This window comes from Peromyscus leucopus, chromosome 5 (genome assembly GCF_004664715.2).
Source record: "Peromyscus leucopus breed LL Stock chromosome 5, UCI_PerLeu_2.1, whole genome shotgun sequence".
NCBI lineage: Eukaryota > Metazoa > Chordata > Mammalia > Rodentia > Cricetidae > Peromyscus > Peromyscus leucopus.
In genome coordinates, this window is record NC_051067.1 from 56,368,393 (window position 1) to 56,656,750 (window position 288,358).

The 288,358-nt window shown below is 39.4% G+C and overlaps 6 protein-coding genes and 3 pseudogenes across 13 annotated transcripts; 3 read left to right on the plus strand and 6 right to left on the minus strand.

Moving 5' to 3' along the window:
- Positions 1–8,131: 8,131 nt before the first annotated feature.
- On the minus strand, positions 8,132–29,121 carry LOC114708043 (aldo-keto reductase family 1 member C13-like). 5 transcript variants are annotated; one of them, XM_037205958.1, is made up of 11 exons: positions 28,735–28,896; positions 26,352–26,384; positions 21,843–21,967; positions 19,037–19,204; positions 18,096–18,212; positions 17,183–17,260; positions 16,537–16,659; positions 13,528–13,637; positions 13,124–13,289; positions 9,538–9,620; positions 8,132–8,405 (listed from the first exon to the last, which is right to left on the minus strand). In XM_037205958.1, exons 3-11 carry the CDS (start codon positions 21,924–21,926, stop codon positions 8,363–8,365), a joined length of 972 nt encoding a protein of 323 aa, XP_037061853.1. In that variant the 5' UTR covers positions 21,927–21,967; positions 26,352–26,384; positions 28,735–28,896; the 3' UTR covers positions 8,132–8,362. The 5 variants fall into 5 exon arrangements, with proteins under 5 accessions (XP_037061853.1, XP_037061854.1, XP_028746869.1 ...); XM_037205959.1 differs by lacking the exons at positions 26,352–26,384; positions 28,735–28,896 and adding an exon at positions 29,100–29,121; XM_028891036.2 differs by lacking the exon at positions 26,352–26,384 and having other exon boundaries at positions 28,748–28,895.
- A 21,169-nt stretch (positions 29,122–50,290) lies between these two features.
- Positions 50,291–67,232, minus strand: LOC114708057 (aldo-keto reductase family 1 member C13). Of its 3 annotated transcripts, XM_037205960.1 has the most exons (12): positions 67,217–67,232; positions 66,852–66,979; positions 65,561–65,677; positions 61,486–61,615; positions 58,328–58,495; positions 57,799–57,915; positions 56,474–56,551; positions 55,851–55,973; positions 55,048–55,157; positions 54,294–54,459; positions 51,819–51,901; positions 50,291–50,565 (listed from the first exon to the last, which is right to left on the minus strand). In XM_037205960.1, the coding sequence occupies exons 4-12, from the start codon at positions 61,567–61,569 to the stop codon at positions 50,523–50,525; spliced, it is 972 nt and encodes a 323-aa protein (XP_037061855.1). In that variant the 5' UTR covers positions 61,570–61,615; positions 65,561–65,677; positions 66,852–66,979; positions 67,217–67,232; the 3' UTR covers positions 50,291–50,522. The 3 variants fall into 3 exon arrangements, with proteins under 3 accessions (XP_037061855.1, XP_028746898.1, XP_028746882.1); XM_028891065.2 differs by lacking the exon at positions 65,561–65,677 and having other exon boundaries at positions 66,865–66,979; XM_028891049.2 differs by lacking the exon at positions 65,561–65,677.
- A 25,439-nt stretch (positions 67,233–92,671) lies between these two features.
- On the plus strand, positions 92,672–98,350 carry LOC119088111. Its single transcript, XM_037206463.1, is given in 5 exon segments — positions 92,672–94,432; positions 94,434–95,250; positions 95,253–95,650; positions 95,652–96,004; positions 96,006–98,350. Coding segments are annotated over 5 exon segments (5,208 nt in total). The 5' UTR covers positions 92,672–92,812; the 3' UTR covers positions 98,026–98,350.
- Positions 98,351–101,501: 3,151 nt separating this feature from the next.
- LOC114707847 lies at positions 101,502–176,122 on the minus strand (annotated as a pseudogene).
- LOC114707839 lies at positions 115,958–120,992 on the plus strand (annotated as a pseudogene).
- Positions 138,035–156,505, plus strand: LOC114708076 (aldo-keto reductase family 1 member C18). Its single transcript, XM_028891076.2, has 9 exons — positions 138,035–138,256; positions 144,059–144,226; positions 145,030–145,146; positions 146,266–146,343; positions 147,314–147,436; positions 152,947–153,056; positions 153,292–153,457; positions 154,173–154,255; positions 156,230–156,505. Exons 1-9 carry the CDS (start codon positions 138,167–138,169, stop codon positions 156,270–156,272), a joined length of 978 nt encoding a protein of 325 aa, XP_028746909.1. The 5' UTR covers positions 138,035–138,166; the 3' UTR covers positions 156,273–156,505.
- Positions 176,123–191,228: 15,106 nt separating the features above from the next.
- On the minus strand, positions 191,229–214,773 carry LOC114708083 (3-alpha-hydroxysteroid dehydrogenase-like). Of its 2 annotated transcripts, XM_028891089.2 has the most exons (9): positions 214,623–214,773; positions 209,514–209,681; positions 207,773–207,889; positions 205,663–205,740; positions 198,854–198,976; positions 197,289–197,398; positions 196,862–197,027; positions 194,910–194,992; positions 191,229–193,042 (listed from the first exon to the last, which is right to left on the minus strand). In XM_028891089.2, exons 1-9 carry the CDS (start codon positions 214,704–214,706, stop codon positions 193,000–193,002), a joined length of 972 nt encoding a protein of 323 aa, XP_028746922.1. In that variant the 5' UTR covers positions 214,707–214,773; the 3' UTR covers positions 191,229–192,999. The 2 variants fall into 2 exon arrangements, with proteins under 2 accessions (XP_028746922.1, XP_037061856.1); XM_037205961.1 differs by lacking the exon at positions 209,514–209,681.
- Positions 214,774–222,167: 7,394 nt separating this feature from the next.
- LOC114708096 (aldo-keto reductase family 1 member C15) lies at positions 222,168–243,103 on the minus strand. The gene is made up of 9 exons (XM_028891109.2): positions 242,953–243,103; positions 236,006–236,173; positions 234,611–234,727; positions 233,785–233,862; positions 233,168–233,290; positions 231,392–231,501; positions 228,735–228,900; positions 225,519–225,601; positions 222,168–223,072 (listed from the first exon to the last, which is right to left on the minus strand). The coding sequence occupies exons 1-9, from the start codon at positions 243,037–243,039 to the stop codon at positions 223,030–223,032; spliced, it is 975 nt and encodes a 324-aa protein (XP_028746942.1). The 5' UTR covers positions 243,040–243,103; the 3' UTR covers positions 222,168–223,029.
- A 17,276-nt stretch (positions 243,104–260,379) lies between these two features.
- On the minus strand, positions 260,380–260,462 carry LOC114708864 (annotated as a pseudogene).
- Between the last annotated feature and the right edge of the window lie 27,896 nt (positions 260,463–288,358).

The window sequence follows — 288,358 nt, forward strand, 5'->3', positions numbered from 1 at the left end:
GGGCATAGCTTGAGCATATGATACCTCAAAGCCTGTCCCTATAGTGAAACACTTCCTTCAACAAGGCCATACCTCCTAATAGTGCCACTTCCTATAGGCCAAGCATTCAAACACATGAGTCTATGTGGGCCATACCTAAGTATCTATTCAAACCACCACAAGAGTATAAAGGCCATTACAGCAGCTGGGAATGTATGAGTGAGGGAGAGATAGTGAAAAGCTGATAATGCACACCAAGTAATAGTTACTATAGGAAAGGAAGTCTAATGTGTTCTTGGATAGGAGGGTGAATATAGTTTTAAATTTAGTTTTAAAACTTCTAGTAAAGTAGTTTGAATGTTTTACTATAAAAATGTAATTGACTTTTGAAGAGAATTTATTATATGTATAGCACACATATATATAAAACCTGATATCAACTTTTTCTGATTTAAATATGTATCAAAATATCAGATGATACCCCATTAATAGGTACAAGTTTTATGTTTATGTATAGTTAAATAATGAGCTACATTTAAAAGAATGTTATTGAAAAATAGACAAACATGTAATACATTGGAGAACCCAGAAGTAAATACCCACACATGTTGCCCACTGATGTTTGGCAAGATATCAAAGCCATTTATTTAGACAAAGACAGATTTTAACTGATGGTACTGAATAAAATGAAAATCTAAAATGCAAAATAAAGAATTCAAACCATTATCTCACATAATATGTGAAAATTGTCATAAAATGGACCCAAGTTTTCAATTTAGATGATTGAGACTATAAAACCAAGAGATGAAAAACAAGATAAAGAACTTTGATGCTTGATCAGACTGTGGCTTCTCTGATACATAAAAGTTATGAGATATAAAAGGAAAAATGATGAGAAATCACTAGAATTTAAAACCTTCTGTAGCAAAAGATGCAATCAAGAGAATGAAAGACAAATCACAAACAGAACTTTTCCAAGAAGGATGTTTTGAGGATGTGGCTTTTCTTCACTTACAGCAAAACATGCTGTTGTACTGTGTTCTGCTTTGCCAGCCAGAACATCATATTAGTACACAAATGAGGGGAAGGCCAGGAAACAAGGGAAGAGGATTTGGACTTTCAGTGGACAATACTCAGAGCTCACTCTTTCTCTGGGTTCTTGTTATGGAATTAATATTTCTGAAAGGTTTAAGCCAATAGTATACAGAATTATAGCCTCGTTGTAGCAACTGAAGAAAACAACGAAGGAAACAAATTTTCTATCCACTTATCACTTTTCCAGACTTTTCATACATCCCAAAGCTTTGGGAATAGTTAAAAACTCTAAGCTCTTCTTTGAGAATATTAACCTGTATGAATCCAAAGACTGTTCAAAAGATTGACTGATATCACAGTAAAAATGCAGAACAGCAGCTAAGGAATGTTGAGAATGGGAAAAAATAGTCTTCCACAAGGAGGAGCACACCAATTGGTTATCCAATACCAAATGGTCATCCCTGAAAGCACACACACAAGTAATACAAACTGAGCATGTTGTAGTTGTGTATTTATGAATATGTGTATGTTGTATATAGAATATAAATATATATATAACATATATTCTATATATGTAAAACCTATATACATAACAATAATTAATGACAAAGAGGATAAGAATTTTAAAAGGAGCAAGGAGAGATATATGGGAGAGTTTGAGAGTAGCAATGGAATGAGATATGATTATAATGATGAATTTGCATTATAATCTAAAAGAATAAAAGAAATATGTTTTTTCATTTTTCTTTATTAAGAAATTTTCTACTCACTCTACATGCCACCCACAGATCCCATCTCCTCCCTCCTCCCACTGCCCTCCTTCCCAAGCCACACCATATCCCCACACTCCCCAAATCAAGATCTCCCATGGAGAGTTAGCAGAGCCTGGCACACTGAGCCTATACAGGTCCAAGCCCCTTCCCACTGCACCAAGGCTGTGCAAGGCATCACACCACAGGCACTGGATATATAAAACTTAGAAATAATATTTGAAAGAATGAGAAAGACACTTTTGCCAGGGAAGCAGGTAGGCTGGACTGCATATCTTCATCTCTCCTTCTTCTCCAGATCCAATCCCCTAGTCTAATTCCCAGCTCTACAACAGAACACCTGCTGAAGTTTCCCTTCCTATCTGACCCCATTTCCCATGGACCAGAAAGATGTTCTCCTCCAACCTTCCTTCCCCCAACTCATCCCATTATCTTAGCCCCCAACATCAGCAGTCATTCCCTGGGAGCACACAAGCTGAGCATCCCAGGAAAAATAGATAAATTAACTGAAGACTTTGCCACTCCCTCCTCTAGTTCAATCTCCAGTCTCATCACTAGCTCTGTGACTGAGCAACTGCTACAGCTTTCCTTCCTCCTGTGCCCAAATCTCATATAAATCCCAGACTTTTCACTCCTATCCTTACTCCAGCAGGCACACCCTAGTAACCCACAGACCACTCCCATTAGAGAAACAGGTAGACTAATTGTAGATGTTCCCCCATCCTTCTCTTCTTCCAGAACCAATTCCCAGTCTCATCACCAGCTCTTTCACTGACTTTCTGGGGTGACCTCTCTTCACCCTCTGCCCAATTCTAAGGAGGCTAAATAAGCAGATCCTGTTGGAACACTCTGCTTTCCTCCCTCCTGTGAATCCTTTCAGACCCCTAGCCCTTATCCAAACTAACCAAAAGGCAGAGAGAGAGAGCATCCAAATTAACAAAATCAGAAATGAAAACAGCCAGAGAACCATCAGGTCACACTTCAAAAACCTGTACTCCACAAAATTGGAAAATCTAAAAAAAATGGACAATTTTCTGGATAGGTACCACATACCAAAGTTAAATCAAGACCAGATAAACAATTTAAATAGACCAATAACCCCTAAGGAAATTGAAACAGTCATTAAACATCTCTGAATCAAAAAAGCCCAAGACCAGATAGTTTCAGCACAGAATTCTACCAGATTTTCAAAGAAGAGCTAATACCAATACTCTTCAAATTGTTCCACACAATGAAAAGAGAAGGAACATTACCAAACTCTTTATGAGGCCACATTTACCCCAATACCAAAACCACACAAAGATGCAACAAAGAAAGAGAATTACAGACCAATCTCTTTCATGAACATTGATGCAAAAATACTCAATAAAATATTGTCAAACCCCCAAATCAAGGTCTCCCATGGGAAGTCAGCATAAAGAAAAATGAAAAAAAAAGAGGAAAAAAGCTAACTATACAAAACATAAAGAATACTTTGTCTATTAAAAAATATTGGCAAACCAAATCCAAGAACACATCAAAAAATTATCCACCTACAAGTAGGCTTCATTCCAGAGATGCAAGGATGGTTCACATATAAAAATCTGTCAATGTAGCCGGGCGGTGGTGGCGGACGCCTTTAATCCCAGCACTTGGGAGGCAGAGGCAGACGGATCTCTGTGAGTTCGAGGCCAGCCTGGACTACCACGTGAGTTCCAGGAAAAGGCGCAAAACTACACAGAGAAACCCTGTCTCGAAAAACCAAAAAAAAAAAAAAAAAAAAAAAAAAATCTGTCAATGTAACCCATCATATAAACAAACTGAAAGAAAAAAACACACGATCATCTCATTAGATGTTGTAAAAACCTTTGACAAAATCCAACACCCCTTCATGATAAAGGTCTTGGAAAAATCAGGAATACAAGGAACATACATTAACATAATAAAGGCAATTTACAGCAAGCCAACAGCCAACATCAAATTAAATGGAGAGAAACTCAAAGTGATTCCACTAAAACTAGGAACAACACAAGGCTGTGCACTCTCCCCATATCTATTCAATATAGTACTCAATGTTCTAGCTAGAGCAATAAGACAACAAAAGGAGATTAAGGGGACACAAATAGAAAAGGAAGAATTCAAACTTTTGCTATTTGTAGACGATATGACAGTATACATAAGTGACTAAACAAATCCTACCGGAGAACTCATACAGCTGATAAACACCTTCAGTAATATGGCAGGATACAAGATTAACCAAAAAATAAATAAATAAACTATGTTCATAGCAGCATTACTTGTAATAGCCAGAACCTGGAAACAACCTAGATGCCCCTCAACTGAAGAATGGATTAAGAAAATGTGGTCCATATACACAATGGAGTACTACTCAGCAGTGAAAAACAATGGCATCATGAAATTTGCAGGCAAATGGATGGAACTAGAAAATATCATCCTGAGTGAGGTAACCCAGACTCAGAAGGACAAACATGGTATGTACTCACTCATAAGTGGATACTAGATGTAAAGCAAAGGATAACCAGACTACAACCCACAGCTCCCAAGAAGCTAACTAACAAGGAGAACCCTAAGAGGGGCACATGGATTGCCCTGGAATGGAGAAGTAGATAAGATCTCCAGGAGCAAACTGGGAGTGTAGAGGGGCAATGGAGGGTAGGGGATGGGGCATGAGAACATAAGGGAACTGGATAGTCAAACTGGAACAGTGACAGAGTGGGAGAGCATGGAAAGATATACCATGATAGAGGGAGATATCAAGGGAACAGGGAGAAACAGGGTATTAGGGTATTTTCCAGGAATCTAGAGGAATGACCCCACCTTAGACTCCTAGCACTAGTGGATAGGGTGCCTGAACTGACCTACTCTGGTAATCAGATTGATGAATACCCTAACTGTCATCATAGAGCCTCTATCCAGTAACTGATGAAAGCAGATGTAGAGATCCACAGCCAAGCACCAGGCCAAGCTCCAGAAGCCTGATCGAAGAGAGAGAAGAGGGATTCTATGAACAATAGACATCAAGATCATGATGGGAAAACCTACAGAGACAACCAAACCAAACTAGTAGGAACCCATGAACTGTGGGCCAATAGCTCTGGAGCCTCCATAGGACTGGACTAGGCCCTCTGCATAGGGCAAGACAGTTGTTTCATTCAGATTAACCTGTTTAAGGGGCCCTTGGCAGTGGGTTCAGTATCTGTCCCTAGCACATGAGTGGGCTTTTTGGAGTCCAGTATCTATGGTGGAATACCTTACACAGCCTTCGTTCATGGGAAGCAGCTTATACCTGCCTCAGTGAATGTACCAGGTGCTGCTGACTCCCCATGGGAGTCCTTGCCTTAGAGGAGGTGGAAATTGGGGTGGACTTTAACTTAAAGTCTTCAGTTAATTTATCTATGCCTTTATTATGTTAACATATGTTCCTTGTATTCCTGATTTCTCCAAGACCTTTATCATACATGCCCTGAGAGGGGCATCTATGGTTGGTATGTAAAATTAAGAGAAAATTTCTTAATAATAATAATAATAATAAAGAGTTAATGCCAATGTTTCTCAAATTATTCCACAAAGTAAAATCAGTTGGAACATTGCCCAATTCCTTTTATGAGGCCACAGTTACCCTGATATTCAAACATAAAAACCCAACAAAGGAAGAGATTAGAAACAAATTTCCTTTGTGAATATAGATGCAAAAATTCTCAGTAAAATATTTGCAAACCAAATCCAAGAACACATCAAAAAGATCACCCACCATGATCAAGAACTATTTATCCCAGAGATTCAGGGATCATTCAATATACAAAAATCAATAAATCAGTCCACCATTTAAACAAACTGAAATTAAAAAACACATGATCATCTCAATAGATGCAGAAAAGGCCTCTGACAAAATCTACACCTCTTCTTTAGAGAAATTAGGGCTACAAAGAACATATCTGGACATAATAAAGGTATTATATAGCAAGCCTACAGCCAACATCAAATTAAATGGTGAAAAACTCAAAGCAATTCCACTATATCAGGAATAAGACAAGGCTGTCCACTCTCTCCATATCTATTCAATATAGTACTTGATATCGAAGCTAGAGCAACAAGACAACTAAAGTAGATCAAGGGGATATAAATTGGAAATAGAGAGGTCAAAATATCCTTATTTGCATATGAAACCAAAGGCCCTAAAAATTACAACAGAGTTGCCGGGCGGTGGTGGCGCACACTTTTAATGCCAGCACTCTGGAGGCAGAGCCAGGTGGATCTCTGTGAGTTCGAGGCCAGCCTGGTCTACCAAGTGAGTTCCAGGAAAGGCGCAAAGCAACACAGAGAAACCCTGTCTCAAAAAAAAAAAAAAAAAAAAATTACAACAGAGAACTCCTACAGCTGATAAAAAATTTTCAGCATATTATCTAAATACAAAATTAAATCACAGAATCAATAGCCCTTTTAAATAAAAATGACAAATGGACTTAGAAAGAAATCAGAGAAACAACATATTTCACAAGGATCCCTAAATAATATAAAATATCTTAAGTTAACTCTAAGAAAATGAAAGACTTAGATGATAAAAACTTCAAGTGTTTGAAAAATGAAATTGAAGAAGATATCAGAAGATGAAAAGCTCTCCCATGCTCATGGATTGGTAAGATTAACATAGTAAAAATGGCCATTCTATTAAAAGCAAACTACAGATTCAATGGCGTCCCCATCAAAATCCCAACAAAATTCTTCATAGACTTTGAAAAGACAATTCTCAACTTGATATGGAAAAACAAAAAATCCAGGAGAGCTAAAATAATCCTGGACAATAAAAGAACTTTTGAAGGTATTGTCATCCCTAATAGTTCTACTACAGAGCTATAGAAATAAAAAAAAAAATTATGCCCGTCAGGTTACTGGCATAAAAACAGACACATTTGTTGCTGGAGGGCTTCTCTCCAGGTTCCCCAAGCCCTGCAGTCCCACAATCCACTTATAAAATAATCACTCAGATGCTTATATCACTTATAAACTGTATGGCCATGGCAGGCTTCTTGTTAACTGTTCTTTTATCTTAAATTAACCCATTTTTATAAATCTATACCTTGCCACGTGGTTGGTGGCTTACCAGAGTCTTTACATGCTGCTTGTCCTGGCGGTGGCTGCAGTGTCTCCCTCCTCAGCCCTCCGCTTCCCAGAATTCTCCTCTCTCCTTGTCCCACCTACTTCCTGCCTGGCAACCTACTTCCTGCCTGGTCACTGGCCATCAGTGTTTTATTTTTATAGAGCAATATCCACAGCACACATTGATCAATGGACTCAAATTAAAAACCCAGACACAAATCCACATGCCTATGGACACATTATTTTTTTAAGAAGAAACCAGAAATACACATTAGAAAAAAAGATAGCATCTTCAAGTAATAGTGCTGGTCAAACTTTAGTCTGCATGTAGAAAAATGCAAATAGATTCTTACTTATCACCCTGCACAAAACTCAAGTCCAAATGGATCAAGTACATCAACATAAAACCAGGTACACTGGGCCTGGAAATAGAAAGTGGGGAATAGCCTTGAATTTATGACAGCTCATTCTTGGGAAGTTGTGGAGCAAAGGGAACACTCCTCCTGTGCTGGTGGGAGTGCAGACTTGAACAACCACTATGAAAATCATTCTGAGTGAGGTATCCCAGACTCAGAAAGATAAATATGTGCATGTTATCCATTAAATAAATAACAAAGCTACAATCTATAGACATTGGGGGGTTAGGTTATAAAATGAAGTGACTAGATGGGACACATGGATCTCTCTGGGAGGGGAAAATAGAATACGTTTTATAGGTGGAGTGGGGAAAAGGGGGATGGGAATGTGAGGATGTGGTGGGAAGTGGGAGGGTAAATGGACTTGATTGAGGGAATTAGGAGCAAGACAGCTAGAACTGTGGGGCATTTGAGGGGTGATATGACTCCTAATGACATACTTCTATACCCAGAGATCAGTGCCTCACTCAAACCCCCTGTCACCTCATGAGTCAACACTATCTCAGGAACATCTCATTCACCATTCCTAGGGCTCTGGTATTTAGATGCTGTTAGGGATCCCTGGCACTGTTGGTCAGTCTTTGCAAGAACACCTCACTTTCCAGACTGAGAACCATGAACCACATGCAGTGTGTTTTCTTTGGGGCTTACAGGACAGTTGACCATTCTCCCAAATAACTGCTACCTGTAACTTTGCTAGAGCAGAAGGTCTCCACCCACTATAACCCCTTAAATTATCACTTCCTAAACTCTACCCCCAGACTTCCACAGAAGTTAATTTTTGGTCTCAAAGACTCAAAAGAAAACAAATGAGGAAAGAAACACACACAGTAATAAAGAAAGACCTTTTATAGGAAACATTAGCATTATTTCAAAGCATAATGAAAATGTAATGAATTATGGTGGACTGATGGACACGACTAGCTGAAGTTGAGTTGTTAAGCAGTTCAGATTGAGCAGAAATGAGATATGTTCAATCAACAGTATCTCGGATGTTGCCCACATCATTATCCATATAGAGGTACGTTGAGACTTGAGATAGAAGTCATGACACAGGCCACCACATTAAAATTCATCAGAAAAGGGATATTCTGGGTGGCCCTCGCCACTAAAATAGAAAAGAAAAATATAAAATATTACTGCTTGGGTTCATTTCTATGGTAGTAAAGGCAGATATCTATGATGCTACCTTTAGACTTGACTACTTAATTTTCCTGGATGGTTGTAGAATCTGCTGTTTCATTTTTTTAAACTTGACTATGAAGGAAATGTTTTTTAAAAAGTATGACTGAATTTTTTAAATTAAATTCTCTTGCCTAGAGAAGGAAAACACAGAAACAGACACTGATACATGTACTTTCCTTTTACTTCTATAGTCAGTCTGTCAAAGCACAGGAGGAAAGATTATGTATCATTTCAGTCTCTCAATAAAATCAGAAACTTAATGTCATATTTAATGGAGGTCTAATCATTGATAATCACAAAATAATGTGGAGAATACAGCTTAATAGGTACTAATTTTCTTGCAATTTAATTTGTGTATTATTTATGCACTAATCATCACATGAGACATAATGTGTTACATTCAGATAATGTCTCTAATAAGATAGATTTCTATGTCTAAAGATTAAACTCAACATATAATTTGTAGATCTCTATAGTTTAGCACCATTGCAAAATATAAAATGACAAAATTATTACTTACTAAAATATTTAATAGGTGGCAAGAATTACTAAATGCTTGCCACTCTCTAACATGTATTATGTCTCATCTTTATCCTTCAATTCACTCTATTAATAAAATACTCTATTAGTAATGATAATGTACATGCCAGTCTTTTAAAAATTATTATATTTACTTCCATTATGAATTAAAATCTCCACAGATAAAAGAGACCATGTGTCCCTAGTTTGTCTTTATTTGAAATATGTATGAAATATAAAATTATATAATCATTGAGCAATAAGGAAGAATAAAGATTGCTAAAAGCTATCAATTACATCAGTGATGGAACTTTTTCCCTAGTTTTCCCTTGGTGTTAAATCTCTTTCTGCATAAACTTTATTTACAATATTGAGATATTCATAACTCAGAAACAAGAAAAATAAAAGTTAAAATAACAGTCTTAATGGCAGCTTTCAATAAACTAATTAAGTGATAGGTTTCTGAACAAACATTCACTGAAAAGGAAAACACAGAAGGTAAGATAAATTGTGACACATTTATAAGAGTGACTTACAATGGAGCAGGTGCATATCTTAAATTTCTGTTCAAGCTATCTAGGATTTTCATATCCTCCGATGGTAGCTCAAATTCAAGTACCTATTGAACAATTAGAAACATTTTAGGACACTACCGATTTGCAAATTTTTAAAACCCAAGTGAATCCCATTTTATTCTTTAAAGGCAACTTTTTAATATACCTAAAAAAAACTTCTGAAAGGTATTAGATGTCAAGCAAGATACTCAAGTGGTCAATGGGTGTCAGATAAAAGTTAAAGGAAATCACTTTTGAGATATGTTGAAGCAGTATAATATATCAAAGGACCTGCAGCAGATATAAACCTGATGTTATTCAAAGACCAACGTGGTAGTTTCCAAACAATCTAGAGTAAATTTCTGAACCATTTAATTTTAATATTTACATGAATAGGAACCATTCTTTGCAACACAATTTAAGTCAAGAATTATTCAAGGGTTAATTTCATCATTTCCAATAAAGAAAGAATTTGACTTGAAGAAGATTTAAATGGCTGGCACTGGGTTAGTTTACATAAAAACAATTTTTAGTAATTTCTAAAATAGTGAACAAATAGATCATCAAATCCTTTGTTATTTCTCCAAAAATGGTGATAAATAAATAGAAGGAGGGGAAGTGGGTAGAGAAGGAGGGGGAGAAGGAGAGAGGATGAGATGAAGGGAAGGAGTAAGGGAACAGGGAGGGAGGCAGGGACGGAGGAAGGAAGGGAGAGAGGGAGGCAGGGAGAGAGGGAGGCAGAGAGGGAGGGAGGCAGAGAGGAAGGAGAAAAACTTAAAGTGTCAAAATTGAGCGACTGATCCATCTAGTAAAAAGCACTGAGCAAACCTACATATTTGAAAACTAACAAAAAGGCAAAGAATATATTATTAAAAGATGATAAGTAGCACTACTTCTCTATCAATATATAATATTGATAATATATGCAAATACATTAATAGAAAAAACTAAGAAAGTTATTAATATACTAAAAGTCCACCTAAAATTGTAAATTCCCATGTAGGCACATATTAAAATTCTTAATATTTCAAAACTTCAGTTCTTCCTCAATTTATGGACAAGTTTAATGTTTAGATATTTAAGCACCAAAAGATGTAATCAAAGTAAGCAATAATATGTTATGAAATTCTTACATATGTAAGTATTATCTGTTCAGAAAATCATATTTTTATTTTTTATTAAAATATAATTATATCATCCTCCCACCCTTTGCTTTCCTCTCTCAAACTTTCACATGTCTCCTTGTTAACTCTCTGCCAAATTCATGGTCTCTTTTGTTAAATTATTCTACACACACACACACACACACACACACACACAAATTCAGCCTGATGAATCTGTTTAGTGTTGTTTGTATGTTTATGATTTCATGGCAAGCCAGTTGGTATTGGATAAAAAAGGAGCCCATCCTAAGGAAGACCAATTCTTCAGATCTTAGGCTCTTAGAATTCTTTAATCGTTTATAGTTCTTTATCTAATTATGATCCCCTATGAGATTTCTGCCTTACAAGTAGGAGTGTCTATTGACATTGTCTTTATCCAGGTCTTGTTTAAGTGGCCATTTGAGGCAAGGTAATTTGTCATATTTTGAAAAGGGGTGAGTATAAATAAGACAAAGAGAATCCATGAATATGATTATTCTTGCTGGCAATACCACATAGCCACTTAGAACATTATTAAGTGTTCTTTCAATTTTTATTTTACATTATTTCAGAAACTGTACTTCAATTAGAGTTTGGGAAGAAATAATGTAACACTTTTGAAATTATATATATATATATATATGGCATATGATGTTCTTTTCCAAATAAGGAAAAGGATATGACATTTAACCACAAAGTAAAGGAATCAAGAAACACAATAAAGAGAAATTTCTGCTCATGAAAATAGACAAAGGAAGAGAGAGTGAGGGATGGAGGGAGGGAGAATGAAAACACAGCAGAATTTAGGATAGAGTAAATGTATCTGAATTTGCACAGTAATTTATATGAAGAAGATATAAATGCAGGAAATTAATTGCAACTTATATTTCCCAGTCTCCACACCCCATGCAAGTATGCACCTACTTCTACCAACAGGCAGGTCCATATTCCCACTCCTTTAATCTTAGCTGCTTTTATCCTTTTGCTACTTCCATGTGTGTATGCATGGCATGCATGTGTGTTTTTCATGTAGGTGCTCACATGTGTGTGTGGCATGTGAAAGGCTGAGGTTCATACCAGGCTTCATCCTCATGGCTCTTGTACCTATTTACTGAGGCAGGATCTCTCCATTAGACCCAGAGCTCACCAATATGGCTATTTTCACTAGTGAGCCTTCTCTAGGGATCCTTTATCTCTGCCTGAAAAGTTGGAATTAGAGGGGGGCACCACTTCCACCTGGAATTTTATGAGTTCTACTGATCCACATTTGCTTGGCAAGAGCTTTAACTGCTGAGCCATCTCCCAGCTCTTAACTTAGCAGAATAAATGACAGATAATCATTTGCCTAGGTTTAAAGTCTTTGCAAATATCTACTCAACAAATTAAAAGAAGAATATGTGAGGAACTAAGACTATGCCAATTGGCTAGAGAATGAACACTGTCTGAAGCTAAAGAACATCAGGCAAGAGATCACCTATATCCTGAGACAGATGGACCTCATCACTTGCAAACACACACACAACAGTTCTGTGCACATACTTGAGTAAACTCAAGGTAGACAGATGCCTCAGTGTTCTGGGAGAACCCTAGAAAACTGTAAAATCATAGAATAATGAACTAAACAAATAATCTTCATATTAAAGCACTAGGTTGGGGCTGGTTCATTTTTTCAACTGTTGTAGGTAATGGTATAACAAAGTTCTTGTAGTTGAAAAGAGAAGATCATCAACATAGGTAAGTCTCAAGAAAAGAATATGCATTTAGCCTGTAAAGCAACTCAAAAGAAATAAATACATCCATATTAAAATATGTGAGCATGATGCTGGCAATGGCTCAGTGGTTCAGACACTAGCTGCTCTTCCAGAGCAGATTAGAACCCCAGGACCCTCAGGGCAGCTCACAATCATCCACAAATCCAGTTCCAGGGCATGTGACACCCTTTTCTGGCCTGTACAGGTACTAGGCATGTATATGGTGCACACACATGGCACATACATGTATGCAGCCAAAACATCTATACACATGAACAAAAATTAATAAACAAAAATAAAATAAAATATGTGAATATGCAAGTCAAATGCAAAATAAAGCCACAAAAATTTATCATATGAAAATATCTGCCCAAACTTAAACTCTCATGTCATCTGACAATGAAAAGATCCATTGCAAAGATGTTCAAAGTGCATGGCTGACTTAATTCTCAATTCTCAATTTCTGTGCTCTCTCTAAATCTAATTTTGTTAAGCTAAGTTGTCGATTGTATTGTAGAATAGAACAAAACATTTCTGAAAGCAACTGAAATCTCACATGAGTAGGAAATGATAGGGAGATTGACTTATCCAAAAAATTCCCTGAGATATTTCAAATTAGAAAATAGAAGAGAGATAATGTGTAAGAGTCCTGATGCCCACAGCCTCCTTGGTCACCTGTAAGTTCTCTTTTATCTCATTCTCTTTGTAACTCTGGGCAAGGACCACAATTCCACGTTGAAGATGGTAACGAAGAGCAATTTGGGCTGGACTTCGCTTGTGTTTTTTCGCCATGTCACAAAGAACTGGATCATTCAAGAGAACTGGGGAGTTTGGGTCCACCCTGGAAATAAAGGCAGATATTTTTAGTTTCAAAAGCTGAGAATTGTTCGGAGGCTTCAAAACCAGGGGTCTTCAAAAGAGTCCTTGGACCAGCAACATTTCCATCACCAAGATGTCAAACATGCAAATTCTCCTCTATCCCTGAGCAAGTTCAAAATGAGTTTCTGATAAGTGAGTTTAAGGTATTGAAAAGATTTCACCAGTACTGCTGTTTGAAGTAAACTCCCTACTGTCCTTACCATCGCTTAGGCCGCTGAGATCCAAGAGCACAGTAGGCAACTAGAACAATGTCCTTTGACTTGCAGTAGTTCAACAGCTTGCTCTGGTTCAGGTAAAGATGGCATTCCACCTATAGATGGACAGACAGAAAGATGATATCTGATTATGTGAGATGCTAATGCTCATGTAAAAGAGTATCACTAAAGATAAGTACTTCAATAAGAAAATGTAACAAGCCAGGCGGTGATGGCCCACACCTTTAATCCCAGCACTCAGGAGGAAGATCCAGGTGGATCTCTGTGAGTTTGAGGCCAGCCTGGTCTACAGATCGAGATCCAGGACAGGCACCAAAACTACACAGAAAAACCCTGTCTCAAAAAACCAAAAAAAAAAAATGTAACATACTTAGACTATCAATATAATTTAATCTGTGTCTTTAAAACTTAATTTCACATCTATATTACTAAAAGATACACAAAAATAATTATGAACCAGATCTTGAAGTTTAAATTCCATTTTGCATTACAAAGAGAAAACATAGTGTTGGCTTGAAGACGTTTCCAGAAATCATTGGTAAATTTAAATATAGACAGGTTCAAATTCAGTAAGAGAATTGTTGTTAATTTCTCTAAATATAAGTCTGACAATGTCTAATAACATCGTCATTATTGGGACATATTTTCTGAGCTCTCTGAGGGTGAACACTCAAAGAAACTACTTTGAGCAACTTCATAAGAATGTTGCAGAAATAGGATCAGTGAGATGGCTCAGTGAGTTAAAACACTTATTGCCCAGCCAGACTTGAGTTTGCTCCATGAAACTCACAAGTAATCTCCTGTCCTCCTCCACATATGCATCATAACACACACACACACACACACACACACACAGAGAGAGAGAGAGAGAGAGAGAAGCATACATTCATGCACACACACATGAATGTAATTTTGAAAATTAAAGAAAATATTACATATATGTGGAGATATACCCTATATGGGTATATTTGTCCAGGTGACAACCTCACTGTTTTGAGATATAAGTTAGGTAAGAAGCAGAAATAGTCTGCATCAGCCTATCAATTATTCAAGATGTTTGATGAAAATTATGATAAGAAATTTTTGAGAAAATTAATACCAAGTCTACATAAATATTGAATATTTATACTGGAAAGTCACAATTTTGTGTTATTATATAAAGACTTAATGACCCAAAATTGTATTTTCTGTGGGAAGAAGGCTGCTAACAGCAGACCAGTTCATGATAGCTAAGTTAGGGAACCAACACAGCAACCCACAAACAGAGGAAAGGATGGAGCAAGGTGATTTCTAAGCACAATTGAAGCTTTTAGCTATAAAAATGTATAAAGTTAAACTGTTTGCAGAGAAATTAATGCATTGGAGATAATCACAATAAGTAAATTAATTTCTAAAAGACAAGCACCTCACTTTTTCTCTCATTTGTGAGCCCTAGACCTTGTGGATACATGAAATCCTATATGTACAGATGACTTCAAAGTAGAGACAAACTTCTTAGGCAACGAAGAAGGAAGAGGAAGGGATAGAGAGGTGCAGTTCTGCTGCTTCTTCAAGATCATTGGCTGCATTGGTCCATGAGGATGGAGGGAGTAGAAGCCGGGAACACGGTTAGGTCAACTGTGGATATGAAGGAGACAGCCCCTTGGGAGACAGACTTCAACAAATCAGCTCAACTTTATCCCAAACTATAAGGAATATATAGGATTGGGAAGTTTGGGGACAAACCCTAATTTGCATTAAATGGCACACTCCTATCTCAAGGCTTCATATGTGGCAGTAGGGTCCTATAGCAGAGCTTCTAGCACAAGTCTTCTAGCAGGAATCTGTGCCAAGGTCAAGCTAAAAATAAATCAGGCATCTGGCTTAGAGACAACTTTTAGATAAGGTCAGCACTCTGGACCCAGAGACATTATCCAGATAAGGGCAGATATAAAGTTTCACTGGGGAGGGAGAGGGTCTCTGTGTGCCAAGCTTTTGGAAAAAGCTGCCAGGCCATGATAGACTGCAACCTCTGACCAGGCAGCAAGGCCTTCCAACAGAGAGTGCAGTGGAATGGTGGTGGGGCCGGTGGCAGGCAATGCTTCTGTTATGTCCAGCACACTGCCCTATTCTTGTGCACCCAATAAGATGCTTTCCTTATTCTGGTCTATAGTGAAATACTTTAACTGTCTGCCAGTCTCTTCTTTGCTATCATAGTAGCCGGTTCACTACTGTTTCCAGACAACAATATTTGCTACATGATGAGAATGTGTTAGATTATAATAAAGAACAAAGGACCACTCACAGAATATATGCATTTAAGTTACTTTTAGGAGAGGAGGAAGAAAAGAAAAGCTCACCAGGAGGTTTTCGACACAGAATCAGCTGTATGTTCTGCATATAGTCCCTGAGTGTGGATTTTATCCAACACTAATATCACCATAAACAGGCAATCAGTGAAATGTACATGGTTTTTAGAATTCTAGTCTAAATTTTCAAGTCCGAAATTTCAGCTATGTCTCTGTTTCAAAATCCCAAGACCAGATATACCAAAAGGAAGGAGTAATTCCTTTATCTCCAAAACTGCCATGCCCACTCACCTCTCTCATTTTCATTCTTTCCTTTTCCTGCTCATTTCATGTTTTTCTGGACTTCTCACTATAAATCAGTCCATTTGCCAGCACCTTCATTTGTCTGATACATTACATTTTTCCCAGCTCATAGATAAGTCTACTTTGATCCTAAAATACTACTAATGACATCTGCTTCCTGGACCTTTAAATCTCCACAGTGTGTACCAGTTGGACCCTATGGTACGGCCTCATTTTCGCAAAATTTAATAGTCCAAAATTGAATTGTAGAATCTTAAAGTATCCTTTGCTACAGTGACACTGCTCTTAGAATCTTCTTTTCCATGAAAATAAGATGAACTGAGGAAGGAGCAAATGGACTGGAGGCATCAGAACAGAAACAAGAAAATGTGTGCGAGATGGAGAGAAGTGTGAAGTTTCTCACCTGGTTACAGACAGGCTTGTACTTAAGCCCAGGCTTATTCAGGATTTTCTCCAGCTGCCTGCTATTAAAGTTGGACACCCCAATGGACTTGACCAATCCTTCATCCTTACACTTCTCCATGGCCTAGAAATGAAAGAGTTGTGAAGAGTCATATTTACATTAAAACAAATGCAGGATGGAACAGTTAAGAGTACACCATCTACCTCTGAACATATAGCTCAATGGCAGAGCACTTGCCAGTGTGTGAAAGACCCTTAGTTTGATCACTATCACACTAACACTGAAAAGGAGGCTCTAGGGAGACACTGCCCAGATGATCACTGAAACTGAATATGAAGAAACCAAAAGAATGAAGACGATAGAGGAAGAAAGTGACAGCCATAAAGGAATTCACTTAGTGTGTCCTCAATAAGAAGCAGAGATTTTCACACTACATATGCTGGCAAAATACAGTCATTTCTGTCATCCGGAGTACCCCTTCATTTCCCTTTATTACACTGTAGTAATGCATGGCTCCCCTTCACTCCAGTAACACACTATATAAACATAATGAATTTCTACACACAGAGGCATATACCCCATTTTCTCAAGCATGACCTGACTTCCCTCTCTCAGCTCCTCCATTGTCCCTCTTTCAACTGCTCACCTCCCATGTGGCACAGATATCCACAGTGTCCAATAATGTTTTCCCATGTTCATCTTCTGGAAACAGATCCTCCCCTGGCTGTAATAGAAACAGTCTTTACAATGATCTGACTAAACACAAGTATCTCATAGGAATAGCTAGAAATGGGACACTAAATGTGTTTTAATTGGAGCATCATTCTACGTACTTACATTTACAAGGTGATTTGTATGTGGAATTATAAGTATTCTTAGATGGTTGAACTAGTCTCATATAAAATACATAAATGCAGTTTTACATATGTATTTATTATTATTATTAAATGGTATTCTCATGTATCTGCCTGTAGCCCTCTAGCTGATGTCCATTATTTTGTCACTTCTTATTCATACTTCTGGTGAGATATTTCTCTTTCACTGAGAAATTCAGTAGACATACAACTTTGACCTTCACTAGCAATGGATTTCACTCCTGACCCAGGCCAAACAATCAGTGATTCTTTTTTTACCTGAATCTATTTGGTCAAAAGGAAACTATGTCCACTAAAGATGGCCGGCCATTCAAGATTATATGCAAAGCTAATTTTGATGGTGGAAAACTCAATGATGCTATAAGCAGGTAATAATCAGGAATCTTGAACTGTCTCAATGACACAAGAAAATAAAATGCTGTAATAAAACTCAAATACCTACTAATGTAATATAAGGAATGCATAAATAGTGACATTTTTGAAGATTTTTTTTCGAATCCATAATTCTAGCAATTGCTTTGGATTCCTATTTTATGGCAATTTGTGAAATCTATTTTGAGTAGACTACATAATGCAGAAATTGAGTTTACAGAAAAATATAATAGTATTTTATCTTGACCATCCAGAAAAATAATAACCATGTCCTGTTAAAGTTGATTAAGTCTGATCATTCAAATTGCTTACCTTCATTGGAACTGGGTAATGAATGATATAGAGGTCAACATAATCCAGTTGAAGGTTTTTCAATGATTTTTCCAAGTTAGATCGAACCAGCTCTGGTCTAAAGAAAGTGCACCAAAGCTATTTACATGAAAGAAAGGAAGTAATACTGGATTAGTAAATTATCCAAATATGGAGGTTTTATTTTATCTAATACTGATACATTTTTACTACATAGAAACTTATAATCATACAACATAAAATTCCCTTTGTTCTGTGGCTTCCACTAGTCTGACTTACACATATGAACATGATTACATGTTTGTTTTTAATCATTCAAAAAGAAAAGAAAATTTCTCAAAAGATAAAACTTCTATTTACTCAATAGATAAAAATATCTATTAATAATATTTATTCTCTGAATTATATCTCACAGAGATCAAAAGCAGTTATTAATGAAGTTATTTGGTCCATTCTTAGTATTAGAGAGGAATTAGCATCCCTTTGTTTACATCATTGAACAGAAGCAACAGATGACATTTTAATGTGTGATGGACACTAATAAATGTACTTTAACCTTTCATATGAAAGTTCTCTTTTACTGTTCTTCAATATTTAAAGGTAAAAAATAGTATTTGGAATATAACAGATTTTACAAAGCTATCAAAGAGATTCAGAAAACCACAATTTCATAGTTTTACTTGAATTTACAGCCCATGGGAAAAAAAATGCAATGCTTTGAACTGAAGCTCATAAAAGTAAAGGACTTTAAAAGTGATACATTGGTAAAGGTCATAATCTTTTTCTGCATTTCATGCTGGACCTCATCTATGAATTATATGTAAATAAAAGTTGTACCAGTGCGTATATTTTATCAATTAATAAATTATCCAATCAAATAAGTATTTACTTGTTTATATCACATTTCAATTAATATGTTCACCTGAATATTATGCACACAATACCTTTGTAACAACGAATATGTCTTCTCTCTTCACAATGCCAGCTGCAATCTTGCTTCGAATAGCCTGTCCTACATCCTTTTCTGTTTGATACACATAAGCAGTATCGATATGGCGGAACCCAGCCTCTATAGCTAAATTTATAGCCTCCAGGGGCTTATTTTCAGGAACCTAAGGAGGAACCAAAAGCAGTATTTAAAGACACGTAAGAGAGGTAGTTCAAGTGGATCTAATGGATAGTTCTCTAGAAAAGGAAGAATCTTATATTCTTTTTTTTTTTTTAAAGATTTATTTATTATGTATACAATGTTCTGTCTGCATGTATGCCTGCAGGCCAGAAGAGGGCATCAGACAGATCTCATTACAGATGGTTGTGAGCCACCATGTGGTTGCTGGGAATTGAACTCAGGACCTCTGGAAGAGCAGCCAGTGCTCTTAACCACTGAGCCATCTCCAGCCCCAGGAATCTTATATTCTTATGTCATTTTCACATCAGTTTACGACATCACAAGAAACTGGTTTCCTGGCCACTGAAATTTCACCTCCTGTAAAACTTAACAGTATCCACAAATAGTAACTGTGGAGATCACAGACACAGAGGGTGATTTCAGAAGAATTGCCTTTTCCCCATATCTTTGAGGTAATAGGTCTCAGCTTACTTTCACTGAACCCTTCCAGGATAATAATGAGGTTTTCACATCCCATAACTTCTTCACACCTATGCAATAATGGTCAATCATTTGCATCAGAGAACCTCAAACAGACATCAAATTCAGTGATTATCCTAAAAGGGCTTACAGAACTAAGCATATAGGAATAGTCCTGTTATAATTTATATAGTGGGGTCACACGAGAAAGGTGCTTGGAACAAAACAGAGAAAAAATACAAATTCAGTGCAGTATTATAAGTCTTCTCCCAGTGAAGACTCCTAAGAAATGTTGTGTTCTTTTCTGCATCAAATTGTGACTTTATATGGGAAATCTCATCTGTATAAAAAGCTGCTTATTTCTCATTTTGTAAGGGATTATTCATGTTAGGCTATCAGTCCTTTTTTTGTTTTGTTTTGTTTTGTTTTTCGAGACAGGGTTTCTCTGTGTAGTTTTGGTGCCTGGATCTCGCTCTATAGACCAGGCTGGCTTCAAACTCACAGAGATCTGCCTGGCTCTGCCTCCCGAGTGCTGGGATTAAAGGCGTACACCACCACCGCCCGGCAGGTTATCAGTCCTTAAAAACAAAAGTTACTTTGTTTAGTGAAAATACAACCAGACTTAAATTTAAGATTATTGCCTACTCTGCCAGACTTGGATAATACTATGAAGAGTCCTATGTTAAAGGGTAGAGGATCACATCAAACTCCTTTTGCATATATTTTAAAAACATCAGAACCAGACATGGTACACACACTTTAATCCCAGCACTCCTGAAACAAAGACAAAAGGATCTCTGAGTTGAGGGTCTGCCTTGTCTACATAGCAAATTCCAGGCCCAGGGCTACACAGTAAGACTCTATATCAGAACAATTAAAAAAAAAAAAAGAAAAAAGAAATTCTTTTCACAATCAAGTGAAATGGTGGCTCTTAGCAATGAGCCCTGAGGCCTGCCCAGGTTTTCTAGTTACAGGGCTATTCAGGCTGAGGCTTCTGTAGTGATCTTGTCTCTTGTCTTCTCTTTCTTTTCCTTAACTGTTTTTTAGATTTTTTTAGATTAATTTTATGTGAGAATGATTTGCCTGCATGTATGTCTGTGCAACACATGCATGCAGTGCCTGTGGAGGACAGAAGAGAGGGTCAGATCACTAGCACTGGAGTCTTTGATGGTTGTGAAGGGTCATGTGGCTGCTGGGAGCAAAATCCCGGACCCTGCAAGAGCAGCAAATGCTCTTAAACCACTGAGTCATCTCTCCAGACCCATTGCCTTTCCTTTCTTTTTGCCACTTTATCCTACAAAGTAATTAAGTCCCATCATGTTTCTTCACTCTTGCTCCTGGGATATTTCCGAGAAGATAAATTGTATCCCAAGCAATATGGCCATTGGCACTTCATAAATAACTTTGTAAATCTTACAGATGAGAAATATTTGCATTCAAAGATTAAAAAATAGTTCACTTATCTTAAAATTGCATGATCTAAAGAAGATTTTAAAATACAAAATTCCTCCCAGGTTTGTAAACTCCCCTCTTTGGTCACTTCATTTCAGAGAACCTTCTGGATCATATGCTATAAACCTAATGTCCATTAGCAAAGATCAGCACTTCACACCATTTTCACCATCATACTGTGGCAGTGTCCACTCAGTCCCCACAGTTGAGAGTGGTGTATTGGATGTTTTAATTAACCCATGTACAGCATTTACTGTAAAATACTGACCACTCCCCCAAAACAGAACTGCAGTAGTCCTTGGACATTTGCTATGTTTCTCAGCTACACAAACATTCAGTATGCTGATTTCCTTTAGTCTTGAATTTTTTTAGTATGAGGGAAAGACTTTGGAACAAATTGCTAAAAAGAGGAACCCTCCCTCCCTCCAAATCAAGGAGCTGACAGTGTTCCGGACTGGTGACTTTGATCTCTTCTGCCAAGCCAAGAAACACTGAAGCAATTGACATACGATTATATAATCAGATCTTGACGCAGAGCTATGTCAAACCATCTTCTTTCTTGTACATAGAATAGAGCTCGTCTAGAGAAACAGAACCAGGTGAGTCTCCCAGAGTCACATGGGAAATGGATGACTTGAGAGCTTTATCTCCTCCACTGTCCCTTAGCCTATTTTCTCTTGAGCCCTCCACCACAGCACCACTGTTCTTACCTCTTCAGGTTTATATGTGCCAAAGCCCAGTGCTGGAATGAAGTGGCCATCATTTAGTTTCACGTGTTGCTGCTTGGAACTCATTGTTTTCCACTCTTCTGACTAAGTTCTGATTCTCCTGAAGCCTTTGTGGAACCATGAATATATAGAGGCCATACATCAAATTCCTGGCTAATAGGTAACCAACCCCCACGACCCCACCCTCATGCAATGGCTAACCAGCATTACTCTCTGATTAGTGATTAAACAGTACTTCTTCTTGTCTAATGGTTAACCAGTGACATTACCTGTTTAACAATTAACCAATAGCAAAGGGGAGGTAGGAAATTTAAAGCACTACTTCACATGCCATTTGGTACCATACAGATATATAAAAGATAATTCCGTAGTGAATCATTATATAATCATAATTTGTTTTAGTAAAATTTCTCTTTATACTGTATAAATTACTTCAAGCTATTGCAAGAGGGTAAAGAACAATTACTTATTGTTTGCTACATAGAAATCTATTCCCTTATGGTTATGGCATGCTTCAAATCTCCCCTAGTCTCGAGCTCAGTAACACTCTTAGTTCTTTGCTCCTAGAAGAGAAAACATCAAATACAGCACAGCAAATTGAACAAGCAGGTTAGCACTGGGTTTTAGCAAACAAGGAAACAAGAACAGACTTCAAAATCAGAGCAGACCAAGCTGGGCAACAGTGACTTTGATTACGATAGGCACACTCTCCTCTCTGTTACCTCTTCACCTATATTTGCCGTAGGGCAGGCACTTTTAGGGAAAGAGCCAGCATCTTTTAGATTTTACCCAAAATGCAGTCTAAGAAGTGAGGAATAGAGTTTAAATAACCCCAAAGTTGAAAAGCTCACTAAGCAAGAGGGTAACAGCACCAGGTACACATTCCCATGTGAAAAAACTCCTGAGGCCAGTTTGAGCTTATTCAGGTAGAATCAACCACTCCTGCTTGTTGCCCCTTAGGTCCTATTTGGAGGGAACTCTTTCACTGGCCCAGTGAGAATGATCACTAGCAAATATTGTTACATCCTATCCACCTACACCATCTACGCAACCTACCAAGAGCCCTGAATTGTCCCAATTAAAATGACCACTACCGCAGTACAGTCATTGTAAGTGTGCAGTAGTGGCATGTATATTTCAGTGATAACAAACAACTGACTAACTGGACTTAAGACCCACTCAACAGTGGGGAAATCAGTCCTGGTATTGGAAACCAGCCAACTACCCAGGACTAGGGAAGTCATGGGTTTTGGAGGAGAACCTATAACCACCCCTTTATTAAGCCATTATAATCCTACATTCTAAATATTTGTTCTTATACTCAAAGATAAGTGTAATCTTCATTCCTCATCAAAGAAACTTCTCTTTGAGACAGACACAGACCATTAAAGAAAAATCACCACTAATCAAAATGCACATTTGAGAAGCCCAGTCCCAGCTGATACATCTAGAGCACAGCTCCTGTACCTAAGGCTCAGGGATCACCTATTGCTCTCTATATCCTGATTTGGAGAGACCATTGGTCAGCTAACCTCCTGCTCAACATTAGCCTCTTGAAATCTTCCAGAGAACAGGGGAAGTGGCTCATCTGGCTATTTCTTGCTGGGTGAGGGCATTGTCATAAGGAACATCTAGATGAGGGGTCATAGATTCCTCCAAGGAAGGGAGTTCAGGGACTCTAAAAGAAGAAAGCGATTGTCGTGATTGAAGGTTAGCATCACTTGGTCACCATCAGTTAAAGTTTTGGGTGTGTAGTCTTGAAGATATGAGTTGTACCAGGTTGCTAAGTGAACAAGAGTCAAAGACACAAGACGAAAATCAAACCATGAGAAAAGGGTTGTGGAAGACTGTTGGTATAAGAAAACATTTTTTTTTTTACTTGAAAATCCTAAAGAAGACTTGTATCACTTGGTCCATGTAAGTTATGATGTATCTGGATCTGGTTGAGGAGAGGTGGAACAATATTTTTTCGTAACTATTTGAAAACGAATCTGTTAAGTTCTGGAACCAGCAAATTTGATCACCCATTATAGGATGAGCAGGGACTGAAAATGTTCAACATCATAGAGAATGAGAGGCTAATCAGGGCCACACCTGCTTGAGCAATGTTAGAAAAACATCTGGAAATATTTTTATGGGAGTCAAGGAATGATTTATCAGGTGAGGTCAGAAGTAAGAGTGAATGTGTCATTAAGACACTTCCCATAAGAGTAATTTCAATTGCAGGATCTATGGTGCATGGTCCATAGATCTGCTTATCTGAACCTTGGTGCCTCTTTGAAGAGAAATCACAAGTGGTTAATTGGTTCATTGCTCTGGTGTGCTTATCTTGCTTCTCATTCTGAGTCTTTCTGGAAAATAAGGTTTCATCCTTGGCTGTGGATCCAGTTATTAATTCCTTGGAGTTTGACAGCCTTTTGAATATTGTCCCTTTTATTCTGACTAAAACCAGTTATCTGAATGACTGTCTTTGTATGTGTTTGGGGGCACAGGGGTTCCCTGGCTACACTAGGTCAGAATCAGAATCTTAGTTGGAACAGATAGCACTACTGTGTAGCTGAAAGTTTTCCTGTGTTCTGCCTGGCCCACAGTCAGGACAAATCTCTGTCGCCTGCCAGTCCCACAGCTGCTTGGCCCCAAATAAACACACACAGGCTAATAGTATTTTTAAACTATGGCAGGCTTCTTGTTATCTAGTTCATATATCTTAAATTAATCCGTTTCTATAAATCTATACTTTGCCATGTGGCTTGTGGCTTACTGGCACTTTTACATCTTGTTTCTCATGGTGGCAGCTGGTGGCATCTCCTCTGCTCTGTCTTTCTCCTTCCTTTCTATCTATTTGGATTTTCTATCTGCCTCTAAGCTGCCTTGCCATAGGCCAAACAGCTTTATTTATCAACCAATCAAAGCAACATATTTCCACAGCATACAGAATGACATCACCCATCACTACTGTTGTTGTTTTTATGCATTTAAGACCATATGGGGAGTCAAAAAATTACCCTCTTTATAAATAAGCAGGCTAAAACAGTTAGGGAGCCTGCATGGGACCAACCTAGGCCTTCTGCATGTGTGTAACAGTTGTGTAGCTTGGTCTGTTTGTAAGACTCCTAGCAATGAGATCATGACCTGTCCCTGGTGCTTAGCTGTCATTTGAGAACCTGTTCCCCATGATGGATTACCTTGATGGAAGTGGGGTCAGGGGAAGGGACTCAGTCCTGCCTCAACTTGATGTGCCATGCTTTGTTCAAGCCCATGGGAGGCCTGCCCTGTTCTGAATGGAAAAGAAGGAGGAGTAGATGGAGAGGACAATAGATGGGAGACAGGAGGGGGAGGAGCTGTGGTTGGTATGTAAAATGAATCAAAATGTTAATTAAATAAAAATAAATAAGTAACACCCCCCCCAAAAAAATCAGGCTAACTTTTAGGGACTTTCAGGGTTTTTGTTTTGTTTTGTTTATTTTCTTCTACCAAGTGTGCCATCTGAAGGAATGGGTCAGATTCTTGCTGACCATATGGCTTACCACAGAAGTGCAGAGAATATTCTCTTTTCTTTGACTATACTAGCAGAATATGTGCCACTTAGAGTTCAGTATTTGGAATTCTAAGGCCTCTACAATTAGCAGAAGCGGCAACTTACCAGAGAAGCAAAACATTTAGAAGGGTTACTTTTCCCTCTGTGTTCTGGCTGACTTTGGAAAGTAAGGGCCAAAACACTGACTATCCTTTTGACCTCCCATACTCATAGCCTAAGCCTTTAAACTTTGACTTTAAACACTCACAAGTGAAGTTTTGTCCATCTTACACAGTGAGACATGACTTTTTCTAGCTCTAACTTTTCTGTGACCCCCACAGTTTAGACAAGAACAGATTTTTAACAAATTTGGCAGACAGTATAATTATCTTGATTAAACACAAACTTTTCTCTAACTGAGCCTTTATGAATGATACAAACCAGATATTTTTACCCTGAACTAAAGCCAGGCTTTATACCAGTGCACTGAATTCTGACCTTAGAAATTTTAATAACCTTTACCCATCATATACATGTTATCTATAAATCCCTCCTCCACAAAACTTTGTGACTTGCATCCTTTCCTTACTAATCACTGATCCCTTCCTGTTTAATTCCCTTTCGTAACTTGAAACAGAGTAACATAAACAAATATACCAACTTATTCAAAGGGAACTGAATCCAAATTATGTTCATAGCTTCAGGTAACCTATGGGTACCTGTTCACATGTTGTTAAAGTGTAAGACTCTTGTCTGTTGTAAGTCCTAGGCAGCTGCAATCTCTGCTTGGATAATTTTTTAAAAAATTTTTACATATTTTTTCTTGGTCTCATATGATTCTGAGAGTTTCTGAATGTTACATTCTAGCAAGATGGCCTTGATAGGAGTGTCCAAGGACCTTGAACAGCGAACTATCAAACAATAAAAGGCATGAAAGAAAACACACAGAGAGCCAAAACCATTTGTATGCTAACCTTGCAATTGCAGTTTGGGACACAAAAATGTGTCTGTTCCAATGAAAGACCATGAGAGATTGCAAATGGTTACTTTTTCATGGAGGACCAATGGAGGAAAGAGATACCACTAGTGCCTACTGGACAGATCAGCTGGTGAATGACAACAGGCTGCACCCAGGACACTTATCCTACTCCTAACAAGCAAAGCTTTGCCCAGACATTGGAAATGGGCATTGAAAAGCAAAAGAAATCAGGCCTTTCTCCTCTCAGAGTGATCACCTCTCTCCCTCATAAATAAGGAAAGGCTTTCAGAGAGGGAACACTTGATGTTGAAGGGCTACCACATGACATTTTCAAATTTCAAATTGTTTAATGATCTCCATGTTGCAATAAGAACAGATTGTACTACATTTTATTCCCCGCAGAATTTTTGAATCACTTTCAAGTCTGTAAGTGCTAAAGCAGACTATCTCACATGAATAAATACTTGGAATTTGCAGCTTTTGCAGAAGCTAGAGTTGTCCTCTTTTAAGGATGCTCACGTGGGCAAAGGAAACTTTCCCCTTTTTTTTTTCTTTTTCACCTGCAAAGTCGATCAAGCAGGAGGACAGTGATGTAATTAACATAAAAAGCTTAAACATAAGAAATCTCATTGCATTTTTCATCCCTTAAGAGCATGTCAATAACTGTAGTACGGAATCTGGATTTAGGCTGCCATCCAGAGATCAATTCTTTCCACCCCCAGTTCGGAGTAAAGCCAGACTTCATTGCATAAGAAAACATCCTGCCTCCTTTTGAGAGTGTCTGGGTTAAAATTATCCCAGATCTTTAGGATGCAGCCCAGGGGAGCGACATCTGATGAGATAGAGATGGGCCTGATTCCCCATCTAAAAACAGGAAACATGAATCAGAAAGAAAAGCAGCATCTCAGATGAGGTGTCCCTCTCCACTCAGGCTATCCTCCCACCATGGTTGGATGTGCACACTTCCTATGCATGGTCTAGCCTCCTGGGGGCAGTCCTGGGTCCCTTTAGAGGTCACCAGGGAATTTTCCCCTTGTGACTGAACAGTGACCAGTCTCTGGGTCATCCTTTTCCAACGCCCACCATTGTCAACTCTCTCCCTTCAGGCTTTGGCTGTCCTCCCAGACATCCACCAGCCTAATTCTGTCTTAAGGTCTGTGTAATCAAAGAGTTTCTCCCTGTTGATTATGGTCCCCGCTTTTCAATTAGACCTGGTGTTTGAGCTTGCTGGTTTCCTGACAACATAGATAGTACCTGTCATCAAATAACAGTCAAAGAGAGTCCCTGCTTTGTTTAGGAGTTCATATATGCTTTCTGAGGAATACACATAAGCTGAGAACATGACTCAGTGGCATAGTGCACGCCTCATATGTACAGGGCCCTGCGCTCAATCCCCACTATTGCGAAAAAATAAAGAAAACATTTTCTTTGGACCTGTGAGGTGGCTTGGCTGATAAAGGCACTTTCTGTACAAGTCTGAAAACCTGCAATTGATCCCCAGAAAGGTAGAAGCAGAAAGCCAATCTGCAAAACTATCTTTGGACCTCTCTGGGCATGCCATGACATATGTGCCCCGAAAACATTATACACATGCAAATGCACATACGACACAATAGTAGTAGTAGTAATAATAACAATAACAACAACAATAATAATAATTTAAACAAAATATTTTTTAAAGACATCCCAAAGACTCCACGCAACAGGGGCAAGGATCCCCCTACAAGGTAAGAGGACAAGTAAGGGTCACCCTCTATTAACAGTCATCATGTTTTCCCAGGTTATACCAGGGTTTCATAGTAAAAGAATATTAAAGAAGGCTGCTTGGCTAAAAAGACATCCATACTGCAGCCCTCAGAACAAAGATCCTCTATCTGTATCCTGTATCTATAAAGTTGTGCAACTTCTCCAGATAGGCAAGTGCAACATCAGACTAACCCGCTCAGGGGACTCTTTACAGGACATGTGAGAGGAAGCACAAATGGGTTTCATCTGGGCAAAAACTGTAGGAGAAGGAGGAAGACAAGGCCCTTGGCCATTCCAAGTTTTCACTAATGGTCACACAACCAACAAGCCAGAGACAGTTGCCCTTAGGTCTTCAGGTTAAAGAAAAGAATGAAAGGGACAGGCTGGGTAGCAGTGGCAATTAAACCAGGCGTGCAAGCCAGTGGCAGAGAAGAGAAGGTGGAGAGAGAAGAGCCATTTAAGCTAAGGGGTTCTTGCAGCAGAAAAAGTAACAAGAGGGAAATTTTTCAGTACCTTAGGAGACATGAAAGAAGTGAGAAAATGCAGGTGGCAAACAGAAGCAGAGTCCTTGCCACAGGTGGGCTAGGGAGGAGGAAAATGCCTCACAAGCCCTTTAGCTAAAGAAAGTGGACCTGTACTGAGCACCAGATGTCCTGCAGGAGGTCGCTGGCTCCCCCTGCTCTCAACTGGAGCTCCAGTCTTTCTTCTTCTGCATTCCAGAGTGAAGAAAGTACCATAGGGAGAGCAGCCAAGAGTTTCACTGTAGAGAACCAGGAAGCAAGCATTCTCTTCAAAATAAGAGCAGGCTGAGCCCTGCAGCAGCACTGGGGGCCTGGCAGCCAGGGACTTCTATTTCTCCTTTCCTTCATAACACTTGCCTTCCCTCCTCCAGAGCAGGCACTTCTAGGAAAGGGGCCTGCTTTCCTCAGGAGCCCACTTTCCTTGGGTTTCCATCTAAGATAGAGAAGGATCAAAATATGTATAGGATTTTAATTACCCATAAAATAAAAAAGTTCACTGTGCATGCTCCCCTGACCATGCCGGCTTAAGGTGACTCAGCTTCTACCACCTGCTGTTATTTATGTTCTATTTGTGGGTGCAGGCATGAGTCAGTCCTTCCCAGAGCTAACCTCCTGCCTAAAGTTTGTGAGTGCTTAATATTCAAAGCTTTTTGTTATGATCAAGTGTCTACTTGATCACACAACACAAGAAACAATTAGCCATTGTTACAGTCCCCAAAGGACCTAGGATTTCTACAGAGATGCTTTTGTCTCTCCTGGGCTAAAAGACTATTCAAACAATGGACCCCAAGAAGTTAGAATTCTCCCAGGAATCTTGCACTTGGAGGAGGAAAGGCTAAGATTTCAGGGGCAGCCAGAAGACAAAATTGTCCCCAGGAGAAAGACTTATGATGTATTAGACCATCTTTCAGGAGGGATTGGAGCCGTAAGGGACCACAATTTGACCACAGTACATAGTTATACATACCTCACACCATAATAGTGGTCATTTTAGCTAAGACAACTCAGGGTCCTCCATTGGGATATGCAGAGAGTGGAGGTGGATAAAATAGAATATACTCCTTGGAAAGTGATTATTAATAATTTCAGCATGGATGACATCAGGTAACAGAGCATTTTAAGTGCTGTGGGATGTTCTGTATGTCCTGTGGGAGCCCTTCTTGGGTTCCTTGTGGCGTTACCCAGCAGGTCCGTATAGAGGATGATTAGGACCATGGGCCTGAGTGCAGGTGTTTGAGATGGTCTGCACTTGGCTGTGCTGGGGTATGGTCTGTATGTCAAGTTGTTCTGATTGGTTAATAAATAAAACCTGATCGGCCGTGGCTAGGCAGGAAAGATAGGCGGGACTAGCAGAGAGGAGAAATAAAAGGCCCAGGAAGGCAGAAGGATGCTGCAGCCGCCGCAATGACCAGAGATGCTGCAGCTGCCGCCATGACAAGAAGCATGTGAAGGTGCCGGTAAGCCACCAGCTACGTGGCGAGGCATAGATAAAAAGAAATGGTTAATTTAAGGTAAAGGAACAGTTAGCAAGAAGCCTGCCACGGCCATACAGTTTGAAAGCAATATAAGTCTCTGTGTTTACTTGGTTGGGTCTGAGCGGCTGTGGGACTGGTGGGTGGCAGAGATTTGTCCTGACTGTGGGCAAGGCAGAAAAACTCTCAAGCTACAAATGGCGCCCAACGTGGGGCAAGAGTTTCCACCTAAAACCTGAGAAAAGATTCTAAAACGGAGCTAAAAACAGCTTCCTAATTGTCTCTCTCAAATGAGCAGCAGTGGGGCTAAAGAAAAAAAGGGCAAAAGAAAAAAAGGGATAAAGAAAAAAAGGGAAGAAAAAAAAAAGAGGGACTAAAGAAAAAGGACAAATGAACAGGGATAAAGGACGGTGTTATGAAAAAAAAAAATACTAAAGACAAAGTCCCTTAACCAAGAGGTGCTCCAATAAAGTGTGATCTGAGAAGAATCCTCTCGTGGTGGTAAAGAGGATTCAGAACTCAACACACGGAGCGGTGGCGTCAGTAAGTTCTCCAGGAACGGTGACGTCGGTAAACGCCCCACAGTTCCTAATTCTCTCTCTCAAATGAGCGGCAGCCGCCGGTTTGAGTTACTGGCGGGTTCCTGGCGTGTGCACTTAACCTGCAGTAAGGCGGAAATGAGGCCTCTGCAAGTGGCACATTAAGCTGCGTGGTGGATTTAGCCTTTGCTAAAATGTACATAGGCTTGGAAGAGAGAGGAAAAGGAACATAGACAGTTATATAAAGAAATAGAAAGTTTGAAAAAATAAAAAGTCTTTAAAGAGAAAGTAAAAGTAATAAAAAAATAGGCCATGTAAAGATGGCTATCACACAGAGAATCTGGATTACGTTCTTTTTGATATTTGTAGCTGAAGAAAAACATTTGATTGCAAAAGCTGTTGAGTTATGCCAAAATGTATATTTTAAAGGTACCTTGATTTCAAAATTTAGATGTAAGGATACGTTGCTTTGGAAAGGAGATTCTGCTTTTGTTTCCACAGAAAGCCAGAGGCTGTGGATTTGTTCCAGATTAAGATACATCAGGTTTGACCAGCCAAGACCACCTGAAAGGTCTCCGATGACACCATGGCCCTGATGATCCAACATCCAGAATCGTTTCAAGGCAACTGGCTCAGACGATAGAGCCTCGCAGACTACTCCATGCCCCATAAGATACAGCGGCCCCCCTCCAGCAGGAAGTAGTTAAGAGAAGCTACGCCCAAATTCCCAAATATACCAAGCTGGCTTTGGAGATGTGTAAAAGTTAAAACCTTCCTTTTTTTAAAAAAAAGAAAAGGGGAAGTGCTGTGGGATGTTCTGTATGTCCTGTGGGAGCCCTTCTTGGGTTCCTTGTGGCGTTACCCAGCAGGTCCGTATAGAGGATGATTAGGACCATGGGCCTGAGTGCAGGTGTTTGAGATGGTCTGCACTTGGCTGTGCTGGGGTATGGTCTGTATGTCAAGTTGTTCTGATTGGTTAATAAATAAAACCTGATCGGCCGTGGCTAGGCAGGAAAGATAGGCGGGACTAGCAGAGAGGAGAAATAAAAGGCCCAGGAAGGCAGAAGGATGCTGCAGCCGCCGCAATGACCAGAGATGCTGCAGCCGCCGCAATGACCAGAGATGCTGCAGCTGCCGCCATGACAAGAAGCATGTGAAGGTGCCGGTAAGCCACCAGCTACGTGGCGAGGCATAGATAAAAAGAAATGGTTAATTTAAGGTAAAGGAACAGTTAGCAAGAAGCCTGCCACGGCCATACAGTTTGAAAGCAATATAAGTCTCTGTGTTTACTTGGTTGGGTCTGAGCGGCTGTGGGACTGGTGGGTGGCAGAGATTTGTCCTGACTGTGGGCAAGGCGGAAAAACTCAAGCCACATTTAAGTTTTGCATTCTTTGAATCACAGACTACAATACATATACATAAAATTTGGTAAAAGTTAGCACCATAACTATGCAAATGCTTATTTATTTATTTATTTATCTATCTAATTAGCTAGTTAGTTAGTTATTTTGGAGCTAAATTTAGAATGTTTGAAAATTTTACATTTCTTACAAATTTTTTTAATTTTATTTTATAATTTAATTTAATTTTACATATCAGCCATGGATTCCACTGTCTCACTTATCCAGAGGGCCTGATCCAGTTGGTGGCTCCTCAACTATTGGTTCATAATTCATGTGTTTCCACTAGTTTTTCTATTTGAGCTCCAGCAGTCCAGTTGGTGAGAAAGAGGAGGGATTGTCTGAGCAAGAATTGTTGAGACCATGATTAGAAAAAGCACGTTTTTTTAAAAAGCAGTATCAATGACCATTAATAAGTTTTCCGTGACCTGATACACAAGTACAACCCAGTTACATAATAGCTCCATTTAATCAGTTATAAAAATAGGTATTAAAACAATTTCAGCCCAAATGAAAATTTAAATAATCCTTAACTCTATTAAAGTTCTGAAAATTATAACAAAAAAATGTTAAACATCTATTACAATAGAACATAAATATTTTAAATTTGGGGTTTTGTTTAGAAAACTTTACTATAAATAGATCATTTTCTAAGAATGTCAATTTGATTTGAATGTAAAGAATAGGAAAAAATTACTGGATGGTGGTGGTAGTGGTGGTGGTGGTGGTGGTGCAAACCTTTAATCCCAGCACTAGGGAGGCAAAGGCAGGCAGATCTCTCTGAGTTCAAGGCCAGCCTAATTTACAGATATAGTCCCAGAACAGGTTCTAAAACTACACAGCAAAAACCCTGCCTCAAATATCCAAAATAAAAAAAGAATGGGAAAAAATGTATAAATAACCTTATGATTATAAACAACCTAACACATATAAATTTACTCCTATATGCTTTCTTCTCTGTAAGTCTCCTGTAACATAACTGTGTAAAACTTCTGTATTAGTGAGTTTTATTTTTCATTATTATTATTAACATTTTTATTATTATTATTAAATTTTCTATTCATCTTACATACCAACCACAGATTCCCCCTCCCTCCCCCCACCCCGTAACCCTTCCCCCAACCCACCTCCCATTCTCACCTCCTCCAAATCAAGGTCTCCCATGGGGAGTCAGCAGAGCCTGGTACATTCAGTTGAGGCAGGTCCAAGCCCCTCCACCCTGCACCAAAACTGCGCAAGATGTCACAAGGCTGTGCAAGGTGTCACAACTTAGGAACTGGGCTCCAATAAGCCCACTCATGCACCAGGGACAGATCCTGATCCCCCTGCCTGGGGGGCCCCTAAACAGTTCAAGTTAAATAACTGTCTTGCCTATCCAGAGGGCCATTCCAATCCCATGGAGGATCCACAGCTATTGGTCCACAGTTCACGGGTTTCAACTACTGTGGCTGGTCATCTCTGTACATTTTCCCATTGTGATCTCAATGTCCTTGCTTATAGAATTCCTCCTCTCTCTCATCGATTGAACTCTTATATATATGCTATTATTCCTCTTTAAACCATCCATTTATCTTCTTTTATTTTTAACTTGAGATAAATAAATGAAAAACAAATACAATTTTGTCAGGGACAAGGATAGAATCTCTAGTTAGTGGAAAAATACAGACCCCCATAAGATTATCTTACAATCAGGTTGCCTAGCAACAGGACATTGAGTCAGAGCCCTTGACCCTTTCACCCTGTAAATATCCTATACAGACATCTTATTAGCTTGCCCACCTTATGCAGATGACAGCTTCTTGCTCCCCCCACCCTGCAGGAACTATATAAACCCTCCTGGAGAAAAATAAAGTGGCACCTTGATCAGAATCTTGACTTGGTGTATTTCCTTTGTGTCTCCTGTTCCTACATTCCATCCTTAGGGTGGTCGAGTACCCATTAAAGCCCTGCTGGCCAGGGCAACTGGCGCCCAACGTGGATGAAACCACCTCTTGAGGATTCAGAACGTTGTCTCCCGGAGGAAAGAGCAAGGCCTTGGTGAAGTTGTTGGATCCCCCTGAAATCACCCAATTCAGGACACGATCCCAGAGGAGAGCGGAGATGACTCAGGTAAGAAAATGACGAGCCATGGGATAGGCAACTTTGTCACAAGATTTATTCCTTTCTGGCCTAAAAGAGGCCCTCAAGATATGAGGAACTAGGGTAAAGAAAAAAGATCTTAAAGCCTTTTTTGATTATATTATAGACACATGTTCTTGGTTCCCCCAAGGAGGAACCATAGATGAAAAAAGTTGGGCATGCCTCGGAGACTGTTTAGATGATTGCTACAGGACTTTGTTATGCCCAGATTGTGACCCCCCAAAGAGACCACCGAAGACATTGGATGTCCAGAATGCAACAGCAAGGTTTATTCTGCAGATACAAGTCTAGCTAGACAGGGGACTCATTCCTACACCCAACACAGTGAGGCAGGGAGGGGTTCCTCTTTCTTGGGGAAATTAGTTTTTATAGGCAAAACCCATAAAATTTCTTAGAGGGGAGGGGGTTAGTATCCTTGATTGGTCCAGTTTTTCCCGGGCCTGGACTTTATCTTATTCTAGCTTGTCTGTTTGCCTTGTCAGGAGTTTTACAACTCCCCTCCGGGGTCAGGTCATGTTATCTCTGGAGAGGGGCATCTCGTGGTTAATTGGTTACATCAGACATTCTGACTCTGTTCTTTTGTTCCTGGGGCTGGCGCCATCATTTCTGGGGACTTGAAACTGGCCTGGGTCTATCTATATTGAGATATCTTTGTCTAAGGCCCCCTTTTTGAGACAATAGAGTGAGGATCTTGTTGTGCCTAGATCACATCCCCAAAGCTGCCACTGGAGACTTTAGGTACAGAATGCAAAAGTAAGGTGTTGTCTAAGTATATAAGCCTCCAGGGAGGCTCTTTTAAATCTCTCACTCACAGCAGGGAGGTTGGAAGGAGCACTCCCCTTTCTTTGTGAGGCTAGTTCTTAAAGGCACAGACCATATAATTTATTTTAACCCGCCTCCCTTTTTAGTCTTTTGGTCGAATATCCTGACTGCGTTTTCCAAAGTCCCTATAGCAGATACAGCCACCTGGGGAAAAGGGGTCTAAGTTCTTATCTACACTTACGAATCCTGGTTTAAGCTTCTCTTTGTCTGTAGGGGATAAAGTGGGGGGTTTTACTGAGGTATCACAGACTTTTGGACTATGGAAGGTTCCCATCACCACATTTTCTTACTGGAAGCTTATTAATGACATTCTTAGGGCCTATAAACATTACCCTGACATACAAGAGCTTATTAATATAGAAGAAAAAAATCTTAAAAGAAGCCTTTCACTCCCCCTCTACCTGCCCTAAGAACCCCAGCACTTTCTCGTCCACCTTCGGTCTGTCCCTCAGATCATGACCTGCACTCTATGGAAGAGGGGAAGCTCATGACTTTTAAACCTAACAATCCCCAGGAGTCCGCTCCTGCCCATCTTTCTCTTTCTGTTAATAATTTTACCTCTAACTCCCCTCTAGACCCCACTGAGGAGGCTTCCCTAGAGAAAGGGGCAGCCCGTTACCATAATCCAGACTGGTCCCCCTGCAAAAATCTCCCCTTAAAACAGGAGTCCTTGGGGGCTGGAGAGATGGCTTAGAGGTTAAGAGCACTGACTGCTCTTCCAAAGGTCCTGAGTTCAACTCCCAGCAACCACATGGTGGCTCACTACCATCTGTAATGAGATCTGGTGCCCTCTTCTGGCCCGCAGGGGTACATGCACACAGAACACTGTATATATAAGAAATAAATAAATCTTTAAAAAAAAAAAAAAAAAAAAAAAAGATAATTAGAGCCGGGCGGTGGTGGCGCACGCCTTTAATCCCAGCACTTGGGAGGCAGAGGCAGGCGGATCTCTGTGAGTTTGAGGCCAGCCTGGGCTACCAAGTGAGTTCCAGGAAAGGCGCAAAGCTACATAGAGAAACCCTGTCTCAAAAAAACAAAAAAAAAAAAAAAAAAAAAAAAAAAAAAAAAAAAAAAAAAAAAAAAAAAAAAAAAAACAGGAGTCCTTGGGCCCTTTTATACCACCTCAAAAATCTCAGGGGGTTCCCCCTTCCACAATGCCCCCTCCCTATGTTTCTCTGTCTTCCCACTTTTGCAGGCCCGTTCTTCATGAGTTGGCTCCCCATGTCCCAGATCCTGGGCTCACTGCGATGGGCCCTCCAGGCTCACAGGGAACATATTGAGCTTCTAAGGGAATTGAAAATTCTTGATAAAGAACTTAAAGATCTTGCCCTTGGAGTGGTAGCTCCCGTCCCGCTAAAACCATCTCAAAAATCTATTAAATCAAAAATTAAGCCTCAGCCTGTCCTGGCAGTTCCTGTTACCCGGAGACAGACATCTGGGGACTCATCCGAGGCAGCTGCCCAGCGCAGCCCCCTCAGGGGGTTTGGAAGATCAAAATGAGGAGGGGGAGGAGGAGGAGCCATCATCAGAGGGCCCCCGCCAGGACAGACATCATAAATTAAATTTCCACCTTGTTGAAAAGCTGAAATCCACCTGTGCTCAGTATGATCCTATGGCTCCTTTTACATTAGCCTTGGTGGAAAACCAGAGCAAACATTGTTTGACCCCTAATGACTGGTATTTTCTTGCCTGCACAGCTCTTTCTGGGGGTGACTTTGTCCTCTGGAAAACAGAATTTATAGAAAATTGTCAAGAAGTTGCTCAAAAAAAAATATTGAACAGCTGTCCTCAAACACTTGGACGCTAAAGAAACTCCTCGGCAACCCCCCTTATGATACAAATGCAGCACAGGCAAAATTCCCTCCTGGCCTGGCCCAGATTCAAAATGCTGGGGTCTGGACCTGGAATCGCCTGCCCCAAAAGGGTTCAGCTACCACCTCATTAGCAAAGATTCTCGTCAGGGGCCTGAGGAACCTTTTAGTGATTTTGTCTTTCGCTTAAATGATGCAGCTGAGAGACTGTTTGGGCTGAACAAACACGAAAGCACCTTTGTTAAACACTTGGCCTTTGAAAATGCACACCTTGCTTGCCAGGAAGTCCTCCTTCCTCATAAAAACAGAGCTGTGGACCTGTCTGAATATGTAAGACTCTGTTCGGGTGTTGGAGCCGCCCATGCCATGGGATTAGCAATAGGTGCCACCTTGAGGGCTTCACAACATCCTGGAGCCCGCACCTGTTATTTCTATAAACAAACCAGACATTTCACTAGGGAATGCCCCCAGAAAGGTCACAGGCTTGTGCCCTTAGCCCAGCTGGCTCAGGAGGCTGCCTCTATGAGACCCCTCCCTTCCACTCTCTGCCTTGATGGGAGCCTGTTACTGCCATCACCTTAGCAGTCCTTTTGGGGGTTGGAGCAATGGGAACAGGCACAGGAATTGCCTCTCTGGTCCTGTCCAACCAACATTACTCTGAACTTTGACATCCATAGATGAGGATATTGCCCAATTTGAACAGGAAATTTCAGACCTCGAGTCATCCCTTTCCTCCCTAGCTGAGGTAGTTTTACAGAACAGGAGAGGCCTGGATCTCCACTTTTTACAATAGGGTGGCCTTTGTACTGGCTCAAAGGGGAATGTTGCTTCTTTACAGACCATAACGGGGTAGTCAGGGACAGTATGGTAAAGGTTAGAAAAGGACTAGAAAAAGAGAAAAAGAAAAGCAGAACAAGAGCTTGGGTGGTTCCAGAATTGGTTTTCTGCCTACCCTTGGCTAACAACCCTTCTTTCCTCCCTCCTAGGACCTGTTGTAGGCCTGCTCCTGGTCCTTGCCTTTGGGCCATGGGCGCTTTCCTGGCTCACTTGGTTCATCTGAAGCCAAATAACAGACCTGCAGGCCAGGCAGATCCAGGTTCATTACCACTGCTTTGATATGCAGGACTCCAGGGTTGAAATTTCCCCTGACTAGAGATGCCCCACACAGACCCCTTCACTCGGGGGAGGCTGCACCTGTGTGAGGGGAAAAGGCTCACTCAAGGCATGATTGGAGTGCAGCTGGGACTGCACAGGCTGGGGACCATGGTACCCCAAAATCCCAAGAGCCTGGATTATATGCCCTGTTGCATAGTGGTTGTGCAGTAGCAGCCTTGCGCTTACCCATTTCTACTTCCTCAAAAAACTGCACAGTCCATTGATTCCCGCACTATGGGGACGCCTGTGGTGCTTGAGTTTGGAGAGACATTCCCTCTCAGACCTTTTTTCACAACCTTTAGAGGGATAGGGCCTCTGTAATCCATGCAAAGCCTCTTTCAGAGCTCTCCTTTTAGACCATTCAAACCTGGTTAATGTTAGCCCTTAGATTCATTACTAAGAAGGAGGAGATGACAGGGACAAGGATAGAATCTCTAGTTAGTGGAAAATTACAGACCCCCCCCCCATAAGACCAGGAACTAGATTATCTTACAGTCAGGTTGCCTAGCAACGGGACATTGAATCAGAGCCCTTGAACCTTTCACCCTGTAAACATCCTATACAAACATCCTGCTAGCATGTCCCACCTTATGCAGATGACAGCTTCTTGCTCCCCCCACCCTGCAAGAACTATATAAACCCTCCTGGAGAAAAATAAAGTGGCACCTTGATCAGAATCTTGACTTGGTGTATTTCCTTTGTGTCTCCTGTCCCTACATTCCATCCTTAGGGTGGTCGAGTAGCCATTAAAGTCTTGCTGGCCGGGGTACAATTTGATGTTGTAACTCAAAATATTCTGATACCATGCTGCAAATAATACCTAAAACTCTTTAGATTTCCATTTGTGTCTACAAGTGAAATGTAGCCTTCTTGGTAGTTTCCTAGATACTTATATTTATATAGACTTGTATTTATTTGCCACACTAACAACAGATGCCATGTATAGATGTCAGTATCATCTATTCTTTAAGAAGGATAGCATATCAGGGATATGAAAGTCTAAGTCTGAGACTCCTTGTCTAAAGCAGAAAATCAGAAGTCACCCATGTGTGACATGGTAAATAAGAAGAGCCTGACAATGAAGAATATACTCCATTGCCAAGAGAGAAGGATTGGAAGAACATTGAATGTCACATAGCAGGTGATAGGGTGGCAGGACACCTAAGAAATGTGGACAGACTGAAATATGATATCCAAAAGGAGTCTAGGGGTAAGGTATACACTGCTGTAGCCACCAGGCAAATCCCTAGTGGGAGAGAGGATGCAGAAGCTTTAGCTTAGCCTCATTGTCAGAGAAAAGGGACTGAAACTCCTGCTGAGGGTTAAGCCCACAGCTCCTGAAAATCTTGAATCCAGTTATACAATGTGGTAAGACCATGACTTCTCTGATGTGATGGTTTGGGCTAGGCACCATCATGACAGTGAATCTGTTGTTTAATATTGAATCACCCTGGGTACCTAATAACAGTGAACAATCTCAAGGCAAGGAACCTGGAGCCTGGGTGAGACAGGCAAAGGAGTTAGTCACAAAGAGGAGGCAAACCAGGTGTCAGCAACTGGAAAATTCAAGTGGAAGCTTTGGCTCAGACACTGAAGGCCATGGTTAGAAATCAGCCTCATGCTCAGTAGGTAGAGGCTGACCCCATCACCCTTTCCAGCTGTGTTAGAACCCAAGCCTCAGACCCTCAGGTGGCCAGGCTCTGCAGCCACCTGTGTCAGTTGAGGTGCACTGTCACTGGGGCTGAGAACGATGAAGCACCAGCAAAGTAGTCGACTTCTTCACCTCATCCCTCCAGCAGCATGTCTGCAGGTGAGTGTGCTTTGAAAGAAGACAGTGGTCTGTCTGTACAAATGTCAGTGTGGGGTTTGCTTCCCTCATCCCCAATGCAAATGGGAGAAGGCTCCTACCTAGATTATTAGTCATTCCTGAAGTGTACAAGCTAGGGAGTCCTGAGAATGTGAAAGAATCGGTCAGGCACCCTGTTGCAATGTTAAGTGTAACCAGCAGAGGCTCCTCCTGGACCACAAAGAAAAGAAGTGGAAGAGCACTGGTGGGCATGTTGCACTTAACTGGTTGAACTTCAAGAAGTCTAACTGGTGGGAGAGGCAAGAGAGTCCAGCTCCAAGTGACCCCACCCCTCCACCTGGCCAAATACAGTTTTAGAGGGCCCAGAAAGAAGCTCGCTAGTGCTTTGTCTTTTCTTTGCTCCTGTCTTTCTACCTTTCTTCTCATACTATGTTTTAGTAGTATTTGAATTTATTTTATTTATAAAAATATTTTTATGGTTTTGTTTTTATTCTTCTTAAGTTTGTCAATTTTTCTTACACATTTTTTGTTGGTCAATTATATAAATATCTCTCTCACTCTTTGGTCAACATCCTATGACATTCTTCTATAATCTTATTTTTTCTCTTTTATTTAATATTAACTGACATTTCTCTCCTCCTTTTTTTCCTTTTCCCTTATTTTGTTCTTTATTACATACATATTTTCCCTGAATAATTTTAATCCCTTAATTTTTCTATTTTTTTTCCATGGCCATTGCCTTTGGTGGTATAGTCTTTAATTGATTTTTTAGTGTTTCTATATTGATTTGATTAATGTTATTCTGTTACAGTGGCTTGATTTTTATGCTCATGGTGGTAGTAGGGATTGAGCCCTCAAGACAGACTGTTCATTAAAAAGATGTCCTAATAAAACAAAGAAATACAGAAACTGACAAATGCACATATCAACACAGAATCACAAGAACAAAAACCCCAAAAGACAACATGATGTCTCCAAGACATCATAACACCTCCACTGACAATCCAAAAACGATGAAATGATTAAAATGCTTAACAAAAAAAAAGGTCTATCAGCAACGTAGAAGGAAAGTCAGTAATATTGATCAATTTGGAGAGGAAACAAATTTTGAAAATAAAAAGCAAATTGAAATGTTGAAAAATAAAAACAAATAATCAAATAAAATACACAGTCAAAATCCCCAAAAATCAGGCTAGATTAAGCTTTATATAGAATATCAGGGATAGAAGACAAAGTTGGGAAAATATGACATTCAGATGCAAAGGAAGACATGCAAACAAGAATGATCATAACATTCCAGAAATTAAGAGACCAAACCTGAGATTCCATGAGACAGAAGGAGCTGAAACCAGTATAAAACTCTACTCAATAAAATTATAAAAGAAAATTATCCAAATCTAAAACATTCTACTACAAGAGACTATAAAACCTCAAGTAACTGACAAGAATCTTGCCATGACATACTATAATTGAGATGCCAAGACAAAAGCAAAAGCTCCAAGAGCAAGCTGTCACTTCACTTTTACAGGTAAAGCCATCAGAATAACATGAAACCTGTGAGCAGAAACTGTGAAATTGATAAGAGCATGAGAGTTATTTCAAGCTTTGGAAGTAAATAGTGGCTAACCAAGAGAAAACAAAACTTCTGAAGACCAGTACGAATTAAATTCGTGACCACTAAGCCAGCACTCCAGAAGATAGTTAATGCTTGTTACATAGAGAAACTGTAGGGAAACTTTTCAATAAGAAGTTAAAGGTAAGGGCTCACAGATTCAAATGGCCAAGAAAATGATGGTAAGAACAGATTAATGCAATTGGATGAAATTTAGAAAGTTCTTCACAGCAAGGAAGATACTCAGCAGAGTGAAAGAGCAGCTGACATAGAGGGAGATGGTCTTCCCCAAGTACACATCTGACAGGCTACTAATAGTCAGAATATTTTAAAAGTTCAATAAATTAAACACCAAAAAAGTATCCAGTCACTGACAGGGGAAATTGAACTGACCAGATAGATTCCAAGGAATAAACAAAAATTTCCAATAAATTTATTTTAAAAATTTAATGTGCCTATGCATTAAGGACACGAAAAATCAAAACTACACTGAGGCTCCCTCTGACCCCACTGAAAAAAGGATATTATTTTTAAAAAATGCTGACAAGGGTCAGGGGAACCCTTGTGCATTACTGTTGGAAATGTAAACTAGTACAGTTTGTTTGTAGTTTAGTATAGAGATTAAAAATAAACTACTAAAAATAGACCAACCATGTGATCCCTCGATATCACCCGTTTGTATACTGAAGTAACCTTGAGTCAGCATTCCACAGAAATCCTTGTACATCCAATACATGTTGACTGCTTTATGAATGAATTGAAGACAAAATTATACACACACACAACACACACACACTGTAGTTTTTCTGCCATAAAGAAGAAATAAAATGTGCCACATGAAGGAAAATAGATGAAACTGAGATTGCCATATTAAGTAAATAAGCCAGACTCAGAAAAACAAACATACTTGCTTTCTCTCGTGTGCAGAATCTAGGTTTCAAATAAATAAACATGCTATATAACATCATATCATATCATATAAAAATAAACAAAGGAATATGTTGTAGAAAAAGAGAGCAGACCAGGAGCCAGGTGGTCATGGTGCATGCCTTTAATCCCAGCACTAGGGAGGCAGAGCCTGGTGGATCTCTGTGAGCTTGAGGCCAGCCTGATCTACAAAGCAAGACTCAGGACAGGCACAAAAACTACACAGAGAAATCCTGTCTCAAAGAGAAAAAAAAATGGGTGGAAAAAAAAGACAGGGTACCAGAGAGGACAATGGGAGAAAGAAAGACAAATATTATATTTTCTCTTATGTCTATATCTAATAAAAATTCAAATTCAAAGTCCATTAAACTATGCCTTTATCATACAACTAATTGTTCTGGGGACAATACCTGAATAAAAGCTTCTTCCCAGTCTAGTGAACTATTGACCTTGGTCATTTCATTTCTCAGGACTAACTTTACCACTTGAAGCCCAACAGTTGAGGGAGACACACGTGAGTCTCTGCTGCCCAGGTCCATCATCTAGTGAGAGATTCTGAGGCTACTCAACAAAAATGCAGTATGACTCATGTATCTTATCCTCATTACCATTTAGCACATTAATTTCTCTGGATCTGACCTTCTAGGAAAGAAGAAATGTATCAGGAGTCCATATAAATAGAGAATCTACCTCCATCCCATTGCAATCAATATTAAAACCAGGAAGCTGTTAGTCAATGCTCTAGATTGGATATTATCATTTCTACAAAGCTACAAAATAAACTGAAATAGACAAACACAGTATCCAGAATACCTATAGGTGATGACATGATCAGTCCCTGAGACAGAGCAAGCTCTGACTTTAATTGTCTCCCGTTCATGGATTAGTTCTAGCATAAAGAAACTAAGAACCAGAAGCAGGTGACTAGGCAATCCAGTTAAGTACCCACTTTCTACATCTGTTTTCCATTGATTCTGCAATACAAACACCACTGCTGTTGCTTCAGATAGCTCCACAAACTGATGTGTGTGATTCATTTCCTGTCACTCTTCTGGATAAACACATACTGTTTCTCTTTTCCTTCCCAAGACACAAGAATAACAGAAATCATTACAACTAAAACTTTTTTCATGTTCAAGCAATAGCATGGGGAGAGCAGAGGTTAAAGCAGTAGTCCACATGTACCAGAGAGTTCAAACCAATTTGCTTATTTTATATGAATTAGAATCCCTAAATATAAGACTCTATCATGATAAAGAAACATCTTTTAATAAATTTTCTTTTTAGAATCTTTCATTCATAGTAAATTATACAATGTTTTTATTGGATAAGCTAGCACTTAAAATTAGACCAGAATGCATTAGCTCCTACTTTCTTTTAAATTTTTTGGCCACTATTGAACCCCTTGTTTTATATTTGTATGTAGAAGCAGAATGTGCGTGATATGTTTATGAATGTGTGTGCAAGTGTGGGTGCACATATGCCTCAGTATGGAGATCAGAGGACAACCTCAGGAGTCAGTCCTTGATCCTTAACTATCACCTTGGCTGATACAAATCTCTTGCTGTTGTTCACTATTGAGTATGCCAGACTAGCTCACCCACAAGCACCCAGGAATTAATTCTCCCATCTCTGGATTCTATCCCACTATAGAGACTTTGAGATTACAGACACAGGCTACCATACAGGCTTTACACGTATTCTAGGGACCTGAACTCAGATCTTATATTTATACATCAAGCATTTTATCCACTGAGCCATCTCCCCAGTTCATGAAGCCTCTACCTAATCAGAAGTCCCTTGAAACAATCAAATGTTTTATACTACACACATAGCAATACACACAGAGAGAGCATTAAAAACATGACAATTGAGTGTTTCTCAAATTTTGACTCTTAAGAAGCTAAGTTGAAAATTGAAAAGAAAAATAACCCTTTCAACTTTCTCCCTGACAAATATATTTTTGCTTTGTAATTATTATGCTTAGTCATGACACTGTAGTGAGAGCATTGTGCAATAAAAGGCTAGTAGCATACTGATTAGATGTAGAATGATTAACCACTGTTAGAAATCATATGCCAAGATACAAACAGAACCTTAGGACTCATTGTGCATTCCACCTGTTATACAACTATGAGAATCAATCAGTATTGTCAAAATGCAGAAGACTACTTCATTTAATGTGTGACCTTACTCAGAATCATTCATGTAAGAGGAATCTGGAAGCACTTCATGGCTGTAAATTTTAGAGTACATGTATAGGACTTAAAATGCTGCTGTCAAAATACCACAACATAGTTCTAAGTGGAGCATACAGATTTCATATTAATGAAGAATGTTTAACTACAGGACTATTGCTTATAATGCATTTCTTTCAAAAAGCAGAGAATATGTTATTATCCACACTGTCACATGATTATATGACATAGGTAATTTAAAATAAAAATGGGAAGACTGGAATTTTTAAGCAGTTTTTATTTCTGAAAGTTCCAAGTGTGGTTGTGTTATGTCCTATTTGCTTTTTCAGTTATTATAATAAAAGTTTGCTATTTTCAACTCTAAGAAGGGTTTCTTTATAAGCAACTAAGGAATGCTGAAAGCAGAAGAAATAGTCTTCTCCAAGGAAGAGTACTCTAATTGGTATGCTGAATCAAATGGTCAGTAGTCGAAACTTATATACAAGTGATATTATTCAGACTCAGAGCAATGTATTTATGTATGTTTGTATTATAGTGTGTGTGTGTGTGTGTGTGTGTGTTTGTGTGCACATAACAGCAATTAATTTTTAAAGGCCATGAATTTGAATGAGAGCAGAAAGGGTATATGAGAGGCCTTGGAGGAGCAAAGGGGAATTGATACTATACATATACATATCCTTAAAAATTAAAGAAGTTTTTAAAAGGTAAAGCTATGCCTTTAACTATTGGAATAGAACATAATTTCCCAAGCAGAAAACAATACTCTTAACTTTACTGCAACTGCATTTACTCAACACCACAAACTCAGTGTCCTTCTGTCTCCTTCATTATATCCCTGATCATTATTAAACTCCTCCAACCTGCTCTCATAAATGCAAATATGGATATTGATAACTCTTGAGTACCCTTTGGCTGGACTCCAGGACACTGCCAAAGTTGTCCATCTCTCTGAAGATTTGAATATTTTGTTTTTAATCCTGGTACCCAGCTGTTCCACTTATACATTATACTATATATCCACATATCTGTTTGAATGCCTTGGACATAGGAAAAGTACTACTTTGCTCCATGGACAGCAGTTTCAAAGTTACTGCATCCTGCTCACAATCTACACTGGTAACTTCTCCACTTTAAAGAGCCTTGAGGGTATGGTGAAAATTTGGAATCAATTTTAAACCTAATTTAAATGAGATTACAACATGAAAACTGTTATAAGTAAAACCTTTATTATATAAAAAATTTATATAAATTATCAAAAGTCTCATAATCTTTTATGATAAACTCATAGATCTTCTTTTGTGCCTATAACTGTGTCACATCTAAACTGAATTTATAGGTAGAGTTTTATGTATATAATACAGTAATGAATTATTTTAATCCCTATGAACTAATAAGACAGTAATTATTCCTGGGTACATGGCCTTCACTATTTTATACATTTAAAACTCCACCCATAAGTTCAGTTAAGTTGTGAGCACAGTTCTCTGTTCTTTTGTGACCAATCATAATTCTATTATTTCTAAGTTGATCTGTTTTGGCAAATGTCAAAGGGTATATCTAGTGCCTCAAAAATCAGGACCAAGGCCTTGGTGGTCATCCAATCATTAAACATTATTTCTGGTATTTTACCAAGCTATTGGTTTGTCTGATTTAGAACTGGGTTCCGTGGACTCACACCGAGCAGCTCTCATACAAGTCTGAGTGTTCGAACTAAGCGAAGTCATGAACCCAGGAACAGATGAATAGACTCTGATCATTTTCTGTAGTGGGTACCTGTTCCACCTATGAACTTGAAGTACCAGCCTCTAGGGCATGGCCTCGGTGGCTAGTTTAAGATGAGGGGAGAGCTGCTTGTCCCGTCACATTGCACTATAAACTTTTAGCTCTGATTAAGATATTTTGGATATTGTCACAATTTTGAGGTTATTGTCCTCATACTGGACATCTGTTTACAAATTGTTTACCTTGATAATGTGAAGCCTTAGTCCTTAGGTTATTTAGGTAGATAAGACTTACAGATTAATAGTTACCCATTCTTGTCATATCTATAGTTACACTAGTTAGGCTTTCCAGATTTACAAAAATATATGTCAGATGGATAGGCAATCTTCAAACACTTCATAGACCTAGAGGATGTGACGCTTAAATGTTTTGATAACTTAGAATTCTGTTGATGTGAGACACAATTGCTCCTGGCAGCACCAGTCTACTCCCAAGAGAATATTGGACCTCAAAAACTCTCCATATGGAAGAGTCTTTGGCAAAAAAAAAAAAAAAAAAAAAAAAAAAAAAAAAAAAAAAAAAAAAAATGGCCTGCTGGGCCAAGCAAGAATTGCCCTTGCCTTGACTGCTGACCTTATGCACGCTGTTCTTTCTGGATGAGTAGGACACAAGGAAATGCAGCTGCTGAACCTTGCCAAGACAGGGTAAGATAGTCTTTCAAAATTTCTGCTTCTGAAAATGGTCTGTCAGTGTTTGGACAGTGGTGGTGCACACCTTTTAATCTCAGCACTTGGGAGACAGAGGCAGGTGGATCTCTGTGAGTTTGAGGTCAGCCTGGGCTACTGAGTGAGTTCCAGGAAAGGTGCAAAGCTACAGAGAGAAACCCTGTCTCAAAAAAAAAAAAAAGAAAGAAAGAAAAAAATGGTCTGTCAGATATTCTAGGCCTGTAACCAAAAATGGATGCCCCAATGGTGCTGAGAAACATTAGGTGACTGTCCGGGCTGCCAGCTGTCTCTATCAATTCTTACCATTTTCAGAAATTGCTTGCTTGCACTTCCTGTTTTCTCGGGTAATGTTTTCCTTCTCAGGTCTTCCATGGGGTTGAAGACTAGATAATTACAATTGTAATCCTCTCATATCTTAGCTAAGAACATTTTAGGTACTAAAGATAGATTCTTAAGGATAGGACAGCTATTGGAGTAATCTCTGTAACTTGAAATTTACCTATGGTCTGGCTATTTCTGGATATTTAGTGTGTGTTTCTTGTTTGATGTTGCTCTTGTTGGTTGTATTTCTATTTTGTTTATGTTACTACTTTTCCCCTCTCCTGAAAAAATACTTGCTAACCATTCCAACTGTATATAGTTTTGTATCAGGTTAGTACTTACTTATTTAGACAAAAGGGGAGATGTAGTAGATACCTGTTCCACCTATGACCTTGAAGTATCAGCCTCTAAGGCTTGGCCTCAGAGGCTAGCTTAAGCTGAGGGGCACAAATGCCTCAGGCCCCTTCTCTCGATCATGGGTTAGATGGTGTGGACTGACTCAGGCAGCAGGAGCAGCATGGGACAGGACATCAACCTTCCAGGACTCTGTGACAATTTTGCCTATCCTGTTTAGTGAGTTGTTCTCCCCAATATAGTTTCTAAATAAATAGTTCCTTTATCAGTATTTGTGGATTATCTGCTATAATTCTCTCCATAATTTGTTATTCATAATTATTTGCTGATGGGTATAGCCCTTGTTTTCAATTATTAGTCTGTTTTTTCATCATTTTTTGACAGAAATGTGACTGTAACAGAAAGAGTTCTGCTCTTACTTGCACAGACCCATGTATTTAAAGCTGAGTCCATATCCTATGCATACACACTCATTTTAAAGCATGCATGACTAACATTCAAAACATGCCAAGCAGTTGTAAGTTTAGGTAAGGTGAGAAACCCTCTTTTCAATAATATCATCACTTTCTCCCTATGACTGCAGCAATCATGCCTTTTTCCCTCTAAAGTAATTGTTTCAGACATTCTTGTTAATTTCATTGGTTTTTCACATGATCTCAGTGCAAAGCGAGATGTGATCCATTCATAGTCAATGCTACGTGAGGGAGGACTATGATAGGGAACTATTCAATTTTACTTTGTAAGTGAAGCTTTTAAAGGATGGATTTTTTTCCTGTTGGATATTGTACTACTGCTCCATGAGATCTGAAGTTACTGTAACTTCATTCCCCCATGAGGTCAACACACTGGATTAGTATCAGTAGAGAGGGAAGAAGATAAGGATGCTCAGTGAACAATATCCAGAGTGTGGTCTCTCACCACACTTCTTGTTGTGGAAGTAAATATTTCTGTGATAATTCAGCCAATATGATGTAGGTTTATAACGCAGAGATATCCTAACAATTGCAAGTGAAGGTAACAAAGGCTACACACCCATCTTCCATTGCACTTTCCACACATCTAAAATCTCCTAGAATTTTGTAACATTTGTGAATCCACAAGATTATAGGCTGTTATGAATCTAAACGAAGATCAAAATATTGAGCAACATGGTCTGGAGAGATGACTCATTTAAGAGAAATTGATTCTTTTCCAGAGAATCTAGGTTTTGATTCCTAGTACCCACATGATGGTTCATAATCGTCTGTAATTCCAGTTCTAAGGGACTAATACCATCTTCTAATCTCCCGTAGTACACAGACATATACAGACAAGCACACATATGCATAAAATAAAAATAGTATTTTTCAAAAAATATATTGAGCAATAGTAAATTAGAATTAATATGGGCAAAGGGTAATGGTACATTAAGTACTCAATTCTTTCCTAAAACATTAAATTCCTTGTCAATTTTCTAAACATTGAGAAAAAGCTACTGGTCATCATTTTAGTCATTTTCATATGCAAAAAATATTTTCTTTGGTACATAGATTCTGTGGGAAATAATTTGTAAAATTCCTAAAGAAAGCACCATAAACCTAGACTTGCTATCTAATGTCAACTGCTATTTATGAGGTGAGGCTTTATGTGAGAATGGAAGTATTAAGGAAATTGTTCTGAAATGATAAGGACAGATTTCGCATATTGGGACCAATAAGATCAGTTGCTTTGAAGAAAAATTAACTGGTAACTGCTGATGCCACCTATATATCAAGACCACATGCTCCCTGGCAACCAGATCTTCTCAGTGTGAGATGTAAAACTACCTATTTTGGGGATCCTGTTGTTACTAACAGTTGCATCTTTACTTGGTTTCTGTAAACAGCTGACTGTTTACCAGAGCTTACTAGACAGTTAGCCTAGGTTACATAGTTTTCCTGATGTTTCCATGGGGAAAATTTGAAGCTTCCTAGTCCAACATTGTGTTGACATCTTTACACACTAAATTTCAGGGATTCGTAGATCACATTCCATCAATGCATCACAATTCTTGTAAGTATTTTTAAATTCATTAAAATTAAAATTTGTTCTCTTTTTTGTATCTTTACAAAAATAATGCTAGGAATAACTCTCTGATATGTTCTTGGATTAAATTTGTGAAAATCTCCTTTTGTTTGTGAGATGTAATTATCTTCAAAAAAGAAAAGAGAAAGAAAAAAGTTAGGGAAAAAAATCAACCTTGGCATCATTTCTAGTTAGAGCTATGATCAACTCCCTCCTCCTGAAGTCCCCCATCCTGACTTTGAATGGTCCTATTAAGCTGGTCCTCCTGTCACCTTTTTAGTCTAAACTCTTCAGGAATGCCTCACTCTCCAATTCCAAGACTCTAATGCTAAACAGCTAGAGAGAGCCTGAGAACTGTTGGTCAATTTTTCCATGTGTGTCTGACCTTCCAGACTGAAAATCACAGGCTGTGTGCCATGTTTTCTTGTTGACTCATGGCTAGAGGACCACTGACTCATAAATAACTACTAACAGCCATTCCCTGGTCTGAAAATACCACCTAATCCAAGTCTGAAATATTTATAAAATGGAAATCATCATCTCCAAACACTACCCACAGACTTCCACCAAAACCAGTTTTGTGTCATAATGATTCATTTAAAAAATAAAATAAAATAAAGTATCTTTTGAGGAGAACATGTTATATTTATTTTGAAGCATCATGAATATTAAATCCCCTTTTTTCAAGACTGTTAGACGGAGTTTCAGCTGAATGTGAGAGTTGCTAAGCAGCCTAGATTGACTGGAAATGAGGCATCCACCAAACAGCATCTGAGTCAAATCACCAACATCACTGTCCACACACTGTGCCATAACTTCAGTCAGAGTCAGAGTCATGACAAAGTCTTCATGTTAATATTCCTCAGAAAACGGATATTCAGGATGGCCAACAAGACTGAAATAGGAAATAAAAGCAAACATGCACTGTATGATCCACTTTTGCAGTGTAAAGGACGTGACATCTAGGAAGTCACCATTAAGGTGAAGGTTAATCTCTTCATTCCCTGACATGTTGTAGAAGATGATATTCTTACAGTCACTTACAAACATTTATTAGAAATGTTTTAAAAATATCATTTATTTATACATTTTTTTCCAGTTATGTCCCTTCGCCTAGAACAGAACACACAAAGACCAGTGTTCATAAAGACTCATCTCCCTTAGCTTCATTTTTTCACCAATCAAAGAAAGAAGAGCCAAAAATCCTTATGAACTTCAGTCTCCAAAGAAAGGAGAAAAAATATGAGTCACTTTAGTTCAAGATAACTCTAGATATTGATTAACACGAAAATGCCTTAATATGCCTTAAACTATGATTTATGCCTACTACTTTCACTTCCATTTAATTATTAGTAGTCCATTAATTATTCACTCACTGCCCATTATGCACAAAGTAATGTATTAGACTCAGGAAAGAATGATATTAATAAGATGGGCATCCATGTCCAAGGAGCTAAATGTATAATATGTAGACCTCTATATACAAATAACAATCCAAAATATGCAGAGATAAAAATCATTCATTGTTAAAGTGTGACAAGAATTATTCATTACTTACAACAATGGCTCACTCACTGAGCTAGATCTCTGCTTTGCCTCATTCTGCTCTCTACTAAAAAAATCTTACTAATGATAACACATATACCAATTTTACATGGTATTGTAGATTTTCCAATTCTCCTTCAAACATTATCATATTTATTTCTATTGAGAATTAAAATTACAACAAGCAGAAGATATAGATAGATGATAGATAGATGAATATGTACATATATATATGTATATATATATATGCAATCTTCATTTGCAATTTATAACCTATTTCCAGTATCAAATTCTGTAACTATATAGAGCATGAAGGGAAACTAAAGATCTTTGGGGTGGCTATTAATGCTCCTTTGCAATCGTGTTTTTTTCCTGAAGGTTCTTTTCTTACTTTTGAACATGTCTTTCAAAACTTTCTTTGTTTTGTGATGATCCATGCATATTTTCAAAAATCTAGGGATAAATGCTGTATGAACTATCCCCATGGGAAACTTGCTACAGATAAATAGGACATTTGGTTTCTGAACCATCATGAATGGAAGAACGAGAGAGATTCTTGGACCAGAAACAAATTGAGGTGAGGTGTTTATTAAGATTACTTACAAGTCAGCTGCAATATATCGAAAATTTTTGTTCAGGCCATCTAGGGTTTTCATATCCTCCGGAGACAGCTGGAATTCAAAAACCTTTCAGGAAAACAAAAGGTATTAGCATTTGAATGAATCAGATTTTATGTCTCAAAGGCAATGTGAGTAGTACATATGTTTCTAAAAATAATGAACATTGTTTAGCAAAACATCCATGGTTAATAAATATTAAGTAAAAATGAAAGAAAACTGCTTTTGAGATATATTAAAATTACACAGTGCCACAGATGAGAAAATACAAACAAAACATTTAACATCATTCAAAGAGAGTGGCATCGCCTACATAGTTTCCAAGAAATCTAAAGCAAATTTTTGAAATATATCACACAAGACAGTCATTTGCATGGGAAGTTACATTTTGTAATAAATCAATGAATAACTAAAATGTGAACAATTGCTCATCCAATATTATGTAACTCAAGATGTATCCAAATTGTAAATATATCATTTTCATGTAGGATAAAAGAGCTGGCTTTCAAAAGGATCTTCTTATTTAAATTTGAGATATTTTTTACTTCAAAATGATTTTCACTAATTGTTCACATCTTAAAACATATGCAGTGATAAGTCTCTTGGTGCCTTAAAAATATGGAGACAGAGAAGGATGGAGGGAAGAACAAGGAAATTTGTCAACAGTGTAACAACTTATGAATCTAGTAAGATACATAATTAGGGTAGTGGGAGAGAGAAAATAAAACAATTGAACACAGAAAAGAACTCATAAATGTAATTATTCTGAATAAGTCATTTAAATTTACATACATCTTTCTGGATCCATGCTTTACAATATATAAAAACTACAATTTAGAGAACAGTTAAGTGGAAATAACACAAAGCCTTGGTAAAATAGGGAAGGGGACTCTTGCCTGACAACCTGGACTTGTAGGAGCTCACAGAGTCTGGACAAACAGCCAGAAAGCCTGAATGGAACCAACTGAGGTCCTCCACACACGTGTGACTGTTGTGTAGCTTGGTCTACTTGTGGGACTCCTAACGGTGGGAGCTATAATGGTATTTTATTTGTACTGAAAAGTGATTTTAATTGTATGATAATAAATAAAGTTGCCTGAGATTCAGAGCTAGTAGAGCCATAGCAAGAGTGTGGCGGGATAGTACACACCTTTAATCCCAGCACTTGGTAGGCAGAGCTAGGTAGATCTCTGTGTGTTCAAGGATACAGCCAGCATTGGAGACACATGCCTTTAAACTCAATACCAACCATAGAAGACCTGGAAGTCTCTACAGACAGGCAGTGACAAGGCAGTCATGTGTTTTGGTTTACAACCAATGAGAAGGCAGAACAGAAAGACTATATAAAGACAAACACACAGGAAGTAGATCTCTTTTGGAGAGATCTCTTGGCTAAAGAGGTTAGCTGCAGCAGGCGGGTAAGGCTTTTAGCTCTGATCTCTTGGCATTCTTCTTTGCATTGGTTCTGTGTTTCTTATTTAATAAGTCGGTTGGTTACATCTACAGGGAGCAAGGGCTGTCTCCAATGCATTGGCTGGCTTTTGGGAACCAATCCACTTTCTTGATCTGCACACTGTTGAAGTGACTTACAATGTCCCCCACGGAAGAGATATCTACTTGTCACCCCTTGAATCTTGGCAGTTGTGCAACTTTCACTGGACAATTGAACATGACAGAAGAACTGATTCTTCAACCCTGCGCTTGTCATAAAAGGCTTCTCAATGGTTTGGTTTAGGGCTAAGTGCAGAAACCTGGGAAACTTGTCAGTTGTAGGAAACCTATATGGAACTGAGGAGAAGATCAGTCCACTGAGACGGAGAGGCAGCATTGTCCTGAATATATGTACAAGAGTTCCTTGAAGAGATGTGCAACTCAGCAAAGACAGATAATTTTCACTGAGTCCAGGCTAAAGTAAAGCAAATGTTTTAAATCAAAGAATATTCTTAAGTAGTTATTTATATTAAACTACTTAAGAATGGTTTCTGTACTAACTACTAATATTTTATACTATAATAAAGTATACTTATGTGAAATTTCAAAAAAAAAACTCAGGTAAATGAGTAAGACAGAAACATACAATTAATCAATATACATGCATATAATGAGTATTAGAATATCTCAACATACATAGAATTAAAAGAAAAACCATAAAAATTTGTAGAATCAAAGTTACTCAATCCAGATCCCTCATTTCACAAAATAAAAAAAAGAAATGCATAGGAAAGGGGTATCTAGCAATCAGCTAAAAAAGCAAAGCAAATTCTACATCATCTCCAACACTATTATCAAGTCATGCTGCTGTTTATGTTGTAGATAAAACATTTCTCAATGCACCTTAAAGCTCACATGTATATAAAATGCGTGAAATATAGGCTTGAACTAAAAAATGTTCACAGAAATTTGAAGGAAGCAAGCACATGGAAGATGCTATATAACAACCCTGAGAAGGAGAGCTCATCACCTGCAAATTCTCTTTCATCTCATTTTCTTTGAAACTCTGGGCCAGGGGCACAACCCCACGCTGAAGCAGGTATCGAAGTGCAATCAGGGCAGGGCTTCGCTTGTTCTTTTTGGCCACATCACAAAGAACTGGATCATTCAAGAGAACTGGAGAGTTCTGGTCCACCCTAGCAGGAAAGTAAAAATGAGCTGCTGAGGCCAAGGTTTTTGGTGGTGCTTCAAATCACAGTAGAGGGCACATACAAGACTGGACATGATGGTTATGTGTAACTGTCAACTGGATGAAGTCTAGAATCATTGGGAAGATGGGCTTCAGGGATGCCTGTAGGGCATTATCTTATTATGAGAATTGATGTGGGAAGGCCATGTTAATTGTGACTGGAACCATTCCCCTGGACTATATAAATGGAGAAAGTGCTGAGATCATTAGTGTTCTTCTGTCATTCTCTGCGTTTTGATTGTAATGTGAAGGTACCACGGCTTCCAGCTCCTGACACCCTGACTTCCCTACCATTATGGTCTGTAGCCTGGAACTGTGCACCATAACCAGCCCTTTCTCCCTGAAGTTTCTCTTGTACAAGTATTCTGTCAGACCGATGGGAAAAGAAACTGACTCCAGGGCTGCTCAGGAGTCCCTGAACCACCAACTTCTGCTTCACAAGGTTCTTCTAAAGAAAGATCCCTCTCTCCCTGACAACTGAGTGTCATGATGCTAATTGACAGTCTTGCTTCAGGTATACTCTTTTTCATATTACCATTCTTTATATCGTTGGGTTCCCAGAGCACCATAAGCAACGAGAACAATGTCTTTTGATTTACAGTAATCCAGCAGCTTACTCTGGTTTAAATAAAGATGACATTCAACCTATGAAAGAGTATTATAGAAAGATATCAGATTGTATCATATGTTCATATTATGATGAATAAAAATGCTTAAAGTCAATAAAGTAGACTAAGAAAATTATATGCAATATCACCTTTGAATTTAAAACAGTTGCAATTTTTCTTGAAAGGCAAAAGAACTAATTTTCAAAGATTCTGGTAAACAACATTTGACTGGGCAAGTTTTTGTGTCAAAAACTAGTTAGGGGTCAGCAAGGAAGTTCATGAGTAAAGATGCCAGCTGCTAAGCTTAATAAAATCATCAGAAAGGACCATAATAAGATGGTGAGAAGCATCTGAACTCCACTTAAGTGCTGAACACTGAGTGATTTTTATTTTAACTCAATCTCTCAACAAAATGTCCCATGCTTCTTCATTATTCGCAGTTCAAGGAGAAGATCACTTTCCCCTGGCATCAAATTCTGCCTACTGGACTAACTTTAAATTTATACATTCGCCAACAGTGGGGTAATAAATTATATCCCCATTCTCACAAACACTTTAATAGTCCAAGGTTAAATTTATAATCTCCTCCATCTTTTGAAGCAATGCTACTGCTCTCAGAATCCTCTTTTCCACAAAATGAAAATCACTTCGACAGAGGGCAAATGGACAGATGTCAGCAGTACAGAGTGAGGAAAAGCATGAGAAATGAGGAGGGAATGAGAATCCTTACCTGATTGCAGACAGGCTTGTACTTAAGTCCTGGCTTATTCAGGATTCTCTCTAACTGCTTGTGGTTAAAGTTGGACACCCCAATAGACTTGACCAATCCTGCATCCTTACACTTCTCCAATGCCTGGTGATAAGAAAGAGGTTGTGAAGGGCCATACTTGCAATTGGTACATCAATATAAAGAGAAGATGGAATAGTTAAAAAAAATATCTAGAGTGAGACATACAGTTCAGCATTGGAACACTTGCTAGTATGTACAAGGCCCTAAGTTTGTTTACAGACACTAAAAAAAGGTAGGGAGGGGTGTATTGCCCAGGTGATCACTGGACTTAAATATGAAGAAGTCAAGAATGGTGATATTAAGAATAAGATGCCAGGCAAAGATATATTTCTATGACATCACTAGAAAATTGAGGATGCTATTAGATAAGGTGGCAAAATAACACATATTCCTTATTATTCTGAGTACTTCTTCATTTTCCATCCCTTACATTTTAGTAGTGCATTTCTCCCCTTCTACTCCAGCAACTATGTATGCATGTAAATGAATTTCTATACTGAATGGAAAATGAGCTGGCTCTCCCTCCTTCTGCTTGCTCTATTGTCCTTTTGAAAGGCACTCACCTCCCACGTGACACAGAAATCCACTGTGTCCAGTAGTACTTTCCCTTGGTCATCTTTTGGAAAATCATCATCCCCTGGCTGGAAGAGAAATGTTTGTTAAATAAATCTCACAAAAACCTTTGTGTCGCCTATAGTAAGGCTTTTAAAAATGTCTTAGAGGAGCTGGAGATATAGCTCAGTGATTAAGCACTGGCTTCTCTTTCAGCGGACCTGGGTTCAATTCACAGCACCTACAGTATGGGTCACATCTATTTGTAAATACATTACATGGGCAATGCCCTCTTCTGGCCTCCTCAGACAATAGTGCACAGACATACACACAAGCCAAACACCCATACATATTAAACAAATATTTTTAAAAATTTTTAAAGACTAGCATGAAATAAGACAATAAACAGTCATAAAGTAGTGAGCCATCATCCTATGCACTGTGTTTGCAAAGTGATACACATGTATAGTTGTACAAATTACCTTTAGCAGCTCAGTTTTGCTGTATTTTCTTGTTAATTATGTAAGTAATTAAATATTTTCTTTCTTATAATAATTTTATTTTTAAAATTATAAATACAACATTTTTCTCCTTCCCTTTCCTCCCTCCAAACCCTCCCATGTATGCCTTTGCTGTCTCTCAAATTCATGCCCTCTCTTTCTTTAATTGTTGTTAATTAAACACACACAAATATATATAATTCTTGCACCTAAATAATATTTTCAAACAACGAAATGAGACCTGCTAATTGACCTGTGTTCTTTTATCTACTCTTTCTTTTGGAAAAAAAAGAAAATGTTTCCTATTCACAGGGAAGCCCAGTCAATGCATGACCTTGACCTCCACCAAGAATTTATATGAATCTAGTCCCAGTATAAATAATAAGTATGAATACATGTGGGCCCAAGGGCAGGCATGAGAGCCAAGGGTAGCCAATCAGGACTGAGTGCAAGATTGATTATGATACAAAAGATGCAGAGAAGCCATAAAGTGTCAATGACCTTGAAGCTGATACTATCTTGGGCCTCTATTACCAATAAGAGAGAAAATAGGGGCAAGACCCAAGCAAACACCTAGTAATACAAATAAATGTGAGAGATATGTACATACAAGATTTTCTGGAAGTTACTTCTACTCTGTGATTCTGACAAATTCTTGGATACCTCATTTCATAATCCAGTAAACTCTTTTTAGAACCTACTCAGAAGTTTAATAACATAAACTAACTATATGAAGTTATATGAAATTATAATGGAAACTTGTCTCAACCATCCATAAAAATTATTTCCATGCCCCCATGCAAAAATATGTACATTTGACAATACAAATCACCTACTTTCATCGGCACTGGGTAATGCATAAGGTAAAGATCGACATAGTCCAGTTGAAGTCTTTTCAGTGATTTTTCCAAATTAGACTGGACCAGCTCTGGCCGAAAATAAGTGCACCAAAGCTACAGAAGTTAAAGAACACAAGTTGTGATCAATTAATAGATTGCATAAACATGCCCACTTATTAATCCTAATACTGAAATATGTTTTGTACTTGAAGGAAAGTTATAATCATTCCCTTTATAGCAGAATTTACTTTACTCCTAGTTAACAATGTGAACTCAATTATATATTTTTGTTATTGGTAGCTTGTTTATTGAACAATGAAAGGAAATTACTCAAGAAATAAAACACATACTACTAATAACATCCAACAACTGAAATATTTTTCATAAACATTATAATCCACTATTACTTTCACTCACTATTTCTGCAACTGACTCCTTTAACCAACTTCTGATCAAGTAATATAATTTTCACTTCCTTATATTATATTTCAATAATTTGCACACTTGCATACTATAAAAACAATACCTTTGTAGTGATGAACATGTCTTCTCTCTTTATAATGCCAGCTTTAATTTTGCTTTGAATCGCCTGTCCAACCTCCTCTTCTATTTGATATGCAAAAGCAGTATCAATATGGCGGTACCCAACACCTATAGCTAGGTTTGCAGCTTCCAGTGACTTACTCTTGGGAACCTAGAGGAACAACCAAAAGAGGTATTTAGAGATGCATGTTATGACACCTAGTTCAGAATAAGCCTAGATGAGAGTATAGTAGATTAGAAAGAATTTTGTATTTCAGTCATCCTCAGATCACTTGTTAGGCAAGAGCCTAGTCCCCGATCCTTGAATTTCCACTTTCTACTCTACAAAACACAACAAATTCTCCAGAAACATTGTAGATGTCACAGAAAATGGAGTATCTCCACAGACTCAAATGGTTGCCTATATTTTGTCCCACATTTCAGGCAATGAGTCAAAATTGCTTTCTTGGGGTCTTTCTTAATTAATAGCAAGACTTTCACATCTGAAAACTTCTTTATACCCATGCAGTCCTGGATACTTATTGGCACTGATGAATGCCAAGCTCACCTTGGGTTCAACTGTTTGCTTGAAAGTCACACTCAATTTATGTAGTGGTGTTACTAAGCAAAAATAAACACAAGGAAATCTGCTTGGGATAAAGCACAATTACAAGGAGAACAGTGTCCTCCTTGACCCCAGCTAAGACGTTGCCACAAAGGGATAAGAAAGCAAAGATCACAGACACTAAGCAAGGCCAGGTTAATATTATGGACTTGTTGGGCAGAGAACAGTGTCCTAGGCCAGTCTTTCTGTATATTCATTCTCTTTACCTGACAGACCTAAATACTAACAGGAAGAGAAAATTGACCCTAGGAATATATCCTCATTAAAAAATAAATTACCTACATCATATTGGAGATTAGTCATTTGGGGTGTCAGCCCTTTCAGCCTAAGATCATTTGTCTGAAATAGATACGACTGGAATTAAATCTAAAATTACTGCCTGACTGTGTGATTTGGATAATGATATGACAGTTCTTTTATTAAAGGATTTAAGATTGTGGCTGGGGAGATGTCTCAATCAATAAAGTGTTTGCTAACAACTCTCAGAATCTTAGTTCAGACCCCCAGCCCTCATGTAAAGTCAGAGTATGGCATAATAGTATACACATGTAATCCCAGTGCTTGGGGATACAAAGTCAGGGTGATCCCTGGAGTTCACTGGACTCCAGTCTAGCTGAATCAGGGAGTTCCAGACTCAGAGGCAGTCCTCACAAAAACAAAGTGAGACCAGCAGAGGGAGACTTTGACCTCTAGCATCCACACACCCAGGGAACAAATTCATATGTAAACATAAAAATTATACAAAGGGGTTAAAAAGGAAATCACACAGCCATTTCTGACTATTTTAATAATTTCTATTGTTATCTTTCCATGAAAAAGCACAGTGACTTAAATTCTGGCTTGTATCACTTTCTGTGGATAACAAACCTGAATTATCAAAGATTATTAAAGCCACTCTGCAACACTGAAGCTTTAACATTGGACTTGACCTGATCCTGATTTTTGTGCCACTTTGCAAAAGAAACAAATCCTATATATTTCTCCAGATTTCTCTATCTCTACATGCATAAATCTAATAGTAAGGAAATGTACAAATTTGAAGTTAAGGGGAGTGGTCCTTTGTCACAGAATTAAAGTCTCGGGAGGTTTACAAAATAAGAAATTCTCTCCAGGTTAAGAAACGGCACACTTTGATGTTTTCAGTTCTGGGGCCCACCATGTGTTAAGTGAACCCACAGGAGTCTGTGAAAGGATCTCTAGAATTTATTGAGATATAGAATGGGGATAATACACTCACGGACACAGGACAAGTAAACACCACTGCTTATTCAGCTGTTGTTGTCCTCCATTCTGTCCAGAGTTTTGGGGAACCAACCATCAGGCCTCCAACCATCCAAGATAGTACACAACGACTCTCCTTCAGCTCTTAAGGTGCCACATACAGACGAAGCCACGCCCTAGGGCTTGTACCCCAAAGACAATGGCTGAACTGAATGAGTTTTCCGACAGCAACATTGCTCTAAACCTAACATGCATTAATGAAGATCAATAATTCACACTCATTTTAGTAGGTCCTCCTTCCCCTTATCATAATGATGCATTACGAACTCCAGTGAGTTTCCCACAGTTGAGAATTTGTACACGGGAGAGCTTACTTAGCTCTGGTGTAGTATTCACTGAGCAATGCTGAAGATTACCCCAAAACAAAAGTGAAATATTCCTCAAATATTTGTTTCATATATTAATCTACAAGGAGACAATCTGAGTTACCACACGGATTTCCCTGCATCTTTCCTCCTTGAAAGGAAAAACAGTGTCATGGATTGTAGACATGAATATAGAAGTCCTCTTTCACACTGCAACCAAGAAAGCTGATTGGCAATCTGGGGAGGTTATTCTCTTCTATCAAACTGAGAAACATAGACATAGGAAAAGCATTGTGCTCAGAATTGTTAGGTCAAGAATATGTCCCTTTAAGTCTGGAGCTCAGAGCCTGGGGATTCATGCCAAGTTCACTCTTAGAGACTTCAAATAAGAACAGTAAACCCACAGGCAGGTCTGGGCTAGAAAAGCAAATCCAAGAGAAAAGACACAGTCACATCCTGCCAAGCCCAGGCTCCCAAGCCTACAGCAAAAATAACCAGAGAAGATAAAAAAAAAAATCTTTCTTCCTATCCCTGAAGTTCCTGACTGAGTTACAGTAAATAATCCGATGCCACTGAGGCATGTACCTTATAGCTCCATCATATACAACACTAACATCCATCCTCAAAGAAAATGTTTTCAGAGTTAGGCCTTCCCTTTGTTCTCCATTAAGCATGCCTCTCTGCTGGATCACCAGGAGCAGGGAACTTTCTCCCAGAGAAGTGCAAGCATGGAGAAAGACCCTATTCTGCCAGAATCCTGACTCTGCCTATCTAGGGAACCAGCTTGGTCTCCTACCCACAGCCACCAATTGTAGCTGCTGCTGTAACCTCTATTTAACAAAATTAATAAACAAGTAGGGACTCAATCAAACCCTGATGCAGGACAAGCTCTGCCTTTTTGTACATGGAATATCTCTAGCTTGGAAATAACTGAGAATCATGTAGTCTTACCTCTTGGGGTTTATAGGTGCCAAAACCCAGAGCAGGAATGAAGTGGCCATCATTTAGTTTGACAAACTGCTGTTTGGAACTCATGGCTTGCAACTTCTCTGCCTAAGCACGTCCTGAAACTTCTGGTGCCCTAAAGGGGAAGGCAGTAAACATTATATATCAACTTCCTGTCTAATGGCTAACAAGGGACACTCCCATTCTGGTGGTTAACCATTCCTACTTATTCGCTAATGATTAATCCTTTCTACTCCCTAGATAATGATTAACAAGTGCTACTGTCTGTCTAATAGTTTAACAATATTGCTCTATACCTACTGTTTAAATACTACTATTGCCTGTCTAATGGACAGCTGGCAGAAAGGAGGAGGCCATGAAGTTAAAGCAGTATCTCTCATGGAAGAAAGGAAACCACTCATTTTCATATGAAGGATGAATTTTAAACAAAGTACTATATACTGATAAAGTATTTGTTTTTTATAATTTTCTCTTATTATCACATATGTTATATTTGTGGAGAAGAGAGTGACTGAATAATTATAATATTCCAGACATTTATTGTCCTTTGATCATTATGAAGCCTTCACTTGACCACCCATCATTGGAGATAATGAGCTGCAACTCACCATATAAACATATTAAAAGAACAAAGAAGCCACAATTGAACATTTAAAACATTTTGATACTCAACAATTACATTTAGTCAACAATTATAAATAGAAGAGGTTAGTCTTTTTTTGACATTTTTCTTCTATGTTTCCATTGTCATCGTCATGAGTACAATCCTGAAATGCGTAAAGGGGACAACACAGAATAGTGCTTAGTGTTGGGAGCTACTGAATATGGTTTTACAACAAGCAAGGGGACTTAAACATTACTATAGAACTCATTTGTTAGGCAGTTTTGAAATATTTGTGTACATGTGCTGGGTGTGCCAGAAGAGAGTGTCTCATCACTTGAGGCTGTAGTTACCAGCAGTCATGGGTAACCTAGCTTGTTATAACACTTCTGGTCCCATGACCTCACAGCAACCACTCTTAACCACTGAGCCATCACTTCAGTGCCCAAATTTTACATGACTATAAATAAGATGTTAAATGCAGATCAATATTTTATAGTTTGTAGCCTCATTGAACATTCATAAAATAACTAAACTGAAAATAATCAAATTACTATGAGTTTGGAGTGGGAGAGTAAATGTAAAGTATTGATGAGATACTATTCTAATTTTTTTATTCTATTAAACATAGACTATATTGGTTTTCACTAAAACAGAACATTTTAAACCAGAATGTGTGATAATTTTTTATGTAATGTGGCCATACAATGTGAATTTTATACAAGGTAAGGCTGAAATTTATAAAACTTAAAGAGTTATGGTAATTAATAACATTTCTATATTCTTTCCAACCTAGAATTAATATCTGTCAAGTTGGAGTCTGAAAAAAAAGTATTTACTAAGAAATATAACGAGGGCTGAAGAGAGTGCTCTGCTGTTAAGAGAACCAGCTCCTTTTTGAGAGTATGAAGGTTTTATTTCAGCAGCCATTTGGCAGTCCACAGTTATGTACCTCCAAGGGATCTCACACCCTCTTCTGGCTTCCATGGGTACTACATGCATGTGGTGGATAGACAAATTATCTATCCACATAAAAATGAATCATATAGAAAAAGTATCAGCTATATTTCATTTGTGCATATTTTCTGTTGCACAGAAATAGAGAACGATCAATGTAACTGAAAGAGCCTGTAGTTCATTCTAATGCTTGGTAGTATTGCATTTGTTTACATGTATATCACATCTTGTTTACATGTATGTCACATCTTGTTTACACCTTCATCTGTTGATGGAAATTTTAACTCCTTCCACTTACTGAACTCATGAAACTCCTTTTTAACATTATCACACTTTACTTTTGATTGTCTGCAGACTGTTTGAGTGTGTGTATGTGTGTATGTGTGTGTACAAATGTTTCAGTGTGGAAGCTGATGTCCTAGAGAAGACAATCTTAAGTGTTGTTACCAAAAACTACAAACTCCAGACTAAGAAATTTTGTGCTACCAATTACAACGTGGTATGAAACTGAAAAGCTTCAATGAGCAGAGAATCAAGTAGTAACAACTGAAGAGCATCTGTGGATGTGAGACACTGTGGTATCAGGAGTAATTTCTCTCATGTGGGAACATGCATCATGTCTCATTCATAGTCATGCTTCTTTCTTCCACATGCTGCCAGGGTGAGAAAGGAGAGGACTACATTTAGAATCAGAAGTTGAAGCTCCTACAGGGTCTGGCTCTTCCACTTACACTGCTTGGTAACATCAAGCTAATCTCAACCCTGCCCTTCTGGTTTGGGGGATTCCTTTGCTACCTCAAGGGCTCTGATTCTTCCTTAGACCTTCTCAATGATTGCTTGTGCTTTCTCATATTTACACAGGAAAAAAAGCCAAATAATCATGACTCCTCAGCACAGTTGCTACATGACAGGTGTGTTTATAAAGGGCCGTTGGCTGTGTTTATTAAGAAGATGCTGAAGGTGTGGAGGAAAATAAGTTCTCTCAGACTTCTCATAATTAATAAAGTTCTCTTGGGCTTCTCACAATTCATATGTAAAATGGCACAGGCTTGGATCAGAGCACCAGCAGGGAAGATGGCCAACAGTTTGAGTAAAATGACAATTTTTCAAGAATAGAGTCAACAAGGCTTTCTGATATATCACATGCATAGTAAGAAAAAAGAAATGGACTCCATGTTAACTCCCCAAATTTAGTAAGGCCAACAACTGAAGGAGCTGGCTGAGGAAATGAAAATGGAGCAGATTTTTCCCAGGAAGACAATGAGTTGAATTTTAAACGCATTACATTTGATTTTCCAGGTATCCACCTAAGTGTGTAAGACAGTTGTGCCGCTAAGCCTAGAGGTGTGCCAATGACACATATTTAGATTCTGTAGGAAAATAATTTCCACCTTAGACACCCTGAAGTTAGTATGAAAATGAGTGGGTTAGTATGGACATTAGTGAAATGATACCTGAGACATCCTATGGTTGAGTTGGTGAATGGAAATTTAAAAGGAGCAGAAACTAGAATGAAAACTGAGAAGTCCAGGTCCTGTGATACAAGCAAATCGAGGAGGATATTTGTTCCAAATTTCCCCCAAGTTTGCAGTATGCAGCAACGTGTCTTTTCTTAACATGACCCACATGACCTCACAAAGCCCTAGTTGATCATGACTGCTCTTTACTGTGTGTGCTCGGGTGCCACCAGAACGTTATAACAAGGCGGTACACAGCTCTTTAGTTATAATCATAAATTTTAAAGGGTATTTTATAAATTAGGGCAAAGTAGAGGTTATAGCTTTTGCCCCAAACCCCAGCTTATGTGACATATCCTCAGATTGATGGTGACCAAGCTCTTCAACATGTGTTGATGAGTCCTACTTCCACCTCCATAAGCTGATACAGGAAACAAAGCCACAAAGACTTAAAAATACCACAGCAGGTCATTGAAGGTCATTGTTTCTCTTTGAATCTCTTTGAAGACCCAGAAATCTAAACAATATTTTTCCTCACACATTGGAATTTTTCGTCCCATTAAAATGTACAATCATAATTTTTGAACTCATTCAGTCAGATGGTAGCATAAAGGCATTCTTCCCTGAACTTGAATCAAACAACAGGCATGCAGCTATACACACAAGTGGGCAGCCCTAAATGAGAAATGAAATTCAACAGCAGAAAAGTGGAACCTAGACTGCTACTCACATCACCAGTGAGGCTACCTGGAAAACAGGACCCCAAGAAAGACACGAGGATCACCCAATGACGGAGAAATGGATGAGATCTACATGAACAACCTGGACATGAGTGGGAGCAATGAAGGGCGAGGGTAAAGGGAAAGAGAGTGGGAGATCCCAGCTGGATCAACAACAGAAAGGGAGAACAAGGAATAGGAGACCATGGTAAATGAAGACCACACGAGAAAAGGAAGAAACAAAGTGCTAGAGAGGCCCACAGAAATCCACAAAGATACCCCCACAAAAGACTGCTGGCAATGGTCGAGAGACAGCCGGGACTGACCTACTCTGGTGATGGGATGGCCAAACACCCTAATAGTTGTGCCAGAAACCTCATCCAAGGAATGAGGAATCTGGATACAGACATCCATAGCTCGTCCCCAAGTGGAGCGCTGTGAGTCTAATTAGCGAGAAAGAGGAGGGTTTTTATATGAGCGAGAATTGTTGAAACCAAGGTTGGATAAAGCACAGGAACAAATAGCCAAACGAATGGAAACACATGAACTATGAACCAAAGGCTGAGGGGCCCCCAACTGGATCAGGCCCTCTGAATAGGTGAGACAGTCCATTGGCTTGATCTGTTTGGGAGGCATCTAGGCAATGGTACCAGGTCCTGGGCTCATTGCATGAGTTAGCTGTTTGAAACCTGGGACTTATGCAGGGACGCTTGGCTCAATCTGGGAGGAGGGGACTGGACCTGCCTGGACTGAGTCTACCAGGTTGATATCAGTCCTTGGGGGAGGCTTTGCCCTGGAGGAGGTAGGAATGGGGGGTGGGCTGGGGGGAAGGGGAGGGGGGCAGGAATGGGGAGAACAAGGGAATCTGTGTCTGTTATGTAGAACTGAATGGTTTTGTAAAATAAAATTAAATTAAATTTAAAAAAAAAGAAAAGAGGAACCTCAAGATTCTGTAAAACAGAAAAGCAAAAGAAACAGAGTGGCCCAACACCCATGGCAGAAAACTGAAGGACCATCTTGCCTTGCAAAGTTCAGTGCTCACCTTCCTACATGTCCTGCATGTCTCATTTATACAACATATCATCCAGCAGTCAATGAAAGGGCACTTTTTTGCCCTTGGCTAACTTTTGCCACAAAGAAAGCAAACTCCATAAAGAGTTTCTTCAGTGCACATTATCTTCTTGAAATATATTGGTGCTGTCAGGAGCAGACATGTCTCAAAGTCCAGAAAGTCAAAGTTCTTAAAACATTTTAAATGCCATATTCTGTAATCTTGAAGTGTTTGAAGATTAACTACCTGATTGAATTATATCTATGTATATCTAGAAAATTTAACATGACTATAAGTTTGAGTATTATAAACTAATTATTAATCTTTATTTCTTAATTATCCATTACAATTTAAATAAGTTACATAAACATACCTTAAACAAAAGTAGAAATCTGTATTTCTCAATTATACAATACAATTACAAATGAGTTGTACAAACAAAATACTTTAAACAAAAGTAGAAATATACATACAGTATAACAAAATTAACTTTAAATTTCTATCAATAAACTAAAATCTATAGCAATGGAAAATATTTATCTTATATTTCTATATCAAAAGTGGACCTGTACTGAGCACCAGATGTCCTGCAGGAGGTCTCCAGCTTCCCCAGCTCTCAACTGGAGCTCCAGTCTTGCTTCTTCTGCATTCCAGAGTGAAGAAAGCACCATAGGGAGAGCAGCCAAGAGTTTCACTGTAGAGAACAAGGAAGCAAGCATTCTCTTCAAAATAAGAGCAGGCTGAGCCCTACAGCAGCACTGGGGGCCTGGCAGCCAGGGACTTCTATTTCTCCTTTCCTTCATAACACTTGCCTTCCCTCCTCCAGGGCGGGCACTTCTAGGAAAGGGGCCTGCTTTCCTCAGGAGCCCACTTTCCTCGGGTTTCCATCTAAGATAGAGAAGGATCAAAATATGTATAGGATTTTAATTACCCATAAAATAAAAAAGATCACTGTGCATGCTCCCCTGACCATACCAGCTTAAAGTGACTCAGCTTCTACCACCTGCTATTATTTATGTTCTATTTGTGGATGCAGGCATGAGTCAGTCCTTCCCAGAGCTAACCTCCTGCCTAAAGTTTGTGAGTGCTTAATATTCAAAGCTTTTTGTTATGATGAAGTGTCTACTTGATCACACAACACAAGAAACAATTAGCCATTGTTACAGTCCCAAAGGACCTAGGATTTCTACAGAGATGCTTTTGTCTCTCCTGGGCTATCAGACTATTCAAACAATGGACCCCAAGAAGTTAGAATTCTCCCAAGAATCTTGCACTTGGAGAAGGAAAGGCTGAAATTGCAGGTGCAGCCAGAAGACAAAATTGTCCCCAGGAGAAAGACTTATGATGTATAAAACAATCTTTCAGGAGGAATTCAAGCCACAAGGGACCACAATTTGACCACAGTACATAGTTATACCATAATAGTGGTCATTTCACACCATAATAGTGGTCATTTCAGCTGAGACAACTCAGGGCCTTCTGTTGGGTTATGCAGATAGTGGTGATGGATATAACAGACATACTTCTCTTGGAGAGTGATTATTAGCAACTTTTGCTGGGATGATACCAGCTCATTAAGCATTTTAAATTTTGCATTCTTTGAATCATAGACTACAGTAAATAATAAAGAATTTGTTAACAAGTTAGCACTGTAATTATGCAAAGGCATTTATTTATTTATTTATTTTGAAGATAATATAGAATGTTTGAAATTTTTACATTTCCTACAAGTACTTTTTAAAACAGCATCAATGACCATTAATAAGTTTTCCTTGGCCTGATACAAAAGTACAACCCACTTATATAATAGTTCCATTTAATCAGAGCTATAAATATAGGCACTAAACAACTTCAGCCCAAATAGAAATTTAAATGATCCTTAACTCTATTAAAGTTCTGAAAATTTTAACCAAAAAAAAATATGTTAAACATCTATTACAATAGAACATAAATACTTTAAATTTGGGGTTTTGTTTAGAAAACTTTGCTATAAATAGATCATTTTCTAAGAATGTCAATTTGCTTTGAATGTAAAGAATAGGAAAAAATAACTGGCTGGTGGTGGTGCACACCTTTAATCCCAGCACTAGGGAGTCAGAGGCAGGCAGATCTCTCTGAGTTCAAGGCCAGCCTGATTTACAGATAGAGTTCCAGAACAGGCTCTAAAGCTACACAGCAAAAACCCTGCCTCAAATATCCAAAAACAAAAAATGGAAAAAATGTATAAATAACCTTTTGATTATAAACAACCTAACACATATAAATTTACTCCTACATGCTTTCTTCTCTATAAGTCTCCTGTAGCTCAACTGTGTAAAACTTCTGTATTAGTGAGTTTTATTTTCCTTTACTACTATTATTATTATTAAGAAAATTTCTATTCATGTTACATACCAACCACAGATTTCCCCCTCCTCCCTCCGCCCAACCCCCCCAGCACTCCCCCCAACCCGCCTCCCATTCTCATCTTCTCCAAGTCAAGGTCTCCCATGGAGAGTCAGCAGAGCCTTGGTACATTCAGTTGAGGCAGGTCCAAGCCCCTCCACCCTGCACCAAGGCTGTGCAAGATGTCACAACTTAGGCACAGGCCTCCAAAAAGCCCACTCATGCGCCAGGGACAGATCCTGATCCCCCTGCCTGGGGGGGCCCTAAACAGTTCAAGTTAAATAACTGTCTTGCCTATCCAGAGGGTCATTCCAATCCCATGGAGGATCCACAGCTATTGGTCCACAGTTCATGGGTTTCAACTACTGTGGCTGGTCATCTCTGTACATTTTTCCCATTATTATCTCGATGTCCTTGCTTATAGAATCCCTCCTCTCTCTCATCGATTGGACTCCTATATATATGCTATTATTCCTCTTTAAACCATCCATTTATCTTCTTTTATTTTTAACTTGAGATAAATAAGTGAAAAACAAATACAATTTGATGTTGTAACTCAAAATATTCTGATCCTATGCTGTAAATAACACCTAAAACTCTTTAGATTTCCATCTGTGTCTACAGTTGAAATGTAGCCTTCTTGGTAGTTTCCTAGATACTTATATTTATATAGACTCATATTTATTTGGCAGATGCCATGTATAGATGTCAGTATCATCTATTCTTTAAGAAGGATAGCATATCTGGGATATGAAAGTCTAAGTCTGAGACTCCCTGCCTAAAGCAGAAAATCAGAAGTCACCCACGTGTGACATGGCAAATAAGAAGAGCCTGACAAATGAAGAATATACTCCATTCCCAAGAGAGAAGAATTGGAAGAACATTGAATGTCACATAGCAGGGGACAGGGTGGCAGGACACCTAAGAAACATGGGCAGACTGAAATATGATACCCAAAGGGAGTCGAGGGTTAAGGTATATACTGTTGTAACCATCAGGAAAATCCCTAGTGGGAGAGAGGATGCAGAAGCTTTAGCTTAGCCTCATTGTCAGAGAAAAGAGACTGAAAATCCTGCTAAAGGGTAAGCCCACAGCTCCTGTATTGAAAGCCACTGATAGCAAAAGTCCATGGAGTATAAAGCAGTGACCACTAGAGTTCAGAAGGTCAACCTATCAGAACTAAGGGTTCTGTTAGAGGAAACCATCATGAAAGGAGTTATGAAATTACTGCTTTTTGAATGAATTGTCTGACTCTGTTGTAAACTTCTTGTGCAATATCAGCTATGATTCTTGCATTTACCATGCATCTCCATGTTATGCCTACATGTACTCTCATGACTATATCTCAATCTTATGGGCATGTATAATTGTGGATACTCTAGAAGATAGTTTCTTATTTAACTGTACAATTTTTATAAATAGAAACATACTAAAATATGCTTCATACTAGATCTATTGTTCCATGTGGACTGTAGACACTTGGTGGTCCTGCTCTCCATCCTTACCCACTGACAAGGCAAATATTGGCTAGAAAAAGTATCCTCATAGAACTTTCACAGAGCAGAATTGCAGGTGCCTGGCCTTGTTAGATCAAAACTCTTCAGAAGAATTATAGCAAACCACAAGTGACAGTGCAGGTGTCTGGCTTTGGTATATCTTAGTACTTCTGGTGATCAATAACACCTATGTTGCCCTTCCTCTACCAGCACCTCCCCACTCTGATTCAAATAACAATTAACACTTTGTATTTATTTCTACACCAGTTTTTAGTGCAAGATTTTAGGCTCAGTAGACTATATATATATATATATATATATATATATATATATATATATATCCTGAGATTCAGGTGACTATCATATCAGAAAAAAAGCTGTTAAGATATTATTAATTACATAAAATAGTATATGTATTCTTTGCCTTTTCCTTAAATCTCTCACTGGTTTAATGTTTCCTTGTAACCCTTGTAGCTATCCCTTTAAGAGACAGCCAAAACTTTTTACACCCTACAGCTGTTGTTAGTCACTAATTAAACTGACCACCAAGTCTTTGCCAAGCTTGACTCTTATCAGAATACTTGTCCCTAAAAATTTAATTTGTAGTTTTTTAAAAGTTGTTAATGAATGGGTATATATATGCTGGGGGAAGAGAAAGGGAAGAAGATGGAAAGAACTAGATAGATATGAGAAAACAGCAACAGAGAATTAGTTTAGAAAACAAAGATGAGGGGGGGAGATGGAAAGAAGTAGGTAGAATGATGAGAAAACAGAAAAGAGCAGAAAGGACTGGGAGGAGCTAAGTATGAGAACAGAAAGTAAACTGTAGATAGAATTAACTTAGAAGAAAAAAGTGAATGGACTAAAGAACTCAGTGTGCTTAAATTCATCGAATATCCTTCAGATTAGTATCCTTAGCCACTTGTAGCATTTGTTCTGGACCCTGGTAGAAATCTCCTCAAGGGAGGCACTTGAGGGGGAATTCAGTACTCCTGAAAGCCTTGAATCCAGTTATACAATGTGGTAAGACCATGACTTCTCTGATGTGATGGTTTGGGCTAGGCATCATCATGACAGTGAATCTGTTGTTTAATATTGAACCACCCTGGGTACCTAATAACAGTGAACAATCTCAAGGCAAGGAACCTGGAGCCTGGGTGAGACAGGCAAAGGAGTTAGTCACAAAGAGGAGGCAAACCAGGTGTCAGCAACTGGAAAATTCAAGTGGAAGCTTTGGCTCAGACACTGAAGGCCATGGTTAGAAATCAGCCTCATGCTCAGTAGGTAGAGGCTGACCCCATCACCCTTTCCAGCTGTGTTAGAACCCAAGCCTCAGACCCTCAGGTGGCCAGGCTCTGCAGCCACCTGTGTCAGTTGAGGTGCACTGTCACTGGGGCTGAGAACGATGAAGCACCAGCAAAGTAGTCGACTTCTTCACCTCACCCTCCAGCAGCATGTCTGCAGGTGAGTGTGCTTTGAAAGAAGACAGTGGTCTGTCTGTACAAATGTCAGTGTGGGGTTTGCTTCCCTCATCCCCAATGCAAATGGGAGAAGGCTCCTACCTAGATTATTAGTCATTCCTGAAGTGTACAAGCTAGGGAGTCCTGAGAATGTGAAAGAATCGGTCAGGCACCCTGTTGCAATGTTAAGTGTAACCAGCAGAGGCTCCTCCTGGACCACAAAGAAAAGAAGTGGAAGAGCATTGGTGGGCGTGTTGCACTTAACTGGTTGAACTTCAAGAAGTCTAACTGGTGGGAGAGGCAAGAGAGTCCAGCTCCAAGTGACCCCACCCCTCCACCTGGCCAAATACAGTTTTAGAGGGCCCAGAAAGAAGCTCGCTAGTGCTTTGTCTTTTCTTTGCTCCTGTCTTTCTACCTTTCTCATCTTATTATGTTTTAGTAGTATTTGAATTTATTTTATTTCTAAGCAGTTTATATGGTTTTATTTTTATTCTTCTTAAATTTGTCAATTTTTCTTACACATTTTTGTTGGTCAATTATATAAATATATTTCTCACTCTTTGGTCAACATCCCACGACACTCTTCTACAGTCTTATTTTTCTCTTTTATTTAATATTAACTGACATTTCTCTTCCTCCTTTTTTTAACCTTTTCATTTATTTCATTATTTACTACATATATATTTACCCTGAATAATTTTAACCCCTTATTTTTATTTTTTTTCCATGGCCATTGCCTTTGATGGTATTATCTTTAATTGTTTTTTTAGTATTTCTATATTGATTTGGTTAATGTTATTCTGTTACAGTGGCTTGATTTTTATGCTCATGGTGGTAGTAGAGATTGAGCCCTCAAGGCAGACTGTTCACTAAAAGGATATCCTAATAAAACAAAGAAATACAGAAACTGACAAATGCACATATCAACACACAGAAACACAAGAACAAAGCCCCAAAAGACAACATGATGTCTCCAAGACATCATAACACCTCCACTGACGAATCCAAAAATGATGAAAGATTCAAATGCTGATCCAAGAAAAGGGCTATCAGCAATATAGAAGAAAAGTCAGTAATATGGATAAATTTGGAAAGGAAACAAATTTTGAAAGTAAAAAGCAAATTGAAATGTTGGAACATAAAAGCAAATAATGAAATAAAATACACAGTCGAGAGACACTGCAGCCACCGCCAGGATAAGCAGCATGTGAAGACGCTGGTAAGCCACCAGCCACGTGGCAAGGTATAGATTTATAGAAATGGGTTAATTTAAGATAAAAGAACAGTTAACAAGAAGCCTGCCACGGCCATACAGTTTATAAGTGATATAAGCGTCTGAGTGATTATTTTATAAGTGGATTGTGGGACTGCGGGGCTTGGGGAACCTGGAGAGAAGCTCTCTAGCAACAAATCGCGCCCAATGACTCAAGTTTCCACTTTAAACCTGACAATATTTAATAACCAATTCTAAACAGAGCCAAAACCAGGTTCCTGCTTCTTGTCTCATATGAGCAGCTAGACGCCGCAAAACGCAGGTTTGAACACTGGCAGGTTCCTGGCGTGTGCGTTTGACCGGCAGTATGGCGGGAATGAGGGGTCTGCCAGAGGCACATTATGCTGTGTAGTAGATTTAGTCTTTACTAGTATTTTTTTTTTTAAAAAAAAAAAAAAGGTTTCTGGGCTACATGCTGCTTTGATAAAAGCTTAGACCCACTATTTCTGAGACTTGATGACTCCCAGAGCTGGCAGAAAACGTACCACTGCCATGTTGGGAAGCTGAAGTGGGCGGAGCCAGCAGCCACAGCGCTGTTTCAGGCTTAGAAGGATGCAGTTTAAAGCAATAGGCTCACAAAAAGACTGATTCAGATAACATCGTTTACAATGTGTGTAAAATATACGTAGGCTTGAAAGAGACAAAAAAATTAATGTAAAAAGCCACGTAAAGATGAATATTACACAGACAATCTGGATTGTGTTGTCTTTGGGATTTTTAACTGCAGAAAAACATTTGATCAAAAAAGATGTTGAATTAAACCAATATGTATATTTTAAAGGTAACTTGACTTCAAAATTTGGATTTAAGGATATGTTGCTTTGGAAAAGAGGTTCTGATTTTGTTTCCACAGAAAGCCAGAGGCTATGGATTTGTTCCATATTAAGATACATCAGGTTTGACCAGCCAAGACCCCCTGAAAGATATCCAATGACACCATGGCCCAGATGATCCAACATCCAGAACGGTTTCAAGGCAACTGGCTCCCACAATACAGCCTCAAGGACTACCCCATAGGCCTAAAATTTTCTTTTGCATCCCCATAAGATACAGCACCCCCCTCCAGCAGGAAGTAGTAAGAGATGCTATGCCCAAATTCCCAAATATACCAAGCTGGCTTTAGAGGTGGAATTGGCTCACTCCCCCTCTAAACACAGACATATTGCTTTAAAAAAAATGGTTAAGAGATTCTTCTGTCCCAAATCAGAAGAGCCCTCTGGTGTGGGACAGAGAAAGACCAATATTTTTATTTAAAACAGGTTGATTATAAATGTGATCTCTTTCTAAAAAAAAAGGGGGGGATATGATTAGATATATAGGAGGATATGGAGATGATAAGATAAAAGGGTAGATTAATGAACCTACTTTTAAAGAAAAACTTGTTTAAAATGTTTTACATTGGTGTAGATTTTAGTTTATGTTTAAAATGTTTTACATTGGTATAAATTTTAGTTTATTGATACAAACTTGAAGTTAATTTTGTTATACTGTATATATATTATTTCTATTCTTGTTTGAGGTATTATGTTTATGTAACTCATTTAAAATTGTAATGGATAATTAAAAATAGATTAATAATTAGTCATCTATGATAATCATATTTGTAGCCATGTTAGTTAAGTCTTCTAGGTATACATAGATATATTTCAGATAGATAGGTAATCTTCAAACACTTCATAGGCCTAGAGAATATGGCATTTAAATAACTTAAAATTCTGTTGATGTGAGACACAATTGCTCCTGGCTGTACCAATTGATCCTGAGAGAATGTTGGGCTTCTAAGACATTTCCATTTGGAAGTTTGTCTTTTTGGCACAAAATGGCCTACTGGGCACAGAACTGCCCTTGCCTTGATGGCTAACAGTACAAATGCAATGCTGTCCTTTCTGGACAAGCGGGACACAAGAAAAGCGACCACTGTACTCTGCCAAGACAGGGTAAGATGGTCTTTCAGAAATCCTGCTTCTGAAAGTGGTCTGTCAGATACTCTAGGCCTGTAGCCAATTTAAATGCACCAACAATGCTGAAAACATTAGGTGACTGTCCAGGCTGCCAGCTGTCTTGGTCTACTCTTGCAAGATTCCCGAAAGTTGCTTGCATCCATCTACCATTTCTTAGGTACCATTATGTTCCTTCTCAGGTCTTTGATGTGGTTAAAGACTATATAGTTGTAATTTCCTCAGTTATGATAAAAGATAAGTTAGATATAAAACTTTAAACTCACAAATATAAGATAGATAGGACATCTTCTTTAATATTGTAACTGTAATTCTTGCTCAATAATTTTTTTATTATATGTAATATTACCATGTTAAAGTTAAAACCTTCCTTTAAAAAAAAAGAAAAAGAAAAGGGGAAGTGCTGTGGATACCACTCTATATAAATAAAACACTGATGGCCAGTGACCAGGCAGGAAGTATAGGTGGGACAAAGAGAGAGGAGACTTGGGGAAACAGGAAGAAGGAGGAGAGACACTGCAGCCACCGCCAGGATAAGCAGCATGTGAAGACGCTGGTAAGCCACCAGCCAAGTGGCAAGGTATAGATTTATAGAAATGGGTTAATTTAAGATAAAAAAACAGTTAACAAGAAGCCTGCCACGGCCATACAGTTTATAAGTGAAAAAAAAAAAAAAAATACACAGTCAAAATCCCCCAAACCAAGTTACATTAAGCTTAATATGGAATATCAGGGATAGAAGAAAAAGTTGAGAAAATACAACATTCAGATGCAAATGAAGACAGGCAGACAAGAATGACCATAACATTCCAGAAATTAAGAGACAGAAGGAGCTGAGACGAGCACAAAAGGCACAGAAAGTCTACTCAATAAAATTATAGAAGAAAATTATCCAAATCTAGAACATTCTACTACAAGAGACTTTAAAACCTCAAGTAGGCAGTAACCGACAAGAACCTTGCCATGACATACTATAATTGAAATGCCAAGACAATGAAAGTAAAAGCTCCAAGAGCAAGCTGTCACTTCACTTTTACAGGTAAAGCCATCAAAATAACATGAGACCTGTGAGCAGAAACTGTGAAATCGATAAGAGCATGAGAGCTATTTCAAGCTTTGGAAGTAAACAGTGGCTAACCAAGAGAAAACAAAACTTCTGAAGACCAATCACAGCAAGGAAGATACTCGGCAGAGTGAAAGAGCAGCTGACATAGAGGGAGATAGTCTTCCCCAAGTATACATCTGACAGGCTACAAATATTCAGAATGTTTTAAAAGTTCAATAAACTAAACACCAAAAAAGTATCCAGTCACTGACAGGGAAATTGAACTGACCAGATAGATTGCAAGGAATAAACACAAATTCCCAATACATTTATTTAAAAAAAATTAATGTCCCTATGCATTAAGGACATGGAAAATTAAAACTACACTGAGGCTCTCTCTGACCTCACTGAAAAAGGTATTATTTTTAAAAAATGCTAATGAGAATTAGGGGAACCCTTATGCATTACTGTTGGGAATGTGAACTAGTACAGTTTGTTTGTAGTTTAGTATAGAGATTAAAAATAAACTACTAAAAATAGACCAACCATGTGATCCCTGGATATCACCCCTGTTTGTATACTGAAGTAACCTTGAGTCAGCATTCCACAGAAATCCTTGTACATCCAATACATGTTGACTGCTTAATGAATTGATGGATGAATTGAAGACAACATTATATATATATATATATATATATATATATATATATATATATATATATACACACACACACACACACACACACATACACACAGTGGAGTTTTATTCTGACAAAAAGAAAAAATAAAGTATGCCACATAAAGGAAAATAGATGAAACTGAGATTGCCATATTAAGCAAATAAGCCAGACTCAAAATAACAGACATACTTGCTTTCTTTCATTAGCAGAATCTAGGTTTCAAATAAATAAACCTGTTTTATAATATGTCATATCATGTAAAAATAGACAAAGGAATATGTTGTAGAGAAAGAGAGCAGACCAGGAGTCGGCTGGTGGTGGCACTTGCCTTTAATCTCAGCACTTGGGAGGCAGAGCAAGGTAGATATCTGTTAGTTTGAGTCCAGCCTGTTCTACAGAGCAAGATCCAGGACAGGCATGAAAACTACACAGAGAAACCCTGTCTCAAAGAGGAAAAAAAAAGATGGGAAAAAAAGACAGGGGACTATAGAGGACAATGAGAGAAAGAAAGACAAATATGTTTTCTCTTATGTGTATATCTAACAAAATTTCAAATTCAAAGTCCATTAAACTATGCCTTTATCATACAACTAATTGTTCTGGGGACAATACCGGAATAAAAGCTTCTTCCCAGTCTAGTAAACTATTAACTTTGGTCATTTCATTTCTCAGGACCAACTTTACCACTCGAAACCCAACAGTTGAGAGAGAGACACGTGAGTCCCTATTGCCCAAGTCCATCATCTAGTGAGAGATTCTGAGGCTACTCCACAAAAATGCAGTATGACTCATGTATCTTATCCTCATTACCATTTAGTATATTCATTTCCCTGGATCTGGCCTTCTAGGAAAGAAGAAATGTATCAGGAGTCCATATAAATAGAGAATCTACCTCCATCCCATTGCAATCAATATTAAAACCAAGAAGCTGTTAGGCATTGCTATAAATTGGATATTTTCATTTTTCTACAAAGCTACAAAATAAACTGAAATAGGCAAACACAGTACCCAGAATACCAATAGGTGATGACATGATCAGACTCTGAGACAGTGCAAGCTCTGACTATCTTGTCTCCCATTCATGAATTAGTTCTAGTGTGAAGAAACTGAGAACCACAAGCAGGTTACTGGGCAATCCAGTTAAGTACCCACTCATTCTACATCTGTTTTCCATTGATTCTGCAATACAAACACCACTGCTGTTGCTTCAGATAGCTCCACAAACTGATGTGTGTAATTCATTTCCTGTCACTCTTCTGTACAAACACACACTGTTTCTCTTTTCCTTCCCAAGACACAAGAATAACAGAAATCATTACATCTAAAACTTTTTTCATGTTCAAGCAATAGCATGGGGAGAGCAGAGGTTAAAGCAGTAGTCCACATGTACCAGAGAGTTCAAACCAATTTGCTTATTTTATATAAATTAGAATCCCTAAATATAAGACTCTATCATGATAAAGAAACATCTTTTAATAAATTTTCTTTTTAGAATCTTTCATTCATAGTAAATTATGCAATGTTTTTATTGGATAAGCTAACATTTGTTATACTAAGATGCATTAGCCTCCTAATTTCTTGGTAATTTTTTTCATCACTATGAACCCTTTGTTTTATATTTGTATGTGAAGGCAGAATGTGCATGATATGTTTATGAATATGTGTGCAAGTGTGGGTGCACATATGCCTCAGCATGGAGATCAGAGGACAACCTCAGGAGTCAGTCCTTGATCCTTAACTTCCACCTTGGCTGAGATAAATCTCTTGCTGTTGTTCACTACTGAGTATGCCAGACTAGCTCACTCACAAGTACCCAGGAATTCATTCTCCTGTCTTTGTATTCTATCCCACTATAGAGACTTTGAGATTACAAACACGGGCTACCATACAGGCTTTCCACATATTTTAGGGATCTGAACTCAGATCTTATAATTACACATCAAGCATTTTATCCACTGAGCCATCTCCCCAGCCCATGAAGCCTCTACCTAATCAGAAGTCCCTTGAAACAATCAAATGTTTTATACTACACACATAGCAATACACACAGAGAGAGCTTTAAAAACATGACAATTGAGTATCTCAAATTTTGACTCTTAAGAAGCTAAGTTGAAAATTGAAAAGAAAAATAACCCTTTCAACTTTATTCCTGACAAATATATTTTTGCTTTGTAATTATTATGCTTAGTCATGACACTGTAGTGAGAGCATTGTGAAATAAAAGTCTAGTAGTGTACTGATTAGATTTAGAATGATTAACCACTGTTGGAAATCATGTGCCAAGATACAAACAGAACCTTAGGACTCATTGTGCCTTTCACCTGTTATACAACTATGAGAATCAATCAGTATCATCAAAATGCAGATGACTACTTAATTTAATGTGTGCCCTTACTCAGATTTATTCATATAAGAGGAATCTGGAAGCACTTCATGGCTGTAAATTTTAGAGTATTTGTGAAGGACTTGAAATGTTGGCATCAAAATACCACACATAGTTCTAAGTGGAGTGTATAGATTTTATATTAATGAAGAAAGTTTAAATACAGGACTAGAACTTTTAATGCATTTCTTTCAAAGAGCAGGGAATATGTTATCCATAGTGTCACATGGTTATATGACATGGGTGATAAAAAACAGGAAGACTGGAATTTTTAAGCAGACCTTATTTCTGAAAGTTCAGAGTGTGGTTATGTTATGTCCTTTGTACCTTTTCAGTTATTATATGAAAATTTTGTTATTTTCAACTCTATGAAGGGTTTCTTCACAAGCAGCTAAGAAATGCTGAGAGCAGGAGAAATAGTTTTCCTGAAGAGTACTCTTATCGGTGTGCTATAGCAAATGGTCAGTCCCCAAAGCATATATACAATTGACATTATACAGACACAGGGAAGTGTTTTATGTATTTTGATATATATATATATATTATGTTTGTGTGTGTATCTGTGTGTGTGCATGCGTGCGTGTGTGTGTGTGTGTGTGTGTGTGTGTGTGTGTGTGTGTGTATAGCAACAATTAATTTTAAAAGACCATAAACTTGAAAGAGCAGGAAGGGTATATGGGAGGGCTTGGAGGGAACTAAGTGTAAAAGGGGAGTTGGTATATGTATAATCTTAAAAAAATTAAAGAAGTTTTTAGGTAAAGCTATGCCTTTAATTATTGGAATAGAATGGAATTTCCCAAGCAGAAAACAACACTCTTAACTTATTGCAACTGCATTTACTCAATACCACAAACTCAGTGTCCTTCTGTCTCCTTCATTATGATCCTGATCATTATTAAACTCCTCCAACCTACTCTCATAAATGCAAATATGGATATTGATAACTCTTGAGTACCCTTTGGCTAGACTCCAGGACACTGCCAAAGTTGTCCATCTCTCTGGAGATTGGAATATTTTCTGGTATATTGGTACCCAGTTGTTCTACTAAGGCATTATACTATATACCCACATATCTGTTTGAATGCTTTGGACACAGGAAAAGTACTACTTTGCTTCATGGACAGCAATTTCAAGGTTGCTACATCCAGCCCCAAATTTACATTTGCAAATGCTCCTCTTTATAGAGCCTTGAGAGTATGGTAAAAATTCGGAAGCAAATTTAAATAAAATTTAAATGAGATTACATGAAAACTGTTATGCTTCTAAGTAAAGATCTTTGGTATATAAAGAATTTATAAACTATCAAAATTCTCATAGTTTTATGATACTCTTAGATCTTCTTTTGTGCCTAAAACTGTGTCACATCTAAATTGAATTTATTGGTAGAGTTTTGTGTATATAATATAGTGATTAATTTTTTAATCTCTAGGAATTAATAGGACAGTAATTATTCCTGGGTACATAGCCATCAATATATTACATACATAAAACTCCACCCATAAATTCAGTTAAGATGTGAATACAGTTCTCTGTTCTGTTGTGACCAATCATAATTCTATTATTTGAAAGTTGATCTGTGTTGGAAAATATTAAAGGATAAATCTAGTGCCTCAAAGATCAAAACCAAGACCTTAGTGGTCATCTGGTCATTAAGCATTATTTCTGGTGTTTTACTAGTTATTGATTGTCTGATATAGAATTGGGTTCCAGGGACTCAAAATGATCAGTTCCCATACAAGTCTAAGAGCTCAAATTAGGCTAAACACAAACTCAGGAAAAGATTAATGAACTCTGATCATTCTCTCTATAAATTGTAATTCAGAATTTTTTTGCTGACAAGTAGAACCTTCGTTTTCACTATTAGTCTGCTTTTGCATCGATTTTTTTTGGCAGAAATTTATCTATAACAAATAATTCTGCTCTTACTTGCACAGACCCATTTATTTAAAGCTGAGTCCCTCTCCTATACATACTTATTCATTTGGACTTAAGGTAAAGCAGGCATGACTAACGTTCAAAACTTGCCCAGCAGTTGTAAGTCTAGGTAAGGCGAGAAACACACTTTCAATAAAATCATCACTTCTTCCCTATGATTGCAACAATCATGGATTTTTCCCTCCAAAGTAATGTGCTGAGAGCTGCTGGTAGCAATGGCTTTATCAGAGGCCATGGGAGTATAAAGTAGGTGACAACTAGTATTCAACAAGTTGACCTATCAGATGAATAACTCTCTGATGAGGAATTATTTCCCCCCCCCCACTTGGCAAAGACCGTGGAGGTCTCTGACTCTGAATCCAGTTTCTATCTGTAATTCTCTCATGTACCTCCATAATTACTCCCTAAAAAGAACTGCTATGGTTGCTTTCCCACTGCTTGTGTGTTTATCCCATGTAAATATTCCATCTATTAGGTACACATATAGCTGTGGATGTTCAGGAAGATGATTTCTGCTTGAGCTGTATAATTGTGATGAATAGAAATAATACTATATTGGAGAAATTATTTTGGCCACTCCACGTAGTTAAAAGGATATTTATTTAATGGTGTAACTCACAAATTAAGTGAAAGGTAGGTCGCAGGGTCTGGGGAAGGTGTATCGCAATCCAGCGGTGTTCTCCGGAGCTCTGCACAGTCCACCTTCACCATTCAGCATCCTGGCACAGAGAGAACACACAGAGAGAGCGGTGGCCTATCCAGCTCTCGGGTCTCCAGGTGCCTCCCCTGGCCCCGCCTCATAGGCGTGACAGTTGCCAGAGTCTCAATGGGGGTAGGAACTTCCAGATCCAAGCTAGAATGGCTACCCACTACATCTCCCCCTTTTTGTCTAAATAAGAAGGTTCTAAACTAATACAAGACTATATACAAAGGAATGGTTATCAAATATTGTCCAGAAATAATGAGGGATAATGACCTAGATAAGATGTAACTACAACCAATGCAAACAATATCAAGCAAGAAACACATACTCAAATCCAGAAAAGTATAGAGCATAGGTAAATGGCATGTTATAAAGATCATTCAAAGGTGTCCTATCCTAAAGAACCTGAATCTAATACTTAATATGTTCTATCTAAGATATTATATATTCTAAGTTGTAACTATAACTGCTAGTCTTCAATCCCATCAAAGACCTGGGAAGGAACATAATGGTATCTGAGAAATGGTAGATGGATGCAAGCAACTTTCAGGAATCTTGCAAGAGTAGACCAAGACAGCTGGCAGCCTGGACAGTCACCTAATGTTTTCAGCATTGTTGGTGCATTTAAATTGGCTACAGGCCTAGAGTATCTGACAGACCATTTTCAGAAGCAGGATTTCTGAAAGACCATCTTACCCTGTCTTGGCAGAGTTCAGTGGTCGCTTTCCTTGTATCCTGCTTGTCCAGAAAGGACAGCATTGCATTTGTACTGTTAGCCATCAAGGCAAGGGCAGTTCTGTGCCCAGTAGGCCATTTTGTACCAAAAAGACAAATTTCCAAATGGAAATGTCTTAGAAGCCCAACATTCTCTCAGGATCAATTGGTACAGCCAGGAGCAATTGTGTCTCACATCAACAGAATTCTAAGTTATTTAAATGCCATATTCTCTAGGTCTATGAAGTGTTTGAAGATTAACTGTCCATCTGACCTATGTATCTGTAAATCTGGATAACCTAACTAACGTAACTATAGAGATGACAGGCATAGGTGACTATAAATCTATAAGTCTTATCTACCAAAATAACTTAAGAACTAAGGCTTCACATAAACAAGGTAAACAGTCTATAAGCAAATGTATGGTGAAGAACGATGACTTCAAAATTATGACAATACACAAGATATTTACAACAGAGGTAGGAATATATAGTGTGATATGCAATATGACAATAATCTTAAATATATATCAATATACCGAATATCCTAAACAGAAGTAGAACATATATAAAGTATGACAGATATAAATTTACATTTGTATCAATATAAAAATGTTTCAAATAAGAGTAGAAATATATATACATTATAACAAATATAGTTCTGTATTTGTATCAATATACAAGTTATCTTAAACAGGAGTATAAAAATAATTTACATTTGTATCAACATATAAGAATCTATAACAGTACAAATTACAGTGCAAATTATCTAAGGTTGCTATTTTACTAAATTTGTTTACTAGTATATACAATGATTTACCATCATATCTTACATCTATCTGTTCTATTTCTTCTCCCCCCCCTTTTTTTTACAATACTGAGTCTAATATTTTCTTCCACCCCCAACCCTATAACCGTCATCCATAACCCTGAGAATTATGAAACCTAAGGGAGAAGGAGCGTCATTTTCTTAGAATTGCTTCCTGCCGTTTAGGGGGTGATGGTATCTCTGTTGGGTACTGTGAGAAAGCTCAGATAGTTAAATATCAGTTAGACTAACTGTAGGTTCTGTAGCAAGTTTTAGAGTAATGGGCAAGATTGTCTGAAATTCTGGCAAGAAGTGTAGTATGATGATGATTACCATGGCATCATTCTGGATTGGGTAGAGTTGTTGTTGTTGGGGCCCCATCTTCCTTCTGGAGACTTCTGAGATTGCTATTGGAAAAACTTATTTGTTATCAAAAATGGGAGGTTTGGATTTAAAGAGGACATAGCATGTAAGAAAGGATTCTGAGAAATCAAGAGTAAGCATGGAGAGAATTAGAATTTAGAAGACAATGGTCCCTTTTTATTGGTTTCCTTCTGTCTCACACCAGAGGGCTCTTCTGATACGGGACTGAAGAATCTCTCAAACTTTCCTTTTAGCAATATGCTTGGGTTTAGAGAAGGAGTGAGCCAATTCCATCTCCAAAGCCAGCTTGGCTTATAATTGAATTGGAACCACAACTTTTCTAGATTGATAGAGAGATAGATGTTAGACAGTGAGATTTTACCATGTGTAGATTGGTACCAATAGATTCTTCCTTTCTGCTGTAAACATCCGGATATCCAAGGACTTATGAGTTTTGGAAGATGGGTATTTCCATTATCCTGGAAAGACAAAAACAGAACCCTACCCCACCCTTTGATTGTTAAATTTTTCTTACAACTTGTAGAGATGTCACATTGGTGGATGATCTTTTACTTCTCTTCATCAAGGGGTTTTTCCTGTTAGAATTGAATTTTTATTAATTTTGTTGGTATCCATAGCTTTTCTTCGCCTGCAGAAACAAAGGCAAAACCCCTTCCCCAATGTAGAACATATCCAGCTTTCCATTCTGAGGTCAGTACATCCTTGAAATAAACTGGTTGGTTTAGCTCAGGAGTTTTGTCTGTCATCCACTGTCTCTCCACAGCTGTTGTTCCTTTCTCATCAGCATTGAGAAAATTCAAGGTTAATAAAGCACTATGCAGTCTATTTCTAGGAGTCATTGTTACCTGTTGCTGTTTATTTAGCATATCCTTTAAAGTTCGATTGGATCTCTCTATGACTGCTTGGCCTGTGGGATTGTGTGGTATACCTGTAACATGCTTTATATTGTAATAAGCAAAGAATTGCCTCATTTTATTGGAGACATATGCTGGGGCATTGTCTGTCTTAATTTGTACAGGTATTCCCATGATGGCCATAACTTCTAATAGGTGTGTGATCACAGAATCAGCCTTTTCAGAACTCATAGGAGTTGCCCATTGAAATCCTGAATAAGTGTCAATGGTATGATGTACATACTTTAATCTTCCAAATTCTGCAAAATTAAACGCATCCATCCGCCAAATTTCATTTCTTTGTATACCTTTTGGATTACTCCCTGCAGGTAATGGAGTTTGGTTATAGATGGAACAAGTAGGACATTTTTTCACAATATCCTTAGCCTGTTGCCAAGTGATGGAGAAATCCTTCTTCAAACCTTTGCTATTTACATGGTATTTCTTATGACATTCTGAGGCTTCTAGCACATTACCTATTAGTAACTGATCAATCTCATCATTACCTTGTGCTAAAGGTCCTGGCAGATCTGTATGGGATCTGATATGTGTTATATATATATAGGCGTTCCCTTTTTCTGATGATTTCCTGCAATTGTATGAATAATGAATTAATTCTGTATTATCAGGAATAAATTCAGCAGTTTCAATATGTAAAACAACTCTCTCTGCATATTGAGAGTCAGTGACTATATTGAGGGGTTCTGTGAAGTCTATCAGTACCATAAAAATGGCATACAGTTCTGCCTTTTGTACAGAGCTATATGGACTTTGTACCACTTTACTTAAGTCTCCTGATTTATATCCTGCTTTCCCTGATTTATTTGCATCAGTATAGAATGTGAGGACTCCAGAAATTGACTTTTGTCGTACAATGTGAGGAAGGACCCATTCAGTCTTCTTTATGAATTGTATTCTCTTGCTTTTGGGATAGTGGTTGTTAATCTCTCCCAAAAAGTTACTGCAGGCTCTCTGCCAGTATTCATTATCTTTCTATAGTGATGAAATTTCCTCATTAGTTAATGGTACTACAATTTTTGCTGGGTCCATTCCTGTCAACTGGCAAAGTCTTAATTTACCCTTTTGAATCAAATCAGAGATCTTTTCTATATAAGTCTTTAATTTCTTATTTGGTTTACGTGGTAGGAATATCCATTCCAATATAATATCTTCCCTCTGCATCAAAATACCTGTTGGGGAATGTCTGGAAGGGAATATGACAAGAATGCATTTAAGTTCTGGATCCACACGATCCACATGTGCTTCTCAAATTGTCTTTTCTACTAGAGCCAATTCCTTCTCAGCTTCGGCTGATAATTCTCTTGGACTATTTAATTCTTTGTCCCCTTCTAGAGTATTAGCCAAATTTTGTAGTCCATCTTTGGGTATTCCCATGATACCCAGTAAGTTGGAAATGCTTCCTAATAACTTTTGAAAATCATTAAGAGTCTTCAATCTATCTCTTCTTAGTTGTACCTTTTGGGGTCTAATTTTTTGTAGCTCTATCTTATATCCTAAGTAATTAACAGAATCTCCTCTTTGTATTTTTTCAGGAGCAATTTGCAGTCCCCAGCGAGGCAAAACTTTTTTTACTTCTTCAAACATGCTTTCCAATGTATCTAACTTTGGATCAGCTAATAGGATATCATCCATATAGTGATAAATTATGGATTGTGGAAACTTTACACGAATTATCTCTAATGGTTTCTGCACAAAGTATTGACACAAAGTAGGGCTGTTTAACATTCCCTGTGGGAGGACCTTCCATTGATATCTCTTGACTGGCTGAGAATTATTATAATTAGGTACTGTGAAGGTAAATTTTTCTCTATCATTTTCTTGTAAGGGTATGGTAAAGAAACAGTCTTTTAAGTCAATAACTATTATAGGCCATTCTTTGGGTAGCAGAGAGGGCAAGGGCATCCCAGTCTGTAGGGAGCCCATTGGCTGAATTACTTTATTAATAGCTCTCAGATCTGTCAGCATTCTCCAATTACCAGATTTTTTTTAATAACAAATACAGGAGAATTCCAAGGGCTGGTAGATTCTTCAATGTTTTGAGCATTTAACTGCTCTTGAACCAGCTGTTCTAAAGCTTGTAGCTTCTCTTTTGTCAAAGGCCATTGTCCAACCCAGACAGGTTTATTAGTTAGCCATTTTAAAGGTAAGGCAGTTGGTACTTCTGAGAGTTCAACAACAGTCGTGCTCTGTTTGTGAACAGCCTGAATGGTTGGTGACTGATTTTTATAGCATGTTATGATATTATTCCTAGAAACATGCATTGGTCTGTATTCCTTTTCTAAAAGTGTAGGAATTTTAATCTGGGTATTCCACTGTTGTAACAGATCTCGGCCCCAAAGATTTACTGCTAAATTTGCTACATATGGCTTCAGCCTTCCTCTCTGTCCTTCTGGCCCTATGCATTCAACCCATCTTGAACTCTGTTTTATCTGAGATAGGGTGCCAATCCCTAAAAGTTGGACATCTACCTCTTGAAGAGGCCAATTCGGATGCCATGATTTTGGTGTAATTATAGTCATATCTGCACCTGTGTCTACCAGGCCCTCCAGAACCAGGCCATTAATTCGAATTCTAAGCTTTGGTCTTTGTTCATTTATGGAAGTCTGCCAAAATATTTGTTTTATAGTGTTCTTTGTAAACTGTGATCCATCTATCAAAGCTGTTTTGTCATCCATTGCAGTATCAGTTTTTACATTAGGCATTGGTTTATTCAGTTGTCCTAGAGAGGAATTTCTTCCACAGTGGCTAGGAATGTTCATACTACATTTGGTTTGGGGGCCTGCAAGAGGCCCCCTGAGGTGTTTCCCTCCAGTAAAGGGTTGCCTTGTATATCTATTTTTGATCTGCACTCACTGGTCCAATGTCGGCCTTTGCCACATCTTCTACATAATCCAGGAGGTGGTTGGGGTCTCCTGTTTAGGCTATTCCTAGAAGGAGTATTACTTCTAGGAGTACCCCATCTACAGTTTTTACTTATATGATCTGGTGTACCACATTTAAAACATTCGGTACTCTGGGGCCTTCTTTCACCTCTGGGATTTGTCTCTCCTATCCAAGCCTCATTACTGTAGTTAAGAGACTGAACACCATTAGTATATTGAATCCATTCTTCCAAAGGAGCTGATGTGATCTTTAATGGTGTAAGTATTCTTTTGCATTCTGCATTAGCATTGTCGAATGCCAAGGACTCAGTTAATACTTTTCTTAATTCTTTGTCTGACACAGCTCTTGTTATAGCTGTGTTCAGTCTTTGTATATAATCAGTGAAGGGTTCATGCGGTCCCTGAAATATCTTTGTGTATACCTCAGTTGGTTTTCCAGGTTCTGGAATTTTTTCCCAAGCATTTAGAGCTGCTGTATGGCATAGGGATATTGTATGCTCATCATAAGTGGCTTGTACATTCCTGTCAGCAAAACATCCCTCACCAAGTATTTGATCTTGGGAGATCACAAAACCTCTGATTTTACCTTGTTGTTCTAAATTTTTTGCCTCTTCTCTCAACCAGCTTTTCCACTGTAACTGCTGGCTATATTCTAGAACAGCTGAAATTAACTGATGCCAGTCATCTGGAATGATTCTATGTGAGGTAGACCACGAATTTAACATCTGTCTTACATATGTGGAGTGTATCCCATACGTAACTACTGCTTCCTTTATATTTTTAAAGTCCCTTGCTGAAATTGGTTGTAATGTATATGTCATATATGGCTCGGGGTGTGTGTCATCTGCTGGCTTCTCATGGACAATAACAGGATAAGCCATTGTATGAGAGCCATTTGGAGATGTTACAACCTCTATGGTCTTGACCTTCTGCTTATTAGTTCCCTTGTCATGTTTACTGAGAGTTTCTTCTAGGGCTTGCAAAGGAGCACCTAGGTTCTGTTCTAGGGAGTGAACCTCCTCTCTTGCAAGGGACTCCAGATTTCTCATGGAATCATAGAAGTTTTTCTGTTCCTCAGAAACACATGATTCCATGGACCTTATCCTATTAATTAATGATAATCTTTCTTCCTTATATACTGTCGAAGTAGTCACAACTTCACTCTGGAGAGTTAGTGTTCTATCCATTAAATATTCATATTTATTATCAATAAAATCAATTTTGGGTACAAGCCTGTTTTGTAAATCCTGATTAGCAGATTCTAGAGAAAGAATCTTTTTCTGTAAGCCTTCATTGCTATCTTTGAAAGCCTGTAATTCCTGGTTAGCAGATTCCAGAGAGAGAATCTTTTTCTGTAAGCCTTCATTGCTATTTTTAAAGCCTGTATCAGTCCCAATAATGACTCATCTTTGTTCTAAAACAAGTGTTTGAACACTGTGTGAATTATTATGATGAATGCTAAAATGGTATAGCCCAGATATGCCTTAGGAATGTCGTATATTTCCAGGAAGATGTCATTCATCATACAGGCAAAAAGGTTTTTAAATTCTTGTGAGGTAATGTTGTCAGCCATATTACACGAATTACTCAAAATTTGTTAGTCAATTTTAAGGTGTAAAATTATCAAGTACCTTTACTTGAAACAATATGCTTACCTTTTGTGGTTTTGGGGGCATGTAGTAGCACTTTTCAGCCAGCAGGTGGCGTTGGTACAGCTCCAAAACAGGGCCTGCTGGTGATCTTGGCTGGAGTCAGAGATGGAGGAACTCCGAGCCAGCACTCCCCTGCCTCTTTCGCTGGTCTGGGACTAAGCTAGGGAATTGAGATCGGACTAGTTGCTCCCTTTTTCACCATGTAGGTGTTCCCTGGTTATATGAAAATTTGCAGGCAGGTTTAGGTACCTGCCAGCTAGGGAGGAGAGGGCGGGAGCAACCCAGGCCTTTGGAGTTTGACCCATGTGAGTGCCAGATATTGGAGAAATTATTTTGACCACTCCACGTAGTTAAAAGGATATTTATTTAATGGCGTAACTGACAAATTAAGTGAAAGGTAGGTCGCAGGGTCTGGGGAAGGTGCATCACAGTCCAGCGGTGTTCTCCGGAGCTCTGCACAATCCACCTTCACCATTCAGCGTCCTGGCACAGAGAGAGCACACAGAGAGCGGTGGCCCATCCAGCTCTCAGGTCTCCAGGCGCTTCCCCTGGCCCCGCCTCATAGGTGTGACAGTTGCCAGAGTCTCAATGGGGGTTGGAACTTCCAGATCCAAGCTGGAATGGCTACCTACTACAATACTAGGATATTTTTCATAACTGACATGGGAAAGTAACAGTATTCTCAGCGAATTTTAGGCTTCAGGACAAATTTAAAACAGATTACCTACCCCTGCAAAGAATACACAAGGACAAGTTCCCAAGTGTTTGTTGAATCAAGGAACTTTGGTAGATATAATTCCCTGCAGTAATGGACTTTCTACATGTACTCCTATCCTCACTTTTGATATGAGGCTCAAGTTTTAGCCAACTAACTGTTTATTGTTTAAGTCCTGAATTTCAATGTCAAACTGTCTGAAAATGCTAACCACTCAGAGCTATGTGCCTGCTTTACACACCTCCCTAGCCTGAGAGAAACTGTGTGAGTTCTCATGGCACAGTCTCTTATTGTTTACTCAAGAAAGGCTTTGTGATCCTGAAAATGTAACTCATATTTTCCAGAGTTTTTATTATGGAGACAGAGATGGGTCTATGTAGGACAGAGATGTGCATGTAGGGCAGAAATGTGTGTGTAGAGGAGAGCGAATGAGTGAGACTGAGGAAATGAGAAAGTGAGTGAATGTGAATGATGTATTAATGTGTGAAGGAATATAACAGAGTAGAGAGAAAAAGTGTGCATAGGAGAGAGCTGTGTATGAGAGAGATGTGGGTAAATAGAAATGTGTGTGGAAAGAGATATAGCAATGTGAAAAGAGATATACCTGTGTGGAGACAAAGAGAATTTCAGAGACAATTTTTTTCAAGATGAAGTAAAAGAGAAAATCACCATCACAAAATGTGTGTTTCCTTATTTTCCCCCTTAGATAGAAAAGTCAAACCCTGAGATAGATAATTTTTTTTCTAAATCCCTGCTACTCTGTAGGCATTATTTTTGCGACCCTGGGTGCAGTTCTGGAGGCTGATCTTCCCGAGCTGTGTTAATAATTGTTTCAGGTGTTCTTGTTAATTTCATCAGCTTTTTCACATGATCCCTGGGCGAAATGAGCTGTGATCCATTCCTGGCCAATGCTGCATGAGAGAGGATCATGCTAGGACAATATCCAATATTATTTTGTAAGCACTGCTTTTAAAAAGTGGATTTTCTCCTGTTGGATATTGAACTACTGCTCCATAAAATTTGAAGTTACTATAGCTTTGTTCATCCAGACTGAACATGAGGTTAACAGACAGAAGTGCAGTAGGGATGGAAGAAGATAAGGATGCTCAATGAACAATATCCAGAGTGTGGTCTCTCACCAGACTTCTTGTGGAAGTTAATATTTTTGAGATACTTCAGCCAATATGATGTAGGCTTATAATGTAGAGATATCCTAACAACTCCAAGTGAAGGTAACAAATTCCTCCATGATGCACTTATCTCCCATTGCACTTTCCACACATCCAAAAACACCTAGAATTTCTGACATTTTGTGAATCCATAACGAGTAATACATAATGAGATTATAGGTTTCTGCGAATCTGAATGAAGACCAAAATATTGAGCAACAGGGGCTGGAGAGATGGCTCAAAAATTAAGAACAATTGCTTTACTTCCAGAGAGCCTAGGTTTCCTACCACCCACATGATGGGTCACAACCAACTGTAATTCCAGTTCTAACGGACTAATATTCTCTTATGACCTCCCTAAGCATCAGGAATGTATGTGATACACAGACATATAGGTAGACACACACATACACACACACACACACACACACACACACACACACACACACAAGATAAAAACATTTTTTTTAAATATATTGAGGGATAGTAAACAAGAATTAATATGGGCCGGGCAGTGGTGGCACACGCCTTTAATCCCAGCACTTGGGAGGCAGAGGCAGGCAGATCTCTGTGAGTTCGAGGCCAACCTGGGCTACAGAGAAAGATCCAGGAAAGGCGCAAAGCTACACAGAGAAACCCTGTCTCAAAAAACCAAAAAAAAAAAAAGAATTAATATGGAAAAGGCAATGGTATATTTTAAAGTTACTCAATTCTCTCCTAAAATGTTAAATATTAAATTGCTAAACAATTTTCTAAACATTGAAAAAAGATATTGGTAATCATTTTAATTATTTTTCAAATGCAAAAAAATATTTTCTATGGTACATAAAGATTCTGTGGGAAATAATTTGTAAAATTCCTAAAGAAAACACCATAAACCTAGACTTGCTATCTAATGTCAACTGCTATTTATGAGGTGAGGCTTTATGTGAGAATGGAAATATAAAGAAAATTGTTTGGAAATGACAAGCACAGATTTGGTATACTGTGTCCTATAAGATCAGTTGCTTTGAAAAAAAAAAAAAACTGGTAATGAAAGACCCCAGCATACTTGCTTAGCCTAACGCCATTTTGAGCAAGGCCTGAAAAGTACGGGGAAAGTTCAGTTAGAGGACATGGGCACAGGAACAAACAGGGTATCTGCAGTCGGCCACCTGGCCCCAGAACAGGGAACTAAAAGGTCAGAAAAACAACTTGTACACTAGATAAGAGCCAAGTCAGCAGGCATGTCGAGCTCGGGGAAAAACCACGAACTGTCCTGAGTTTGAACCTGGCCTCATATGAATCGTCCAATCAGAACCCTGTAAACCATGCTTCTCGCTTCTGTACCCGCCCTTCTGCTGCCCGACCCTATAAAAACCCTCCACTCCAGCCCATCGGCGCGCCAGTCTCTTGAGCCTCTTGAGTGACTGTGTCGCCCCGGGTACCCGTGTTCCTGAATAAAGCCTCTTGCTGTTTGCATCTGACTTATGGTCTCAGTGTGATCTCTGGGCGAGGGTCTCTCCAGAGGGAAGACTACCTTCAGGGGTCTTTCATTTGGGGGCTCGTCCGGGATCGGAGACCCCCCGCCTCGGGACCACCGACCCACTGTCAGGAGGTAAGTTGGCCGGCCACTGTCTGTCTGTATTGTCTCAGTCTGTTTACTTGTCTTTCGTTTTCGTCGGGCGTCCTAAGTCAGGTCTGAGTCAGTGGGGGCTGAAGGAGCTGACGAGCTCGGACTTCGCCCACCAAAACCCTGGAAGACGTTCCACGGGTATCTGAAGTCCCCTCTGGGGCACGGTTTTTCGGGGCCACCCCCGTATCAAAAGGATACGTGGTACTGGCAGGGGACGGAGAATTCAAACACTCCGCGTCCCCATCTGAGTTTTTGTTTTCGGTTTTACGCCGGAGACGCGCAGCGCGAAATTCTGTGGTCTGTCTTGTCTGTTTGTTTCTCGTTGTGTGTCTAACCTTTCTTTATTTAGAGACCACCATGGGACAGGCTGTCGCCACCCCACTGAGCCTAACCACGGACCACTGGTCCAATGTTAAGGCCCGAGGAAACAATGAAGGTGTCATCATCAGGAAGAACAAATGGATCACCCTCTGCGAGGCCGAATGGGTCATGATGAATGTCGGCTGGCCGCGAGAGGGATCTTTTAACCTCTCTCTTATTTCACAGGTGGAGGGCAAGGTTTTTGCCCCTAGCCCTTATGGGCATCCCGACCAGGTCCCGTATATCGCCATCTGGAGATCACTGGTCGAGAACCCATTTCCATGGGTTAAGCCTTTCCTTCCACAGCCCCCTCCAGTCTCTGGGCCTTCTGCGCCCCCCAACCCGGACTCCTCCCTTTACCCCGTGCTCCCTCACAAGGAGACTCCTAAGCCTCCAGTCCTTCCCCCAGACTCCCATACCCCCCTTATAGATCTCCTGATGGAGGACCCACCACCATATCAAGCCGGACCACCTGGAGAGCCGGCCGAAGCGGCCCCAGCCGCCGCCCCGGTGGCGGCGCCCCCGGCCGTGCCCGTGGCAGATCCGGAAGCCACCTCGACTCGCAGGACCCACGGGGCTGAAGAAGAGGACGCAGCCCCGTCCCCCATTGCTGGCCGCCTCCGCGGCCGCCGGGATGACCCCCCTAATGAGTCCAGGGCCTTCCCGCTCAGAGAGGGGCCGAATCATCAGTTGCAGTACTGGCCCTTTTCAGCCTCAGACCTCTATAATTGGAAACAACATAATCCCCCTTTCTCCAGGGATCCTGTTGCCTTGACCGGCCTAATTGAGTCCATCCTAGTGACTCACAGGCCAACGTGGGACGACTGTCAGCAGCTCCTGCAGACCCTCTTAACAGTAGAGGAGAAGCAGAGAGTTTTCCTGGAGGCCCGGAAGCAGGTTCCAGGCGATGACGGGAGGCCAACCCAACTCCCAAATATCATCAATGCAGCTTTTCCCTTGACCCGCCCAGACTGGGACTTCAATACACCTGAAGGTAGGGAGCATCTACGTCTCTATCGCCAGTTGCTCTTAGCGGGTCTCCGAGCGGCCGCCAGAAGGCCTACCAATTTGGCTCAGGTAAGGAATGTGATACAGGGAAAGGAAGAAACACCCGCTGCATTTTTAGAGAGGCTGAAGGAGGCTTATAGGATGTACACTCCGTATGATCCAGAGGACCCAGGGCAAGCACCAGGTGTCATCCTGTCATTTATCTATCAGTCTAGCTCAGATATCAGAACCAAATTGCAGCGGTTGGAAGGTTTACAGGCGCTAGGTTTGCCAGACTTATTGAAGGAAGCAGAGAAAGTGTTCAATAAGAGAGAAACTCCTGAGGAGCGTGAGGAAAGGAGATGGCAGAAACAAGAGGAAAGGGACAAGAAACAGCATAGGGAGATGAAAAAGGTTTTGGCCGCCGTTGTGTCTCAGGGACAGCGGAGAGAGGGAGATAGGTCGGGAGAGCGAAGGAGGCCACCCCTTGATAAAGATCAATGTGCTTACTGCAAGGAGAAGGGACACTGGGCCCGAGAGTGCCCCAAGAAACCACAAGGACCCCGCTGGCCCAAGCCCAAGACCGTGGACCTCCTTAGTCTGGAGGACTAGGGGAGTCGAGGCCAGGAGCCCCCCCCCCGAGCCTAGGATAACCCTCAAGATCGGGGGGCAGCCCGTGACCTTCCTGGTTGATACTGGTGCCGAACATTCAGTCCTAACCCATGCCGGAGTGCCTCTTAGCCGGCATTCTGCACTGGTGCAGGCGGCAACTGGAAACAAGAGGTATTATTGGACTGCCGAGAGAAAAGTCCAACTGGCATCAGGGCAAGTAACTCACTCCTTTCTGCATATACCTGAATGCCCCCATCAGCTGTTAGGACGGGACCTATTAACCAAATTGAAGGCACAAATCTATTTTGATGAGAAGGGATCGAGGGTCATGGGTCCTAAAGGAGACCCTCTACAAATCCTTGCCCTCAGTTTAGAGGAAGAATACCGTTTGTTTGAACCAGAACCCCCGGAGAAATCACCTGAGGAGCTACAGAACTGGCTGAGAGAGTTTCCTCAGGCCTGGGCAGAGACTGGGGGCTTGGGGCTGGCACACGATCAGCCACCACTGGTGATCTCACTAAAGGCTTCCGCGACTCCCGTTTCAATCAGACAATACCCAATGTCACGGGAAGCTCATGAGGGGATCAAGCCCCATATTCGAAGGCTCCTGGACCAAGGGGTGCTAAAGCCCTGCCAGTCCCCTTGGAACACCCCTCTCTTGCCTGTTAAGAAACCGGGGACAGGGGACTACAGGCCGGTCCAGGACTTGAGAGAGGTCAATAAGCGGGTGGAGGACATACACCCCACGGTGCCCAACCCCTATAACCTTCTGAGCACCCTCCCACCGACCCACGTCTGGTACACTGTGCTAGACCTGAAGGATGCCTTCTTTTGTTTAAGTTGCACCCTCAAAGTCAAATGCTATTCGCTTTTGAATGGAGGGACCCAGAAAGAGGGCTCTTGGGACAATTAACCTGGACCCGGCTCCCTCAGGGCTTCAAAAATAGCCCAACCCTCTTTGATGAGGCCCTACATGCAGATCTGGCCGGATTCCGGGTCGAACACCCAACCCTGACTCTGCTCCAGTACGTGGATGATCTACTCCTGGCGGCCAGGAGTCGAACCGAGTGCCTGGAGGGCACTCAAGCCTTACTGGCCAGACTTGGACAAAAGGGCTATAGAGCCTCAGCCAAAAAGGCTCAAGTATGCCGAGACAAGGTTACCTACCTGGTCTACACCCTGAGCGGGGGGCAAAGATGGTTAACAGGAGCAAGGAAGGAGACGATAATCTCCATTCCCCCCTCCTCGGAAGCCCCGCCAAGTTCGAGAGTTCCTGGGTACGGCTGGGTACTGCCGCCTTTGGATTCCTGGCTTTGCCGAACTGGCAGCCCCATTATACCCCCTCACTAAACCAGGGGCCATGTTCCAATGGGAGGAGAAGCATCAGAAAGCGTTCCAACAGATCAAGAAGGCCTTACTCGAGGCCCCGGGTCTGGGTCTGCCAGATCTAACCAAGCCCTTTGAGCTGTTTGTGGATGAGAACTCAGGTTTTGCCAAAGGGGTACTGGTGCAAAGACTGGGACCTTGGAGGAGACCTGTAGCATACTTGTCCAAGAAATTGGACCCAGTGGCTACAGGATGGCCACCATGTGGTGGCAGCCATTGCCGTATTACTCAAGGATGCCGGGAAGCTGACTCTGGGACAGCCGTTGACTGTGCTGGCCTCCCATGCAGTGGAGGCCTTGGTCCGACAACCACCGGACAGATGGCTTTCTAACGCCAGAATGACTTACTATCAGGCCTTACTACTGGACTCAGACCGGGTAAATTTTGGGCCGACAGTTTCCCTTAACCCTGCTACCTTGCTGCCACTGCCTAGCCCCTCCGAGGAGCATGACTGCCTCCAGATTCTAGCCGAAGCACATGGCACCCGCCCTGATCTGACAGATCAGCCGCTTAAGGATCCAGACGCTGTCTGGTACACAGATGGGAGCAGTTTCCTGGAGGAGGGGGAACGCAGAGCCGGAGCAGCTATAACCACCCAATTGGAAGTGGTATGGGCATCGTCACTCCCGCCCGGGACATCGGCCCAGCGCGCAGAACTGATTGTGCTCACCCAAGCTCTCCGGATGGCAGAAGGTAAGAAGCTCACAGTTTATACTGACAGCAGATATGCCTTCACCACTGCCCATGTCCACGGGGAAATCTACAGACGGAGAGGCCTGCTGACGTCCTCGGGTAAGGAAATAAAAAACAAAAAAGAGATCCTAGACCTCCTAAAGGCCCTGTTCCTCCCGCTCCAACTCAGTATTGTCCACTGCCCAGGGCATCAAAAGGATGACTCTGTGGTAGCCAGAGGGAATCGGCTGGCGGATCTGACTGCCCGAACAGTGGCTTCCCAGCCAGCAGGGAGCAGCCAGTTGATGGCCATACAAGAACCACAGCCTGAGAGAGACCCCGTGCCCTATAGCCCAGAAGACCATGAACTAGCAAAGAAAATGGGGGCGGACTGGGAACAAGGAAGACAAGCATATATACTAGGGGACCGGATGGTCATGCCAACCTCCCATACCCGATATATGCTGAGATTCCTCCATGCATTGACCCATTTGAGCAAAAACAAGATGAAGACCCTATTGGACAGAGAAAACACCTGGGCAGTGCTGCTGAACCAGGATCAGGTACTCCAGCAGGTAACTTCTACCTGCCCAGCCTGTGCTCAAGTCAACGCAGGAAAGGTTCATCTAAACAAGGGGGCCCGCCAAAGAGGCCATCGTCCTGGTGTTCATTGGGAAATAGACTTTACAGAAGTAAAACCCGGACTCTACGGGTACCAGTACCTCCTGGTCTTCGTGGACACTTTTTCCTAATGGATCGAGGCATTTCCAACCAAGAATGAGATGGCTAACGTGGTAACAAAGAAACTGTTGGAAGAAATCTTCCCCAGGTATGGGATGCCTCAAATATTGGGGTCGGATAACGGGCCTGCCTTCGTCTCTCAGGTAAGTCAGAAGGTGGCCAAACTATTGGGGGTTGATTGGAAACTCCATTGTGCATACCGCCCCCAGAGCTCAGGACAGGTAGAACGAGCTAATAGAACAATCAAGGAGACTTTAACCAAATTAACACTTGCAACTGGCACTAGAGATTGGGTGCTCCTACTTCCCTTGGCTCTCTACCGAGCCCGAAATACTCCTGGCCCACACGGCCTAACCCCTTTTGAGATCATGTATGGGGCCCCACCTCCTGTTGTAAACTTTCTCCATCCTGATATTTCATCTTTTGCCACCACCCCTACTTTAGAGGCACATCTTCAAGCCCTCCAACTGGTGCAGAGGGAGATCTGGAAGCCCCTGGCCAAGGCTTATCAGGAGCAGCTAGACAAGCCGGTGGTGCCCCACCCCTTCCAGATCGGGGACTCCGTTTGGGTCCGACGACACCAGACCAAGAATCTGGAACCACGGTGGAAGGGGCCCTACACTGTCTTGCTGACAACCCCCACTGCACTCAAGGTCGACGGGATTGCTGCATGGATCCACGCCTCTCATGTGAAGGCTGCCAGGGAACCCGACCCAGCAGGATCCAGAAAGTCAACATGGACAGTGCGCCGCACACGAAACCCCCTAAAAATAAGGTTGGCCCGCGGCTCCTCTTCCTCCCCCTCCTCTTAATCTCTGCCTACCCCCAGGGGACTAGGGCGGCAGAGAGCCCGCACCTAGTTAAGAGGCTCACTTGGCAGGTCATCTCACAAACTGGGGAGACTGTCTGGCAAACGACCGCCCTTCACACCCCCTTTACATGGTGGCCTAACTTGCATCCAGATCTCTGCTGACTAGCAGCAGGGTCAGAGGACTGGGACATCCCTACCACTGACCCCATGAACCCCAGAGCACCAGACGTCTGTCAGGATGGTGAGGGAACTTGCAAATGTAGTGACGGGAGATACGGATGTGGTCACCCTGAAACCAGGGCAGCCCTGTCACAACTATCCTTCTACGTCTGCGCCCGGGATGGTAGGGACAGAAAGATGATTAGACAATGTGGGGGTTATGAAAGTTACTTCTGTAAAGCATGGGGATGTGAAACAACTGGTAATACCTATTGGAAGCCTTCATCCACTTGGGACCTCATTAGGGTAAAAAGGACTACCCAAGGAGAAAGCCACTCATGGCGTCCCCTTACCCAAGGACGTTGTTGGGGAACTGTCACGTCAGGAAGAGATAACATTTACTGGAAGTGGGGGGGCCCTGTGTAAATTTCACCTGCAACCCCCTGAATATATCTTTTACTCAGAAGGGAAGGGAGATAACACAAGACTGGATCAAAGGTAAAACATGGGGACTTAGACTTTACATGACGGGACGGGACCAGGGAGTCGTGTTTACGATTAAGCTTAAAATCACGGAGCCCTCCGCCTTTATAGGTCCCAACCAGGTTCTCTCTGACCAAAAGCGCCCCTCTTTACCCGCTCTGGCACCCCCGAGGGCTACCCCCCGACCCAATTCGGCCATTCGCCCAAGCACGGCTCCGAATGCTACTGTAACCCCAGTCACCCTCCAGCCACCCAGGCCCGGTACGGGAGACCGGCTATTGAATCTTATAGAGGGCGCTTACTCAGCCCTCAATGTTACCAACCCAAATCGGACTCAGGAGTGCTGGTTATGCCTAGTCTCCACACCTCCCTATTATGAGGGGGTGGCCGTACTCGGAAGCTTCACCAATTCTTCTTCACCCCCGTCAGGATGTGCCTCGACACCTCAGCATAAGCTCACAATCTCCGAGGTGTCAGGACAAGGACTATGTCTGGGGACAGTACCCTACACCCACCAACACCTGTGTAATCGCACCCAGGCACTTGTTCCAGGACCCCACTATCTCGTGGCTCCCAACGGGACTTACTGGGCCTGTAGCACTGGACTTACACCATGCCTCTCCCCCTCAATACTAGCCAACACGGCCGATTATTGTGTGCTCATAGAACTGTACCCCAAGATAGTCTACCATGCACCTGAAGATATCTATGCCCAATATGAAACAGGGGTCCCCCGTATAAAAAGAGAGCCAGTCTCGCTAACCCTGGCCCTGATACTAGGTGGATTAACTATGGGAGGAGTCGCCGCCGGAATAGGCACAGGTACCACTGCCCTCATGGAAACCAACCAGTTCAGACAACTCCAGGTTGCCATGCATACCGATATCCAGGCACTGGAGGAATCCGTGAGTGCCTTGGAAAAGTCACTCACCTCCCTGTCTGAGGTAGTTCTGCAGAACTGGAGAGGATTAGACCTCCTCTTCCTGCAGGAGAGGGTGTTATGTGCCGCCCTTAAAGAAGAATGTTGCTTCTATGCGGATCATACTGGGGTGGTGAGAGATAGCATGGCTAAATTAAGAAAGAGATTAGAACAAAGACAAAAACTCTTTGAAGAACAGCAGGGATGGTTTGAAGGATGGTTCGGAAGGTCCCCCTGGCTCACCACCCTCATCTCCACCCTTATAGGACCCCTTCTGATTTTATTGCTCCTTCTGACGCTCGGGCCCTGTATCCTAAACAGACTTGTCCAATTTATCAGGGAACGCGTTTCTACTATTCAGACCTTGGTATTGACCCAACAATACCAACGACTCAACCAGGAGGAAATGGAGCCACATCCCTATTCTTCCCCATGAATGGAGGATTCCATTCCCTGAGATAAGAAAATGGGGGAATGAAAGACCCCAGCATACTTGCTTAGCCTAACGCCATTTTGAGCAAGGCCTGAAAAGTACGGGGAAAGTTCAGTTAGAGGACATGGGCACAGGAACAAACAGGGTATCTGCAGTCGGCCACCTGGCCCCAGAACAGGGAACTAAAAGGTCAGAAAAACAACTTGTACACTAGATAAGAGCCAAGTCAGCAGGCGTGTCGAGCTCGGGGAAAAACCACGAACTGTCCTGAATTTGAACCTGGCCTCATATGAATCGTCCAATCAGAACCCTTTAAACCATGCTTCTCGCTTCTGTACCCGCCCTTCTGCTGCCCGACCCTATAAAAACCCTCCACTCCAGCCCATCGGCGCGCCAGTCTCTTGAGCCTCTTGAGTGACTGTGTCGCCCCGGGTACCCGTGTTCCTGAATAAAGCCTCTTGCTGTTTGCATCTGACTTATGGTCTCGGTGTGATCTCTGGGCGAGGGTCTCTCCAGAGGGAAGACTACCTTCGGGGGTCTTTCAGTAACTGTTGAGGCCACCTATATATCAAGACCACATGCTTCCAGGCAGGCAGATCTTCTCAGTGTGAGATGTAAAACTACCTATTTTGGGGATCCTGTTGTTACTAACAGTTGCATCTTTACTTGGTTTCTGTAAACAGCTGACTGCTTACCAGAGCTTACTAGACAGTTAGCCTAGGTTACATGGTTTTTCTGATGTTTCCATGGGGAAAATTTAAAGCTTCCTAGTCCAACATTGTGTTGACATCTTTACACACTAAATTTCAGGGATTTGTAGATCACATTCCATCAATGCATCACAATTCTTGTATTTTTAAATTCATTAAAATTGAAGTTGGTTCTGTTTTTTATGTCTTTACAAAAATATTGCTAGAAATAACTTTCTGATATATCCTTGGATTAAATTAATGAAAATCTCCTTTTGTTTGTGAGATGTAATTATCTTCAAAAAAAGAAAAGATAAGAAAAAAGTTAGGGGAAAAAATCAACCTTGGCATCATTTCTAGGTAGAGCTATGATCAACTCCCTCCTCCTGATGTCCCCCATCCTGACTTTGAATGGTCCTATTAGGCTGGTTCTCGTGTCACCTTTTTAGTCTAACATTTTCAGGAATGCCTCACTCTCCAATTCCAAGAATCTAATGCTAAGCAGCTAGAGAGAGCCTGGGAACTGTTGGTCAACCTTTCCATGTGTGTCTCACCTTCCAGACTGAAAATCACAGGCTGTGTGCCATGTTTTCTTGTTGACTCATGGCTAGAGGACCACTGACTCATAAACAACTACTAACAGCCATTCCCTGGTCTGAAAATACCACCTACCTCACTTTTGAAATATTTATAAAATGGAAATCAACATCTCCAAACACCACCCACAGACTTCCACCAAAACCAGTTTTGTGTTATAATGATTCATTAAAAAAAATAAAATAAAATAAAGTATCTTTTGAGGAGAACATGTTATATTTATTTTGAAGCATCATGAAAATTAAATCCCCTTTTTTCAAGACTGTTAGCCGGAGTTTCAGCTGAATGTGAGAGTTGCTAAGCAGCCTAGATTGACTGAAACGAGGCATCCACCAAACAGCATCTGAGTCAAATCACCAACATCACTGTCCACACACCATAACTTCAGTCAGAGTCATAGTCCTGACTAGGTCTCCATGTTAATATTCCTCAAAATATGGATATTCAGGGTGTTCCACAAAACTAAAATAGGAAATAAAAACAAACGTGAACTGTATGATCCACTTTTGCTGTGTAAAGACTTGACATCTAGGAAGTCACCATCGAGGTGAGAATAATTTGTTTTATTCCCTAACATGTTGCAGAAGATGATATTCTTACAGTCACTTACAAACATTTATTAGAAATTTTTTAAAAATATTATTTATTTATACAATTTTTCCAGTTATGTCCCTTTGCCTAGAATAGAACATACAAAGACCAGTGTCAATAAATATTCCTCTCCCTTAGCTTCATCTATGCACCAATCAAAGAAAGAAGAGCCAAAAATCCTTCTGAACTTCAGTCTCCAAAGAAAGGAGAAAAGTATAAGTCACTTTAGTTCAAGGTAACTCTAGACATTGATCAACATGAACATGTCATAATATGCCTTAAATTATGATTTATGCCTACTACTTTCACTTCCATTTAATTATTAGTAGTCCATTTATTATTCACTCACTGCCCATTATACACAAATTAATGTATTAGACTCAGTTAGGAAGAATGGCATCAACAAGATGGGCATCCATGTCCAAGGAGCTAACTGTATAATATGTAGACCTCTATATATAAATAACAATCCAAAATATGCATTGATAAAAATCATTAATTGTTAAAGTGTGACAAGAATGATTCATTACTTACAACAATGGCTCACTCACTGAGCTAGATCTCTCCTCTGCCTTCATTCTGCTCTCTGCTAAAAAAAATCTTACTAATGATAACACATATACCAATTTTACATGGTATTGTAGATTTTCTAATTCTCCTTCAAACATTATCATATTTATTTCTGTGAGAATTAAAATTCCAAGAAGCAGAAGATGTAGATATATAGATGATAGACAATTGCATATGTACATATATATATATGAGAGAGAGAGAGAGAGATGCAGTCTTTGTTTGCAATTTATAACCTGTTTCCAGTATGAAATTCTGTTACCACAGATCATGAAGGGAACCTAAAGATCTTTGGGTAGCTATTAATGCTCCTATGCAATAGTGCTTTTTCCTGAAGGTTCTTTTCTTAGTTTTGAACATGATTTTCAAAACCTTCTCTGTGTTTTGCAATGACATATCCATATTTTCAAATCTCAGAAACAAATGTTGTATTAACTATTTTCCAAGGGAAACTATAAGGATAAATAAGGCACTTGGTTTCGAACAAGGGAGAGACTTGGACCTGAAACTAATTAAGGTGAGGTGTTTATCAACATTACTTACATCTCAGCTGCAAGATATCGAAAATTTTTGTTCAGGCCATCTAGGGTTTTCATATCCTCTGGAGACAACTGGAATTCAAAAACCTTTCAGGAAAACAAAAGGTTTTGGCATTTGAATGAATCAGACTTTATGTCTCAAAGGCAATGTGAATAGTATATATGTTTCTAAAAAAGTGAACAGTGTTTACCAAAACATCCATGGTTAATAAATATTAAGTAAAAATGAAAGAAAACTGCTTTTGAGATATATTAAAATTGCAGTACCACAGATGAGAAAATACAGACAGACAAACAAACAAAACATTTAACATCATCCAAATACAATAGCATCACCTACATATTTTCCAAGAAATCTAGAGCAAATTTTTGAAATACATCACACAAAACAGTGATTTGCATGGAAAGTACATTTTGTAATAAATCAATGAATAATTAAAATGTAAACAATTGCTCATTCAATATTATGTAAGTCAAGATGTATCCAAATTCTAATTATATCATGTTCATGTAGGACAAAAGAGCTGGCTTTCAAAAGGATCTTCTTATTTAAATTTGAGACATTTTAACTTCAAAATGATTTTCACTAATTGTTCACATCTTAAAACATATGCAGTGGTAAGTCCCTTGGTGCCTTAAAAATACGGAGACAGAGCCGGGCGGTGGTGGCACACGCCTTTAATCCCAGCACTCGGGAGGCAGAGACAGGTGGATCTCTGTGAGTTCGAGGCCAGCCTGGGCTACCAAGTGAGTTCCAGGAAAGGCGCAAAGCTAGCTACACAGAGAAATCCTGTCTCAAAAAAAAAAAAAATACAGAGACAGAGGAGGATGGAGGGAAGGACAAGGAAATTTGTCAACAGTGTAACAACTTATAAATCTAGTAAGACACATAATTAGGGTAGTGGGAGAGAATAAATAAAACAATGAACAGAGAAAAGAACTCATAAATGTAATTATTCTGAATAAGTCATTTAAATTTACATATATTTTCTCTGGATCCATGCTTTACAATATATAAAAACTACAATTTAGAGAACAGTTTAGGGGAAATAACAAAAAGCCTTGGTAAAATAATGAAGGAGACTCTTCCTGACAAGTGAAAAGATGTGATGCTCAATCATATAGTAAGTGTGAAGACTGTAGTAGGTGCCCTTTTTTCGAGAAGTAATAAAAAGAGAATGAAAACAAGCAAAATTCGGGAGAAGGCAATTCAGCAAACTCTTCTGAATGTGCGTAACAATCACTATTGAGACTATGTAAATGCAGAAAACTCATAATCCATATTTCCTTTTGTTTGAAAATGTAGAACACCTTATAATTACCTACCTAGAATTATAAATTCTTACACTTTTATACTTCTACCCTTTAACCACCAGTGTTCATTTATGTGTGTGTATGTATATGGATATCATTGTCAAATGACCATATATAGACCATATCACATCACATATAATTATAGATGATAAATATTACATATACTTACAAGATTTACCTTATATATTTATCAAATGGTATATATTTATCAAGTATATAATTCATACCTAAATTCCACACATCATCAGTCTCTCATTCCTGTACAATTCTGCACACATCTGCAGGTATTTATTACAAAATCTGGGCTTATTCTCCTTCTCCAGCAGTATTTCTAGGAACATCAGCAATACTTACCTAAAACAGTGAGGCAGTTGTAGCTGTCTGCCAGGCTTAAGTATCAGAAAGGCATCTGATTCAATTGCTGGTCCAGTTTTAATATCATTTTTTTAAATTAAATGTCTTCATTTACTTTACATCCCAACTGCAGTTTCCTCTCCCTCCACTCCTCCTATCCCTTCCCCCAACCTCACCTCTGCAGCCCTCTGCACCCCACCTCTGTTTCTGTTCAGAAAGGGGCAAGACTCCCATGGCTGTCAACAAAGCATAGCATATTAAGTTGACATAGGACTAGGCTCCTCCTCTTGTATTGAGGCTGGGCAAGGCTATATACTCACTTATAAGTAGATACTAGCTATATAAAGTAAAGGATAACCATGTTATAATCCACAGACCCAGAGAAGCAATGAACCAAGGAAGGGTCCAAGGAGGATGCATGGATCTCCTGGGGAAGAGGAAGTAGAAGAGATCTCATGAGTGGACTGGAGGTGGGTAAAGATGGGAACATGAAGAATCTGGTTCAGGATGAATGGAGGAGAGTGTTGAAAGAAATGACTGGAGAGGGGGGTGTTTTTGGCATCAGTCAGAAACCTGGTGCAAGGGAAACTCCCAGGAATCTACAAGGATGACCCTAGCTAGCTAAGACTTCTAGCAACAATGGATACTTAGATTGAACTGGCCATCTCCTGTGACTGGGGGTGGGGAAAGGCTTCCAGTGGAGGGATTCGGATCCTCGCCCAGCCACACAACCTTGGACCTACTGTCTGTCCTGCCTATGGGAGGTATAGAGGGGAGGGAAGAAAGAGTGACACAGAGATTGTAGGAACAGCCAACCAATGAATGGTCCAGCCTCAGACCCACACCACAAGAATGAGCCCACCCCTGACACTGTCTGCAGCTTCAAGACCCAGAGCCTGGATAGCTCAGAGACCTAGGATAGAATCAAACATGATTGGGGAAAAAATGTGAAGGTAATGATTCCTAATGATATTCTGCTATACTCATAGTTTAGTGACTACCATAATTGTTATAAGAGAGCCCTCATGCAGTAACTGGTGGAGACAGATGCAGAGACCTATAGCCAAACACTGGGCTAAGCTCAGGGAATCTTGTAGAAGAGAGGGAGGGAGGATTGTATGAGCCAGAGGTGTCAAGAACATCACATGGGAACACAAAGAAACAAGTAACCTGGACTTGTAGGAGCTCACAGAGTCTGGACAAACAGCCAGAAAGCCTGCATGGAACCAACTGAGGTCCTCCACACACGTGTGACTGTTGTGTAGCTTGGTCTACTTGTGGGACTCCTAGCTGTGGGAGCTATAATGGTATTTTATTTGTACTGAAATGTGATTTTTAATTGTATATTAATAAATAAAGTTGCCTGGGGTTCAGAGCTATTAGAGCCATAGCAAGAGTGTGGCGGGGTAGTGCACACCTTTAATCCCAGCACTTGGTAGGCAGAGCTAGGTAGATCTCTGTGTGTTCAAGGATAAGGCCAGCATTGGAGACACACACCTTTAATCTCAATAACAACCATAGAAGACCTGGAAGTCTCTACAGACAGGCAGTGACGAGGCAGTCATGTGTTTGGGTTTACAACCAATGAGAAGGCAGAACAGAAAGACTATATAAAGACAAACACACAGAAAGTAGCTCTCTTTTGGAGAGATCTCTTGGCTAAAGAGGTTAGCTGCAGCAGGCGGGTAAGGCTTTTAGCTCTGATCTCTTGGCTTTCTTCTTTGCATTGGTTCTGTGTTTCTTATTTAATAAGTCGGTTGGTTACATCTACAGGGAGCAAGGGCTGTGTCCAATGCGTTGGCTGTCTTTTGGGGAGCAATCCACACTCTTTTTTTTTTTTAAGTTTGTAATTAAGTGTTTATTTAGAACTTGTTTTAGAAGGAAATCTTTGCATACACACACACACACACACACACACACACACACATATATATATACAAAGATAAAAAACATGTAGAACACTAAATTGTGTAGCTTAATAAAATCTTTATCTTATGACTAATGAATATTGCTTATATAAACAATTAGCATTTTAAGATCTTTATGGAATAGTTAGTAGAATCAAAGACATCACTCTAATAGATTTTAAGATGTTCAGAATACCCAGGTATGTTGTATCAGGTCTTTTTTTTTTTCTTTTCTTTTTTTTTTTTTAATTTTTTGAGACAGGGTTTCTCTGTGTAGCTTTGCACCTTTCCTGGAACTCACTTGGTAGCCCAGGCTCGCCTCGAACTCACAGAGATCCACCTGGCTCTGCTGGGATTAAAGGCGTCTGAACTCCACTTAAGTGCTGAACACTGAGTGATTTTTATTTTAACTCAATCTCTCAACAAAATGTCCCATGCTTCTTCATTATTCGCAGTTCAAGGAGAAGATCACTTTCCCCTGGCATCAAATTCTGCCTACTGGACTAACTTTAAATTTATACATTCGCCAACAGTGGGGTAATAAATTATATCCCCATTCTCACAAACACTTTAATAGCCCAAGGTTAAATTTATAATCTCCTCCATCTTTTGAAGCAATGATACTGCTCTCAGAATCTTCTTTTCCACAAAATGAAAATCACTTCTACAGAGGGCAAATGGACAGATGTCAGCAGTACAGAGTGAGGAAAAGCATGAGAAATGAGGAGGGAATGAGAATCCTTACCTGATTGCAGACAGGCTTGTACTTAAGTCCTGGCTTATTCAGGATTCTCTCTAACTGCTTGTGGTTAAAGTTGGACACCCCAATAGACTTGACCAATCCTGCATCCTTACACTTCTCCAATGCCTGGTGATGAGAAAGAGGTTGTGAAGGGCCATACTTGCAATTGGCTACATCAATATAAAGAGAAGATGGAATAGTTAAAAAAAATTATCTAGAGTGAGACATACAGTTCAGCATTGGGACACTTGCTAGTATGTACAAGACCCTAAGTTTGTTTACAGACACTAAAAAAAGGTAGGGAGGGGTGTATTGCCCAGGTGATCACTGGACTTAAATATGAAGAAGTCAAGAATGGTGATATTAAGAATAAGATGCCAGGCAAAGATATATTTCTATGACATCACTAGAAAATTGAGGATGCTATTAGATAAGGTGGCAAAATAACACATATTCCTTATTATTCTGAGTACTTCTTCATTTTCCATCCCTTACATTTTAGTAGTGCATTTCTCCCCTTCTACTCCAGCAACTATGTATGCATGTAAATGAATTTCTATACTGAATGGAAAATGAGCTGGCTCTTCCTCCTTCTGCTTGCTCTATTGTCTTTTTGAAAGGCACTCACCTCCCACGTGACACAGAAATCCACTGTGTCCAGTAGTACTTTCCCTTGGTCATCTTTTGGAAAATCATCATCCCCTGGCTGGAAGAGAAATGTTTGTTAAATAAATCTCACAAAAACCTTTGTGTCGCCTATAGTAAGGCTTTTAAAAATGTCTTAGAGGAGCTGGAGATATAGCTCAGTGATTAAGCACTGGCTTCTCTTTCAGCGGACCTGGGTTCAATTCACAGCACCTACAGTATGGGTCACATCTATTTGTAAATACATTACATGGGCAATGCCCTCTTCGGGCCTCCAATGACAATAGTGCACAGACATACACACAAGCCAACACCCATACATATTAAACAAATATTTTTAAAAATTTTTAAAGACTATCATGAAATAAGACAATAAACAGCCATAAAGTAGTGATCCATCATCCTATGCACTGTGTTTGCAAAGTGATACACATGTAGAGTTGTACAAATTACCTTTAGCAGTTCAGTTTTGCTGTATTTTCTTATGTTAATTATATAAGTAATTAAATATTTTCTTTCTTATAATAATTTTATTTTTAAAATTGTAAGTACAACATTTTTCTCCTTCCCTTTCCTCCCTCCAAAACCTCCCATGTATGCCTTTGCTGTCTCTCAAATTTATGCCCTCTCTTTCTTTAATTGTTGTTAATTAAACACACACAAATATATATAATTCTTGCACCTAAATAATATTTTCAAACAACAAAATGAGACCTGCTAATTGACCTGTGTTCTTTTATCTACTCTTTCTTTTGGAAAAAAAAGAAAATGTTTCCTATTCACAGGGAAGCCCAGTCAATGCATGACCTTGACCTCCACCAAGAATTTATATGAATCTAGTCCCAGTATAAATAATAAGTATGAATACATGTGGGCCCAAGGGCAGGCATGAGAGCCAAGGATAGCCAATCAGGACTGAGTGCAAGATTGATTATGATACAAAAGATGCAGGGAAGCCATAAAGTGTCAATGACCTTGAAGTTGATACTTTCTTGGGCCTCTATTACCAATAAGAGAGAAAATAGGGGCAAGACCCAAGCAAACACCTAGTAATACAAATAAATATGAAAGATGTGTACATACAAGATTTTCTGGAAGTCACTTCTACTCTGAGATTCTGACAATTTCTTGGACACCTCATTTCATAATCCAGTAAACTCTCTGTGGGACCTACTAAGAAGTTTAATAACATAAACTAACTTTATATGAAATTATAATGGAAACTTGTCTCAACCATCCATAAAAATTATTTCCATGCCCCCATGCAAAAATATGTACATTTGACAATACAAATCACCTACCACCATCGGCACTGGGAAATGCATAAGGTAAAGATCAACATAGTCCAGTTGAAGTCTTTTCAGTGATTTTTCCAAACTAGGCTGGACCAGCTCTGGCCGAAAGCAAGTGCACCAAAGCTACAGAAGTTGAAAAACAAAAGTTGTGATCAATTAATAGATTGACCAAATATGCATACTTATTTATCCTAATACTGAAATATTTTCAGTACTTGAAGGAAATAATCATTCCCTTTACAACAGAATTTACTTTACTCTCACTTAACAATGTGAACTCAATCATATATTATTTGTTATTGGCACATCATTTATCGAACAATGAAAGGAAATTACTTAAGAAATAAAACACATACTATTAATAACATCCAATAACTGAAATATTTTTCATAGACATTATAATCTATCATTACTTTCACTCACCATTTTTGCAACTGACTCCTTTTTCCAACTTCTGATCAAGTAATAAAATTTTCACTTCCTTATATTATATTGCAATAATTTGCATACTATAAAAACAATACCTTTGTAGTGATGAACATGTCTTCTCTCTTTACAACGCCAGCTTTAATCTTGCTTTGAATGGCCTGTCCTACCTCCTCTTCTATTTGATACACAAAAGCAGTATCAATATGGCGTAACCCAACACCTATAGCTAGGTTTGCAGCTTCCACTGACTTACTCTTGGGAACCTAGAGGAACAACCAAAAGAGGTGTTTACACTTGGGAGGCATAGCCAGGTGGATCTCTGTGAGTTCGAGGCGAGCCTGGGCTACCAAGCTACACAGAGAAACCCTGTCTCAAAAAAAAAAAAAAAAAAAAAAAAGAGGTATTTAAAGATGCATATTCTGAGAGCTAAGTCAGAGTAAACATAGATAGGAGTTTACTAGACTAGAAAGAACTTTGTCTTTCAAAGTCATCCTCAGACCATTTGTTAGGCAAGAGCCTTGAATTTCTACTTTCTACTCTACAAAACACAATGAATTCTCCAGAAACATTGTAGATTTCACAGAAAATGAAGTATCTCCACAGACTCAATGGTTGCTTATATTTTGTCCCACATTTCAGACAATGAGTCAAAATCTGCTTTCCCTGGGTTTTTCCTTATTAATAGCAAGACTTTCTCGTCTAAGAACTTCTTTATACCCATGCAGTCCTGGATACTTATTGGCACTGATGAATGCCAAGCTCACCTTGGGTTCAACTGTTTGCTTGGAAGTCACACTCAGTTTATGTAGAAGGGTTACTAAGCAAAATAAACACAAAAAAGTCTGCTTGGGATAAATGACAACTACAAGGAGAACAGTGTCCTCCTTGACCCCATCTAAGACATTGTCACAAAGGGATAAGAAAGCAAAGATCACAGACACTAAGCAAGGCCAGGTTAATATTAGGGACTTGGGCAGAGAACAGTGTCCTGGGTCAGTCTTTCTGTATATTCATTCTCTTTACCTGACAGACCTAAATACTAACAGGAAGAGAAAATTGACCCTAGGAATATATCCTCATTAAAAAATAAATTACCTACATCATATTGGAGATTATTCATTTACAGTGTCAGCCCTTTCAGCCTAAGATCATTTGTTTAAAATAGATACGACTGGAATTAAATCTAAAATTACTGCCTTGACTGTGTGATTTGGATAATGATATGACAGTTCTTTTATTAAAAGATTTAAGATTGTGGCTGGGGAGATGTCTCAATCAATAAAGTGTTAGCTAACAACTCTCAGAATCTTAGTTCAGACCCCCAGCCCTCATGTAAAGTCAGAGTATGGCATAATAGTATACACATGTAATCCCAGTGCTTGGGGATGCAAAGTCAGGGCGATCCCTGGAGTTCACTGGACTCCAGTCTAGCTGAATCTGGGAGTTCCAGACTCAGTGGCAGACCCTACCTCATAAAAAATAAAGTAAGAGCAGTAGAGGGAGACTTTGACCCCTACCATCCACACACCTGGGCACAAACTCATGTAATCATAAACATAATCAAAGGAATTAAAAAGGAAATCTGACAGCCATTTTTCATTACTTTAATAATTTCCACATTTATCTTTCCATAAAAAAACACAGTGGCTGAAATTCTGGCTTGTACCACCTTCTCTGGATACCATCCCTGACTTATTTATGAATAAAGCCACTCTGTGAGTTACCAACACTGAGGCTTTAGCAGTGGCCTTGACCTGATCCTGGTTTTTGTGCCACTTTGCAAAAGAAACAAATCCTATATATTTCTCCAGATTTCCCTATTATACATGCATAAATCTAATAGGAAGGAAATGTACAAATTTGAAGTTAAGGGGAGTGTTCCCTTGTCACAGAATTAAAGTCTCGAAAGGTTTACAAAGTAAGAAATTTGCTCCAGGTTAAGAAGCAGTATTCTTTGATGCTTTCACTTCTGGGGACCACCAGGTATTATGTGAACCCACAGGAATCTGTGAAAGTATCTCAAGAATTTATTAAGATATAGAATGGTGATAATACACTCACAAATACAGAACAAAGTAAACACCACTGCTTATTCAGCTGTTGTTGTCCTTCATTCTGCCTAGGGATTTGGGGAAACAACCTACCGGCCTCCAAAACAACCAAGAAAGCACAGGTCTTAAGGGGTCACATACAGACAAAGCCATACCCTAGGGCTTGTATCCCAAAGCCATTGGCTGAATGGAACAAATTTTCCCACAGCAACCTTGCTCTAAACTCAACATGCATTAATGAAGACCAATAATTCACACTCATTTTAGTAGGTCCTCCTTCCCCTTATCATAATGATGCATTACAAACTCTAGTGAGTTTCCCACAGTTGAGAATTTGTACATGGGAGAGCTTACTCAGCTCTGGTGCAGTATTCACTCTGCGATGCTGAAGACTACCCCAAAATAAAAGTGAAATATTCCTCAAATATTGTTTCATGCATTAATCAACAGGGAGACACCCTGAGCTACCATACGGATTTCCCTGCATCTTTCCTCCTTGAAAGGAAAAAACGGTGTCATGGATTGTAGACATGAATATAGAAGTCCTCTCTCACACTGAAACCAAGAAAGCTGATTGGCAATCTGGTGAAGTTCTTCTCTTCTATCAAACTGAGAAACATAGACATAGGAAAAGCATTGTGCTCAGAATTGTTAGGTCAAGAATATGTCCCTTTAAGTCTGGAGCTCAGAGCCTGGAGATTCATACCAAGTTCACTCTTAGAGGCTTCAAATATGAACAGTAAACCCACAGGCAGGTCTGGGCTAGAAAAGCAAATCCAAGAGAAAAGACATAGTCACATCCTGCCAAGCCCAGGCTCCCAAGCCTACAACAATAACCAGAGAAGATAAAAAATAAATCGTTCTTCCTATCCCTGAAGTTCCTGACTGAGTTACAGTAAATGATCCGATGCCACTAAGGCATGTACCTTATAGCTCCATCATAGACAACACTAACATCCATCCTCAAAGAAAATGTTTTCAGAGTTAGGCCTTTCCTTTGTTCTCCATTAAGCATGCCTCTCTGCTGGATCACCAGGAGCAGGGAACTTTCTCCCAGGGAAGTTCAAGCATGGAGAAAGACCCTGTTCTGCCAGAATCCTGACTCAGCCTATCTAGGGAACTAGCTTGGTCTCCTACCCACAGCCACCAATTGTAGCTGCTGCTGTAACCTCTATTTAACAAAATTAATAAACAATAATAAATAAAAATAATTAATAATAAATAATAAATAAATAAAAATTAATAAACAATAATAAATAAAAATAATTAAACAAATAAGTAATAATTAGTTACCAGCAGTCATGGGACTCAGTCAAACCCTGATGCAGGACAAGCCTAACTGTCTGCCTTCTTGTACATGGAATATCTCTAGCTTGGAAATAACTGAGAATCATGTAGTCTTACCTCTTGGGGTTTATAGGTGCCAAAACCCAGAGCAGGAATGACGTGGCCATCATTTAGTTTGACAAACTGCTGTTTGGAACTCATGGCCTGCCACTCCTCTGCCTAAGTATGTCCTGAATCTTCTGGTGCCCTAAAGGGGAAGGTAGTAAACATTATATATCAACTTCCTGTCTAATGGCTAACAAGGAGCACTCCCATTCTGGTGGTTAATCATTCCTACATACTGGCTAATGTTTAATCCTTTCTACTCCCTAGATAATGATTAACAAGTGCTACTGTCTGTCTAATAGTTTAACAATACTGTTATATACCTACTGTTTAAATACTACTATTGCATGTCTAATGGACAGCTGACAGAAAGGAGGAGGCCATGAAGTTAAAGCAGTATATATCAACTTCCTGTCTAATGGCTAACAAGGAGCACTCCCATTCTGGTGGTTAATCATTCCTACATACTGGCTAATGTTTAATCCTTTCTACTCCCTAGATAATGATTAACAAGTGCTACTGTCTGTCTAATAGTTTAACAATACTGTTATATACCTACTGTTTAAATACTACTATTGCATGTCTAATGGACAGCTGACAGAAAGGAGGAGGCCATGAAGTTAAAGCAGTATCTCACATGGAAGAAAGGAAACCACCTATTTTCATATGAAGGAAGAATTTTAAACAAAGTACTATATACTGATAAAATATTTGTTTTCTTTAATTTTCTCTTATTATCACATATGTTATATTTGTGAAGAAGAGAGTGTCTGAATAATTATAATACTTCAGACACTCATTGTCCTTCGATCATTATGAAGCCTTCACTTGACCACGCATCATTGGAAACTAGGAACTGCAACTCACCATATAAACATATTAAACGAACACAGAAGCCACAGTTGAACATTTAAAACATTTTGATACTCAACAATTACATTTAGTCAACAATAAAAATTGAAGAGGTTAGTCTTTTTTGAAATTTTTCCTGTATTTTTCCATTGTCATCATCATGAGTGTAATCCTGAAATGCATAAAAGGGACAACACAGAATAGTGATTAGTGTTATATAAACAATTGGCAGCTACTGGATATGGTTTGACAACAAGCAAAAGGACTTAAACATTACTATAGCACTCATTTGTTAGGCAGTTTTGAAATATTTGTGTACATGTACTGGGTGTGCCGGAAGAGAGTGTCTCATCACTTGGGGCTGTAGTTACCAGCAGTCATGGGTAACCTAGCTTGTTATAAGATTGTTGATCAACACTTCTGGTCCCATGACCTCACAGCAACCACTCTTAACCACTGAGCCATCACTTCATTAAATAAGATGTTAAATGCAGATCAATATTTTAGAGTTTATAGCCTTATTCAACATTCATAAAATAACTAAACTGAAAATAATCAAATTACTATGAGTTTCAGAGTGGGAGAGTAAATGTAAAGTATTGATGAGATACTATTCTATATTTTTATTCTTTTAAATCTACAATATATGGGTTTTCACTAAAGCAGTACATATGAGACTAGACTATGTGATCATTTTTAGTGTAATCTGACCATACAATGTGCATTCTATACAAGGTAAGGCTAAAATTTATAAAACTTCATTCTTGAAAGAAAGTTATGTTGATTAATAACTTTTTCATATGCTTTCCAACCTAGAATTAATATCTGTCAAGATGGAGGCTGAAAAAAAAAGATGTTTACTATGAAATATAACTAGGGCTGAAGAGAGTGTTCTGCTGTTAAAAGAATCAGCTCCCTTTCCAGAGGATCAAGGTCTGAATTCAGCAACCATTTGGTAGTCCACAGAGTTATGTAACTCCAGAGTATCTGATGCCCTTTTCTGGCCTCCATGGGCACTAAATGCACGTGTGGATAGACACACCATGTAGGCAAAATATCTATCCACATAAAAATGTATCTTGAATAAAAGAGTATCCGCTATATTTCATTGGTGCCTAGTATCTGCCGCACAGAAACAGAGATCTATCATTGTGACTGAAAGAGCCTGTAGTTCATTCCATTGCATTTGTTTACATGTATGTCACATTATATTTACACCTTCATCTGTTGATGAAAATTTTAGCCCCTTCCACTTACTGAACTCATGAAACTCTTTGTTAATGTTATCATACTTTACTTTTGATTGTCTGCAGACTGCGCGCGCACGTGCGCGTGTGCATGTGTGTGTGCGCGCGTGCACGTGTGTGTGCGTGTGTGCGTGTGTGCGTGTGTGCGTGTGTGCGTGTGTGCGTGTGTTCGTGTGTGTGTGTGTGTGTGTGTGTGTGTGTGTGTATACATATGTTTCAGTGTGAAAGTTCATTTGGATGGCCCACATGTCCTAGAGAAGCCAATCTTAAGGGTCATTACCAAAAGCTACAAACTCCAGACCAAATAATTTTGTTCTACCAATTACAATGTTGTATGAAACTGAAGAGCTTCAATGAGCAGAGAATCAAGTAGTAACAACTGAAGAGCATCTGTCGAGGTGAGACACTGTGATGTCAGGAGTAATTTCTCTCATGTAGGAACATGCATCACGTCTCATTCATAGTCATGCTTCTTTCTTCCACGTGCTGCCAGGGTGAGAAAGGAGAGGACTACATTTAGAATCAGAAGTTGAATTAGAATCAGAAGTTCCTACAGGGTCTGGCTCTTCCACTTACACTGCTTGGTAACATCAAGCTAATCTCAACCCTGCCCTTCTGGTTTGGGGAATCCCTTTACTACCTCAGGGGTTCTGATTCTTCCTTAGATTTTCTCAATGATTGCTTGTGCATTCTCATATTTACACAGTAAAAAAAGCCAAATAATCATGACTCCTCAGCTACAGTTGCTACATGACAGGTATGTTAATAAAGGGCCATTGGCTGTGTTTATTAAGATGCTGAAGGTGTGGGGGAAAATAAGTTCTCTCAGATTTCTCATAATTAATAAAGTTCTCTTGGGCTTCTCACAATTCATATGTAAAATGGCACAGGCTTGGATCAGAACACCAGCAGGGAAGATGACTAACAGTTTGAGTAAAATGACTTTTTTTGTAGATGAATTTCTAAACAGTCTTATTAAATAAGAAACACAGAGCCAAATACAGGGGTGATAGCTGTAGAGATGAGGGAAATAGAGAATAGCCATGAACTAAACTTAGCTCACCACGCTGCTGCCGTAGCCTCCCAAGTGAACCTCTACCTGTCTAACCTGCACCTTTATTGCCTTGCTGTTCTGCGTTCTCATTGGCTCTTAACCCAGCCACCTTACATCCTCCTCACTGCCTGTCTATACAGACCTCCAGGTCTCTATGGTTGGTACTGGGACTAAAGGCATGTGTCACCCTGCTTGGCTGTGTCCTTGAACACACAGAGACTCTGCTTGCCATGTGATCAGATTAAAGGCGTGTGCCACCACTGCCTGACTTCTGTTTATGGCTGCTTATGACCTCTGATCTCCAGGCAAACTTTATTTATTAACATACAAATAAAATATCACCACATTTCAGCACAAATAAAATATCACCACAATTTTTCAAGAATAGAATCAACATGGCTTTCTGATATATCACATACATAGTAAGAAAAAAGAAATGAACTCCATGTTAACTCCTCAAATTTAGTAAGGCCAACAACTGAAGGAGCTGGCTGAGGAAATGAGAATGGAACAGATTTTTCCCAGGAAGACAATGAGTTGAATTTTAAACACATTACATTTGACTTTCCAGGTATCCACCTAAGAGTGTAAGACAGTTGTGCCGCTAAGCCTAGAGCTGTACCAATGACACGTGTTTAGATTTTGTTGGAAAATAATTCCCAGCTTAGATGCCCTGAAATTGGTGTGAAAAATGAGTAGGTTAGTATGGACATTAATGAAATGATACCTGAGACATCCTATGGTTGAGTTGGTGAATGGAAATTTAAAAGGAGCAGAAACTAGAATGGAAACTGAGAAGTCCAGGTCCTGTGATACAAGCAAATGGAGGAGGATATTTGTTCCAGATTTCCCCCAGGTTTGCAGTATGCAGCAACGTGTCTTTTCTTAACATGACCCACATGACCTCACAAAGCCCTAGTTGTTCATGACTGCTCTTTACTGTGTGTGCTCGGGTGCCATTTAGTGTTATGAGAGGGTGGGAACACAGCTCTTTAGTTATAATCATAAATTTTTAATGGTATTTTATAAATTAGGGGAAAGTAGAAGTTATAGCTTTTGTCCCAGATCCCGGCTTATGTGACATATCCTCAGATTGATGGTGACTAAGCTCCTCAACATGTGGCAATGAGTCCTACTTTCACCCCCATAAGCTGATACAGGAAACAAAGCCACAAAGGCTTAAAAATACCACAGAAGCCAAGGTCACCGCCTCCATTGTTTCTCTTTGAATTCCACCAACTGGTCCAAAAAATCTAAACAATATTTTTTCCTCACACATTGAAAATATTCATTCCATTAAAATGTACAATCATAATTTTTTAATTCATTTAGTCAGATGGTAGCATAAAGGCATTCCTCCCTGAACTTGAATCAAACAACAGGCATTCAGCTATACACACAAGTGGGCAGTCCTAAATGAGAAATGAAATTCAACAGCAGAAAAGTGGAACCTCAAGATTCTGGATAACAGAAAAGCAAGAGAAACAGGGTGGTCCAGCACCCATGGCATAAAAACACCACTAGAGTGAGAATAAGGAAGTACACCCACTTAGAGATTTGTACAAGAAGAGAGCTCCAGGGAGCGCCCTAGCATAGCACTGATATCTTGCTTGTACACCTTCCAAACAAATACTAGGACTGGAATCTGGATGTTCCTTTTCTTTTACTGTTTTTTGTTGGGTTTTTTTTGTTGTTTTGTTTTGTTTTTTACCTTTGGGTTTGCTTGTTTTGTAGCTCTAGGCATTAGTCCCACAACTTTGCACCCCATGAGTGGATACTCTGTTGCTTAGCAACACTCTAGGCTAGCAGGAAGGAAAGTACAGAAGCTCCAACCATGAACCAATCTCATTCAAACTTTGGTAAATAATTCACCTTAAGAATAGATTGGGTACCAATCAATGACCCATCATAAAATGGTGGCAGTGAAAAGTTGTCTCAGTTTCCACCCCTAGGCAGATGCCATCATGGGGAGAGCAGACAAGGATAACATAACTATTGTTGACATTACACCTATATTCTCTGCACCTGTCAAATTCACACCCTGTCAGATTACACATTGCTAATGTGAGTCCTACTGAAGGGATCTATGCTCTATACTCCCACGTCTCCCTTTGGAACATGATGGACTACATCAGTGAACAAACAGAAACTTAACAAATTGGAGCAAAAAGTGTAAATAGATTTTCTGTTGGTTGGTTGGTGTGTTGGTTGGTTGGTTGGTTGGTTGGTTGGTTGGTTGGTTGGTTGGTTGGCTGCTTGCTTGCTTGCTTGCTTGCTTGCTTGCTTGCTTGCTTGCTTTCTAGGTTGGTTGGTTGGTTGGTTGGTTGGTTGGTTGGTGAGACAGGGTCTCTCTAGGTTTACCTGGATGTTCTGGAGCTCTCTATATAGACCTCAAACTCAAAAATCTCCTTCTGCCTCTGCCTACCTAGGGCTGGGATTAAAGGTATAGGCTACCATGTTCAGCTGTTTAAATGGTTTTAAAGTAACGGAGACAAACAGTACCTGTGTGAAGCCTTATTAACTCACAGAGCTTGTACTTCTATAGTATAAGAAGCACAAAAGATGCACCCACATGCTCTGCTGTCTATACCATGCCTACCTATATTACCAGAAGGTCCTACCTCTTGTAAGACTTAAGAGCCAGTGGGCACCTTGGACTTGGATATTATATGTATATGTCCAAATTCAACAATCACAAAGGAACTACAGAAAGTTAATTTTATGAAGTACAATTGGGAAGTAAACTTAATATTACACATAAACCTAAATTATGGATAATCCTAAGAGGAATGTCGAGAGTTGATTACTAAGAAGGCCATCAGACAACCTGGAAGAGATACTCATACCAACAGATAAGCAAATTACTACAACATATAAATGTGAAAAACAAGGTTATATGAAACTCTCTAAAACTCATAACTGTATAGTAACATATTCCAAAGATACTGAAGTTGATAAAATGCTAGATGAAGATGTCATAAGAAATTTTGTTTGTTTTTTGAGACAGGGTTTCTCTGTGTTGTGTAACAGTGCTGGCTGCCCTGAAACTTGCACTATAGGCCAGCCTGGACTTGAACTCACAAAGATCTGCCTGCCTCATTCTTCTGAGTGCTTGGATTAAAGGTGTGCACCACCACTACTCAGCCATAAAAAATATTTTTAAGTCCAGATGAAATCCAAATATAAATATCATATTAGTGAATTAAAGAAGACTACACAGAATAGGAATGATGAATTTATGAAGGAGAGATGTTGAAAAACAACCAATAGAAATTTTAGAAATAATGAATTCATCAGTGCAATAAAAAGTCTCAGTTTGAAGTATCAACAATGGAACAATAAATATTAGCTATTGGAGGTAAGTCTTCAAAAAATTACTTTAACACCTCTCCTCTCTCTCTCTCTCTCTCTCTCTCTCTCTCTCTCTCTCTCTCTCTCTCTCCCTCCCTCCCTCCATCTGTGTATGTATGTATGTATGTATATATAGTTGTGATTAGATCAATAGATAATAGATAAATGATAGATAGATGAGACAGATAGATAGATGATAGATAGATAGATAGATAGATAGATAGATAGATAGATAGATAGATCAAAATAAATAAGAGAACATAAAAGATTTCCAAGACATTACTAAAAGACTACATAGACTGGTGAAGTTGCTCAGTTGGTAAAAATGCTTGGCTTGCAAGCAATAGATCTTAATTTTAATTCCAAGAACCCAAATTAAACAGCTGGATGCAGGCTCTGCCTTCTGGAGTTGGGATACCCCTCATCTGCTGCTTTTAGACAACAGAGGTGCAAGTTTCCAGGCCCTCAGATTCAGACTGAGTTACACCACCAGCTTTCCTGATTCAGTAGCTTGCAGGACAGCACATCATCCTATATTCTGGTGCCATAATTGAGTGGTAAGAGGCAACACTTATGAAACTAATCTCTGTCCAAGAATCAGTTGTTCCAGGTACTAAAAGTGCTGCCTCTGGTCTTTAGCTCCTGACTTGAACAAGCCTTCACTGCAGCCACTCCAGATCAATGGCTGTGTAGATTGCTTGACATCTATAGTGATGGTGAGGACTCATCCAGTGGTGAGCAGGACAATGAAGTCACTGAGTTCAAGGCAATCAGCACAATGAAGTATAGCAACACACAGAAGTGCTCTTTTGTAGAGACCCTGGACAGAATTTGGAGTCTAGAGCCCCAAAAGTCAGATATGATTTAACTATAGATGTTCCTTCCCAGTACTTGTGCATATTTCTGGGCTTGCAGTACTTCCTAATATATTCAACAGCACAATTGTGGTGCCTTCTCTACTGGCTGATATCATGTGTGTGGGATATGACCAGTGTGACAACAGCCAGTTCATCATGACCATTTTCTTTTGTATGGAAATCACTACAAGGCTATGGACACTTGGAATCAGGTTACCCCTAGTTTCAGGCCAGTGCTTTTGTATGTTGGGGCCCTGTTTGATCCATCCTGTCCTTGGATAAATGGAAATCTAATACCAGAAACATTTCAGTTACCAATGGAACCCCAGAGCTATTACACATAGATATAAGGCATCTCCACATCTGACAGATCCAGGGGATTATCATCATGTCCTCAGTAAAAGAAGTAGCCATCTACATCTTTGTCCTGCCTGGGTATCTGTAGAAGTACATCAGGCCCTTGACTATTTGTGGTGTAACAATTTCCTCCAAGATTAAAACATTCCAACCTTCTAGGGAAGATCTTAAAGCAGAAAGGTAAACAACTAAAGGTAGTATCAGGAAGTCCCTGAAACTGACTAGATTCACTAGGCTCCTCCATGATAGTGTAAGCAATGAAAACTGAGAGTCTTTCTGAGACTAGAGGAACAGAGCTGCCAAGAAGACTGTGAAAAGCTGAGCTACAAAAAAAAAAAGACTCTCAGAGGAGAAAAACTGCAAAAAGATTCTGACACAAACCAGCAGCCTGGAAGAATCAGAAACCAGCTGAGGTGCCTGGAAGATGTTTAGACCAGATTCACTTGGAAAGGAGACTCAGCCTGTTGAGTTTCCTGCAGGTTGTGCAATGTGCAATTTGGTCCAGGTTTCCCAGCTTTGTCAACCGTCATAGATATTCTCAGCTTTGTCAACTTTCATAGATATTCTCAGTGACAGTGCAGCTAGTACCATTGTTTCCACGGATGACTACTATGCTTGTGCCAGGTTTTCCTGCACCCAACCACATCCTGTCCATGCAATAAACAGGAGTATTTTCATGAATGATCTTCCCTGTATTTTCTGCAGCATTTTTGGTACTGGAAATAATTCTACCTACTCCATTCCCAGTATTGGAATTTGGGGGATTACAAAGGTTGGCAACTGCTGACTAATAGTGTGGTGTAGCATTCATGCCAGGCTTGAGCATGATTGGCAAATTCAGTACCCTCTTCACATCTCTCCTAGACCCTGTGCTCAGAACCCTCTTCTGCATACTCTCTGGGATGATGGAAGTTACTGACCTCTCTAACCTGAAGGTCATTAGCTGGAATTCTTCCTGGAACCTATTTGTGCTTAGACTTTCCATCTTCTTTGCACTTTTTCTTCCAAGTTACTTCAGACAAAACACCCTAGTCAATGGTATAATGGGAACTGATCATATATTGCATGACCTTTTCATAACTAGGATGTTTATAGGAGGATGTGTGGCTTTTATTTTGAACAACACAATCTCAAGTACCCCATAAGAAAGAAGGAACAGGAAATGAAAGAAGGGTGTGAGCAAAGGGAATAAGTCTATTTATGGCATGAACTCCTACAATTTGCCATTTGGCATGAACAATATTTTTTAAATGCAGATGCTTCAACTACCTGCCTACTAGCCAACATTTGCAGGCTACATCTGGAAAGGCTTTGGAAAGAATGAAAACAACTGGAGTTCAGAGGAAGACTCCTGGACCACAGTTTAGACTTTGCTGTGTCCTGTGACATGGCCACTGTGAAGCATGTAACTACAGTTCCATACTGAGTAACAAGATGTACATTTTTATATTTTCACTGGCATCCTTCACCTAAGTGTGGTGATACTTTGTTTGGTATCTAACAAATAAAGATTGCCTGAAGATCAGAATACAGAACTAAGCCACTAGATAGCCATTGAGGCCAGACAGTAGTGGCTAGTGGCACACGCCTTTAATTCCAGCATTCAGGAGGCAGAGGCAGAAGGATCTTTGTGAGTTCAAGGTCACCCTGGGCAACACAAGATTGATCCAGTCTAAAAGAGAAGCAGAGCCGGGTGGTGGTAGCACATACCTTTAATCCCAGCACTTGGGATGTCACATCTTTAATCCCAGCACTATGGAGGTAGAGACAGGAAGTGATGTGAAAGGGTAGAGAGAGGAATAGAAGGTGGGGGGAGACAGAAGCTCAGCCCCTTTCAGCTGAGGAGTTGGTGAGGTGAGAGGTAGCTGTGGCTTGTTCCTTTATCTCTCTGATCTTTCAGCATTTACCCCAATATCTGGCTCTGGATTTTTATTGAGACCAATTAGGATCCATGTTATATCTAAGAGTTAAGGCAGGTGGCACATCGCTATAATGTTGTTGTCAATGACTGTGAGGGGGAAAAAGCTGGATGCAGGCACCAGAATGTAATTTCAATACTATAGAGGCAGAGACAGGAAGATGCCTGGAGTTGGCTGGCCAATCAGCCTGGCCTAATTTGCATGTTCCAGGTCAGTGAGAGATGAACAAAGAAAGGTGGATGGTGCTTAATGAATGACACACAGATTGTCCTCTGGCTTCTATAGGCATGTATGTATCACACACACACACACACACACACACACACACACACACACAAACATGATTATATGTCTAGCCCATCACTCTATCTGAGGGATAAGAATAACAGGCTGTGGCTATAGAAAATTTATTCTATGAAGAAATAGCAGAAAATCTCTCACATCCTGAGAAAGACATAAAGACAAAAGACATTTAGAACCCTGAAGATATGTAACCAGAAGAGCTTCTCTACAACATAACATTGATTTTCAATAACACAAAGCAAAGTAAAATCTGAAAGAAAAGAGTGTCAAGTCACATAATTCATCAACAGGATTTTTTGCAGAAACACTAAAGTATTTAAACTAGATATTATAAACATAGTCTTGTTGTGAGGCTTATTTCAACATGTGATAAACAGGACAAGTTGTACTAATTTTCAGTACATTTAAACAATAATCCTTGATTTGCTTCTGTGAAGACCAAAATTTTGATTCATGATGTGAAATTTCAAGTACTATTTATGATAAAAGTTCCCATACCACAGAGAATAAAAAATGAGTTCTCATAGGGTAGACTGTTTTCTTCTAACAGCTACACTTGGATCCATCCATAATATACTTGTAAGAAATTATATTGGGTTCCATTCATCTTCTGGTTATAAATGGACTAAAGCATTTTGATAATAAATACTCAGCTGGAAATAAAGAATGACTATTAGAAGGACAACTTGGGAGCTTGGTTATATGTCTACAAGACAGAAGACTCATTAGTAACATTTGACATTAAACACTAAACTGGGAAGGTTCCAAATAAAATCACTTTCTGGGAAATAAAGTTTTGAAAGTGACAGTTTAAATGAGTTGTATTTGAACACATAAACGGTTACGATGTCATCACTCTTTTTTAGCTCTAGATTAAAAATGAATGAATATGTGTGAATTAAATTTACACCAATAACCACAATTTACCAAAGAACTATTGATCTAATAATGCAGTTGGAAAAATTATGTTTCACACACATGTATACAAACACACACTACACAGAAGCATTTTAAGTATAGAATATGTCTTATCACATTGACTGCAATTTTGCTCTAATGGCTCATACAATCTATTCTTCATTATCATATGTACAAGCAGTATCATTGTGGCAGAAATTTAATGTGAACTATGGGGGTTCAGCCCCTCGACAGTCCCTTCCCAGGGTCAAGAAAGAATCTACAACCAGCTGACAATTAATCTTTGATGATAGGAAGTGAATCTACATACATGAAACTCCTTAGTCCACACACTTTATTCTTCTGAGTCAGTTCTCTTTCTACACAGCTTCTATTCTGCTGTCATGCTTGGCTCCTTTCTTGCCTGATTTCTCTCTATATTTATCTGCTGTCCCCTCTAAGTTCTAACCTAATTCTCTCATCTTAGTTCTGCCATATATATGTTATCACCCATCTAATTCCTTTCCATCTTAGCTCTTCTCCCATCTCCTTTCTCATCTTATTCATGCCCATCTGGGTCTTCTTCATCTTCCATCTTGTTCCTCTAGTACTGTCTTCTAGCCCTTCAAATTAGTTCTTCCCCATCTAGTTCTTTCCTCTCCAGTACTTACCCATTTAGTTCTTCCATTCTCTTTTCTCTCCTCCATCTTTTCCCCAAGTTCTCTCTCTCAAATCTTCCTCCAATTTTCCTTATACCTCTCCATTCCCTCATCTCTCAGGTATGCGGTTATAAACACAAGCAATAGCAATCTTCTGGCAGAGTAAGGTCACCAGGCTTGAATTCTTGCAGGGTCATAAAGGCAAATAAGAGTTTTCCCCAGGCAGTGACCATCAGGCTTTCTTTTACAACCCAAAAGGGAAGTAGTAAAGGAGGAGTTCAATTGAGAACATCAATGGAGAGCTAATGATTGGTTAATATATCAGAAAAAGGAATTTATATGCTCAAACTACATTCCTAGAAGTGTTTGGGTAAAAATGTTAGGAGTATATAATGTTAGTAAGGCTGTATAAGAAAGGAGGGTCTCAGCTAAAACTGCACAAGAAATAAAGCTATCCGCCTGACATAGAGACAGGCATTGTTTCCACAAGGGTGTTACCTTAGTTCAGGAGATCGTTTGGCCTTGGATGCTTGATAGGTATTTTAGATACATACACTGTTAGGAGTTCTTGGAAGCACACATAACATACAAGGAAATCATTGTAGGAACCATATAATATACAAGGGCATCAAGAACATCCTCCACAGTAAGTAATGAAAAATGCTGAATGTCCACAGAAAAAAACTCAGTAGGGTCTCGGGCTTCTATTTGACTAGTCATGTGCACAATGGGCATTGAAGAAACAGATACATAAATCAAAGAAAAATTCAAATCTAAAAAATTACTGACACAAAGCAACTAGGATATCTGGAACACTATGAAAAAAATAAACCTAAAAATAATAGAAATAGAAGAAGAAAAGGAATCTTGGGTCAGAGGCCCAGAAAATGTTTTCAACAAAATCATAGAAGAAAATCTCCCTATCCTAAAGGATGAGGTGACTGTCGAGGTACAAAAAGCACACAAAACACCAGATAGACTGGACCAGAAAAAAATCCCTTTGCCACATAAGAATCAAAACACTAAACACACAGAACAAAAAAAAAGAATATTAAAAGTTGCAAAGGGGAAAAGAGTAAGTAACATATGAAGACACCTACTGAAATTACACCTGGCTGCTCAGTGGAGACTCTAAAAGTCACATACTCTGATACATGGAAGGGACCTAAAGCCAGTTCTATCGAGTAAGTGGTAATTAGAATGAAGTTTGAAATTATAGCCTATTCTATCAAAACTTCAATAAAATTTATTGGATAAAGTATCCACAACACAACCTGTTACCCATTTTTAACATTTAATTTGAGAATTTTTAATTTTTTAATGGAATTAGAAGGGACTAAATAGTGATTGCTACTACCCTCTCCCATTACTAACTTTGTTCTATATTGATAAGGACACTCAGATATTCAGAATTTTCCCAGTTTCTTCAATTGTGCAGGCCATAACTTGATTGGACTTAGAACCAGAATATACTATACAGTATTTTACAGTATTCCACAACTAACCTTTCTTCTGCCCTACCTGAGAGTTGATATAGTACATGTCACCTGTTAGCTTTGCTTATCTGTTCTGATATCTGATTACTTAACTCCTTTGTTATCTTATTCCATTAACATCTCATATCCAATGGCGAACGTACCACTAAAATGTTCAAACTTAGGGTCTCCATTTAACAAATACAGAAGAATGGTTTCCCAACATGGAGAATATTTAAGAAATGATTTATAAGTACTGGATTGTGGTAGGACTTCTGGTTCTAACGTTAACCAAGATAAGTTGTTTTTGTTTTTTAAGTTTCCTGAACTTCAAAGATAATTAGATGTTGCCTTGTGGAAAGAAAGATGCTGCACTATTCTCCTTGCCTGTTACAGAACCAGAGACACAAACCTTGCACCAATTAAAAAAAATCAATCCCTACTCTTTATAGCTGGTGGTGTGGTACTATGACCATAAATTGGTTGGATTTGGATCTCATTCCAGTATTTTTCTTTCATATTTTTTTCAGAACATATTCAGAACACAGTGGGACAGCTAGGTCAAGGTCAGGACAGAGAGACATAGTTTATGCTGGGAAATGTTCAATTCCTTACATAGAAATAATTGTGTCATATAAATGGGCATTATTCTAGGCATTATTATATGTTTTCAAGTAAAACTCATTAGTCAAAGTCCTTAATGATATTTCCTAAACATCAAACCACAAAGAAGCTCCATCCTACTCAGCTATTAAATCATTTTGAAATACATATTTTAGTTGACAAATAGCTACATACAAGGCAGTATGATGTATTTCTCTGTGTATGTATGGTGGAACAATTCAGTAAAACTAAGGAACGTATCCGACATTTCACCATTCCTATTTTTTTCAAGGGAAGAACAAAACTCTGATTTCTGGGTCTACTTAGGGATTTAAGAAAGAGAAGAAAGAGGTAATTGTGAATGTGGAATCCTGTGGTAGGGTGGAATTTTTGGTAGTGAACTCTAAGACAAAATTACATCATTGGTCCACAGCTGTTCTTTTATTTCTTATCTGGTGGTGGAATCTCTGCATATAATTCTCCCATGCTGAACCATCAGGAATGTGGTCCTAATCAGAGCTGAGTCATGTCACCATCACGCCCTTTAGCCTCCCCAAACCATAAACTAAATAAAAATAGAGAAACTCATTTGCACTGTTCTACAGAATGTAAATTTGGTACAATTGTTAAACAAAATGTAAGAAGATTCCTATACTCTCTTATGAAAAAAATATTAATCTAAGGTAAGTAGTAATTCAAAGAGTAGGCAGCCGCTAGTCAACAGTAATTGTCTCAGAAAGAATACAGAACTTTTGGATAATATTAGAAATATTGTGTGCCTTGATTGTATTGTATTGTGGGTAATATGGAATACTAATCTATCAAAAAATACAACTAAGATTATATATATATATATATATGTATACACACACACACACACATATATATATATATATATATATATATATATATATTCTAGCAGAGTAGAGTTTATACAAAAATGAGTTGAAAAATAATTGAAATGGATGGATAATAAAAAATAGAATGTTTGCCCATCCATATTTATTATTGCTCTACTCATGATAGCAAGGAAATGCTATCCACCAACACATGGATAGATAATGAGATTATGTACATATGAACAATAGAATATTATTCAGCTGTAAAAGAAAGATGAAATGTGCCAGGAAATAGATGAACCTGGAACATATAACATGAAGCAAGATGACCAAACCCAAAGGACAGGGGAACTGGATGTTCTCCCCCATATGCGGACCCTAGCCTATAATATATTCTTGTACATTTATAATCTGGTGTAAGTATGAGTAAAGTCTAAAAATTTAGAAAGAAAACAAAGTAAGGTAATATTATGTGATGAGATAGAAGAGGATGTAGGCAGGACACATGACTCAGGAAAGAGAATATAAAGTTTTTTTTTTTTCAGTTTAAACTCTATCATAGGATGTTATTTTCATGGTAGATATGTGAATTCCACACATCTGTGCATTGAAGTAGCAAGAATCATTTTTACATTCCACAAGAACCCAGCATGTAAAGCAGTTACTGTACTAGTCTCAAATTTTTTTTAAATTCTGTTGACCATCAGTGCAATAGAAATTGGACATGATTAGTCCTGAATGTATTTGACATATTGACCCATTGAAAACATGATTTTTTTCTAATCCTATTTCAAACTATACCAAATAACTCTATCATAATATTATTTGATATGTATATTTGTTGCCATGTGTAAAATAAGTACACAGGGGTTTTAATTTAATTTTTTAAAGAATATAAATGATTTTAGAATTTCAATGATGGTCATATAAAATTTTTCAATACATTTTTATCTACATTCTTTATACTTGATATTTTCAGTAAAAAATAACAAATGAACAGGATGCAGGGAAAAGAATCCCTTGATAAGGTTGTAAATTAGCTCAGGCACTAAGGAAATAAGCATAGAAAATTATCATGAAACTAAATTAGAGCTACCATAAAACCCAGATCTGTAACCTCTCAATATATGTTCAAATGAATTAAAGTCTGCCTGCAATAGAGATACTGATGTTTATTTGACACTATGCACAAGAACAAAGTTTTGAAGAATTGTTCATCAAAAATAAATAGACACACACACATACCCCACCCCTTACCAGCTACAGCACTGGGGAGAACAAACCCCGCACCACCTCACCTGGGCAGCACAATAGAACTGGCCCTGGTGGCATGGGTGCAGGTGAGCAGGCCCTAGGCCTGAGTGTGTGAGCCTGGGAGAGCTGGTCCACGCCTCACCTGGGCAAAGTGGGAGAGCTGGCCCTGTTGGTGCAGACACAGGAGAGCAGAGGCACAGAAGAGTTGCTGTGGATGATTGATTGATAAATAAAACGCTGATTGGCCAGTAGCCAGGCAGGAGGTATAGGTGGGACAAAGAGAGAGGAGAAGTCTGGGAAGTGGGAGGCTGAGGCAGAGAGACACTGCCAGCAGCTGTGGTAAGGAACAGGATGTAAAGTAAGCCATGAACCACGTGGCAAGATATAGATTAATAGAAATGGGTTAATTTAAGATTGAAGAACTAGATAGCAAGAAGCCTGAGCCATTAGGCCAAACAGTTTAAATAATATAAGCATCTGTGTGTTTATTTTATAAGTGGGCTGCAGGATTGCCAGGCTTGGCAGACCCGGAGAGAAACTCTCCAGCTATAGAGAGTGGTTGGGCTGACCAACTCAACTACCACCCCGGCTGGATCCAGGGCTTTGAGTTGGCACATCCCAACATCTACCCCATCTAAAAACTGCTGGAACATGTGAAGGGGCTGGTCCTGTGGAACCAAAGTTTCAGGATCTCCATGACACAGGGTATCAACAGGTTATCTGAGGGGAGTCCTGGTGAAGATCCAGTATTGATAGTGCAACAGAAGCCAAAGGCCTTGAGCCAGACCAGTGACTCACTGCAATGAACATTTGCAAGCAAAGCTGTTTGGGCAAAGGGTAGACTGCATGACCACAGAAAGACTTTTTTCTTCATTTTTATTTTTTATTATTTTTATATTTTGTTTTTTGGGGGTTGTTTTTTGTTTTTTTGGGGGGGAGGCTGCAAGGGCAGAGGGCAGATGTTGAGGGACAGGGAGACGAGTGGGATTGATGATATAAAATTCACAAAGAATCAATAAAAAGCTAAAAAAGATAAATAGGCAAATGTGGAATGGATATACAGTAGGATTAGTCAGCTACAAAGAATAAAATCTTGTCAATTTCAAGAAAATAGATGAAACTCAAAATTATTTTTCCTTTCATACTTTCTTCTATGGATGTTAAAATTTTCTTCTTTAAAGTCTTTAATTCATTGAAAGATAACTTGTATATGCTGTGAGGCAAAGTTTTAACTTCATTCTTTAATTTGTAGAAATGAAGGTTTCTCCTACAATGTTTTTTGAGCAATCATTCCTTCCTCGCTGAATGGTGTTGGCACCATTGTCAAGAATCAGAACCCATATTTATGTGAGTTTATTTCTACATTTTCCATTCAACTATATGTGCATCTCCATTTACACTTTCATTCCGCTGGTTTATGGTAAGTTTAGAAATGAAGAAGATGGCACACCGCCAGAAAATATCTTCATGTTTGCTGAGGCCTTTCAGGTTTCATGTCTATTCTATGCCAGTAATACAGTGAGTGCCTCCCTTCCCAGTGGAACACTGTTAGCAATGTGACAAAAAGTGAAATAAGTGAGGTTAGCCAGATTCAGAAAGAATCAAATGTTAATCCACATTTATTGAATCCACAGGGCAAGGAAGAAGATACCATAAGCATTTAAAAAAGATCAGATAGGAGGAAAGAAATTCAAACAGTGGGAAGGAAGAAAAAGTTAATTCAGGATAATAGGAGTATGTACTACTACATGTAGTAATCAAAAAATTACTCACAAAGCTATAATCCACATTCTGTAAAATTGTTACACACTAATAAAAATATTCAACTTCAAAAAATATCTAAGTTTATTGATGCTATGAAATGGCATCTAAATTTCTTCATTTTCTAGGACTGAATAATATTGAATTATCTGTATTTATCATTATTTTATGCTTATTTTCTTTATCCTCAAATTTTCCACTTATTCTGAGCTTTGTAAATAAGGCTACTTTGAACTTTGTCATAAAAAATATCTCTTTTAGTTCCTACTTTAAAGTCTTAGAAATATACCTAGATGAACAATGGTCTCATGTAATATTTAATATTTAGCCTTCTGAGTAAAGTTAATTTTTTTCCACAACGGCGTCATCTTCTAAACACTTAAACAATTTAGTCATGAAATGAAGACTGAATGATGTTATATATGCAATGTGATGTAATATGTAATATTCCACAAATATTCCCTTGTTATAGATTCTAATACCTACAGAGTGGATAATTACAACCATAGATGGCTTCAGATTCAATCTATACTGTTTTAGTCTACCCTCCATACATAATGAAGTTTTTTGAAAATTAAGCAAAAAATAACCGGGCGGTGGTGGCGCACGCCTTTAATCACAGCACTCGGGAGGCAGAGACAGGAGGATCTCTATGAATTCGAGGTCAGCCTGGGCTACCAAGTGAGTTCCAGGAAAGGTGCAAAGCTACACAGAGAAACCTTGTCTTGAAAAACTAAAAAAAAACTAAAATAAAAAAATTAAGCAAAAAATAAATTAGCAATATTAGCGCCCCCAAAATAAAGTATAACCATACTGTAGAGTAAGTTTGTTTTCTTTCTCTAAAAAATTATTTACTGCCCTGCACTGGTTATTGTGAGAAAATGCCAGTGCCTGCATGATGTCACAGTGAAGTGAGTAGGATAACATTTTAATTGTGAAATGTTTTAAGCTAACAAATCAGTTTTACTGCAAGGCATCCATTGAAATAGCACAGAAGTCATCCTAAAGCAGGATGCCAGTAAATGACTTAGACATGAGTTGTTTACACAGAAAAGGGGTTGATTCTCATTTCACCGAAACAGAAAAGATTGGCACCAGATTTCATCAGACTAATCAGGATGCCTCTCAGTTTAAAGCTCGGGGATTATTTATTTCAGTAATTTCCACTTACTATGTTCAAGCAGTAGATTATTCTTGGTACTTAAAACAGAGGATGCCAAAACCAAACTTCAAGGGGAAGATGCTGATGCTGTTTATGTTAGATCCATCACCTATTCTATGTCAAGTATAACATTCATTATATCAGTAAATTATCATGTGGTGTTTAAGCATACTGAGAAGCTGGCTGTGGAGGCAGTACTGGCCTCTTGGATCTGTGACCCCAGCACATTTGTTTCAAAGTGTCCTTCAAGACCCCTTGTTCAGGAATGGACTGTGCTCCATACCCAGGCCCAGAGGAAGGAGAACGGAAAACCACTTCCCTAGTCATTGGGGCTGGATGATGTGTGTCATCTGATGTTCTCTAGTCATCTGTTGCTTAAGGCTTTATTCTTTTTCTTCTTCTTGCTGTATAGCAACAAACTCAAAGTACAGCTGTATAGCATCAGAACCCAAAGTACAGCTATCATGGAGCATTCTAAGTACAGAACTAATTAACATTTCATTCCCAACATTGTTCACATGAATTCTAGTCATTTGGAATTTTCCCTAAGTATCCTTTTCTTTACCCAAACAATGATCTGATTGTGATTTTGTTTTTCATTTTCATAGTTTATTGTATATCACTGATAAACCTTGAGAATTTTCTTTTAAAAGAAACTTGTTAAGCTTTTGCAATACACAAATTGACATGTTGAATCTTTTGTAATTGTGTTAATAAGGATCTTTCATATACTTTGTATTGATCCCTCATTAGATAAACGATTTGTGAATATTTTATCCACACTGGGATTGTCATTTGACTCCCAGGACAGTCTTATTTGGTGTGACAAACTTGTTTTTTTTTTTTATTGTTCACTTCTACATTTCCAAACATATTTGTTATTATTTAACAAGGATTTTTTTTACAATACTATTCAGTTCTACATAACAGCTTGTTCTCCCCCTTCCTGCCCCCTCCCCTTTCCCCCAGCCACCCCCATTCCCACCACCTCCAGATCAAGGCCACCCCCGAGGACTGAGATTGACCTGATAGACTCAGTCCAGGCAGGTCCAGTCCCCTCCTCCCAGATTGAGCCAAGCATCCCTGCATAAGTCCCAGGTTTCAAACAGCTATCTCATGCAGTGAGCCCAGGACCTGGTACCACTGCCTAGATGCCTCCCAAACAGATCAAGCCAATCGACTGTCTCACCTATTCAGAAGGCCTGATCCAGTTGGGGGCCCCTCAGCCTTTGGTTCATAGTTCATGTGTTTCCATTCGTTTGGCTATTTGTCCCTGTGCTTTATCCAACCTTGGTTTCAACAATTCTCACTCATATAAACCCTCCTCTTTCTCGCTAATTAGACTCCCAGCGCTCCACCCGGGGCCTAGTCGTGGATGTCTGCATCCAGATTCCTCAGTACTTGGATGGGGTTTCTGGCACAACTATTAGGGTGCTTGGCCATCCCATCACCAGAGTAGGTCAGTCCCGGCTGTCTCTCGACCATTGCCAGCAGTCTTTTGTGGGGGTATCTTTGTGGATTTCTGTGGGCCTCTCTAGCACTTTGTTTCTTCCTTTTCTCATGTGGTCTTCATTTACTATAGTCTCTAGCTGAGTGGTCTAAGGCGCCAGACTCAAGGCAGACAGCCTTTTATATATTTTTATAATGAATTTAATGTCTTATTCTCCATTCCCATCTCTCACCTTCTTCCTTCATCCTTTACAATCTTTCTTCCTAACAGCCCCCTTCTACTTTTGTGTTTTATTTTAGTGTGTGATCCCCTAAGTTTAATTGGGACTTCTTGCCACAGCACGGGTAGGGGTTTGTTTATTTGAGCACAGACAACTTCCCAGTGGCTACACCACTAAAGAAAATAATACTCTCTCGCCCAAGAGCCATTAATTGCCAATAGTCCCTCAGGGAGAACTGGGGCCTCATGGGCCACTCTCCCATCTATGGAAATATGTTGACAGACCTAGTTGTGTGCAGGTCTTGTGCAGATAACTACAGTTACAATGTGTTCATGAACACAATGTCTATGTCATGTTCAAAGGATATCCTTTTGGTGTACAACTTCCCCAGTCTCTGGTTCTTACATTTTCCCAACCTCTTTTCCACCATGTTCCCTGAGACTGGAAGAGATGGTTCCATTTAAGGCTGAGAATTCTACCATCACTTATTCTTGGTCCAACTTGAAGCCAGTTACGTACATTAACCATCACCTGCTATAGTAAGAACTTTCCTGATAAAAGTTGGATGCAAAGCTAATAAACATTAGTATTTATGAGGAAGTTTGACAATAAGACCATTTACCAAAACACTAACAGTAGGTTCCTTCCCAACCATAGGGTCTTCTTGACCATATTTATAAAATCAGCCTGGTTTCTTCCTGTGGAGCAAACCTCAGCCCCAATTAGAAAGCAATTGGTCACACCATAACAAGCATGCCACTGTTGCATAGGAAAACACATCTTGCCAATGATGTCCATATCAAAGATGGCAAGATTCATATCTAGGTAAGACTGATGATGACTTTTCTTCCCCAGTAATCCTCACAGCACCTACAAGAACTATGAAGAGTAGCCAAAGGGGAAGAAGCTTCTAGTTTGGCTCCAGCTTGATTTCTTTATGCTCTGTGACCCAATTGTGTGACATGTTGAGTAATAAAGTTTTACTATTGAACTCTAGTGAGTATCCAAGAGCAATGGTAATCATCTGTATTGTTTGGGGGAGTTCCTGGGACCTCCCTGACAGCAACTCACAGAAAGGTATTCCCCCTTTGTTGCAATGTTTTAAGTTTTGATAAAGTTAAATTTATCTAAGGGTGAGACTGAAGAGATAGGGTGGCATTTAATAGCACTTGTTGCTCCTTCAGAGATACCCAGTTCTATTTCCCACACCTACATGGGGGCTTACAACCATCCATACCTCCAGTTCTGTGGTATCTGACACCATCTTCTGATTTTCATGAGCAACAGGTATACATGTGTTACACAGACTTAACATGCAGACAAAACAATCATATATATAAAGCAAATAAACTAAAAAAGTCTATTTTTCCTTTTGCTGCCTGTTTTCAATGTCCTAACCAGGAAATCACAGTCAAATCCAGTTTCACTAAGATTTTTTTCTTATTTTCCCTTCATTGGTGTTGAAGGTTTTGTTCTTATACCTAAGTTTTTGATCCATTTAAAGATAGTTTTTGTACAGACTGGGAGACAGTTTAAGTTCACTGTTTTATAGTGAGATGTCAAGTTTCCTTAACACCATTTTCTGAAAGATGATTCCTTCCTTATTGGTTGCGTTGTCAAGCATCATAATACCACATAAATAAGGGTTAATTTCTGGATATTTTCATTTTATTCCTCAGAATTACACATCTCTATTACACTGTCATACTCTTCTGATCAGTGTGACTTTGTGGTAAATTATGACATAAGGAAGTGGGATTAGCACTGTGTAATTCCTCTCCAAGTTTACTGAGGCTACTGAGGTTTTGTGCCTCCTCTGTATGAATAATAGGCTGAGGTTTTCTGTTTTGAGAAGTAAGAGCATTACTAATATGATGAAAATTGAGGTTAGTCTATAGAAATAAGCAAAATAATTCAAGCTCCCAAAGAGCCAGATATTACTTCCATATGCGGAATCTATGGGGAACTGGTGTCCTGAGCATTAAAAGGAGATACTAGATAAAAAGAAAGGGATTCAAGCAGAGAAAAAGGAGGGAAAAGTAAGTTTGTGTGATGTGTAGATATATCTCATCAAGGCAAACTGCTGCATGTGCATATGAGATTGTCATCTTATGAAAATAAACTCATTTTTCTATATAATAAATATGTATTCATAAATAGGTTCAACTTCAGAGAAATAACTCAAAGTTATCATTGGATGAGATCTGAATCTCTTCTCCAAAGCTGAATAATGTTGCATATGTATGTGCTGTAGTTTTCTTTACTCATTCATCTCTTTATCCTAATGTTGGCTGTCTCCCACTATTATGAGTTTAGTGAATAAGGCTACATAAGCACTACCATGCAAATATCTTTCTAATGACTTGCTTTGAAATATTTTGGACACAAACCTAGAAGTTGAGTATCTTATAGTATTTGATATTTGCCTTTCTGAGAAAAGAGCATAACTTTTAAATACTTAAACATTCAGTTATCAAATACACACTATTTGTGATATATATATATATATATATATATATATATATATATATATATATATATATATCCTAATTTTCTCCCCAAGGCTGAGTTTATATATGTAGGACAGGTATCTGTAAAGTGACAAAACAAATCAGGACAGTGCAGTGTCTCCTCAGAAACTGTAATTAATATATATATATATATATGTATATATATACATATATATATATATATTATGATGTTAAATGTTGACAAAGAATAGATAACAAGACCATTAGTGGATGTCCAAAGCTACTTCTTATACCCTTTGTTGTGTTGAGGAGTTTCCAAGTTTGCTTGCTATTTAACATCTGAAAGTTACATGTTACCAAATGGTTTTCTGAATCAGTTGACAAGACCATGTTTTCCCCAATATGTATTACACTTCACAAAGTTTCTATATAGGATCATCCTTAAATTTCTATATAGAATCTCCTTATTGTGTTTGATTCTTGCAATACACTCCTCAATTTGGAGTACCTATGTATTTTTAAAAATTTTTCACACCAGTTTTCATATTGTTCTACAGTCTTCACTTTTGTAGATTTTGTGACTGGATTAGTATTAGGGTAATGTTGGCCTCATGAAACAAACTAGGAATTCTTTTGGAAGAATTAAGCAATCATTGTTTCCAATTATTTTAAAATGATCACTTTAATTCAAAAGGAAATCTCTCTGGTCTAGACATTTTCTATGTTGGGAAATTTTTCAGTGTGAACTTTATCACTTGTTTTACTGTATTTCTGTTTACAGTACTAGTTTTGATGGATCAGGTTCAAATGGTGTGTAATCAAATAAGATAGATAGCACTCAGACTTCAGTACAGTTGAACAACTGTCCTGTGCCACTTTGGAATATAGATGACAATATTTTTGTGATTGTGCTTTATCATTATGACAGTGTCTATGAAAAAAATGTCTATTATTTGAAGAATAATAGAAGATTTGTTTGAGAATAAAGAATTTTCTCCACAAAGATTTGAGTTTAAATATGTAGGACAGGTAGCTCTAAAGTGACAAAAGCAATTAGGACAGAGAACTGTCCTCAGAAACTGTGATGACCAGAGTGACTATCCAAAACCTTAGTTTGTTTGTTTGTTTGGTTTGGTTTGGTTTGTTTTGTTTGTTGGTTGGTTGGTTGGTTGGTTTTTTTGAGAAAAGGTTTCTCTGCATAGCCCTGGCTGTACTGTAGACCAGGCTTGCCTCGAACTCAGAAATTTACCTGCCTCTGCGTACAGAGAGTTAGGATAAATAGCAGAATCCTCTCCTAAATATGTGTAAAGAATGAAGATATTTTGCATAGTGTTGAATGCAAGAAAAGTATCTGTATGTCTCCCCCCATGTGATTTTGTGGATGGAATTTCTTTACACAATGTAGAGATGAGTCATTTGTCTCTCAAAACCAATAACTCAGCAATTTGTTAATGGATATGGAAAATTTCTCAGTGAAAACAGATTGGATCAACACCAGTAATTTAGATACATAAAACCTCTTCTTAATTCAGCTTTGGAGAATGTGGTAGTTTCCATGTAGATTAATAAAAATGTTTGTTTAATTCTATAGCAATTTTTTCCATTGTAGCCTGTTTTATGTCACTTTCTGTTATTTAAATCAACCTTAAATTTCACCTGAATCTCCAAAATGTTCTATGTAAGAAAATATAATGACACATCTCCAATTCTTCATTTCTGCCAGAAGTATAAAGCACAAGAAGAAAGTGGGAAAATGAACATCGTGTCCTGATCACCTTCACAGGGAACTGGGGATCATTCCATTTAGAAAAGTATTTAAGATTTTTGTAGGCATTACTTATAGAAAAATTGAACCAAATGAAAATGGAAGAGAAGCAGAGGCCACCATTGTAGGATGTTGAAATATTCTGGTAAGTCACATAGTGAATGAACAAGAAGAGTCTTCTTTATAACAACAAAAAATTAAGAAAGTGCACATCTCAGCTTTTATACTCTAGAAATGCTCAGTAATCACTCAGTCTCTTGCAGCAATCTAAAATAATGTGTGGAGTATTCTATAACAACATTTATTAAATAATATCATTTGGGAGTCACTATGTGGGAGTTTCTAACAATTCTCTTTTGTATAAAAATAAGTGGACTAGTGCTAATTCTTTCCTTATAAGTAGAATACTGTTGGAACTTACTCCACCCCCACGCCATTGATCACTGATTAGTCATACATTTGGAGCTATAATTTACACTTGTTCACTGCCCTGTGAGAGCAGCAGAAGAAAGACAGTCTGCTAGGTCAGAGCAGTGAATGAGGATGAATTCCAAAGCTCAGAAAATGGAATTAAATGATGGCCACTCCATTCCTGTACTGGGATTTGGCACCTATGCAACTGAAGAGGTAACAGGGATGGGGCTGGGGTTGAGACTGGAATGAAGACAGATCTAAGAGAATGGAAGTTACCAATGCCTGTGCAGTTCTCATGGGCTCCTGGTTCTCTGTTTCACCAGGTTAGAGCTATGCCATGTAAGAAGAAAGAGGCCAATTGTGTGTGTGTTCTGTACCAGTGTCTGATCATGTAATCACTCACTATTCTCATCCAGAGATCAAATATCTTCCTTCAATTTTGATTTGCTTCAAAGAAAAGAAGAAAAATTAAAACTTACTTATTATGACTATCTGATAATATATATTACATAACCATTTTATTTGTTAACCATCGAAATATGTTTATTCAAGCCATTCATGCATTTTATGTTTAATTACTTGATTTTTGTTATTTCTGAGTTTGATATAAATTCTGGGTACTAGTCTTTATGAGATAATTGGCTGACACTTTTTCCTATTCCGTAGATTGTTTTCTTTACACTGTTGACTGTTTCCATTATTATGCAAAAGATTCTTGACTTGGTATACTATCATTTGTCTACTTTTGCTATTGTGTCCTGGGCCTTGGAGGACATATCCAAAAATTACCTATGCAATGTTTTAAAGAGATTGCTTCATGTTCCTTCTAGTAGCCTTATCATCTCAGTTCTTATAATAATGTCTTTGGTTCATTTTGACTGATATTTCTAGCAGGTAGCAGATTTTAGTCCCATTTCCATCCTGTGTGTAGAGATATTCAGTGTTCCTAGTTCTCGTTGGTTGAAAAACCTGTGTTTTTCTTTTTTTCTTTTTTTTTTTTTCAGATGCAAAAGCAAGAGGGTTTATTAGATACACGGGTACCCGGGGCGAAGTCTCTCGGAGGACTTGCGCGCCTTCCTAGGGCAAAGGGGACTTTTTATGGGATTCCAGGGCAGAGGCGCGGTTACAGAAGCAAGAAGCATAGTTACAGGGTCCCTATTGGTTGTTTCAAAGAAGGCCACGGTGAACTTGGGGTCGTATGTGTGTGGCTGATCTGGCCTTGCCCAGGCCAGCTGCTTATTCCTCAAGGCCAGGGGGCCAGCCATAAAATATCCTGATTTGACTCAACTGTCTTTCTCCCAAGGCCGCCGACCACAGTTATCTCTCTCTCCCAAGGCCGGATGGCTGGCCATAGTTATCTCTCTCAAGGCCGGGTGGCTGGCTACGGCTGTGAACTCCTGTTTTTCTGATTCCTTCAGAATGGCGTTTCTTAGGCTAAGTTATTGGGGGGGGGGACATTTCATCGGCCCAACGCCCCATGTCCTCATAATGGAGCGGGGGTCTTTCATTCCCCCATTTTCTTTTGTACCAAATGGAATCTTTCATTTTAGGATGGAGAATAAGGGGTCAGCTCCATCTCTGACTGTCTGAGCCTCTGATATTGCTGGGTTAGGATCAAGGCCTGGACAACAGAAACCCTATCCTTGATGAATTGCACCAATCTATTGAGGATACATGGCCCGAACAATAAAACGAGCAGGAGGATGATTAGGGAGCCCATAATGGTGGAGACAAGGGTAGTAAACCATGGTGACCTTTGGAACCATCCTTTAAACCATCTCTGTTGAGCATGGCTACTTGGAGCTGTCTGAATTGGCCGGTCTCCATAAGAGCTGCGGTCCCTGTATCTACCCCGGCAGCTATTCCGCCCATGGTAATTCCTCCCAGTAACAGGACCAGCGTCAGGGAAACAGGCTCTCTGGTGATGCCCCTCCTAATGTCAGGAGGACTATTAGGGGGATCAAGGGGACCCCCGGGTGAGTCTTATCTTTAGTGGGTTTAGAGAGCGTTGAACTAGATGTCTCGGTGCCCTCAGTTTCGTCGGGTTCCTTGGCAGCCTTCACATGCGATGCGTGGACCCAAGCCGCTATCCCATCAACCTTGAGTGCAGTGGGAGTAGTTAACAGGACGGTGTCTGGTCCTTTTCATCTCGGCTCTACGTTTCTGGATTGATGGCGTTGGACCCAGACAGAGTTCCCAATCTTGAATGGGTGAGGCACCACCGGGCGGTTCAGTTGCTCCCGGTAGGCAGGGGTTTCCACACCGTCTTTTGCACCAATTGGAGGGCTTGGAGGTGCGCCTCTAGGGTAGGGCTAGTGGCAAAAGAGGAGATATCAGGGTGAAGGAAATTTGCAATTGGTGGGGGAGCCCCATACATGATCTCAAGCGGGGTTAGGCCATGAGGCCCAGGAGTATTCCGGGCTCGGTAAAGGGCTAGGGGGAGTAGGAGCACCCAATCTCTAGTGCCAGTTGCAAGCGTTAATTTGGTTAAAGTCTCCTTAATGGTTCTATTTGCACGTTCTGCCTGTCCTGAGCTCTGGGGGCAGTATGCACAATGAAGTTTCCAATCAATCCCCAGTAGCCTGGCCACCTTCTGACTTACCTGGGAGACGAAGGCGGGCCCATTGTCTGACCCCAATATCTGGGGCATTCCATACCTGGGAAAGATGTCATCCAGGAGTTTTTTTGGTTACCACGTTTGCGGTCTTCTTTTTGGTAAGGAAGGCCTCTGTCCATCTATGTTGTAAGCTTGTCGCTCGGGGCTCTATTCTGCCCCCATTTTCTTTGCTAGTTCCTGGTCCTCCGGGCTTCTGCCATCCGGAGGGCCCGGGTCAGCGCGATCAGCTCTGCTCTTTTGGGCCGATGTTCCAGGTGGCAGTGGTGAGGCCCAAACTACCTCCGATTCGGTGGTGACGGCTGCTCCGGCCCTCCGTTCTTCTTCTTGGAGGAAGCTGCTCCCATCCGTGAACCAGATAAAATCTGTTAGGTCGGAGCGGGTGCCATGGGCCTCCGCCAGAATCTGGAGGCAATTGTGCTCCTTGGATGGGTCTGGCAAGGGCAGCAGGGTTGCGGGGTTGAGGGAGACAACTGGTCTGAACACCACTCGATCTGGGGGCTGTTGGACCAGAGCTTCCACCGCATGGGAGGATAACACAGTTAATGGCTGCCCCAAAGTCAGTTTCCCTGCATCCTTGAGCAAAACAGCAAGGGCGGCTACCATGCACAGACAGGGGGGCCATCCTGCAGCTACCGGGTCTAATTTCTTGGATAGATAAGCTACAGGTCTCTTCCATGGCCCCAGTCTCTGTACCAGCATTCCTTTTGCAAAGCCTGAGTTCTCGTCCACGAACAGTTCAAAAGGCTAGGACTTGTAGGGGGGTCCCTTTGGGTCCTGTCCAAATGCCAGCTGAACCTTTCTCTCGGTGGTCCATCGATACCTCCTGCTACCTGTGGCCCCCTGGACCAAAGCTGTGCAGTCACTGAGAGAGCCTCCGGTATGGCTCAGGACTGAATGTTGAGCCCCGGTGTCCACTAGGAAGGTCATTGGCTGCCCCCCAATCTTGAGAGTTATCCTAGGCTCAGGGGGGGGTCTCCTGGCCGTGACCTCCCCAATCCTCCAGATTGAGGAGGTCCTTGGCCCTTGGCTTAGTTCTCCGAGACCCTTGAGACTTCTGTGGGCAGTCACGAGCCCAATGTCCTCTTTCTTTACAGTAAGCACACTGGTCTTTGTCAAGATCTCTAGTCCTAACTCCCTCTCTGACCTGTCCCTGAGACACTACAGTGGCCAGGACTTTTTTTTTTTTTTTTTTTTTTTGTTTCTCTTATTAAATACTTTTTTTGTCTTTTTAAGTCTTTTTAAAAACGCCGGCGTCTCTTCCTGGTAACCTGAGCCGAATTGGTAGGGGGGTCTAGAGCCCCTCGGAGACCCGCTAAGAGCAACTGGCGATAGAGACGTAGGTGCTCCCTACCTTCGGGGTCGCGGAGTCCCAGTTCGGGCGGGTGAGGGGAAAGGCTGCATTAGGCAATTGGGTGGGTCTTTCATCGTCTCCTGGAACCTCCGAGCCTCCAGGAAGACTCGCTGTCTTTGGCTGGTTTGTCGCGCCTTCCTCGTAGGCGACCAGCAATTGGGGAGGGAGCAGGAGCCTCATCCTCCGCTGTTCGGGGGCCGCTGCAGGAGCCGCCGGTCCCTCCGGCGCTGTCGGGGGGGGGGCTGTAACACTCGGGGCGGGGTGACTCGGCGTCCACGGGTGACGCCGCCCCTGAGCCATCTTCCCCACACCTGGCCGGAGCCGGTCGCGCGGCGCGCGGTGCGCCGCCAAGGTGGAAGTGCGCTCCGCTGTGTTTTTCTTATTCATGCTTCAGTGTCTTTGTTGAGAGTCATTTGAAGAATATAAATTCACTTCTCTGAAGTCTAGTCTATTCATCATTCACCATTTTTTTTTTGTTTTGTTTTAAGAGACAGGGTTTATCTGTGTAATTTTGGTGCTTGTCCTGGATCTCACTCTGTAGACCAGGCTGGCCTTGAATCCACAGAGATCCACCTGCCTCTGCCTTCCAAGTGCCACCACCACCCTATTCCACTTATCTATGTGTCCATTTTCATGCCAGTAGCACAGTTTGTTTTAGTTTCCTACAAAAATGCTAAAAGTAGACATCACTTTTCTGGATATACATACTTCATTGTTCTCTTTCAGATTTGTGGCTTTTTAGTTTTTCCCTTTTATTGAAAATGGATTATTGTCTCATACAATATATCCTGATTACCTTCTCTGATGAGAGTTGAGAGATGCATTAATCTATGGCTATAAGGATAAGTCATTAAGAGTTAGTTCAATTCTATATCTATTTAGGTTCTTCTTTAGGGCCTAAGACCTGTCTGATTACAGGTTCATGAGCCCAGTAAGGATGCCAGGTATGGGATTTGTCTTGTGGACTAGGGCTTAAATCAAAAAAACAATTAGTTATTCCCATAATATTCATGCCACTATTGTAGCAGTGGGCATATCTTGCTAAGTCATTATTGAAGCTTGCAGGTTCATGGTTATATAAAATTGATGATTGCTTTTTTTCTTCCAGTATAATGTTAAATTCTTGACTTAAAATTAAAAAAAAAACACCTTTAGATCTCTATGAAATTACAAGGTTAAGAACAGTCATATATATTCAACTGATGAGTTCCCATGTTTGGTTTCTGAAGGGCTTAATAAAACATGGAAATGTTTTCATAGTGGTTTCATTATTTCGCTAGTCACACAGATGCCTGTAGGAGCTCCCAAAGCCACAGGACACATTCAACAGCTCTAGCTACTTCCTCTGAGGCTTTTCCTTTAGGGCAACCATCATCTGTTTAACTGGTTCTTATTTAAGAAATATGGCTATTACTTGTCTGGAAAAAATTTTAATACTGTTTCATAAAAAGAATGTTTACAGTTATTTTATTCTTCTTACCCTTAAAATTAAAGCATGAAATAAAAGGTAAATTCTAATTAGTGAATAAATAAGAATAAGTCTGTTTCACCATTTTTTATTTTTAATCAAACTTGATAGAAAAGACAATAATTTTATTTTTTCATTTTAATTTTTGAAAAGACAATAATTTTAAATTTTGCTTTATTTATAATTTTCCTAAAATTATGAATTTTGTTGTAAAATCTGACACTTGAAGTTTTTCTTTATGATCTGGATAGTTTCTTATGTATAAATCTATGTCTTTTGAGGATTAATCTTTACTGTGCATACTTATTTGTGACATGTATATTATTTAACTGCTTAGAAAAAGGTTAACACAGCATACTAGTCACTATTTTCAGACTAGAGTCTGCTGGTATCTGGGAACTTAGACCTCTTACCAATGTTTTTATTGATGTAGGAAAGACCCAGTAAAACTTGAATGGATCCATCACTCCAAGCAGAACTAACTGAAAACATGGGGGAAATTGTTCCCTCTAAAAGTCACTGCTTGTACCAAACTTAATCATGGAGATCTTTAAATACTGTTTATTTCTGTTTCTTTAGCATCTCAAGAAAAAGTCTATGGATTCCACCAAAGTAGCTATAGATGTTGGATTCCGCCATATTGATTGTTCTCACTTCTACCAAAATGAAGAAGAGGTGGGACAGGCTATTCGAAGCAAGATTGAAGATGGCACTGTGAAAAGGGAAGATATATTCTATACTTCAAAGGTATCATATATACAGTGCATAATTGTGCAAATTAATGAAGGGGGTGTATTCAGATGACATGGTACAATTAAATCTGTAGTTGGTGAATTGTGTTTATAGGCCATCTTTTATTCATGCATGCCCACATATTACATTCAGTATTAAACATGGGAGGTGATGTTTCTTTCTCAGCATTGCTATATTTAAACTTAAAAGCTTAATGTAAAGTCCACTTGCTTATCTGAGACTCTGCTGAAAGCACTATGATTTAACATGAACTACATTATCAGAGAGGACTCTGTTGGGACAACAAGTTCCCTTATATGCTGAGTGATTCTCCAAACATTATAATTACGAATATAAATCATATTTATAGATAAGACAGAACATTATAAAATAACCCTTTGCGTGTTAAATAGGAAATAGCTAAAGTGTCTAGTACTATGTCCACAATATATTAAAATATTAAAAACTTTTCTTTAGTTATATAAATTAAAGGGATACTGAATCTTCCCCCATTGAGTTCAGAAGCTGAGAGAATTAAAATATTAAATTGCTCTATAAGACACAATTATAGCACAAATTGATAATGTGTTTGTATATCAAGAATTTTCCTTCAATTGTTGTCATATTTATTAATAAAAGCCACACATATGAGAGTTTATGTAGATGGACACCACCATAAGACATTCAGGATGAAAGTGAGTATTTTTCTTGTGGTCAGTTTTTAAGCAGTTGAAAATTTCTCAATACCAAATAACAGAAAGCCGTTGATAATGGTAACTTATTAATCCAGCACAACTCCCATTGTTCATACTCTATAGCTTTGGTCAACTTCTCATCGTCCAGAGTTGGTCAGACCCAGCTTGGAAAGTTCACTGAGAAAGCTTAATTTGGACTACGTTGACCTCTATCTCATTCATTTCCCAGTGTCTCTGAAAGTAAGTAATTTGTAATATCGAACTGTCTAACTTCAGCTGTCAACATGATGTTCATTGTGTGAGTAGATAGATTTAATACATAAAATTCATAAATCTCACTTTACTTATACAAGTTATAGAACAACAAGGTGTGGCTGTAGAAATGATGGGAGGAAAGAACTGATTCCTACAAGTTGTCCTCTGATCATCCACTGTGTTGTATACACACACACATACACACACACACAAAAAAAAGTGAAAAATAAATAAAATGTAAAAAGAAAACTTAAGGGCCGGGCATTGGTGGCGCACGCCTTTAATCCCAGCACTCGGGAGGCAGGGCCAGGCAGATCTCTGTGAGTTCGAGGCCAGCCTGGGCTACCAAGTGAGCTCCAGGAAAGGCACAAAGCTACACAGAGAAACCCTGTCTCGAAAAACAAAAAACAAAAAACAAACAAAAAAAAAAGAAAAAGAAAAAGAAAACTTAAAAATACTACCTAGGATAACTTATGTGAAAAAGTTTACCACATCAAGTAAATGAACAAAGCTAAGGAGTAGTCTTTGCAAATATCTCCACTACCCTTCCTCTGTATTATCAAAAGTTTGGTCAGTTTTGTTTCAGCCATTTCTATTGATGATAAATAAGGCCTTTAGCTCAAAGCTCATGCTCATTAATATTTGATGGTTTCCTGTATGTTCCAATATCAAAGTTCATCTTGCAAAGAAACAATTGACTTTTTCTCACTTTCCTGACTTTCTATCATTCATGCAGTAGGAACATTAAAGGCCACAGATTGGAGCCCTGATTATTTATCCTGTGTCAAGATTCCAACTCACAATTGCCTGAAATCAGTGCAATGATGCTAGTGACATTGTCAGAGAAAAATGGACATCACAACAGGGAAATGAGCAGGTGTATTAAAAGTAACATGTCAACTAGTACCCGCAGGACATGCAAATGCATTGTTTATTATCACACATAACATATGAAAAAGCAAAGTGAAAGTCACTTTATTAATATATGAAAAGTTGTTCCATCTAGGTTAGGGGTTTAATTTCCAGCCATAAATTTATCTAGGAGCATAGCTACAGGAAGAGATGTAAAAATGGTAAGATCTCTAATGACTGCTACTATTCCAGCCAGGGGATGATATTTTACCTCAAGATGAGCATGGAAATTTAATATTTGACACAGTGGATCTCTGTGCCACATGGGAGGTGAGTGACTATAATAAAGACCACAGAAGAAATAAAGAAATAGAAAGCAAGAGAATATGATAGGTAAGTGATCAGCCCTTCTAAGACTCTTGGGACATCTCAGAAGGAAGGTCAGGAAGAATGTAAGAGACACAAGACAGAGAGAAGAATGCTGTCTTCTGGGCATGACACAGACAATGCAGACATGATCCCTCAGCAGGTGCCCACCCACCCTCAAATAGGCCTGCACAAGATTGAGTCTGTCAATAGTCAATCATCAATCCTAGAAGGACTAATGGAGCCCTATGTTCCCCGGTGAACTAGCTACTGATGATAGATTCTGGGGAAGGAGCAGTCATTGTCTTCAGTTGGGTATCCACTCAGGAACCCACCAGACCCCAACAGACATTTCCAAATCCATGATCACATCAATAATCCTGGTTAAATTCTAAAGGCCTCAAAACAAAAGAAAATGAATGTGGGAAGGAGACTTGTAGAGAGAGAGGACAAGTAATAGCTGTGGGAAGGAGATTACTAGAGTGTATGAGGATTACAGTATTCTGAAAGCTATATATATATTCAAAGAACCAATTCAGTGGATGTTACTGAAAACAGCAGAGAGGTCCAGTTCACACAACTCCACATGTAGGAAAAGGATGAGTGCTCTTTGCTGTAGACATTATGGTCTTTCTTGCTGATGTTCTGCTTAAGTAGTAGGAAAAATGCATAGCAAAAACAAAGTGAACGTGGAGAAGATAACTGTATCCTGCTTTCCTCCCTATAAAATAATCATGATTGCCTAAGGAGAGCATAGGACTTTATCTTATTGTCATCATCTTTTCTGCCATTTACTTCATCAGGTTTTACCGATAAATACAAGTCAACTTCACTTTCCTTTCTTGGCACTCTTCTTTCTAGCAACACAGCTTTTCATGTCTATCAGCCAGATTCCAATTGTGTATGTTATTCTCCACCAATGTTTTCTTCCCAGGCCATGGAGAAGTGTAAGGATGCAGGATTAGCCAAGTCCATCGGGGTGTCCAACTTTAATCGTAGGCAGTTGGAAATGATCCTGAACAAACCAGGGCTCAAGTATAAGCCTGTGTGCAACCAGGTGAGCTCCTTTATCTCTTTTCCATTAGACTTTCTTTGCTTTCTGGATGTTCTATTGACAGGTGTCTGTGTGTCCTTCCTACTTGTTCATCTTCCTGTTACGGAGCAAAAGGTGCTAAGAGCAGAGCCTTTATCCAGGGCTCTTGAACAGCTTGTATCTTTGCTTTGTAAAGCAAAACAATAATGAAGGGAGACCATAGTGTGGAACATGTTTAGAGAAGTCAAGGCTAACACTTGGAGATGAAGTCATTAGTCACACTTCAGAAGGAAGATCCACTTATCCCTAATGATGGCCATAGACTGAGTCAACAAAGGATCAGTGGAAAATACAGCAATACTGGTAGTAGATGAAATCCATACTCAGAAAATTGTAGTAATAATTATAGTTGATCCGGTGCCTGACAACATCTATTGTGTGCTGATTCTGTGATCTGAGATACTTTTCATAACTTACATATAAGAAATGTGGGCTGGGCAGTGGTGACACTCACCTTTAATGCCAGTACTCAGGAGGCAGAGGCAGATGGATCTCTGCGAATTTAAGGCCAGCCTGGTCTACAAAGTGAGTTCCAGGATAGCCAGAGCTACACAGAGAAAGCTTGTCTCAGAAAACAAAAGGAAGAAAGGAAGAAAGGAAGGAAGGAAGGAAGGAAGGAAGGAAGGAAGGAAGGAAGGAAGGAAGGAAGGAAGGAAGGAAGGAAGAGTTCTCTGTTGGAAAAAAATGTGACATGATGTGTTGAGTACATAATGACATATTATTTTTGAATATAAATGTCAAAGAAATAATACAGAAGTAATATTTTTACATCAGTTATATAACAAATCACATTTAAACTTTTAGAATATTTGGGATAATGATATAAATATTAATGTGTCTAAAACAGTGGTTCTCAACCTTCCTAATGCTCTGATGCTTTAATATAGTTCCTCATATTGTGGTGACTCACAACCATAAAATTATTTTTGTTGCTGCTTCATAATTTTGCTCGTAATTTTGCTAGTGTTATGAATTGTAATATAAATATCTGATATGCAAGAAATCTGATATGTGACCCCTGTGAAAGGATTATTTGACCCAAAGATATCATGACCCACAGTTAAGAATCACTAGTTTAAAATGATTAATGTATATCATAGTCTATAATATAGGCAAGTGTAAGTGTCTACACCTGCACACATGTGTTTAATGTTTTGATGAACCCATTGAAAATAAATTATAGTAACCCCTGTCCCCGAGGAGCATTCCCAGGGTCTGCTCTCACGTGCATCAGACAGTATTCCCATGGGAGGCACAGAGTTGGCTGCTAGGTTTTTCCACCCAGAATGTGAGCCTAGTCTTTAGCCTCTCTCCAGTGGGATCTTCTGTTGCACAGACAGAGGTGCCTAGAAACAACAGAGGGTTTGCGGGTGTCCAGGGCCGGAGAAACACAGCTAGTTAGTGAGCAGTGTGGTTTGAGATGGCTGTGACGCCTGAGTGAGGCAGCTCTGGGGCATTTGCTATGAAGAATTCTATTTCTTACTGAAGAACAAATTATTAATATTGGGTGAGTACTTCAACAGTGTGACTAATGTTTGAAATTATTTTTTCTAAGAATTTTTCTACAAACTTCCAAAAGTAGTAATGTTTGTAGTTAACTATAAATCAAGCTTTGAAAGTCCAAAACAAATAAGAAAAGACTGCCTTCCTTTTCGAGAAAAAAAAAATGTAATTTTTCTGGCCACAGGGCATTGTGCATTGTCGATGTGGTCTATGGTCAGTCTTCTTTTCTCCTCAGAGAAAGAGACTCGGAAGTAAGGCAAGGTCTCTAAGATAGTTCTTAAAACTTCAGACTTAGAGTTAGTAATAGAATTGTGTTTCAAAGCCCTCAGTACCCATCTGGGATGAGCGCTGTGACTGCAGACAGGCATGCAGTTGGAGTTCGAGTGGATTTTTTTCCTAAGTTGACAAGTGCAGTCCACACATTGTTTCATCAGAACTGGATCTTTTCCTGTGCCCTTAAGTTTGTGAACCCAGAGGGAAAGGAGACCAGAAGATGCCCAGACACATCAGATAATAGTGACTACACTGGTTGCTGATGTTGAGTTATTTTAAACTCTAATTAATCATTTGGACAGCAGTATTTATCTCTTTGTTGTAAGCTCATAGCCGAACTACTTAAGTACAGTTTATAGCATTTTAGTGCAGTTAATTCTTCACAGAAAACCTACACTGCAGATTTAAAGGTACTGTACAACCATGATGTCTGCAAATAACATTCCTTGGCACCTTCTTGTCATTTAGACTAGTACGTAATATAACTTGAGTGACCGCTTCGGGAAGTACTGTCAGAGTCTAGTGTTGCGTTCTCAGTGTTGGACTGAGTTCTCAGCTCTGTCCTAGACATTTGCACTACAGTAGCCAAGTACATTCTTGTTGTCTGTCACTGTGCTCTGTTGCCCACTGGTGAGCACTCCTGGGTCCATGCCAGCTGCTGCAGAGGTTATTTTACAACCCCCTGGCTATTGCCAGGCTACTGAAAAGAAACACTATATTTGTATGCAATACTAACCGGTTGACTGCTAACGTCTGCTTCTGCTTGCTGTGCCTTGTTCTGGCTGCTTTTTCGTGCTAATAAAGTATGTTTGGTGTTTGCCTTGTAAAAAAATTATAGAAATAACTATTCACTCTTACTACAGAACAAAATTAACTGTTCTCATCCAATACTATATAGTTAGAGTATTAGATCAAAGGAACTCAAAAATTAGTGGAGTTTTCAGCTTTAGCTGAAGGAAGTTGGAGATAATAACAAATAAACCAGAACTCAAATAATCTAGCAACTAGTGATGTCAGATTTGATGATTTAGTAAAGCTAGCCATAGTCATATCTCTTTTTTTTTTTAAGGTAAGATTTTTTTTTCCTTTTATTTGAAATGCATTTCCTTCTCACATAATGTATCTTGGTTAGAGTTTCTACTCCTCTACATTTCTCCCTACGTTCCCTCCCAGCTGGATCCATCCCCATTCTATCTCTCATTAGAAAACAAAAAGGCAGCTGGGCAGTGGTGGCGCACGCCTTTAATCCCAGCACTTGGGAGGCAGAGCCAGGCGAATCTCTGTGAGTTCGAGGCCAGCCTAGGCTACCAAGTGAGCTCCAGGAAAGGCGCAAAGCTATGCAGAGAAACCCTGTCTCGGAAAAAGAAAAGAAAAGAAAAGAAAGAAAGAAAACAAAAAGGCTTCTAAGGGATAATAATAAAATAAAATAAGATAGAACAAAAACTAACACATCAGAATATGACAAAACAAATTAACAGAAGGAAAACAGCCCAAGAAAAGGCACTAGAAGCAGAAACCCACTGATTTGCACACTCAGAAATCCATACAAACCACTAAACTGGAAGTCATAATATATATGCAAAGATCCTGTGGGGTATGTATTTTATCTATAGATAGATAGATAATAGACAGATGATAGATAATGAATAGATTAGATAGATGATAGATAGGTAGATAGGTAGGTAGATGGATAGATAGATAGATAGATAGATAGATAGATAGATAGATAGATAGATAAATTTTTTAAAAAACATGACATTATGAGACAAGGAACCTCCAAAGATGACAACTGAATTTGCTTTCTGTTGGCCATATACTACTGGGCGTGCAGCCTACCCTTAAGAGTAGTTTGTTTCCCCAGTGAGAATACCTTGGAGGAAACTAAATTTTTACTTGCAAGTGGTTATCAATTGGAGACTGATCCTGTGTTAGGGATGGGGCTTCTGTCTACTTCTTTCTGCTCTAGGACACCATCTGGTACAGCCTTGCACAGGCCCTGTGCAAGCTGCCTCAAACTTGGTAAATTCATATGCATGTTGATCCAATTGATTTAGAGGGCATTGTTTTCTTAGTGTCCTCCATCCCAACTGGCTCTTACCTAACCCCCATACTCTATACCTAACTTCTGTGGTTCTATGGCTTGTACCTTGATTTTCATTGACTTAATATCCATCATATGTGTCTTTCTGGGTCTGGGTTACCTTGCTCAGAACGATTTTCTTCTAGTTCCACCCATTTACCTGCAAATTTCATTATTTCATTTTTTGACAGCTGAGTTAATACTCGATCATGTAAATGTATCACATTTTTTAATCTACTTTTCTGTTGAGGGACATCTAGATTGTTTCCAATTTCTGACTATTATACACAGAAAGACTGAGCAGGTGTCTCTGTGATAGGATGAAGTATCCTTTGGATATATGCCCATGAGTGGTAGAGCTGGATCTTGACATAGATTGATTTTCATCTTCCTGAAGAACCACCACTCTGATTTCCATTGTGGCTGTACAAGTTTTCACTCCCACCAGCAACGGATAAGTGTTCCCCTTACTCCATGTCCTCACCAGCATGAGCTATCACTTGTTTTGTTGATCTTAACAATTCTGACAGGTGTAAGATGAAATCTCAAAGTAGTTTTGATTTACATTTCCCTGATGACTAAGAAAACAACATATCTTTAAGTGTTTCTCGGCCATTTAAGTCTCCTCTCCTGAGAACTGTGTTTAGATCTGTACCCCATTTTTAATTGAGTTATTTTTTTTCTTGATTTAAAGCCTTTTGAATCTGTCTTTATTAATTGTGTGAATGTGGTTTCAAGGTTGACCACTCTAAATTGGACAAGAAGTAAAGGAGCTCATTCCAGGGAGGCTAATTCTCCTCTTCCCAGAGTATTGGTTGACTGTAGTTCTTTGTCTAGGGATGAAACCAGTGAAATTCCCCCCTTTGATGTTAACATATATAACAATATTGCTATTCACTCTTCTTTCTTGATATATTAGTGTAAAAAGAATTTGGATATAAAGTCCAAACAAATTTAACAACTTTAAGAAAAGCTACATTATGATTTCTTTCATTTAATTGCCAGTACTGTGTGAAAGGAATTAATATAATAACCACCATCATTAGAGGACAATACTTTTCTATTCTCTCTGTGTGTGTCTCTGTCTCTGTCTCTCTCTGTCTCTCTCTCTCTTTCTGCGTGTGTGTGTGTGTGTGTGTGTGTGTGTGTGTGTGTCCCTCCCTCCTTCCCACCCTCTCTGTACTTACTTTATTCTCCTTTTGATTCAAAAACTAACTCAATATTACTGGTAAAAGTTTTAACAACTTCCTGTTCTCTTTCAGACCTTACCTCAATTGAATATTTGATCAAATCCTTGCTTTCATCTACTATTTAATATTCAAAGCTCTACAAATTCGTGGAATTTGTTATGTCTCCTACAGTAAAAAAAAAATGGTGTTTAGCCTCCAAGATCTGACCTGCAGGGTTACTGAATCTCAAGAATGTTACTTTTTTATCTTCCCAAAATAGATATTAAATTTATTTGAAAAAAACCATGACATGGTATTGATGATACTCTCAATTCAAATTTCATGCTAATATTGATTATTTTTATTCAGCTTCCTTTCCTTTAATATCTCTTTGATATTACTAAGGGATTTCATGGAATTTTATATGCTCCTATTCTGTTTATATACAGGTAGAATGTCATCTTTATCTCAACCAGAGCAAGCTGCTGGATTACTGCAAGATGAATGACATCATTCTGGTTGCCTATGGTGCACTGGGAACTCAGAGATATAAAACTTGGTAATAAAAACAGCAGAAGTCATCTATAAGTCACAATTGTTAACATAGTCTTAGTTCTACAACAGTCAGATTTCTGGAATTTACTCTCAGTACAGGTGGGGTTACATTTCTGGAAGGTCTCAGAGGATGATTAGCTGCGAGTCCACTGACTACATTTGAGAATTCTGGACTCTTATGGCTATTTTCATTTGTGTTCAATTGGCAACAAATTTCTGGGATTTGTCTTTCCTTCTAGTGTTAATGAGGATACTCCAGTTCTCTTGGATGATCCAGTTCTTTGTGCCATAGCAAGGAAGTACAAGCGGACACCCGCCCTGATTGCCCTTCGATACCAGCTGCAACGTGGAATTGTGGTCCTAGCCAAGAGCTTCAATGAGGAGAGAATCCGAGAGAACATGCAGGTGAAGAGGAAGCCAGACACCAGGGCTCTTAAGCTGCATCCTTCATATATGCCACATCTTTAATTTTCAATTTTAGAATTTTCAAATGTACAATAAGTTTAATAAATTAAGCAGTCCATCTCTTACCTAAATTTGTCAGCTTTTAATTTATTGATATTGTATTATTTCTCTATAACACTAAAGTAACACCAATCAGTGATGGACCCATGTGTTAAAATTGTAACAGTTAGTGATCATCTTTTTTCAAGATAAATCTGATTGGGATTATCTACAATGAGTCATCTTCCAGCCAGCTTCTGAGTCCTTTGAGCAGGAATCATTAATGATTGGGCAATTCCTACTTTAAGTAATATTGAAAATAATTTTTTTCTCATCCTAATTCTTCATGGGTAGAACATACAAATGCAACTGTATCCATGAAAATTTCTGAAGCATATTTTCAAAACTGTCTCTGCACTTCTCTGGATCTTTCATGTCATGACATTATTTCTTCTGAATCAAGTCAGCTTTCCTTCTTCTCCAGATTCTTCTGAAATCTTTACCTGTCGTATTACATGTTATGTATGATGATATATTTCCATTTAATTTTTTAATCTGGTTTTCAGTGTTTTGCTTGATGACTTTAAGAATTGGGGGCAACTCCTCAGATTGTCTCAGAATGACAAATATTCTTCATAAATATATATTTAAAATAATATCTCTTCCTCTATAACAGGCTTTTGATTTCCAATTGGATTCAGATGACATGAAAATCCTCGATGGTTTGAATAGAAATTTTCGGTACTTTCCTGCTGACATGTAAGTAACTTTTATAACTTTTATAATTTTTGATGGTTCTCCACTTATTTTCTAAGGACAGTTTATTAATAGCATGTCTGTCAAAAGTTTCCTCACTATGAGGAAGTCAAAGAACAGTTAGAGTCCGAGAAGACACAGATTTCTAGAATTCTCTTTCTAAACTCAGAGTTTTACTCTTGGACACAGCAAAAGGGAGTAGATACAGGGTCACCTTGGTCTGATGCACTGGATGCAGGGTCACCTTGATCTGATGCACCTTTCCCTCTTGTATCAGTTGCATGGAATGTGCTGGGTCAGCCAACATCATTGCTGAGTCTATATCCTTCCTGGAGATTTTTTGATTCCATCTATATCCTATGGATATAAATTCTGGGTATTTCAATGTCACATTTTCAAATAGTATAATGATCAATTTACAATGTCATCTCAAAAATCTGCTCAATTTCTTACAGACCAAAGGCAATTCCATTATCTCTGTGGTACGGGTCAATAGCGCTCACCCCTCTTCATATGCAATTGCTTATTGAATCTTGCTAATTTAATGGCTTTAATAATGTCAAGCATCTTATTTCCTTTACACTCTATGTGTTCAGGACTCAGACAAACATTTTTCTCAAGAATTTCTCAATTGTTGTTGTAAATAAAACACTATTTTACTCAACAGACTATCATTACTCTCCTTATGTTATCTACAAGTCTATATAATTTACAAAAAGATGCATAATATAAAAGAAGTTAAGCAAGGAATTGCTTCTTGTGTGAAAATTTATTCATAATTAATTCAAATTAAGCACAATAATGTAGAGAAAGTATTAGAATGCACAATTACATGTAATCCAAAATTGTAAAGTGGGTTATTACCTATATTAACAAAATATTGCTAATATTTTAATAGTATTGAGAAAAATAATGAAGTGAGCACACTTATTCAATGAGATGGAAATAATGGCAAGCAGTCAGTCATTTTTGCTCCTATTAAAATGATAAATCTGGGTTGAAGATTTAGCTCAGTGGTAGAGCGCTTGCCTAGCAAGTGCAAGGCCCTGGGTTTGGTCCTCATCTCCGGAAAATAAATAAATAAGTAAATAAATAAATAAATAAATAAATAAATAAATAAATAAAATGATAAATCACTTTATCACTTTCATGCTACTTAGAGCAAATTCCTTGGACATGGAACTTTAGTCCCATAAATGAAATTCCTTCCAGTTCTGGATAACATAGCATACCCTGTATCATAAGCAGCTAGTAAATAATTAATGATTGAAGACAACTGACACTAAGTGCTATCAGTTACTTTATCATTTAAGAGTAGTCTCTGTGAATTCAAGGCCAGCCTGGTCTACAGAGCGAGATCCAGGAAAGGCGCAAAGCTACACAGTGAAACCCTGTCTCGGGGGAAAAAAAAAAGAGTAGTTTTTATCTTTTTACTACTTTTTAATTTGGTGTATATGTGTGCATGCACATATTTCGCATATGAAGTTCAGAGGACAACTTGCAGAAGTTGATTCTGTGCTGCTATCATGTGGGTCGCAGGGATCTAACTCAAGTCACCTGGGATGACAGCAAGCACTTTTACCTGCTGAGCCATCTCGCTGTCCCGCAAAAGTATTCATTATTGTCAAATACATAACTGGAATTGCCCAATTCAAAACAAGGCAAAATCAGTTTCTGCTTCATTGAAAATTTACAGTAAAAAGAAATGGTCGTCTTTTTGCATTATAGAAAGACGTATATATTTGAATGATTGGCTCTGGGTTCTCTATGTGTTAAGTTCCAAGGAAAATATATTTGAATAGCTCATTTGTTCTTCCTTAGCTCTATTATAAAGTACTGTTTCTAAAAATAAGAACACAAGTCATATGGCTTATCAGAAAATCAAATTTTCCATTTGAGCCTCAGTGGCATAGCTCTAGAAATCTTACATTAGAAACAGTCATCAGACACATTGTGCATTGTTCTTTCTCATTGCAGGTTTAATGCTCACCCCAGCTTCCCATTCTTTGATGAGTATTAACATGGAGGCCTTTGCTATGAGCTCTGATCGAAGCTCGTATGCGTGATGCTGGACTCTCATATACCAATAACTGAATACATCACCTTCAATCCATGCTGCTTAGAAACTCACCATCAGTTTGAGCTATGTCTGTACACCAGGGAGCAAAAGTACTAAATTTTGGCTCTTTTTTTTTTTTGGTTTTTTCAAGACAGGGTTTCTCTGCATAGCTTTGCGCCTTTCCTGGAGCTCACTTGGTAGCCCAGGCTGGCCTCGAACTCAGAGAGATTCGCCTGGCTCTGCCTCCCGAGTGCTGGGATTAAAGGCGTGCACCACCACCACCCGGCTAAATTTTGGCTCTTTTCTATGAATAAAAAAATCTTATTTCAGTCTCACCTGCTCCTGTGTATAGACCTTGAATGTTTTACCTCCTCCTACCCCATTTAGCCCTCAAACTGATTAATCTGGATATTTGTGCACAGCACAGTGTTTAAGAGATAAGAGCTATTTTATTGACTTTTCTAGAGTAGGTATGGATAGGTTTCTTACCCTATAGGAAAGTAGCGATTAGGAGGGTTTTGTCAATAAATGTTTCTCCTGATCTTCAAACAACAAGAAAATATACATGTGATCTGGTAAGGCAAGATAAACATGAGAAGAGCAGCCAACATTCCTGGAAGCTCGAAGATTGCAGCTCCAAGAAGTTGGAGAATGCAGTCTCTGTAGAAGGCTTTTAAGGGAGCCAAGAGGGAAGTCAGTCTGCAAAGGTCGTGAGTTCCTTGGGATATAAACAGATCCACTGTATCACAGGATGGAATTTGCAGATGAGAGATGGAATTCCAACTAAACTCTGGTGTGTCCTGATTCCAATCCATACAAAGGTACCATACAAGAACTCCCTTCTGTAGACACAACTCAAGCAATTTCCTTGTTTCTTCCAAGATACTTTAAGAGGCCTGTGTTTTCAAATTGCTTATGGATAAATGCTAATGATCTAGTGGCATGGCCTGGTATACCAAATATAGATATATAAAGTATAATACATGTATATATAACTTTAATACAAGGAACACTGTAATGAGGGACCTGTCTGCAGCATCAGTATATTTGCTCATTCCATTTGGATTACACAGTCTCTCCTCATACAATACCAGAAGATTATGTAATATCATAGCATACATTTTATCAAAAATTTAATTTATATTATCTAGGTTAGAGTCCCACAGTCATAAACAAACCTACCATGACTTGCTGGTAATCTGAGCTGATTTTACTCCTTGTCAAAATATCCAGCGATAATTGTGCTCTTTTATGCTGGATAATTGGACCAGACACAGAGGTCACCCCTATTGACATTCTCTAGCCAAAATAGCCATTGATATATATGTCTTTTGTAATGAAACTCAGCACTGGTGGCTTTCTCAGAGAAGGGATATTCTCCATGACTAGATGCAGTATTCTAAATGGTGAGTCAATTATATTTTCCCACTGTATCCCACATCAGATGTCAATGATAGGGTCAGGCTATGACCAGAGGATTCTTGCCTAGTCTACACAGTTTGCCTATAAGGACTCAATAATTAAGGGTTTGCTAAATCTAAATGGTACTGTGTAGCTGCAGATATTATAGATTCTCATCACCCCCTCCCCTGTTTTTATAAATTTGTGTCTCCAAATAAGGCATACAATGGAATTTTGACCTGTTTGATCACCCTCAAGAAGCATGTTTAATTGGAAGACACACCATATCTTTAAGAAAACACTTACTATATAGATGATAATCAAGCAGAGAATCCCATAAGTGGATCTCCCTCCTAACTCTGCCTTTGGCCCTATTACGTTCTAAATTTACAAGCCACCATGTCTTCCCTTATAAGTTTTCAAGCAATACTTTTTAAAAGTCCCATGCTCACAAAGATGTTGTCTCTATGTAACACATGCACTTCCTCCCACTCCCATTTTTAAAAGTCATTCTATCTTACAGAATAGATTATATAACCGAGGACAGATGGCATCATATGTCCCAATGTCAACACACTGCTCGAAAGGAACCCCAGTGGACTGTTATAGGACCCCTTGCAAAGATATAATTCCACTTTGCTAGCATTAGTATCTTTGCAAGTGATCACATAGTTAATAAGCTTGAAGACCCACCTCCTCTGAGCCATTGAAGAAAATTAAAATAATTGCGTCCAAGACAACACCAGAGCAAAGATGAGAAATGTCATCTAGTAAATGCCAATCATATCAGGAAGTGATCAGGGAAGAAATTCTTAACACTTCTTATGGAGCCCCCCGAACTACACCTCCATATTCATGGGAAGCCATGTGCTTATGTATAAGGCCACCTTCCTCCAGGGTTAGTACAGCTCCCATGGAAGAGAGGCTCCAAAACAAGAGGCAAGTGTGTCAAACGTTTTCAATTAAAACAGAAACACACAAATTTGACAAAGAAATAAGTAGGTCATATGTTCTTATATTTGTCAAACATCATATTTGACAGATGTTGATATGGAAGGCATCTCTTATCCCTGACCGGACTGGGAAAATACAGGAAACTTTAGAGTCCAACAGCAAACACAAGGGTTTTAAGTTCCTCGACTGAATGATACAAAGAGAACAAACTCTTTACTTCTGAAAGTCAAAGACTAGAGGTCACAAGATAAAACCATCACAACAACATTTAGCTTTGACTTCCCACTGAGTGAATGGAAGTGTTTTCAAATTGCAGGATCCTCCTATTCCTATCTTAATGACACAAGTAACATCACTACCTAACCAAAGACTGTTAAAAGGCCTTCACATAACTGTAGCTCAATCTGCAGTTCCGTTGTCACATTATCCAGAACCTGGACACTTTTCCATAAGTGATGGATTTGTTCCCTGGTTCCTGCCCATCAAACTGGGGCACCTTTGTTGCGCTCTCAGGTGCAAGACATCATTGTTACTATCTTTGTAATATACCTATAGTATGCTTCATTGAAATGTGATAGATATGTGTTGAACTTGATCTCACTCTATGAACTGTAAGTTTCCTCCCCATACAGGTCTCAGCTGCCAGCTCTTCTTGATCTGCATTCACTTCCCAGGTATACAACTGCCAACAATGGTGCTGACCTCCACTACGTGGATTGTATTAACCATGATGTTAATTAATCTCTATGTAGTAACATTAACAAGACAGTCACTCACTTTTCTCATATAAACCCTGATTTGCCCAGAAATGTCTGGAAACTATACACATCTCCAAACCACACCCTGTAAGAAGCAGAGTGAGCATGAATTTTCCAGGTGTGTCACATTCACCCACAGCTAGATAGTCTTAAGTTCACTGAACTGGGTTACTTTTTTCCTCCAGAAGGGAACCACAGTATTGATGCTGGCGTACAGTGTTTTTCTACCGCCACCTAGTGGTGTGCCCATGCTTCCTACAATGGTGCTGTTCTCGGGGAACTGTCCATACTATAAACCTTCTAATCTTCTCAGCCATTCTGATTTGTGGGGAGGCTTTGGGTGCTTTAATCTCATGAAGACAAGCAAGCTGTAGGTATAACAGATAGATCCAAAAGGGAACTTAACCACCCTGGTTTCAAGTATTCATCTCAACTCAGACAAGTCCCCTGAATGGAGAATGTTCACCACCAAAATATTATATATGTTTTGTAATAAATTCAAAACTCCAGTGAAACAAGATTCCCTTATATTTTTGTAAACTTTATAACCATCATTAATGTTTTATATAAATCTGATAAAAATTTATCCAATTTAAGACAAGACACTAGAATATAAAATGTATTGTATGCATGTATATATTACTTTGTGTAGATTTATATTTCAATATGTCATCTTTTCTATCACAAAAGTAGAACACATTTTCTTCCACTTGTTCACATATCATTTTATGTCTTCAATATCTTATCATTTCTCTCTGTGGAAGCTCTGTAGCCAACGCCAAAGTTATTCTTAGGTATTTTGAATTGTTATCAAATGCTATGAAAGTGCTATTTTCCCATTCCAACTGTAGATGCCTAGGCTCAAACTTTATGTGTGTGTTGTATCTAATCAGCTACAAAGAACTCTGATAAATTTGAAGGTTAGTTCCTTACTCAGCTCTCTTGAGATTTTATTTCCTTTGATAATGAGTTTCAGATTCCAAGGCAATTTTACTGAACTTAGTCAATTTTGAATTTCTTTCCAAAAAATATGGCTATGGTTTCATAAGGCTATGATCTTTTCACTAGGGGAGTGGAAACAAAAGGGTCACAAGTACAGGGAATCCTCAACTACACAGTGAACTTGGAGTTAGCAGAGAATCTGTTTCCAAAATAATGAAAAAAATAGTGTATCATTGATGAAATCAGGGAGGACATTAAAAATTCCTGAAGACATTTGAAAATGAGAGCACATGGTACCAGAACTGGGATACAGCCACCAGAACTTCTGGGATATAGCCAAGGATAGATGTCCAGATGGGAGAAAACATGGGTAAAGCAGCCAGAAAACTAGAACACTGAGACTTGAGATTTCAGTGGTGTAGCTATCTAAAGTTTCCCAGGGGAACCCAAAGACACAACTTCCATGAGAAAGTTCAATTTCAGTTAGAGTACAGTGATGTAGCTGCCCAAATCACCTATCCTTCTGTATATAATTCATTACCCATGTTTCTGTAAGTGATCCCAAAAACTACATCATTGGTTCACCAATATAGACCTTGTTTTAGTTAGAGTTTCTATTGCTGTGAAGAAACACATGACCATGACAACTCTTAAAAAGGAAAACATTTAATTGCGGTGTTGGATTACAGTTTCAGAGGTTTAGTCCATTATCATCATGGTGGGGAGCATGGTGGCTGGGAGTATGGTGGCATTCTGGTAGATATGGTGCTGGAAAATTCTACATCTTGATCCAAAGGCAATAGCAAGTGAACTGAGTGACACACTGAATGAAGGAGACTTCAAAACCCACCCTCAGAGTGACACACTTCTCCAACAAGGCCACAGCTACTACAACAAAGCCACACCTCTTAATAGTGCCACTCCCTTTGGGGGACCAGTTTCTTTCAAACCACCACATACTTAGAATTCTTCCTTCTGTTATTCCCCTTTCCATTCTGGATAAATGGGATATTCTCTCTAGGAATAGTTACACAATCAGAATACTAAATAATACTTCTTGATTTTCCTCTAAGAAATTTTTGGATGTTTAACGTCTTGCCCCAAAATGATAGAGTTCAATAGCCTCAAAGACTCTGCCTTAAAACCTAAATACAGGTTTTGAAAACATTTTGAAAGTGAAAATAACAAGATTTTCTCAGAGTTTATACATAAGATATGAGAAAGTGGAAGTAAAAACTCAAAAATTACGGGCTTTATGAATGGCAAAATATAGTCTACAAATACCATGACTGGAAAAATTCAGCAGAGAGTAGAAGATACAAGGGAGCTTAGTTTGACAAACACTAAGTTTCAAATATCCCTTGGATGAAAACAGAGCTGTGGAGCGTAATATCTGGCTTCCCATCTAGAGTGTTTAAGGGAAAGCTAGGCTATACATACTGATTTGGGGTTTCTCAGTCTATAAACAGCATTTAAACCCACGAATACATCTAGGGTCACTAGGGAAGTAAGTGAATCTAAAAGGTAATCCAAGAATTCTTCTAGGACAAGTGAAAGTTAGACATCCTCTAATTTAAGGAAGGAATCTCTTTAGAGAAGTGGATGTAATGTGGGATGCGCATCTTGGGTAGTTATGTGTCTGCTGATGGCTGTGGCTTCAGAAAGCCTCTGGGATGTGACAAAACTAGTCACAAGAAGGACAGCTGGAAGCTTCATGTTAAAAGTACCCATGTCCCTAACATCTGTAAGTACTTGACCAGTAGTCATGACACTATCTCCATCTTTGGGAAAAAGACGTCTGAAATGAAGGTTTAGAGCCTCAAAACTGACTCATAAACTTTACATTCCTAAGTTTGTTCAAAATGGTTGTGCATTTTGGTAAAAGAGACTGCAAAAGGCAAGCGGCTTTTCAAAGTGTCTGCATGTCCTATGCCTGTTTTCAAAGGGCTTGTTTTAAGCTTGGAGAATCTGTCTCAAATGTATTATTAACCACTTAAATATTAATGTCTCACTGTTTAATGGCTTTGAGATTATTTTGTGTTTTATATGTGTAATATTCCTGTTTCATTTGTAAGATATTTGAAAGAGAGCTGGCAAGATGGCTCAACTGGGGAAAGAGTTTGTCATGCAAACCTGACAGCCAGAGTTCAATCACCAGGACATGAGGTGGAAGAAGAGGACCCAAGGCACTGTTGCATACATGTCCCTACAATCACATCAATACATCATCATCATAAACACACAAAAAATAAAGCATTTGAAAAGACAATATTTGTCAAATTCAAGTTTGTTTTTACAGCTAAAAAAGTTGGACCCAGAACAAGTATTCAGCAGTTTTCACCAATTAGTTAATTTGATTTTCAGCCTCTCAATCAATTCCCAGCAGGGCTGGTACTATTCCATTTGCAGAAAGACATTAGGTTTATCCCTCAACTCTGGCTCTTGGGAGAAAAGCTTTCTTTATCTATAATAAACCTATCAAAATACCCATATATCTCAGACAGAACTGTCCAGTTCCCTTCACCTCAATTCCATGGACCCAACTGCTAATCATTCTAAGCTGGTTGCCCACACCTTTCCCTGTCAATGCTCAAATTCTAGATTTCTTGAGCTCAGATCTTAGTGAGTCAGATGGAAAGAAATCATAGAAATAAAAGACAATAGTGGTGCTTTGCATGCACCTCATAGAAGCAAACCTCATTGTCCTCAGGGTATTACAAAAAACACCATGCCCATCTCTCTCAATCCGGTTGAGTGTAGGTTGAAACACAACATTGACCAGAGGTGATATCCAATCAGAACCTATGGCATCTCCCACACAGCTGCTGTCAAGGTGGTGTCATGGCAAAGGCTTCTATGTTAATATTCATCTGAATATGGATAATTAGGGTGGACAGCAGTACTGAAATGAGAAAGAAAATGTATAGAACAAGCTTACACTGTAGAGAGAATGACTCTTCTTCTAACTGCTATCACAATAGAAGATTTTTATTTACTGGTTACAATCTGTCTTTTTGTCACAGATAAGTTTGATAACAAATAAGTTTTTCCAATAGCAATCTCAGAAGTCTCCAGAAGGAAGATGGGGCCCCAACAACAACAACTCTACCCAATCCAGAATGATGCCATCGTAATCATCATAATACTACACTTCTTGCCAGAATTTCAGACAATCTTACCCATTACTCTAAGACTTGCTGCATAACCTACAGTTAGTCTAACTGAGATTTAACTATCTGAGCTTTCTCACAGTACCCAACAGAGATACCATCACCCCCTAAACAGCAGGAAGCAATTCTAAGAAAACGACGCCCCTTCTCCCTAAGGTTTAATATTTCTCAGGATTATGGATAATGGTTATAGGGTTGGGGTGGAAGAAAATATTAGACTCAGTATTCTCCTTAAAAAAAAGGAAAAAGAAGAAATGGAATGGATAGGTATAAGATATTATGGTAGATTATTGTATATACTCTTAAACAAATTTAGTAAAATAGCAGCCTTAGATAATTTGCACTGTAATTTGCACTGTTATGGATTCTTATATGTTGATATAAATGTAAACTATTTTTATATACCTGTTTAAGATAATTTGTATATTGATACAAATACAGAACTATATTTGTTATAATGTACATATATTTCTACTCTTATTTAAAATATTTGTATATTGATACAAATGTAAATTTATATCTGTCATACTTTATGTATGTTCTACTTCTGTTTAGGATATTTGGTATATTGATATATATTTAAGATTATTGTCATACTGCATATTGCACTATATATTCCTACCTCTGTTATAAGTATCTTGTGTATTGTCACAATTTTGAAGTCATCGTTTCTTACCATACATTTGCTTATAGACTGTTTACCTTGTTTACAAGAAACCTTAGTCCTTAGGTTATTTCTGTAGATAAGACTTATAGATTTATAGTCACCTATGCTTGTCATCTCTATAGTTATGTTAGTTAGGTTATCCAGATTTACAGATACATAGGTCAGATGGACAGGTAATCTTCAAACACTTCATAGACCTAGAGAATATGGCATTTAAATAACTTAGAATTCTGTTGACGTGAGACACAATTGCTCCTGGCAGAACCGATTTGATCCCGAGAGAATGTTGGGCTTCTAAGACATTTCCATTTGGAAGTTTGTCTTCTTGGCACAAAATGGCCTACTGGGCAAAGAACTGCTCTTGTCTCGATTGTTGACAGTACGAATGCAATGCTGTTCTTCCTGGACAAGCAGGACACAAGGAAAGCGACCACTGTATTCTGCCAAGACAGAGTAAGATGGTCTTTCAGAATTCCTGCTTCTGAAAATGGTCTGTCAAATACTCTAGGCCTGTAGCCAATTTGAATGCACCAACAATGCTGAGAAACATTAGGTGACTGTCCAGTCTGTCAGCTGTCTCAGTCTACTCTTGCAAGATTCCTGAAAGTTGCTTGCATCCATCTACCGTTTCTCAGGTACCATTATATTCCTTCTCAGGTCTTTGATGGGATTGAAGATTAGCAGTTATAGTTACAACTTAGTATATATATATATATATATATATATATATATATATATATATATATGTGTGTGTGTGTGTGTGTGTGTATGTATGTATGTATGTATATGTGTGTGCATATATATGTATATATATTATCTTAGATAGAACATATTAAGTATTAGATTCAGGTTCTTTAGGATAGGACACCCTTTGGAATGATCTTTGTAACATACCATTTACCTACGCTCTAGACTTCTCTGGATTTTAGTATGTGTTTTTTGCTTGATATTGTTCGCATTGATTGTAGTTCCATCTTATCTAGGTCATTATCCCCCATTACTCCTGGACAATATTTAATAACCATTCCTTTGTATATAGTCTTGTATTAAGTTAGAACCTTCTTATTTAGACAAAAAGGGGGAGATGTAGTGGGTAGCCATTCCAGCTTTGGTCTGGAAGTTCCAACCCCCATTGAGGTTTTGGTAACTGTCACGCCCACAAGGCGGGGCCAAGGGAGGGCCTGAAGACCCAAGATCGGGACTTGCCGGGCTCTCTTGTTTCTGGGAGCCCAGACGCTAGAGGTGGATGGAGGAGAGTTCTCCAGAGAACATCGCCGGACTACTGCTGCCTCTTTCCCAGAACCCTCAACCTACCTATTCCTTCACTTGTAAGTTATGCCATTAAATAAATCTCTTTTTAACTACGTGGAGTGGCCTTAATAATTTCACCAATAGCACCCTGTTAATGTAACAGACAGACCTCTATGAAGAATTTGGGACCAGAATTCCCAAGCCTCCTTTCTCACACTGACCCCATTAAGGCAACTCTTAACAACCATATTAAATTCATCATTATAAAATAAATTGAGCAATGTTTTTTCCAAGGTTACTTATACATCAGAAGTAACATATCAGTAATTTTTGTTCAGGCTATCTATAAGTGCCATGTCTTCTGCTGGCAACTGGAACTCAAAAACCTGCCACGAAAGCAGACAGATTTTAGCATGACCATATATTTGCCAATCTGAAAAACACAAGCTAATCAGACTAAAAGGTCTGGGGTAATAGCTTCCAAAAGACTTTTAAGATAATGGCAATAAAAAGAATTCAAATTGCTAAGAAAATGATTCTCAGCCTTTTGGCAAAGATCAAATGAAACTATTAATGAGCACTAAATGAAATTTGAATGCAAATATATTACTATGTATAATATATTTAAACATTACTGTACTACAGGCAAAATCAGATCTCAAAAGAGACTGGAGAAGAAACAAAACTGGCATATGCAAAGATTATAGGATCAATTTCATACAAGATCCAGAGGAATTTGATAATCATTTTTAAAATGTATGAGTTAACAATAATCATCTTGGATACAGTTGGCTTTGTATAGCCAATCAATGAATGATTAGAATGTAAAAAATACCCTTTCTTATGTAATCAGACATTTCTCAAATACAGATGATACTTTGTTTAAAGAGCCAGGAACTGGCTTAAAAAGAATGTCACTCTTTAAATTTGTAACACTTTAAGCATCAAAAAGAGTTTCACTAATTATTAAACCATCAGAATGAGTGGATCCTTAACTACATATTCTTTAAAAATAGAGGAAGAAAGAGAAGCAGTAAAAAAAAAAAAGTATCCATAATATATTAGTTGATGAATCTAGACAATAGGTTTCACTTTGTTATTTTTAACTAATCTCTGTAAATTTGAACATTATCAAAGTAAAATGAATGTTATCAAAATTTGATCAAAACTATTAAGTCTGACAGAATGTATACAGATTCTTTAATGGACAAATTAAGATTTTATTTAATAATATTAAAAGATGATTTAAAATTCAGAAATGTATACCTAAATCATATTTAAAAGTTTAACATTATAAAAAATTAGATCATGTTTCAATACAGTGAGGTAGTATTAGGAAAAGGTGATTTTTGGTTTTATCTGACCAGAGGCAGTCAATAATAGCCAACACATTTAAGTAAAAAGTACAAACAAAAGCAACGAAACAAGCTTGTTGGCATAGCTCACTGCTAGAGAACTTGCCTACCATGTGTGAGGTTCTAGGTTCAATCCCTAGTACTAACATTGAAAGCAACTAATCAAACATTGATTTTCTAATATAATCATCACAACAGAGAAAAGTAAACACACCAGTTAAAAGAAAAGTGGTCAATTTTACTGCTAGGATACTTTAAGTGTCATTTAAAAATTATATACTTTTATATTCATCCTTGCTTTACATAGCACTAAAACTTGCATTGAAATAAAGACCAGGCCAGGCGGTGGTGGCGCACACCTTTAATCCCAGCACTCAGCAGGCAGAAACAGGCGGATCTTTGTGAGTTCGAGGCCAGCCTGGTCTACAAAGCAAGATCCAGGAAAGGTGCAAAGCTACACAGAGAAACCCTGTCTCAAAAAATCAAAAAAAAAAAAAAGAAAAAGAAAAAGAAAAAGAAATAAAGACCAGTTGGGGAGGGGGGAAATATCACTTGTATAAAATGTAACAAAATTCATTATGCTACCCATACAGGAAAGACATAATATTCACTGACCACAAAGTAAAAAATCATGAAAGGTGTGACCACAGTAAGGGAGAGATTTTAGCACATAAAAAATATATCATAAAACTACTGAAAACACAGGTGAACTTTGGGGAAGATACTTCAACAAATAACTCTTAATCTGAAAAGCCAATATTCAGAATATATAAATGTGGTAAATGGACTGTAAAGAGCCCCCTTAATTCTTCTAATTTCTCAGGACACACACTTTTATAATATGAATTTGCAAGTTTTGCCATTTCATCCCTTGAGGTTTGCCTGGCATGTAATTTTTAATGGCCCATAGAGTGTGAAAACGATGATAATGGGGCAGTTTTAAGCCTAAAAATGTAAACTCAAATATCTAGTCCTAAACTGAGTTTGGACCACACCTGCAATCCCAGCTCTTGGGAGGCTAAGGGCAAAGGACAGTGAGTCTGAGGTTAACCTAGATACCAGAGAGACTGCCTGACAAAGAGATAAGGCAAGAAAGAGGGAACAAAATCATTAATTTCTTTGTTTTGAACTTATATATTGAAACTGGATGACTGGACAACTGCTAGCAGTAACAATATCTTCCTACTTGAAAATAAAGATAATCAACCCACAGAGTTAATCAATATACTATTCTCTACGAGCATCAAGAGAATAAATTTTTAATGTAGGCTGAAAAATCACATAGTTTGGCTCCCTCATTTGGTGAAATGAATGAAAGGTGTTCGCTAACTTAAAGATAACCCAGTCAATTTTAATCCTCTACAACCATGAAACCAGAATGCTACTGTAGAGAAGAAAATGCTCATTCATGCACTTGAAGCACATATGCCAAGGGAATGCCGGCAACAGTCACTAGACACAAGGAAACTGGAAGGCTATACAGAAGCCTTCAAGGAAGAAACACTATACAGGAGCCCCAAGGCCCATAGCCTGCTCTTCACCTTCATATTCTCCTTGATCCGCTTCTCATTGAAACTCTTGGCGACAATCACAATCCCACGCTGCAGCAGATACCAGAGGGAAATTAGGGCTGGAGTTAGTGCTTTTTGGCCATAGCACAAAGAACTGGATCTTCCAAGAGATATGGGGCATTCTCATCTATCCTGAAAAGAAAGGAATATTGACTGCATGTGGTCAAGAACTTGGGATTTCAAGAATGAAATTATTTTATATGTGTTTTAGATATGATTTAGTTACAATCCTTACTACCAGTTCTTATATTGTTGGGTACCTAGAGCACCATAGGCAACCAGAACAATGTCTTTTGACTTGCAGTAACCCAGGAGCTTGCTCTGGTTGAGATAAGGATGGCATTCTAGCTGTAGATGGACAAGACAGAAAGATATCAGATTATAGAAAGCTTCATATGACCATGAAAAAGAAGTGTTCATAAGTAAAAGAAGTGGAATTGAAAAGTCTACACTATGTGAAATCTGGCTGGATCAGGAACAGAGTGGGAGAACAAGGAAAGAGATACCATGATAAATGAAGGCACCATGGGAATAGGGAGAAGCAGAGTACTAGGGAGGTCCCCAAGAATCCACAAAGATGACTCCACCATAGACTACTGGCAATGATGGAGAGGGTGCCTGAGCTGACCTACTCTGGTGATCAGATGGCTGAATACCCTAACTGTCATCATAGAACTCTCATTCAGTCCCAGGTGGGGCTTTAGGAGTCCAATCGACAAAGAGAGGAGGGATTCGATGAGCAAGAGATATCGAGACCATTATTGAAAAAAGTACAGAGACAACTAGCCAAACTAGTGGAAACACATGAACTGTGGACCAATAGCTGAGGAGCCCCCATGGTACTGGACTAGGCCTTCTGGATAAGTGAGATGGTTGTTTAGCTTGAACTGTTTAGGGGGCCCCCAGGCAGTGGAACCGGGGCCTGTTCCTAGTGCATGAGCTGGCTTTTTGGAACCTAGTGCCTATGGTAAGACACTTTGTGCAGCCTTGGTGCAGAGAGGAGGGGCTTGGACCTGCCTCCACTGAATGTACCAGGCTCTGCTGACTCCCCATGGGAGACCTTGCCTTGGAGGAGGAGGGAATGGAGGAATAGGTTGTGTGGGAAGGATGGGAGGTGGGAGGAGGGAGGACAGGGGAATCTGTGGTTGATATGTAAAATGAGTAGAAAATCTCTTAATAAAAAAAATTAAAATAAATAAAAAAAGAAAGTCTCAACTTCAAGTAATGGTCCTCTTTTAAAAGGTAAAAACATCCCTGAGGTGAACTGACTCTGGCCCACTGAATACAGATACACTGAGAAAAGATGAACTACAGATGGGGCAAGGAGAAGAAGCCCACCCAGCCTTGGATTTGAACTGTACCATAAAGCAAGACTTTGGTTGAAGACTCAACTCATGGGGGCAGGAATGAAGGACAAAAAAAGTAAGTTTGTTGGGATTCTGCTAGCGACATTTGGAAATATTTGAGCATCAAAGCCATGAGGGTTGGCAAAAGAATAAAAGAGCTTGCCACACATGCCTGGTGGTCTAAGTTCAATTTCCAGAACCCACATAAAGGTGGAAAGAGAAAGCCAACTCCACAAGGTTGTCCTCTGACCTCCAGACACACACCACAGCATGCCTGCCTACACACATACATGCAGAGGGAGACAGAAAGAGAGACAGAGACAGACAAGGAGACAGAGAGACAGAGATAGAAAGACAACATTCATACATATACAAACATAAAGTAAAATTTTTAATTGTATTTTTAAAATATCCAGAGAGCCAAGCAGTGGTGGTGTACACCTTTAATCCCAAAACTTGAGAGGCAGAAGCAGGTGGATCTCTGTGAGTTTAAGGCCAATCTGGCCTACAGAGTGAGTTCTGGGACAGCCAAGGCTACACAAAGAAACCCTATCTTGAAAAACAAACACACACATGAAGAAGAAGAAGAAGAAGAAGAAGGAGGAGGAGGAGGAGGAGGAGGAGGAGGAGGAGGAGGAGGAGGAGGAGGAGGAGGAGAAGAAGAAGAAGAAGAAGAAGAAGAAGAAGAAGAAGAAGAAGAAGAAGAAGAAAAGAAAGAAAAGAAAAAAATCCCAGGAAAGATCATGCCAATTGGTTGTACAATGTCACATGGTCAGCCCTGAAAACATGCATATAAATAACATACAAAATGAGCAAGTTGTAGTTTGTGTATTCAGGAATATATATATATATATATATAATTACATAGTAATATAATTATATATTGTATATATAATTACATAGTAATAAATAAATACACACAGAGAGAAAACATAAGTATCTGTTCCTAAAATGCTGATTATTACAGTAAACCTTCTCTCAGGTCATTGATAACTAAGGAAAGGCAACAAAGTTTACTGTATTACTTAGAAATAGCTGTAGTTCATCTTAACTACTTAATCAAAAAATTTATTTACATTAGAATTCAATGAAGAAAAAATCAAACAAGTATCTTAAAATGAAAAAAATAACTTCTAAAAAACCCCAGTAAGATAGCTAATTCAGGTAAAATGTATTAATAGGTATTTGAAGTAGATTTCAAATATGTAAAAATTTATCTTAAAACATGACCTATAGACAATTATCACCTGACAGGATAGTTATAACTGAAGCAAAAGAAAACATCTGCTTTAAAAAACTGATCTGACTATTAAGAAGAGAGAAGAGGATGAGAGAGAGACAAAATTATGAAAATTATAGATAGGAAGTTACAAGAGACTGCAGTGAAATGCAGAGGATTGTTACAGCATACTTTGAGAACTTGCATCCAAAAAAACTGAAAAATCTAGAAGTAGGCAAATCCCTAGAGTCATACATCTTACCAAAGTAAGTCACAACCTATCAACAACTTGTTGAAATCAATAATAGCCTTCTAACTAAAACAATTGAGTAGGAACCTAGGCCCAGATGGATTCACTACTAAATTCTACCACACCTTTAAAGAGAAGTGTTCAGGCTAGCTTTTTGTCAACTTGACACAAGCTAGAGTTATCTATCAGTTGAGGAAATACCTCTATCAGACTGCCTGTAGGCAAATCTGTAGACTATTTTCTTTATTGATTATTGGTGTTGAAGGGCCCAGCCCACTGGGAGACACCAACACTGGGTAGGTGGTCCTGGAGTGTATAAGGAAGCAGGTTGACCAAGCCATGGGAACAAGCCAGTAAGCAGTCTTCTTTTGTGGTCTCTGCTTCAGTTCCTGCCTCCAGGTTCCTGCCTGAGTTCCTGCTCTGACTTCCCTCAGTGAAGAACTATAAGCTGTAAAATAAAATAAACACTTTACTCCCCAAGTTTCTTTTCGTCATGGTCTTTATCAGAGCAATAGAAAGCAACTAAGACAAGGTACTAACACCAATGCCCCTCAAACTCTTCTGTAAAATAGAAAGGGAAGGGATATTATAAAACTTACTCTTCAAAGTTAGAATTAACCTCATACGGAGGAAGCCAGATCCCCTGGAAATGGACTTGGGAGTTGCCATGTAGGTGCTGGGAACTGAGCCAGGGATCTCTGGAAGAGGAGCTAATGCTCTTAAACACTGAGCCATCCCTCCAGCCCCTCCATGGCTCTTTCATTCTTGCAGTCTTTAGTCATTCTTCATTATTAGAGAGTACAGCTTTCCTTGATTACTTTTGCATTTCCAAATTCTTGCATGCACAGAAGCACTGTGGCCCCCAACCTTTTCCACGAAGACTTTACTAAGCAGAGATACAACCAGCATCCTCTGCTCCATGAAATTTAATAAGAGAAGAGGATTATGGCTAGTAATAAAGGAAGAAAAGAATGAAGAGCAGAAGAAAAGGAAACTATGGATGCTTACCTGGTTGCACACAGGCTTGTACTTGAGCCCTGACTTGTTCAAGATCATCTCCAGCTGCCGGCAGTTAAAGTTGGACATTCCAATGGACCTGGCCAACCCTGTATCCTTAGACTTCTCCATGGCCTGGGGCAGGGAGAAGGTGGTAAAGAATAATTTATGAAAGTGTCTGTAGATGGTTATGAATGCAATGTTGTGTTGCTAGAAAGTACAGTGTCAAGAAAGGAAAATAAAGCTAATTATATTGCTTTCTAAGAAGAGAGAAACTAGTTTTAAATATGGACAGGAGATAAAGACAGAATTAATGCCTTTGCTCTCCTTAGGAATCAGAGAGATTATTTCAGATAGTGGAAGATATTTCTCCCAATACTTTTCCGGTAGTCTCTAACATATTCAATTATGCCTTCCTCTCCGCAGCAGCAAAATAACCCTAGTAAAGGCCATGGGTTTCTTGATCTGGAGGTGCATATCTGACTCTCACATGTGAAGTTGAGACCTGACTCCCTCTCTTAACTTCCCCTCTGCTCTATATTCCAAGTACTTATCTCCCATGTGTCATGGAGATCCACTGTGTCAAATAATAACTTCCCATTTTCATCTATTGGATTAAGATCATTTCCTGGCTAGAAAAGAAACAGCCATTATAACCGTCTCACCAGTGTCATGAATTTCCCCAAAACAATGCTCCCTAGTATAAGGAGGGCTTCTCCATAAATTAGGGAGACCAGCACACCAGAATTTATATTCACAAAAGCCTTTGCATGTGAAGTTGTAGGAAATATTTAAGGTAACATGTTTCTTTTGTTCTCTCACATCTATTACATGTGTTAATTCACAACATTTCCCAGATCTCTGTGGGTATCCTATTTGACTTGCATTACTGTTTAATACCAATGCCATTTCCCCTGGAGAAACATCTGTCTGACACTGAGAAAGTCAGTAACTATATGGGTCATGATCCCAGCAAATAAGCAATTGCAGTCTTGACATGATTGCAGAATCAGTGTTCCCATCGCTGTTACTTCCTTCAACATGTCAAAGGTCAAAGGTTAGACATAGCAGCTAAACAATGTCCATCAAGGGACTGAGATACACCTTAGCCGGTAGGTAGAGTGTTTGATATAGTATGAACAAGGCCTTAGGTTCAATCCGCAGCACTGCATATGTCAAGTATAGTGGTACATGGCTGTAATTCCAGATATCAGGAAATGGAGATAGAAGGATAAGACATCAAGGGGATCAGAATAACTCTCTAATAATAATTAATAATTGTTTATAATAAAAAATAATGATTAATAGTTATTAATATCAGAATAATTAGATTATTTTCTCTAAAAATCAAAAACAACTAAGTCAGAAAAAAAAACACTATCAATAGTAACAACTATCAGCTGTAGATTCTGGAACATACAGAAACTCCTCAAATGTTCTGTTTGCAGCCCTTTCAATGGTAGACAAAATATAAACAAATTAGGAAGTATGACCCATTAATTCTTGGGGGTATGGATTCTTTTCAGAACACTGAATGTATTTACTGAGGAATCTGTTGCCCAGGTCTTAAAATCAAAATTCCTAATGAGTAAATACTTTTCTAATCTCAACCAATGTCTCTCAACATTTTATGACTTACATCTATCATCCTGCATTTATTTGTAAGGTTTTTTTTTTAATTCATTCTTAGTCCAGCATGTCAAGGGCCATACAGAGAGGGGTGAATCATAGGGGAGAGAGTAGTTTATTGTCATTTTTTGTTGACCATACGATATCATGATGGTTAAAATTTCCATTATTGCTAGACATGGACTAAGATTGGTTTTGTTATATATTATTTTACAAATATTAAAACACATACATTTACCAAGCATTGACCATGTACCAGGCACTATATTAATTCATTTAATCTACTTTTTTATCTGTTAGTTATGTGGTTATTCTTATTGGCATTTACAGATAAGAAAATAAAGTCATGGATTTAAGGAACTAATCACTAAAAACCAGACAATTAAAACAAAAAGTTCAAAACCGTTCAGTATGAGTCAGGTCTGTTGGTGCACACCTGTCACCTCAGCACTCAGAAGATTGAAAAAAGATAATCAAAATCTTCAATGTAGGCCGACACGTCAACATGGCTAGGACCCATTCAAAAATAAGAATGTATGATCTGCTAGGACAGTGCTCTTATCTGGGAGAAACCACCTTACTCATTAAAATATTCTTTTGCTGCCTGTCACTTGCCTAAGTTTGTACAGGTTCAAGTAGTAAAAGGAAAATAATTATAAACAAATACAGATCAGTGGGCATGATGTCACATATCTGCAATCCTAGTATATGGATGCGAAAGGATCTGGATTCAGTGTTAGCCTTGGCAACACAGAAAGTTCAAAGCCAGCCCCATTTTTTTTTAAAAAAAAATCAAGACTAAAAAGATTCACTTAAAAACAAAAAGATTAAAAGTAAAAGGAGCCCACATGAGGATAGACTCAACTTTATTTTCAAGATTAAATTTTACACTGGAAGATACAGATAAGGCACTGAATATAAACAACCATGATCCATGAACAAGCCATATTTGCTACCAATGGAAAAGGATGGAACAAAGGAAAAACCTATAAACAGACACATTTCTAAAGACTTCTCCAAATCCATCAATCTTGTGTGATTTGGGTTGCTTGTTTTCCACATGAATTATTTTGAGTGGTTTCCATGATATATTCATTAAATTTTTATCAGCTTATCTAATTCTAAATAAATCATCAAAAAAATTAAAGGTCATTCGGACCACTGAAGTAAAATAGGTATGAAGATGTTGATTGCTTACCTTCATTGACACTGGAAAATGAATAAGATAGAGGTCAACATAATCCAACTGAAGCTTTTTCAGTGACTTTTCCAAACAAGGCCAGACCAGTTCTGGCCTATGACATGTGGAAGGAAGCTGCAAATGTTGAGAGTGAAAGTTGTGCTACATTAACACATTGTCCAAATTTGTGGAATTCTTTTACCCAAAATTGAGACTTTTTCAACTGGTCAGAAACTGGTGACCACAGAGCAAAAATACTCTGTCCAATTTTTAGTTTTCCATTGTCTAATCTATTAATGTCAAGTCTGACACATATTTGGAGTTTATTGGTAAATCTATAGGACAATGAAAGGAAATAAACACTTGTGTGAAAATTGGATGTAATAACAGCCATTCTCTGAGTTATATTTCACGTAAGTTTACAAAGGAGGTTTCTATCTTATCCCTTCGTGCATTAGCTCAATGGGAAAGAGTTAATATTCCTATCATTTACATAAATAAAAGGAAATATTGCTTATATTTTAACATATATTAGACAAATAGAAGACTCTAGCAATGTTTCATGAAATACTCAGGAAGCAAATTTTTATTTTCTCTATCACTGATGAAAGTGAAAAATGGATATTAAGAACCTTAAGAAATATTGGTCACCCAAGAGATAAGATATGAGATAGTCACCTAGGAAGCCCTAGTCTTATCACAGTTCTGTCCAAGTTAAACCACACTGTTATGAGATATGAAACAAAATAACAAAATAATTTTTACACTAAAGTTACAAATTCAAACATAAAGGTGAAGAGAGATTCATCAGCTTCCTCTGTTCTCAACACTGGTTGAATATATGTAATTAAACAGTAGAGTAATATGCCTAATTTGACCACTGATCAAATTATACAAACATCAACACACCAGTTTCATTCATTTGCACATCAGCATATCATATGTACACAATACCTTTGAAGCATAGAATATATTTTCTCTCTTCACAGTGCCATCGGCAATCTTGCTTCGGATGGCCAGCCCTAATTCTTCCTCATTTGGGTACAAATAAGCTGCATCAATATGGTGGAATCCAGCATCTATAGCTATTTTGGTGGCCTCGGTAGCCATACTCTTAGAAACCTAGAAGAGCAACCAGAGGGAGTATTTTGAGATCCGTGTATTACTGTAATTAACGAGGCAATTCCATGTAATTTATCTGGTAATCAAGAGAGGTTTATTTCTGGGATAACTTACAGCCAGTAGGGGTTGGTTACAGGATGCAGGAGAGATGAGGTACCATCCAGAAGAGAACTCTGGCTTGGTGTCGCATTCAGCTTCCAAGACCACGAGGTATCCAGAAGAGCCAAACACACCTCAAGTCTTAAGGGGCTGCCTCTCACCCACACCCCAGGGGCAGGTCAGCCCCAGGGGCAGGTAATAGGCAGATGTGGCAGTTACCTGCAGTCACTCTAGAGGCAGTGTTTCAAGGTCAAAGCTAGAACAGCTACCCACTACATCCATGGGATTGAATTAATTCTAGAACAGATAGCTACTTTACAAAACCACAAGTTTCTGCTGTGTTAAGTGGGTGATGTATCTTCCCAGGTTTGTGTGGGCCTTTTCTTCTCAAATAATGAGAATTGGGCATCTGAGAAAAGTTTTCCGACTGAGACAATCGCTCATTGATTATTGCCATCCATGGTCTTCAGGGACATTTCTAGGTTCAGTAATTTGCTGGGAGGATTCACAGGACTCAGCATATAGCTGTAATAGTGGTTGTTATTTATATAATGAGGTTATAAAGTAAAAGGAGCCCAAGACAATGTGCATAGCAAGAAGAACAGAGGAAACAGTGTTGGAGGTCTCTCCTGGAGAAGTCACACAGAACACACTAAATTCCCCTCATGTTGGACATGTTGTAGACAATACATGTATGCATTGTTTGCAGGAAATCTGTTGAGAGACTCAATTCCTAATTATTTAGCTGAGAGTTTACATAGACATCCTCTGTCAGCACACTCTGAAATTCACTCTCCCAAAGGAAAGCAGACCTCCATAAACTCTGCTCTTTGTATAAACAGTTAAAAGAACATCTATTATCAAATGGTGAAATTAAGGTTGCCTGCTGTCAGCCAAGGTCTAGTTTAGAAATAGACACTTTAACACACAGCAGTTTGCTGTCTTAACTCATCCCTCAGCCATTCTATCTGCATGACTGAAGTAAATTCTAGCATAAAAATATATACTTCTGGGATAGAGATTTAATCATCAGAATTACTTTTATGACATATAAAAGGAAGTATTTAAGTAACTTTGCCTTGATGCTCAGAAGAGACTTTGAACTTAGGCATTTGCTGGGGCTGTTGAGATTTGAGGGTCTCTTTAAAATGGATTAAATGAACTTGTGGCACTACACTGACACAACACTTTGGGAGCCAGGCACAGAATGTTATAGTTTTAATCTCAATTGTCCCCTGGCATATCAAGTGATTGAAACATGAGGACTTTAACCTCACTCATAGGTCAGTCCATTAGTGAATTTATAATTTGATATTATTGGGAAAGGGTACAAATGAGGAGAGACATTCATTGTCACTATAATGAGGTGTGTAGATGTAACCAACCATCTTATTAAATAAGAAACACAGAACCAATGCAAAGAAGAAAGACAAGAGGTCAGAGCTAAGAGCTAAAACCTTACCCTTCCTCCTGCGGTGGTCCTACCTCTCCAAAAGAGAGCTACTTCTTGTGTTAAAGTCTTTATGTAGACTTTCTGTTCTGCCTTCTCATTGGTTGTAAACCCAACCACATGACCGCCTCATCACTGACTGTCTGTACAGACCTCCAGGTCTTCTATGGTTGGTATTGAGATTAAAGGTGTATGTATCCAATGCTGGCTATATCCCTGAACACACAGACTTACCTAGCTCTGCTTACCAAGTGCTGGGATTAAAGGTGTGCACCACCACCGCTTGGCTTTCCTATGGCTTGCTAATAGCTCTGACCCCCAGGTAACTTTATTTATTAACATACAAATAACATTTTAGTACAAATAAAATATCACCATAGAGGAGGTTGACTAACATTAGACATATCACGGAGTTTGAAGTGATATTTTGACAAATGCACATCTCATGCACCAATCAAATTAGCGCAACTGGCATTTCCCTCTTCTTCGTATTTTATTTAAGATCTTTGAGCTACTCTCCTCCAGATATTAATAAAATAGAACTAGACCTGGCAGAACAGGTTGAGGCAGGAGATTCCTGAGTTCAAGGACTGACTAAGCAACATAGTGAGATCTTTTCTCAAAATGTAGGGCTTTTTGTTAAGCCCGGGGATGCGTAGAATAACTTTACATGATAGAATATTTGCATAGCATGTCCAAGGGCTTAGGTTCAATCCCCTTTACAGAAATATATATCACTGTAAAATATAGTCATCATTCTATTGACATGCCACAACTTAGTCCTTATCTATGTTTTGGTACCTATGTCCAATCTAATAAACATTATTCTACATTTAAGTCAAAAATGTAGCTTTCATTCATGTGATATTTGTATTTTCGTGTGTGTGTAAATTTTTAAAATGTCTTCTAATTCATGTACTTTATAAAAATGAAAAAGTTTAATCCTTCTTTGTGGTTGCACAATACTTCAGTCTCTCTCTCTCTCTCTCTCTCTCTCTCTCTCTCTCTCTCTCTCTCTCTCTCTCTGTGTGTGTGTGTGTGTGTGTGTGTGTGTGTGTGTAACATCTTATTCATTCATTGTTTGATGGGCACTTAAGTTAAATGTATAACTGTTCCTAATGGGACTTCATGTATCATTCCAGTATACTGACTTTATTTCCTTTGTATAAGTGAAGAAGGTTATGGGTAGATCATATAAAAAATCCATGTTAGGAACTTCTATCTTGTCTTCTTTAGTGTTTGTACTAATTTACATTCCCATCAGTATGTATGAGAGTTTGCATTTTGCTGCCCTTTTGTAAAAGCCATTCTACGGTGAACCATTATCTCATTGCAATGTGGAATTTCAATACATGCCACCAAGCCATAGTAACCAAAGCAGCACCGTATTATCCTGCAATGGCACCAAAGGAAAAAAGCACAGCAAACGTTCAAATCACTAGTATAGAGATCCATCTTTTAGATATGTGCTCAAAATAAAGAGCATAGAAACTAAAGTACATAAACAGAATTATGTATACTTAAGAAACATTTTTTTTTACTTTTTTGATGGTAAGATTAGAATGTATAATTTTTAGATTATAATATAGTTTCAACATTTCCTCCCTACAAACCCTCCCATGTAGCCCTCCTTGCTCTCTTTCAACTTGATGTTTCTGTCTTCATTAATTGTCATTACACGAATATATGTAATATAGATATTCTTAAATATAACATGTTCGGTCTGTATAATGTTAATCGCACATATGTTTTCAGGGCTGACCACTTGGTATTGGATAATCAATCAGGGTCTTCTTCCCTGAAGACGACTTCTCCCACTCTCAGCATTCTTTACTTGCCTGTAGATCTTTGTGTAGGGTTTGTTTGCAGCAAAGGGAATAACAGAACAAAGAAATAATCTACAGATAAGGGAAAAAAATCATTGCCAACCATCTATCTATTCAGGTTCACTTTGTTGGCTTGATTTGGATTTTTTTTTTTAAGGAACAAAGCTCCAAGAGATTACTGAAACACACCTCTGGGTGTGTTATATTGCCATCTACAGAGGTAAGTAGATCAAAAAGGACTCTGACCAGATCATTGAATTAACCCCTTGATTTCATTTCTTTGTTGGGGAGTAGCAGAAAGTAAGGGTGTAATCTATTTGGAGAAAGTAGGGGACTGGGAGTGTGTGCTTGGACTGCAGTTCCTTCCTTTACTTCTCTTCTTCCTACTTCTCTTCCTCCAAGAACAGAAGAGCAGCTGCCTCCACATACCCCATCCCCACCCCACCACCTTGATGTTCTGCTCAGGCAAAGCTAGTCAAGCAACAGCAGACTGGAGCTTGAGAACAGTAAGCCAACATCAGGGGGGGAAATCAAACCAGCAATTCCTTCTTTGGTTTCTATGAGATATTCTGGCCACATTAATTCAAAAATAATGTGTTATCTGGAAAATTATTACTATCCAGAGTACATGAAGAACTCAGAAAACTTTATGACAAAATTAATTAGAGGCGAAGTGATCTGAATACACATCTCTCAAAAAAAAAAAGTATGAAAATGTCCCGAAAATATATGAGACACATGACACCCAGTGTGACCAGCATTTATGCAGTGAGGGTGGTTATTAAGTTTTCTCTTTTGCACCTACTAGAAACAGGCTTCTTTCAGACTTGAAAGTCAAAGTGAAGGCAGAGCCAGAGTTACAGTCATTAACCACATGGTCAGACTTTCAGCTCCCACTAGTCCTGTCTGCTTTCTTCTGAACTCCAAAGCCACTCATCCTTACCTCTTCGTGGGCAAAGGTTCCAAAGCCAAGAACAGGAATGTGGTGGCCATCATTTAGCTCTGCACAGTGATTGGGATTCACTGTGGCACACTCCGCTTCTGTTTTCTGTTGTCACTGGGTACTGAGTAACAGGAAGATATACTGCAACTGTGGGATGCAAGTTTAATCATAACTCACTTCCTCTCCATCCTTAAACAGGAGTGTGTGGGGAGGGAGGGAACACAGCCCACATGCCCCAGAGAAATGGAAGCAGCTCAAAGATTTCATAGGAATGAGAATTCTAGAGTAAAGTACTGTATACTGATAGATTATTTAGTCTTTAGCAAATTTTCTCAATATAGTCTCCCACAAGTTGTCTGATCACAGGTTAACTGAACAATTATTGGCCATTTGTTACATTGAAAACCTTCCTACACCTGTTCCTTTGTTTGGACTCATGTTTTTCTAGCCACGATGAAGCCCCTTCTTAGTTATACATTATAAAAAGAGTAAGACATCACATACCACACACACAGTCACATTCAAAGAATTAAAGAAATGGGAGCTGGGTATATGGCTCAGTGATTAAAATTATTTGCTGTACAAGCATGAGGGCCCCGGTTCAGATTCCAGCACCTACATAAAAGCCTGGGCGTGGCTGTGCATACCTATAGTCCCAGAGATACCAGGCAGGGACACAAGAGGTCCACTGGGAGGCTGGCCAACCAGTCAGGTTCTAGCTCCAGAAACTCTGTCTCTAGCAAGTAAGGCAGAGAGTAACAGAACAGTACACTCACAATTCTCCTCTGGTCCATATGTGTTCATACTCTGCCCATACATATATTACACATGCATAAACCCACACATACACTAAATATATACACACACCATACATACACGTGTACTTATATACACACATACACATAAACATGCAAATACATGTACATGTACACATAACACATCTACATCCATGTGCACACATACAAATACACATGTACACATGCACACATCACAAACATTCACACATAGACAAAACACACACACATATACATTCATACATACAACAGATTTGTACACAAATGTATACAATCACACAAAATCACTTTCAGCCATTGAAACACTCACTCAACAGACACTCATCTCTTTCACACGTATTAGCACACAGTCGCATGCACACTCAAACACACGCATGGTAGCACACTGGCATGTTCACACTCATACACTCACTTATAATCACAGACATTCATATAAACACACACTAACACAATGCATACTTACAGAATAATAGTCACACACACTGAAATACTAAAACACATTACAAATACACTATACACACTTCAAAACTAAAGCACAGAGCACACACATAACCACATACAGAAAGAGATTCCTACAAACTGACCCACCTTCTCAAATATATTCTCACTCCCTTAATCACTAACATGACACACACACACATACATACATACAAACTAAAAACATACTACACATATATTAGATTCTAGGAATTGAACTCGGGTTTCCAGGCTTGTATGACAAGCACCATTACACACTCAGCCTTACCAGCTCAGATATTATCTATATATTCACTGCTCTCAGTTTAAATTTCTACTTGGAAGAAGTTGATATCATCTTTCACTGTTAATGCAGAAAACTCAAGCATCCCTAGGAGATTTAATTCATACTTAAAATGTACTTCAGGTAACTACTTGTGTGTTTACTGCTTGTAACTAATTCACAAGGAAAACCAAAACTTCAACACACACCACACTAAGTGACCCTCTTGCTCCATGGATTCTACTAGGCCTCCATTCATCAAGGTCTGATTTCATCAAGGCCTGAATTCCTCAAGAGCTGTAGTCATTGGGGACAATTTCCTCTTCTCATTCCTTCATTCTCATCAGATTCAAGCCATCAGTCATATCCCACTGACTCTCTCCACAATTCTCTTCTAACTAGATGTACTGCTGGGGGAGGTCCTCTGTCAACTTCACCCACTGTCCTGTCTTCACAGCAGCTGTGGAGGACCAGTGTGCACAAGAGCAAATGGTTTTAACTAAAGCCTAAGCCCCTTCTGCTCTGTAGTAAATCTAGATATTTCCAGGCTTCAAAACCTTGCCAAGCTGGTCTGACAACTCTCCCACAGGAATGAGCTCAGAGAAAGTAGGAGCTATTAATTATGTGAAGTGCAGGGAGTGCTGTGCTGCTGGAGACTCCAGGAATCAGTCTCTCATTGCTCTCCTTCTTTCCTGTTCCTGCTTTCCTATTTCCTCCCTTTTCCTTTCCCTGGGTCCTTTTTGTTCCCCTCTCCTGTAAGCCTCAGAATTCCTTTAGTTTCTTAAGATGAATTCCTCCTTCCTGCTCAACGAATTGTACAAAAAGAGAACTGAATCCTTGACAATTCCATCAAGTGTCACAGAACAAGCAGAAAAACAGGCAATCTCTTGACACTGAGGAGGCTGCAGGGTTTTGTTTTGTTTTGTTTTGTTTTTTGTTTTGTTTTTAGCATGTTCTAATCTGTACTGCCTGCATGACCTAATTCAATTCTGCCCTGCCCTGACTACATGCTTGGTGATGTGGCTGGATTATTCTACACGCAAATCTTGTTTACTTTGGAAGAAAAGATATCAAAAGGACAAAAGACTTACAAAGCAGGTTAGCGAAAACCAGTTTGAGTTTAGATGGCTTCCAACTTTATCATAATTCGATCTGTAGATGCTTAACTCGGATATCAGTGGCACTAAACATAAATATTTTCCCTTTTCTCCCTTCATTTCTTTTATCTCACCGTGACTTCTCCAGTGGGTCAAAAAGCACATTGTGAACCTTTGTGTCTACTTCTCCTATTCTTTGGCCAAGAATAATTTTCTTCATGACCCTCAGTTGATGGTTCTGTGACTCCTCCAAGAGGGAGAAAGCACCATATGTGGGATCAAAGTTGGTAACCATTCCACAGTTATTCATTGCTACATATGAAGAGACAACTGGTCAGGAGAACTTTAAGTCTGGGCACTATTTGGCATATGTTGTTGATAGGATTCCGGCCATTCCTCCAGCTGTATGACAGACAGCACATGCACAGTTCAGTAGCCAAGTAAGGGGCCTTACATCTTACGTCATCCATGCGCTGCGTGGTCATGCAATCTGCACATGTGCAGGGGAATCCCTAAAAAACCGGGCACAGACTCCTCCCCTCTCTTCTGCTCTCTCCTCCTCCCCCCTCCCTTCTCTGTATGTGTCTCTCCAACAGGCCTGGCCATGCTCTCTTCTGTCCCCCCTACCAATAAAGCTCTGATACTGGGTTTTGTCGTGCCTCATGACCTTTCTTGCATGGTAACAGTGCTGCTTATTATTTAAAAGGAACAGCTGTATCTACCATGTCAGAATTTACTCCAGAGAGATTGAAAGCCAGCCATCTGGTGTTCAGACCTTCCATGTATCTGGATCCCATAAAGACAGAAGTGAGGATGAGGATGTGTCTCAGTTGATGATGTCCTCACATATGCAAAGCCCTGTGTTTGATCTCTAGCACTAGATAAGCAGATATACTAGTTTATGCCTATAATCCTAGCACTCAGGAAACAGAAGTTCAAGGTCAACCTTGGCTACTTAGCAAAGGTAGATGACACTCTGGGCTACATGAGACACGACATCAAAAAATTATTTAGATAAAAGAATAAAGGAAGAAGTTTATTGTGTTTTCTCCCACTTCTCTTTCTTTTAACACAAGAATTCTTTCCTTATCACAACCCAAAGTACTTCACAAAGTCCTTTGGGCTGAACTTGACCTTTAATCTGTGTACACAGCTAGGAACAGCATGGCATTTGAGGTGATAGTGCCTGATAGCCACAGCCATAAACTAATTTCATAACAAAGTTTTCCAAATTGGCGTGAACTACAGAGTGTACCCTGTGCCCAATTCCAGACTTGCTTGAGAAGTGTTTAGAATGGCTATGGGCACAACACCCTCCCCCTAATTCATGAGCACTTACCTATATACCAGTTCCAGCCTGCACTTGAGACAAACCCAGAAAACAGCTTATAGTGGACAAATGTCTCTTTTTTTGTTCCCAATTTTCAACATGAACCCAGAAATCAAAGCCTTTTGTTCTCATAATGGCCACATAAGTTGATGCTAATCTGGGCACATTACTACCTAGATTGGCACTTTCAATGATGCATGCAGATATCAAAATCTCAGTGTATTCTAAAAATGCATACAAATATCTGTCAATTGAAACATATTTAAAAGGAAATAGGTAATAAAATGTCATAGCTGTGTTGACTGTGGCTACTTTGTTGTTTAATATTTAAGAAGTAACTTTTAAGGACTTTGAATACTTTATGATTTGGAACTTCTTTGTTCACTCTTTAGTTCAGCTGTATGTTTGTGATACAGCCCAAAGTAGCCTCAAACTCACTACAGAGCCCAGACTGACCTCACACTCACCCTCATTTACTGCATAGCCTCCTGAGTGCTAAAATGCCTAACATTCACTGTTTTCAAAACAGTATCTATTTCTTTCATTACAAGGAATTGAACAGCATCCTTCCAAGCACACTATCCATTCTCCTTCTTTGACTTTTATCTTAGTTTTATTGGGTTCTCAGTATTTCGTTGTGAATAAAGCTTAAAACAGGCCAACATGAGTTTCTTAGTCGGGGCTAGCCTTGGTGGTTTTACTTCTCTGACTTGAGAACTACACAAAGAAAGCCAAGGAAAGCACTATTTCCCAGGGGCCATATAGATTTTACTTCAGAAGTTGTAGTTCAAACTCATGTTTTCTCTTTCTCTTTAACAAAGTAGGAATGAGAAATTTTACAAAGTAATGGTCTGTGTGATGGCTATTCTTGGTTGTCAACTTGACCATATCTAGAATAAACCACAATCCAGAAATGGAAGGCACACCTGTGAGAGATTTTCTGCTTGGTTTGAAGTGGGTGAATCCATTTCTAGTCCAGACCTTTGTGGTTGGAAGACACACACCTTTAATTTGGATCTTGAGAGAGAAGGCATATCTTTAATATGGTCCATACCTTCTGCAAAAGTCTATATAAGAGCACAGAAGAAGGAAGATTTTGTTCTTTACCTGCTTGCCCTCACCTTGCCAGCACATCCATTCCTTCACTGGCATTGGAGACTACTTCCTAGGGATTCCAGAATATACAGAAGACTAGCTGGGACACCCAGCCTCGTGGGACTGAGAAACTACTAGATTCTTGGGCTTTCCTTTCATAGCCAGCCATTGTTGGATTAGATGGACTGCAGCCTGTAAGTCATTCCAATAAATTCCTTCTTTATATATAGAGATTCATTCCATAAGTTCTTTGATTATAGAGAACCCTGACTAATAAACTGTGAAATATTATTTGTAAGTCTATGCTTAAATACTCAATTTTCTATGTCTTGATAGGTATTTTAATGTTGAAAACACATCGATCTGAAATCTTGCAGAAGACCTAAAGTGTGTGCAGGTTCCCAGGGAGGCCAGAAAAGGCTGTCAGATGCCTTGGAACTGGACATATAAATGGTTGTTAGATGCTCTCCGATACCCCAGCAAACCTAATCCATCAGGCTCCTCCCTAAAATGCTATGGCAGAACAACAGCTACAGCCTCCCTTCCCCCATCCATGTCTCCTATGGATCCCATAGACCATACCCTCTTGACCTGCCTCCCCCTACTCAGGGCTGTGTCCCAGCCCCCAGTTTATACAGACACCCCCTGCTCAACCACAGGCCATACCCATCAGAAGACCAGGTAGCCTGCCCACAGACCTTCTCTGCTCTCTCTGACCCCACAGACCATCCTCTCCTGACCTCCCTCTCTTGACTCTTCCCTGCATTCCAGCCTTCAACACCAGCAAGCATTCCCCATGAACACACCAGCAGAGCAGAACAGCAAAAAAGGCAACACACAGCCATCACACACTCTAAAAATCCAGAAAAAAAAAAACAAAAAAAAACATGAAATTTGCAGGCAAATGGGTGGAACTAGAAAAAAAATCATCCTGAGTGAGGTAAACCAGACCCAGAAAGACAAATATTTTATGTATAAACTTATAAGTGGTTATTAGCTGCTAAGCAAATGACACCCAAGCTACAATCTGTAGACCCAGAGAGGTGAGGTAAAGAGGGCTCTAGGGGTGGACTCATGGATCTCCCTGGGAAAGGGAAATAGAATAGATTTTGCAGGTGGACTGGGGTGCGGGGGGGGGGGGGGGGGTGTATCAGGTATACAGAGGAAATGGAGTGGAGGAAGGAAATGTGGGAAGAGAAGGCTGGATGTTTTTCTCTGTGTATGTATGGTAGAATGAGTCAGTCAAACTAATGAACATATCCGACATTTCACCATTCCTATTTTCTTCAAGGGAAGAACAAAACTCTGATTTCTGGGCCCACTTAGGGATTTAAGAGATGGGATCTAGTGGTAGGGGGGTGAATCTTTGATAGTGAATTCTAAGACAAAATTACATCACTGGTCAACAGCTGTTCTTTAGCTTCTTACCTGGTGATGGAATCTCTGCATTTAATTCTTCCATGCTGAACCATCAGGCATGTGGTCCTAATGAGAGCTAAATCACGTCACCATCGTACCCTTTAGCCTCCCCAAACTGTAAACTAAATAAAAATAGAAACACTGTTCTACAGAATTTAATTTAGTACAATCGTTAAGCAAAATATAAGAAGGTTCCTATTATCTCTTATGAAATAAATTAAGATACGTAGCAATTCAAAGAATAGTCGGCCACTTCAGAACAGTCATTGTCGCAGGAAGAATACTGAAGAACTTCTGAGGGAGATAGGAATATCATGTGCCTTGGTTTTGTTGTACTGCAGGAAATATGGGATACTAATTTATGAATTAAAAAACAAACAAGGAAGGCTGAATAGCGCCGCGGCAGTTATCATCGAGTCGGAAATTGAAGTTGTAGATTCTGGAACTCGGGTACTTGCACAGTTGCAGAAGACCTGCCAAGAATGGTATTTATCTGTGTGAAGGAGGTAAACGCAGTGCATTTTGGGATATGTGGTCAGCGCCGAGCTTGAGGCGGGTGATAAACTCCTCCCTAAGAACAAGCTGTTGCTGTCCTTGCCGCCCCAACGAGACTTAACTACTTGACTCCCAGTACTTCCTTTTTGGCAACCCTCAAGGGCGGTGGTCAAGGTCCCTGATGGGACTGATCGACTCGCAGAAACCCAAGCCTTATCAAAAGGGCTGAGTTCCTGACAGAAAGCTCTCCCTAAGTGATCAAACCCTACCGAGTACCGAGATACCAAGAAAGTTGGCTACTGCTTTCTTGAGCAAATTGTGGACCTTTCCTTTTCCCATACCGGCCTGCAAGCCCCACCACTAACCGCATCACCCACTACCGCTCACGCCCCCACTACCCCCACCACCCCCATCACCTGACCACCTCACACTCCCCCACTACCCTCCATCACCTCACCACCCCTCCTTCCTCCCCGACCCCCTTTTCCTAGCTGTGCTGACTAGCTAAGCCGGTGGCATTTAGGAAATCAACTGTTCTTTGTCCTCAATGAAACTTGCAGCGCCAGAAGTGGCTAGGGAGAATCTAGATGGGGCGAAGCTGTTGGGAACCAGACATCAGAATTCTATGAAGCCTCCAGGAGGACCCGCGATGGTGATCGCGAGGTTGGGCTGCATGGAGCTCCCCTTCCTGGCGTGGTCAAAGCAACCAGCCACCAGGGTAAAGTTGGGCCAATAGAACCTATGTAGGTCTGAAACTGAAGTCTTTAAGATCAAGCTACCAAATTTACATATTCTAAATATTAATCCTCTTATAGCGTCAGCAATACTTATTGAGATATTTTCCCAACTAATTTCTACATTCATTTTTACATGGTATTTTTTTAAAAACAAATACTCCACTGTGTGTGTGTGTGTGTGTGTGTGTGTGTGGTGTGTAACTTTAGTTTGTTTTTTTTTTGAAACGGGCCCCTATGTAACTCAGCTGGCAAGCTTTCCAGGCCAGCACCAAATTTGCACTTCATCCTGCTTCTGCCTCCTAACTACTGGGATTATTGGTGAGTCACCACACCCAGCTTATTTCTTTTGTTTTTTGTTTTTGTGTGTATTGAGATAGGCTCTCCTGTAGCTCACAGGCTGGCCTTGAACGTGCCATATAGCTGAGGAGGACTTTGAACTCCTGATCTTCCTTTCTTTGCCTTCCAAATGCTATCAATACGGGGGGGGGGGGGGCACAAAGTCTGCATCTACTGTTATTGTGTCTTCTGCTGAGCAGATGTTTCATTATGCATAACTCATTAATATGTGAAACAATTATCTAAATATACACCTATGTTTGCCTAAATTGTTCTAGTATAATTAAAAACTCGGGAGTCAAAAATTGAGATAAAGACCTCATAAATCCAAGAAACAGCAGAGAGTCAATACTCTGACCCTCTCTCAACGTTTGACTCTGCCTCCACATTTTTCTTGATCCACCAGCCCCAGAAATTCCTTCTTCTCTCTTCCTATCACTCTCTATCAGGCCTCCTTGGTCCTCCAAAGACTCTATGGCTGATCCCGGTCAGCCAATTGCCGACTCCATCCTTTGATTCAGGGTGGCTTTATTGGCGCAGTGGAATGATCGTGTGAACACCTCTCCACCCAACACCTGCCATGTCCAGTCAGATATCAAATATTCATAGCCACGGTAGTATGTTCCTGCTGTTGTGGGGTAACCTCCAAAGAAGACTACTCAGAGTCTATAGCCATTTGAAAGTCTCTATTCAAGCCAATTGAGACTACACTCAGGTTCTCGGGACCCAAGTGTAATGCTAAGCATTTAGAATAAGGGGCTTTTAAAGACAAAAAACTATATCCTGTTCTTTTGCTTGGCAGCTTCAGGGGTGGTTTGTACAAGCAGACAGTTTAACAGAAGCCGAGCAGAACTAGCTGGGGCATAGATTTCGGTTTCCTGGTTAGAGCTGGGTAATTTTCAACAGGGCTTCCCATCAAGGAGATCAAAGTCTAGTTAAACCTAAAATGGCCTCAGCAAGAACACAGGATAAAGGAACCTCTGCCCTTCTTCTCTGGCACACTGGCCTCTCTTGTTTTAACTGGCATATTTAATTTTGTTGTATACATGTCTGCATATCTGTGGCTGCGTGGAAGCCAGAGGACAACCTTAGTTGTTATTTTTAAGGCGTCATCTATTTTTCTGTTTGGGGTGTTGTTTTTATTTTTGTTTTTTTCATTAACATGATCTCTCACTGGTCTGGAAACTGCCAAGTGGGCTAGGAAGCCATGAATACACATGTCTTTGCCTCCCCAACACTAAATTTACAAGTATGTGTATTACCATACCTAGCTTTTTAAGTGTGGGTTCTGGGGTCTAACTCAGGTCTTCATGCTTTCAAGGAGAGCACTGTTCTGAGTGGGCCATTGTTCCAGCCCTAATGGATTTAATTTCTGTACGCTCTTTATAATGTTCAAAGTCAACTTCTCCATAACTCCTTCAATTTAAGAGTAACTTTATTTTGACTTATCAGTATGTTATGTAAAGTTTATAACCACCTAATCAACTTCCACAAAAGAATAAGCCTAAGCATTTATTCGCTATTGCATTGGAACTTTTGGTTGGTTTAGAACTGACTCATTGACCCTATTGACATTAAATCTGTTGTCATGAAATAAATGTCTAGTTTGTTGTTGTTGTTGTTTGTTTCTTTTTTAAGAGATGCAAATTAAATAATAATGAGGTGATAATATTAGTAGTATGAGCAAATTCCAGAAAACTGACAATCAACCCCTAATGCTGGGAGACTTTCAGCAACAGATGCCCTCATTCATTGCTATTGGAGGTATGTAATGGTAGAACCACCTTGGAAAATGATTTGATGATTTCTTTTTTTTTTAACATAATACTTTATTGATTCTTTGGGAATTTCACATCATGTACCCTAATCCCTCATGCAACTACTACTCCCTCCATATCTGACCCTCACCCCTGCAGCATGCTTCCCAATGGAACCTCCCAAAACAATTAATTAAAAACAAAAACAAAAACAAAAATCCCACCTTGCTCCTCTATCTTTCCAGGTCCTCTTCATTCATCCTAGTGGCTTCGGGAGGTGTAGTGTGTCACAAAGTACACCCTTTTGTCCAATCAGCCCCACCAGCAAAATGTTCATTACAATTACAATAAGTCTAGCTTAAGGCCTCTGGCACACCACCATCCCTGGACACTCAACAAAACTCCTGTCAGATATCATGCTATTCCTGAGTCATGGAGGTCCTGTAGTTATTGTTCCACAGGACCAGTACCTTCACGAACTCCAGCAGATCATAGATGGGGTAGGTATTAGGGTGAGCCAACTCAAGGTCCAGGATCTGGGTCTTGGTGGTAGCTGAGCTTGTGGGTCTTAGTCACAGGGACTGTCCCCTTCTGGCAAGGGGCAGAGCCAGCTCTCCCAAGCCCATGCCATAGAGGCCTGTTCTCCCATGCCCCAGGTGAGGAGTGGGGCCATTTCTCCCGAGTGCAGGGGCCAACTCTCCCATATGGGGAGTAGACTAGCTCTCTGCCTACAGTGTCCAACTAGAGGCACAGCCAGTTATCCCATGGCCAGTGAGGGGTAGGACATAGACACGGTCCCCAGTAGCATCCTGGGCTCTGATATCACCTTGGCGCAGAGCCCAGACCCCTGGCATCATCATGGACTTGGATGGTATCAGACTTTGATGGTATCAGGAGGCACAGTATCAACACAGACCCTGGCTGTGGTAGGGCCATGAAATGTCTAGTTTTTCTATGTTGTTAAATTCATTTAAAGAAATTTCACATTCCCCATTATAACATATATATTTTATTCCATTTATTAATAAGAATAGGACAGTTTCATTTTATCAATACATTACATAGAATTTTAGTTTGCTATCTATTCACATTTTGTTAGGTTAATCAATAGGTACCTAGTAATTTTATTGCTTTTTGATAATTTTTCCCTTTAAGAGACTTCAAATATATAGGAATGCCTTTAATCTCAGCATTCTAGAAGTGGGGGTGGGTGGATCTCTATGAGTTCCAGGCCAGCCTGGTGTATATAGCAAGTTCTAGACCAGCAAAGGGTATATAATGAGAAACTGTCCCAAAAAATTTTTACTTGATATATTTATTAATGAAATATATAAGTCCAACTGTATGCTTGAAACTAGGTAAACAATATTTGTATTTTTTTATTTACCTCCACATTCTTCTGGATCTTCTGTAAACATAACACTATCACCTTACCTTTCTGATTTCTTTAAGATATTCTTGGTGCAAAGGATATTGTTAAAACTTAACAATTCTTAAAATATTGTCCTGGCTCAAATACAGTATTTCAAATAATTTTTGATATTTTAAAGTATTTGTCTCATCAATTATATGTCCTTTTAATGTTAATTTCATAACACAATTTAATATCTATGAGATATTTTGTATTTTATAAGTCTAACCTGTTTACCTATAAACATGTAAGATCAAGTTTCACAAATCAATTTTTAAATCTAAGAAAATTTGATGAATATGGAGTTTACATTCATTTGCATTGACTTTTCCTACCATAGCTCAATAATACAACTGCTGAAACCCTTGAAAATACAATTATCATGTCTAGCTCTCTGTCTTGGATAAAATATGTAGAGTTCCCCTTTACCTGTAACATGTAATTATCAAAAACAGATGATATATTTCCCAAGCAGAGACGTGTTCAGCTTTCTTCTTGCTCTCCCCACATCTGAGTAATGATGATTCTTTTATATGAGTTCTCTTCTTACTGACCTCCCAACCTTCCCACAGGAAACACTTACTCTCCATGCCCTTGGAACTCTGGTCGTTGGGCTGGTGAAGGGAGCCCTGGGCTCCAGATCACCCCACCACATCTGCCTCACCTCCAAACTAAGAGCAAAATAACTTCAAATTACTTTCTTCTTTCTTAAAGGATTTGAGGATTATTGATTTACCAGTAATCTCTCACTGTTAACTCCCTAAATGGTGAAAGTTCTTCCAACTCCAACCCAAAAATGTCTTTTAAATGACTCTCCTCATCTACAGCCTACTGCCCAAGATTTCTAGGCAAATCAGGTTGGTGTCAGAAGGAAACAAAAAATTGATATCACAGAAATAGAAGCAGGCAAGAATCTTTAGGGTAGGGCCTGGTGAGATGACAAAGTGTTTAAGGGCTTGCTACTCTTACAGAAAACTCAGATTTGGTTTCCAGCACCCACATGGTGACTCAATCATCTGTAACTCCAGTTCTAGGTATTCTGTCACCCTCTTCTCCCCTCCATGGACACGGGCATTCACAAGGTACACATACATGTAGGACACTCATATATGTAAAATAAAAATAAATTAATATTTCAACACATAAGAATCTTTGGGATAAACATCTTGATGTTGCCTTTCAGACTTTCCACACAGCTCTGGGGACTTAGCTCTAGCTGACTGAATTGACAAGACAAGCTGGTTTAATAAGAAGTGATGATGTGTTCAATCGCCAGTATCCAAGACATCTCTCATATCATGATGCATAAAACAGATCTTCTGGTAGGAATTCTGACAAGGGCCTCCATGTTAATATTCATCAGTAAATGGATGATTGGGATGTCCATTAAAACTACAAATAGAAAAAAAAGAATGCCCAATATAAGAAATTGATTCTTCCTTGTTTTAAAGAAGGATAAGTCCAAATGTAGGTCAGCAGTGAAGGCTAGTTTAAGGTATACTAGTTATTGCTAACAAGTTCACTTTTTTTAAAATATCAAACACAGTGTTTACATATTGTACTGGTTAATTTTATGTCAGCTTTTCACAAGTAAGAGTCATCTGAGAGGAAAGAGTCTCAACTGAGAAATGCCTCCATAAGATTATATAGCGGGAAGCCAATAGAGCATTTTCTTAATTTCTGCTTGATGTGGGAGGCCACAGTTCACTGTGGGGGGTGCCATCCCTGGGCTGGTGGTCCTGAGGTTTATAAGAAAGCAGACTGAGCAAGCCATGTAGAGCAAGCTAGTAAGCAACACTCCTCCATGGTTTCTGCATCAGTTTCTGCCTCCAGGTTCCTGCCCTGCTTAAGTTCCTACCTTCATTGTTTTTGATAAGGAACAGTTATTTGGAAGTGTAAGTGAAATAAACCTTTTCCTCCCCAAATTGCTTTGATCATGCTATTTCTTCACAGCAATAGTAACCCTAACTAGTACAGGTAATTAACATGTTAAGTTTATAAATGGACATTTTAGACAGGGTCTCATTTTTCCCAGGCTGGCCTCAAGCTCACTATAGAGCAGACAATGATTGTGAACTTTGGACCCTCCTGCCTCCACCTCCCACTGTTGTAGCTATAGCTGTATACCACCAGGCCCAGTCTAAGAATTTTGAATTCCTTATTCTAGAAGCATACTTTGTAATTTGGTCATGTTCATACTTTACTAGTGACACGAAATATAATTGACAAAGATCTTTTTTTCAGTCTTTATAATTAAACATATAAAAGATAGCAACAATTCATCTCTGCTTGCCACTCTATCTTTGCGCTATCACTAATTCTTAACTTTTTTCTATACTAATAAAAAGATTATTAATGGTTTATCTGCTATTTTCTTGACAACATATAATTTTTAATAGAACTATTCTCATTTTATACACCATTCCATTATTTCTACTATGAATTTAAATCCCCATGGGCAGAAGAAATACACAACCCTGCCTCTGTCCATTTACAGGGTATGTCTTTTCTCAATTCCCACAACTTTACAGAAGGAAGGAAAACTAGACACCATTTATTGGCTTCAAATTCTTCCACAGTGTCTCCAAAATCTTCCTTTGGTTTCTTAGCTAACTAATCTAAGATGTCTTTGTTCTCTGCACTGAGATCTCTGTATTTCTGAAAATGCCAAAGAGTACTTTCTGTTCACCTCACAAAAACCAACTGGTTTTATACAAAGGTAGCATTTCAGTGCTGAACAAATGTTCATGAAAAGTAATTGAGAAAATTGAATCTATTAAAAAATCAATTGACAAGGTATAATTAACAACTCCATATGGAGTAGATACAAGAGTCTAAGACCATGTTATTGAAACAAATACCTTTGATCTGGTTAGCAACAAAAAAAAAACTGAGAAATGAGGGAGCAGGTGCCATAAGCTCACGTTTAAAAATATTTAATTCAGCTATATGGCAAAGTATATGTCCCATGACATAGCTGTACAAGACAGAGCCTACACGGTGCTTTAGTTTTAACAAAGGCATTATATTATTCAAAACGTTCAGGGAACTGAGATGTACAAAGGGTACAAGTGGAAGTCAAGCTGACCCTGGTCCCACCAATGTAACAGAGCTCTGGAGACAATCTGTAAGAACTCCCAAAGCAACTCATCCCTAACTCAGACTAGTCTTTGTCTTCTGCATATCGAGGTAATTTTTAACACATTACATTTCTACACAGAAAACAAATTGAAGCAATGTATTGATCAAAGATACTTACAAATCTCCAGAATTGTATCTTAAATTTCTGTTCAAGCCATCTAGGACTTTCATGTCCTCTGAAGTCAACTGGAATTCAAAAACCTATCACAGAAGTAGAAATTTTATTACTTTCATATTCCATATTGCCAGTCTGGGAAATCCAAGTAAATTCAACAGAGTAGTGCAGAAGCAATATTGAAAACACAGGAGACATGTCCCAAGTCTCTTGAAGATATCAAGCAAAGCATTCAAACTATTAAGGAATAACATGTAGAAAAGAAATAAAGCCATGTTCTTATATAAGAGATTGAACCACACAACTACAAACCAAGGAAAAAATAGGAAAGAAACAGAGATGATGTTATTGAAACATATGAACTTAAAATACTTAAAAAATTTTAAAAACTGAATTTTAACAATAGTATTTAGTAAAATGTATGGACAGAGACTCCTACATCCCATTAGAAACTAGAAAATAAGTTTTATATATTTTAATTTATAAATTGTCAAATGTGAATGAAGTCATAAGGAAAGAGCATAGGAACTGGCTTTAAAAGATCTTGACTAAATTAGAGATAGATTAAACATGAAAATTATCATCACTAGGCCCCAACATATCTAGACTAATGATTTTATGAATACTACTGTACTACTGTAAAATGTGGTAGAAGACAACAGAAAATCAATATCTGAATAGCTGATAAAACTATTAAAGGTAAGATGGACTGTGATGTTGAAGTATAAGCTACATAAACCCTTTCCTCCCACCCAAGTTGCTTTTGGTCATGGTTTTAAGCCAGCAGCAGAAAACTAACTAGGACATCCAGTTAATCCAATGTCAGCCATGTACAAGAGGGACTCTGTGTCAAGCAAGGTAAAAAGTGAAAAGTGACACCCAAGGTTGTTCTCTGACACCCAGACACACACCATATCGTGTCCATACACACAAGAGAGACAGACAGAGAGAGAGAGAGAGAGAGAGAGAGAGAGAGAGAGAGAGGGAGAGAGAGAGAGAGAGAGAGAGAGAGAAAGAGATTTTTTAAATGATCTTACAGATGACAGGAAACAGCAGACATCTCTAGACTACTCCTTTTTGACAACTATTGTGACATATAATGAAGTGCAACCTAAGCTAGTTAGTGAAAGAATAAAAATAAAGCTATAATGAAGGAGAGCTTAGGCAGTTCTACAACAGCACAATCAATAGAGAAGCCTCGCTGTCCTGCAAATGCAAAAACTCAATCCACGGCAAGGTGGGACAACAAATAATATCAGTTGTGGCATATGCCTGAAGATCTGAATTCAGTTTCTGAAATCCATAGTGGAAAGAAAAGTGAACTCCTAAAAAGCTGTCACCTGACCTCCAAATATACATCATGGTACATGCATGCACACACACACTCATACACACACACACACTCATACACACACACACACACACACACACACACACACACAAATAAATATAATTTCAAAAGAGGCTAAGAAACACAAAGATGTCCATGAGAGATCACAAAGGACCCAGGTTAAGGATATGTGCTGGCTAGTCTTATGTCAACCTGACAAAAGCTTGAGTTATCTGATAGGACAGATTTCAATTGAGAAAATGTCTCCAAAATACCCAGATGTAATGTATTTTCTTAATTAGTGATTGATGGTAGATGTACAGCCCATTGTGGGTAATGCCATCCCTGGGCTGGTGGCCCGGGGTTCTATAAGAAAGCAGCCCGAACAAGGCAACAGGAGCAAGCCACCATGGCCTCTGAATCAATTGTTGCCTCCAGGTTGCTGTCCTGTTTGAGTTCCTGTCCTGTCTTCCATTGATGGTGAACTGTGATGTGGAAGCATAAGCCTAATAAGCCCTTTGCTCCCCAAGTTCCTTTTGGTCATGATGTTTCATGACAATAATAATAACCCTAACTAAGACAGGATATTTCACAGATGTTTCAAGGCTTACAACTCTGTCATCACCTGCATGTTCTCTTTGATCCGCTTCTCATTGAAACTCCTGGCCAGGACTACAATCCCACGCTGCAACAAGTAACGAAGGGCAACCAACGCTGGTGTTTGCTTGTACTTTTTGGCCATGGCACAAAGAACTGGATCATCTAAGAGAACTGGACTCTTTTGGTCCACCCTGGAAAAGAAGGTAAAATGCTGAACTCCAGAAGTTCAAATTACCTTAATGATAGTAGGCTTACAGAACTGGTATATACTCCAGACCATACATATACAACTGTTCTCCTTGACCCACTAGAATCAACACTATCTCAGGGCTTCTCAGAAATTTAAATACCAGCCCCTCTAAGTCAGTTGAGAGTTAATCTAGAAAGTTGTTACAGAACTAAATATATTTCAACAATGACAGTTGAGATTCACTGTTGTCTTTGTTACCTACCATTTTGCATCTCGTGAACTTCCCAATGTACAGTAGGCAACGAGAGCGATATCTTTTGACTTACAATAGTCCAGCAATTTGCTCTGGTTCAGATAAACATGACACTCTACCTGATAAAAAAACAATCAGATTATATGAAGCTTTGATGGAAACATCAAAATAAAAGAACTTGAATTGTTAAAAAGTATAACATGAAATTTGAAGTGAAAAAATAACATTAAGTAACAATCACTTTAACAAAATAAATTTAATTCCTCTTTCTTATAGAAAGACATTTTTAAATATATACCTGAGAAGAAATAATTCTATGGACCAGCTCTTAGGTGCTAAATAATCTTTTCCACCTCATGAAGGCTTGAGAAATTTCATAGTGGGAATGGGGGAAGTATCCTTGCAAATATGGAGACTAAATCACAGTAGAACATGAATTTGGCCAAAGGCTCATGATGGTTTATGTGAAGACAAAAGAATCAGTTTAGTAGGATTCATATCAATGTAATAAATCTGTAAGTCCATGAAAATACAGAGAGAAAAGGAAAAGGGCAAGCAAATCCATTTGCTCATGCTGATTTTCACTATGACAATTCAATCAAAACATTGGTAGTCAAAGGCAAACTATTAATGTTTACATTATCTCATCTAAAATTGAGTTTTATTTTGATTTGTAAAAAGGTGGGTTTATTTTAGCAAAATATCATGTAAGAAAAGTAAAAGGGGTTGGTGAAATGGCTTAGCAGGTTAAAGCACTTATCATCAAGCCTGAGGACCTGATTTCAATTCCTGTGACCCACATGGTGGAAAGAGAGAACCAACCAATTCCTATAATTCTCTGACTTCCACATATGTGCTGGTGTGTGTGTGTGTGTGTGTGTGTGTGTGTGTGTGTGTGTGTGTGTGTTGTGTTGTGTTTGTGTGTATGTAAACAGTTGATTTTTTGCTGTCAGGAAACAGGAAGGAGTAGACTATGATGTATGTGGAAAGACATACATCAAAGTGCTCTGCCCAAAATTCCCATCATGAGTTCACCATAGCCAAGTAAGATATCTCATGAATCTGGATGAATTTGATAGCTTCCAGTTAATTTCCCTGTAGCTATGACTGTGGTTAATACAGCTGAAGTTAGAGGTGTCAGGACTCAGGACACAGCCATCTAACATTCACGATTGTACCATTGATCTTTTACTTTGGCTCTATAATTCTTTACTGCCCACACTGTCTTCCCAGGACCTTTCTTTCTGTGCACAGTCCCCTCCACAGCATCTTTCTTTCTTCATCCAATTGCTTCTCATAGACGGAGAAGTACATCTTCTTCTCAATGACCTCACTATGACCACTGCCTCCTTTGATTATCTTTCCCTGATCTATTTCTTACATCCAATTAGCCCTGAGTTAGCCCTACTGGGCCACTGTCTTTTTCATAGTTGAAATGAAGGGACTTCTATGTCCTCTCAGAAAGATTCCACTTTTAAAATTTCCACCCCATGCAGGTAAAATGGACAGGACAAGACAACAAATGGATATGAACAAATTTAGGCATAAAGTGTCAAGCAGTGCAAAGGGCTCACCTGATTGCACACAGGCTTGTACTTGAGCCCTGGCTTGTTCAGGATCATCTCCAGCTGCCTACGGTTAAAATTGGACACCCCGATGGACTTGGCCAACCCTGCATCCTTACACTTCTCCATGGCCTGTGGTGGGAGAGATAGTGAAGGATAAATTGTGCAGTTGTTCTAAGAAGTGGTGTTAAAAGGGATGCTTTCAAGCAATGCTGGGGGGAGCTACTGGCTTTGACTGTCTAGAGATGGAGAATTTTTTGGGAAAAATAAGGAGCAAAGGAGGTGAAAGCAAGAAACAATTCCTGTGTCCTTAAGAAACAGATGACATGAGAAGCCAGGCCAGCTTCCTGAAAACCAGCACAACTCCAACTGCTCCTCTTCTCCTCATCACCATATCCCAGCCCACGCCTCTGGCAGAAGCCTTCCACCCCATCAGAAGCCGGGCCAGCATCCTAAATACCAGGTAAGCCACCACCCCACCCAACTCCTGCCTGCCCCACCCACCATAAGCCCAAGTGCCCATCCTCTCCTTGCCACCTGATCCCCACTGCCCAGAGGAAGGCCAGCACGCCGGAACCCCAGAAAATTCTGCTCCCCACTGCACCTGAGCTATGCCAGCATAACTTCAACTGTCCCTCCTCTCCTTACCACCAAATCCTGGCCAACACTTCTGGTGGAAGACTTCCACCCCATCAGAGGCCAGGCCAGAATCCTGATCCTCAGAGGCCAGACCACATCCTGAACCCCAAACCAGCCAAACTCCCTGAAAACCAGGCAGAAGCATCCTACCTTACCAGAATCCAGGCCAGCATCTGAACCTCAGAACACCCCTGGCAAGATCAGAAGCCATGCACAAACCTAACCAGAATGTCAGCCCCAAACATGGGCAGCAACCCACTGCTGGATCAGAGAGCATTCAGGACATCAGAAGTTAAGCCCCCAATGTGGATAGAGTCCTTCAGAAAGTACTAAAATGAAAACTCCAACTTGTTCATATCAAGAAAGTTAACTATACCCAAACACAGGGAATAGATAATCTCACAGCAACAAAACCCAAAGAAGGGAAACACACACACACACACACACACACACACTCTCTCTCTCTCTCTCTCTCTCTCTCTCTCTCTCTCTCTCTCTCTCTCTCTCTCTCTCTCTCACACACACACACACACACACACACACACACACACACACACACACACACACACAGGAACAAACAGTGGTCATTAATATCTCTCAATATCAATGAAATCAATATGCCAATAAAAAGACACAGGCTAACAGAATGGATATGAAAACAGAATCCATCCTTCCACTGCATACAAGAAATACACCTCAACATCAAAGATATTATCTCAGAATAAAGGATTGAAATAAGATTTTCCAATCAAATGGACCTAACAAGCACTCAAGTGCAGCTATCCCAATAGCTAACAAAATAGACTTCAAATCAAAATTAATAGAAAGAGATGAACTCATCAAAGAAAAAGCCACCAAGATGATGTTTCAATTCTGTACATCTATGCCCTAAATGCAAGGGTACCCACATTTGTAAAAGAGACATTACAAAAACTTAAATCACACAAAGAACCCCACACATTAATAGTGGGAGACTTTGACACTCCACTTTCACCAATGGACAGGTCATACAAAAACTTAAATCACACAAAGAACCCCACACATTAATAGTGGGAGACTTTGACACTCCACTTTCACCAATGGACAGGTCATCCAGACAGAAACTAAACAGAGAAATAATAGTCCTAAATAATAGGACTCAGCTGGACCTAAGAGATATCTATAGAACATTACACCCAAACAGAAAATAATATACCTTTTTCTCAGCATCTCGTAGAACTTTGACCAAAACTGACCACATACTCAGGCATAAAGCAAGTCTCAACAGATATAAGAAAATTGAAATAATCCCATGTCTCCCATCAAACCACCATGGATCAAAGTTGGATTGAAACAACAACAGAAACAATAGAGGGCCTACAAACTCCTGGAAACTGAACAATTCTACTGAATTACCACTGGTTCAAGGAATAAAAAAAGAAAGAAATTAAAGACTTCCTAGAATTCAATGAAAATGAATGCACAACATACCCAAACTTATGGGACATAATGAAAGCAGTGCTAAGAGAAACGTTCATAACACTAAGTGCCTACATAAAGAAGTTAGAGTCCTCATACAAGTAACTTAACAGCACACCTGAAAGATCTAGAACAAAAAGGACACTCAAGAGAAGTGTACAGCAAGAAATAATCAAACCGAGGGCTAAAATCAGTAAAATTGAAATAAAAAGAATAATACAAAGAATCAATGAATCAAAAAGTTAGTTCTTTGGGCAAATCTAAAAAATAGACAAATTTTATCCAAACTGACTAAAAGACACAGAAAGAAAATCCAAATTAAGCAAATCAGAAACAAAGGGGGAACTCCAAAGAATCACAAGGTCATACTTCAAAAACCTATACTACACAAAATTGGAAAAATCTAAAAGAAATGGGCAAATTTCATGATAGATGCCACTTACCAAAGTTAAATCAAGATCAGATGAATAATTTAAATAGACCTATATTCCGTGTGACAGTTGATTGGCTTGATCAGTTTGGGAGGCAACTAGGCAGTGGGACCAAGCCCTGTGCTCATTGCATGAGTTGGCTGTTTGAAACCTGGAGCTTATGCAGGGACACTTGGCTCAGTCTGGGAGGAAGGGACGGGACCTGCCTGGACTGAGTCTACCAGGTCGATCGCAGTCCTGGGGGGGGGGGGGAGGATTTGCCCTGGAGGAGGTGGGAATGGTGGGTGGGCTGGGGGTAAGGGGAGAGGTGGGAGGGGGGAGAATAGGGGAACCCGTGGCTGATATGTAGAACTGAATGGTATTGGAAAATAAAATAAATAAAATTTAAAAAAAAAAAATCAACCTATATTCCACAAGGAAATACAAGCACTCATTAAAGGTTTCACAACCAAAAAAATCCCAGGGCTAGATGGTTTCAGCATAGAATTCTATCAGACCTTCAAAGAAGAGCTAATACCAATATCCCTCAACTTATTTCCCAAAATAGAAACAGAAGAAACATTGCCAAATTCACTTTGTGAGGCCACAGTCACTTTGATACCCAAACCACACAGACTCAACAAAAAAGAGAATTACAGACCAACATCCCTCATGAACATGATACAAAAATATCAATAAAGTACTCACAAACACGAATCCAAGAATACATCAAAAAGATCATCCACCATGATTAATTAGGCTTCATCCCAGATATGCAGGGATGGTTTAGCCCACAAAAATCTGTCAATTTAATCTACCATATAAACAAACTGAACAACAAAAAAAACCCCACATGATCATCTCATTAGATACTGAAAAAGTCTTTGACAAAATCCAACACCCCTTCATGATAAAAAATCTTGGAGAGATCTGGATTATGAGGTACATACCTAAACATAATAAAAGCAGTATACAACAAGCTGGCAGCCAACATCAAAATAAATGGAGAGAAACTCAAAGCACTGCCACTCAAATCAGGAACAAGACAAGGCTGTCCACTCTCTTCATATCTATTCAATATAGTTCTTGAAGTTATAGCTAGAGCAATAAGACAACTGAAAGATATCAAGGGGATACAAATTGGAAAGGAAGAAGTCAAAGTATCATTATTTGTGATGATGTTTAAGTATATATAAGCAACTACAAAAATTATACCAGGTAACCCCTACAGCTGATAAACACATTTAGTGAAGTGGCAGGATACAAGATTAACTCAAAAAAAAAAAATTCAGTAACCCTCCAATATACAAGCAATAAGCAGGCTAAGAAAGAAATCAGGGAAACCACACCTTTCACAATAGCTACAAATAATACTAAATATCTTGGTGTAACTCTAAACAAGCAAATGAAAGACATTTATGACAAAAATTTCAAATCTTTGAAGAAAGAAATTCAAGAGGATATTAGAAGATGGAAAGATCTCCATGCTCATGAATCAGTAGAATAAACATAGTAAAAATGGCCATCTTACCAAAAGCAATCTACAGATTCAACCCAATCCCCATTAAAATCCCAACAGAAATCTTTATAGACCTTGAAAGGACAATTCTCAACTTCATATGGAAAAACAAAAAACCCAAGATAGCTAAAACAATTGTGAACAATAAAAGAACTTCTGGAAATATCACCATCACTGATTTTAAGCTTTACTACAGAGCTATAGTAATAAAATCTATATGACATTGGCATAAAAATAGACAGGTGGATCAATGGAATTGAATCGAAGACACAGATGTAAATACACACATCAATGGACATCTGATTTTCAACAAAGAAGCCAAAATTATACAATGGAAAAAGAAAGCATCTTCAACAAATGGGGCTGAAATAACTGGGTGTCAGCATGTAGAAGAATGCAAATAAATCTATATCTATCACCCTGCACGAAACTCAAATTCAAGTGGAACAATACTTCAACATAAATCCAGATACACTGAACCTGATATAAGAAAAAATGGGGAAAACCTTGAACACATTGGCACAGGAAACAACTTCCTGAATAGAACACCATAGAGCAGACACTAAGATCCACAATTAATGAGTGGGACTTCATACAACTTAAAAGCTTCTGTAAGGCAAAGGACATGATCAATAGGACAAAATGGCAGCTTGCAGAATGGGAAAAGATCTTCACCAACCCCACATCTGACAGAGAGCCAATTTCTAAAATATATAAAAGACTCAAGAAACTAGACATTAAAAAAAAACAAATAATTCAACTAAAAATGAGGTACAGATCTAAACAGAGTTTTCAACAGAAAATATCAAATGGCTGAAAAACAATTAAAGAGATGTTTAACATCCTTAGCAGTCAGGGAAATGCAAATCAAAGTGACTCTGAGATTACATCCTTACACCTGCCAGAATGGCTAAGGTCAAAAGCACAAGCAAGAGCTCATGCTGGAAAGAACCTAGAGCAAAGGGAAGAAGACTCGTACATTGCTGGTGGAAGTGCAAACTCATACAGACACTTTGGAAATCAGTGTGGTAGTTACTCAAAAAAAATGGGAATCAATCTACAACAAGACCAAGCTGTAACACCCTTGGGCATAACCCAAAGGATGTTCAATCATACCACAAGGACACTTGCTCAACTATGTTCATAGCAGCATTATTTGTAATAGCCAGAACCTAGAAACAACCTGGATGTCCCTCAACTGAAGACTGGATGAAGAAAATGTGGTACATTTTACACAATGGAGTATTTATTATACAGCTGTTTAAAAAATAATGACACCATGGAATTTGAAGGAAAGTGAGTGGAATTAGAAAAAAAAAATCATCCTGGATGAGGTAACCCAGGCCCAGAAGACAAACATGGTATGTACTCACTTATAAGTAAATATTATCTGTAAAGGATAACCATGCTACAGTTCACAGACCCAGAGAGGTTAGAAGGAGATACTTGGGTCTCCCTAGGAAGGGGAAATATAAGAGATTTCATGGGTGGACTGGGGCCAGGTAGGGATGGGAACATGAGGGATCAGGTGAGGGTAGTGTGGGAGGAAGAGTACTGAAAGAGTGGACTTAAAGGGGGCCATTCCAGGGTCAGGCAGAAACTTGGTGCAAGGGAAAATTCTCAGAAGTCTACAAGGATGACCCCAGCTAAGATTCCTAGCAAAAAGGGATATGCAGCCTCCTGTGACCAGGCAAGAATACCAGTGGAGGGACACCAACCCAGCCACATAACTTTTGACCAGCCTATGGGATGTGCTGGAATAAGGGTGACACAGAGATTATGGGAGTAGCTAATCAATGACTGGTCCAGTCTGAGACTCATGCCAGGAGAGTTAGAGTGAGCCCACCCCTGACACTGCCTGGAACACCAGGACCCAGAGGCTGGATGGCCCTGAGACCTAGGATAGAACCAAACATGACTGAAGAGAAAGAAAGTCAATGTAATGATGCCTAATGATATTTTCCTATGCTCATAGATTAGTGCCTATGCCAATAGTCATCAGAGAGACCTCATCCAGCATCTGATGGGAACAAATGCAGAGCCTACAATCAAACATAATGCCAGGCTTGGGGAATCCTGCTGAAGAGATGGAGGGAGAATTGTAGGAGCCAGAGGGGTCAAGGACATCACAAGGAAAACCCAAAGAATCAACTAACCTGGTCTCATAGGAGCTCACGGAGACTGAACCAACAACCAGGGAGCCTGCATGGGACTGACCTGGGCCCTCTGCATATATGTGACAGTTGTGTAGCTTGTTTTCTTGCAGGACTCCTAACAGTGGGAGCAGGGCCTGTCTCTGACTCTTTTGTTGACTTTTGGGGACCTATTCCTCATACTGGGTTGCCTTGCCTAGCCTTAATACAAGGTGAGGTGATAAATCTTACCACAACTTGATATGCCATGTTTTGTCAATGTCCATGGGAGGCCTGCCTTTTCTGAACAAAATCAGAGAAAGAGTGGATGAGGGGGTGCAGAGGCAGGACTGATTGGGAGGGACTTGGTGGAGAGAAGGGAGAGGAAACGGTGGCTGGGTTGTATGGACAGACAGATAAGAAATGGGTAACATTGCAACATTTGGTTGGAAAGAGATTCCTAAGCCCCTGCCCTCAGTTCTTCTCCATTACTATTACTTTCCAACCATGATTTACCCCGATAACTCCATCAAGACCCCTCTTGTGAAAGCTACACACTTCTAGATTGAGCCACATATATTCCATTCTCACACGTGGAAGTAATACATGACTCATCCTCTCACAATGTTCCCTTCTGTGTCCTTTCCTCTAAGGACTCACCTCCCATGTGTCACAGAGATCCACAGGGTCTACCAACAGATTTCCATGTTCGTCTTTTGGAAAAAAATCATCTCCAGGCTGCAATAGAATCATTCATTTTAAGACTTCACCGAAAGTCATGTCACCACATTTAGTCACACTGCCAACTACTTCAGAGTCTGGGCCATGAAACCTTCCCAAGTAAATAGGACATTACTTTACATATTTTCAGTGAAAAGGGACTAAGCTTGAAAGATCGGCATATCCTAATCTTTTATATTTTCCTTATGCTTAATAGATGCTTTTCTCAAAGTCCTAATGGTGTCCTGTATGACTTCAATTATTATTTCAGCCCCTGTATCTCCCTATAGAAAAATCCTTCTTTCTTTTTGGCAAATCCAGGCATTATATGGATTTAGTATCTGGCAATAATGGATTATGATTTGAGCAACACAGTTCCTTTTCACAATGGACACATGATTGTAAAAGGGCATGCACAATTAAATTGAGCCATCAGTCAGACTTTCTTTTCAGGATTAAAGCGGGTTAGAAAGCCAGAGTAGCTCTCACGTTTTACCAACCATGAATTTTGAATTGCCACAAGACCATATCTTCTACTAGTAGCAAATTAAAGCCCCAAACTAAATAAACAGCATAAGGAATGGAGAAAATACTTCTGAAGCTGATGGTATTCATACCTTTAAATGTAGTCATGGCTTGAACTTCCCAGTTTGTAACATAATAGCCTCCATTGCACAAACTAGCTTAAGTTTTTTACATAATTTTATAACAAGAAATCTGCATAACACAGTTATTAATTGTTAAATGCCAACTACAAAACCCCACCACTGTGAACTTATCAAGAGAAATAATCTTCAATTGCCAAGTCTCCAAGAGCTGGTAGTATGAGAACGAGATGTTCTAGTTGGCTATCTGTTGCTATTATTAACACCATGACTCAAAACAACTCGAGATGAAAGGGTTTATTTAATGTCTTACACTTCCAGACCACAATCCATCAATGAGGGAAGTCAGGATATGGATTCAAGTAGAAACTGAAGCAGAAAACATAGAGGAATGCTGCTCCCAGGTTCAAACCCTTCCTCATTCATCAGCTAGCTTCCTTATACAGGCCAGGACCACCTGCAGAAGGATGGCATTTCCCACAGTGGGGTGATCCCTCTCACCTCAATCCAGTCAAAATAATTTCTCAAAGACATGGCCTCAGGCAAATCTGAGCAATTCCCCAAATGAGACTCCCTCAGATGACTCTGGGCCCTGTCAAGTTGGCAGTTAAAGCCAACTAGGACACCTACCCAGACTGCGTATCACCAGATCTGCTTCCCAAGTTCAATGATGAGAGATGATGAGAAGCATATTTACATCATTTACATGTATTTACATGATGTAAAACGCCTCATTGTGAAGCATATGTATGCAGTTTTATCAATCTCCAGCATTGCATGTAAACACCTTCAAAAGACTAAGGGGAATTGAGATGGCCCAGTGGGTAAAGCATTGGACTTGAAAGCCTAAGGACCTGAGTTTGACCTTTAGGACTTATGTAAAACAATAAACAGAAAACAAAATGTAAAGCCAGCTGTGGTGGTACATGTTTGCAATCCTAGGACTGGGAAGATGTAGACAGGTAGATTCCTGGGGCTAATTGTCTACTCAGTCGAGCCTATTCAGAATTCTAGACCTGGGAAAGACCTTGTCTCAAACAAGTTGTGGATGGCATCTGAAGAACAACACCAGTGACTGTTTTCTGTCCTTCATAAAAATAAGCACACACATGCATGTGCAAGCACACACATGTGTACTTGCATATACATGAACTCACATGCACACATATACACATACACACACACAAACCAAGAACTATGCCTTGAATTATGGTTATTGGGTTTTCCCCAAGTTTCTAATGTAGAAGATTTTCTTTCACAAGCAGGAAGCAGTGCTTCAAGGCTGGAAAAATAACTCAATAAAATGGGACTTGGGAATTATTGTTTAGAATTTTCATCAAAATAATCCATACATTCAACCAAGGATATAAATATTAAATTGCCACATAGCTATTGGCTATACAGGCATCATTAGTGAAATAATTTTAAACATAGTGATTGCTCACCTGCAAAGGCATTGGGAAATGAATAATGTACAGATCAACATAGTCCAATTGAGCTTTCTTCAGTGACATTTCCAAGCAAGATCGAACCAATTCTGGTCGATGGAAAGTGCTCCAGAGCTGCCAAAGTTAGAGAATGAAACTTTAAACTCAAGAGTTCACTTTCTTTTATTGTATTACTTTATCTAACAAGGAGACATTTTTCTATAGTTGGAAATACACTCCCTGCTTTTCTTTCTCTCCATTGGGTTTTCAAATACAAACTTCAATGTGTGTGTAGTCCAATGCTCTACCACCGAGCTATGTAACTGAACATCAGTATATACTTCATTATTGTCCTTTTATCTACTGAACATGGAATGGAATGTTGAAAGAGAAAGAATTGTTTTCTCTAATAATACTGCTGAGTTTACAAAGTAATTCACAAGATTAGTCTAAATCACTCATCCATTCAAGAACACAGGAAGAACTAGTACATAAGTTATAGGAAAACCCTTTTGGAGGTGTGTTAGTGTGTGCTGAACTTAACTGATTAAACTTTAGCTATGCCTTTTGTGAACAAGCACTCCCGGAAAGAAGTTGTGTCTGCAGAGATTGACTGGCTGATTGGAACTTCAGCACTGTGGTGCAATTAAAATGCTGCAGGTCCAGAGGCTAACTATCTTATCTTGGGCTAGCCTTCTGAAACAGCCATTGCTCATTCACCTCTGTGTGAGAACTAACATCTTGTGACTAATAGACAAAAAACATTGAGACTATATTAACTTATCAGACTACTAGTTTCCACTAATCCAAAAGCTAAGAATGTCATCCATAGCATGTTAAGCAGACAGAAAATTTCCCTCATTTTACCCTACTTTGCCTCTCTGGTGTACCCACCAATGTATTTTAAATGTACATTGATTTATGACTTTCTTTGTTCTGTAAAAATATAAAAACTTCATGAAACTGCTTCCATGTTAGAAAACAGAACTTGAGGTAACCTAAATCTGTGTTCCTAAGCCATGAAAATGGTTCCAAAATAAACTATCTCTTAATTGCTTTAATATTAGAGCTATTGTTCTTAAGACACTATAGTCTGCATATAATATACTTTCATATACTATCCTTCTGTGTGAACTCTGTTCTCATAGAGCTTTGTTTTCTAGCCTTGGACAAATGCCTGCCCAAGAAATGTCTCAGAAAGATGTGTCCTCTTTTCCCCCTCCTCAACAATGAAGCTTGGTGTGCTCAAGGACATTGTGCAAACAACCCCTACTTGTCCATGACCTTCTGTCTTCTCAGCACATTGGTGATGGTGATAAGTGGCTCTGTTTTTCATTGTCTCTCTCCCTGAGGTAACTGGAATAAAAGCTCTACAGAATGCCAGTAAAGGCACTCCAGAGCAGCACAACCTACAGTCCCCTGGTTCTGCTGAATCTCAAATTCCACCTCATTTCCTCAGCAATGTTCACCGTGGAGTCATGGTCAAGATCTGCTGCATTTTACATTTCATGATGAACTACACAGCTTTGACCTGAGATTCAGAACAGTTTATTTACATGAAAGTCATAAATTTTAACTCTATAATGATAATGAAGACCTATTTATCTATTTTTATCCCTAGCTTCAATACATGAATGTGTGTGAATAAAATGTATACCAATAAGTAAAGATATATGAAACAGGTATTGATACAAACATACATTGTCTCCTCAGTTCAGCCACATTAAATATGCCCACAAGCATCCCATGTACAAAATACCTTTGAAGTATAGAATATATCTTCTCTTTTCACAGTGCCATCTGCAATCTTGCTTCTAATTGCCTGTCCTACTTCCTCTTCTATTTCGTACAAATATGCAGAATCAAAATGCCGGAATCCAGCATCTATAGCTATTTTGGTAGCTTTGATAAGTTCACTCTTAGGAACCTAAAGGAGCAACCAAAAGAATAGTACATGTGTAATGAAAACATTTCAAACACAATGACTTTCCAGTGAATCAACTTCTCCTTCTTGGAGCTGCTCTGTATGTGTAGGAATGAATCTATTCCAATTTTCCTGGATCTCTTCCCATCAGTCCCAGAGGTGGGCGTCCCCGAAATGTCCTCAGTCCTGAGCAATCACTGCATCACTGGTGTTAGAATTCTGGCCCCACTCCAGCTACATGACTACATATGTGCAGTTCAGAAGCTAAGCAAGGAGTCCTGTGTCTTATGTCATCAATGTGTGCCAGTGATTATGTGCACGCAGCGTGGTCACACAATCAGCACACACGTGGTGTACCTCCATAAGCCTGCCTGCACATGTGCAAGGGAATCCTTAAAGAGCCAGACACAGACTCCCCCTCTTCTCTGCTCTGTTCTCTCCTGCCCCACTATCCCTAACTCTCTGTCCCTCTCTCTGCTCTCTGCATGTGCTTCTTCCCCAGGCCTGGTTCTTTTAGTCCCACCCCACTTCCTCCTAATAAAGCTCTGATATTGGGTTTTGTCGTGGCTCATGCCTCATGACCTTCCCACATAGTAACTAACCAGAGACACTTGACATTTCTAAAAAACAACATTGGTGCCATAATTCAGATCTTCCTAAAGCTGTCCTCAAACCAATGGGATCATAATAATCCAATGGCTCTCCAGTCAGAGATCAGTTTACAGCCTGCCTCTGAGTGGGTCTTCCTAAAGCTGTCCTCAAGCCAGCAAACTATCAAAAAAAAAAAAAAAAAAAAAAAGAAATTTTCAAGACATGGAATAAAATCCATCTCTTGTCTCCCAGAGCTCCCTGACATTAGGGCTAAAACTTAAGCATCTTGAGAGCAAGGCTCCTGACCCCACAGGCAGAAGTTTCAGCTGTGGCATTTAAGGTGTGCCATGGGAGAAATGATAAAAACCCATAAACAGAATTGCCAGATGCAGGCATCCAAATGACTGCACAAGGGCTTCCAGGTCCCTGTTTTAGAAGGCCACACAGGCTAGTGCGTGCCCTGCTGGGTCATCAATTGAGCCTTGTTCAAAGTGCTACCTAGAGAGATAACTGGTCAGCTGACTGCCCCCAGGCACCAAGCAGCATGGGGACAAACAAAGACCTCCAGCAGACCTCCTAGGCTTGGCTACAGGCTTGCAGGGAACCCAGGATGCAGCATGGGGGCGATCTGTCTCTTCCTGTTGGACACCGAGCCACTTAATCAGTCCTGAGGGAATTTTGAGGTTCCACCTCATCTCATTTCTTTATTGTTGAGGTAGGGGAACAACCTTACCCACCTCACCAGACTTAATTGTACTTTCAGGGTCACTTGATGGGAAAAGATTTTCAGCTTTCATTTCATTTGCTCCCTCCATGTGCCTCACTCCAGACCAGTCAGCAGGGCTTCCCATGCACAGTGACACAGACAAGGCCCTGCTCTCTCTCAAGACATTAGGATCCACTGCCTTGTCACCAATTCCAGAAGAATGATGTCTCACCCCACAAGTTTTTTCTCTTCTGGTTTCCTCTTCTAATTAACTACTCAGCTAATTGTTACAGGATCACCATAAAGCTGAGGACCATCAGATATACTCAGGTGGTAAGGAACAGTAGCAGTTAAAAGGTATTTACACGCCAGACCAAAAAAAGTCTGGGTTCTGCAAAAAACAGACTCTAATATAACAATCCATTATTGTTAAATGTTCTCAGCAATTGAACACCTGTGTCTCCTAGATACTAAACTAATAAAGGAAATAGGTACCTTAAAATAATCTATCTCTGATAAGCCTTATCTCAGGTAAAAATTAAAAACATGTTCCAATCTCTCTCTCTCTCTCTCTCTCTCTCTCTCTCTCTCTCTCTCTCTCTCTCTCTCTCTCTCTCTCATTAACACTAAACAATATAAACAGAGTCCAAACACTACAATTGTCACCAGCCCAAGACTTTAAATTTTCTCATGGCCGCTTCTTAATAGGTTCAAAAAATTTTTTTAAGCTCCAGAAACCAGCTTAAATCCATCTGGACAGGTCAGATCTACTTCAGATAAGTGCCAAACCCAAACTATCCTGGTCTTGGGACCCCCTCTACCACCCTGGGAACACCCAAAGGACAATAGTAATAATAATAATTCTTTCTTCTAAGCTTTTCTCTGTCTAACCAGTATCCTGTCAAACACAAGCAGCCAAAGAGTTCCAAGCCAGGAAAGACAAGAAGCTCTGAGGCAGCAGACAACAACCCACCATCCCAGGACACCTGTCTACCTCAGAAGTCCCCCTTCCCTGTCTCCCCAAGAGTCAACTGACACCCACCAAGTCAGCTGGAAGCAATTTTTGCAAGAGAAACAATGCCCCATTCCTGATCACTCACTTTTTTATAATAAGCAAATGTCTGGAATGTTAGGATTCTACCCCCACTCCAGCTGCATGACCACACATGTGCAGTTCAGGAGCTAAGCAAGGAGTCCTGTGTCTTATGTCATCAGTGCGCACCGGTGATTATATGCCTGCAGCGTGGTCACACAATCAGCACACGCGTGGTGTACCTCCATAAGCCTGCCTGCACATGTGCAAGGGAATCCTTAAAGAGCCAGACACAGACTCCCCCTCCTCTCTGCTCTGTTCTCTCCTGCCCCACTATCCCTAACTCTCTGTCCCTCTCTCTGCTCTCTGCATGTGCTTCTTCCCCAGGCCTGGTTCTTTTGCCCCGCCCCCCACTTCCTCCTAATAAAGCTCTGATATTGGGTTTTGTGGTGGCTCATACCTCATGACCTTTCCTCACAGTAACCAGTGCAACTTATCATTTTTAAAAAACAACTGGCATTGGAAATCCTGAAAAATATCCCCTCATTCAGTGATTTGATCAAAGGACTCATAGACAGTATAGAAAGACAGGAAAACTTATAAGGATAGGATACAGGAAGAAAAAGGAACCTCTCACCCTGGAGTCTGTCTGGCTGAAGCCTCTTAACCAGCTGAGAATCAAGAATTCCAGCACAGTTAGCAACATGTGATGTGATGGCTATAATATTAGAGCACTCCTTTCATATTCAGATATACTGTATTAAAATAGCAATAAATTTGGATTAAGTCCTGGCATGTCTATGTCTTGGAGAAAATTGTTAATTTTCCCACATATTTTCTGGGTATCTCTAACAAGACTGTTAATTTTGTGTACAATAAAGATATCCTGTTTCATGGATCCCTATGAAATAGTCTCACTTTATCAATTGTGATCCTGCCATGTGCCTTTCAGAAACCACTCCCTGAAGTCATTTAAATATCTTATCAATGTTTTGAAAATAATAACTTCTCTTAAATGGTATATATGGCTAGTATAAAAAAGGGTGATATTATCTTGAAAAGCCCACGCCTACACTTGGGTGTATCTTATTCTTGCTCTTAATAGCCCATGCTTAAATCTATGTTTTAAAGTGTGCTTTAGGACTGGGCAAATGGCTCAGTTTTTAAAAATGCTTGTTGCCCAAGATGAGATCCTGAGGTTGGTCCCCCAAACTCATGTAAAAACTGGGGTGTGGCTGTACATACACACTTGAAATCTCAGAGCTGAAGAAGCAGAGGCAGATAGATCTATCAGGCCTACTCAGTCTGATGCAATCAATCTTCCTAAAATATTATGATCTGCTTTGAGAGTTTTCCATTTAAAAAATTGTTTTCGCCAGGCAGTGGTGGCACACGCCCTTAATCCCAGCACTCGGGAGGCAGAGCCAGGCGGACTTTTGTGAGTTCAAGGCCAGCCTGGTCTAGAGAGCGAGATCCAGGAAAGGCGCAAAGCTACACAGAGAAACCCTGTCTCGAAAAACCAAAAAAAAAAAAAATTGTTTTCTTCTTATATGTGTGATTGTTTTTGTCTACATGTATGTCTATGCATCACTTGTCTGGTGCCAACAGAGGCAAAAGGGGGATGTTGGATGTCTTAGAACTGGAGTTATAAACAGTTGTAAGGCACCATGTGGTTGCTGGTACTTGAACCCAATTCCTCTGCAAGAGTAGCCAGTACTCTTAACCACTAAACAATCTTTCCAGCTCCAACAGTTTTCCCTTTGGCCTCTCTTGAGCACAGCCCTCTAATTCTCGAGGTTGTACTGACCTGTGCAGATAGCTTTGCTCCTTACCTCTCTTTCAAGCTATGTATGCTGAGAAGTAAAAATTCCTATCAAAAGAGGTAAAGATATCTCTGTGATTACGTCTTCTGCATGAGAAAACTGTGACTCTAGCTTTAAGTCCTTGCCACTCACTGAATAAGCAAAGGATAAAATGAGAATGTAAACATTTTCCCATGAGAACCTCCTATAGTATTGTGATTCAAATGTCATGAATAGGAATGTGGAGCAAGAATTTAAGGTGCTTTCTTAAAGTATAGTACACCCATAAAACGTTTTATTTTCTTTTTAGGTCAGTGTTTCTGTAGTGAAAGTAGAAAACAAAACTTATTTCATCACAGGTCTGGAATTTGCACCGTGATGCTCAGTCCCTGCTCATCAGCAGAACGCAATAAGCTCATCATTTTTCATAAGCTGTATCTCTAGTGAATTCTACCAAAAAATATTTTATCTGGATCTTATCTAACAGAGAGGAGCAATTATTTGAATCACAGAAATAATCCATGTCACTAATCCCATTGTAATTAAACTCAAAGCATAACAGTTGCACTGACCGCTGTTTTCTACTTACTGCCCAACAGGCTGAAACTAAAGCAAAATCAGAGCCCAGAATAAATGGTACTGTCCACATAAGTCCCCGAGGAACAGTTACAAGACTGCCTTCTGTATCACATGTGGCTACATTCTGTGAGTCTGCTTCACACAGGAGCAAATCTGAAAGTCCCCTTCAGTTTCCACACATCCTTGATTTTTTTTTTTTTTATAAACCCTTAAGCCCAAGACACAATTGTTACCTTATGAGGCACAGTGGTTCCGAACCCCAGGACAGGGATGAAGTGACCATCGTTTAGTGCCACACGCTGAGATACAGAACTCATAGCTTGTTACTCATGCAACTAAGCAGGTCTTCAGTCTTCTGATTGCATGGGCTACAGGTCAGCAAAATGTGACAGCTTCTTAAATATTTACTGGGAAGTCAAACAGTGGCATGTGGGAGGAGCCGCTTAAAGCAACAGTCCACAGATAAAGAAGAGAGCTAGAGGCTGCTTGCATTTTTATGAAAGTGAACTCCAACAAATTACTAGACGGTGAAAATGAAACCATGAATTTCTCGTAGAAGAAAAGACTCTGTTCACAGTCCACAGTTACTTCTTTAAATTGTTAAAAAGGAAACTGATGGAGACTAACTGATCATATGTTACCTAGAAAGTAACTTCTGCTGACAGGCAGGGTATCACTTCTTTACTTTCTAAACAGTAAGATTCTTGTTGTGCCATTTCCATGCAGACACATGGTATCTTTATCATATTTGCCTCTCCCACAACCACTTTCATTCCATTTATGGCTCTCTAGATAATCTGCCTTCTACTTTTATGTCTTTTTCAAAAACTAGACAACATCCATGGGGAACACATGAGCTATTTGCCTGTCTAAGTTGAGATTTTTATGTTTAGCAAGCTGATTATCACCTAGCTCAATCCATTTTGGTGCAGATGAGATGATTTTAATCTTTCTTGTGTCTTAATAAAACTCCACTTCATATATACACCACGCATTTTCTTTATCTGTTCATCCTGATTGGCACCTAGACTGAGTCTATATCTTGGTCATTGTGAAAAGTACCTTTAAGAAGCACGGGTGTAGGGATATTTTTACTATGCTGACTTGGATTCTTTTGCATATACACCCAGGAGCAGCATAGCTAGACTAAAAGAAAGTTCTATTTGTTTTAGTTTCCTGAAGCTACTCATACTGATTTCCATACTGGCTGAAGTAACTGACATTCTCACCAGCACTACAGAAGGGCCCCACCATCTCCCTTCCTCAACAGCATTTGTTGGGCTTTGTTTTCTTGAGGTCAGCCATCTTATTGGTGTAAGACAGAATCTCTGTCTTTGATTTGCATTTCCTTCATTTGCTATAAACAGTGAACATTTTTATATTCTTATTGGTCATTCTAGAGTTGTTTGCTTTTTCATTTATGGTTGAATGGCTTATTATTTTGATTTTTCAATTTTTTAACTGTTCTGGATACTTCTACTTTGGAAGATGAATAGCTGGTAAAGATCCCCTTGTATTCCATAGGCTATCCCTTCACTTTGATAATTGATTCCTTTTCCTATTGCTTGTGTTTTTCCTTATTTTCTATGTTCTATGTTGAGATTTGCATAGCACTTAGGAAGAATATTTCTTCTACTTTTTGTAAGTATCTTCTTAGTAACCAGCCTTCTCTTCAAGACTTTTTCCCCTATTCCACCCAGAGAAGAGAAAACAAAACAAGTAACAATATGGCATTTTACAAAAGCACATAGTTGAATTTGTATTGTTTCACCTGTGTGTGATGAAACATGCAACTGAGTGGAGCAACCTCAGTGGGAATATTGGTACCATTACCCCTTCTCTTGGTGGTGTGGAATGGCAGGACTTCTTGCTAGGCTAGCAGTTGCATCGTCCCTGAAATAGATGAAAAGACATACAGCTAAGACTATTTCATCTAAAGGAAACATGTCTGGGGCGGGGGGGGGGGGGATATTCAACCATGGTCATCTTTCACTATGTGGCATAGATTGGCATACCTCCTTGAGGAGTGGGCTGCTGTGGGATAATGCTTTTGTACACTGGTTTAATAATATGCTGATTGACAAGTAGCCAGGCAGAAAGTGTAGGTGGGGCAAGCAGATGTGGAGAATTCTGTGAAGAGGAGGGGTTGAGTTAGGAGTAGCCAGACAGACACAGAGGAAGGAAAATGACAAGGCAGAACTGAGAAAAGGTGCCAAGCCACAAGGCTAAACATAGATAAGAATTATGGGTTAATTTAAATGTAAGAGCTAGTCAGCAATAAGCCTGAGCTAATGGCCAAGCAGTTATAATTAATACAAGCTTCTGAGTGATTATTTTATAAGTGGCTGCAGGACCACATGGCTGAGCAAGACCAGAGAAATCTTCCAACTACATTTGGCATACCAATGTGGGGCTCTTGAATTTCCATGAAGCCTAAAAGAGTTTAAAAGGGCTTCTAAACACACAATAATGAAGCCAAAAGTAGCTTTCTACTTCATGTCTCATGCAGATCAAGACATAGACACACCAAGGAACAGAAACACCATGGCGTGTGGGCTTGAGCTACAGTATGGTGGGTTTGTGGGCGTATGGGCTTGAGTGCAGCATGGCAGATTCCTGCCACTATACACAGTGGTGCCTGCAAGTCATGCAGCATGGTGCATGGTGAATATAGCTTTTGCTAGTACGGGGGGGGGCGGGGGGGAGGAAAGAAAGAAAAGGTTGGGGGGCTACACACTACTAGATGGAATCATAGACCCACTACTTCCCAGAGTCGGCAGTGAGCATGGTTCCCCCAGAGCTGGCAGTAAACTTAGTTCTGCCATGTTAGAAAGCTGAGGTGGGCAGAGCCAGCAGCCAATGCTGCCATTTCAGTCCTAATTGTGCTACAGTTTAAAGCAATAGATTCACAAAAGACAGATTCAGATGAAATAAACCTCTAAATGGTTTACATTATATGTAAAAATATATGTAGGCTTTGAAGAGAGAGAAAAAGGAGTATATGCAGTTATATTAAGAAATAGATAATTTTAAAAAATAAAGTCTTTTAAAGAGACAGTAAAATTATGTAAAAAGTAAGCCACATAAAGATGGAAATCACACACAGAGTCTGGATTATATTGTCTTTGGGATTTTTGTTTGTTTGTTTGTTTTGTTTTTCAAGACAGGGTTTCTCTGTGTAGCTTTGTGCTTTTCCTGGAACTCACTTGGTAGCCCAGGCTGGCCTCGAACTCACAGAGATCCGCCTGCCTCTGCCTCCCGAGTGCTGGGATTAAAGGAGTGCGCCACCACCGCCCGGCTTGTCATTGGGATTTTTAACTGCAGAAAGACATTTGATTGTAAAGGCTGCTCAGTTAAACCAATATATATATATATATATATATATATATATATATATATATATATATATATATTTAAAAGTATCTTGACTTCAAAATTTATGTCTAAGGATACATTGCTTTGGAAAAGAGGTTCTGTTTTTGTTTCCACAGAAAATAAGAACCTGTGGACTGCTTCCAAGCTAAGATGGTTTGATCAAGGAAGACCCCCTGAAAGGTCTCTGATGACAGTCATGGCCCAGATGATTCAACATCCAAAATCAGCTTCAAAGCAACTGGCTGAGACGATCCATCCTCACAGACTACTACAGTCAAGATTTAACTATAATTGTTAATTTTCTCAGGATCCCCATAAGATTAACAATGCCCCCAATCAGCAGAAAGTAGTATGTATGAAAAGCTACACCCAAATTCCCAAAATATTGTTTGTAAATGTTAATTTTTATTTAAAAGGGGGTTGAGAATAAATGCAATCTTTCTAAAGAAGAAAGGGGGATATTATAGATATGATAGGATAAAAAGTAACAACTTGTTTAAAATGTTTTATGTTGCTATGGATTTTAGTTTATTGATACAAATTTGAATTTAATTTTGTTATACTGTATATATATTTTTACTCTTGTTTAAGGTATTATGTTTGTGGAGCTTATTTGAAATTGTAATGTATAATTAAGAAGTACAGATTAATAATTAGTCATCTATGATAGTCAAACTTATAGTCATGTTAAGTTTTCTAGGTGTACATAGATAAATATCAGTTAGGTAGGTAATCTTCAAACACTTCAAAGATCTATAGCATATGGCATTTAAAATGTTTTAAAAACTTAGACTTTCTGGACAGTGAGACACATCTGCTCCTGGCAGCACTGATTTACTTCAAAAAGAAATATAGGCATCGATGACACTCTATATGGAGCTTATCTGCTTCTTGGCAAAAATAGCCATTTGGGCAGGAAACTGCTCTTGTCTGGATTGCTGATAATGTTATATAAACTGGACATACAGACCCATTGGAAGGTAACCACTGAACTTTGCAAAGTGAAATGATTCTTCAGGTTCCTACTTTGCAGAGGAGACTGCCAGATATTCTATAGAACACAGAGAAGTGACTGAGAGATACTAGAACTATAGCTAAAGATGGATGCCCCAACATGACAGAGGAACTATGGGTGACTGTCCAGGCAGCCAGCTGTCTCTGTCATTCTAGATTCTTAGAAGTTGCTTACATTGTACTTCCTGTTTACTTAGGTAATATTATATCCTTCTGGAGTCTCTGATGTAGTTAAAGACTAAATAGTTATAGTTATAATTTTCCTTGGTTATGATAAAAGATAAATTATATATGAAATTTTAGACTCACAAATATAAGATAGATGATAGAATATTTTCTTTAATTTTGCCAAATATAAATAGACTCGATATTGTAACTGTAATTCTTGCTTGATAACTGTTCTGTTATATGGAATTTTACTATGTTAAAGTTAAAACCTTCCTTATTGATTAAACAGAAAAGGGGAAATGCTGTGGGATAATGCTTTTGTACATTGGTTTAATAAAACACTGATTGGCAAGTAGCCAGGCAGAAAGTATAGATGAGATAAGCAGATGAGGAGAATTATGGGAAGAGGAAGAGTTAAGTCAGGAGTCACCAGCCAGACACAGAGGAAGATGACAAGGCAGAACTGAGAAAAGGTACCAAGCCACATGGCTAAACATAGATAAGAATTATGGGTTAATTTAAGTGTAAGAGCTAGTCAGCAATAAGCCTAAGCTAATGGCCAAGCAGTTATAATTAATAAAAGCTTCTGAGTGATTATTTTGTAAGCAGCTGTGGGACCATAGGGCTGGGCAGGACTGGAAATACATTCCGACTACAATGGGCTGTGCTACATGATTATAGAAGTTCCTCGAAAGCAACTGAGAGACAAGAAAATATATACTATGAGCCCTGAAAGTAACAAATATAGGATGGAATTGTAAGTAAGCTATGATGTCAGTTATGTAGCCCTTGCTCTGGGCAATAAGTAACTGAGCGAGCAGTCTAGGAATAAAAAACAAACAAACAAACAAACAAACAAAAAACTTGCCTGAATAAAAGAGGAAGTCCAATGAGAAAAAGATATGTGGATGCGTGGGTTGTCTGCATGAACAATGAAAGATGATGACACAATATCCTGAGTACAAATCTAAACTGTGATAATGAAAGGAGTGATCCAAGTAGCAGGTAATATAAGATAGGAATATAGCAGACTTTAAAACATAATATAATAGAGATGGTTTCCAACTTGGTGAATGAGATGAAAGCTTAAGGAATCACTGGGGTCTGGTGAACATAATCACTCCTACTAATCGATTTCAATAGCATCATTGCTGTTCAACCTATTGAAAATAACACTCATCCTTGGCTGAGGAGCTCTTGATAGCTGATGGCTGATTGGGGAGGGAGAGTCAGTTTTCACTAAGTGAATCATGCTGAGTATATGGGCAGCACAAACTGGACTCAACCACCATTTTTTTAAATTAAAACTAAAAAAGAATACATGAAGTTGGGAGGGGTAGGGGTGGATCTAGGAAGACTTAGGAGAAGTGGAGGAGTTAAATATGATCAAAATGTATAATATTCATTGTGACATTCCCAAATAATTAAGAAAAATTCTGTGTTAAAAAAGAAAATAGAGTCAGTCATACCTTTAACCCAGTACTCAGGAAGCAGAGGCAGACAGATCTCTGTGGTGATGTATTGTATCCTCCAATATAGTGTTTCTCCCAATAAAATTTACCTGAGGATCAGAGGAAAAGGCCAGGCTAGTAAACATAGAAGTTAGGCAATGGTAGCACACACCTTTAATCCTATCACTTGACAGGCAGGGATCTGTCTGGATCTCTGTGAGTTCAAGGCCACACTGGGAACAGAGCCAGGTATAGTGGCACATGCCTTAAATTCCAACACTAGTTAACCATGGAGGTCTGGAGGTCTGTACAGACAGACAGGAAGTGACAGAGCTGGCAAGAAGAGGAAGTGATGTAACTGGGCTGAGAGAGCAAATGAGAAAACAGAACAGCAAGGTATATATGTTTGGGTAGACAAGAAGCAGCTTGCTTTTAGAAGCTGCAGAGTTGGTGAAGTGAAGTTCCTACTCCTCTGATCTCTTTCAGGCTTAACCCCAATTTCTGGCTCTGAGTTTTTTTTTGTTTTTTTTTTTTTTTTTTTTTTTTTTTTATTAATAAGACCATTTAACAATTCATGTACAGCTCTCCGTGAGTTTGAGGCCAGCGTGGTCTACATAGTGAGTTCTAGAACAGCCAAAGCTTTGTAAGAGACCCTGTTTGAAAAAGAAAAAGAAGGAAGAAAGGAAGGAAGGAAGGCAGGCAGGGAGGGAGGGAGGGAGGGAATAAGGAAGGAAGGAAGGAGAAAGTACCTAATACTCCCACTCCACCACAACTATCCATTCTTCCTACTCCTGAATTTTCTCCAAATGATTGTCAAGAATATGGAAGGTCTGAGATTTTAATCTTATTTGCAAACTAATAAACTAGCTCGACACGTTTTATACATGGAGGTTAAAAAAAAAAAAACTCTGAAACTTCTCGGTTAGGCATAAGTGAGAGTTTATTATTTGTGACAATACCTGTGGCCAAAGTAGGGTCACTTTTGAGTCAGTTGCTGCATTTCTAGTTTCTGGAACATGAAGTGAAACAATTCAATAGCACATAAACATTCAGTAAGTAAAGTAAAAGGAGAAAAACTTTGAGTATTGGAAACCCAGATTATTTGCAATGGATAGTAAGCATGACTGCCTCTTTTACAAGAGGGAGAGGAGCTGTTTACTTTAGTAGACATGTTTCATATTTCCTTGGAGGGAGCTACAGTCTCCATATGCCAAGACTGTTCACTATACAACTTCTTAAATAAATGTAGAATAAAGGTAGTCAGTACCTTTTGCTTGTGTCATGTAAAACAACACAAGTAATCCTAGCAGGTAGATAGTCCTATGGTCCTACCCTTAGGTATAGAACTCATGCCAATTGTTAGTGTTAGAAGAGGGTGTGACAGTTTCTTCTAACTGTGTATCCCTTAGAAGCTGACCACACTCCAGTGGAAGACCACACATCCAAGATTATTTTGGCAGCACAAATTGATCTTAAGAGTGTTTTGGGGTTTTTGTTTGTTGTTTGGTTGTTTGGTTGGTTTGGTTTGGTTGTTTTTTCAGGACACAAAGTTTTAGATGGGTAGAGAAGGGGAATGGATCTGGGAAGAGCTGGGAGTAAGAATGAGCACAATGCATACAAAATTCTCAAAGAACTGACTTAAAAAAATATATAAAGAACAAAATAAATAAGTAAACAGAAAAAGATAAAGAAAACACAAAAAGAAGTAAAATAAAAATAAATAAAACCTCAAAAAGGAAAATTTAAAAAGATGTAAGAGACCAGGCAGAATTATTTTCCAATAGATGTTTATTGATTTCTTTTTTAAGTGTTAGTTTCACTTTTTAATATGCATATGTTGGGGGAGGCAAGCAGGTGCATATGAATACATTTTGCCCAGAAAGGACAAAAAGAGGGACTCAAACATCCTGGAGCTGGAGTTACAAGCAATTGTGAGGTGCCAACATGGGTGCTGGGACCCAAGAGCAGTGCACCCTCTTCCCCTGTGAGCCTCCCCAGCATCCCCCCACCCCATTTCTCTTGGAATGCTTCTGGTTTTATTTTGTTGGAAGCTTACTTCTTTCAGTGGACTTTCACACTCAAAACATTCATATGTAAACTTAGCCTAATTTTTCCCTAATTTATTATAAAACAATGCTTCAGGAAAAAAAGATATTCGAAAAAGTTTTACTAGAAAGAAAAAAGAGTGCATGCCACTGCCAACAAGTAAAATTACCAAAATCTGCTTTAATAACTAAGAAACTCAGTAAGTTAATAAGATCCATTTCTTTACAATCAGAAAAGTGCTCTAAAATTCTTGAATAATGTTCAATAACTTGAACAAAATACATTTTAAAATTATATGATCCATGTGTTGAAAATGATTTTATTTTTGTAAATAAAAATGTAGACATGAGATTTCATAAAAAATCAAGGAGGCTACATCAAATATTTCCTTTTACTTTATAAATTCTCTAACTTGTGTGTTATTTGTAATCATCAGGACAAATAAAAGTCCTCTCTTACAATTCATAGTTTTGTGACAGTAGACAAGCACCTGGAGGCAGGAATACTGTTTCTCCAACACTCCACCAAATACAGATACACGTTATCTGGAGGGAGGAAAGTCTCTGTCACGTTTAATAGCTCATGCTCAATATTCTTCCGAATATGGATAGTAAGGGTGATCCACCGCACTGAAAGAGAAGAAGAAACCCTTGTTTGCTCACAAGTCACACTTCCGATAGACAAAATGAGGATAGTCATCATTTGAGGACCCAGACAAATTTCAGTGGACCCTGCTTTGCTAAATGCAATGGAACACATCGGCAACTAAAGTTGTGGATCAACTGGTTTCATTATTTTCTTCTTAAAATTTTATTGTTATTAAGTGTGTGTGCCAAAACATGCATGTGGAGGTCAAAGGATGGCCCTGCAGAGTCAGTTCTCTCCTTCCACCTTCTGGGGATTGAACTCAGGTTGCTGAGCTTGCATAATAAGCTTCTGTATCTACTGAGCTCCATTTCATGATTTCCTGTATTTCAAGTTAGTAAGACCATGTAACTAAAGAAATCGGCATGTGATGGGAAAACAAAAGTTGGGGAATAGATAAATGTTTGGGAACAATAGCTGTAGCTTGGGAAAGGATTGGCTCAGAGCAAATGCCAATGGATACAGAAAGGAGGAAGCTGAAAAAGAATTATGTTTTCCCTAGGGTTATTCATATCTTCTTTGAGAGTCCATCTTCCACAAAGATTATTTGAAATACATGTTACCCTGCTTTAGTACAAAGTTAGAATAGGCTTGATGCATTAATGTATATCCATTATTATTGAATTCTCTTTTATTTCTTTTGATTTTAATACACACTAATGAGAAAGCATTTTCATGGGCCTATTAATATATCATGAGATAGTCTGCCTCTGTTTCAAATGGACAGGTGAACCCTAATGACATTTATTTCAGCTGAAGGTCACTGGGCATTTTTTAACATCAGTTCTCAGTGACACAACTTTGATCTTTTTTTGGAAACAAGGTCCACCTGTGTCCACTTGAACTCACTGTGCAATAGAGGATGACCTTAAACTTCTGGTCCTCCTGTTTCCATCTCCCGGGGGCTGAGAACAATGCTATAGGCTATCATGCTCGTTTTTTATATGATGCTTGGGAAACACTGTACCAACTAAACTGCAGCCCCAGCTTGGCCAGTTTTGAAATGGGTTTGGTCTTGAGTCTCACTACATGTCATGAACTTAAAAAGAAATCTCTCTCTTCTAAGGTCTATAGGGACGCATTTGTTGCAAACATATTCTGAAAATCAGGTATGTCTTCTGTAATGACACTATATTGAAAAACTATCATGTGTTGTTTGAGCTCACTGAAAAACTGGCTCTGGAAGCAGAGTAGTCACTTCCCTCATTTAAGACCCAAAGTATTTTTGTCTCAACGTATCCTCCAAGGCCCCTTGTCTAGGGTTGGGATGTACCCACCCCCCAAAAATCTCTGAGCGGGAAAGAAGAAAGCAGTAAAAATAACCCAAGTGTGAAAATATATGCTTTTGAGAACAGGGAGAGGTTTCCATAATATAAAAGTGCCTCCTGTGGGACAAAGAAGCCAGAAGTTCAGCCCTGGGAACTGCCTCATCTTCCTCTGTGACCTACAAATAACGGACTTTCATATACTGTCCTTCTGTGTGAACTTTTTTCCCAGAGCACTTTGTTTACTCCCATGAAGAGAATGCCTCTATCTGCCAAGGAATGTCAAGGGTAAGATAGGGCCCCTCTCTTACTCAGCTGTGCAACTTAGTGTGCTCAAGGACAATACTCAAACAACCCCATGCAGCCAAGACATCTTTTGCCTCCTGAGCACATCTAGTGATAAGAAATAGTCTGAATGTTTTCCATTGTTTCTCTCTCCCTCCTTTGAACTCTGAGCTATCCAGAATAGAGAAAGCTTCACAGAATGCCAATGAAGGTCCTCTTGAGCAGCAGAGCCTAGAGTCCCCCAGTTCTGTTGGATCTTGAATTGGACTTACTTCCTCATCACCAGTCACTGGTGGACTTCCTTAGTCCCAGGTTTCTGCTGGTTGTTGCAAGCACCCATTTTGATAATGTTATCTCTGTCTTCTGCTATTTGTTCTAGTTGGAATCTTCACCCTTAGGGGGTCATTCTTTTCTGCTCAAGATTAAGAAGTAAAGCTGACAGCCTCAACTTCCCCAGGTGGTTTTTGCTTGATGTTTGTAAGCATCCAGTTTAATAATGTTACTTTTCTGCTGTTACGTGTCCTTTTACCTAGAAGTCTCACCTGAGTATACCCTGTACTCTGCTTAGGACCTGAGAACTCAGCCTGGTTGTTTTAAAGGTGCTCTCTCAATCAATTTCTGGATATTTTGAGTGCACAATTTAATCGTGTTTGCAATCTATCTTTCTATTTATTGCTACTTATTATTTTACTTTGAATTGATATATATATGTGTATATATATATATATATATACATATATATATATATTAAACTCGCTGACTCAAAAGCAAAAGTTTAGCTACATTGGTCATTCCCTGGATCCTACAGAACATCTTCATGGCTTGTCTGCATGTTATAGAAAGCAAACAACCTATAAAGCAGTCTAGAGGAGTTACTTACAATGATATTTTTGCATATCGAAAATTTTTATTGAGGCCATCAATCATTTTCATGTCCTCTGAGGTCAATCCAAAGTCAAAAACCTAGAAAGAAAGTCACAAAATAAAATAAAATAATAATAAATAAGCTATTGAAGTGGCCTTCTACCTGGGAATATATGGGGGATAGCAACAAGGGTCTCAGAACATTTAGGTGAGCATTGCAGCTCCCTCCTTTCCCATTCCTTCCCTATTTTGATCCACATCACAAAAGAAAGACTCATCAATCCCTAATCTTAAGTAAGACAGGAAAAAAAGAACTCCCAATTTAATTTTCAAATCTAAATGAAATACTAGATTTAGCCTCACCAAAATTAACTGAATTTTTCTTCCTTTGCCACCATGGAGTTTGATCCAGCTTTGACTAGAACCCACCCAATCCTGGAGCATAGTCTAACTCCTCTCCAACACTTGATTGAGTTGAAGAAAAATCATCCCCTGATCAATTGTTAACCATACACTTGGCCATCTCATGTTCTCAAACATTATCTATGTCAATTCTTTTTTTATCAAAAGAACCTTTCTGATTGATCACTGAGATAATGGATTCTATATTAAATGATTTCTCCTGTCTGCGTCAGTCTCTCTCACTCAAAACCATCTTTTTTGTATTTGATAATATGGAGTTCCCAATGGAAAGTGCTTTAATAGAAAAGCACAGAGAGCTTTGGTAAAATATGCTGTCCACCACCTCATCAAGAAAAAAGTTCATCAAAAATTCGAGATTCTAGTATGCAGCCAGAGCTTAGTAGTTAAAATCATTTGCTGTATGAGCATTGGGACCTGAGTTCAAATCTTGGCCCCCATACAAAAAAGCAAGTCATAACTGTGCCGATAACCTCAGTACTATAGAATGGAAGAGACAGCAGGACTCTTGGGGCTTGTTCTCCATATTCAGTGAGAGAGCCTGTCTCAAGACAATAAGGCAGGGAGTAAGGAGAAGAGTATCCGGTACAGGACATACCCAGCAACACATACACCATAGACACACACATTAAAAAAAAACCCAGGGTCCCATCCGTCTGTCTACCTACTACACATAATAGATGATTTTGTTAATTTGAGACAGAATCTCACGTTGCCGAAACTGACCTCAAGCTTGCTATATAGCCAAGAATGCCTTAAACTTTCTGATTTTTTTCCCTTTTGTTTTTTCGTTTGTTTGTTTTTTGTTTTTTTCTTAAATATTTATTTATTTATGTATTGTTTTACATAGAACTTTCTGATATTTATATATAATTTACATTTATATATAAATATATGAAAATTAAATATATCTATCTAATCATTTGTCTATTAAAGATATCTGTGATGGTTAATGTTAACTGTCAACTTGACAGAATCATCAGTGAGATGGATCATTGGGCTTGCCTGTGTAGGGTTATATTGATTATGTTAATTGACATGAGAAAACCCATCTTAATTGTGGGTAGGATCATTCCCTGAGTAGAAAATCTTGGACTGCACAAAAAGAAGAAGAGCTGAGCATGCATTTAAGCATTCAACCCGCTACTTTTTGACTGTAGCTACAATGTAACCAGTCATCAGCTCCCTCAGGCTTCTGCCACTATAATTATTATGATAAGGCATGCATGAGGCCTTGGTCGGTTGGGCCAAGGTGCCCTGGTGGGTGAGGGAGACATGCCATGCAGACACTGTAGCAGTGGAAAGTTACTTACACCCCAGGCACAGCATCCCCATGGAAGTTGATTTTGAGGGCAGGGGAGAGGGAATAGAGGGAAAGAGAAAGGAGAGAGAGAGAGAGAGAGAGAGAGAGAGAGAGAGAGAGAGAGAGAGAGAGAGAGAGAGAGAACACTTCGTGGGAATAGAAAGGAGAGAGGGAGGGAGGAGGAGGAATTTTATGTCAGGACACAGGGAGGGTCCCCAAGGGGCGGGCCAGAATACCAACAATAATTTCCCTGTGATGGTGACTGTACCCTTGAAGTATGATTCAGAATAAACTCTTTCTTCCTAGAGTTGTTTTTGTCAGGATATTGTATCACAACAACAGGAAAAGAAACCAAGACACTGTCTGTGCCTCTATCTATCAGGAGTCCATCTTAAAAATATATTCTTTAAGAAATACAGCTGCCATGCAGCCATCTGTTAACACGTTGTTGTATTTTAAAATAAAAATTATTATCAATAAAATTTATAATCATGTATCAAATTTGTTCATAAGAATAAATTTAACCAACAGCTCCAATATTTTTAATAAAATGTTGCTAATGTTACCTTTTATAAATATATTCATGATAAAATTGTTAGCTGTCATCTTAAAACTACTCAAATATTTGAGTCTGTGGGGTACATTTCTCATTGAAACCAGCAGCAGGTAATGGTGCTTACTGACACCTTGTTCCACCCTGAGACCCACATAGTAGAAGGAGAGGAACAACTGTAAGTTATCCTCTGGCCACCTACTGTGTGCTGGTGAGTGTGCCCTCAAACACAAATACACACAGAAACTAAATAAAAGGGTAATTTTTTTAACCTTATGAGAATCTAAACAAAACAAATGAAAACCCACTGATTGGTATGAGAAACTAGCTAGTGCCTATACAAGAAAGCATTTAAGGACTAACTTTAATCATTGATTTCTTTATATGGTCAGTCTATAAAATTATCTAGCTCCTTTTCTGCCAAGAGAAACACCAATGATAAAAGGAGAAATGGCCATATATAATATTCCCATACTTCATAAAGTAAACCAGAATATAACTAAATAATTGTAAGTTAATGAAAAACTCACACAGAGCCATGCCTGGTACTATGGAAGTTTAAAAGAAAAAAATGTATTGGAATATTCCAACCAGCAGTCCTATTTGGATTTAATCTTAATGCAAATTGGTATCCTTAATACAAATACAAATACAAAACAAAGGGATTTGTAAAGCAAAGAATGTAAAATATTTAAAGTTCTTTGGCATCTGAAAGGACTCCCACAAGCAACTGAAGTAATAGAGCCAAAATACATCTTGTTAAAGAACTTTGTAAAAGACAAAGTCTAGTGTGGAGGAAACCCAGCCTTTTTCCCCAGTGCTTTATCTGCTGCCCTTTCAAGCTGCTGTCTGCAGTACACAGGGGCAATGCCTGGGAGTGAATAAAGAGCAAGTTCTCACCTTTGAGGGAATTGCCCCCCAGGTCTCATTCTGGAGTAGTGCTATCGGGCATTTACCTGGAAGTTCTCTTTGATTCTCTTCTCGTTGAAGCTCTTAGCCAAAACCACCACACCCCTCTGTAGCTGGTAGCGCAGGGCAACCTGGCCTGGAGATCGGTTGTGTTTCCTGGCGATGGTCTTTAAGACAGGTTCCTCCAGGAGGTATGGACTATCACTGTTGACCCTGGGGAAAAAAAATAGACAAAACATACTCACACAGAGATGACGAATCTGGAATATGTTGCTACCTTACCCATATTCCCAGACCATTAAAAGAAGTAAGTACAATACAGTATAGTTAAAGCAGAATTTTGTGAGTAATGATGGAGATTTATTTTTTATTGTAGCAATTGTAAGTAACTAAGTTGCCCATTGAGAGATAAGAAGATAAATACTGTGTAGGACATGTCCCGTGCAATGGAATATTTCAGAAATACAGATACTCCATTTTATCCTCAGGGGGTCTTATAGCACTGGTCTCTATGTGCATTATACATACATATATATGAAATGATACCTTTTCCAACTTCAGTAAGTGAATCTTGTGTTTGGTGGCATAACAAAGCTAGCATGAACTTTTTTTTCCTTCTTGACAATTTCAGGGATAGGAGATTCATTCTTACCATAGATCTTAGAAACCTCAGTATATAAATTTTCTCTTTCATTAAGCTGAGAACTTTCCCGTTTTCATATGAAGTAAGTGCTTCTCTTTGCCCTATCCAAATTGCAAACATCACTATTGTCGTGTTTTTGAGCCTTTATTAAGTGAGATAAGGGTGACTTGAATGCAAGTCCTGCCATGCTATGATGGTTGTCCTGATAAACCAGACAACTAACAAGTGACTAGCATAATGGAGTAGATTTGGTGAGAATACATTGAAAAAGGGTAATTCTTATCCTGGGTAGCATGTGATTTCATCAAGTTGCTTAGAATAATATGCAATTTAAAATAAGAATTTCTTATTTCTCAAATTTTTCCTTTGATAATTTCAAGCTTCCATTAATTGATAACTGAAAGTATGGGAAGGGGAGAGAGAGGGGGGGAGGGAGGGAGGGAGGGAGGGAGGGAGGGAGGGAGGAAGAAGTCAGGGAAAAATGCTATAAAATTAATGAACTACAGGTAATTGTCATCACACTGGCCACCAAAGCATAGATATGTAAATTCCAGATAGGAATGGGAGCATAAGTCTGTAATTGTAGCACTTGGGAGATTAAAGCAAGAGGTCCTGATGCATGAGTTTGAACACAGCATGCTCTTCATAGCATGATCCTATTTCAATCTATGCCCCTCACCCAAAGCTCAAGATTCCTATAGAATACGCAAAACTTCTCTAGAGCAAAAAAAAAAAAAAAATAGTATAATAACTGTCTTAAAAGTGATAAAAGGCCGGGCGGTGGTGGCGTACGCCTTTAATCCCAGCACTTGGGAGGCAGAGGCAGGCAGATCTCTGTGAGTTCGAGGCCAGCCTGGTCTCCAAAGCGAGTTCCAGGAAAGGCGCAAAGCTATACAGAGAAACCCTGTCTCGAAAAAAACCAAAAAAAAAAAAAGTGATAAAAAACTGTCTCAGGAGGAATAAGAACTTCAAAAGACATATATAAAGTTATTTATTGTGAATATTTATTAACTTCTGTTTTGTTTTACTTTAGAAAATCGAGTTTCCACATTAAACGTTACACTCTATTAAAAGGACAGGACAAGAGACAACGTCTTTGACAGCCATCAAAATGTTTTCTTTCTTATGCTTCACCTTAGTTATGGTTTCTATTGCTATCATGACCAAAAGAAACCTGGGGAGAAGAGGACTTACCTCATCTTACACTTCCACATCACAGTCCATCATCAAAGGAATGCATAACAGGAACTGAAGTAGAGGTCATGGAGGAATGTTGCTACTGCTTGGCTCGACTTGTTCTCATACAACTCAGGACCACAATGGTGGTGTTACCCACAGTGGGCTGGGCCCTCACACATCAACTATTAATAAAGACAACCCCACAGACTTGCCAATAGGCCAATCTTATGGAGCCTTTTGTTTTTTTGGTTTTTTTCCAGTTATGATTCCCTCTTACCAGATAAGTCTAGGCTTGTGTCAAGCTGACAAAAAAAACCACCAGCACGGGCATATACAAACCCACTGTCTCTGCATCTACAAACAGAACTCAGAATTCACTGATAAATGTAAAAGCAGTACTATTTTCCTAAGCCTATGGATTTTTTAACTTATCAATGTACATACAACTATATGCCCTTGACTTCAACTACACATATCCTTTGAAAAATCTCTAATGACTTGTTGGATCCCCTGCAAGTCAATATCACCACTTGGAAAGACAGTTGTATTTTCTCTTGGGAATTCTCTCTTTTTGGTTTCTGCATAAAATTATCTGATATTATGAGAGAAGATGGTTCTATGCACCTCCTAAATTAAATTTTAAATGTTGTAGAAATAAGAAAATTTCTAGAAATGATATGAATGTGGATTTTACCTTCTACCCACTTGTCCAAATGGCATGGCTAGGATATATGCAGTCTAATCTCTGGAAACTGTGTCCTAAAATCCCTTTTAGAGCTCTACTTATTAGTGTTGGAAACAGACAAATAAAGCAAGAAGAAAAGATCACTAGTGAGCCTAGAATTATTGACATAAGGAAATGAAGTCCAATAGTCTCATTACCAGTTTGAGTCTCTGTGGGATCCCAGGGCACTGTAGGCAACCAGAACAATGTCTTTGGACTTGCAGAACTCCAGGAGTTTGCTCTGGTTGAGATACGGGTGACATTCTACCTGTAAATTTCAACAACAAAATGGAACCAGAACATATGCGCCAACAATGTCATGCAGGTTTTAAAAACCTCAAGGCCACTTCTACATTGACTTAAGTACAATATGCTTCAAATAAGTATTTTTCCCTGAAATACCTTTTTTTCTGTCCTTTTGTTAGCATTTTGAGATTAAAACTTGTGGTCTCTGTCAATTCTATAGAATGAAGCTAAAGCCCGTTAGAGCAATGACTGAGTATAACCATAAGTGAGAAGACTGCAAGCTGAGCCTAAAACTGTTTGCCCTCTAGAGAAGGAAGAAGTCAAAGACTTGTGAAAGGACCAGAGAGTTCAGGGGAACAAATGAGGTGAGAATGAAAAGGGAGAGTGGACACACTGGATGGGGAAATGCCATGCCTTTTAACATTCAGGGGCTCACAAGACTTTGATCTTCTGTTATCAAGTACTTTGCTCTGATCCTCAACATATAAGAAACGCAAAAGCATCCTACCAAACTACCATGGTGATCAATGACTAATTTCCCCTGTTATGTGGGGAACTTTAACGGGATAAAATGCTTAATTTCTTTAGTAAATAACTCAAAGGAGAAAGAGAGTGAGAGTGAAAACAAGGAACAGGGAAAGGGGGAAAGACGAAAGTAAGAATGGAAAGGGGACATGAATGCAAGAGAGAGAGCCTATTGATGCAATGAAAAATTTAATAGACATAACCACCCAGCTGCAATATGTAGACTTTTTCCCCTCGCTGCTTTGAACACAGCTAGGCATAGTGACAAACACTTGGCTACTTGGGAGGCTAAGGCAGGAAGATTAAAATCTCAAGGTCAACCAGAGCATTTAGAGAGATCCTACCTCAAAATAATGTGTTAAAGAATACAGGATATAACCCAGTGTTAGAGCACTTGCCTACTGTGTGTGATGACTCTGGTTCAATACCAAGTACCAAGGAAATAAAAAGACATGATCACATTTTAAGACTCAAAATATTTAGTTATACCAACCATTGCTAAAAGTGTGGGTGTTTTAACAGTATTCTAGCAATGTTAATTTTTTTAAATCATGCATTTTTAAAATATGGGCTAAAATTACATAATGGCTGACTCAAAATACTTCAAAATAGTGTGCATCTAACAAATTTGTACAGGAGAGAAATTATTGCTTGAGCGTGTTGATGGGTGTGAGTGAAGGAATTTCTCATCACAAAATTCTCGGTGCCTTTTGTAGCTTTTGTAGCTGCAAAAGTTAAAAGTTTTTGAAAGGTATTAAAAAAATATTTTCAATCTGAATTTAGGGACAAAACCACCACAAATTGTCTAGAGTCCCACCAGAACAACACAGCAGCAATACAGCCTTGTTATGCCTCGTTTCAGTCCGTTTGTTTGTTTGTTTTTAAGATTTTATATGATTTTAAGTACAGCATATGCTGTGAGTGTGACTGAGCAGTGGTATGCCTTCTAAGAAGAGCAGTGATTTTAATCAATCCAACTGCCTTTCCCCTATCTTGTTCTTCCCATTCTAGTCAACCTGAACCATCACTGATATTTCCTACCTTGGTGAAAACAGCTATATTCTGAACAGCTGCCCAAAACAGAAATTTGGGAAGTATCAAGTAAGGAAGAAGTTTGTGAGGAAGAGATGGGAAAGGCCAGCCAAGGTGAACTAAGAGCTTACCTGATTGCAAGTGGGCTTGTATTTGAGTCCTGGTTTGTTCAGAATCAATTCCAGCTGTTTGTGGTTGAAATTGGACACCCCTATGGACTTGGTTAACCCTGAGTCTTTACACTTCTCCAGTGCCTGGGAAGGAAGAAAATATCTGATTAATCCTTATTGTATTCTGTCCTTTGGAGTTTCTCCTCAGACTTATTTGAACACTTACACAATAATTTCATTTATTTACATAATGATTTCATTTACTTACATAACAATTTCAGTTATAATTTCAAAATAATGTTGTCACTTGAATACAGCCTTGCCTAATGCACTTACCTGCATGAATACATATTTGTCTGCTCATTCAATTACATGCACCTTGAGAACAACAAATACACATAAGTCTCCCATCATCTTCTCCACCCTCTTTAGTGGCATCTGTTTTGATGCCAGGCACACAATGGTACTTTAATAAATGTCCTCATAGTCAAAGACAAAGAATTCTCAGATCTTGTGCTGGTTAAAATGCATTGTCACATTTTTCCTATAATGTTGAAAAACATTATCTCTTCTAATTCTTTATTAATTGGTTCCTATCTTGCCACACAGTGCCTTATGGTATCTGCAATAGTACATACCTCCCATGTATCACGAATGTCCACTATTTCTAAAATAATTTTTCCACTGGCATCCTTTGGCAGAAGTTCCTCTCCAGGCTAGAATGCAGAGAGAAGAGAAATTAACAAATACTTTTCTCTAATAGTCAATTTCTAGTGCCTAATGAGCTTACTCATTCAACATTTCAGGAGATTGTGTTAATCATTTGTGTGTGTGTGTGTGTGTGTGTGTGTGTGTGTGTGTGTGTGTGTTCCTCTTGATTGCCTCCACTTTTCTCCCCCCTGGACTCCTCATAGATCCCTAGATTTCACCAATTTTAATTTCCATTGGAATTTATTTCTTATCCAATGACAGAATGGTGTTAAAGACCATTATTAATCATGAACTTTTGCTCCACTTTATGATGCCTCAATTCTGAGTTAACGTGTCTATCAGATGTGATCCACAAACATGCACCATAATAAGAAAATGAAGCCACAATGCCCAAAGGAGCCCAAGCCCAAATGTCCCTTACCCAAATTCAAATCCCTGTGTCCTAGTGTGAGACATATACATAGGCGAGAACGTGCACTAAGGAGGCAGAGACTCCAGGGGGAGTCTCCACAATCTGGAGTACTCTGATTGATAAAAGGCAGTGAAGTCCTTGAATTTCAACCTTTATGAAAAATGGAGGATGAGCATTTTAAGAAGTCTTGTCCATGGGGTTGCTCAGCTGTCATGGAGAGTCATAATCATTTAGCCATTCTGTTCTTCTCAGATAGATGTATCTCTCTCATCAAGAGTCCAGAAAAATCTCATTGTCTTGACATAATATAACAGTCTAGGGCATAATAATTCAAAACTGACCTTCATAGCAACCGGAAAATGAACAATGCAGAGATCTACATAATCCAGCCCAAGTTTCTTCAGTGATCTCTCCAGGCACTGACGAACCAACTCTGGTCTAAGGAAGGTAGTCCAAATCTACAGTTTCCAAACAAAATTACACATTGTGGTGAAAGAATTAAAACCTGCTATGATGGTCTCAACTAAACTAAGAACATCTGGGGCTAAGGCTTTATATTTTTTATTAATTTTTTTCATGTATTTTGATCATGAATTTCCCCTCACACAACTTTTCCCAGATCCTCCCCAATAACGCTCCCCAAATGTATGCTGCTCTTTATAGATCACATCCTCAATAGAACACTGAGATTTATTTTAGTGATGACAATGTGAGGGAAATGGCAGAATTTAGAAAACAACCAATTTAAGTGTTCAAGAATTAGATGTTGTAGTCTCAAAGAGCCAAAAAATGATGGACTAGGAGTAGGGTCAAATAGAGAGAAGCAGCAGAGATACAGCAAAACATTAAATCAGGGGGCTGAAAAAACATCTACTAGAAACTAACTGTGAAAGCCCCATTGAGGTAGCCAGATGGAATTTCCCAGTTAAAAGTCCATCCTGGGCAGAGTGAAGAATACCCTTGGGTGAGACTTGCAAGTAACTGAACAAATAGCAGTAGATAGAGTTGACAAAGGATTGACTGTTCTTAGTAAATCCAGAACCAGTTCTAAGAGATCTAGTGTAACAACAAGCTGTCACCAGTGTAAACATAAGTAGGAGATGTCTATAGAAACCTCAGCTCAGGTCGCATTACACTGGAAGCCTGCCTTTCCACCTGAGAAAACATTGCAAATTTCAGTACATTCAGTGCTGATTGGAGAAAAGGATTTTCCCTTTTGTGAACATTTTCAACCTCACTTTGGTAATCTACTGAAGGAATAGTTACTCAGGGCCCAGAGAGGCCAGATTATCCAACAAAACTGTTTCCTTATTTTATATCCAGGCAATGTCTGATATTCAGAGACACTGAGTAGCTGTTTCCCACATTTAGTATACTTTGGAGCAAAGCAAGCCTTTTTTTTTAATTTTTTTAATTAAGTGTGTGTGTGTGTGTGTGTGTGTGTGTGTGTGTGTGTGCCCACTGATGCATGTGCAAAGGTACCACATATATAGAGGTAAGATATCAGGAATCATTTCTATTCTCCCATGTACATCAAGGAATAAAACGTTGCCAGGCATGGCAGCCTGTATCTTTTTCCACTGAGTCATCTTGTTGGCCCTGTTCTCTATGCTTCTATAATGTGTCTTTGCAATAAAGACATGATTCAAACTGAGACCAAAGGGGTGGTGTCTCCCTTCCCAGTAACTTATCTGAATCGACAGTGGTTTCTAGCCATTCTAGCAACAAGTGCTCACCTTGGTGGTATAGAATAACTCCTCCCTCTTCACAGTTCCATCAGCCATCTTGTCCCGGAGGGCCTGTCCAACTTCTTCCTCATTTTGATAGAAGTATGCGGCATCTATGTGACGGAAACCTACATCAATGGCTACTTTGGTGGCCTCAGTAGCCTTGCTTTTTGGAATCTGTGAAATAAAAGTAGGAAAAGTTGGGAATCTGACCAACTCAGAAAAAAAAAGGCCATTTATTTCTTCCTAGTATTTTATCCAAGGTGCTGCCAGCCCCATGGTTGATCTTGTTTGATGATACAAACCTTGATAATAGATTTACAACCTATCTGGAGATACAAACTACAAAAAAGACTAACTTCTAAATCTGACTGAATGAATTAGTGATCTAGGATTCCTATGAAGCATGGAAATGCAAGTTTCATTCAATAAAGATAAATTTTAAGGAACTAGCTAGGAGGAAAGCTACATACTGGGAGAAAAATTCTAAGGTACTCAGTAGACAGGACAGGTGTACATACACATAGATATGTGTGGACTGACAACTGAAAATTAGCTATTACCCATCATTCTCAATTTCCACTCAAATAGGCTTTTCAGTTCACTCAAGATTCTTTTATTCTCTTCATTTTCCAGGTCCTTGCTTTCAGCGTTCACGCAGTAAGCATTTGCTGAGTGACTTCTTTTTGCCTAACACTATGTTAGGCTCTGAGCACTAGAGATTATTCATAAACAAAAGGTCAGGCTCTTTTTCTTTCATGAGGTTTCTGAGAAGAAGTGGAGGAGACAGTCATTACACAAGAAAGTATGAAAAGTGGATGGGGTAACCCACACCTATAATTCTAGCACTTGGGAGCTGGAGAGGCAGGAAGATCGGAAGGTCAAGGCCATCCTTATCTACATAGTGAGTCCAAGGCCAAACTGGAATGCATGAGACCTTGTTTTAATCATCATCATCATCATCATCATCATCATCATCATCATCATCATCTTAACAGCTCTCCATCTGTGCTTCAAATATCTCTGTTTTGTTGTAAAAGCCACACAGAAGTGGATCTTTAGCCTTTGTAGACTCCTATGATTGCCAGGATGAATTTTAATGCCAATTATAAGCTTGATCATAAACACTGAATTGGTTAATTATCAATTAATAGCTACATAATTTACCAGGATTACTTTAATAGGTATACGCATAAATGTATATTGTATATTATGGTGGTAAATTGCCATAGGCTGCTAAAACTCATTGAGGAGCTAGCTCTGGAAGCAGATTTTCCTCTCCACCAACTTCAGACACAAGCATGTTTAAGTCATTTGTCCTGCAAAACTTTCTGACCTGGATCAGGTTGACCCTCTGGCTTTGTGCCAGGGAGAGGAAAATATCAAGCAGCTAACAGTATTGAAAACATGTGTCATAAAAACAGCTAGAATATAAATCATTCCCAGCAGAGGTGTGCTGTGGATATCACTCTATATAAATAAAACACTGATGGCAAGTGACCAGGCAGGAAGTATAGGCGGGACAAAGAGAGAAGAGAATTGGGGAAACAGGAAGAAGGAGGAGAGAGACTGCAGCCACCGCCAGGAGAAGCAGCATGTAGAGACTCTGGTAAGCCACCAGCCACGTGGCAAGGTATAGATTTATAGAAATGGGTTAATTTAAGATAAAAGAACAGTTAGCAAGAAGCCTGCCACGGCCATACAGTTTATAAATGATATAAGCGTCTGAGTGATTATTTTATAAGTGGATTGTGGGACTGCGGGGCTTGGGGAACCTGGAGAGAAGCTCTCCAGCAACAAATGGCGCCCAACGGCTCGAGTTTCCACCTTAAACCTGAGAATATTTAATAACCAATTCTAAACAGAGCCAAAACCAGGTTCCTGCTTCTTGTCTCATACGGGCAGCTAGATGCGGCAAAACGCAAGTTTGGACACTGGCGGGTTCCTGGCGGGTGCGTTTGACCGGCAGTATGGCGGAAATGAGGCATCTGCCAGTGGCAAATTAAGCTATGTGGTAGATTTAGTCTTTACTAGTATTTAAAAAAAAAAAAAAAAAAAAAAAAAAAAAAAAAAAAAAAAAGAGGTTTCTGGGCTACACGCTGCTTTGATAAAAGCTTAGACCCACTATTTCTGAGACTCCCAGAGCTGGCAGAAAACGTACCACTGCCATGTTGGGAAGCTGAAGTGGGCGGAGCCAGCAGCCACAGCGCCGTTTCAGGCTTACAATGGTACAGTTTAAAGCAATAGGCTCAAGGCTCAAGGTAATATAAAACATAAGCCACATAAAGATGGCTACCACACAGAGAATCTGGATTATGTTCTCTTTGATATTCATAACTAAAGAAAAACATTTGATTACAAAAGCTGTTGAGTTATGCCAAAATGTATATTTTAAAGGTACCTTGACTTCAAAATTTGGATATAAGGATATGTTACTTTGGAAAAGAGGTTCTGCTTTTGTTTCCACAGAAAGCCAGAGGCTGTGGACTTGTTCCAGATTAAGATACATCAGGTTTCACCAGCCAAGACCCCCTGAAAGGACTCCGATGACACCATGGCCCAGATGATCCAACATCCAGATCGGTTTCAAGGCAACTGGTTCACACAATACAGCCTCACGGACTACCCATAGGTCTAAAATTTTCTTTGCGTCCCCATAAGATACAGCGCCCCCTCCAGCAGGAAGTAGTAAGAGATGCTACGCCCAAATTCCCAAATATACCAAACTGGCTTTAGAGGTGGAATTGGCTCACTTCCCCTCTAAACCCAGACATACTGCTTTAAAAAAAAAAAAAAAATGGTTAAGGGATTCTTGTGTCCCAAATCAGAAGAGCCCTCTGGTGTGGGACAGAGAAAAACCAATATTTTTATTTAAAACAGGTTGATTATAAATATGATCTCTTTCTGAAAAAGAAAAGGGGATATGATATATAGAAGGATATGGAGATGATAAGATAAAAGGGTAGATTAATGAACCTACTTTTAAAGAACAACTTGGTTAAAATGTTTTACATTGGTATAGATTTTGGTTCATTGATACAGACTTGAGGTTGATTTTGTTATACTGTATATATATATATATATATATAATATATGTTTCTATTCTTGTTTGAGGTATTGTGTTTATATAACTCATTTAAAATTGTAATGGATAATTAAAAAATAGATTAATAATTAGTCATCTATGATAATCATATCTGTAGCCATGTTAGTTAAGTCTTCTAGGTATACATAGATATATTTCAGATAGATAGGTAATCTTCAAACACTTCATAGACCTGGAGAATATGGCATTTAAATAACTTAGAATTCTGTTGATGTGAGACACAATTGCTCCTGGCTGCACCAATTTGATCCCGAGAGAATGTTGGGCTTCTAAGACATTTCCATTTGGAAGTTTGTCTTTTTGGCACAAAATGGCCTACTGGGCAAAGAACTGCCCTTGCCTTGATGGCTGACAGTACAAATGCAATGCTGTCCTTTCTGGACAAGCGGGACACAAGGAAAGCAACCACTGTACTCTGCCAAGACAGGGTAAGATGGTCTTTCAGAATTCCTGCTTCTAAAAATGGTCTGTCATATACTCTAGGCCTGTAGCCAATTTGAATGCACCAACAATGCTGTGAAACATTATTAGGTGACTGTCCAGGCTGCCAGCTGTCTTAGTCTACTCTTGCAAGATTCCCGAAAGTTGCTTGCATCCGTCTACCATTTCTCAGGTACCATTATGTTCCTTCTCAGGTCTTTGATGTGGTTAAAGACTAGATAGTCGTAATTTCCTCAGTTATTATAAAAGATAAGTTAGCTATAAAACCTTAAACTCACAAATATAAGATAGATAGGACATCTTCTTTAATATTGTAACTATAATTCTTGCTCGGTAATTGTTTTGTTATATGTAATTTTACCATGTTAAAGTTAAAACCTTCCTTTTTAAAAAAAGAAGAAAGGGGAAGTGCTGTGGATAACACTCTATATAAATAAAACACTGATGGCAAGTGACCAGGCAGGAAGTATAGGCGGGACAAAGAGAGAAGAGAATTGGGGAAACAGGAAGAAGGAGGAGAGAGACTGCAGCCACCGCCAGGAGAAGCAGCATGTAGAGACTCTGGTAAGCCACCAGCCACGTGGCAAGGTATAGATTTATAGAAATGGGTTAATTTAAGATAAAAGAACAGTTAGCAAGAAGCCTGCCACGGCCATACAGTTTATAAATGATATAAGCGTCTGAGTGATTATTTTATAAGTGGATTGTGGGACTGCGGGGCTTGGGGAACCTGGAGAGAAGCTCTCCAGCAACAGAGGTGATTATTGTTTATCCCATGATGTGAAATGGCATAGGAGGAGGAGGAGGAGTACCATAGGAAGTTCATCCATGGGGAGATAAAGCTAAATAAGGAACTCCAACTTACTGCCTCAACTTCCACAGTTAGTTCTTGTTGGATGCTGTGAGTATCCAATTTGATGATGTCAACTCTATCTGCTGCTATTTGTTCAGTTACTTGGAAGTCTCACCCAAGGGGATACTTCATTCTGACCACAATGAACTTTTAACTGGGAAATTCCATCTGGCTACTTCAATGGGCTATCACAATTAGTTTCTGTTGGATGTTTTTCAGCTCCCTGATTTAATTTGCTGTATATCTGCTACTTCTCTCTATTTGAACCTCATAATTTATTCTTTTACTTTTATTGCATATATTTAATAAATCATTCATTCAAAACTGAAAGTACAGCCATCATAGATGATACTCCAGACTAGTAATATGTGTATTATTTCTTTCTAGTTTAAATATTAGTTTATTTATTCTAATATTTGTCCTTACTGACAAAAATTGATCCATTAATTTTACATGTGAAAAATTTACATGAGTCTGTCCCTTGGTCTGCATCAGAATTGGGAAGATTGAAGGGGAGGATGCTAAATCCATATCAATAAACAAAAACACAGTGAAAGCATCTATATGTGGCAGATACCCAGAAAACTGACAACTACTTGCCTGGCCAGCTACTGTTACCAGGACAAGGACCACACCTCACTAAGCTGCTGTTGGGGAACAAAGTCAGGATAATAATATTTACAAAATCTCCTCAAATTTCAATCAGTGTATAATTTCATGATTTAATCTGTTATCCTGTGTTTGTGTTGTTCCCAGGAAACTTGGCTAGACAAACAAAGTCACAAGGCACACAACTGAGCAGGCTTTTGTTTCATCAATGATCCCACAGGGAGGTCATTGGTGGAGCAAGAGCACATTCAGAATAAAAACTCCTACTAGATTGTGAAGGAAGTTTCTGTTTGTTCCTTTCTGTCTCTCAAAGAATGTATTGCCTTTACTTTTGTAAGTGAAAGCACTATAGAATCCTTTTGTTATATTTTCTAAGATATAAGTCTATCTTTAATAGTAATAACAAATGTCAGTTAAAAGCTATAGAACACATATTGTATGCTTAATCTATTACAGAGGATAACTGAAATAAACTGGTTCTATCCAGTACTAATATTTCATGATTCTTCCACCAACATTGAATAAATTGATCTCTGTCATTTGGAGACAATATTTCCCAAGCCACCTCAAAGCTTCTATTATCTGTGACTAGATTTAGACACTTTCACTGCAATGAGCTATTGGATTGGGTGCATAATGTGTTTGGTAAGAAGTGTCATCCTATCCTCATTGTTCCTTTATATATTGCAAGCCTTCGATACTAACCTATGAATGGAATGATTGTGGATCCTCATAGACATTTTTTAAAAGTTTGACTTGCATTCTAAATGCTTATCTTTATGCCCATAGATTAGTACATCTCTCAGTCTTCATCAAAGAAGCTTCTTTTTGTCATAGACAATGACTAATACCAGGACCCACAACTATTTAAGTCCAGAGAATAGGTGAAGTGCTCACCTATAAACTGGACTTCTATATCACACCCTTTCTTCAAGAGGCTCAGGAACATCATGGAAGAGAAGGAAGAAAGATTGTAAGAACTAGAGATCATGGAAACAGGAAAACTACTGTAAAGCAGTGTCTTCTGGATGTGACAGAGCTGCTTGCATTCATGAGCTGACAGCAGCTGTGGTTGTCTGCACAAAACTTGCATGTTATCCAATCCAGTCATCACTGCAGCATGGACAGAGGACGGACTGAGAAGGCTTCACCCCCAGCTCTGGACAGTTAATGGCTTCTGGTGAAAAGAGAATCTGTTTTGTTCAGGCTTATGGCCCCAAGTAGGTTGCCCATGTTCTAGTGGATGGCATCAAACTCAAGAGCATATAGTAGTATTAATGAACTTAGTGGGTTATTTAAAAAAGAGAAAGAGAAAAAAGAAGAAATGAAGTTGGGAAAGAGATGTGAGAGTACCTGGAGGAGTTAGATGTGTGGAATGACTGGTGGATATGATCAAAATATGATGCATACATGCATGAAATTTTAAAAACCTGTTCAAATAGTTGAAAATCTCTAACAAACATATCTTCTTACAAAAAAAAAAAAAAAAAAAACTCATAGCAAAGCTGCTATCCAATGCCCCTACTGTTAGCCATTTTCTCCTATATCCATTGCCCATAGCAATTTCTAACCAAGAGTAGATTGCAGGAGAAGCCTGAGCTTGAGATGATCAGAATTTAAAAATTAGTAAGAATATTTACATCAAGGATTGATTACACTCATATATGTAAGTACTTAAAATATGTAGTAAACACTGAGATTTGTCAGGAAACAATGTTAACAACAATAATGACAGATAATCTTCCTACAAAATCATTAACCTCCAGAGCTAACATCATGGCATCTCACCGAGTACCACTAAGGATCTCCAAGCATGAACAGAAGTAAATTATAGACAGTGAAAGGGGAGCCCAGATGAATGATCCACTAGGAGCAGGTCTCCTGCCTTCTGAAAGTACTTCCAGGATAACTGTTATCTAACCCTTTTGTTCCAAGAGGTATACTTACTTCTTCGGGAGCAAATGTTCCAAATCCAAGCACTGGCATCAAGTTTCCATCATTCAGCTGCACTGAACGACTATGCTTGAGATCCATGATATCAACAGCCAAAGTCTGACTCTTGCCTTTCCTTCCTTACTAACCTGAGCTGAATGAAAGGCAAAGCTCCAGCATTCTTTACTTCTGTCAAGGTAGGCGGGGCCTATATTACAAACTCTGAAAAGCTGGAGTGAGTCCACTGGATTTCTGGCAATACTTTCAAATCTCTACAGGATTATCTTACAGGAAATACACACAGAAAGTTTATACATTAGAAGACATGAGATTTTCAGCGCCTAAGCTGAAAAGCTACCTGTGACAATCTACCCCTGATAATAACATGAGACTTACTTTATAAGATGCAAAACTATCATCAGGGTGTTACTTTCTAAACACAGATTCTGCTGCAGAACCTTCATTAATCTCCTCACTCTCTATTTGTTCTGTAAATCCCATCAAAAAATACTTTATAGAATTTCACAAAGCTGGATGTCTGTGCCCAAGCACACAGAAAACAAAATTCCTTTGGAATATTCACCTTTAATTTGGCTATCTAATTATCTCTTTCCCAGTGTTAAGGCTTCATTCAAAATTCAGATTATATCTCTATTTAGCTTCTTTGATCATTTTTATTAAAAAAAAAAAACTAGATTGATAGCACAGGTTACTATCTGGATTGTTGCCTTTGTTTAAATGGTGGTTTATTTCCAGAACAGGCGGCTGACCTCAGTCACTACCAAACTTAGGAAATCTGCTCACTCTGCTCAGCATATGTGCTTGAGTCTCAGATTCTTCACGACTCCTGCAGCCTCATTGGATAGGATTCATCATGCTTTCTTGGGTTACCTTACATTGTTCTCACATCTATTAATGCAGTTCAAAAACTAGTTAGCGAATTGTACTCTAAATTAATTCCAAAAGTCAGCTAGAACCAGAAAACCCTAAGTAGCTCTTTGTTCAGTCTCACAGTTATGTCACACTTCCTCAGCTTGAAATTCTACAACTGGTATTTCAATAGCACTACAATGTATCTAGTTATTTACCGTCCATCCCCATCCCTTGGCAGAGTCAGAATTTTGCCTGATTTTATTGATCTTTTTATTGTGTATTATCCCAGCATTTTATCAGATATAAATTTAAAGAGTACACACTTTGTCTTTTCGTTGGCTCAACTGCTCAACTAAACAGAAATAAAGTTACATTCTATGAGCAGGCTGAGCACTAATGTAGCCCTGAACATAGAGACGCAATGGCCAAGGAAGAAAAGAAAAGACTCATCCTAGGCACAAAGAAAAACTGAGTAGTCAAGTCAGGCACATGCTGACAATGGATAGAATGAGGATTTGCTTCCTCTTTTACAGTGAATTATGATGTTCTTTCTACATGAACAAGAAACCATCACAGAGATGGATGTAGAGTTGATGCCTACATAGCTTCTATTTTTCTCTTTCAACTTGGAGTTTATAAAGGGAAAAAAAACTAACCAGAAGAAACAAGGAACCAGAAGCAGCACTCTGTGCTTTCCTGTGAGAAATTCCTGATGAATGGCTAACTGGTAGAGAGGAGTGGATACCACAGCAATGGCACTCAGTAACCAGGAGAAAACTGCCATACTGAAACATTATCTTGTGTCAAAGCATCAGAGGAAAGGATCAGGGGGAAAGAGGCTTCTGCCTGAGTCCCTGGAAGATGCTGAGTGAGGGAGAGTCAGAAACATTCAGAATTTTACTTAGACATAGAGCTGTGTAGAAGTTGCAAAGCCATTGAATGGTTACAAGTCTGAGCATGTTTACCTTCATTCTAGGTGTTCCTTCCTTGTCACTGTTTGTCTTTGTGATTCCTATAACTATATGAAAGGTTCTTATGTTTAGCTCATTTTAATTCATTATAAGAATTTAATCCTACCTATACATGAGCATGGGAGATTTTTCCATTTTCTGATATCTTCTTCAATTTCTTTCTTCAGGGACTTGAAGTTCTTGTCATACAGATCCTTCGCTTGCTTACAGTTACCCCAAAGTATTTTATATTATTTATATATATATATATATATATATATATATATATATATATATATATATATATATATTGTAAAGGGTGATGTTTCTCTGATTTCTTTCTCAGCCCATTTGTCATTTGTATACAGGAGGGCTACTGACTTTTTTGAGTTAATCTTGTATCCTGCCACATTACTGAAGGTGTTTATCAGCTGTAAGAGTTCCTTGGTCAAATTTTTGGGGTCACTTACGTATACTATCGTGTCATCTGCAAATAGTGAAAGTTTGACTTCTTCCTTTCCAATTTGTATTCCCTTGATCTCCTTATGTTGTCTTATTGCTCTGGCTAGAACTTCAAGTACTATATTGAATAGGTATGGAGAGAGCGGACAGCCTTGTCTTGTTCCTGATTTTAGTGGAATCACCTTGAGTTTCTCTCCATTTACTTTGATGTTGGCTGTTGGCTTGCTGTAAATTGCCTTTATTATGTTTAGGTATGTTCCCTGCATTCCTGATCTCTCCAAGACCTTTATCATGAAGGGGTGTTGGATTTTATCAAAGGCCTTCTCAGCATCTAATGAAATTATCATGTTTTTTTTTTTCTTTCAGTTTGTTTATATGGTGTATTACATTGTCAGACTTTAGTATGTTGAACCATCCTTGCATCTCTGGGATGAAGCCTACTTGGTCATGGTGGATAATTGTTTTGATGTGTTCTATATCATCCTGAGTGAGGTAACCCAGACTCAGAAAGACAAATATGGTATATACTCACTTGTAAGTGAATTCTAGATGTAAAGCAAAAGATAACCACAACTCACAGCTCCAGGGAGGCTAGCTAGTAAAGAGGACCCTAGGAAAGACACAGGCATTGCCCAGCAATGGAGAAATGGATAAGATCTACATGAGCAAACTGGGAGGGGGTCTTAATGGAGGGCAAGGGTCGGGGGAAAGAGAACTTAGGGGAGCAGGAGGTCTTAGCTGGATCAGGAACAGAATGAGAGAACAAGGAAAGAGATAACATGATAAATGAACACACTCTAGAATTGGAGTGCTAGAGAGGACCCCAGGAATCTACAAACATGATTCCACTATAGACTACTGGCAATGGTTGAGAGGGTGCCTGAACTGACCTACTCTGGTGATCAGATGGCCGAACACCCTCTCACAACAGAACCCTTATCCAGTACTGATGGAAGCAGATGCAGAGATCCATGGCTAAGACCCAGGAGAAGCTCCAGGAGTCCAATCAATGAGAGAGACCAGGGATCATATGAGCAAGAGATATTGAGACCATGATTGGAAAAAGCACAGAGACAACTAGCCAAACTAGTGGAAACACATGAATTGTGAGCCAATAGTAGAGGAACACCCATGGAACTGGACTAGGCCCTCTGAATAAGTTGTTTAGCTTGAACTGTTTAGGGGGCCCCAGGCAAAGAGACCAGGACTTGTCCCTAGTGCATGAGCCGGCTTTTTGGAACCTAGGGCCTATGCTGAGACAGTTTGCTCAGCCTTGGTACAGGGAGGAGGGGATTGGGCCTGCCCCAACTGAATGTACCAGGATCTGCTGAATCCCCAGGGGAGACCTTGCCTTGGAGGAGGTGGAAATGAGAGGTGGGTTAGGAGGGGAAGACTGAGTGGTAGGAAGAGGGAGGACAGGGGAATCCATGATAGATATGTAAAATGAATAGAAAATCTCTTAATTAAAAAAAAAGAATTTAAACCATACTTAATAAATATTAAAACAAAAAAAAGTTAGGCTAAGAATCTCAGAAAGACAAGAATTCTGTATTTCTCTCACTTGTGGTTCTTAGATTTTTTTATGAAGATATATAAAGTTATGTATATATGTTTCTACATGTGTATTCTAAACATACACTATGTGTTTTCTAAACTTACAATAAATACATGTACAAAAACTTAAAATGACTAAAATATAGATTTTAAAAATCAGACTAAGAGATACAGCTTTTCCTTGAGTAATCAAATAAGTCTGAAATTTCTTTAGAGAAAAGTGAATTTCTGTCATTCCGTGAGCCTCCAAGAGACTCTCTGGCCAAGCATGCCATTCCTGTGAGGGCAAGCCTGCAGAACTGGCAAGCATTTTAGCCACATCAAGTAACAAGCATGGCAGCCCACCAGTCTATCAAATGATAATGCTGATGTTGAATAGGACAAATAACTGACTCTAAGTGGGAAAGAGAGCTGTAGAGAAACATGTGAAATACTTTTTCACAAAGTCAGAGTGAGTCAGCAGTATTCAGGACTTTATATAATCATAGTTTTACAGAAGCTGAGAAATTGTTGGATGCCCATGGGATTAAAATTATGATTGTGTGATTGATTTGAAAACAATAATAGGCTATGAGTCACCAACAGTGCAGTGGTATCTCATTAAGGAAAGAAATCAAAATGCTTCTCCTTGGTATCATTTAGCCAAGAGCAACACCCAAAATGGAACTCCGCTTTGCAGTCCCTGTGTCCTTCAGTCTCCCCTCTGTCTGTTGTATGAGTCTAAATCTGTGCCTGTCTGAAGGCTGTCCTGTCAATCGGTCCCCATCTCTTCATATTTGTCTGTGCCTGTGTGTCTGTCTGTGTCTAGTTCATCATCACACGGGGAAGGAATGAGGATACCATAGAGAAATCTTTAACACAGTTCTAAAATAGATTAAGTCACTGACTCCAACTGCCCCCAACTGACCCAGGAACAAACAGTTCTTAAACATCATTGTTTACCAAAGTCTGTATGTTGTGTTCAACATTTATGGTTGATGTTTACTTTATAAGATTGCTTTCAACCTCAATTTTTTGCTGTTTTCAGCAAATAGTTATCAGAACACATTTTAATTACTCTGTGGAAGAAGCATGAGAAAGCACAAAATTTAAGATTACAGCTAAACATTAGCTTAGGTTGCAAAGTAAACATTGATTATCTGAGAAACCCAAGACAAGTAAGGTTGGTTCTGACATTATTCTCTTAAGAGGGGGGGGGAGTGAACAGACAGGATAAGAACACAGGGGTACTCAAGTGACCTCAAGATTTTACTAACTTTGATTAATAACAAATTAACCAAATGAGGTACAGAAAAGCTCCAGTCTCTTAGAATGTAAAAGGTAGTTTCATTACATTGCATTGCCACAGTTAATCTCAGAGACATATACTGTTTGTTTTCTTTCATTTATGGCTCCTAGATCTTATATCCTGATATTAAACCATTTACATATGAGTGTATGTCTGTCTGTGGAATGAAAGCAGAAGTAAAATGCCCAGAGAGACAAAGGAGACTTATGGGGGGATGAAAAAAAGGGGGAGAAGGAATTTGAAAAAATAGTCTCAATATAAAATATATGCATGTAGAAAAATTTACAGTAATTAAAAATAGTTTTAAAAGCAAATAGGCTAAGAGAAACAGCTTTCCCTTAGGTAAGCAAAGCCCTGGACACCCAGTTCTTTCTCTGCTCAGTATGTCTACCCTGTCCTGTAAGGGGTGACTTTTACCTATGTACTCTACTCAAAGGGTAACTTGCTGTCCTCCCTCCACTCCCCTCTCCCTCTCCCTTCCCTGACAAGTGCTGAGTTGTCCAGTCCACTTGCCCTGTTGTTTAATCTAACCCCAATCAAACTGTCTTCAGATTCTCCCCTTTGTGGCCTCACATATTCTTTGATCAACAAGATTAAGAACCCACAAAATTGTGCTGTTTCCACAGTGATAATGTTAACAGTGACAGGACAGTCTCCTGTTCAGACTCAAAAAAACCCCTGAATGTCTCTGGTCATTGTCCAAAACCTGGAGTCTCCTCATGTTCCAGGAGCCACAGGCCTGACCTGTAAACACTTTTATGACAAACGGTTAAACTCCACACCAAGTAATGGCAAGCCTCACAGGGTTAACTTCCTCTAAATGAGGGCAGTCATCTGTGACAATATCTCACTGTAGACCGGGAATGACCATAAGGAACAGCTTTCAACAAGTTATGACAATGATAATTGCTTCAAAGCCTTGCTGAACCAGAACTAATATAATAATCAACCAACCACATACACCTGCCTATCACCAACTGACCCAGCTTTCCCTCTATTTAACCCTGAAGCTCATGTCAGTACCGATCACCAACTGCTCCAGCTCTTTCTCAATTTAAACCTAAAGCTCAGGTCAGTGTCCAGAACCCAGATTTGGGGTCACAAGTCCCCTTCACCTGTTGCCCTCCCTGATTGTGATGATGGTTGTTAAATCTACAATCTATTTTGTCCTATGAATCATCTCTTTCATTGCATAGTAGTCTTTTGGATATCCCACAGTTGGTGTTTGCCTTTGCCCTAGGCTCTAGGTAATAATACTGATATGAGCAAAATATGATCCTAAAGGATGGGAGAGAGTAACAATGGAGGGTGGAAATCAGAGTGGGATAATCAGTTAACAAGCTAGGGGTAAGAAAAGAACAAATCTCATACACATTCCTGAATGTGTTAAAACCTTCATTTAAATCCTATCAGGACTCATAAGTGCCAGGAAGACTCTCCCAGAAAATCAAGAAACCATAAGTACTTCACCTTACAAATTATCTTCATATTCTAAATCTACCCATTTTGTCCTCTTTTCTACAATTGTTCTACAGCCAGTGTAGGCTGCTGCCTCTGAGGTGGTCCCAGACTTTGACAAACCTTGCCCAAGAGGCTGGATTTGCTTCATCACTGAAACTTGTGTTAAGGAACTGCTTGCTAGTCATTTATCTCCTGGGAATCTGTCTTTTTTCTGCCAAATTTAAAGACCCACCAGCAAATTTAAGATATTTAAAGAAAATACTTTTACTTCCCCTGTGTCTCAGAGAAAGTTCATGTCATTCCTGGGTGTATGGACCCTGGAACTGACCTCTGAGCAAGTCCCCAGATGCTCTTGAACAGGAAATCCTGCTGATCATAGATGCTGGAGGTGCTGTTCAGTATACAGTTGTTGCTGAAAGGAAGTTTTGCTTGTTTTTATTAGTATTATCTTCATTTTATATGTATGGGTGTTTGTCTACATTGTATATCTGTGTACCATGTGCATGCCTGGTACCTGAGAAGACCAGAAGAGAGTATCATTGGGATGGATTTACAGATGTAACATGAGAGTCCTGGGACTATAACTGGGGTCTTCTGGAAGAGCAGCCTGGTCTCTTAACTCCTGAGCTGTCTCTCAAGTACCAGGAGTGTTTTCACAGTTGCTTTGTTTTCATTTTGTTTGGTTTATACAAGGTCTTGCCACATTAGCCAGGGTGGTCTTCAATTCATTATCATCTTGCCTCATCAGGATGAGAGCTGGAATTGTAGACATAGCAATAACCATAACCATTAGAACAATGTATTTTCAATTTAATCTTTGTATCCTTTCATTCTAGTGAATCTTCAGAAAGGAAAGGAAAAGGTTTTCTATACTGATGAGAAATATTTTTTGGCTCCTATGCTGTCTATGAAGCAAAGATGACATGCGCAAACAACCAATGGGTCCTTGAGCATGCTAACAAGAAAGTAGTGAGAAAAGTGCTGTAATATAATAGAAAGCAAACTCAAAACCATGTACTATACAAGTAACTTTCCCTGTGTTTAAATTTTGGTTGGTTTCAATGCCATCTTACTATGAGAGATGTCCAGAAAAATCAGATACATAGGCCAAGCAAAAAGAATTTTGCCAGGCATGGTGACACAAGTCTGCTGTGGATTATGCTCATTGTTAGTAAAAAACTGATTGGCCAATAGCAGGGCAAGAAGATATTGGGTGAGACAACCTGACATAAAGGAAATGATGGAGGAAGAAGGGCAGAGTCAGGACAATAGAGGGAGATGCTAGCCAACCACTGGGCAAGCAGGACATGGAGAAAATGAGGAAACAAGCCATGAGTCATGTGATAAAGCATAAATAGAAATATGGGTTAATTTATGTGTAGGGGTTAGCTAGTAACAAGCCTGAGCTATTGGTCAAGCATTTATAAGTAATATTAAGTTTCTGAGTTAATTATTTGGGAAACAGCTGTCAGTTATTTGGAACAAGTGGGTCGGAGAGAAGTGTCCAGTTACACAAGCCTGTAATCTCAGCAGTTAAGGGTTGAAGGAGGAAGATCACTGCAATTTGAAGCCACCTTGGTCTAGGTAGCAAGATCTTGTCTCAAAATAACAAAAGAAAAAGAAAGAAAGGAAGGAAGGAAGGAAGGAAGGAAGGAAGGAAGGAAGGAAGGAAGGAAGGAAGGAAAAAAGTCAGATTGAAAAGAGATAATCAATTAAGAGCATTGTTGCAGAACCATGAGTACCAGAGTTTAGATGTCAGTACCCCTTTTACTAGTCATGTGTCCTGTGAACACCTATGATTCAGTCTTCAAAAGGGACAGAGACAGAAATGCTAGAACTCACTGTCTTCCAGCTTAGCAGAGAGAGCATAGCCCCAGATTTAAGGAGAGACCTTGCCTCAAAGGTCTAGGTGAATAGTAATAGAAGAGAATGCCCAGTGCCCTCTTTAGGCCTCCATAAACATACACACTTGTACACACATGTGTAAACACAGAGATCAGAGAGAAGGAAGACAGAGGAAGAAAGGGATGGGGAGGAAGGGGGAGAGAGAGAGGGGAGAGTGGGGGAGAGAAAGAACAATAGGGAGTTGTTTGAGCAAATGATTAACAAATTTTTCCTTGAATTTTAGTCAAAAAAAAAACCCTTATTTCAAGGGAAAAAACTTATTCCAAGGGAAAAGAGTGACACAAATCATCATGTCTGTGTGTGTGTGTGTGTGTGTGTGTGTGTGTGTGTGTGTGTGTGTGTGTGTTATATGTGTGTATGTGTTCCCTATTGGACCAGGAAAGAGCATCTAGGTTTGATTAATATTTGAAGTTCAGAGAAATTGAACTGACTTTGATTACCACTGGGCAATGACCAAGTAAAGCATGGAACTTAAGGACATAAATCTCACAAAGAAATTTTAATTTTATGAAAACAAAACGGTATGGCTTCTCAGACTAGACTTTTTCTGTCGTTGATAAATGAAACTTGTTGCCAAACAGTTCTGGAACCAGGTGCCTTCCTGAGAGTTATCATTAGCACAGTTACTGTCTGCCTACCCCTAACCCTGTGATGAGAATTATGTACCCTGTCCTCCACTTTTGGCCTACCATTCTAAATTCAAAAGAGAAATGCACCCAACATGGTTAATACATTAACAACTCAATAATCTTTCTTTCCATTTTAAAAACTAAAAAAATTGTCAGGACTGTAAAGAGAAGACCTAAGGAAATGGTTCTCAACCTTTCTAATGCTGCGACCCTTTAATACAGGTCCTCATGTTGTGGTGACCCCCCAACCATAAAATTATTTTCATTGCTACTTCATAACTGTAATTGTGCTGCTGCTATGAATCATAATGTAAATATCTGATATTCAGGATGGTCTTAGGTGAACCCTGAGAAAGGGTTGTTAGACCGCCAAAGGGGTTGACCAACATGTTGAGAACCACTGACCTAAGGGGAACCCTTCACAGCAACAGGGGAAGTGCTCAGAGCCTGGTTTCCATCCCTGTGCTATGTGACCTGATATCCTGGCCATATCCCAGGATAATCATAGTCCCCACAGCCTGGGATCTCCCTCTGCAGAAGCCACCACTGTCTTACCCTTTGCTGGGTCCATCCCCAACAGCTGCATTTTTTGGTCATAATCGAACTTCCTCTAAATAACAAAGATAAGTTCCTGGAATGCTCCTTCTGGTGGCTAGTCAGATACCTGGTAAACTGGGTCTTGCTGGGTATCAGCTCACTACTGAATGTTTGCTTCTAACTTCGAACCATTCGTTAGACAGGGATGGCAAGTATCCTTGTTCAAGTAGAAGTATCTTCCTGTGGAGGGAGAGAACATCTAGAAGCCCCAACCAGTCATTGCAGGACTTTCCCAACATGGCCTGGTGACAGTACACAAGAACACGCTGCAGAGGGATGCCCAGAAGCTTACCCCTGGCAGTCATGAGCAACCTGTGGATAGGGAGGCCACTATTGTAGGGGCTGGACTTGAATGCTTAGTGCCATGCAGCAGTGTGCACACCTTGTGTCCCTGAGTCCTTAGGGCTATACCTAGACAGAGGGAATACTGTCTTCATTTTGTAGATGAGGAAACTTAGACACAGGGGGTTACGAAAGAGGCTGGCAAATGATAGCCCTCGGATTAAACTCTCACCTCTCTGAGTCTAGAGACCAGATTGTTACTTTGCAGGCTGTGACTGTTTGTAACTGAGGAAGAATTTCTACCCTTGACAAAGAAAACAAAATTGAGGGAATTTGGGGTTTTGTTTTGATTTTGTTGTTATTTTTTTAGACAGGGTCTCATACTGCAGCCCAGGCTCATCTTAAACCTTTTGGTCTCACAAACTGGCTTTGAACTTGTAGCAATCCTCCTGCCTCAGCCTCTTGTATGCTGGGTACAAGCCAAGGTTCAATTCTTTGCTGTTTGAAATAGAAAGAAATAAAGCTGGGTTTACCTTTAAAGAATAAATAAATAATAAAACTCAGAACATCTGGTGAATTTTGTACCCTTTCACTAGTGATTAGTTCTACATATTCACTAACATTAGACATAAATTGTGAGAATAAACTTTCAAAAAAGTGTGTTTTTTGTTTTGTCTTGTTTTGAGACAGGGTCTCAACAGCTCCTGCTGGTCCCAAGCTCATTATATAAGTGAAGATAACCTTGAATTTCTGATCCTGCCTCCACCTCTTGAATGTTAGTACATGGGCATGTTCCACCATATTGTTTTATGTGAGCTGGGCTGTATCCCCAAAATATGTTAAAGTTAATAAAAATACAATAAATATCCCAGAGTGTCTGAGCTCTATGGTCAAGTCCTGGTAAGAACTGAGAGAAAAGGCAGGGGATGGAGACTCACTTCTGGTTGCCTCAGTCTACCTGTCCTCCCCATTGTCCCACTCTGCCTTTGTTCTCTTCAAACCCTGTGTACCCCTAATACAACAAGATATGAGATTGATAGCCCCTCTTTTGTCAAAATTCTAGTTGCAGAACAAATAGTATTCCTCCTACTAATTCTATAATCCCAAATTTTGGCTATCAAACAGCAAACAGCCAAGACATCTGTATGGTAACATATCTGGGTACAACTCTTTGAATTAAGCATCTACAACTAAACCAATGATGTAGCATGGAAGAAAAAGAAAGAGTGATCCACAGGCTCAGGTCAGTGGGCATGACTGAACCACCCATTGAGAAATGGAAAAGGAGTTAGTCTCATATTCTTTATAATGACACTAAAAGACATTATAGGTGGGTGGTGATACTTGCAATTTTCTTCTAACTTATATAACTTTCAGTTTTCTCCTTCCTTGATGTTGGATAAAATTAAAAATAGAATCTTCTGCCAACCCATAACACCACAATTTACAAAGGTAGAAAATTATTACAGTAGAGTGATGGGTGTATCTCTGTTGCTATAATGCCAACACAAAGGCCAATGTTTGATTACCACTATGATATAAAACTGGTGCGGTGATGTGTGCCAATAATCCCAGCATTCCTGAAGTAGAGATAAGGAATATTAGGAGTTCAAGGCCATCTTGAGCTTTGTAGTGAGTTTGAAGCCATCCTTTACTACCTGAGACACTGTCTCAAAAAAAAATGAGAGAAAAGAGAAAGAAGGGATGGACGGAGGGAGGGAGAAAGGGGAACGAAAAGAGAAAGAGAGAGAACAAACAAAGGAACAATAAAAGAGACAAGTTTATGACACTTTGGTCATAGTGGCTCAACTCTGCAATCCAACTTTTCAGAAAGCTGAGGCAACAAAATCACTGTGAATCTGAGGCCAGCCTGGGCTACACAGTTAGTTCTAGGCCATGCTAATCTGCTAAGTGAAATCCTATCTCAAAAAGAAAAAAATATATTTTTCTGAAAACAGAAAAAAAAAAAGAATGAAGCTAGCTCTGCTCTCATTAAATGAGACCTAAACCAGTTACAAGATGCACAGAGCAAAGCTGCTACTTAAAGAAAAATTACAGGAGTCTTGAGCAGAGGCAGAGAGAAGTATGGTGGGCATGCTATACTGAGTAAAGTTATCAAGCTATGTAGCAAAGATAAAAAAAAAAATATATGGGTTAATTGAAAGTGTAATAGTTAGCTAGTAATGAGCCTGAACTATTGGCTGAAAAATTATATTTAATATTGATCCTCTATATGGCTTTAGGGGCCTTAGTACCAGAGCATATTCTGCATGCTACCAAAAGAGAAACATAAACAACAACCCAGTGATGAACCCTCCAGTCTACAATGATGACCTGCCTACAAGATAACACAAGTACTATGGAGGCAATTAAAAAACTTGTGGTGGTAACAAGCCAATATCTGATTTGATTTAAGGCCCACTCCATAAGATGCAACCCATACCCAATGCTGCATGAGTAACTAAGAACCTGAGACTGGATAGCACAAGGGTCTAGGGTAAAGCCAATACTCTTCTATTGAGGGAACATAGCAATAAAATGACTCCTAATGACATTTCTACCACACTGATAGATTGATGTCTTGTTCAACCACAATTAGAGAAGCCTCCTCCTGCAATGGTTGGGAACAAATACAAAGACCCACAGCCAGACATTATGCAGAGGGTGTATGACCTCAGGACACTCAGCCCTAAACAGGGTATCTCCATCAAATCCCTCCCCTCAGGGAACCCTACAGAAGAGGAGGCAGGAAGAGTGTAATAGGCATTGAGGACACCAAAGAAACAAGGCCTTTTAAACATAGCATAACCTTTGCACATATGAACTCACAGACACTGTGGCAGCATTCACAGGGCCTATATGTGTCTGTGCCAGATGGGGTCCTAGAGCTAAAAGAAGTAGACACAAGTCCCCATCTGTAGGCAGAAGTTTCTGTCCTGTAAGCTACTCCCAAGTAACCACACAGAGGTTCAATATTAAATATAAATGTTCAGCCAATAGATCAGGCTTGTTACTAGCTAACTATTACACTTTCAATTAACCCATAATTTTTATCTTTGCTACATAGCTTGATAGCTTTACTCAGTATAGCATACTTCTCTCTGCCTCTGCTCAAGACTCCTGTCTCTGACCTTCTTCTGCCCAGCATTCTCTGTTTGGCTCTCCTTATGCTGTCCAGCTATTGGACAGTCAGCTTTTTTACTAAACCAATCATAGTGATATATATTCAGACAGTGTAAGGAAACATTTCACATCCATCCCTAAACCAAAACCATTCTTCAACTGATAACCACTTGCAAATTAAAATTTAGTTTTCTCCAACAGAGTCTCACTGGAGAAATAAATTACTTTTTTTTGTTTGGTTGGTTTTGATTTTGGTTTTTCAAGACAAGGTTCCTATATGGAGCCCCGGCTGTCATGGAACTTGTGCTGTAGACCAGGCTAGCCTGGAACGCAGACATCTGCCTACCTCTGCTTCCCAAGGGCTAGGATTAAAGGTGTATACAACCACCACAGCTGAAAGAAACTATTCTTAAGGATAGAATCCATGCCCAGAAGTACATGGCCAACAGAAAACAAACTCAACAGCATCTTTGGATAGTCTTTATCTCATAATGTCATGTCAGAGCTTTTATAATTTTTATTTTTAGTTTCTAGTTTTTCATTTTTTAACCTACAAGTCCTTTGTCGCATGGTTCTTATGCCCTTGCTTGGGGTCTTTTCCTTCTGTTTATTGGTTTTGTTTTATCTTATCTTAATATTATCCCATAGATGCTTGTTTTTTATGAGACAGAAAGGAGGTGGACCTTGATGGAAGGGGATGTGGAGAGGAACTGGAAGGCATAGACAGAAAGGAAATTATAATCATGATACTTTTATGAAAAAATCTCTTTTTATTAAAAAGAAAAAATTACAGGGCTGACAAGATGGTTCTGCAGGGAAAGGTGCCTGCCGCCACCCCAAAGACCTGATTTCCATCCCCAGGATTCACATAGTAAAGGGGGTAACTAACTCTGAAAGTTACTCCTGACCTCCACATGTCAGCACCACTGGCATTTCACATTCATGCACAAGTGTACAAATAACTAAATGAAAAAATTGATTCCAGATTTATAAGAAGAGAAAGACACTAACATCCAGATATTATAAGCCCAGATATAGTCCTCACACATGTATTGTCAGGATAAATGGCAACTGTCTTCACACAAGACTCTACCAACACTGTTTATGATACAGTCTTTCAGGATTCACATCTCAATTTACTGGTCATTTGCTCTTTAATCATCTTAATCTGAAAGAAAAATAAGACCTCTGTGCAAGCAGCAAAGACAGGTTAGAAGCAGTTACAGCTTAGAGCAAGGCAGCCAGGGGACTAGAAAACTTGAATGTTTACATTTTAAAGGCTTGGCAGCTCTCACACTCTAAAGAAAACAACCCTGGGTTGTAATGATTCTCTCAAAGGGGATAGCTTTTTTCTTTAGTTCTCTGTTATTGTCATGGCTCCTATTTTGTTTTATTTCGGAAGTGCAGGGCATTGAACCCAGACATGCTAGGTCAGGGATCAGCTACTGTACTATATACTCTGAGCCTTGTAGTTTCTCCTTTGGGAAGTTCTACATACACATAAAATGGCCTGAGGAAGGATGTACAGACACAAGTTTTCATCCATAACGTCTCTAAGGAAAGGGGGATATAAGACTGCAGCCCACTTTCACTTGCTTACTTCACAGGGTTTCTTTGTGTTGTTGTTGTTGTTGTTTTGCTTTGTTTTGTCTTCTATTTTGTTGGTTTGTGTATTAGTTACTTTTCTATTGTTATGATAAAACACCATGACTAAGGCAACTTATAACAGAAAGGGTTTATTTGAACTTATAGTTCAAGAGTGTTAGAGTAGGCAAAGGGAGCAGAAGCAGGAAGCTGAAGGCTCACTGTTGGGAGGCCTTGATGGTCAGAGGTTACAGTCTACCATGACCTGGCAACTTTTTCCAAGTTCAGCAACCGGAAGGATTCCCTCCCCAGCAAGGCTTCCTGCCCTTTTTGGGAGAAAGTCTGTAGGCCAGGATACCTGACTTATCTCAAGGATGACCCTTGGGGTAGTTCCCTGCAAATGTACTTCCCCTGCTGACCACATGATAATTAGTAACATGCTCTAGCTATAGTCATAGGGTCGTGCTGCCCTAATCCAGCTTTATGATAGGAGTGTGCTGTTTAATGCAAACTGAGTGATTCCCTAGCTACTGTCTCCAATCCTTTGTATTTCTCATGTCTAGAATAAAGCAGAATTGTCTCACTGAAGTCATCTCCCAGAGGACTATCTGTGTTGTATCCATAGCCCTCTGAACCCTGTTCCCTTCTTCTGCTCCCTCCACCTTCTTGGACCAGTGGTCAAAGATCCCCGAGGAAGAAGGGGTCCCCCAGCTGGTGAAAAGACCAAGCAGACACCATAACGGGCTGCTCAGTCTTCTTTCAGAGATCAGGCCCCAATTTCAATTTCCTGAGACTTGAGCAAGCAGTTTCTGGGAGGGCCATGAACAAAAAACATAGTCCTTGCAGTAGCTCCCTTTCTCCATGTATTCTGACTGCTCAAGGTTCAGTCAGTTGTTTACTGTCTGGAAACCCCTCACCAACTTAGAGCTATGTGCATGAGTCAGTGTGAAAGCCTGGGCCACTGAGTCAGGCCCCACAGTCAGTATGTGTTAAGCCAGCCAGCCTCCATGGCAGCTCAAGGACAAATCTGGGATGTGTTCAGAACTGCCCAAAATGGATAACTGTAACCCACAGCTAATCTTAGCCAATTAAGTTACTAACATGATTGCCACTTACATAAACCAATCCTGTGTCTGTTCCTATGTAGTCTGCAGACCCCAAACTCCCTTTGCTTTAAAATTCCTGCCCCTTTGCTACTCAGGGTCTCTCCTCCTCTGCTGCTGCATTAGATAGATAGAGAGTCCAGAGTCAGCTCATAACGATACAAAGACTTTTTGCCTTTGCATTGGATTCCGTCTCTTGGTGGTCTCTGCGGACTCTGGGTACAACACTGGCACCTGTGAACAGGAACTCTACAGGATGCAAGGTGCTTCTGGGTTTTCTCCATGACATCATCTCGGAGTTAAAGGCATTTTTCACCTGGTCATCCCTCTGAGGACCGGCAAGTTTCTTTTCTCTTCTCCCTCTGCTTTACTTTTGGTTGTCCATTATGGGAAATTCTGCTTCTGATCAGCTAAGACATGACATTCACACTCCTGCAGGAACAGCTTGTCCCAACTGTGCTGGCTTGAATGCATGCAGGGCAAAGCCTTTGCCTGTCACACTGGGCAGGGCAGAGCCTCTGACTCCCCACCACTTGCTGCAAAGGCTGTGTCAGCACATATACCCCGCTGGGGGTGTGGGGAGGGGAGGTTATGTCTATGACAACAAATAGTAGGCAAGGCAGGTCCTTCAGTCTGAGCCATCAAAAAATGAAGAGGAATTCTCCTCTATACTTTTCCCTTTGCTCCTTTCATCTATAGGGCCATTTAAAAATCTCTCTCTCTCTCTCTCTCTCTCTCTCTCTCTCTCTCTCTCTCTCTCTCTCTCTCTGTGTGTGTGTGTGTGTGTGTGTGTGTGTGTGTCTGTCTGTCTGTCTGTCTGTCTGTCTGTCACTCTGTCTCTCTGTCTCTCTCCCTCCGTGTCTCTGTGTGTGTGTCTCTCTCTCTCCTTCCCTCCCTCCCTTCCTCCCTCCCTCTGCTCTCCCCTCCCCTTCTCCCGCCCCCTCCCCCCCCCAGGTGTTGCCTCTGCAGCCTGCACACAGACACTTCCTGGCAGCAGTGCTTGCTAAATCCTGGGGCCAAGGGAGCCAGGCAGGTCCAAAGGTAGTGAGTTATCTCAATTGATTGTTCACAATCAGTACAGATTCAACTCCTCTTCTACACTTTCCCCCTGCTGCTGCCTCCCTTCCCCTCTCCCAGGGGCTAAAAGTCTGTTCTCTGTATCTTACAATTACACTATCAATTCTTATCTCAGGATTTAAAAGTTGCCCATAAGGCATAGTTTAAAATCTATATAATTCGGCCGGGCGGGCGTTGGTGGTGCACGCCTTTAATCCCAGAACTCGGGAGGCAGAGCCAGGCGGATCTCCGTGAGTTCGAGGCCAGCCTGGGCTACCAAGTGAGCTCCAGGAAAGGCACAAAGCTACACAGAGAAACCCTGACTCGGAAAAAAAAAAAAAAATCTATATAATTCAAAACAAAGTGTCTTTCCCATGGGAACTTTGGGTTTGTTTGTTTTGTTTGATCTATTTGGTACATTCTGGTGTGTTCAGCAAAAATGTAGATGGTTTTTGTGTTCTATTTTATTAAAAAGCTGTTTCTAGATTTGGGGTCTGCCTCTCCCCTTCTCTATATTCAAGCACATTTAAAATTTCCCTCTCTGCCCTGTGTCAGGTTATGTCTCCTGGCACAGAGAGCAGTAGAACAGTCAAAAATATTAAATTTGGTTTGTGTAAACATTCTACACTTGATCTTAGCCAAAAGGCCGAGAAGCGATTTTTAAAGGACTTTTTTTTTTTAATTGTTTATTTACTATGTGTACAATGTTCTGCCTGCATGTATGCCCGCAGGCCAGAAGGGGGCACCAGATCTCATTACAGGTGGTTGTGAGCCACCATGTGGTTGCTGGGAATTGAACTCCGGACCTCTGGAAGAGCAGTCAGTGCTCTTAACCGGTGAGCCATCTCTCCAGCTATGTAAACATTCTAAACCTCAAGATTTATAAGTTCATTTTATTGGACTTGGTTAAAAATCTGTTAAATCTATTTTAAAAAACGTTTTCACTGAAAACTAGTAACACGTGGTTCATAGTTAAAAATCTATACATAGGTAATCTTAAAGAGACCATGTGCCATGATCCCATTCTGGCATATAAAAAACATGTTGGCTTGCTGCCATCTCTAGACAGCCACATGCATGGTCACCATCTTTGCTAGGGTTGGAGAAGATGGATGCCATGTGACTTCACCACCATGTAATTAAAGGTCACCACGTGGAGTGGGCCTGCACAGGAGAAGACAATGGCTCTCCAAGATATCTCATAGCAGGATGGGTTTCTGTGTGATAGTTCCTGTCTTGTCCTGAAAATACGTCCATAAGTAAATCCCAGATATTAAATATTAAATATTCTACACTATGAGAGTTTCTTTCTACCTCATGTGGGTTGTGGTTGTGCCCTGTTTCTTCCCTCTTGAAGTAAAAAAAAAAAAAAAAGGTACCTTATTTTCAAAAGATCATAAACTTGTATTTGAAATTTTTTTTAATTTTATAAAACATTTAAGTTACAAAAATGCTAAATATATATTATAAAACTACCTTTAAAATATTTAGTATTTTTAAGGCTATAAAATATCTTATGTTCATAAAAGGTGTTATTAATATACAATCTTGATAATAGCTTTTTTTTTTTTTTTTTTTTTTTTTTGGTTTTTCGAGACAGGGTTTCTCTGTGTAGCTTTGCACCTTTCCTGGAACTCGCTTTGGAAACCAGGCTGGCCTCGAACTCACAGAGATCCGCCTGCCTCTGCCTCCCGAGTGCTGGGATTAAAGGTGAGCGCCACCACCGCCCGGCCGATAATAGCTTTAAGAACAACAAGCACCCATTTCTTTTCCCAAAGCTTCAGTTTTCTTCTCAGTTCTCTTCATGGGTAAAATTCACACCACAAGTCTCACTCTCCTAGAGCTACTACTAGGTCTAGACACAGTTTTCCTAGTTACCAGACTCAGAAAAGAGATAAACTCACAAAACAGATTCAAAGTAACCTTTTACTATTCCTTTTCTTAAAGGAACTCACTCTACAATGACTGCCCTCAGTAATCAACCACTTGTGTCTCCTGGTGAATGGCTAGATATTTAAAAGGTGTAAAGCTTAAACCTTAAGTTGTGATGATCTAGGAAAATGTTTTAGGGTCTAAGAAGATTATGAATGCAAGTTATAAAGGTCTGAGGATGTGAAAGCTTAAATTGTGATTTAAAAAAGTGACTTAGGTGTGTAAATGCAAGTTAGAGAGGTCTGAAGACATGAAGTGTTTTGAGATACATGGATGGATATAATTTATAAAGGTATAAAGATGGCTTAAGGTATATAAAAAATGTTTCTGATTTCGTTCCCCTTCTATGCTATTGTTACACTAAGATTTCAAAATTTCAGAGTTTTAACATTAACCAATGGAATTCTGACAAGCTCTGGAAACACTGACTACTTATTGTTTAGTCTCAAGCTCAAGATCTTAAGTTTCCTTGGTTGTCCCCTAATATATAGACTTTAAGGTGCTTCTCATCAAACTAAAGACATTTCTGTCCTCGCTGTATCTCAACAGGTTTCCACTTGGCTAATGGAAAATCACCATCCAGGGAGCACCTGCAAACCACAAGCTGCTGAGCTCTGACTTGCTGAAAGATGATGTGAACCAGTCCAGCTGATATGAATGCTCCCTGTCCCTTCACCTGGAACAGCTGATCAGATGTTTCTGATAAATGCCCTATTGCCCAACCTTTAACTAGGTTTTCAGTCTTTTGGGGCCCTGACAACCTATGCCCCAGTTCAGCTGGAAACAGCTACAGAAGAGGGTACAACGTCCTTGCCCCCATAACAATTGCTAAACAAGGCCAAGTCATAAAAAAAAAAAAAGAAAAGAATAAAAGAAACCTCCCTGACTTCCCTGACATAGGGCCAAATGACTACCTATAATGCCAATTGATATACAGAAAAGGGGGTGCCTCAAATTATTTATCAACAGATAAATCCATTAACTAAAATGATTATATAATATAATAGAATGCTTGAAGCTTCGCCTGCTTTGTGCAGAACAAAGACATATTGTCCATTACAGGACCTTTGGCCCTTCTGCTTTCTGTTAATTACTGTTGGCTCTTACATCACTGATACAATAACTAGGTGATAATTCCTATGTAGGTACCATTAAGCTAATGGTACTCAAATCCTAATATAAACCAGTATCCTTCATACATTCAAGGATTTCACCCAGGATACAACTTCAAAAAAATGTTAAATTCAAAATTAACTGTAGATGTAACCAACCGTCTTATTAAATAAGAAACACAGAAACAATGTAAAAGAGAAAGCCGAGAGGTCAGAGCTCAGAGCTAAAATCTCACCCTTCCTCCTGCTGTCCCAGCTTCGCGAAAAGAGACCTACTTCCTGTCGGTTCGTTTTTTTTATAGTATGTTGTTCTGCCTTCTCATTGGTTGTAAACCCAAACACATGACTGCCTCGTCACTGTCTGAATGTACAGCCCCCTAGGTCTTAAAGGCATATGTCTCCAATGCGGGCTATATCCCTGAACACACAGAGATCTTATGGGATTAAAGGCGTGTGCCACCACCACCACCACCACCACCACCACCACCACCACCACCACACTCTTGCTATGGCTCTAATAGCTCTGACCCCCGGACAACTTTATTTATTAACATACAATCAAAATAATAATTCAGTACAATTAGATTACCACCACAATTAACCTGTTAGCACCACCTGCCCAAAGACCAGGTAACTTCCTGGAATTCTGGGAGGTGTAGTTCTTAAAAGATAACACTTGCCCAAGGACCAAGTAACTTCCTGGGATTCTGAAAATTGTAATTCTTAAAAAATAACAATGAAGTCTCAAAAAAAATATACAGTGGCCTAAGGGTTTTGTCCATCTAAGCCTCAACAACACATGTCTCAAGGCTACACAGCTGGAGAGTTTCCAGATGGTGGCCCTCACCAAATTCCATCTTGGTCAGTATTTGAGTTTTTAAGCTAATGTTTAATATATATATGACTGAGGTGCCTATTTAACATATCAAAGCTGGACCTGGCTACCAGGTTCTCCCATTGTCCCTCATTCCCTACCTGTTACAGGGTATGGCTCACATACCCTGTCCTAAAATTTAAAAAAGAACCAACAATGGTCCTACTTTTAGCAGCTCCCAATTCAAGGCCTTCTGCTCACAATGGAAGATTGTCCAATACACAGGGATTCCTTACAGTTCCAGGGCTAAGGGTTCATAGAAAAAAAAAAAAACACATCAAACTCTAAAGGCTCAACTTAAAAAGAAAAATGTAAAAACATCTACACCTCTAACATACAATTGGCAATGGCCCTGGCCACCCTAAATGCATTCAATATCTACAAAAACTCCAAACACCTTCCCATCTTGGTACAAATGGTATTACCACATAGAAGGAATATGGAAGGGACTTGACCCCCTCCTCACAATGAGAAGAGGTATTTTCCTTTTTTTTTTTTCCACAGGAAGGACCAACCGAGGCCTATTTAGGTCTCAGCCAGAAATGTATGACATCACATCATCAACCATAAAGATGGCCACCCCACCCCCATTGACCAGTCAAGGACACAAGAGATGAAAAAAAACAAAAATTAAAAAAACAAAAACAAAAAAACACCACCCCTTGCAGAACAACAGCATCTCCTGAAAGGACATCCATGACCTGGTGGCTACTGTCTATATGCTACCCTTACCCCTAGCCTCCCTCTCTGCTATTTTAATGATAGTCTCTGGTCTTGGTTATATTACAGGCCTGTCCTGCCCTTGCTTAACCCCCTAATTCTCAACCCAACACCCTCACTATTCCCTTCAGAAAACCTATGAGGACAAAAAACAGAGATTGGGTCAATGGACTGCCCTAATCAAGGATGCTGTTCCCGTTTCAAAACCTAAATAACCATCTCACCATTATTGTAGACAACCCCTGGAATGAAAGATGTTCTTACAGGAGTCATGGGAAAACAATATCCACTGGTTATGCTGTACATCCCTCTGCTGATATTCCTATTTCTCAACAGCTGGTGCAGACCTCCCAGTCCATACTAACCCATAAAAATATTCTTAAACAGGAGATACAACTAAGAAATGCTCAGGCCTGCCTGGCTAGAGTATGTTCTATATGTTGCTGACTTTCTTCCTTATGCCTCTAACTGTTTCTTTTGTGCATCCAGCAACAGACCTCTGCTGAGGGCTGTACTAGCCGATACCACTCTCCTTTACCCCAGGACCACAAAGAATTTCACTGGTTTTTGCCTGTCAGTTAGTCTCCTATTTGACAAACTGTCTAACAATCCAGTTTGCACTTCCAGTCAGGACAAGCCTACTCATTACTGATGTCTCACTAACATCCCTCTTTCCAGGCCTCCCCACTTCTTCGTTGGTGTAAGGGAAAGATAACCTCCTACATAGACACCCCTGGTGTGATTGTTCCCCAGGTCTAGCTCTATGAGGAGGAAGAAGCAACACCACTGCAACAAGGCAAAGATGAAAGCTATTCCTTCCTTCACTGGTGGGGATAGGACTTGTCATCTCCCTTGGATCTGCCAGGGCTGCAACAACTGCCTTCAGTCAGACACAACATCTGTCTGGGGACTGCTGTGGGATAATGCTCTTGAACACTAGTTTAATAAAATGCTGATTGGCCAGTAGCCAGGCAGGAAGTATAGGCAGGTCAACTCGCCTAGGAGAAACCTGGAGAGAGAAAAGGAGTCGGGAGTCACTAGCCAGACACAGAGGAAGCAAGATGACAAGGCAGAACTGAGAAAAGGTACCAAGCCACATGGCTAAACATAGATAAGAACTATGGGTTAATTTCAGTGTAAGAGCTAGTCAGTAATAAGCCTGACCTAATGGCCGAGCACTTATAATTAATGTAAGCCTCTGTGTGTGTTTACTTAGGGAACCCAAGTGGGAGAGATTTTTCCTGACTGCCTGCTCCCCAGGACACAGGAAAACTTCCAGCTATAGGGGACTTTAGAGACAGACTCGATCAGGCAATGACATCCACAACTGACAGCCTTGAATCCCTCCAGGGACAGATGAACTCTCTTGCCGGGGTTGTCCTCCAAAACAGAAGAGCACTGGATCTAATAACTGCTGGACTTGGGGACTTGCTTGGTATCAGGGGAAGAATGTGGCTTCTATGCAAACAAATCAGATGTTATTGAAACTAATGTCAACACCCTCAAAAACCTCCATGAAGACCTGCTCTCAAAATTCTAGCCCATAGAACAACATAGTTGGTTTGATAACTCCTTGTTTTCCTGGCTCAGGTTCGTTGCTAGGTTTTATTTTGATGCTTGTCCCCTGTCTTATTTAGTTCCTCTGATGTCAGATCACCACCATTGCTAAAATGGTTCACTACCAAGCCCTGGACCCTTCCAACACAGATGACAGATTCCTCAGGGTTTACAGTGACATCTCTCCAAAATAAAATAAAACAGGGGAAGATGTTGGGAGGTCTTGCTGGTCAGATGTTGCAGTCTACCGTGAACTTGCAACTTTCTCCAAGCTTGGCAATAGGAAAGACTCCCTCCCCATCAGAGCTTCCTGCTCTCTACCTGCCCTTATTTGGAAGATATCTATAGGCCAGGATGCCTGACTTATCTCAAGGATGACCCTTGAAGTAGCTCCCTGCAAATGTTCTTCCTTGCTGACCACATGGTAATTAAGTAATATGCTCTAGCTATTGTCAAGGGGCATGCTGCCACTAATCCAGCTCTATGATAGGAGTGTGCTGTTTAACACAAATTAGTTGATTCCACAGCTACTGTCCCCAATCCTTTCTATTTCCTATCTCTATATAAGGCTGAGTTGTCTCACTGAAGTCATTTCCCAGGGGGCCTTGTGTTATATCCACAGCCCTCTGGACCCTGTTCCCTGTTTGATGTCCCTCCACCCTTGTGAAACATTGGTCAATGATCCACAGAGAAGACGACTCAGAGCTAAGGTTCTGAATGTCATGCAGGAAGACAGCAAAGCAGAAATGGCTTTGAAATCTCAAAGGCCACTCCTAGCACACTGCCTCCTCAGGCAGGCCACATCTTCTAGACATTCCTATTCGTAGACAGGAATACCTTACAGGAAATACACACAGAAAGTTTATACATTAGAAGACTTTAGATTTTCAGCTCCTAAGCTGAAAAGCTACCTGTGACAATCTGCCCCTGATAATAACATCAGGCTTACTTTATAAGATGCAAAACTATCATCAGGGTGTTAGTTTCTAAACACAGATTCTGCTGCAGAACCTTCATTAATCTCCTCACTCTCTATTTGTTCTGTAATCCCATCAAAAAATACTTTATAGAATTTCACAAAGCTGGGTTCTGTGCCCAAGCACACAGAAAAAAAAATTCCTTTGGAATATTCACCTTTAATTTGGCTATCTAATAAACTTTTTCCTTGTGTTAAGGCTTCATTCAAAATTCAGATTCTATTTAGCTTCTTTGATCACTTTTATTTAAAAAAAAAAAAAACTAGATTGATAGCACAGGTTACTATCTGGATTGTTGCCTTTGTTTAAATGGTGGTTTATTTCCAGAACAGCCGGCTGACCTCAGTCACTACCAAACTTAGGAAATCTGCTCACTCTGCTCAGCATATGTGCTTGAGTCTCAGATTCTTCACGACTCCTGCAGCCTCATTGGATAGGATTCATCATGTTTTCTTGGGTCACCTTACATTGTTCTCACATCTATTAATGCAGTTCAAAAACAAGTTAGCGAATTATACTCTAAATTAATTCCAAAAGTCAGCTAGAACCAGAAAACCCTAAGTAGCTCTTTGTTCAGTCTCACAGTTATGTCACACTTCCTCAGCTTGAAATTCTTTTTTTTTTTTTTTTTTTTTGCTTTTTCGAGACAGGGTTTCTCTGTGTAACTTTGCTCCTTTCCTGGAACTCGCTTTGGAGACCAGGCTGGCCTCGAACTCACAGAGATCCGCCTGGCTCTGCCTCCCGAGTGCTGGGATTAAAGGCGTGCGCCACCACCGCCCGGCCTCAGCTTGAAATTCTACAACTGGTATTCCAATAGCACTACAATTTACCTAGTTATTTACCGTCCATCCCCATCCCTTGGCAGAGTCAGAATTTTGCCTGATTTTATTGATCATTTTATTGTGTATTATCCCAGCATTTTATCAGATATAAATTTAAAGAGTACACACTTTGTCTTTTCGTTGGCTCAACTGCTCAACTAAACAGAAATAAAGTTACATTCTATGAGCAGGCTGAGCACTAATGTAGCCCTGAACATAGAGACGCAATGGCCAAGGAAGAAAAGAAAAGACTCATCCTAGGCACAAAGAAAAACTGAGTAGTCAAGTCAGGCACATGCTGACAATGGATAGAATGAGGATTTGCTTCCTCTTTTACAGTGAATTATGATGTTCTTTCTACATGAACAAGAAGCCATCACAGAGATGGATGTAGAGTTGATGCCTACATAACTTCTATTTTTCTCTTTCAACTTGGAGTTTATAAAGGGAAAAAAAACTAACCAGAAGAAACAAGGAACCAGAAGCAGCACTCTGTGCTTTCCTGTGAAAACTCCTGATAAACAGCTAACTGGTAGAAAGGAGTGGATCCCACAGCAATGGCACTCAGTAACCAGGAGAAAACTGCCATACTGAAACATTATCTGTGTCAAAGCATCAGAGGAAAGGATCAGGGGGAAAGAGGCTTCTGCCTGAGTCCCTGGAAGATGCTGAGTGAGGGAGAGTCAGAAACATTCAGAATTTTACTTAGTCATAGAGCTGTGTAGAAGTTGCAAAGCCATTGAATGGTTACAAGTCTGAGCATGTTTACCTTCATTCTAGGTGTTCCTTCCTTGTCACTGTTTTTCTTTGAGATTCCTATAACTATATGAAAGGTTCTTGTGGTTAGCTCATTTTAATTCTTTTGTAAGAATTTAGAACATACTTAATAAATATTAAAACTCAAAAAGAAGTTAGGCTAAGAGTCTCAGAAAGACAAGAATTCTGTATTTCTCTCATTTGTGGTTCTTAGATTTTTTTATGAAGATATATAAAGTTATGTATATATGTTTCTACATGTGTATTCTAAACATACACTATGTGTTTTCTAAACTTACAATAAATACATGTACAAAAACTTAAAATGACTAAAATATAGATTTTAAAAATCAGACTAAGAGATACAGCTTTTCCTTGAGTAATCAAATAAGTCTGAATTTTTCTTTAGAGAAAAGTGAACTTCTGTCATTCCGTGAGCCTCCAAGAGACTTTCATGGCCAAGCATGCCATTCCTGTGAAGGCAAGCCTGCAGAACAGGCAAGCATTTTAGCCACATCAAGTAACAAGCATGGCAGCCCACCAGTCTATCAAATGATAATGCTGATGTTGAATAGGACAAATAACTGACTCTAAGTGGGAAAGAGAGCTGTAGAGAAACATGTGAAATTCTTTTTCACAAAGTCAGAGTGAGTGAGTCAGCAGTATTCAGGACTTTATATAATCATAGTCTTACAGAAGCTGAGAAATTGTTGGATGCCCATGGGATTAAAATTATGATTGTGTGATTGATTTGAAAACAATAATAGGCTATGAGTCACCAACAGTGCAGTGGTATCTCATTAAGGAAAGAAATCAAAATGCTTCTCCTTGGTATCATTTAGCCAAGAGCAAACCGAAAATGGAACTCCGCTTTGCAGTCCCTGTGTCCTTCAGTCTCCCCTCTGTCTGTTGTATGAGTCTAAATCTGTGCCTGTCTCTTCATCTTTGTCTGTGCCTGTGTGTCTGTCTGTGTCTAGTTCATCATCACACGGGGAAGGAATGAAGGATACCATAGAGAAATCTTTAACACAGTTCTAAAATAGATTAAGTCACTGACTCCAACTGCCCCCAACTGACCCAGGAACAAACAGTTCTCAAACATCATTGTTTACCAAAGTCTGTATGTTGTGTTCAACATTTATGGTTGATGTTTACTTTATAAGATTGCTTTCAACCTCTATTTTTGCTGTTTTCAACAAATAGTTATCAGAACACATTTTAATTACTCTGTGGAAGAAGCATGAGAAAGCACAAAATTTAAGATTACAGCTAAACATTAGCTTAGGTTGCAAGGTAAACGTTGATTATCTGAGAAACCCAAGACAAGTAAGGTTGGTTCTGACATTGTTCTCTTAAGGAGGGATGAACAGACAGAATAAGTACACAGGGATACTCAAGTGACCTCAAGATTTTTACTAACTTTGATTAATAACAAATTAACCAAATGAGGTACAGAAAAGCTCCAGTCTCTTAGAATTTAAAAGGTAGTTTCATTACATTGCATTGCCACAGTTAATCTCAGAGACATATACTATTTGTTTTCTTTCATTTATGGCTCCTAGATTTTATATCCTGATATTAAACCATTTACATATGTGTGTATGTCTGTCTGTGGAATGAATGCAGGAATAAAATGTCCAGGGAGACAAAGGAGACTTATGAGCGGGGAGGGGGGGGGGAATGAAAAAAAAGGGGGAGAAGAAGTTTGAGGAAATATTATCAATATAAAATTTATGCATGTAAAAAAATTTACAGTAATTAAAAAATAGTTTTAAAAGCAAATAGGCTAAGAGAAACAGCTTTCCCTTAGGTAAGCAAAGCCCTGGACACCCAGTTCTTTCTCTGCTCAGTATGTCTACCCTGTCCTGTAAGGGGTGACTTTTACCTATGTACTCTACTCAAAGGGTAACTTGCTGTCCTCCCTCTCCTCCCCTTTCCTTCTCCCTTCCCTGACAAGTGCTGAGTTGTCCAGTCCACTTGCCCTGTTGTTTAATCTAACCCCAATCAAACTGTCTTCAGATTCTCCCCTTTGTGGCCTCACATATTCTTTTATCAACAGGAATAAGAACCCACAAACTTGTGCTGTTTCCACAGTAATGATGATAACAGTGACAGAAGCCTATTATTGTCAGTTTTTCAAATCTCATGTTAAGACACCACAAACCCCCTGAAGGTCTCTGGTCATTGTCCTAAACCTGGAGTCTCCTCATGTTCCAGGAGCCACAGGCCTGACCTGTATACACTTTTATGACAAAGGGCTAAACTCCACACCAAGTAATGGCAAGCCTCACAGGGTTAACTTCCTCTAAATGAGGGCAGTCATCTGTGACAATATCTCACTGTAGACCAGGAATGACCATAAGGAACAGCTTTCAACAAGTTATGACAATGATAATTGCTTCAAAGCCTTGCTGAACCTGAACTAATATAATAATCAACCAACCACATACACCTGCCTATCACCAACTGACCCAGCTTTCCTTCTATTTAACCCTGAAGCTCATGTCAGTACCGATCACCAACTGCTCCAGCTCTTCCTCAATTTAAACCTAAAGCTCAGGTCAGTGTCCAGAAGCCAGATTTGGGGTCACAAGTCCGCTTCACCTGTTGCCCTCCCCAATTGTGATGACGGTTGGTAAATCTACATCCTTTGCCTCGTCCTATGAATCATCTCTTTTACTATACATTGTATTAGTCTTTGGATATCCCACAGCTGATGTTTGCCTTTGCCCTAGGCTCTGGGTAATAATACTGATATGAGTAAAATATGATCCTAAAGGATGGGAGAGGGTAACAATGGAGGGTGGAAATCAGAGTGGGATAATCAGTTAACAAGCTAGGGGTAAGAAAAGAACAAATCTCATACACATTCCTGAATGTGTTAAAACCTTCATTCAAATCCTATCAGGACTCATAAGTGCCAGGAAGACTCTCCCAGAAAATCAAGAAACCATAAGTACTTCACCTTACAAATTATCTTCATATTCTAAATCTACCCATTTTGTCCTCTTTTCTACAATTGTCCTACAGCCAGTGTAGGCTGCTGCCTCTGGGGTGGTCCCAGACTTTGACAAACCTTGCCCAAGAGACTGGATTTGCTTCATCACTGAAACTTGTGTTAAGGAACTGCTTGCTAGTCATTTATCTCCTGGGAATCTGTCTTTTTTCTGCCAAATTTAAAGACCCACCAGCAAATTTAAGATATTTAAAGAAAATACTTTTACTTCCCCTGTGTCTCAGAGAAAGTTCATGTCATTCCTGGGTGTATGGACCCTGGAACTGACCTCTGAGCAAGTCCCCAGATGCTCTTGAACAGGAAATCCTGCTGATCATAGATGCTGGAGGTGCTGTTCAGTATACAGTTGTTGCTGAAAGGAAGTTTTGCTTGTTTTTTATTAGTATTATTTTCATTTTATATGTATGGGTGTTTGTCTACATTGTATATCTGTGTACCATGTGCATGCCTGGTACCTGAGAAGACCAGAAGAGAGTATCATTGGGATGGATTTACAGATGTAACATGAGAGTCCTGGGACTATAACTGGGGTCTTCTGGAAGAGCGGTCAGGTCTCTTAACTCCTGAGCCATCTCTCAAGCACCAGGAGTGTTTTCACAGTTGCTTTGTTTTCATTTTGTTTGGTTTATACAAGGTCTTGCCACATTAGCCAGGGTGGTCTTCAATTCATTATCATCTTGCCCCGTCAGGTTGAGAGCTGGAATTGTAGGCATAGCAATAACCATAACCATTAGAACAACATGTTCCTTTCATTTTAGAGAATCTTCAGAACTGATGAAAAATACTTTTAACCTTCTATGCTGTCTATGACGCAAACATGACATGCACAAACAATCAATGTATTCTTGAACATGCTAACAAGAAAGCAATAAGAAAAGTGCTGTGATGTCATAGAAAACAAACTCAAAACATGTACTGTACTGGTAACTTTCCCTGTGTTTAAAGTTTGGTTGGTTTCAATGCTACCTTACTATGAGGGATATTCAGAAAAATCAGATATATAGGCCAAGCAAAAAGAATTTTGCCAAGCATGGTGACACAAGCTGCTGTGGATTATGCTCATTGTTAATAATAAAAAAAAAACAGATTGGCCAATAGCAGGGCAAGAAGATATTGGGTGAGACAGCCTGACATAAAGGAAATTATGGAAGAAGAAGGGCAGAGTCAGGACAATAGGGGATGCTAGCCAGCCACTGGGCAAGCAGGACATGGAGAAAATGAGGAAACAAGCCATGAGTCATGTGGCAAAGCATGAATAGATATGGGTTAATTTATGTGTAGGAGTTAGCTAGTAACAAGCCTGAGCTATTTTCAAGCATTTGTAAGTAATATTAAGCTTCTGAGTTAATTATTTGGGAAATGACTGTCAGGAATTTGAAAACAAGTGAGTGGGAGAGAAGTGTCCAATTACATAAGACTGTAGTCTCAGCAGTTAAGGGTTGAAGGTGGAGGATCACTGCAATTTGAAGCCACCTTGGTCTAGGTAGCAAGATCTTGTCTCAAAATAACAAAAGAAAAAGAAAGAAAAGAAGGAAGGAAGGGAAGAAGGAAGGAAGGAAGGAAGGAAGGAAGGAAGGAAGGAAGGAAGGAAGGAAGGAAGGAAGGAAGGAAGGAAAAAGACAGACTGGAAAGAGATAATCAATTAAGAGCATTGTTGAAGAAACATGAGTACCAGAGTTTAGATGCCAGCACCCCTTTTACTAGTCATGTGTCCTGTGCACACATATGATTCAGTCTTCAAAAGGGACAGAGACAGAATTGCTAGAGCTCACTGTCTTCCAGCTTAGCAGAGAAAGCATAGCCCCAGGTTCAAGGAGAGACCCTGCCTGAAAGGTCTCGGTGAAGAGTAATAGAGGAGAATGCCCAGTGCCCCGTTTTGGCCTCCATAAACATGCACACTTGTACACACATGTGTATACAGAAGGATCAGAGAGGAAGAAGAGAGAAGAAGAAAAGGTTAGGGAGGAAGGGAGAGAGAGAGAGAGAGAGAGAGAGAGAGAGAGAGAGAGAGAGAGAGGAGAGTGGGGGGAAAGCAAGAATAGGGAATTGTTTGAGCAAGTGATTAGCAACTTTTTCCTTGAATTTCAGTAAAAAAAAAAAAAAAACTTATTTCAAGGAAAAAGAGTGAGGCAAATCATCATGTCTGTGTGGTGAGTGTGTGTGTGTGTGTGTGTGTGTGTGTGTGTGTGTGTGTGTGTGTGTGGTTTAGATATGTGTATGTGTTCCCTATTGGATCAGGAAAGTGGGTCTAGGTTTGATTAATATTTGAAATTCAGAGAAATTGAACTGACTTGGATTAACCCAGGCAGTGACCCGGTAAAGCATGGAATTCCAGGACAAAAATCTCACAAATAAAGTATAATTTTATGAAAACAGAAGTGCATGACTTCTCAGGCTAGACTTTTGCAATTGTTGATAAATAAACCTTGTTGCCAAACAGTTCTGCAACCAGGTGCCTTCCTGAGGAGTTATCATTAGCACAGTTACTGTCTGCCTACCCCTAACCCTGTGATGAGAATTGTGTACCCTGTCGTCCACTTTTGGCCTACCATTCTAAATTCAAAAGAGAAATGCACCCAACATGGTTAAGACATTAACAGCTCAATAATCTTTCTTTCCATTTTAAAAACTAAAATAACTGTCAGGACTATAAAGAGGAGACCTAAGGAAATGGTTCTCAACCTTTCTAATGCTGCGACCCTTTAATACAGGTCCTCATGTTGTGGTGACCCCCCAACCATAAAATTATTTTCATTGCTACTTCATAACTGTAATTGTGCTGCTGCTATGAATCATAATGTAAATATCTGATATTCAGGATGGTCTTAGGTGAACCCTGAGAAAGGGTTGTTAGACCCGCCCCCCCAAAGGGGTTGACCAACATGTTGAGAACCACTGACCTAAGGCGAACCCTTCACAGCAACAGGGGAAGTGATCAGAGCCTGGTTTCTATGCCTGTGCTATGTGACCTGATATCCTGGCCATATCCCGTAGTCCCCACAGCCTGGGATCTCCCTCTGCAGAAGCCACCACAGTCTTTCCCTTTTCTGGGTCCCTCCCCAACAGCTGCATCCTTTTGTCATAATCCAACTTCCTCTAAGTATCAAATGTAAGTTCCCAGAATGCTCCATCAGGTGGCCAGTCAGATACCAGGTAAACTGGGTCTTGCTGGGTAGCTGCTCACTACTGAATGTTTGCTTCTAACTTCGAACCACTGTGAACTCATCTTCGAAATGGTTAGACAGGGATAGCAAGTATCCTTGTTGAAGTAGAAGCAGCTTCCTGTGGAGGGAGAGAACATCTAGAAGCCCCAACCAGTCATTGCAGAACTTTACAAATATGGCCTGGTGACAGTACACAAGAACACGCTGCAGAGGGATGCCCAGAAGCCCACCCCTGGCAGTCATGAGCAACCTGTGGATAGGGAGGCCACTATTGTAGGACTGGACTTGAATGCTTAGTGCCATGCAGCAGTGTGCACACCTTGTGTCCCTGAGTCCTTAGGGCTATACCTAGACAGAGGGATTACTATCTTCATTTTGTAGATGAGGAAATTTAGACACAGGGGGTTACGAAAGAAGCTGGCAAATGATAGCCCTCGGATTAAACTCTCACCTCTCTGAGTCTAGAGACCAGATTGTTACTTTGCAGTCTGTGTTTGTACCTGAGGAAGAATTCCTAACCTTGACAAAGAAAACAAAATTGAGGAATTTGGTTTTTGTTTTGCTTTGTTGTTGTTATTTTTTTAGACAGGGTCTCATACTGCAGCCCAGGCTCATCTTAAACCTTCTGGTCTCATAAACTGGCTTTGAACTTGTAGCAATCCTCCTGCCTCAGCCTCTTGTATGCTGGGTACAAGCCAAGGTTCAATTCTTTGCTGTTTGAAAAAGAAAGAAATGAAGCTGGCTGTACCTTTAAAAGGATAAATAATAAAACTCAGAACATCTGGTGAATTTTGTAACATTTCAGTAATGATTAGTTCTACATATTCACTAACATAAGACATATAAATTGTTGTGAGAATAAACTTTCAAAAAAGTGTGTTTTTGTTTTGTCTTGTCTTGTTTTGTCTCAACAGCTCCTGCTGTTCCCAAACTCATTATATAAGTGAAAATAACCTTGAGTTTCTGATCTGCCTCTACCTCTTGAATGTTAGTACATGGGCATTCCTACCCACCATATTGTTTTATGTGAGCTGGGCTGTATCCCCAAAATATGTTAATTTTAATATAAATGCAATAAATATCTCAGGGTGGCTGAGCTCTATGGGCATGTTCTGGTCAGAACTGAGAGAAAAGGCAGGGGAGGGAGACTCACTTCTGGTTGCCTCAGTCTACCTGTCCTCCCCATTGTCCCACTCTGCCTTTGTTCTCTGTTCAAACCCTGTGTACCCCTAATACAACAAGATATGAGATTGATAGCCCCTCTTTTGTCAAAATTCTAGTCATTGAACTCTAGAATCCCAAATTTTGGCTATCAAACAGCAAATAGCCAAGACTTCAGTCTGGTAACAAATCTGGGCACAACTCTTTGAATTGAGCATCTACAACTAAACCAATATTGTAGCATGGAAGAAGAGGGAAGAGTGATCCACATGCTCAGGTTAATGAGCATGACTGAACTACCCACTGAGAACTGGAGAAGGAGTTAGTATGGTATTCTTTATAATTACACTAAAAGACATTATAGGTGGGTGGTGATACTCAATTGCAATTTTCTTTTAACTTATATAACTTTCAGTTTTCTCCTTCCTTGATGTTGGATAAAATTAAAAATAGAATGTCCTGCCAACCTATAACACCACAATTTACAAAGGTAGAAAATCAATACAGTAGAGTGATGGGCATAGTTCATTTGGTAGAATGTCAACACAAAGGCAAAGGCTTGATTACAACTATTGCATAAAACTGGTGTGGTGGTATGTGCCAATAATCCCAGCATTCCTGAAGTAAAGGTAAGGAATATTAGGAGTTCAAGGCCATCTTGAACTTTGTAGTGAGTTTGAAGCCATCCTTGACTACCTGAGACACTGTCAAAAAAAAAAAACTGAGAGAAAAGAGAAAGAAGGGATGGACGGAGGGAGGGAGAAAGGGGAACGAAAAGAGAGAACAAACTAAGGAATAATGAAAGAGACAGGTTTATGACACGTTTGTCATAGTGACTCATCTCTGCAATCCAACCCCTTAGAAAACTGAGGCAAAAAAAAATCACTGTGAATTTGAGGCCAGCCTGGGCTACACAATTAGTTCTAGGCCATGCTAATCTGCTAAGTGAAATCCTTTCTCAAAAAGAAAACAAAAGTTTTGTTTGTTTGTTTGGTTGGTTGGTTTTTGTTTTTTGTTTTTTTGTTTTTTTGTTTTTCGAGACAGGGTGTAGCTTTGCGCCTTTCCTGGAACTCACTTGGTAGCCCAGGCTGGCCTTGAACTCACAGAGATCCGCCTGCCTCTGTCTCCCGAGTGCTGGGATTAAAGGCGTGCGCCACCACCGCCCAGCTAAAAGCGTTTTTAAGAAAACAGAAAAAGAAAAAGAATGAAGCTTGTTCTGCTCTCATTAAATGAGACCTAAACCAGCTACAAGCTGCACAGAGCAAAGCTGCTACTTAATGAAAAATTACAAAGCTGGCTAGTGGCCTTATTACCAAACAGTAATTTTGTATGCTACCAAAAGAGAAACATAAACAACAACCCAGTGATGAACCCTCCAGTCTACAATGGTGACCTGCCTACAATATAATACAAGTGCTATGGTGGCAATTAAAAAAACTTGTGGTGGTAACCAGCCAATATCTGATTTGATTTAAGGCCTACTCCATAAGATGCAACCCATACCCAATGCTGCATGAGTAACTAAGAACCTGAGACTGAATAGCACAGGGGTCTAGGGTAAAACCAATACTGTTCTTTTGAGGGAATATAGCAATAAAATCACTCCTAATGACATTTCTACCATACTGATAGATTGATGTCTCGTTCAGCCACAATTAGAGAAGCCTCCTCCTGCAACGGTTGGGAACAAATACAAAGACCCACAGCCAGACATTATGCAGAGGGTGTATGACCTCAGGACACTCAGCCCTAAACAGGGTATCTCCATCAAATCCCTCCCCTCAGGGAACCCTACAGAAGAGGAGGCAGGAAGAGTGTAATAGGCAATGAGGACACCAAAGAAACAAGGCCTTTTAAACATAGCATAACCTTTGCACATATGAACTCACAGAGACTGTGGCAGCATTCACAGGGCCTATATGTGTCTGTGCCAGATGGGGTCCTAGAGCTAAAAGAAGTAGACACAAGTCCCCATCTGTAGGCAGAAGTTTCTGTCCTGTAAGCTACTCCCAAGTAACCACACAGAGGTTCAAAATTAAATATAAATGTTCAGCCGATAGTTCAGGCTTGTTACTAGCTAACTATTACATTTTCAATTAACCCATATTTTTTATCTTTGCCACATGGCTTGAGATCTTTTCTCAGTACAGCATGCATATCTTGCTTCTCTCTGCCTCTGCTCAAGACTTCTGTCTCTGCCCTTCTTCCCAGCATTCTCTGTTTGGCTCTCCTTATGCTGTCCAGCTATTGGACAGTCAGCTTCTTTATTAAACCAATCACAGTGACATATATTCAGACAGTGTAAAGAAATATTCCACATCCATCCCTAAACCAGAAGCAATCTTCAATTGATAACTACTTGCAAATTAAATTTTAGTTTCCTCCAACAGAGTCTCACTGGAGAAATAAATTACTTGTTTTTGTATGTTTGGTTTTGGTTTTGGGTTTTTCATGACAAGGTTTCTCCATGGAGCCCTGGCTATCATGGAACTTACTCTGTAGTTCCATGAGGCTAGCCTCAAACTCAGAGATCTGCCTGCCTCTGCTTCCCAAGGGCTGGGGTTAAAGGTGTATGCAACCACCACAGCTGAAAGAAACTACTCTTAAGGATAGAATCCATGCCCAGAAGTACATGGCCAACAGAAAACAAACTCAACAGCATCTTTGGATAGTTTTTATCTCATAATCTCATGTCAGGACTTTTTTAACTTTTAGTTTTAGTTTTTAGTTTATTACCCTACAAGTCCTTTGTCTCATGATTCTTATGCCCTTTCTTGGGCTCTTTTCCTTCTGTTTGTTGGTTTTGTTTCTATCTTATCTTAATATTATCCCATAGATGCTTGTTTTTTATGAGACAGAAAGGAGGTGGACCTGGATGGAAGGGGATGTGGAGAGGAACTGGAAGGCATAGAGGGTAAGGAAATTATAATCATGATACTTTTATGAAAAAAAATCTCTTTTCATTAAAAAGAAAAAAATTGCAGGGCTGACAAGATGGTTCTGCAGGGAAAGGTGCCTGCCGCCACCCCAAAGACCTGATTTCCATCCCCAGGATTCACATAGTAAAGGGGGTAACTAACTCTGAAAGTTACCCCTGACCTCCACATGTCAGCACCACTGGCATTGCACATTCATGCACACGTGTACAAATAACTAAATGAAAAAACTGATTCCAGAATTAAAAGAAGAGAAAGACACTAACATCCAGATCTTATACATCTTTATACATCCAGATACAGTCCTCACACATGTATTGTCAGGATAAACAGCAACTGTCTTCACACAAGACTCTACCAATACTGTTTATGATACAGTCTTTCAGGTTCACATCTCAATTTACTGGTCATTTGCTCTTTAATCACCTTAATCTGAAAAAAAAATAAGACCTCTGTGCAAGCAGCAAAGACAGGTTAGAAGCAGTTACAGCTTAGAGCAAGGCAGCCAGGGGACTAGAAAACTTGAATGTTTACATTTTAAAGGCTTGGCAGCTCTCACACTCTAAAGAAAACAACCCTGGGTTGTAATGATTCTCTCAAAGGGGATAGCTTTTTTCTTTAGTTCTCTGTTATAGTCATGGTTGCTATTTTGTTTTGTTTGGGAAGTGCAGGGCATTGAACCCAGACATGGTAGACCAGGGATCAGCAACTGAACTATACTCCCAGCCTTCTGATTCCTTTTTTTGGGAAGTTCTACATACATAGAAAACAGCCTGAGGAAGGATATAGAGACACAAGTCGTCATCCATAAAGCCTCAAAGGAAAGTTAAAAGGCTGAAGCCCACTTTCACTTGCTTACTTCACAGGGGTTTTTTGTTTGTTTGTTTGTTTTTTAATTTTGCTTTGTTTTGTCTTGTTTTTTGTTGGTTGGTATATTAGTTACTTTTCTATTGTTGTGACAAAACACCATGGCCAAGGCAACTTATAGAAAAAGGGTTTATTTGAGCTTTCAGCTCCAGAGGGTTAGAGTCAGGGACTGCAGCAGAAGCAGGAAGCTGAAGGCTCACTGTTGGGAGGCCTTGATGGTCAGAGGTTACAGTCTACCATGGCCTGGCAACTTTCTCCAAGTTCAGCAACAGGAAGGTCTCCCTCCCCAGCAAGGCTTCCTGCCCTTTTTGGGAGGATGTCTGTAGGCCAGGATGCCTGACTTATCTCAAGGATGACCCTTGGGGTAGTTCCCCAGCAAGGCTTCCTGCCCTTTTTGGGAGGATGTCTGTAGGCCAGGATGCCTGACTTATCTCAAGGATGACCCTTGGGATGGTTCCCTGCAAATGCTATTCCCCTGCTGACCACATGGTAATTAATAACATACTTCAGCTATTGCCATAGGGGCATGCTGCCCTAACCCAGCTTTATTATAGGAGTGTGCTGTTTAATGCAAATTGAATGATTCCCTAGTTATGCTTCCCAATCCTTTGTATTTCTCATGTCTAGAATACAGCAGAGTTGTCTCACTGAAGTCACCTCCCAGAGAGATATGTATGTTTATCCACGGCCCTCTGAACCCTGTTCCCTACTTCTGCTCCCTCCACCTTCTTGGACCAGTGGTCAAAGATCCTAGATGAAGAAGGGAACCCCCAGCTGGTGAAAAGAACAAGCAAGCACCATAACAGGCTGTTCAGTCTTCTCTTAGAGTTCAGGCCTCAATTTCAATTTCCTGAGACTTGAGCAAGCAGTTTCTAGAAGGGTCATGAACAAAAAACATAGTCCTTGCAGTAGCTCCCTTTCTCCATGTATTCTGACTGCTCAAGGTTCAGTCAGTTGTTTACTGTCTGGGACCCCTCACCAACTTAGAGCTATGTGCATGAGTCAGTGTGAAAGCCTGGGCCACTGAGTCAGGCCCCACAGTCAGTATGTGCTAGGCTAGCCAGCTCCATGGCAGCTCAAGGACAGAGTCTGGTATTTGTACAGACCTGTGCAAAAGTGGATAACTGTAACCCCCAACTAATATTAGCCAATTAAAAGTTACTAACATGATTGCCATTCACATAAACCAATCTTGAGTCCTTTCCTCTACAGTCTGTAGACTCCAACCCCCTTTGCTTTAAAATCCCTACCCCATTAATGCAGGGTCTTTCCTGCTCTTGTGATGCATCAGACAGATGGAGAGTCCAGGGTCAACTCATAACAATACAAAGACTCTTTGCTTTTGCAAAGGATTCAGTCTCGAGATGGTCTTTGGGGGACTCTGGGTATAACACTGGCACCTATGAACAAGGACTCTCCAAGATGCACAGGGCTTATGGGTATTCGCCCTGACATCATCAGGGTGTTAATTTTTGATGTGGCCATCCCTCAGAGGACCCGCAAGTCTCTTTTCTCTTCTCCTTCTGCTTTACTTTTGGCTCTCTGTCATGGGAAATTCTGCTTCTCATCAGCTAAGACATGATATCTGAAGTGTTGCAGGAACAGCTTGTCCCAACTGTGCTTGCTTGAATGCATGCAGGGCAAAGCCTTTGCCTGTCAGGCAGAGCCTCTGACTCCCCACCATGTGCTGCAAAGGCTGTGTCTTTAAGTGCAGTCCAGGACAGGCGGGGGGGGGGGGGGGGGGGGGGGGGGGGGGGGGGGGGGGGGGGGGGGGGGGAGTGTCTCTGCCAACAAATAGTAGGCAGGGCTAGTCCTTCAGTCTGAGAGATAAAATAAAAGGAATTTTCCACTTTCTACTCCTTTTCCTTGATCCTTTCAGCTATAGGGCCATTTAAAAATCTCTCTCTCTCTCTCTCTCTCTCTCTCTCTCTCTCTCCCTCCCCCCCTCCCCCCCCCCCCCCCTCGGTAGGTGTAGCCTCTGCAGCCTGCACACAGACACTTCCTGGCAGCAGTGCTTGCTAAATCCGAGTCAAGGGAGCCAGGCAGGTCCAAAGGTAGTGAGTTATCTCAATTGATTGTTCACAGTCAGTAGAGATTCAACTCCTCTTCTACACTTTCCCCCTGCTGCTGCCTCCCTCCCCTCTCCCAGGGGCTAAAAGTCCTACTAAAAGTCTGTTCTCTGTATATTACAATTACACTATCAATTCTTATCTCAGGATTTAAAAGTTGCCCATCAGGCATGGTTTAAAATCTATATAATTTATAACAAAGTGTCTTTCCCATGGAAAGTTCTTTGGTTTTTGTTGTTGTTTGTTTGTTTGTTTGTTGTCTATTTCTCCAGAAAGTTTGTCTCTCGGTGCATTCTGGTGTGTTCAGCAAAATTTTAGATGTTTTTTGGGTGCTGTGTCTAGAGTTGGGGTCTGCCTCTCCCCTTCTCTATATTCAAGCACATTTAAAAGCTCCCTCTTTGCCCTGTGTCAGGTTATGTCTCCTGGCACAGAGAGCAGTAGAACAGTCAAAAATATTAAATTTGGTTTGTGTAAACATTCCAAACCTCAAGAATTATAAGTCCATTTTATTAGATTTGGCTAAAAGTTTGTTAAATGTATAAAAAAAAACAAAAGGAGGAGCAGGGATTGGGTTCACTTAGAACTAGTAGCACGTGGTTCATAGTTAAAAATCTATACATAGGTAATCTTAAAGAGACCATGTGCCATGATCCCATTCTGGCATATAAGCAACATGTTGGCTTGCTGCCATCTCTAGACGGCCACGTGCATGGTCACCATCTTTGCTAGGGTTGGAGAAGATGGGTTCCATGTGACTTTACCACCATGTAATTAAAGGTCACCACGTGAAGTGGGCCTGCACAGGAGAAGACAATGGCTCTCCAAGATATCTCATAGAAGGATGGGTTTCTGTGTGATAGTTCCTGTCTTGTCCTGAAAATACATCCATAAGTAAATCCCAGATATTAAATATTAAATATTCTACACTATTAGAGTTTCTTTCTACCTCATGTGGGTTGTGGTTGTGCCCTGTTTCTTCCCTCTTGAAGTAAGAAAAAAAAAAAAAAAAAAAAAAAAGGTACCTTATTTTCAAAAGATCATAAACTTGTATTTGAAATTTTTTTAATTTTATAAATATTTTTAAGGCTATAAAACATCTTATGTTCATAAAAGGTGTTATTAATATACAATCTTGATAATAGCTTTAAGAACAACAAGCACCCATTTCTTTTCCCAAAGCTTCAGTTTTCTTCTCAGTTCTCTTCATGGGTAAAATTCACACCACAGGTCTCACTCTCCTAGAGCTGCTACTAGGTCTAGACAGTTTTCCTAGTTACCAGACTCAGAAAAGAGATAAACTCATAAAACAGATTCAAAGTAACCTTTTACTATTCCGTTTCTTAAAGGAACTCACTCTACAATGACTGTCCTCAGTAATCAACCACCTGTGTCTCCTGGTGAATGGCTAGATATTTAAAAGGTGTAAAGCTTAAACCTTAAATTGTGATGATCTAGGAAAATGTTTTAGGGTCTAAGAAGATTATGAATGCAAGTTATAAAGGTCTGAGGATGTGAAAGCTTAAATTGTGATTTAAAAAGTGACTTAGGTGTGTAAATGCAAGTTAGAGAGGTCTGAAGACATGAAGTGTTTTGAGATACATGGATGGATATAATTTATAAAGGTATAAAGATGGCTTAAGGTATATAAAAAATGTTTCTGATTTTGTTCCCCTTCTATGCTATTGTTACACTAAGATTTCAAAATTTCAGAGTTTTAACATTAACCAATGGAATTCTGACAAGCTCTGGAAACACTGACTACTTATTGTTTAGTCTCAAGCTCAAGATCTTAAGTTTCCTTGGTTGTCCCCTAATATATAGACTTTAAGGTGCTTCTCATCAAACTAAAGACATTTCTGTCCTCTCTGTATCTCAACAGGTTTCCACTTGGCTAATGGAAAATCACCATCCAGAGAGCACCTGCAAACCACAAGCTGCTGAACTCTGACTTGCTGAAAGCTGATGTGAACCAGTCCAGCTGATATGAATGCTCCCTGTCCCTTCACCTGGAACAGCTGATCAGATGTTTCTGATAAATGCCCTATTGTCCAACCTTTAACTAGGCTTCCAGCCTTCCTGAGCCCTGACAACCTATGCCCCAGTTCAGCTGGAAGCAGCTACAGAAGAGAGTACATCATCCTTGTCCCCATAACAGTTGCTAAACAAGCCAAGTCCAAAAAAGTCATCTCCCAGAGGGCTATCTCTCTCCACCCTTGTGAAGCATTGGCCGATGATTCCCAAGGAAGGGGAACTTCATGCAAGAAGACATCAAAGTAAGAATGTCTTTGAAATCTAGCATTGTGACACCATTTGGAGAATGTAACTGCAAGTTTTTTGTGTCCCACCTGGCCCGTGGTCAGGACAAATTTCTCTCACCCTCCAGCTGCTCAGACCCAAATAAACACATACAAGCTAAAACTATTTTTAAACTATGGCCATGGCAGACTTCTTGTTATCTAGTTCTTTTGTCTTAAATTAACCCATAACTATTAATCTATGTATCTCTGCCTCCAGATTGCTAGGATTAAAGGTGTATGTGCCACCATTTTCTGACCTCTATGTTTATCTAGTGGCTGTTCTGTTCTCTGACCTTAGATAAATTTATTAGGGTCCACAATATATTGAGAAACATAATATCACCACACCTATTACGGAATTAGAAAGAGTGAGTGGGGAGGATATGAATCAACAAAGTGAAAATTACAAGAGGGCCAGATGGTCACTAAGACAATCATTTCAGGTATTCAGTATCTAGCACTGATCTAAGTTAATCTCTAAATTTCACAAGGAGGCCAGGAAACAAGGGTCCTGTTTCCAGATGTGGGCTGGACAAACTCATTTCTTTAGGTAGCCCTACATTTTCTCAAGCAAGCACTTTAAGAGGGCCTTAAAGATTGTAAGAGTCTATCCACTACGGCAATCGCTCTGAGAGCAATTATTATACTGCCAACAGTGACAAATATCAAGATGCAACTCTACACTCTCCCTGACAACAGTCTTCTGAAGAATTCTGTTTATCTTCTATGGATGTTGATTTTGGTAAAACTGGATCTATGACTGTGCTACGGGAAAGAAATTCAGTACGATCCAGTATTAAGCCAAGTGGGAGGTAATTAAACATAGAAATTATAGGGGAAGAATAAGGCACATGGAGAGCATAGGTGTGGACTTTTAAAGAACACATTTACTTAAGATTTGGAACCATATATACCATGTTGGTGACTCTCAAGTTGCATCTCAAAGGATTGCATGGAAACTTTCATCTTTTTTTTTCCTTTCATTTTGATAAATGAGATTCTAGGATAACTCTGGAGGTGCATTGAATGGTATTATAGTCTAAAAATAAGAGCCTCTGGGAATATACAAAGGAGTTAGTTAGATCACATCTTCTTATAACAAGGACTATTAGGGTCCAGCCCCAGATAGCCCTTTCCCAGGGTCCGAGTCAGAATCTACAACCAGCTGAGGATCTAATCTTAGGAATATTGAAAGAATATATACACACTAAGCTCTTTCAGTCCACTCACTTTATTCTTCTAAGTCAATTCAACAAGTGCCGTGGGGATCCCAGTTTTTATACACTTATAAACAGTAATTCTTTGGCAAAGCAATGCGAAGCTTGAGGTTTTCAGGGTCATAGAGGTGATAAGATCCACACAAGGAGCAGTAATTGTCAGCTTTGATTTACAACCCAAAAGGGGAGTGACTAATGGAGGCAGAGTCAACTCAGAGCCAAAATTGATTAGGGAACCTAAAAAGAAGTTTATGTGCTCAGACTATATTCTTAGAAGTGGCTAGGTAAAAAGTTAGGAGTCTATATGTCCGTATAAGTCATGAGTAAAGTAAAACTGTCTTTTTTCCTTCAGCATCACTTTTGGCTCCACTTATCCTGGCAGCGCTGCTTTCTGGCACTTTTGCACTGAGTTAATTGCTAAAGGGGGAATATTTAGAACTAAGGATAACACCTGGGCTATGGGGAAAAAGAGGAGAGTTTAAGCTTAATTTGCACAAGAAATGAAGCTTGGCACCTATCATCCACCTGCCCTTGGTGGTTGTCTCATAGGGTGAGTGGAAATATTTACCATATCTCAGGAACTAGCAGATGGCTGAATACCATCCTGGTAATAGCAAGCAGTAAATCTCTTAAACTAGGGTCTTGTGTTAATAAACTGGGGTGAAGGTAAGAAATTAAGAATTTAACGTTCATGAGATTAGCTTCTCTTACCTGTAGGTGAGATGAGCTCAGGGAACGCTAATGCTTATCTATCTACATTCTGTCCTTGGATGTTTGAGAAGTATCTCAGATGAAATACTTTAGTCCTGAGACGGCACTGGCCAGATATCTGCTAATGAAGACAAATACAGAAAGGCAGACTCTATGTCTGTGCTAGAATAAGAGGAACAAAGGCCTGGTTATGGGAAAGGGGTCTTGACGGTGTGACTGTTTTCAAGCACAGCTGGGGGATGTTACCCAAATACCCCAAATGTGTAGGGGAAGTTGTGTCCAATAAATGTTCCACCTCACTGTTAGAAGTTCTTGGGAAAAGAACCAAATGGGAAAGCTACAATAGCACACAAGAAATTCACTGCAGGAAACAGCTAATATATTCAAAAGCCAATATCACCAAAATGCCTGAAGTTTTGGCTTTCCTCTGGCAAAAAAAACCCTTGGCTATGTCAGGTTTTTAGGCCTTGTAGTGCCAGCTGAATTCCTACTTCATATTTCTTCAGCTCACAGCTGAAGTAAATTCTTACTATAAGGGATGTTTCTGATGAGAAGCCCAGAAAATTGCAGGTTTACAGCCTTAAGCAAATGCTACTACGTTGGAGCCTTGACTATCAGCTGGTAAGAGGCTTCAGCCGAACTCCTGGGTAAGGACCTCCTTTTCCTTCTCTGGCCTGTACTTTTCCTTCTATCTTGCCTCAGTAAGTACACTTCAAGAGCAACATGGGCTTCATGCTTGACAGCAATTTTCTATAGCCGCTCTAAACATTCTAAAGAAATGTTGGAAATGACCAGTGGGCTATTAATTCTATTAATTCTCCTGGAGATGTCCTCTTGGTATGACTGTGGCCCTCCCTTTGCTCACTTAGCTAACAGGTGAAGGTCTGGAGACTGAATCTCAAGTATGAGACTAGATGAAGAAACCACAGTTATGTCACAAATCCCACACACTACTTGTCATTTGGGCTGAGTAAGACACTGTGATTATGAAGACAATGCTATGGGTTGAGAGCCAAAATTACCTACAGCTCTCCTAGTTCCTCTCAATGGACCCTTGCTATCTCTGTATCTAAGCTAACATCTTCCTGACAATTAGATAAAACTCTTGGAAAATACAGTTATGTTTCACAGGCTCTACCTCATCTCCACCAAGCCAAAAGCTGACTGCCATAAGGTAACATCTGACACCTGCAGAAGAGGGTCCCCTGCCTTGCTGCAGCCTACTTATCTAAGGTTCTCACCGACATAACTAGCCACTGTGCTGAACCATGCATTTCTTTTGTTCTGTGACAGTGTAAGTTCACATAACTTTTTCTGTTATCACTAAGCCTTTTGGGACAACATTTTGGGACAAACTTGTTTATTAACACACTTTAAAAGTATCCTCCTTTTTGTTTGTGTTTTGCTGTTCTTGTTTGTTTCTCAGTTAAAATATTTTAGAGGAAGCTAATCATGAGAGTCATTCTTGTCTTTATGATTCATGGTGTGTCCAAAATTGTCCTTTCCTGCCTTGTTAGCCTTTCACTCATGTGTTCCATAATCTTGAGTTTGTTGGATTCTTTCTTTATTGTTTTATGTTAGTATGCAAAGTAGAGAGAGATGAAGGAGATGGAGTGGGGTTGGGAGGTCAACCATAGCCAAATATGTACAGGGTTGTTTTTTAAACAGTCTGGAGTTGGACACAATGCCCTCTGCCTCCCTGTTTAAAGGTGTCATGTGTTCCTACCTGAGCTCCCGTCATTGTCATCTACCATCGTGCATCCTAGCCAAGCAGCCTCTGTCAGAATTAAACCAAAGTAGACGCATCCTTTTGAGTCTCCATAACTGGAAGCTAAATAAACTCATTTTCTTTATAAAGTTAGTCACCTCTAGTGTTTTTTATAGCAACAAAAGCTAACTAATAATTCTTTTTTGCAGAATCTTCTTCATTGCCTTTCTTTGAGAAATCACACTGCCTAAATTCTATATTTCTGTATGTTTTCCTACTTTATCTTGGCTTCATTCACTCCCTCTTCTATCTCCCCTGAAAGACAGAATTAAATAACAACTGTTAACAAGAGTTGCCCAACTTCTTGAGAACAGAGTGAAACTATCAGAGCAATCTTCAACCTCTCAATTTGCACAGAGGGAAATCCTTAAGACTTTCTACCAAGGGCTACCAGATGAAGTGCTAGGATAAGTAATAACTACTTTCTCATACCAACCAAAGGAAGAAAGAGTATGCTAGTCTTTCAGTATCAGGTTGCATCTTCATAAGACAGAATTATTTTTAAGTGTTTCTGGAGAAAAATAATTATTTTCTGGAAAACTTAAATATATTGGATGAAGAAAAAAAAAAACTCTCAAAGAGGTTTGACCAAAGAAAGA

Coding starts and splice junctions, on each gene's coding strand:
- LOC114708043 (XM_037205959.1), bottom strand. CDS start 21,926: ATGAGTTCCAAGCAGCAACACGTGAAACTAAATGATGGCCACTTCATT. Junction 19,205..21,842: donor GCACATATAAACCTGAAGAG/GTAAGAACAGTG, acceptor GTTCCTCCTTAG/GTTCCTGAAAATAAGCCCCT. Junction 8,406..9,537: donor AGATATGCACCTGCTCCATT/GTAAGTCACTCT, acceptor TTTCTATTTTAG/TGGCGAGGGCCACCCAGAAT.
- LOC114708057 (XM_028891065.2), bottom strand. CDS start 61,569: ATGAGTTCCAAACAGCAGTTTGTCAAACTAAATGATGGCCACTTCATT. Junction 54,460..55,047: donor ACCCAACGATATAAAGAATG/GTAATATGAAAA, acceptor CTTTCCTGCTAG/GGTGGACCAGAACTCTCCAG. Junction 50,566..51,818: donor CGATATATTGCAGCTGACTT/GTAAGTAATCTT, acceptor TTCCTATTTCAG/TCTTGTTGGCCATCCTGAAT.
- LOC114708096 (XM_028891109.2), bottom strand. CDS start 243,039: ATGGATCTCAAGCATAGTCGTTCAGTGCAGCTGAATGATGGAAACTTG. Junction 236,174..242,952: donor GAACATTTGCTCCCGAAGAA/GTAAGTATACCT, acceptor TTTATTTCACAG/ATTCCAAAAAGCAAGGCTAC. Junction 231,502..233,167: donor ACAAGCCCACTTGCAATCAG/GTAAGCTCTTAG, acceptor TGAAATTTACAG/GTAGAATGTCACCCGTATCT.
- LOC114708076 (XM_028891076.2), top strand. CDS start 138,167: ATGAGGATGAATTCCAAAGCTCAGAAAATGGAATTAAATGATGGCCAC. Junction 147,437..152,946: donor ATAAGCCTGTGTGCAACCAG/GTGAGCTCCTTT, acceptor GTTTATATACAG/GTAGAATGTCATCTTTATCT. Junction 153,057..153,291: donor ACTCAGAGATATAAAACTTG/GTAATAAAAACA, acceptor CTTTCCTTCTAG/TGTTAATGAGGATACTCCAG.
- LOC114708083 (XM_028891089.2), bottom strand. CDS start 214,706: ATGAGTTCTGTATCTCAGCGTGTGGCACTAAACGATGGTCACTTCATC. Junction 207,890..209,513: donor ATATATTCTATACTTCAAAG/GTATTTTGTACA, acceptor TAACTTTGGCAG/CTCTGGAGCACTTTCCATCG. Junction 205,741..207,772: donor ATTTCCCAATGCCTTTGCAG/GTGAGCAATCAC, acceptor ATTCTATTGCAG/CCTGGAGATGATTTTTTTCC.